The 288358-nt window shown below is 40.2% G+C and overlaps 2 protein-coding genes, 1 long non-coding RNA gene and 2 other non-coding genes across 23 annotated transcripts; 2 read left to right on the top strand and 3 right to left on the bottom strand.

Annotated features, from left to right (window-relative positions):
* The first annotated feature begins 47220 nt into the window (after positions 1 to 47220).
* Positions 47221 to 74058, top strand: LOC143270252 (uncharacterized). Its single transcript, XM_076559496.1, has 5 exons — positions 47221 to 47382; positions 55371 to 55419; positions 56018 to 56069; positions 56835 to 56930; positions 57951 to 74058. Exons 1-5 carry the CDS (start codon positions 47248 to 47250, stop codon positions 73822 to 73824), a joined length of 16206 nt encoding a protein of 5401 aa, XP_076415611.1. The 5' UTR covers positions 47221 to 47247; the 3' UTR covers positions 73825 to 74058.
* Positions 74059 to 85850: 11792 nt separating this feature from the next.
* LOC143270273 (uncharacterized) lies at positions 85851 to 102880 on the top strand. Of its 2 annotated transcripts, XR_013047417.1 has the most exons (4): positions 85851 to 86238; positions 86728 to 92921; positions 99966 to 100346; positions 102685 to 102880. It is a non-coding gene; the product is annotated as an uncharacterized LOC143270273 (long non-coding RNA). The 2 variants fall into 2 exon arrangements; XR_013047416.1 differs by having other exon boundaries at positions 99966 to 102880.
* Birc6 (baculoviral IAP repeat containing 6) lies at positions 96882 to 282904 on the bottom strand. 18 transcript variants are annotated; one of them, XM_042266804.2, is made up of 73 exons: positions 282443 to 282902; positions 267900 to 268081; positions 266353 to 266490; positions 261667 to 261860; positions 257695 to 257806; positions 256794 to 256876; positions 252547 to 252930; positions 246549 to 246607; positions 237784 to 239178; positions 230718 to 230867; positions 227110 to 227335; positions 222351 to 222511; positions 221288 to 221419; positions 220692 to 220823; positions 217486 to 217664; positions 216265 to 216398; positions 215430 to 215591; positions 215207 to 215338; positions 214474 to 214571; positions 212011 to 212158; positions 210142 to 210275; positions 209308 to 209454; positions 205421 to 205608; positions 204337 to 204660; positions 204085 to 204184; positions 201843 to 202057; positions 200991 to 201199; positions 200223 to 200569; positions 199163 to 199382; positions 198484 to 198617; positions 196853 to 196990; positions 194848 to 194975; positions 190556 to 190687; positions 189195 to 189410; positions 187931 to 188114; positions 187430 to 187585; positions 185324 to 185457; positions 183174 to 183327; positions 180110 to 180226; positions 178007 to 178161; positions 177397 to 177523; positions 174208 to 174318; positions 173163 to 173296; positions 170852 to 170979; positions 168892 to 169454; positions 167494 to 167669; positions 166877 to 166973; positions 166539 to 166733; positions 165536 to 165736; positions 163103 to 163382; positions 162076 to 162332; positions 161768 to 161876; positions 161264 to 161485; positions 158910 to 159690; positions 156866 to 157009; positions 156088 to 156217; positions 154053 to 154184; positions 152752 to 152919; positions 151724 to 151897; positions 150111 to 150307; positions 146154 to 146454; positions 143878 to 144095; positions 142003 to 142167; positions 140377 to 140545; positions 133800 to 134010; positions 116635 to 116780; positions 115174 to 115284; positions 114313 to 114530; positions 112788 to 112949; positions 108774 to 108851; positions 106078 to 106266; positions 102719 to 102853; positions 96882 to 98020 (listed from the first exon to the last, which is right to left on the bottom strand). In XM_042266804.2, the coding sequence occupies exons 1-73, from the start codon at positions 282795 to 282797 to the stop codon at positions 97841 to 97843; spliced, it is 14697 nt and encodes a 4898-aa protein (XP_042122738.2). In that variant the 5' UTR covers positions 282798 to 282902; the 3' UTR covers positions 96882 to 97840. The 18 variants fall into 18 exon arrangements, 16 of the variants coding, with proteins under 16 accessions (XP_042122738.2, XP_076415614.1, XP_076415613.1 ...); XM_076559499.1 differs by having other exon boundaries at positions 196880 to 196990; XM_076559498.1 differs by having other exon boundaries at positions 199163 to 199364.
* LOC121825221 (U6 spliceosomal RNA) lies at positions 126269 to 126375 on the bottom strand. Its single transcript, XR_006067350.1, has one exon. It is a non-coding gene; the product is annotated as a U6 spliceosomal RNA (small nuclear RNA).
* Positions 154631 to 154732, bottom strand: LOC121825235 (U6 spliceosomal RNA). Its single transcript, XR_006067362.1, has one exon. It is a non-coding gene; the product is annotated as a U6 spliceosomal RNA (small nuclear RNA).
* Positions 282905 to 288358: the final 5454 nt, after the last annotated feature.

The raw sequence follows: 288358 nt of genomic DNA, 5'->3' as shown, positions 1-288358 counted from the left end.
CTGGTAGGATTGCTCAGTGAGTAAAAGTGCCTGCTGCCAGAGCTGACAGCCTGATTGTATCCCCAGGGATCCACACGTAGTGTGGAGAGAGAATCGATGCCTGCAAGCTACCCTCTGACCTCCACGTCGATGGCAAGGAATCCACACATGCGCACTCTAAAATAAGGTCCAAGGCCGGGCGGTGGTGGCGCACGCCTTTAATCCCAGCACTCGGGAGGCAGAGGCAGGCGGATCTCTGTGCGTTCGAGGCCAGGCTGGGCTACAGAGCGAGTTCCAGGACAGGCTCCAAAGCTACACAGAGAAACCCTGTCTTGAAAAACCAAAAGAAAAAGAAAAAGAAATGAAAAAGGAAGGACATGATTGCTCCTAGGTCCAGTGGAGGGGGTTTATTCTAGATATGAGGGAAAACATAGGCAGTTATGGAGACATCTGGGAGAATCCAGAGTAAACACAAGCCTGAGCCAGGACATGGGAGGAGAGGGGAGGGGAGAGGAGCCGCCTGGGCCAGGAGGCTGGCAGGGATAGTGGGATAGCGGAATTGGCTGAGTTATATAGGAGCCAGAGGAGTGTGGGGAGGTAACTGGAGAGTTGGGGGGCGGGGGCATGCCAGTCAGGAGGGCCCTGTAATGGGTAAAGACTGAGGGATGCTGGGAGAACTTGGCATCCAGAGTCCACTTTGATATGTTAATGGGCACCTCAACCATTTGTCCTGGGTTTGAGACCATACCACTTAACACACAAAAGTCTGAGTACTCCTTCCTTCCGAAGCAAGTTGGGGAAATGGGTACCTGTCCACCTAGTGATGGAGCTCATCTTCCTCACCTCAAACCCGCATTTTTCCTCCTTGGCATGCCGCCTCTCCAGCCCACGGGTACCGAGGACCACGATGGCTCCCTACATGAGTATAGGAGAAAATGAATCCGCCGGTAGCTTCCGTCCGTCTGGTGTGGTCCTGCCACGGGTGCCAGAGAGACGGAATCTCGGTCTTGGCGGGAATAGGACTAGCTGAGAGGTTTGGGTCAGAGGTGGGGGACGCGACGATGTGTGGACAAGACCTACCCCCAAGAGTCACAGCGCTGCCTCCGTGTGAACGGGTGGTTGTGAAGTAGGAGGGATCAAGGCATCCTCAGAAGTACATGGTGGCTGAGGCTAGCTGCCCCTGAGTGGGGCTCCGTGCTGGCGGGCGCTTAGCTGAGGTTTGATGCTCAGCTTTGGAAACAAACACATAAACAAGTGAAGAAGATGATGGATGTAGTGGAGGGGGTGAATAAGGCTCTGGACAGCCAGTTTGGTGTGTGTGTTTGTGTGTGTGTGTGTGTGTGTGTGTGTGTGTGTGTGTGTGTGTGTGTGTGCGTGTGTGTATGCGCGCGCGTGCGCGCATGCGCGCATGGAGTTCAGAAGACAATATGAGGAAATTGTTTCTCTCCCAACATGTGGGTCCTGGGGATGGAACCCAGGACAGCAGGTTGGGCAGCAAAGCACCTTTACCTGCTGAGCCATCATACTAGTCTACAACTGATGTTTATTATTATTATTATTATTATTATTATTATTATCATTATCATTATTATATTTTAAAGAGTTGTTATTTTTATCCATGTATATGTGTGTTGGCACACATCTATATGTACCATGTCCATGCAGATACCCAGGAGGCCAGAGGGCATCAGATTTCCCAGCACTGGAGTGACGGGAGATTGTGAGCTATCTAATGGGGGTACTTGCCTCCTGGACCTCTGCAAGAACAAGTGTTTTTATCCACTGAGACATCGCTCTTGCCCCACAGCTGGTGCTCTTGACCACTGAGTCCACGATGCAGTCTAGCTTAAGAAAAGTCTAATGTGTGCTTATTTTAGTCCCATGGCTGTTTTTCTTACAGTGTGGTTCAAGGGCTACCTGCAGTGAAATGATTAACTTCAGTAGGGCACAGTGGCCCACACCTGGAATCCCAGCATTAGGAAGGCAGAAGCAGGATCATTGCCAGTTGAGGGTAAAACTGATCTACATAGCGAGTTGCAGGTGAACTGGAGCTATACAGTGAGACCCTGTTTCAAGAAAACCAATCAGTGTGGGGCTGGAGAGACTGTTTTTGTGGAGGAGCCAAGTTTGGTTCCCAGCACCCACATCAAGTGCCTTACAACTTACAACTTACAACTTACGATTCCAGCTCCAGGGATTTTGATATTTTCTTCCCAGGGCACTTGCATTCACCTACACACAGAGAGATACACACCCATAAACACGTGTAGCTGGAGTTTTCTCTCCGGGTCCCGCCAAGCCCCGGCAGTCCCTTAACCCACTTATAAAATAAACATACAGACGCTTATATTATTTAAACTGCTTGGCCATTAGCTCAGGCCTATCATTGTCTAGCTCTTACTCATATTTAGCCCATTTCTATTAATCTATACTTTGCCACGAGGCTCGTGGCTTACTGGTACCTTACATCTTCCTTGTCCTGGTGGCGGCTCCAGACAGTCTCTTCCCTTCCTGTACCCTCAATTCTCTTCTCTGTTAGTCCCGCCTATACTTCCTGTCTGGCTACTGGCCAATCAGTGTTTTATTTATTAACACATTTGCCTTACAGAACATCCCCCAAGGAAAGAAAGAAAGATGTCAGAAAGCTATCTAGGGCTGGGAGGTGGTTCAGTAGGTAAACTGCTCGGGCAAGCATGAGGACCTGAGTTTGAGTCTCAGTGCCCGCATAAAAAAAGCAGGCATGGCTACATGCACCTGTAATCCTAGAGTTGGGATTGGAGAAAGGAGGATCCCAGGGGACTTCCTGGCCAGCCAGGCCAGCCCATCAGTCAGCTCCAGGTTCAGCGAGATCGCATCTCAACCACTAAGGGTGGCGAGTCAAAGAAGGAGGTACCCTCCAATGACCTCTAGCCTCCATGGGTGCACACCCATGCCTCCTGCATACACACAAAGGAGACACACGCACATGCACACGCACACGAAGGCTATCTAGAGAGTCACACACAAACTGCATCTCCGAGAAAGGACGTTGCACAGAGGAAAGTGGAGTGGCCTTGGATTGAGAAAACGCTCAGCAGGAGGAAGTCGGGGTTCAGGGGCCCCCACTCCAGGCCTCCAAGACCTGGCAGCAAAGCTAGTTAAAACTGACCTCCAAACTCTCTTGGCTGATGCAGGAATTTCATGAATGTCATCTCTAGAAAGAAAGAAAAAACGTGATCTGCTCTTATTATTTATCTTGCTACTCAGTGGCAAACTCCCTCTCTCCACGGGGATTCTGGATGTTTTGCTCACCCTGGAAGCAATGATTCCTGCTTCAGATACCCTCTTCCACACCTCATGCGCATCCTCAGTTGAGGGATGTGACGGTCCCCTTTGATGTGCAAAGCAGACTGCTCTCTCTTCTTTGTTACCGCAGACATCAAGGCTGCTAGCTGCCGCTGTTGTGACAATTTACAGTTGTTCGTGGCCCTTTCTCCTTGTCAAATTAAGTACATATGTTGATTGCGTTTTGTTCCAGTTAGGGCTGAAAAAAAAAAAAAATGAAAAAAGGAGTCGGGGCAGAGCCTGAATGGGATAAAGTGATTATGGCTCTCCGTGTCTGGTGCCCTCATCACTCAAAGCACGCACGGTTCACCTCTCCCACCAACTGGAGGCCCTGGATATCAACCAACCCTACACCTCCAGTCTCCAGAGCGAGGAGCTTGAGTCCACCACCACTCAATTTGCTTTACAAAGGAAAATTATTCAGAGGAGCTTCTGGAAAACTCTTCCATTACTCTGGGTGGGGATGAAAGAGGGTGAAGAGGGAGAGGGAGTAAGATGTTTAAAAAGTGAACTAGAGAATAAGGGTGGGATATAATATTAAACACACATGCGTACACGCACGCGCACGCGCACACGCACACGCACACGCACACGCACACACACACACACACACACACACAAGCAAAAACCCCCAATGAACATATCCACCCACACCCAGAAGCACCTATACAAAAGACTTGTTATCAACTAGAAAATGGAATCCAGTTGCAGAGAATGATTTACAATATTCCTCATTTCATCAGTAGAGTGAAAGATATGATCATGGCATTTCAGCAAGGAAGGGAGCAGCATTCATTCACTGATTATTAAATGACCACAATGTGAAAGGCCTTGTATTTGTTAACAATGCTTTAGGCAGCAAGTCCTGGAGTAACTCGAGTCCTAAGGCAGATTCCACTCTGGGGGTCCCAACAAATCGGGTCCAGACCCAAAACAAAACAAAAAGAATAATGGTGAAAATTAGGGGGGAAAAAGCTGAGAGGTAACTTAGTATGTTGAGTTGCCTGGCATTCGCAAGGCCCTGGGTTTGATCTTCAGCGGCACATAAAACTGGGAGGGATGGAACACTTAGACAACACAGGCAGAGGATCAGGAGTTCAAGACCATCCTTGGCTACATAGTGAACTCAAGGCCAGCTTGGGATACCTGAGATCCTGGCTTGACAATAAACGAGGAGAGAGGAGACATCACTGTGTGGGGAATAGATTTGTCTTGTCACAAGACACTTGGCCATCAGACCTGTTCCTGGGATCCAAGGTGATTGCTGGAGTGAGTGAATGACTCAGAGCAAGGGAGACATACAAAATAAAGGTATATGTACTCATGTTTTTAATCTTTTTTTTTTTTTTTTTTTTTTTTTTTTTAGCTACTCAGATATTTACAGGGCCCAATGAGCAGCCTGCTTTTAGCAAAAATAGTCTCCATGTCTCAGTTATACTCACTCAGCATGGCTATTTTTCACCAGGTTCACAGCCAACTACCTTTTTTTCCATTAATTTTTTTTTTCTTTTTTCTTAAAAAATTTTAAAAAAATAATTTATTTAACTTTATTTTATGTGTGTTGGTACGAAGGTGTCAGATCCCCTGAAACTGGAGTCAGAGATAGTTGTGAGCTGCCATGTGGGTGCTGGGAATTGAACCCAGGTCTTCTGGAAGAACAGTCAGTGCTCTTAACCACTGAGCCATCTCTCTAGCCCCTTTTCCTTTAAAACTTTTTAGATATATTTATTTTACGTTATGTGTATGAATGTTTTGCCTGCATGCATGTATGTGTATGAACCTGTTGAATCCTCTGAAACTGGGATTAAGGACAGCTGTTAGCTACCATGTAGATGCTAGAAATCAAACCTGAGTCCTCTTCAAGAGGTCTTAACTGCTGAGCCATCTCCCCAGTGCCCCCAAAATAGTATTTTTTTTTAAAATAATAATGTCTCAAAAAACCAAAATAATAATAATAATAATAATAACAACAACAACAATAATAATAATGAGTCCTCCATTTACAGCCTTGGTTGGTATGGCATTATTCCTATGTAGACAGGCTGGCCTTGAACTTGTGATAATACACTTGCCTCTGCTTCCCAGGTGCTGGGATTAGTGTGCACCGATACAGTTGACTTCCCCGTTAAATCTTGAGCAGAATACTGCAAGAACCTCCTAAATGGTCTCTTAGCGTCTACTGTTGCTTTTACTCCCTGGTCTGTCCCTCTCATTCAGCCCATCAATGCTGTCCTCCATAGAATAACACACTATAGCTAGGCACTTGGGAGGCAGATGCAGGTAGATCTCTAAGAGTTTGAGGCTAGCCTGGTCTATGAGTTCCAGGCCAGCTAAAGCTACATAGTAAGATCCTGTTTTTCTTCTTCTTCTTCTTCTTCTTCTTCTTCTTCTTCTTCTTCTTCTTCTTCTTCTTCTTCTTCTTCTTCTTCTTCTTTTCTTCTTCCTCTTTTCTTTTGAGAACCAATTTCAAAAAGGAAAAAAAAAAAGGAGATGTTATAGCAAAATATATTTAAATTGTGGACTATGGGCTGAGAATGTCGTTCAATTGGTAGAGTACTTGCCTAGTTTGCATGAAGCCCTGGTTTCCATCCCCAGTACTGAGGAAGCAGAGGCAGGAGGATCAGAAATCCAAGGTCATGCTTGGCTAACATATCAAGTTTGGGGCTAGCTTGAGCTACATGAGATCCTGTATAAAATAAATAAAATGAAACACAAGCCATTTATAATGATGGTACAAATGGGAGGCTGAGGGTAGAGGATCACAGTAAGTTTGATGCCAGCCTGGGCTACACAGTGAATTTCAGTTTAGCTTGGGCTATCAAATCCTGAAGGGGGGAGGGAAAAAAAAAAGTCTGGGCATCATGGTATATACCTGTAATCCCAGCATTCATGAGATAGAGGCAGAAGGATTGGAAAAGTTGGATGCCAACCTGGTCTCCACAGTGCATTTGAAGCAAGCTTGATCTTCTCTGGGGGAAAGAGAGTAAAAGAAGGTCTTATGATTACCTTGCTTAACGTTCCCCAAGACCTCACTGTATTTGATTTTGTGCCGGGGTCACAGGTGAGCAATACTTTGCCCAACAAAGAAACAACAATGGTTGTCAAAAGACACTTGATTCGGGTTAGGTTTGTTGCCAGTGATAAGCAACTGAAATATGTATGTCCACAGAAGCTCTGGGCATTGTTTATTGCTTGGTGATTGCTGTTGAGGACATTAACACCTTGGCTCTTCTGGTCTGCCCTGTGAATGAGTCCAACATTCTCTGGTCAACAGGGAACCCTTTCAGACAGAGCATTCATGCTTTCGGGAAGGGTTGTCAGCAAATACAGGAACTTGGGTGCTGGGCAGATATGACTGGGACCTGACACATTTGCTACAACCTCAGAACCTCTTTTTCTGCAGCTTAGAAACATGTGGACTCAGAAGTCTGAGACAGGAGGACTGCTGTGAGTTTGAGGTGAACCTGGACTACCTACTAAGACTTTGTCTTGAAACAAAACAAACAAACAAACAAAACCAAAAACCACTGTGTGGAGTGAAGACTGGAGAGAAAGAGACCCCTGTGAGGAGCCAAGAACTCTGGACGGATATAGCTCCAGGAGCCAAGCCACCCCTGGGGGCGGGGAGAGGGGATAGGACAGACGCGACAATGTAGAGCGCCAGGGTGGGTCTATCAGAACCACTGACTTTGGGTCTGATCTTGTTCTTTCCCACCTCGCTACCTGTGTGAGAGCAAGTGCTCACAGCTGATGGCCTGTGGTTAGATCCAAGTCTAGCTCTCCCCATCTCCCCATATTGCTTGAGCTTGTTGTTGCTCTCTGTTCCCTGGCTGCTGTGGCCCCTCTCATCCCTTCCCAGACTCCTCACTAGTCTCTCTCCCTCTCTCTGAGGATTTGTTGTAGTTCTAATTCTGGGTATGTATGTGTGTGTGCCTGTGTTCATGTATGTGCAGGTGTCCCAGGAGGCCAGAGGTGTCGGATCCCCTGGAACTGGAGGGACAGACAGTTGTGAGTTAACTGGTGTGGGTGCTGGGCATCGAACCCAGGTCCTCTGCAAGAGCAGCACACACTTTAACCTCTGAGTTATCTGGCTGGTCTGGGTCTTGCTATGCGGATCAGGATGGCCTTGAACTCAGAGATCTGCCTGTTCCTGCCTTCTGAGTGCTGGGGTCAAAGGTGAGCACCACAGTACCTGGCTTTATACAGATTTTTATTTTATTATTTTTAATTATATATGGGTATGTGCACCTGAGTGCAGGTGCCCAAGGAGGCCAGAGGTGTCGGATCCCCTGGAGCTGGAGGGGCAGGCAGGAGCTGCTCAGTATGCTGGGAACCGAATTTGAGGCCTCTTCAAGCACGACAAAGGCTCTTAACCGGTGAGCCATCTCTCCAGCCCTGATGGAGAGCTCTTGTCGGGAGTGAAAGGGACAGTGTATGAGGAAGAGTTTGGTATAAACCTGGACACCAAATAGTGGCAGGCCCCACCTCCAAGCAGACAAATTGGGTCAGCAATGCCACTGATCACAGTCTGCTGGCCCGAAGGTTTTAGACAGTTTCAGGACCAGGTCTGCCTAGAGACCCAAATGCGGAAGGCAGCTGAGAGGGAACCTCGTGATGGTGATGACATGATTTATGTTCAAGTTCGTCCTGTTCTGCTCACACCGACTTCGCTCTGCTCCAAATCAATGCTTTCCTGTTCTCAGGACTTCCAAAGCTTAGAGAAGGATTTTTCTTTTCTTTTCTTTTTAGAAGATTTATTTATTTATTATGTATACAGTGTTCTGCCTGCATGTATGACTGCAGGCCAGAAGAGGGCACCAGATCTCATTACAGATGGTTGTGAGCCACCATGTTGTTGCTGGGAATTGAACTCAGGACCTCTGGAAGAGCAGTCAGTGCTCTTAACCTCTAAGCCATCTGAGAAGAATTTTTCTAAAGACATTCAATGAGATGGAATGTCAGGACCTCTCGGGGTGAATTCCTCCATTACCACTTTATAAGGGAGAGTACAATAGATGTGCTGTCCTAGGGTCCAGACTTGTTCCCTGGTACCAAATGTTGTGAACTGACATTTCAGAGTATCTTGGAAGGTTACCAGAATACATTTTCTGAGCACTCAAAAAAAGATAAAAGAGAGGCCAGGCCTGTCAGCAGCACACGCCTTTAATCCCAGCACTCAAGAGGCAGAGGCTGGTGGATCTCTGTGAGTTCGAGTCTAGCCTGGTCTACAGAGTGAGTTCCAGGACAGAGTCAGGACTACATAGTAAGACCCTATCTCAAAAAATGATTAATTAATAATTAATTAATAAAAATATTAGCGGCGTGGAGGACTAGGTAGATAGCATAGTTGCTCAAGGTTTGCCACAAGCATAAAAACTTGAGCTCAATTCTCAGCACTCACATAAACAAACCAGGCCAGGTGACTGTGGCGGCTGAGACAGTGTATCCTTGGGGCGCTGGCCAACCAGCCTAGCCTAATCAGCAAGCTTCAGGGCAATGAGAGACTCGGTTTAAAAAACAAGGTGGATGGCACTTGAGGAATGACCTCTGATCTCCACAGGAACACACACAAGCACATATACCTACCTGCATGCACACACAGGAACACACACAAGCACATATACCTACCTGCATGCACACACAGGAACACACACAAGCACATATACCTACCTGCATGCACACACAGGAACACACACAAGCACATATACCTACCTGCATGCACACACAGGAACACACACAAGCACATATACCTACCTGCATGCACACACAGGAACACATACAAGCACATATACCTACCTGCATGCACACACAGGAACACACACAAGCACATATACCTACCTGCATGCACAAAAAAATGAAGGGCTATTTCCTGCAGTCCCAACGTTCAGGAGATGAAGGCAGGAAAGTGAGGAATTAGAAGCAATCCTGGGCTACATCGCCCATTCTAAGCCACCCTGACCTCCATGACAAAACTGTCTCAAAAGGGGGAAAAAAAAAAAAGGAAATTTTGTGGACACATGAAGATGAGCCAAGTTCCTGTATTTGAAATACAAGGAAGTGGGTCTACCAGAGACTGAATAGATTTACTTCCAGTTTATTAGACCACAGGAGCAAAACTTAGAACATTTTGTATCAGGTGTGCAAAGATACTCAGGTTACAAATATCCAAACGCACAAATGCACTTTCAAAGAAAGCCTTAAGCGGGCCGGAGAAATGGCTCAGAGGTTAAAAGCACTGGCTGCTCTTCCAGAGGTCCTGAGTTCAATTCCCAACAACCATGTGGTGGCTCACAATCATCTATAATGAGATCTGGTGCCCTCTTTTGGCCTGAAGGCATACATGCAGACAGAACATTGTATACATAGTAAATAAATAAATCTTAAGGGAAAAAAAAAACAAACCCCTCTTGTTTAGGGAAACAGTCTATGCTTGCCTAGCATCATAAAGCCTAGGTTTGATCCTAGCACTACATAATACTGGGCATAGAGGTACACACTTGCAACCCCAATGCTCAAGAGGTTGTGGGGCGTTTACCCACCACCCCCACGGTTCCCTAGAGTTTTCTTGAGTGCAATCAGCAGGAAATATTAGATAGAAGGATTTATTGCGGAGAATTTCGCAGAGATAAACAGATAGAAAATAAAGGATAGCCTTGAGAGGGCCTGGAACCTATTCCAACGGGCCCCGACTGTCTCTGGCCCAGGGTTTTTATAGAGACGCCAAGGGGGTGGAGCAAAAGACCTCCTCCCCCAGCACAGCCAAGTGCAGACCATCTCAGACACCTGCACTCAGGCCCGTGGTCCTGATCATCCTCTATTCGGACCTGCTGGGTAAAGCCACGAGGAACCCGAGAACGGGCTCCCACAAGAGGTAGAGGCATGGACATCAGAAAGAAGTTCAAGGTCATTCTTTGCTACAAAGTGAGTTCAAGGATGTCCCGAGACTCTATCTAAAACAAAACAACAAACAAAAACCAGGCAGCAACAATGAAAACAAAACAAAGACAAAAAGAAGAAAGGAGGAAAGACCTTTCAGTCAGGGATAATGCCCCACGCCTTTAGTTCCAGCACTTGGGAGGCAGAGGCAGGTGAGTCTGTGAGTTTAAGGCCAGCCAGTGAACTCACTGGTCTATATAGAGAGTTCCAGGACAGCTAGAGCTATATAGTGAGACCCTATCCACCACCCCAGCCCTCCCCCCCCCCAAAATCAAGCAAACAACAACGACAACAACAACAAAAAAACCCAAACCAAAAATCCTTTCATCTTAAATCAAAGATTAGAAGACGCGGTGTATGGCTAAGGGATTTTTTGTATATGATTTTTTAACCCTTTTTTTCAGTGTGTATGTATGTGTGTGTATACATGTGCCCATGCCACAGCATGCATATGATCAAAGGACAACTTGCAGGAATCAGTCCTCTCCTCCCATCACATGGATTCCGGGATCGAACTCAGGTCAACAGTCTTGGTGGCAAGCACCTGTACCTACTGTCCATCCCTCCAGCCCCACATGGTATACTCTTTGTCTCTCCTCTAGGTTGCCAGCTGTAGCAAAAGTAAACAAATTGGCTTAATTTTCTTTATTCCAATATATTCTGCCTGTTATGATAGGTAGTTAATTTTTTAGTATCCACATCAGAAACTTCCATTCATTTTATTTACCCTTGGAACGACATCCACCATGCCAGCCCGTAGTTTAATGACTACACAGCTTAGGTGGCTCTGTATGCTGCTAAGCAACCTTGATACACTCTCCCCGTATGCTTTCTCCTGTCTCTAAGACAACTGTGTCGTACGTTCTCTGTTCTCCCCAAAACCCATCTCCTCCTCTTCCTCAGGCCCGCCCCTCTTTATCCGATCTTCCCAGATGCCCCCTTCCCTTTGCCCCCTTGACTCTTTTTCTAAAAGCTTCTCTCTGTTCCATGCACATAGGGACTCTCTGCTCTGCTGTGAGACCTTTGCAAGTCCCCATCCCTCTACGCAAGTGGTTCTCAATTTTCCTAATGCCGCGACCCTTTAATACAGTTCCTCATGCTGTGGTGATCCCCCTCAACTGTAAAACTGTTTTCATTACTACTTCATAATCGTATTTGTGCTACTGTTGTGAATCATAATGCAAATATTCCTGGAGATAGAGATTTGTCAAAGGGATCTCTACCCACAGGCTGAGAGATGCTGAAATGTCTTCATGGATAGAATCTAGCTGGGATGTTCCATGCCTTGCTCTTCTTCTAGTTCCTTGCCTTCTCTGTCTTCCTCCTAAACCCGATGTCAAGTTCTGAGTGGTTTTCTTTGTGATTTATACATGCTCACACCCAGTCACAATCGAGCATACTAACTAGCGGGGTTTTGAGAATGATTTTTAAAAATCTGTGTGTGTGTGTGTGTGTGTGTGTGTGTGTGTGTGTGTGTGTGTATGTATGTTCCAAATGCATGTGGATGACCAGAGAAGCTTGTAGAGGGCATCAGAACCCCTGGAACTGGAGCTGTAGATAGTTGTTGGTTGCCATGTGGGTGCTGGAAAGCGAACCTGGGTCCTCTGGAAGAGCAGCCAGTGCTCTTCATGCCCAGCCATGTCTCCAGCCCTTGTAATCATTTTTTGAGGAATGGCCTCATGTGGCCCAGGCTGGCCTCATGTGTATGTGGCTGAGGCTGGCTTTCACCTCCCAACACTACTGCATCTGGCACCACACATGTGGTTCTCCAACACCAGTTCTCATACTGCCTCTTCTATTAATCACTCCCCAATGTTCATTCGAATCAAGTTTCATAACTATAGGGCTTCGTGCATCTGGCATATTTCTAAATTCTTAATATTTAAATCATAGTCTTTCACAAAATAACCAGTAAGCACTCCCTTTTTTCTTTTCTTTCCTTTTTTCTTTTCTTTCTTCCTTCCTTTCTCTCTCTCTCTCTCTCTCTCTCTCTCTCTCTCTCTCTCTCTCTCCCTCCCTTCTTCCCTCCCTCCCTCCCTCCCTCCCTCCCTCCCTCCCTCCCTCCCTTCTCCTCCTCCTCCTCTCCTTCTTCTCTTCTTTTTGGTTTTTCAAGATAGGGTTTCACTGTGTAGCCTTGACTGTCCTGGAACTCACTTGGTACACCAGGATGCAGGCAAAGTTTCTCTCCACCTACCTGTTCCCAAATACCCAGCTGCCACTTCCCAAATAATTGACGCAGAGGCTTAATATTACTTATAAATGATCAACCAGTAGCTCAGGCTTATTACTAACTAGATCTTACACTTAAATTAACCTATAATTCTTATCCATGTTTAGCCACGTGGCTCGGTACCTTTTCTCAGTGTGACAGTCTCATCTTGCTTCCTCTGCCTCTGGCTGGTGACTCCTGACTCCACCTTTCCTCTTCCCAGAATTCTCCTAGTCTGGTCACCCCACCTATATTTCCTGCCTGGCTACTGGCCAATCAGCATTTTATTAAACCAATTTAAGTGACAAATCTTTGCAGTGTATGAGAGCATTAGCCCACAACACCAGTGTGTCCTTAAACTCACAGAAATCTGCCTGCCTTTGGCCCCAGAATGCTAGGATTAAAGGCATGGGCCACCACTACCTGGTTTCTTTTTTTTTTTAAATTTTATTTTAAAAAGTTTTTTTTTTTTCATTTTACATACCATCTTTTTTCTCTTTTTAAAATTATTTTAACCTGGTGTGGTGTTGCACACCTCTAATCCCAGTACTCGAGGCAGAAGCAGGCAGGTCTCTGTGAGCTTGAGGCCAGCCTGGTCTACATAGTAAGTTCCAGGCCAGCCAGTGCTACATAGACGAGACCCTGTCTAAATATATATATAAAATCATGTGTCTCTGTGTGGTTATACACACATAAATGCAGGTGTCCCTGAAGACCAGAAGAGGGCATTATATCCCCTGGAGCTGGAGTTAAAATTGTGTATTTGTGAACCACATGATCTGGGTACTGGGAATTGAACTCAGGTCCTCTGGAAGAACAGCAAGTACTCTTAACCATCTAGCCATCTCTCGAGTCCATTCCTTTCTTTCTTTCCTCCTTCCCTCCCTCGTACCCTCCCTCCCTCCCTCCCTCTATCCCTCCCTCCCTCCTTCTATCCACGGCCCCAACCCATTCCTCTCTCCCTTTCTTTCTGTTTTTTGAACTTTTAATTCTCCTGAAACCTTCCTAGTGTTGAAATTCAAGTTGTGTGCCACCATGTTTTGTTTTATTTACTGAGACAGGGCCTTGAAAATCCTGGACTCAAGCCACCCTCCTGAGTCACTAGGACTTGAGGCATGCATCACCATGCCTTACTAAAGATACATCTTTGTGGTTTTATTTGTTTGCAGACAGACCTAGTTATATAGTGCGCACTGTTCGGAAACTTACTGTGTAGGACAGGCTGGCATGGAACTCATAAGAATCCTTTCTCCTCCACCTCCCTGAGTACTAGGATTGCAAGCATGAATCATCATGCATGACATAAAATTGAGTATTCATTGGGCAAGTCAGTCTATCTTTTTTTTTCTTTTCTTTTCTTTTTTCTTTTTCTTTTTTTTTTTTTTTTTTTGAGACAGGGTTTCTCTGTGTAGCTTTGGAGCCTGTCCTGGAACTTATTCTGTAAACCAGGATGGCCTCAAACTCACAGGGATCTGTCAGCCTCTGCCTCCCCAGAGTGCTTGGATTAAAGGCGTGCACCACTACTACCCAGCCTCAGTGCATCTTTTAAGAGATAACACCGAGGGCCTGAAAAATCTACATAAATTGCTCTCCGACCCTTACTGAGGAACAATGGCCTGGGCGGTGTGTGTGTGTGTGTGTGTGTGTGTGTGTGTGTGTGTGTGTGTGTGTGTGTGTGTCAGTTTTCTGTGAGGGTATGGCTTCTTGTAGTCACCCAAATCCAGTGGATGGCCCCACAGGCAGAATTATATGGTCAGCACATGTTTATGCTAAATGAAATTCTCAAAGAATTTAAAAAAATTAAAAAAATTTCTTATCAATCAGTAAATGACAATGTCAGGAGGAATCGAAACCTATTTAGGTCCTGGCTGCGTCTCCCCTCTATGTAAAAGATCTCTTGTTCAATCTACAGATTCAATGCAATCCCCATCAAAATCCCAACACAATTCTTCACAGACTTGGAAAGAAAAATACTCAACTTTATATGGAAAAACAAAAGACCCAGGATAGCTAAAAGAATCCTATACGATAAAGCAACCCTTGGAGGCATCACCATCCCGGACCTCAAACTCTACTATAGAGCTATAGTAATAAAAACATCCTGGTACTGGTATAAAAACCGACATACGGACCAATGGAATCGAATTGAAGACCCTGACATTAATCCATGCACATATGAACACCTGGTTTTTGACAAAGGAGCCAAAACTATACAATGGAACAAAGAAAGTATCTTCAACAAATGGTGCTGGCATAACTGGATGTCAATATGTAAAAGATTACAAATAGATCCATATCTGTCACCATGCACAAAACTCAAGTCCAAGTGGATCAAAGACCTAAACATAAATCCAGTTACACTAAACTTAATAGAAAAGAAGATAGGAAGCACTCTTGAACGCATTGGCACTGGAGACCATTTCCTAAATAAAACACCGACAGCACAGACCCTGAGCACAACCATTAATAAATGGGACCTCTCAAAACTGAGAAGCTTTTGCAGGGCAAAAGACACAGTCAATAAGACAAAAAGACACCCAACAGATTGGGAAAAGATCTTCACCAACCCCACATCTGACAGAGGATTGATCTCCACAATATATAAAGAACTCAAGAAACTAGACATCAAAGCACTGAACAGTCCAATTAAAAAATGGGCTAAAGAGCTAAACAGAGAATTCACAAAACAAGAACTACAAATGGCTGAAAGACATTTAAAGAAATGCTCAACATCCTTAATCATCAGAGAAATGCAAATCAAAACGACTCTGAGATACCACCTTATACCTGTTAGAATGGCTAAGATCAAAAACACCAATGACAACCAATGTTGGAGAGGATGTGGAGCAAAGGGAACACTCCTCCACTGTTGGTGGGAATGTAAACTTGTACAACCACTATGGAAATCAGTATGGCGGTTTCTCAGAAAATTAGGAATCAAACTACCTCAAGACCCAGCCATGTTGGAGAGGATGTGGAGCAAAGGGAACACTCCTCCACTGTTGGTGGGAATGTAAACTTGTACAACCACTATGGAAATCAGTATGGCGGTTCCTCAGAAAATTAGGAATCAAACTACCTCAAGACCCAGCCATCCCACTCTTGGGCATATACCCAAAGAATGCTGATACATACCATAAAGATACATGCTCAGCTATGTTCATAGCAGCACTATTTGTAATAGCCAGAACCTGGAAACAACCTAGATGCCCATCAACGGAAGAATGGATGAAAAAAATGTGGTACATATACACAATGGAGTACTACTCAGCAGAGAAAAACAATGAAAGCATGAAATTTGCAGGCAAATGGATGGAACTAGAAAATATCATCCTGAGTGAGGTAACCCAAACCCAGAAAGACAGTTATGGTATGTACTCACTCATTGGTGGATTCTAGATATAAAATGAACAATCAGACCACAACCCATAGAACCATAGAGGCTATATATATATAGCATGGAGGTCCGTAGGACGACTGTGGCATATAATAAATTTCAGTTTTACTCAATTATTGAAAAAAAAAATAGCCAAATGAATGGAAACACATGAACTATGAACCAAAGACTGAGGGGCTCCCAGCTGGATCAGGCCCTCTGAATAGGTGAGACAGTTGATTGGCTTGATCAGTTTGGGAGGCATTTAGGCAGTGGGACCAAGTCCTGTGCTCATTCCATGAGTTGGCTGTTTGAAACCAGGAACTTATGCAGGGACACTTGGCTCAGTCTGGGAGGAAGGGACTGGACCTCCCTGGACTGAGTCTACCAAGTCGATCACAGTCCTCGGGGGAGGACTTGTCCTGGAGGAGATGGGAATGGAGGGTGGGCTGGGGGTAAGGGGAGGGCGTGGGAGGGGGGAGAATAGGGGAACCCATGGCTGATATGTAGAACTGAATGGTATTGTAAAATAAAAAATATATATCACAAAAAAAAAAAAGAATGCAAAAAAAAAAAAACATTTTCTCAATAAACTCCAACTTGCTTCAAGAAAACAATGGAAAAATTTGTGTTAGCAAGATATAAAATCGTGCATAAGATTTTAAAAACATTTCAAAATGATTTGTCATAGAATGCTAAATAAATCTGAATTGTCAAACTAGAAAAAAAAAAAAAAAAGATCTCTTGTTATAATGAGCATGTAAGGATGATTTGAGGACCAGATGGTGGTGGCACATAACTTTAACCCTAGCACTTCAGATGCAGAGGCAGGTGGATCTCTGTGAGTTCGAGGCCAGCCTGGTCTATAGAGTGACTTTCATTCAGGACAGCCAGGGCTACACGAGAAACCCTGTCTCGAGAAACCAAAAATAAATAAATAGATAGATAAATTAATTAATTAATTAAAAAATAAAAGAATGATTCGAGGGGTAGAGATATAGTTCAGTTTAGAGCACTTATCTAGTATGAGCAAGGCCCTCCATTCAATTCCCAGTACAACAAAAATTAACAAATTTGAAAAATGTATTCGGCCTCTGAGGAGTCCGTGTGATTATGAGGAACATTTGAGACAACTTCAGAATGAATAGTCAAATTCCTTGGGGGGGGGGGGCGGGGGGGGGGACCAACAAGATGCTGAGGACATCTGGCTGGACAAAGCCTGTGCTAACTAAAGAGTCACACAGCTGGGCTGTTCCCAGATACTTCTGGCTGGCCTCCAGTTCCTCTGCTTTCCTTCCTGTTTCCTCCAGGCCCGCAGCATTTAGCCACCTGCAGCCCAGCTCAGCCCAGTCAGCTCTAGTTTTCTCTTCGTGCTCCTGTGTCTAGTTCCTCCTTATAAATAAGCAGTCAATAAAAAAAAAAATGCATCTGTGGTAGTGAGACCATGTCTCAAAAACTAAAAACAATAGCAACCACAAAAACAAACAAAAAATGCATCTATTGGCCAATGAAATGGTTCAGCAAGTGAAGGTACTTGTTGCTAAGACTGATAACCTGAGTTTGATCTCTGGGACCCACAAGATGAGAGGAGAGAATTAACTCCTAAAAGCTGTCCTCTGACCTGCCACACGTTTGCCATTGCATACATGCACCCACACACATATAGAACAAATAAAATACAATAAAATACATAAATAAAAACAATGCAAATATAATAATGAAGACGCAGACATGTCCTTGTTCTCTTCCAGTTTCTGGTATTTAACTCATAGTTGAAAACGACTCTAGAACTTGTTATGTAGCCCAGGCTGTCTGGAACTCATAATCCTCCTGCCTCAGCTTCCCACTGTGTCTGGCTCTGGATTATGTGAAGGTTATAATTCAACATATTATCTGCCTTCTCCTTTGCTCTATGCTCCTGCTGGCCGTAGCCCTGCAGAAGCAAAGTCTTGTACTTAGTGAAGTGCCAAATCCCACAGAAGGGGAAGAAGTGGGGATTCACCCTCTTTGATGACAAGGTATACTAGGATAGAAAGCTCACATTCATTGATGTGTATGTCCAAGTTCCCACATGTGTAATAAACTTAGATGGGAAGTCTGGCCCAGACCATCAAGTTTTGCCCTATATAGCTACTTGCTGAAGGTCACATTCCTTCTAATTGCAATATTCCCTCCAAATTGAAACATTTGCTCCAAGAAGGTCAAGGAGCCTCAGGAGCCTCAGATGATAACAGAAGGTCACATGCCCAGAGAACAAAAAAAAAACCTTGATTTTTGAAGGTGCCTACCAATGGTATAAATGGCGGTCAACAGTTGCTGGGATTAAGATTCTGATCAGGGAGGGCGGTGGTGGCGCACGCCTTTAATTCCCCACTCAGGAGGCAGAGGCAGGCGGATCTCTGTGAGTGTGAGGCCAGCCTGGACTACAGAGTATAGTCGGACTGTTCTTTGGGCCGCCAGCTCACAAATAACAACACGGAAACTTATTATTAACTATGAAAGCCTGGCCTTAGCTTAGGCCTTTTCTGAACTAGCTCTTATAACTTAATCTGTTTTTATTATCTAGGTTCTGTCAAGTTTCTCGGTTACGTCTCCTCTGTACCACATGTCTGACTTCTTCAGTGCCTTGCTGGCATCTCTCATAGGCCTAGATTCATCCCGAGTTCCTTCCCCTGCCCGGAAGTCCCGCATATTCTCTCCTGCCTAGCTATTGACCATTCAGCTCTTTATTAAATCAAGCACAGTGACACATCTTCACACAGTGTAAACAAATATTCTGAAACCTTTGCCCCTTTTTGTCTAAATAAAAAGGAAAGGTTTTTAACTCTAACACAGTAAAACTGTATAGAATTAGAGCAATTATCTGGGACTGGAGAGATGGTTCAGTGGCTAAGAGCACTGGCTGCTCTTCCAGAGGACCCAGGTTCAATTCCTAGCACCCACATGGCAGCTCATAACTATCTGTAACTCCATTTCCAGGGGATCTGACACCCTCACACAAACATGCAGGCAAAACACCAATGCAAATAAAATAAAAATACATTTAAAAAAAAGAATAATTGTCAAGTAAGGATTGCATTTACAATGTGCAGTCCATTTATATTTGGCAAATTTGAAGAAACTTCTATATTACCTATCCTATCTTGGCGAGTTCAAAGTTTCATACCTAAATTATTTTCTATCATAACTTCTATTACCAATCTCAAAATATTTTTTTGATGTTAAAATACTTTCTTTGATAAACAAGCTTTTATGTCCCTCAACCTCATAACTTTTACATCTCTTTTGTTAGTTTTTTTTTTTTTTTAAATTTGGTAATAAGGCAAACTATAAAACTTTATCTAGTTTTTTAACCTCATCAGAGACCGCATACATTAACTGAGTAAATAAGAAGTGCAGGGCTGGAGAGATGGCTCAGAGGTTAAGAGCACTGACTGCTCTTCCAGAGGTCCTGAGTTCAATTCCCAGCAACCACATGGTGGCTCACAACCATCTGTAATGGGATCTGGTGCCCTCTTCTGGCCTGTAGCCATACATGCTATATACATAATAAATAAATTAATTAAAAAAAGAAAGAAAGAAAGAAGTAAGTGCAGAGCAAGCAATGTGCAACCAAGCCCCCAAATGATGACAAACATTCTTAACCCATTGAATGACCAAAAACTACTCACCCTACCTCTTGGAAATGTGGGTGTTGTATATTTTAGGCTGCTTTTTGTTGTCTGGGGGTGATGACATTTTTATGGGACCTTGAGAAAACTGGGATAATGGTCAAGTCCTGGGAGAGCTAGCTGTATTATTTTTTGTTTAGTCTCTGTGTGATGGGAAAGTGAAGTACTGGGTGGGGTAGTCTGTGAGTGAGGATCATCTCAACTAGCAGCTTTAAAGTTGTTCTGGATGTAGAATTTTGAGGAAACTGTAACAGAGGCATTCTAAGAGGCTGGATCACTTGGGCTACTTGTTTTTACTGGTGTCTGGTCTTTTTTTTTTTTTCTGAAAACACGTAATTTTTTTCTCTCTGAGACAGGGTTTCTTTGCATAACAGTCCAGTTGTCCTGGAACTTGCTTTGTAGACCGGGCTGGCCTCAAACTCACTGAGATCCTTCTGCCTCTGGCTCCCAAGTGCTGAGATTAAAGGTATGCACCATCACCACCCGGCAAACTTTAAAGGTAACATATATATCAGCATCAACACAAGTATGGAATGTGCAGTGTGCACAAGTCAGCTAAAGATGATTTTTTTTTGTTTTATGTTTGAGCAGGTAAAAGGCATCTGTCAACTTTATAAATCCATTTGGACTGTATAACCAAATTGTCATTAGCACTCTGTAGCCAACAAGATTTATCATATTTCCTTTAGTCTCGGAGCTGTTCCCATGTAGAAGGATCAGTTTATATGTCACCTGTCTTGTAGCTAATTTTTGTTGTTTATGTTTTTCCTTTATGTCTGTAACCAAGATTTTTTAGGAGGGCTTCCCCAATCAAACATGATCTTTATTAATTTTGAAGAAATCCATAGCTTTTTGTTTTATGTGAAAACAAAGGCATAACCTCTTGTAGATGTAACCAATCGTATTATTAAAATAAGAAACACAGAGCCAAGGTAAAAGAGAAAAGCCGAGAGGTCAGAGCTCAGAGATAAAATCTTACCTCCTGCAGTGCTCCTAGCTTCCCCGAGAGAGGGAGGTACTTCCTGTGTCCCTGTTTAAATAATCTTTCTGTTCTGCCTTCTCATTGGTTGTAAACCCAACCACATGACTGCCTCATCACTGCCTGTAAGTACCGCCCTCCAGGTCTTAAAGGCGTATGTCTCCAATACTGGCTGTATCCCTGAACACACAGAAATCTACCTAGCTCTTCTAACCACCACGCTCTCACTATGGCTCTAATAGCTCTGACCCCAGGGCAACTTTATTTATTAACATAAAATTAAAATAACATTTCAGTACAAATAAAATATCACCACATTTCCCCTTTTCTATTTTAATAAAAAGAAAAAAGGCAAAAGGTTATAACTAACAAAAGAAAAACTATATACAAAAGTACAATAACTATATACAATATATACAAGTAACAAATACCTAAACGATGTCTAGTCCATTTGTATTTGACAAATCAGAGAAAATAATTCCCTTATCTATCCTATTTTAGTAAGTCCAAAATGTATCTAATTCACTTTCTATCCTAATTAATCTTCAACTATAACTAACTAATCTTCAACTCCCTCAGAGACCCAAGAAGGAAATAATATTAGCTAACAAAAATAAAAACAGGAAGTGCACAAAAGCAACTTCCAAAAATTTTGTGAGTTGACAGAAACAGCCAGCTGCCTGGACAGTCACCTGAGGTTTCTCTGCAGTGTTGGGGCATCATCTTCAGCCTATAGGCTTAGCGTATCTGACAGACTCATTTGTGAAGTAGGTTGTACACAAGGTCAACAGTTCAACCTCACACTGGGTGAGAGCAGTCCATGTACCAGAAACACCTGAATTCCACTAGTGTCATGTCATGATTCAGGATTTTAAATTCTGGAAATTGTTGATGGTTTTTGAATTCAGCTGTCCATTCTTCTTGGCTGTGTATATATGGCTTCATCTAAGCATGCCCTTCTCCACATCCCTCTATTAAATGCCAGTCTACTATTGAGAGGCGTGAGCTTTCAGTTGCTGTTCCATTGCACAACAGAAGCCATCGGCCCACTGCCTGTTCAGCTGTCTTTGAAGAAAAGGACACTGTACCTTTTCTGGATTGTGAGGGCCACTTCAGGGATGGTGCCATATTGTCCTGGCCTCAGAAGATGCCGTCTGATAAAGCCATAACCACACTTGTTTTGGCAGGAATCGGTAGTCCTTTGTTTCGTGTTCTGTCTGTCCATTTTGTCCTGTTGATTTGAGGATACTTTGTTGTCCAGTGGCTAACTTTTGCCACAATGAAAATTAACTCCATATGCAGTTTCTTCAATGCCCATATTTTCTCTGAAGTAGATTGGTACTGCCAGGAGCCGACATGTCTCAAAAAAGAAAAATTTCTAAGTTATTAAAACATTTTAAATGCCATATTCTGTAGATCTCTGAAGGGTTTGAAGATGACCTGTCTAAAATACATCTGCTCAATTTTTAAAACATATCTAATATGACTACAATTTCTATTGTAATGTCTAACTACTAACTTTCATTTCTTTATATCCTAATAGTTGGTAATAATGTAAAGTATTTAAAACTAGTAATTGTCTTTTTCTTTTCTTTCTTTCTTTTTTTTTTTTTTTTAAACAAGAACCTTAAATCTAATCTCCTTTGCTTAGCCTTTTTCCTAACCCTTGACAACTTGTAACCAACCCTCCTAAACAATTGAAAATTATCCCAGACCCAAAACCCATTAAAAGAACCAAAAAACCACCCGCCCCACACCACTTCTTTGGCAATGTGGGTGTCATATTCTTAAAATTGCTTCCTGCTGGGTATGGGTGAAGTTATCTTTATCCTGAAAGAAAAATTTAGGTTAATTGTCAAATTCTAGGAAAGGTAACTATATCCTTCATTATTATCCAGTCTGTGTATAAAGCCAAAGTTCAGGGTTTATCTCAAGTCCTTATTCAAGTAGTCTCTGAGACTGGATCATCTCAGCTAGTCATCTCAAAATTGTTCTGAGCACCTTGTAGTTCAAAGCTGATCTGTAGATGATGTTTGTCAGCTTAGTGATATTATTATTGTCCACGTGGAATTGTTGTTGTTGTTGTTGTTGTGGGGCCCCATCTTCTTTCCGGAGACTTCAGTTGATGTTAGGCCTGGCCGTGATTTCCTGCAGAAAACTGATAAGAGACTCGAACACAAAGACATATATATGCAGCTAACTGAAGCCTTTTTTCTAGAATTAGTTAGTACTCTATATGACCATTCATATCTTAACAAAGTTTAAAATGTATATATATATTAATCTTGTAAATTTTGATATAAAATTTATACTTTAAGAAAAGTTTAAAGAATCAGAATAGAATCAAAGAGTTGAGATTAGTAATAGAATAGTCCCTTAATTAATTTGGCTTTTGTCCTGTCCCATAGCAGAAAATGGCTCTTTTATTCTGTCATGATACAGGGAGTTTGTATTTTCATTTTAACAACATGCTTGAGTTTAAAGAAGGAGAGAGCCATTCTCCAACTCCAAAGTCAGCTTTAAATTTTAATTGAACTGGGACTATTAGAAAACCAATAGTGTTAAATCTTTAGAGAAAAGCAGAAACAAACATTTAAGAAGACATAAAATTTTTTAGATAATATATACCCATATGCCATATACTCCAATATACTCTGTTTCCTGGGATAGATGATTTGTCCCTTTTCTTCAGTTGTCTCATTTGTCTTGTGTCCTTCAGATTCCTTAACCTTCATTCTCCTAAAAGACAAAAACAAAAACCTTCCCCCAAGACTAATTTTGGGGATGTTCCTTTTTGGCAAGTTATTATCTGATTAAATGAAAAGACATGTGTTACAGGTACAAGTTAGTTTAAATTGGATGTTCATGCTGGTTGATGAACTATCACCTCCTCTAATTAAGAGGTTTCTCTTGTTCAAATCGAACCTTTATCAATTTTGATGGTACCCACAGCTTATCTTCTCCTATAGAAACAAAAGCAAAACCTCGTCCCCAACGTAATACATACCCTGGTTTCCATTCTGAGGTCAGCACATCCTTAAAGTATATAGGCTGATTTAATTCTGTAGTTTTTTCTATTACCCAATGTCTCTCTGCAGCTGTTGTTCCTTTCTCATTGGCATTCAGAAAATTCAAAGTTAATAGAGCATTATGCAGTCTATTTCTGGGGGTTTTTGTTACTCCTTTCTGTTTATTTAGCATATCCTTTAGAGTTCTGTTTGACCTTTCTATAACTGCTTGACCTGTAGGATTATGTGGTATACCTGTAATATGCTTTATATTGTAATAAGCAAAAAACTGTTTCATTTTAACAGAGACATATGATGGAGCATTGTCAGTTTTGATTTGTGCAGGTATACCCATAATGGCCATAACTTCTAGCAAATGAGTGATTACAGAATCAGCTTTTTCAGAACTCAAAGCAGTTGCCCATTGAAATCCTGAATAAGTATCGATAGTGTGGTGTACATATTTCAGTTTTCCAAATTCTGCAAAGTGAAACACGTCCATCTGCCAGATTTCATTCCTCTGAGTACCCTTTGGGTTACATCCTGCTGGTAATGGTGTTTGATTATAGAAGGAACAAGTAGGACATTTCTTTACTATTTCTTTGGCTTGTTGCCAGGTTATGGGAAAATCCTTTTTTAAACCTTTACTATTGACATGATGTTTTTTATGAAATTCTGAGGCCTCCAGCACATTTCCTATCAATAATTTATCAATCTCATCATTGCCTTGTGCTAGAGGGCCTGGCAGACCAGTATGAGATCGGATGTGAGTTATATATAAAGGATGACTCCTTTTCCTGATTGTATCTTGTAATTGAATAAATAGTGAAGTTAATTCTGAAGCATCAGGGATAAATTCTGCAGTCTCAATATGTAATACCACTCTTTCAGCATACTGAGAGTCAGTTACTATGTTGAGAGGTTCTGAAAAATCCATTAATACCAACAGAATAGCATACAATTCTGATTTTTGCACTGAATTATAAGGACTTTGTACCACTTTACTTAAATTTTCTGATTTGTAACCTGCCTTTCCTTGTTTGTTGGCATCTGTATAAAATGTACGAACTCCAGATATGGGTTTTTGCCGTACAATTCGAGGCAAGATCCAATCAGCTCTCTTTATAAAATCAATTCTGTTGCTTTTGGGATATTTGCTGTTAATTTCTCCCAAAAAATTACTGCAAGCTCTTTGCCAAGGTTCACTTTCTGTCCATAATTTTTCAATGTCCTCCTTAGTTAAAGGTACGACAATTTCTGCTGGGTCTATTCCTGCTAATTGACGAAGTCTCAATTTTCCTTTCCAAATCAAGTCAGAGATTTTTTCCCCATAAGTTTTTAATTTTTTATTTGGTTTATTTGGTAAAAATATCCATTCCAATATAATATCTTCCCTCTGCATTAATATTCCAGTAGGGGAATGCCTAGAAGGTAAAATAACCAAAATGCAATCCAGCTTTGGATCAATACGATCTACGTGCCCTTCATGTACTTTCTTTTCTACCAAGGCCAATTCTTTCTCAGCTTCAGGTGATAATTCTCTTGGACTATTTAAGTCCTTGTCACCTTCTAAGGTTTTGAACAAATTAGTCAGTTCATCATTTTTTACCCCAACAATAGTTCGTAGATGAGAAATATCTCCAAATAATCCTTGAAAGTCATTAAGAGTCTGTAGTCTATCTCTTCGAATTTGCACCTTTTGGGGTCTAATTTTTTGTAGCTCTATTTTATATCCTAAATAATTAATAGAATCTCCTCTTTGTATTTTTTCAGGAGCAATTTGTAATCCCCAGCAAGGCAAAATTTTCTTTACTTCTTCAAACATTCTTTCTAAAGTATCTGCATTTGAGTCAGCTAGTAAAATATCATCCATATAATGATAAATTATAGATTTAGGAAATTTTTTACGTATCACTTCCAATGGCTGTTGTACAAAATATTGGCACAGAGTTGGGCTATTTAACATTCCCTGTGGGAGGACCCTCCATTGAAATCTTTTAACCGGTTGAGAATTATTATAAGTAGGCACTGTGAAAGCAAATCTTTCTCTGTCTTTTTCTTGTAAGGGTATTGAAAAGAAACAGTCTTTTAAATCAATAACTATGAGAGGCCATCCTTTTGGTAACAGAGTAGGCAAAGGAATTCCAGATTGTAGAGAGCCCATCGGCTGAATTACTTTGTTAATTGCTCTAAGGTCTGTTACCATTCTCCATTTACCAGATTTCTTTTTAATAACAAATACAGGAGAATTCCAAGGGCTGGTTGACTGTTCAATATGCTGAGCATTTAACTGTTCTTCTACCAGCTCTTCTAAAGCCTGGAGTTTCTCTGTTGTTAAAGGCCATTGCTGAACCCATACAGGCTTGTCTGTTAACCATTTTAAAGGTAGAGCTGTTGGTATTTTTGGAAGATTATCAGTTGTTGTGCCCTGTTCCTGTATAATATGGATGGCTGGTGACCACTCAAAATAATGCCTTCTAATATTTCTCTCAGAAACATGTGCTAGTTTATGATTTGTTTCTGAGATTGGAGGGATTTTAATCTGAGTATTCCATTGTTGCAACAAGTCTCGACCCCACAGGTTCATAGCTATGTTAGCGACATATGGTTTTAATTTTCCTCTCTGTCCTTCTGGACCTATACATTCCAGCCATCTTGCACTCTGTTTCACTCCAGATAATGTCCCAATTCCTAACAGTTGAACGTTTACCTCCTGAAGAGGCCAAGCTGGATGCCAAAATTCTGGTGCAATTATGGTAATGTCCGCACCTGTGTCTACCAGACCAGACAACAAAACACCATTTATTTTTATCGTTAATTTTGGTCTCTGTTCATTAATAGAAGTTTGCCAAAAAATTTTCTTTATGTTTTCTCCTGAATTTTCTATTCTCTCTTTTTCATCATCCTGACCAGCCTGATTTATTCCAATAGTCATTTGGTTATTTAATCGCTCAGAGCAGGGATTTCCTCTACAGCTGCAGGAAAGGTTTGAACTGGTTTTGCTATGGGGGCCTGCATGAGGCCCCTCCGGGAGTTTCCCGAAAACTGAGGCAAAGGATTACCCTGTCTGTCCTTTGTTGATCTACATTCGTTGGTCCAGTGTTTTCCCTTACCACACCTTCTGCATACTCCAGAAGGAAGGGGCATTCTGTTGCCATTGTTCCTTGAAGAAACATTGCTTCTAGGATTGACCTGTTTACAGTCCCTTTTAAAATGTCCTTGCTTTCCACACCCAAAACATCTAACACTCCTCAAACCTTTTGAAATTACTTCTCCTACCCACGTATCATGCTCATCAACCTCAACATTAATTGTTTCTCTAATCCAATCTTCCAAAGGTGCAGATCTTGCCCTTAACGGCCTGATTATTCTTTTGCATGCTGCATTCGCATTCTCAAATGCCAAAGCTTCAATTATTGCCTTACTAGCTTCTGATCCTGAGACCATTCTGTTTACTGCTGAAGCCAGTCTTTCTAAAAAATCTGTGAAAGATTCTTTAGGGCCTTGCATAACCTTTGTGAATGACTCATGTTTTTTTCCTGGTTCATCAACTCTGTCCCATGCATTCAAGGCTGCCATTCGACATAAAATTACGGTTTGAACATCATATAAACATTGTGTTTGTATTGAAGCATATTGGCCTTCTCCAATAAGCTGATCCTGACAAACTTGTATTCCTTTATCCCTCCATTGTGTTTCTACATTTCTAGCTTCCTCCTTAAACCAAGTCAGAAATTGAATTCTCTGGCTGGGTTCCAGAACAGCTTGTGCAAGGTCCCACCAGTCCTGTGGTATAATCCTATTATATGTTGACCAAGAGTTTAACATTTGCTTTACATATGGGGAATGCATGCCATAAGATACTATTGCCTCCTTAAACCTTTTAAAATCCATCAGTTCAATTGGAGCCCAGATATTTTGTGTAGCCATTTGATCAGGCATCTGCTGTACGGTTACAGGATAAATTAAGGATGATTGTGTGAAAACAGGCTTTCTTTCTGTAACCTTATGATCCAAACTTGAACCAACTTCACTGTTAAAATTAACAGGTTTTTCTAAAGCTGTTATCCTGGCACTTAAATCGACTATCTTTTTAAATAGTAAAATGAGAATAAGCATGGTGATTAACTGCATAATTCCCATAATACTAATCTTTTCATATAGTTGTTCCATTGTCAGACTGCCTAAAATTTCAAACAAAACCCAATTTTCTTCCAATGTACACAGGAAACCCATTTTTTTAAATGTGGAAAAAATTTGTCTTTTAAATAGTTTCCTTTATGACTTACCAAATCTGCGTAGAACAGTAGAAATCCGAGCGAATTTCAAAACAGCCACCTAGAGTCCTAGGTGTAAATCCAGAGAGAGAGAGAGAGAGAGAGAGAGAGAGAGAGAGAGAGAGAGAGAAACAGAGAGACAGAGAGAAAGCAAGAGAGAAAGCAAAAGCGAAAGCGAAAGCGAAAGTGAAAGTGAAAGTGAAAGTGAAAGCGAAGGGGTAGCCGGCTAAAGCTTAAAGCCAGCCACTTGTTCCCTCTGAGCCGAGTCAAGGCTTGGCTTTACAGCCAGGGGCCCTGTTTAGCAGGGCAGGCCTGAGCTGTTTGTAGCACTGGCTTTAAGCAAGCAGCTCACAGTCCGGCCTGAGCCCAAGCAGACCTGGGCTGGGGCTAGGGAGCCGGCTGCTCCGGCTAGGGAGCCGGCCCCAAGCAGTTTTTAATGGATTCTTGTCACGTTGGGCGCCAGATGTAGATGTAACCAATCGTATTATTAAAATAAGAAACACAGAGCCAAGGTAAAAGAGAAAAGCCGAGAGGTCAGAGCTCAGAGATAAAATCTTACCTCCTGCAGTGCTCCTAGCTTCCCCGAGAGAGGGAGGTACTTCCTGTGTCCCTGTTTAAATAATCTTTCTGTTCTGCCTTCTCATTGGTTGTAAACCCAACCACATGACTGCCTCATCACTGCCTGTAAGTACCGCCCTCCAGGTCTTAAAGGCGTATGTCTCCAATACTGGCTGTATCCCTGAACACACAGAAATCTACCTAGCTCTTCTAACCACCACGCTCTCACTATGGCTCTAATAGCTCTGACCCCAGGGCAACTTTATTTATTAACATAAAATTAAAATAACATTTCAGTACAAATAAAATATCACCACAACCTCTCTTCCAATGCAACACAATTTTTGACTTTCATTCTAAAGTTAAGACATCCTTAATATTTATATGCTGGTTTAATTTAGTATTTTTTTATATATGATCTAATTATCTCTCAGCAATATTTGCCCTTTGCTCATCAGCATTTCAAACATTTAAAGTCAATAGAGCAACATACAGGATCAGAGCATCTTGTGTATTTCCCATCCTTACATGGCTATTTTTTTTATATTACTTCACTCCTTTTTTTTTTTTTTTTAAAGATTTATTTATTTATTATGTATACAGTATTCTGCTTACGCACCAGAAGAGGGCACCAGATCAAATTACAGATGGTTGTGAGCCACCATGTGGTTGCTGGGAATTGAACTCAGGACCTCAGGAAGAACAGCCAGTGCTCTTAACCTCTGAGCCACCTCTCCAGCCCCTACTTCACTCCTTTTTAAAATACTTTATTTTATTATTTTTAAACTATTTATTTTATGATTGTCTATACTCATTTTTTCTTTCTTTAGCACCTAAGCATATTTTTAAGCACTCGGTAACCTGTTCAGAGGTTTTTTTTCTGGGCTGTACCTGGCTTTTGTGTGTATCTGTCTGTCTGTCTGTCTGTCTGTCTATGTGTATGTATGTGTGTGCACACCTGCACACGGTTTTCTGACTGCCACACAGCTCCGATTAACACATTGCACTGGCTGCTGGCTCTGCCCCCTTTGGGTCCCACAGGCACGCCCAGAGCACTAAGCGTACCAGAGAGACTGTGGTTCACCAGGAAGCCGCATCCATCTCCATGTTTGGAACTTTTATTAGCTTTCTCAGGCACTATGTGGATTTATATGTCCCATGTTGGACGCCAAATGTAACTGGACTTTTCTTTGGGACATGGAGACTTATTATGAAAGCTTGATCTTAGATTAAGCTTTTTCTCAACTAGCTCTTATAACTTAATGAGTTCCAGGACAGCCAGGGATACACAGAGAAACCCTGTCTCAAAAAACAAACAAGATTCTGATCAGGAAAACCACCTAACAAGAGAGAAATTTGGCCAAGCTGGAGTTTTCTGAGCTTGCACTCATGATGGGCTTTCTGGTGATGCAGCTGCTTTTGTCCGTCATTCCTGCTCCTTCTAAGTCACCACTCACCCATGCTCTTGTTAGTGACCCCAATACAAAACTCACTGGTTCTCATATTGGACATTGGTGCAATTCTTACTTTGGTCTGTTGTGGGCTCTCTTACTGAAGTGAGTAGATGAGCATGTTGTGTCTCTGTGTTTTCCCAGGAAATGTCTGTCACATAATACCATTGCTATTGCTCCATGTAGGGTCAGAGGCATGGATTCTGAGCAGAATCAATGTAGAGCCGGTTCCCAGTCATGACCTGACTTTAGGCAAGCATGTTAGAGTTGGCAAATTGGTCAAGACTGGTTAGGGTCTCAAGCTCTTAGAGGTCTCCCTGGTTTGGCTTGAGTTGGGCCTTCTTGAGTTGACTAGAGACAGGCTTTGAACTGAGGTGGCATGTACCATGAATCTTATGTATAGTGTTGTGAGTTATTAAAGGGATTGGTGAAAATATATATACGTATCAATTGCCAGAATCCTGTGATCAGTAGCTGATGGTCTCTCATCCTTTTTATTTTCTTTCTAGTTAATATAGCCCTTTTGAACTGAGAGGTAAGGATGTAAACTCAGTGGGTGAGCACTTGCCTACATGTTGAAGTCCTGGATTTGTTCCCTAGTATAAATAAGTAAAGATAAATTTAAAATTTGAGGAAAGGTATCAATCTTTTACTCAAAAAATCCACATGTAGGTTGAGTGTGATGATGCACCCCTTTAATTCCAACACTCAGGAGGCAGAGAGAGGCAGGTGATCTCTGTGAGTTCCAGGCCAGTGTTAGTCTCCATGACAGTCAGGGCTACAAAGAGAGACACCCTGTTTCAAAAAGCCACAAAGGAACCCACATTTATCTCACACACACACACACACACACACACACACACACACACACACACACTTTTTATTGTTGGTTCTTTTTTGACACAGGGTCTCTCATACAGCCAGGGCTGACCTGAAACTTGCTTCTCAGCAGACCTCATGGGCAACCTTAAGCTTCTAATTGCCTTAGTGCTAGGAAGCCAAGGATGGGCCAGGACACCGCTTTTGAGACAGGAAATATTGCCAATAAAAGGAGGTTGTATGAACTGCTGGAACCCATCTAGTGATCTCTTACGTGCTAGACAATAGGTTGTCTCTAGAGTTGTGCCTTCATGGTGAAGGCACTGGAAAGGCTGAGCAATGAGGAGGGCAAGTTCAAAGGCTGCCCAAGCTACAGACAGAATTCAAGAACAACTGGATAATTCAGGGAGACTGTCTCAAAAACAACAACAAAATGGTCAGGAGTATAGCTGAGTGGTACAAGGCTAACACAAGGCTGCAGGTTCAAAACCCAGTATCCAGGGGAGGCAGGAATGTTTGCACTGAGGTTTATTCCTAGCCCCCTATACATGCATTCTGTATCATTAACAACAAATACTTTCAGCCGGTGGTGGCGCGCACCTTTAATCCCAGCACTCGGGAGGCAGAGGCAGGCAGATCTCTGTGAGTTCGAGGCCAACCTGAGTTGATCGCCAGCTTTCTCGCCGGGCTACCGGTCTCCGGAGAAGGGAGGTCACTTGGCCCTGCGACCGGGCTGAGGGCCTCGAAAGCACGCGCAGAGGGCGGCGGTTAGGGTCGCCTTGGAGAGCCCCGATTGGATGCAGGCAGGAGGAGGCTTGTGCGTGCATCCAGCCCCGGGAAGGAGAGGGGAGCGCTGGAGCTCGGTGGCGTTTCCCCCCCCGCCGAGACGCTGGTGCCACCAGACCCCGGGGCCCCCGCTTATCTGGCTCTGGGAGCCAACGGCAGGTCACGAGGCTTTTGTGTTTGCCGTCCGAGCTGAAAGTGCAGGAGGTGTTTAGAAACGAAGTAACAGGTGGGACTTGGAGAATTTTTTTTTTTTCTGTTTCCGTAGAGACCTACTCTGAATAAGGCAGCAATGCATGGTGGGACGTGTAGTTTACCGGGCCTCCACTTTTCTTTAGCCAAAGTGAAGGTGGACCGACGAAATTGTGTTTAGTGGGCACACACACCCCGCCCCCGCCCACATTTTTGTTATACGGAATTTAGAAATCATTTCAGAATGAGTGTTAGTGAGGTCTTGTTTTGAAAAAAAAAGTTAAAAACGTGTATTTACGAAGAAACGTTACTTTAAGGAGAAATTGAAATTGTTGTTTTGCCTGCTTGTATGTCTGTGTGAGGGTGTTGCGTCCTCTGGAACTAGAATACAAACAGTTGTTTGTGGCTGTGTGGCGTCTGGGAATTGACCCCGAGTCCTCTGGAAGAGCAGTAAGTCGGTGCTTTTAACAGCTGAGCCATTGAGTTCTTTATACTGTTTTTTTTTTTTAATAAAGATTTATTTATTTATGTATCTTATGTATATGAGTGCTCCATTTGCATGATGGAGAGGGCATCAGACAGAAGAGGGCATCGGCTCCGGATCCAGATGGTTGAGAGCCACCATGTGGGTGCTGGGAGTTGAACTCAGGACCTCTGGAAGAGCAGACAGTGCCCTTAACCACTGAGCCATCTCTCCAGCCCTATACTGTTGATTTCTAATTTTTTTTTTCATGTTTAATCATATTGTCATAAGAGTAGTTTGTTTAAATTGTGTTTTGTAGTTTGAACAGTTCCAGTAGGATTTTTTTTTGTGAGACACACTGCCCTCCTGTGGTCAGAATAAGGTAGCTGTTTTGGAAAACTGCTAGTCTACATTGTGCTTGTGTAAAAGAATATAATATGGTATGCCTCCCTTGGATCCTTCCCACCTTAAAGAGTTTTCCTCACTTTTCCTTAGTAAATCTACACTTGCTGTGGTTTTAAAAAAAATAAAGAATTGTAATAGTTTAGTATTTTTGCTCAGAAATATTTTGATTTTTCTTCTCTGGTTTTTCTAGTGTATGTATATATTTTTCTCATTTTTAAAATAACTTATTTAAATTTATTTTATGTACATTGGTGTGGAGTTGTCAGATCCCCTGGAACTGGAGTTACAGACAGTTGTGAGCTGCTATATGGGTGCTGGGAATTGAACCCGGGTCCTCTGGAAGAGCAGCCAGTGCTCTTAACCACTGAGCCATCTCTCCAGCCCTCATTCTTTATATTTATGTTTATAATTATATTTTGGCGTAAAAAATTAAAAATTTTATAATAAATAATTTTTGTATTTTTACTGGGTGGCTGTTGCACACGCCTTTAATCTCAAAGGCAGAAGGATCTTTGTGAATTAGAGGTCAGCATGTTCTACAGAGTGAGTTCTGGGACAGCCAGGGCTACACAGAGAAACCCTGTCTTGAAAAATGAAAACAAGGAGGCAGAGCCAGGCGGATCTCTGTGAGTTCGAGGCCAGCCTGGACTACCAAGTGAGTCCCAGGAAAGGCGCAAAGCTACACAGAGAAACCCTGTCTCGAAAAACCAAAAAAAAAAAAAAAAAAAAAAAAAAAAAAAAAAAAGAAAAAGAAAAATGAAAACAAAACAACAACAAAAGGATATATGTATTTTGGCCTAAGTCTGTATTTCTTCCATAGAAGGACTTGAATCGTTCCTTTAACTGATTTACTGGATACCTTATTTAAGCAAGTGCCATTTCAACCTCTTCATTATAATGTAACAGGCCTCGTATCGCTCAGTGGTAGATACCAAGTGTGCTCAAGAGTCTGAATTAAGTTCCTAGTCCTGTCAAAGAAGCAGATCTAAAAATACCAACAACAGGAAACGTCACAGCTTATAACCCTGGGCTTTGGTTATAGAAAGGATAGAGTTTTAAAAGAATTTATCAGTTAATTTTAGTGTGTTGTCCTTCAAATTTTTCTTTGTATCTTTTCATTGTGGTAATAACCACTAAGTTTAGTTAATGAAGTGTGTTGATGACACTTCAGATTTAAAGTACATATATATGTATTGAGGTTCTAGTAAGGTGAAGATTGCTTTGTTTTCTTTTTTTGGTTTTTCGAGACAGGGTTTCTCTTGTAGCTTTGCCTCTTTGCTGGAACTCGCTTTGGAGACCAGGCTGGCCTCGAACTAACAGAGATCCACCTGGCTCTGCCTCCCAGTGCTGGGATTAAAGGCGTGAGCCACCACCGCCCGGCTATGACTCAAATTTTTGATTTGAGATTTGAGATCTAGGACCCTCTTAGATCTTGAGTATCAGTATCGGTAACACTACATTGCAGTGTTCGTATGTATATGGTGATACTGGTGATTGAACTCGGGTTTCTGAGCCTTTTAGGCAAATGCCCTAGCACTGAATTGTAGCATGAATCTTAAAAGTTCTTATTAATAAAATCAAACCTGGAGCCAAGTATTGGGGTGAATGCTGGAAGGTCAGAGAGACAGAACAAGCCACAGCTAACCTCACCTGGCCAACTTCTCAGCTGGTCTTGTTTCCTCAGACTGGAAGCCTCTGTGTCCTCACATCCAAATGGCTCTCAGCTGAACTGCTGCTAGAAGCCTGAAAGCTTAACCAGCCAAATGCTTCTAGTTTCTGGTCCTCACGCCTTATATACCTTTCTACTTTCTACCATCATTCCCTGGGATAAAAGGCGTGAGTCACCATGCTTGGCTGTACCCTTGAACAGATGGATTTCTGCCTCTGGATTAAAGGTGTGTGCTACCACTGCCTATCCTCTATGTTTAATATTGTGGCTGTTCTGTCTCTGACCCCAGATAAGTTTATTAGGGTGCACAATATTTCGGGGAACACAATACCACCACACTGAATGAAATCCCAGCCTCTTTTTTTTTTAAGTCACATACTGAATATAATTTTAATGTCAAATTATGTACTTTGACTATGTACCTCTGTGAGCCTTTTCTTCATCCTGGGTCTATGTTTGTTTTTTCCTTGTTTTAGGCAGTGAGTTCCTTCGGGGTTACTCCTGCAGTAGGTGGACTATCATCTGGGACAGCTGGGGAAGCCTCGACAGCCCTCAGTTCAGCAGCCCAGGTAGCTTTGCAGTCTCTCTCTCACGCAATAGCTTCAGCCGAGCAACAGCTACAGGTGCTGCAAGAGAAACAGCAGCAGCTTTTGAAGCTTCAGCAACAGGTTGGAGACTATTTGGCTCTTTGTTCATGCTGTCTCTAAACTTCAAAAGCTGAAAAGTACTGTAAAAATGACCATTATTTTCATAAAGGAAGTAGGTTGTTCAATCTGAGCTAATCGTTTGCAACAGAAAATTGAGGTAAAGTCTTTGTGATATGTTTAAATGTATTAAACTTATATGAATGCATTTTTAATACATGATTGAAAGAAAATGATACTTTTTGTTGAGTCTTGAAGTTAATTCTATTTTATGTTTAAAAACTCTTGGAGAAACATTGTAAAGTTACCAGTTACAATTTTCATGGAATAGAGAATATAGGACATTAAAAAGACCAATTATATTAATTCAATTCTAAGTATAGCAATAATGATAATATGGTTTATAGATTTAATTGCTGACTAAATGCAAACTTTGCAAATTGCTCTTGAGAACTTAGGTCAGTCAGCATTGATTTATTTTTGGTTCATTTTGTTTTTAGCAGAACTTGGTTTTATTATTTACATTTAATTGTTCTGCTTACTTTTCATCTTTTGCTCCATTTCTAGTTCCCTAACGTACAGGAAATTTGTAGACAGCATTTCAAGACGTGTCCTCGTGAGGCAGGGCTTCCTGTGCTGTTGAGTCCAGTTTCATCTTCATGTAACGAGGATCTAGTTGATCCTGTCTAACTTCATTATATGGAATCATAGAGTGTTCCTCACAACGTAGGTAGTCAGGATTCTTCTATAGGTGTTGCCTTTGTTTCTTTTACAGAAAGCAAAGCTGGAAGCCAAGTTGCACCAGACAACAGCTGCAGCAGCTGCAGCATCAGCATCAGCATCAGCAGCAGGTCCTGTTCACAACTCTGTGCCTTCCAACCCAGTGGCTGCCCCTGGATTTTTCATCCATCCATTTGATGTTATTCCACCTACTCCAAAAACAACACCACTTTTTATGACTCCACCACTCACTCCGCCCAACGAAGCAGTTTCTGTTGTGATTAATGCCGAGCTTGCACAGCTTTTTCCAGGCTCAGTCATTGATCCCCCAGCAGTGAATCTTGCTGCACATAACAAAAATTCCAACAAGTCTAGAATGGTAAATGGTGTTTTCAATAGATAATAACTTTTCTTTTATAACATATTTCAAAATGTGTATCAGGAAATGAGACTAGTTAGTTTAATGCTATGGTTAGATGGTTTTTTAGAGCAAGAGTAGTATCAGTACATTTACATTGTTTTCTTTTGTAGAATCCACTTGGTTCTGGTCTAGCCCTTGCAATTTCTCATGCCTCACATTTTTCTTCAGCCTCCACCTCACCAGTCCATTATTATAGAGCAAATGCATTCAGGTAATCTTTGCATTTTTCAAGTTATTTTTTTCTTTCCTAAATCTGTTGGCCCTTTTATGACTTATTGCAAACAAATTACATTTGCTACCAAGAATAAGAGCCATGGAAGGTGCAAGTTGTATAGGTTGGCTAATTACATTGAAAAAGTGAGACTATTCTATCTAAATCTTGCCTATTGAAATATGAATGATACAAACAGTCTGCTTGAACTGTAGTAGTTGCTCAGTTACCATTATGCCAGAAATAAGGCTGTAAGGTAGTGTCCTGAAGCTAGCATTATATCTACATTTCTGTCATGCAGTATTTCAGAAATCTGTAATTGGTGTGGGAGTATGCATATTTACAAATAAATCTTAGCTATCTTTTACCTTCTAATTCTATTCAGTTTTATACTAAAGCAACAGCAAAATTTTAATATCCTTAGGAGGAAAATGGACATATTATATCTGTGCTTTTCATTATATTAATAATTGAATCTTATTTGCTTTAGAAGAGGGAATTTAAAGCTTATAACATTCTCTTGGTATTTTCTGCACATTTAATTATTAATTGGTAGGAGCTTTGGTGCTAATAACATAGAGGGAAAATTGTTGCTCTGTATGGGTACAGTTGTTTATACTGTACATGAACACAACTGCATCCTACGAGCCTGTGAGGAAGTGAACTAGACTTTTATTTATTGTTTCGGAAACTCTTGGAAATTGCCTTTTCTTTTAATATAGTTCTGTCAAATCAGCACTATTCCTGTACATCTTAGTCATTTTTTTTCTCTGCAGAGTGTAGATGGTAAAGATTGCTAAACTGCCCCTCATACCAATTCAATGAAAAAGAATTATGGTATTATTAATGATTTGCATTTCACTTCAGTAAAGGGATTTGCTTTTGTTGTGTATAAGACCAGAAATAGAAATCTGTTCTCAAGTTTTCTGATATGGTGCTGACCTAGAAAGACAGTGCTTGCTCTATTTATTCTGGGGCAGCCACTTGAGTTGTCTGTATCTTCTGGAGGCCTTGAGGCATTTTTAAAAAGCTTTCTTTTTAATTTGTGTAGTGTGCACGTCTGTCTGCATGAGTTTGTGAATGGATATGTGTGTGTGTGTGTGTGTGTGTGTGTTTGCATGCATGGTGTCTGTCTTATCTGGCTTTGTGCACATGAGTTCAGGTGCCCACAGAGGGTGGAGGAGTTGGATTTCCCTGGAACCAGAGTTAGAGTTGGTTGTGAGCAAGGAGCCTGATGTGGGTGCTGAGAATCAAATATGGCTCCTGAAAGAGCAGTATGTGCTCTTTTTTTTTATTTTGAGACAGGGTTTCTCTGTGTAGTAGTCCTGGCTGTCCTGAAACTCATTTTGTAGACCAGGCTGACCTCGGATTTAGAGATCACCTGCCTCTGCCTCCCCAGTGCTGGGATCAAAGGTGTGCGCCACCACCACCCAGCCTATGATTTATATTTTTTGATGGTACTGTTACTGTGTAATTTCAACCATGCTTTACCACATATTAAACCCAGTGTATTAGACTCTTGGCCCAGAAGTTAACAAGACTCTTACAAATGAAATTACATCTTGGTATAGCTAATCTATCTAGTGGAGAAACTAAGACAGAAAATGTTCTGTGTCTGAATAAAAGACAGGTACTTTATTAGATATACCTTTTAATGTATTCGCTGACTTAGTTGTTAAACTATAATGTTTGAAATAAATATGAGAATTTACTCTAGCTGAGTGCTTTCGAATTAACTGTCTTAAAATTTTTGACCTCAGGCTTTCAAAACTCTAGCATGTAGTGAGTAGTTGTTCCAGCTTTGACCCGGAAGTACTACCTGCATTGAGGCTTCTGGTAACTGTCATGCCTACGAGCTGGGATATGCTGGCTCTCTTGGTTCCTGGTAATCCTGGTTGTTGGATGGTAGATGAAACAGAGTTCTCCAGAGAACACCGCTGGGCTGCATTTCACCTCTCCCGGACCCTGTAACCTATCCTTTTACCTGTTGTAAATAAAACCCCCAAATAAACCTCCCTTTTAACTACATGGAGTTGCCTTAATAGTTCCATCATCACTAGCAGATTTTTGTTGAGAGGTCAAATCTTGAGCCTTGACATACTAAGCAACTAAGAGATTTTATGAATAAGTATTGATAAAGCTATTTTTACTTATCTACTTATTTATAGTTTAATAACTTGAATTTTTTTATGAAGAATTGCTTAATCTGTTTTTGAGTATATAATTTGGTTATTTGATCCCTATTTTGGTGGGTCACTTACTTCTTTTTCCTTCATAGAAGCCAGGAGATTTATGACCTTGGATTCTGGAAGACCTATACTATTGACGGATGTACTGATTCCCACTTGTGGAGACTTGGCCTCCTTATCAATTGACATATGGACGTTAGGAGAAGAAATGGATGGGAGGCGTTTGGTAGTGGCAACTGATATAAGCACCCATTCACTTAAGTCTTCATGACTTAATACCACCACCTGTGTGCAGATTCATGAAGGTAAAGAACTTCAGGAAAGTAAATGTGTATATTTTTCATGTTTCTTAGTAATACATTGACATATAGTTGAAGAAGTAAATCTGTATTTTTCCAAATATATAGCTCAGATTTTTTTTATTGTATCACATACGTGTTTGCTTATTTTTAACTCTTCATTTCAGATAACTGTCATTAGGATTTTACTATGGACATACCTATATCTTGCCTTGGGAAAGTAAACTGAAGTTGATGCATGATTCTCTAAGAGGTGAAGGCGAGTCTGCCAACCAGCCAGAAATTGACCAGCATTTAGCAATGATGGTTGCTTTACAAGAAGATATACAGTGCAGGTTAGTAAAAAATTGTTCATATATTATTAAATTATTTCTGTATCTACCTAGAAGGGAGAAAAGGAGTGTTCCCCTTGTTCTGAATTCTCTCCAACATAGATTGTTATTAGTGTTTTTGATCATAGCCATTCTGACAGGTATAAGGTGGTATCTTAGAGTCGTTTTGATTTGCATTTCCCTGATGACAAAGGGTGTTGAGCATTTCCTTAAATGTCTTTCAGCCATTTGAGATTCTTCTTTTGAGAATTCTCTGTTTAGCTCTATAGCCCATTTTTTAATTGGATTGTTCAGTATTTTGATGTCTAGTTTCTTGAGTTCTTCATATACTTTGGAGATCAATCCTCTGTCAGATGTGGGGTTGGTGAAGATCTTTTCACATTCTGTTGGCTGTCTTTTTGTCTTATTGACTGTGTCTTTTGCCCTGCAAAAGCTTCTCAATTTCGAGAGGTCCCATTTATTAATTGTTATTCTCAGTGTCTGTGCTACTGGTGTTATATTTAGGAAGTGATCTCCTGTGCCAATGTGTTTAAGAGTACTTCCTACTTTCTCTTCTGTCAGGTTCAAAGTAACTGGATTTATGTTGAGGTCTTTGATCCACTTGGATTTGAGTTTTGTGCATGGTGACAGATATGGATCTATACAAATTCATAGAGACAGAAAGATAAGACGTTATCTCAAGATGGAGAAGAAAGGAATATAGAGCAGTGATTTCTTAAGTACAGAGTTTCTGTTTTGTGTGATGGAAAAGCCCTACAAATGGACAGTAGTATCAGGACATAATATGAATGTAATAAATCATATCATAAATATAGTTATTGAATGAATACTGGGAATGTAATCAATGAATATCACAAATGTAATTAATATGAGTGTAATAATGAATATCATGAGTGTAATTAATATCTTGAATGTAATTCATGCCTCTGAATTGTGAACTTAAAAATGGTTACAGTTGCAAATATTATGTTCATTAAAAAAAAATAAGGTGGAATGTAATCACCATACATTATATGTGTGTATGAAATTGAAGACAGCGATGTTGTAAAATAGAAAGTGGTGATGGGGTCATGGGCCTATGAGGATGCTGGACTAAAGTCTATCAAATTGTGCAGACAGGCAAATTGTATACTCTGTGAATTATTTGTCAATAAGGATTTTATAAAACCTTAAAAAGCCGGGCGGTGGTGGCGCACGCCTTTAATCCCAGCACTCGGGAGGCAGAGGCAGGCGGATCTTTGTGAGTTCGAGGCCAGCCTGGGCTACCAAGTGAGTTCCAGGAAAGGCGCAAAGCTACACAGAGAAACCCTGTCTCGAAAAACCAAAAAAAAAAAAAAAAAAAAAAAAAAACCTTAAAAAAAAAGGGAAAGGAGCAAAGGTACATTACAGCAGGATTGAAAGCATGAGAGTATTGTTAGCTAACTCGTATCATTTATTAATATTTGTCAACAGTAGTTTTGGTGTTTTGTTTTCTTTAAGACAGGGTCTTTATTTGTAGCTCTGAGGGACCTTGAATTGACTGTGTGGACCAGGCTGTCCTCCAGCCACAGATTGCTGCCCCCCTTTGCCTCTAGGGTAGGGGGATTAAAGGTGTTCTCCACAGTACCTGGCCCAACAATAATTCTTCATAGTAGTTGTACTTTAATGTATTTTAAGAGATGTGCTTTTCAGTGTGTAGCTCCAGAAGAAGACTGAAGGAATGACTTCATTTATTTTTACTCACAGATATAACTTAGCCTGTCATCGTCTGGAAGCTCTTTTGCAGAGCATTGATCTTCCTCCTCTCAACAGTGCAAACAATGCGCAGTACTTCTTGCGAAAAACCAGACAAAGCAGTTGAGGAAGACAGTAGGGTTTTTTCTGCTTATCAAGATTGTATTCGGCTACAGCTTCAACTAAATCTGGCTCATAATGCAGTGCAGAGGCTCAAAGTAGCCATAGGTGCAAGTCGGAAGACACTGAGCGAAACATCAGTTCCAGAAGACTTGATTCAGACATCGTCCACAGAGCAGTTACGCACCATTGTCAGATACTTACTGGACACATTGCTCAGCCTGCTTCACTCTTCCAGTGGTTTGTATTTGCTCAGTGACTTACTGAGACTAATTCATTATGTCTCTGTTGCTTGTTTTAGGTACATGGTATTAGCTTTCTGAGTTTTTTTTTTTTTTTTTTTAATGAGTGTATGGTGCTGGGGATTGAATTGATAGTTCATACATGCTAGGCATGTGCTCTTTACTGGCCTCTATTCCCAGACACTATTTTCTAGAAATTTTAATTTGATATCCTGTTTAATATGTTTATGAAATTTTTGTGAACTTATTTATTTTCTCCTTAAAGATGGGTGGCCTTGAAGGTTGCTACCATTGAGCATTGATCTATGGGGTTGTTGGATCGCAGCTGTAAATCTCACCAATTTCCCACTTCTCATGGGCCAGCCGTGGTCCACCACCAACTCCTTTAACTCAGTTTTTCGTTATACCTCGTGGTTATGGGATTGTCGGAGGGGACAAATTCTCCGGTGTCTTCTGCCAATCTTCAGGAGCCCAACACCCCGACCCTCACCCTCCCACCCCGCCCACCTCCTCAAATCCCTTCCTTCTCCTGTGGCACTGTTCTCCGTTCTCCTTGGCATCTGCCCGGACACGGACCTTACTACTTCGACAGCGGTTCTCTGGACAGTCCAAGGCTTGCTGCATCGAGAGCCTCCTCCAAGCAATCCATTTTCCCCAACCACTGTCAGATGATGTCCGGGCTGCTCCCATCTCCGGCCATGTCCAGGTTGCCCATGAGAAGGAAAAGGTATCCTTCCCCCTTGCCGGCTATTCAACCAAAACTTTCTGAGGATCTTAAACATCTATGGAACTTGGTGTGACACTGGATTTACAAAGCTCAGAGATCCGTGCCACATGGAGCTCCCATTTGGAGGGGTAGGTGGACGGGGGTAGGGGTGGGGTGGGGAGGCGTGACTGTGACAGAAACTACAGAGGCAAAAAAAGATACCAACAAAGGGGCTTCTGTTCTGCCTTGGAGGGGCATCAAGAAGGACTGAGAGGCTTTTGCACAGGACTTCTTTCTAGTCTTGGTAACAGCTTCCTATTCCTGCACCCACCTTACCTCCTGTGCCCAATTCTCTGCCTCTCCCAGGGTCTTTCTCACATAACCTTTTCTCCAGCTCGCCCTGCCCCTTCCCACAGGTGATCCCCACAGCCTTGCTGAGTCTGCTCCTCCGGTGCTCCATCGCGGAGGCTAAGGCACGCCTGGCTGCAGCTCCTTCCGTCTGCGAGGCTGTCAGGAGCGCCCTCTCTGGGCCGGGTCAGAAACGCACCACCCGAGCCCTTGGAGACCCTACAGCCTGGAGTGCACTGAATTGACGATTCTGGGACCTCGAAGGGGCAGAGCCGTGGTCCACTCCCACGAGGACTTGTGCCAACAATACACGTGGTGGTGGGACAAATCCAGTTTCGGGGAGTGGGGTGGGGGGAGCACTAACAACCCAGGATCGGGGAAGAGTCCCGCTCTCAGCCGGATCATTTCCACTTTTACTGGCATCTTCTGATCTCAGAAATAAAACTAAATGTCTTGCTTTGGAACCTAACCTTGCAAAAAGTCAGTTATCACAAACAAGGAAAATGGGGGCACCAGGTAATTTCGGGCAAGAGAGAAGGTACTATTCATTAAAGAAAGACAATCCCAATGAGACAAGATCCTTCTGACTAGAATGAATGCCACATCCACTTAAGAGACCAGTGAGCAGAAGGCTTTGACTGCATCCTCTCCCTGTGTTTGAAGAAAGAGCAAAGGAACTCTGGATGTGCTGGGGACCCTTTGGTGGTGGGATCCAAAGAACACTAGAAACTTGTCTGTACAGCTTTAGACTTCAGCTACCACGGGTTTTGATAAATAAAGGCACCTGGATTCATCCCAGGTGCAGTCTCAGTACCTGCAGCCACGACTCTTACGGCAGAGATCTGGCTCCCCCTTGTGGCAGAGAAATAGCCGATTAAGAGATACCCCAGGACCTCCCCTATAGAGAGAGTTAAGGAACGTTCATTGCTAGAATTATTTTGGGATATTAGAGGGGAAGTCAAGAATCAAGGAAAGTTTTGGAACAAATGAGGTTAAAATGAGGCAAATAAAACCTGAGACTGTTTTGAAGGCTTAAGTGGTTCTGTGGAGTGAACAACAGGGGGTTAGGTCCTTTTAGGGGATTCTGGGCTCTAGGCAGAGCTAAAATAGTTCAGAAATTTGTTAGAATTGGGTAAGGCACGGCGGTACGTGACTCTAATCCCCTCATTTTCGAGGATGCAGTAGGAGATTGTGAATCGGAGGCTACATGTCAAGAGCGATCTCTCCTAAAGAATTATTGAGACAAATGGTCTACAACCAGCCTCCACACTGCTAGCACTCTGGAGAAAGCAGACATCCGAGGAGATGAAAACAACTAGAACAGGCAGCCATGATGCTGAAATGTTGATGGGGGGGTGAGGGGGTGGATGGGTGGGTGGGTGGGGTGGATGGGTGGGTGGGTGGGGCTGACCATTGGGTTGAAGAAGATAAAGGCACGTGATCTCTTGGGCACCCATTTGCTGCATCAAAACCAGGAGGATTTAGGGTAGGCGACAGTTGGATACTGAACACACTGGAAGTCTAATATATTGAAAATGGAACTCACGACCATTCTTCCCGGTCAGCTAGTTGTTATTTTCACAACTTAGGTGGAACTGGGTTTAGACAGGCTAGCATGGGTCTTGAATCTGTCAAAGAGCTGGGTCCTCTGCAAGAACCACGGAGCCTGTAAGAGCTGGGCAGCGGTGGCCCACGCCTTTAATCCCAGCACTTGAGAGGCAGAGTCAGGCAGATCTCAGTGAGTTTGAGGCCAGCCTGGTCTATAGAGAGAGTTACAGAACAGCCAGAGCTGTTACACAGAGAAACCCTGCCTCAAACAACAACAACAACAATCAAAGCAAAAGAGTAGGGTTTGGGAGATGGCTCAGTGGTTAAGATCACTGGCTGCTCTTGCAGAGGACCTGGGCTGAGTTCCAGCACCCACATGGTGGCTCACAACTGCCTGTAACTCCAGTTCCAGGGGATCTGATGCCCTCTTCTGACTCTCTTGGGCACACATGTGGTACACAGACATTCATGCAGACAAAATATCTATACACATAAAATAAATTTTAAAAAAAGATGCTAAGGATAGAGGAGAAAGGGTAAATGGGGTTTAGTTACTACTATTACAGCTTTTGTGAGCACTATGAAATAAAAAGTGTATTAAAAAATAAAATTCCTGCCAGGCAGTGGTGGTGCATGCTTTTAATCCCAGCACTTGGGATGCAGAGGCAGGTGGATCAGTGAGTTCAAAGTCAGCTTGGTCTACAGAGTGAGTTCCAGGATGGCCAGGGCTATGCAGAGAAACTTTGTTTCGAAAAAACCGAAACAAAAACAGAATTCCCGATTATAATAGCATGTCATGTGTGGGAAGGCTAAATGAATTTAAATATTCTAAAGGCCCTGGATTATGCGTAAGAGGATAAATGTTCGATTGACCTAACACTCTGAGCAGTGTGTATAGTGCATTCTAGAAGACACCCAGGGCTGGTGAGATGGCTCAGCAGGTAAAGGCACTTGCTGCCAAGCCTAGTGACCTGAGTTTGAATCCCAGGAGAGAGCACAGGCATGAAGAACTGGATCCGGGGTCAAGAGCTCTTGTTGTTCTTGCAGAGGACCCAGGTTCAGTTCCCAGCACCCACACGGCAGCTCACCATCTCTAACTCCAGTTCCAGGGATCCGATGCCCTGTTCTGACTCCTTGGCACCAGGCAGGCGTGTGGTACACACACATACAGGCAGACAAAACACTTGTACACATAGAAAGAGCTAAATCTAAAAAAAAAAATACTAAAAAAAGAGAGCTGACTATCAAGTTGTCCCTTGACTTCCATGTAGGCCACAGTGCAAGTACACGTACACACACACACACACACACACACACACACACACAAATACACACATCACATCACATCACACAGACACATACAAGAAACAGACAAACAAGGCTAGAGAGATGGCTCATAGGTTAAGAGCACTGACTGTTCTTCCTCAGAGGTCCTGAGTTCAATCCACATTGAATCACAACCATCTATAATGGGATCTGATGCAGTCTTCTAGCCTGCAGGCATACACGCAGGCAGAACACTGTACATAACAAACAATAAACAAATGTAATTTGTAGAAAGGCATTTAGTAGGTGTAGCTTAATAGCAGGATGCTTGGCCAGCATGTGTGAGGCCCTGGGCTTGACACTCTCAGCACTGGGGGAAAGATATAAAGACATATATATGGTTTACTATGCTGCCATCTATTCCTTCAGCATGGCCACTTCATTGTGACACAGTGACATGAAAGCAACCATAGACACTAGGCAAGTGGACCGAATGGACACGGAGACTGTATTTATATCACTTGTACAGTATGTCTTGTTTTTGCGCACATGCGGACTGTTTTAACTATTGTAACTTTTCTATGTAATGCTATGGATTAAACTCAACTGCATGCATGCTAGGGACCTGCACTATGAATGAGCTGTAGGCATCCCTAGCATGGTGGTTAAATATTTAAGACACAAAGAATATCTTTTCTGGACATACTAGGCCACTTGATCAAGAAAAGAACTTTATTTTGGCTCTGAGTTGAAGCAGTGTTGACAGGTCACATCTGGTGACAGACCTTTTGCTGGTAGAGTCCAGATGTGGAACAGGGAGGATGTCACATGGCAAGAGACAGGGAGTTTATGTGTATGGATTTTCATTTTTATCTCTTCTTCTTCTGAGGCTACCAGTCTTCAACCATGGGGGCTCCACTTGCATAATTTTCTGCCTATGCCCCCTGAAAGGCCCCACTTTTAAACACAGTAGTTGAAGTCGGGCTAGTGGTGCTCACGTGCTCTCCCAGCATTTGGTTGATGGATGGAGGCAATAGGATTCAGAAGATCAAGACCAGCTTTGGCTACCTAGCAAATTTAAGGCCAGACTGGGCTACATGAGACCTGCCTCGAAAATATGAAATAAATAAAATGATAAACATTGTAGTTGAATTAAATTCCTATTCTCCTGATGGTTCACCATGGGATGAAATTTCACCCCACGAACCCTTAAGGGACACACTGACATCATATTTAAATGACAGGGCCTATAAAGGTCCTTGTGAGGGCTGGAGGCAGCACACTGGTGAGGTACTGAGTTCAGTACCCAGCACCCATGTTGTGTGGTTCACAAACATCTGTTAACTGCAGATCACCTCTAGCACCCTCACTGTGGCACTGCACTCATACACACATTCACATCATTTAAAATAGTAATAAAAACAAATCTTGAAAGGTTCGTGTTAAAGTGCACATAAATGTTTTAGGAAACCGAAGGGATATCTCGTTACTAATTCTTCACCAGGACTCCAGGCTGGTCTACAGCTAACACCTGCCACATAGCATGTGCTCAATGTACAAGCCAGAGCTCTTTATAATTAAAACCCTTGTAGAAATTGCATAGTGCTTCACGAAGCACGCACACCGTATTTATTTAACTATTTCTTTTTTAGTGGGCTTCCCAAGAATATTAATTGTACTGCCCCTATAGACAGAATATACTGTGGGGGGAAAAGACTTGGTCTTCTGAAATGGTGCCTACCAGTCAGTGGTTCTTTAGTGTTCCTATATGAAAAGAATAATTTTGATCACATGAATTGATCATATCAATATTGTTTGCACTGTGTTGACTTGATAAGATGGTGTGGTGATACACGACTACTCTAAACTTGGCAGTGAGATTGTAGATCCTCTAAGGCCACTGCTTAGTGTGATGTGTGTCAGGTCAACAGCAACTAGGAAATATGGAGACCTGTGAACTTAGAAAACCAGGTGCCTCAAAGTCCCTGAGAGTTCCCACTTCAACTATCCCAACTCTCTTAGATTCCACTTGACTCTGTGTTCTAACCTACAGATTGAAATTTATGGCCATAGACCCAATCCCAATTTATGACAGTGACCGGCTCCAAAGAAAATGTGAGTCAGAACAAGTCATTTTGGAAGACCTTTGAAACTTTACCTCGCCACTCCTTCCTTAGTGACGAGTTTGTCTAGCTGGACCCTAGAAGATTCATAGATGGATTCTCCCCTGAGCTTTGGCTATTAGAGCTCAGAGCAAGGTCAGCCACAGGGAAGGGCATCAGCTGGGACCTGAGTGTGCACTGCTTTACCTGGCACTGCCTATTGTGATGTCATGAAATCTCAGTCTAGAGACAGAAACTCTGTAGTGGAGGGGGCATAGGCTTGAGAAATGTCTCTAATATGGGGGCTCGTTTTCCCACTGCCGACACATCTCAGCCTTATGCTACTTGGTTTCTTGGTTTGTGGAATATGGGTGTTGTTTTCTAGGTATCAGAGCCAGACAAAGGTGGCAGCCAAGACAGAGGTATGTGATAGCCACTCTCTCTGGATACTCACTCTCTCCATCCTGAAACCCTATAGGTTTGTCTAAATGCCCATCCTCTGGGCCGTAGGAAGAACTGGATGTGGGGGAGAGGGGGGTTGAGACAGCATTGATAGATGGCTTCCTCTTTTATTTTTCCTTCCTTGTTTTGGTTTTCTGAGACAAGGTTCCTCTGTGTATCCCTGGCTCTCCTGACTCACTCTGTATACTAAGCTGGCTTTGAACTCACAGAGATCTGTCTGCCTCTGCCTCCCAAGTGCTGGGATTGAGGGCATGAGCCACCACTGCCCACCTTGCCTTTCTCTTAATTCATTTCAAGAAGCCTTAGGATGGGCATGTTGCAGGAGTTTCTCTGAGTTCGAGGTCAGCCTGGTCTACACAGTGTGCTCCAGGACAGCCAGGAGTACACAGGGAGAGTCTGTCTCAAAAAAAAAACAAGAAGAGGAGGAAGAGGGAAGAAGAAAGAAGAAAGAAGGAGGAGGAGGAAGAGAAGGAGAAGGAGAAGAAGGAAGAGGAGGAGGAGAAGAAGAAAAGAAGAACGTAGTAGTAACGGTAGCTTTGGGATCTATTATCAAATAGACACTGAGGCAGAAGGTACTAGATACTGAGAAAGTGATGTGTAGGAGCTCGAGCTGAAGTGAGACATTCAGATGACATAACTTTGGGGAAAAGAATGTGGTAAGGGTGCTGTGGATATTGTCCATCACGGGATGGGAGGCAGACAGGAGAGTGAGTTTGTTTTATAAAGAAAGATTTATAATTATATGACGAGACAAAGAAAATCAAGTGGTACTTTGCTGTGGGATTTTTATTTCCAGGAGGAGGAGAATTGTTTGAGTTCATGGTACACGTGTTTAACGTTAGTAGGTCATGCCTCTTCTGAGTTTTCGATCATGTGAGCAGACCATGAGTGACTGGCTCCCCCACATCCTGCCATCTTGCCCAGACTTGGCACATCCACCTCTTATTTTAGTGATTCCAGTGAGTGTGTGGTATTGCATTGTGATTTCGTGTGCAACCCCCATAACTAAACTCTGAGCAACGTCTCAGGTTTATTAGCCATTTGGAAATTCTCTCTTGTAAACTGCCTATTCAAGTCATTTGTGCAGTGTGTGTGTGTGTGTGTGTGTGTGTGTGTGTGTGTGTGTTAGGTGTGTGTATGTAAGGATCAAATTCAGGTCATTGCTCATGCTAGGCAAAGCACTCTACCACTGAGCTTTATCTCGGGTCCATTTTTTTCCTTGTTTCTTGTTTTTTGAGATGGGGTTTCTCTGTGTAGTTTTGTGCTTTTCCTGGAACTCACTCTGTAGCCCAGGCTGGCCTTGAACTCACAGAGACCCACCTGCCTCTGTCTCCCAAGTCCTGGGATTAAAGGCATGCGCCACCACGACCCGACTTTCCTTGATTTTTATTAAGGATAATTTCAGGCAAATCAAAGGCACAAAGAATTGGTAAACGAGCCGAGTCTGAACAAGGCACTACATTCAATCCTTAGTATAAGAGAAAAAATTAAAGGTGGTCTGATGAATCTTCATAGACCAGTCACTCAATCATTTTGAAGCAAATCAGAAATAATTTCATGGTAAATGTTTTAGTATGTATATTTTGAGCTAATGCCCCTCTCAACAAAGAAAAAAAAGAAGAAAAGAAAAACAGGTTAATCACAGTATCATTATTACACCTAAAAATGTAACAATAAAATTGGAATAATTCCTTAATACCTCACATACCCACCAGCATTTAAATTCCAATAGTCACGCAGTTATTTAATGGCATAAATTATTATTTAGCCCAACTCAATATTGAATGTTGAGATTGAACAATATGTTTCTGTATTCTAATCTACAGAGTCTCTCTTTTCTTTTATTAGTTTCATCCATGTATTGGATAAAAGGGTCATTTCTCTAGATTTCACAATCAACATTTTGTTGATCAAATACCCATGCTGTGCAGCCATACACATATAGGCAACAGTAATTGGACTTAGTGGGTTATAAAAGAGAAAAGCATGAGGTTGGGAGGTGGATATGTTGTGGGGTATGTATGGGGGAAGTTGGAGTGGGGAGGGGTGGGTATGATTATATTTGATTGTACACATGTCTAAAATATTCTGAAATTAGGAAAAATTATAATGCCCCCTCCATGTTGTCAGTTCACACACTGCTGCCTCTGGTACTTCATGTGAGTGAGTTGAGATTTATCCAGAACTCCTGTAGAAATGCATTTGCCAGGGGAGCAGGGTTGGAAAGTGCGACCTTCAAGCGGGTTTAATGCCATTCTTTCTAGACTGAGTAAGGTCTCACAGGCATGGCTCCTCACTCTCTGAGGACTGGGTTCGCTGCCACAGGAGTCAGGACCCCTTTTGTCTTCCACACACATCCACTTGCTCCTCTGCCTCTGTCTGCTGTGAGTTGAAGCTACACAAAGACCTCAGGTGAAGCTAAGGACATGTTAGCACTAGGATCTTAGACATCCTCACGTGAAGGGAAGGACATGCTAGCACTAGGCTCTTAGACATCCAGAACCATGAAGCCAACTAAACCTCTCTCCTTCATAAATGAGCTGATCACAAGTATTCTATTTCAGCAGCTCAACATGAATTAGAACCATGAGAAAGTTGGTTCTAAGATTTATCAGAATTTGTTTTCTGGTAGGAAGAGTTGACGTAGTTCATAGGTAATGATAATCATCATGAGGCACATAATGTGTGATTTGGCATGGCATTTTACTTTTATCTATCATTATCATCATCTCTATCTATCATCTATCTATCTATCTATCTATCTATCTATCTATCTATCTATCTATCTATCTATCTATCTATCATCTATATCTATCTATTTATTTTATTGCTAAGGATCAAATCCAGAGTCTTGTGCTCTCTGCAAGCAGTCCACCACTGAACTACATCCACAGACCTGGTATAATATTATAATTTCTTTTTTATGTTTTTGTTTTTCGAAATAGGGTTTTCCTGTGTAGCCCTGGCTGCCCTGGAATTCACTTTGCAGACAAGGCTGGCCTTGAACTCACAGAGAACCACTTGCCTATGCCTCCCAAATGCTGGGATTAAAGATGTGCACTACCACCACTCCTTGTAAATACCATTTTATACAAATGATGCCGAAACCCAAGAATACAACAGATCTTTCCATATTGAGCTGCTTAGAGAACCCTAAGTGTATCACTTTGACTTTATTCTCCTGTAGGAATATTCTCTAAATTATACCATGTGTAAATAACAAGTTTTATTGCCTCTTTTCCAACCTTATATCTTGGTTCTCCTTGCCTTCATTTATGATTATGACTTCAGGTACAATATTCAGTAGCAATGTGTTGTGGGCATCTGCCTCTTTATTAAGTCAAGGACATTTTTCAGTAATTCACCAGTTATGTATAATGTTTTCTGTGGTTTTTCATATATTCTTTCCCAAGTTAAAAAAGTTTTAGCAAGGATTGGTGTTAATTTAAAAAAATCTAAAATTTTAAATTAAATCTCTTTATACTGGGTGCTAAATATTAAGTATATTTCCTGCCTCTATTTAGATGGTCATATATTTTTTCTTGTTCATTCAATGTACTGAGTTGCATGAGAATGTAAGATAATAAACCAGGTGTGAATTCCTAGGATACGTATAACTCATTTGTAATGTTGGTCCCAATACTTTAATTAGATTCATTAGATTCAGTTTGCTGATATTTTGTTTGGGATTTATACATCTATGCATAAATATATTGATTGGTCAGGTCTGAATTAGATTTTAGAATGGTGATTGTTCCATCTTCCTCAATGAAAAATAGAAGCAAATCTGAATATCCATCTCATTAATGTAAGAGATGCCCTCAATACTCATGGAATTGCAAGGGTTTTTGGAGTTCTGTACCAGAATCTGGAACAAAGACCAGATTGTTCTTTATCTCTCACACACACACACACACACACACACACACACACACAGAAACAAACACACTCTCCAAAGGAGGATATACTAAGGTTAAGAAATAGGCTCTCATAGCTCCTCTGAAATTCATAGACAAACTTGAGTAAGAGTTAATGTCATTGTCCCAAGCCCAAACACAGCATCTCCAAAGAATCTATAGATTGTGTTGGTAATGCCATTTTACCATCAAACCTTCTGATCATGAACAAAGGATGTGTTATTTACTATTTACTCTCTACAACAGTGTTTTGTAGTTTTTCCATCTCATGACATAGCCACCTCCCAAACACCCCATCTACTAATACATTACCTTGGGGGTTAGGATTTCAACATATCAAGTTGGGGGATAACATTGGACCCAATGTATGTCGGGGAATTTCCCAGGCATTTCTACTTTACTGAGTGTCTTAAAAAGCAAACAAACCACATGAGTACATGTTTGGTTTTTCTGCACCACCTCTATGACCATGGCAACCCCCACTTTGTGTTATTAGTACGGAATAGTGTGTTGACCACTGTGCTATGTTGAAACGGTCCTGCATTATTTAAACATCATTTCACTGTGTGTATCTACTGTATCTGGTACTGTTACACTGCACACAGTCCCCTCCCTCCCCACTCTCCTTCACTGTCTCCCCACAGTGTCCTTAACTCTTCCAGTCATTTCTATTTTCATGGCATGTTTACATCTGTGAGGTTATGTACTCTATGAAATTAGGACCCACAAAGGAGAACAATCATTTGATGTTGGTCTTTCTGAGGCTGGCTTAGCTGCTTTATAGGAGTTCCAGTTGCATCCCTTTTCCTGAGAAAACTATGTAACCTTGTTCTTGGTGACAGAAAAAGTCCATTGTGTAGACACACACATTTAACATCCACTCCTCCATTGTTGGACACATAGCTTGGTTCCATAACTCAGTTATTATTTATAGTGCTGAAGGAAATGCTGATGGGCATGTGTGTCTGTCACATTAACCTCTATTCATTCTTTGGATAAATACCAAACACTCAGATTCATCATCATTCTGTAAGTTCAGGCCAGCCCAGTAGGTGTACTGCATTTATGTTTATTGACAAATTTTTCCACTCTATCTTACATTTTTGAGTAGTTCCACTAAGTACAAGTCTAGATAGGCATTTGTTTTCTTATAGCACATTCAAGAATTTATGCTGTTGTTTTCTCGTGCCCTGTATTTCTAAGAACACGGCAGCTCTTTCCCTACTGCTCATGCAGATATGGTAAGTCTTTTATTCGGGGCCAAGTATCAAGAATCTTCCTCTTCTGTTTTCAGCATTTTTTTTTTTTTTTTTTGGATTTTCGAGACAGGGTTTCTCTGTGCAGTTTTGTGCCGTTCCTGGAACTCGCTTTGGAGACCAGGCTGGCCTCGAACTCACAGAGATCCGCCCGGCTCTGCCTCCCGAGTGCTGGGACTAAAGGCGTGCGCCACCAACGCCCGGCTTGTTTTCAGCATTTTTGAATCTACTTAATTCAGCTGTTCTTCGGCTTCTGCTGTCCTAAAACTTACATATCAGTGCTTCTCAGTTTTCACGAGTTTCTAGTTATTAAGTCAAAGAACAGACTGCTTCGAAGCAGTTTTTAGGGATGAGGAGATCCGTCAGTCAGTAAAGTACTTGCTTTGCAAGCGTGAGGTCCTGACTTCCATCCCTAGAATTGTGTAAGAGATCTGTGCTCAGTGGCACACACTTGTAACACCAGCACTGGGGTGGGGGTAGAGACAGGCGTATTCTTGGGGATCCCTGTCCAGATAGTTCAGATCTTGACAAGCTCCAGGCCAATGAGAGACCGTGTCTCAAAAGTCAAGGTGGGTGGCACCTGAGGAATGATGCCTGAGGCTAACCTCTGACCTCCACGTGCACATGCCACATAAGCAGGCACACCTCTGCACACTTGTGTACCTACGTGTACATGCACAAACCAAAAACTCACATTATTTTCCACACTTGAATTCTCTTATAAAAATAGAGATTTTTTGTATTTTATGTATATGAGGATTTTGCCTGCAAGTAAGTGTACATGCGCACCACATGTTGCCTGGTACTTCCAGGGGCCATAAGAGATCAGATCCTCTGACACTGGAGTTAAAGTTATAAGCCACCATGCGGGTGCTGGGAACCGAACCTGGGTCCTCTGTAAGTGTAGCCAGTGCTCTTAGCGGTTGAATCGTCTCTCCAGCCCCTCAACATTTGAATTCTCAACCCACTTAGAGCCCATCTCTGAATCCTGTATTGAGAAATGATCCACTTTTATTTTTCTCACTGTTTTCCACTGTCTTAGTTTCTATTCTGTCGCTGTGACAGAATGCCCTAACAAAAGAGCCTTAAAGGGGGGGGGGCTCACTTCAGCTCACCATCACCCAAGGTTATGGTCCATTGGTCCATCGTGGTAGAGGAGGTCACAGCTGCAGGGGCTTAGGCTAGCGAGTCAACGTTGCATCTGCAGTAAAGAAGCAGAGAGGAGTGATGAGTCCAAACTGTAGCTCACTTCTCTTTCCCCACTGACACAGTCTAGGATCCCAGTAAGAGAATGGCGCCACCACAGTGGAGCCCCAGGTATGGTTATCAAGACGGTTCCCCATGGGCATGCTCGGAGGCACAGGTCCACAAGATTCTAGATTTTGGCAAGTTGACATCACTTATCACAGCTATGGAATCATTTCTTGTCACTATGTGGAGCTCTCTTCAATTAAGCTGACATATGTAAGTGAATTTATTTCAGAGCTGGGCTTTGGGTTTTTTGTTTGTTTTGAGACAGGTTTCTCTATATAGCCCTGGCTGTCTTGGAACTCACTATTGACACAGAGAAATCCTTCTGCCTCTGACTCCTGATTATTTCAGAACTTTTTTGTTTTTAAATCCCACCTGCCTGCTCCTGTTCTTATGAACTTGTTTTATGGTATGTCTTAATTTTTGGTCCAGTAAATTGCTCCCTTACACTTCTTTTTGTGGTTACTTTTGGCGACTAGCAGACCTTTCTTATTATTTATTTGTTTATTTATCTATATTCATGGTATTCATTAATTACACTCACGATATTAATTACATTTGTGGTATTCATTGATTACATTCGCAGTATTGATTCAATAACTGTATTTATGATATTCATTAATTATATTAATTGTATTGATTTATTATATTCATGATATTATGTCCTGATACTAATGTCCATTGTGGGACTTTTCCATCACACAAAACAGAGGTTCTGTACTTAGGAAATCATTGCTCTATATTCCTTTCTTCTCCATCTTGAGATATCGTCTAATCTTTCTGTTTCTATGAATTTGTATATTCTATATATTTCATGTAATACAATTCTATAGTATTTGTCCCTTTTTTTTAATGTAAAGCCATTTTATGTACAACTGCAGGAGAAATAATACACTTGAGCATAAAAATAGGTTATAATTCAAGTCCAGGGTTATTTTAAACAAGTCAGTTCTTTTCATCTGCCATACTGGCCACAGGGATTGAACATAGGTTGCCAACGCTTGGCAACAGATGCCTTCAGCCACTGAGCCATTTTGCTGGCTCCCACATGGCATCCTACCTGTTTACTTGGCTGTTTTCCTTACTAATGCAAGTCTCTAGAGCACAGGACTCATATTTACCTCTAGAGTCTCAGGTCTACACACAATAATCTAGGACTTAGGTTTGTTTAAACACTTACTAATTTGCATGTGGGTGCATGCATGGACAGATGGCATGCACGTGGAGGTGAGCATAACTTGTGCAAATGCTTTTCTCCTTTTACTATGAGGGCTCCAGAGATGGGACTCAAGTCATCAGAATTGGTGTCAAACACCTGTGCCCACAGAGCCATCTTGCTGGTCCCTTAGGATATTTAATCCATTATTCACAAAGAAATAAATGAGATGGTAACTAATGATATGGTTGCAGATGACAACTGATAAAATATATCACTATCCCCTATGTAAGATTAGATGTGTTGTCAATAAAATCCCCAAACCAGAACGTAAACCTGACTGGGTTTCTCTTTGTGTGTTTCTCTAGGCTCCTAAGCAACAAAACACATCTCTAAAACAGATCCGGAAACTCACAGGTCAGAAGGGTTCTATCCTTATGGGTCAGCTCAAGGCTGATGACTGATCAACTGTGGACCTGCTTTAGGACTCTTTCCACTTGAAGGGGAAGAAAGTTGAAAAAGAGGGTGTGCCTGGAGAGTACGCCCATCTCTCTGACATCTTTCCTTCCAAAGTCAGTCAAACAGCTCCATCCTCCATTGTTTCCTTTCCTCGGGCTTCTCTGTCCCTACATCTTCATGTAGAGCCCAAAATATGGGAGAGGAGAATGGACAAAGATGAACCAGAGTTTGGTGCAGGAGGTCCATTACCTTTACTCCTCTACCACGGATGTGGATGTGGGATGGCCATCTTTGAAGGGGAAGATGTATCAGGATCTCTGTGTCCCCCAGTGCTGTGTTCCCATTCCGGGCTTCTCATGGGTCACTTCTAGGACATGGCGAAGACAGGATAGTATGCTTTAGAAGCAAAACAAACCTCGATAGGTGTGCTGTGTACACTCCTCAGCTTCACGATGGATGTGACTTCATCTTTGCTCCCCTAATTGTTAAATGAAGGGGGTTCTGTTAGATGATGTCAGCAGTCACTATGCTAACAGTTTCTTTGCTCCTGTTACAGTTTCACAGTTGGAAGAAACAGAGATGAACGTCAGTGCAGCTGATCTGACAAGGTAAGCAGAGCCTGTCTACAGACTGTCCTGTGACAGATACCCGTGCTGACTAGTTTCCTGTCAACTTGATATAAGCTGCCATCATTTTGGAAGGGGGAACCTTAATTGCTCCCCCAGATTGCCCTGTGGGCAAGCCTGTGGTACATTTTTATTCTTTTTTTCTTTCTTTCTTTTTTTTTTCTTTTTTGTTTTTCAATGTATAACCCTGGCTGTCCTGGAACTCGCTCTGTAGACCAGACTGGCCTTGAACTCAGAGATCCATCTGCCTCTGCCTCCCGAGTGCTGGGATTAAAGACATTTGCCACCATGCCTGGCTGGATTTTCTTAATTGATGATTGATGTGGTAAGGTCCAGCTCACTGTGGGTGGTACCACACATGAGCTTGTGGTCTCAGGGGGTACAAGAAGGCAGGGTGAGCAAACCATGAAAGCAAGCCAGTAAGCAGCTCCATGGCCTCTGCATCAGCTCCTGCCTCTTGGATCCATCTTGCCCTGAGTTCCTACCCTGACTTCCCTCAGCAATGGAGTATGACCTGGGTGTTGTAAGCTGAAACAAACCCTGTCCCCCCCAAACGTTATATTCATTGGGGTTCCCCAGAGGAATAGAAATCCTACCCATGACACCATCTTCATTGTGAATGCTCTACGTAAAACACCTGGACTCTGACTTCATTTACTCTGAGACTAACTGCCTCCTTCCTAAATTATCCTTCTATTCCTCCTGTAATGTCACTTCAATCCCACTGACATCCTCTGCTGTGTCCAGTATTTCAGGACTTCCTACCGACTGGACCCAGGAATATGTATTCTGGTCAATAGACAGGAGTCTGCGACAGATCTTCCAACATCTGGATAATGCAAGGTCAGGAAACAGAGTTACTAGGCAGGGGACAGAGAAAGAGGAGAGAGAGAGAGAGAGAGAGAGAGAGAGAGAGAGAGAGAGAGAGAGAGAGAGAGAGTAAAGGAAGGAGGTAAAGGAAAAAGTTAGTTTGAGGAGCAGTGGAGAACTATTTTGTGAGCTTTATTTATTTTATGTTTTATGTGTATGGATATTTTTCCCACAGGTAAGTATGTGCACCACATGCATACCCAGTACCCACAGAGAGCAGAAGAGGGTATAGGATCCCCTAGTACTGGAGTTACAGATGTTTGTGGCCTACCATGTGGATGTTTGGATTCAAACTTGGGTCCCCTGGAAGAGCAGTCACTCAGTCACTGCTCTTAACTGCTGAGCTATTTCTCTAGGCCTCACTGTGTGTATATATATATATATATGTTTATATATAAAAAATTCAGTTGTATTTTTGTGCATGGGTGCCACATCATGTATGTGGCAGTCAGAGGATAAGCCACAGGAGTCAGTTCTCTCCTTCCAACATGTGAGTCTTAGGGCTCAAACTCAGGCCAAGCCAAGCACAAGGGTGTGTGTGTGTGTGTGTGTGTGTGTGTGTGTGTGTGTGTGTGTGTGCTGTGTAAAACTTGGGTGTCATTTCTGGGAGCCATCCACCTTGTGTTGTGAGATAGAGTCACTCCCTGGGACTCACTGATTATTCTTGGCTGTCCAGTGAGGCCCAGGGCAACTACTTGTCTCTGCTTGCCCGGCACTGGGGCACTGTGTTCTTTTCTTTTCCTGTGGGCTCTAGGGAGGGAACTCAGCTTCTCTATTGGTATACCATGTACGCTACTGACGGACTCGTCTCCTCTGCTCTTGGTGGAGGAATTCTTTAAATAAATAATTGATGTTTGTGAATGCAATCCCTCTTTTTCCTCATCTCTCCCTTAGACCAGAAATATTTTGGGTTTGAAATAGCCGCTCCCTTCCTTCTCTCTAATTTCCCTCCTGATTCCAAAGAAAATGAAAACATTTCTCTTTGTTTCTCAGATCAACGCTTATGGAGCTGAATGTTTCAGAGTCCCGAGATGTGACTTCTTCCTCCGTCTCTGACGCTGTGCTTCAGGAGGCTGTCCCACCCAGCTGTTACTGTAAAAAGGGAAAGCCTTCTACTGACTACAGCATGTCCTCTGCATCATCCAACAACAGCTCCAGCCTGTCTTATCTTCCAATGTTTTCTGAAGGAACAGCTTGGCAATTGCAGAGCGATAGTGGACCTGTTTCCTCCCAGAAGGAACCATCTCTGCCCAGGAGCCCTGGCACAGCCCTGCCTACTTCTCAGCTGACAGATCCTGAGAAATCAGCTCTTTCTCCGAATTTGGCACTTCTTCCTCCCTTACAAGCTCAAACTTCCTTCATTAGCTCTATTTTAGAATCCTTAGATCCTTGTGAGCAAGAGAAAACAAAAGATAAGGGAGAGACTCATTTTCAATCAAATCATGGGTCAGATTCTGATTTGGATGAGAGTCCAGGACCCCTGGTATGGGCTCCACTCCAGCTCTCTCCTTTGATCAGAGGAGAACTGGAAGGACATATGTCTCAGAAGGTTTCTACTTTGCAACAAGAAGTGGTGCCTCTGCCCGTGAAGAAATCCTGGAACATACTCAATCATTTGATGGATGTACAAGGAGTCCCTGAAGAAGAGCTCCCGAAAACTCAGTTACCTACACTCATTCCTCAGAGTGCTGAGCAAAATACCAACACATCTCCAGATCCTCCATCATTTCATCTCCACATGAACATTGGGGTGAATTCTGAAGTCCATAGGACGGAAGCAATCATTTCACAGCCATTTCCCTCAAACAGGGAGTCACAACCCCATGATGACCGCCAAGAACTTAGATATAATCCTTTAGTTATATCACCAGGCACTCCATCTCCCAGAAATTTAGAGGTTAACATAATTCAGGAAGAACAAGCTTTAGTGAAAAAGGATTCAAAGCATGTGTTAGAGCTGAATATAGAGCAGAGGGTGATAGGTCTGCCAGAAAAAAGGGTACAGACACAAAAGGCACAACTAACTAATGTGGAGCTGACACCCAAGATACCACCTTCAGCCACTGATGTCATAAAGGTCACACCACTGGCCTTGCTTCAGGTTATGGACTTAATGGGAATAAACCCAGAACCACAGTCGGAGGTGATAGACTCTGTGGGGTTTTCCCCACAGCCACCAAATCAAGCAGAAACAGTGAGTATAACTCCTCAGCCATTGAATGAAGTAATTGAACCGATAGAAGTAACCCATCATCAGGATCAAACCACGGGATTAAAGAGCATGGCCTCAAGACTGAGTCAAGTCACAGATGACATGAAGGTAACTCCTGTGGCATTGTTTCACGTCACAGATTCCATGGGGATGATTGACAAATTAAGTCCACATGGCATAGAACCATTAGGAATAGCCCCAAAGCCACAATACCAAGTCATGGAATCAGTGAAGACAGATACACTGCATAACTATCAAGCCAAAAGACCAGGAAGTATGAGTCGAGGGCCACAGCAGACGGTTGTGGAAGCTGTGGAAATGATTCCACAGCCTCAGCATAAAGACATGGGAACACTGACCATGACCTTGGGGTCACAGAATCAAGCCACAAAACACATCAGGATTACTCCCAGTCCAGTACATGAAAATGCAATGGAAATTAGCTCAAGTGCACTGCCTGAAGCCACTGAAGATACAAAAGTATCTCCAGTGGCAAAACAAGCCATGGATTTCATGCAGATGATTCCACTAGGACAGCCACACATTACTAAATCTAGGGCTTTGATCCAAGGCTCACAGCCTCCAGCTGAAAATTTGACCCCAGTGTCAGCTCAACCAGATGTTCCAACTACTACTGTCCCAGTAGGAACTGTAGAATCTAGAAGCATACCTCCACAGCCACCATCTAAAGTCCTGGAACCATCAGGAATGACTGATGACCTACTACCGTCAGGTCAGTCCCTGCATGCTCTAAAGGTGACCCCACTAGTCCAGGCATCTCCCACAGAAATGATCACACCACTACAAATTGTAGAGCCTCAAATCGAAGAGGCTCTGGAATTGCCTTCTGGGTTACAGGGTCAAGTTCGAGACTCCGTGGGGACTATGCCACAATCTCGAGGCACAGAGTGTGTGTCACTGACTCCAGGACTGTCTCATCAGGTCAAAGACCCTTCGGAGTTCACCCCATGGCACCAAGACTTAAGCTGTTCAGAGGTGAGCCCAAGGCAAAGTCACAACATGACAGAAACTATGGGGTTGAACTGGCCACAAGTGAAGGATCCTATGGAGATACCACAGTCACACCATCAAATAATGGAATCCACGAGAACAATCCCAGCACCACCAGATCAAAGTGCAGTACCTATAGGAAGAGGCCAAAAGCATCAAGTTCCAGAAGCTGAAGTAGGGCCAGTCATACCACTGCTTCAGGAAATGGAATATTTGGGGGGGAGCACAATCCCACAGTCTAAGGTTAGGGATTCAGTGGACTTACCCCCAGAACTACAGAGTGTAAAATCTGAGCACCTAACCCCAGATCCAATATTGCAAAGTATGAAATCTATGGACATAACCACAGAATTAGTCCCAGAAATGGAAAAATATGGACCACCAACCTCAACAGTGGTATGTATAGATTTGGCCCAAGAACTGCATCAGCAGAATATGCAATATGAGGAATTAACCCCTATACCACAACTGCAAAGTGAGACATCTGTGCCATCGGCCCCTGAGTCTCAGTTTCAAGATGTGAAATCTGGCCAGCTGACAGTTGAACCACAACTCCAAAATAAAAAGTCTGCTGAGCTGACTCCATGTCCACAGTTGCACAGTAATGTATCAGTGCATTTGATTTCCGATTCTCAGTCTCAAGGTATGGAAGAAGCTCTTTTAGCCCTATCACAGGAGATACAAGGAGATATAAAAATGGTGGAGTTGACTCCAAGACCATCACTTGAAGATATAAAATCTGTGAACTTGGCCCCAGAACCATGTTCACAAATCACTGGCTCTGATAAGATAGCCCCTGTACCATTGCTTGAGGATACAAAGACTCCATTTGTAGAAGGTAGGAGTCTACTTCCTGAGGCACAGGTGGAGAGTATGGAAGTTGGTGAACTGATCCCAAGCACACAATTTTATGCAACAAAATCTTTAGAAGAGACCCCCAAACCAAGTTATCATTTCCTAGAACCTGAAGGACCGACCCTACAGCATCCAGCCTCAGAAGCAAGGGTGACCTCTGACCCTTGCCGGCAGGTGGAAGAATCTGCTCCGTTGCCACAATCATCATTAGGGATGAGTCCAGCACCATTGAGCCAGACCTCAGAATCTGTGGAGATGAGCTCACCACCACTCCAAGAGACTCTTGAACCTGGGACCCAAGTTGTAAAAGAGATGGAAGAGACTTCAGAAACAGGAAGTGCAGTTAAAGATACTCTGGATTTTCTACTAGATTCAGAAGTGCAAACTATGACCTCAGGAGTGATGGCCCCAGAGACACAGCCCCCAGATGTGAAGTTTGTTCAGGTGACTCTAGACCCGTGTGCAGAAGTTACTAACCCATCGGAAAGAACTCTGAAACCAGAAGATGAAGACACAGAGACCTTCAGATTGACATTCTCTAAAGCTGATGATACCCAGGGAACCATCATAGACCTATATTCAGAAGTGAGATCTCTGGAGTTTAGTGTAGAACCAGGAGTGCAAGGTGAGAAATCAGAATCTTTTGCCCAAAATTTGAAGTCTGCAGAAGTAATCACCGAACCAACTGTACAAGTTGTAGAACCTGCAGTACTAAGTACAGAACCCAAACCACATATTAAAGATGTGATCCCAAGGCCACAGCTCCAGGAAGTAAAGTCTAGGCAAATGGATAGAGAATCACAGTTGCAAAATGAGAACTCTGTAAATGTAATACAACCTTCATCTGCAGGAGAGGTAGATCCTGAAAAGACAAAACCAGAGCCACGACTACAAAGTTTATCACTGAAGGAACGGATTGAAGGGACACAGTCCCCAAATGTGAAATCTGTGGATTTAAATCTAGGCCCACAGCAGCTAAGTGTCAAATCGAAGTTGATTCCAGGGCCCAAATTGCAAAGTGTCCAGTTTCCAATGTTATATCAAGGACTACTTCTTCAAGGGGAAAACCCAGTAAATTTCATCTCAGGCCCCCCACATTATGGTGTGAAATCTGATGATGAAATACCATGTTCTCTGGGGCCAGAAACCAGATCATCAGATTTTATCCTGGGGCCAAAGCTTCCAGAACCACAGCCACAACCACAAACACAACCTGGGAAGCCGGTAGACATAAACATAAGACCATGCTTGCATCATGTGAGATTCTCTGATGCAATCCCAGAGGCCAAGCACCAAGGTTTCAAATGTGTACAGTTCATGCCAGGAGTTCAGCTTCAAGACAGGAAGCCTCAGACATTGATGCCAGAATCATTTTTGCCATTAAGCCAAGAGACACAGGTTGAAGATAAGAAGCTTGTGTTGCCTCCGGAACTATCAGAGTTTTGCAGCATGAAACGCCCAATCCCAGCCTCTGAACTGCAACATCCAAGAGTGATAGCTAAGCCGGTCAATCCAGGACTGTGGCACCAAGATACCAAATTTTCTGAGTTGGCTTCTAGGAGGAAATATCAGAGAGTCAAATTTGAGGAGCAAACCCCAGGATCATTGTCTCATGGTATGAGTCCTATGGCTCCAGAGTTAGGGATACATGATCCCAAATCAGCAAAGGTGACTCCAGGCCTACAAGATACAAGGCAGGTGAGTTTTAACTCAGGGCCATGGCTGCAAGATGTCCAATTTTTGTATGCAATTCCAGGAACTCAACCTCAAGGTGTGAAGACTTCCAAGTTAAACTCAGGGCCACAATTAGAGTGTGTAAAAATGTTTGAGTTGACCCCACAGCCAGAAAGGCAAGGGATGAAGCCAGAGTTAATAGTACAAGAGCCACCCTTTAAAGATATAAAATATGTCACAAGGAATCTAGTACCAAACTTTGAAGGCAAAATGTCTTATCAACTAGCATCTGAACCACAGATACCAAATGCAGAATCAAAGAAATTGACTCCTGAGAAACACTTAGCAGGTGCAGATCATTCTGGGTTGATCAGAAGAGCACAGGCACAAGGTGTAGAATCTTCTACATTGATCCACAGACAGCATTTGGGACATATAAAACCAGTAGAGAAGATCACAGCCTCAAAGCAAGAAGAGTTAACTCCAGGGCCACATTTGGAAGGCATCAAATCTATGGAGTTGAGGTCAAAGTCAGAGCTGGGGAAAATCATATCTAAGCTGTCAACCCCGGGGATACAAGCAGGAGATAAGGAACATGAGGAGCTGCCTCCGTGCTCTACCTTGAAAGGTTTAAAATCCGAGTTACCACCTTCAGGACCACAGTTAGAAGACAGGAAATCTGCAGTTTTAACTCTAGGACAATGTCTAGAGAGGATAAAATCTACAGTGATATCCCCAAGCAGTTCCCAGTCAGATGGTATGAAATCTGTGAAGTTGATCCCAGGTTCAAGAATTCAGGATTTGATAACTGTGGGGTTGGCCCGTGATGCACGTGTGCAAGATATAAATGCCATGGGCTTAGAACGTGAACCAAAGAAGCAAGGGGAGAGTCCCGGGACTTTTGCACCAGGGATGCTGTTTCAAGATAAGCCTATGGAGGTATTGCAAGAGCCTCATCAACACAATGTAAAACCCATGGAACTGACTTCACGGCCACAAACACAAGATAGCAAACGTGTGATTGTCTCATGTCTGAAGCAGCAAAGTCTAAAACCTGTGAAGAAAGCCAAAACACAAGGTATCCAAGGAGTAAAATTCATGGATTTAGTCTCCACACAACAGTATCAAGGGAGGGCACCCATGGATTTAACTCTTGAGCCCGGACGAGATGACCACATAAGCTCAGCAGAGTGGAAAGGTGGGATGTTCGACCGGCTGAACAAACAGTTGGAGTCGGAAGATATATTGTCTATGGGATCAGATCAGGAACCCAAACCTGCAGGTAGAAAACCCATAGAGCTCAGCTCTAAACTACAATGTAAAGATTCACCCTCATATGAATTGGCTCCTGAACCAGTTGTTCATAATGTAAAAGCTCAAGAGGTCCAATATGGGCCACAGGCACTAAGTATGAAACCTTGTCCATTGACTCCAGAATCAGAGGTGTACCAAGTGAAAGCCTTGGAGCCAATGTTAGAGCCACCACTTCAGGATGGGAGAACTGTGGCACTAAATACAGAACCACAAAGTGCAAGTACAAAATCTGTTCAGTGGATACCAGCATCTGAGTTTCAAAGGGAGAAATGTATAGGGTCAAACTTTAGGTTACAGTCTCAAAGTGCCAGCCCTACAGAATTGAAGCCGTCTACACAAAGGAGAGGTGTGAGGTCATCTGATTTGACTGTCAGGTCAATAATTCAAGGAGAAAAATCCAGAGAGTCTCATCTTGAGTCACAGTTACAGCAAGTAAAAGCCTCTTCATTAGCACTAGGGCTGCAGAAAACCAAAACTTTTAACTTAACTTCCGAGCCTAGGCCTCAAGGGATCAAAACTGATCAACTAAACAAAGAGACACAGGTAGAAAGTATAAGATCCATCCAGTGGATACCAGGACCTGAATTCCACGGTGTGACATTTTTACAATTAAATAGTGGATCACCATCTCCAGGTGACAAATCTACAGAACAGAAACCATCCATACAACTGGAAGGTGGGAAGACATCAGAGATGGCTCTAGGGCCAAAACCTCTAGGAAAAAAATCCGTGGATTTTAACCTTGGGCAACAAGTACAATGTGTGAAGACCCCTGAGTTGTCCCCAGGACCAGAGCTACAAGAAGGGGAAAACATCACATCAACCTCAGAGCTACAGTCTCAGTGTGGGAAAAGTGTAGCATTACATCAGGGACCACTGCTTGAAAATACAAAATCTGTTCTTTGGATACCACTGTCTGACTGTGAAGTTAATAAATCTACACTGAATCTTAGGTTACCACCTCAAGATGTCACAGCTAAAGAGTTAAAACCCTCAGTACAACTAGATGTGAAGACATCCAATGAGTTGACTATGAGGCCGAAGTCACAAGGTAAACAACCTTCAGGGTCAACCCAGGAACATCAGTCTCAGAGGTCCAAAACTACTGATTTTAAATCTGAGCAACAGTTTAGAATTATGAAAGCATGTAACCCAACCTTAAGATCAAAGACCAATAATATAAAATTGACATTCAAACCCAGGTTTTGCTTAGAAGACAGGAGCTCTCCTGGATTAAACCCTGGAATACAGCCACAAGAAGGGAATCCCTTAGGGTCATCCCCAGGAACACAGCCTAAAACTGTGACACCTTCAGTGTTTAAACAAGAGTCACAGTCCTCAGAAGTGAAATATGGAGCAATAAGCCAAAGGCCACAATCACAAAACAATGTAGAGTTGAAATGTGGAAAATCTTCTGAGTTGGCACTTCAGACAAAGCCTCAAGGTATGAAATCTGAGAACAGCTCTGGGCCCCAGTGTCGACATACAAACTGTTCTGACTTGACTCCTGAAAGAGAGTCCCCAGATATGAAATGTACTAAGTCAAGTCGCAGCTCACAGCTGAAAGGTAAACCATGCATTGAGTTAGCTACGGGTACCAAAACTCGACCTGTCAAACTAGGCTGTAAACCTGGGCCACAGTGGCAAGGTATAAAATCTAACTCATTTCTGAGGACAAAGCCTCACGAAATGGAAATGGAAGACTGGGAATCAGGCCCGCAGTTACAAGATCTGAAATCTTCAAGGACAATCATGGGTATAAAGGTCCATGATGTCATGTCTGTGGACTTTGGTCCTGGACCACACTTACAAGGTATGACATCTGAAGTCATTACAGGGAAGAGGGCTCATGGTATGAAATCTGTAGAAATCAAACCAAGATCAAAGTTACAAGGTAAGAAACATGATTTCACCCCGAGGAAGATGTTCTTAGGTACAAAATCTGTAGAGCTGGACTCAGGTCCCCCTCTGAAAGATTTGAAATATCCTGAGCTGATCATGGGTATGAAACTTCAAGGTGTGAACTCTATGGGACAACATGTTACAAGTATAAAATCTTCTGAGGTGGTAACACAGATAAAACCCCAAGGTGTGACAGCGGTGGACCTCAATTCTGGACCAAGGACACAAAATAAAAAGCCGTCTGAGTTGGCTCAAGGGCAAAGGCTCCTATCTAAGGAATCTGTAGAGTTTAGTCATGGCCCAAAGTTACAAGGTGTGACAGTGGAGTCCAAGCCCCCAAATGGGGAATCTGGGAAGTTAAATTCAGGCCCTCAGTTACAAGATGAGAAATATTCTCAGTCAGTTCTGGGGACAAAGCTTCAATATGGAAGATCTATGGAGGTCAGTCCTGGCCTATGCTCACAGGGTATGAAGTCTTCCAAAGTGATTTCAGAGGACAAACTTCAAAAAGAGAAACCCGTAGGCTTTGTGTATCAGCCACTGTGGCAAGATGTAAAATCTTTAAAATGGACATTCGGTAAGGCACTTGACAGGGAACCTTTGCAGTTGGAAACCGCTCATTTACAGGACAGGAAATTAACTATGTTAACACCAGAATTACATCTTCAAGGTATGAAACCTGAGTTGGTCAACTGTGGATCAAAGTTGAAAGGTGTGAAGTCTGAGCCCACATATGTCCAGACAGTAAAGGATACAGGGATCAATCCTGGTGCTGAATCACAGTTTGTGGGAATCTCTAAGCAGGCCTCAGACTCAAAGATTTATACAGTGGTGCCTTCTGAATTCAATGCCAGGAACCAGAAGCGAGATAGGAAGTCTCACAAATTAAGTCAAAAGCATCAACTTCAAAAAATAAAACAAATAGCGTTCAGGGATGAGCCACATTTGCAACATATCAAGTCATCAGAATTATGTACAAAGCTTCAAGACCTGAAATCTATGGAATTCAATTCAGAGCAACAGTTGCAAGATGTGATGTCCTCTGAATTGGGCATGGGAACAAGTCCTCAGTGTTTAGAGTTCAACCCTGGGCCACAGTTGCAAGATATAAAATCTTCTGAGGTGTGTACAGAAACCAAGCTGCCAGATGAGCCGTCTCCGGAATTCAAGCATAAGCCTACATTGCAAGATAGGGCATCCTGTGACCCGAGTACAGGGCCACAGATTCACTGTAAAAATGTTATGGCATCCAACACCAGAACACAAAATGTAGAATTGTCTGAGTTGCACCCTGGTCCAGACCTTCAAGGTATAAAATCTAAGGTGTTCTGCCTGGGGCAGCACTTGGAAGATGTGAATTCTGCATGCACTCCTAATGCAAATTCTCAATATATAAACTCCAGTGGGTGTAAATGTGAGCCATATTTACAAGATATAAATAACTCTGCATGCATTCCAGAGCCAGACCCTCAATGTATAAAGTCTGTGTGCAGTCCTGGGCCACATTTACATGGAACCAATTCTTCTGCATGCATTTTAGGACCAAAATTGCAATTTGTAGATACTACTGGATGCATCCATGAGCCAAACTGGCAAGATGTGAATTCTTCTATATGCACCCCAGGGCCAAGTCCTCAGTGTATGAGTTCTTCTGTATGCACCCCAAGACCAAGTCCTCAGTGTGTGAATTCTTCTGTATGCACCCCAGGGACAAGGCCTCGGTGTGTGAATTCTTCTCCATGTTCCCCAGGGCCAAGTCCTCGGTGTGTTAATTCTGCATGCACCACAGGGCCAAGTCCTCCTTGTGTGAATTCCACTGAGTGCCATCCTGAAGCACATTTGCAAGGTGTGAATCAATGGGCATCAATTCTAGGGCCACACATTCAGTGTGTAGGTTCTATTGGGTGCAATCCTAAATCACATTATCAAGGTGTGAATCCTTCCTCACCCACTCCAGGGCCAAACCCTCAGTGTGAACATTCCAATAGGTGTAGTCTTGAGCCACTTCTTCTTGGTATGAATCATGGTACAACATTTCCAGCACCACAAATTATGTGTGTAAATCCTGTTTGGTGCAATACCAAAACACATTTGCAAGATGTGGATTCTTCTGCCTGTACTGGAAGACAAGAGTCACAGTCTGTAAATTCCACCGGATACAACCCTGGGCCACATTTACAAGCCCCGAAACCTCAAGATATGAATTTTTCTGAGTTGAACTCAGGGACAGGAATTCAAAGAGAGATGCCTATAATAGTTAACCAAGGACGACACATACAAGATTTGAAGCTTGAATCAACTCCAGGGTCATCTCACTTAATGGTAGGGGCAGAGTTTCAAGAGATCCCATTTTTGAAGGATCAACTTGGGTCGTGGCAGGACACTGCACAACCTGTGTTCACTTTGAGGCCTCCATCAAATGGTGTGAAATCTGTGGGAGTTTCACCAACCCCACTGCCTGAAGATAGAATGTCTCCAGAGATGAGCAAACAGCCCTTGCTTTGTTTGACAAATTCTGTAAAAGTGACACCTGGCTGCAGTCTGCAGGACTTGAGAAGTAAGGAATTTTCACCAGAACCTTGTTTCCAAAAAGTTAAATCTGTGAAGTTGAAGCCAGGCTCACCGACTCCAAGTGTAAACCCTTTAGAGTTCGCTCCATGCCACTGTTCTCAACGTACTAAGACTTCCTTTGCACAGAAGCCATGTGTTCATGAAAGAAAGCCTATGCAGCTGAGACTAGGCTCCCAACAGCAAAGCATGGATTGCCAACAGTTTCCTTTAAATGAGAAACCAGTGATATCAACACCAGAGTCCACTGGGAACTTCTTAGCCGGACCAGCACTGTCTAGTGTCAAATTTTCAAATTTAATTCTGGAATCACAGCAACAATGCATGAAATCAATGGAATTGGCTTCAGAGCCAAAGTGGCAAAGTGTAAACCATGTGAAATTGTCATCGGTGTCTCTGCCACAAACTGGCACCTCTGTGGGGTTATCACCAAGACCGTTCCTTCAAAATGTGACACCTGGGAACCAAAATTCCCAAACACGTGATCAAATCATAGAATCCTCTCAAGTGATACATAGACCAGAGCACCAGATAGCAGACTGTGCTGAGAAGATGAGGCGCCAAGTCTCTAAATTGGTGGATTTTATTTCACTACCAGTTTCTCAAGATGCAGGGTCTTCAGAAATGACAAAAGGGTTGCGACATAAAAGCCCAGAAACAACAGAGAAAAATATGAGGTTGACCCCCAAACCAACAGATCAAGACATAGAATCATTAGGGATGCCTCAGCAGCTAGATCTTCAAGGACCAGAATCTGTTGATCTGACTCCCACACTAAGTGATCCAGATTGGAAGTCCTCAGAACTAACCCCACAGAAAGGCTACTGGAGCCCAGAAACTCTGCAGTTGCTGCCTTGTTTGTGGCCCCAATTTAAAGATTACAAGGAGTTACCAACAGAACAAGCCACAGGATCTCATAGAATGACCCTTGACCTCAAGAATCATGTTGCAGAAGTAAGGATGCTAACTTGTGAGGTAAGACCATGGAAAGAATATCTTAGTGTGCCTTCAAAGCCAGTAAATAGAGAGACTGGACATGTAGAAAAATCTCCAAGGCCGTGTCCTCAAGACTTAGGACCTGTGGTGGTAAGCTCTGGGAAAAGAGCCCAAAGGGAACAATCTGTAGCATCACCACCAAGGCCATCGTATCACGTTCCAGATTCTGTTTCAGGGATAACACCAGGGCATGGACCTCAGATTCCTGAATCTGTAAGTTTGACCTCTAAGCCATGGCTGCAAATAGAAGAATTCTTAGAGTTGTCAACCCAGCAAACCAGTCAAGTTGTAGAAGATACAGACTGTGAGGAGCTCACTTTTGAGTCATGGCAACCAGGGGAGGTAGCAAGTAGGCTAACAAAGGCCCAGGGTGCAAGCATGGGAACTTTAAACATAACTCCAATTGAATCACTGGATCAAATGATAAACTTTATAACAATCAGTCCAAAGCAGCTAGGTCAAGTGACAGAATCCACAAAGACACGGCATCATGTTTCTCAGTCAGCTGCTCTCCCCAAGGTTTCTGAATCTGTGGAAGTTATCCCTGGACCGCCATTTCAAGTTATAGAGTCTGTGATGATACCGGAGCCAGCCTCTCAAGGGTCAAAACATGCTGATTTGACTCCCAAACTGCACGATGTGATAATGTCAGAATTTGCTTCAAGCCTTTGGTTACAAAATGTTCAATCCAAGAAATTAGTCTCAGCACCAACACATCAAATTTTAGAAACAATACAGTTGTCAGGCTTTCAAGTTATAAAGACTATATTGGTTCCCAAGCCACTGCTTCTGATTGTAAAATCTGAAGAGCTGGCTCCAGGACCAAATCCTCAGGCTATGGAACCAATAGGAGCTGCCACAAAATCTAGCATTAAAGTAATGGATGGTTTAAATTTACTCCCAAGACCACATCTTCAAGACATGATAAAACCTACGGAACAAACTCCAAGGGCAAATATTCAAGAGAATTTTGCAGAAATAATCTTACAGCAAACATCTCCACTTGAGGAACCTCCAGTATTAACTCATGAGCAAAGGCTTCAGGCTGAAAATTCTCTAGGGATCAGAACAGAATCTCCTAAAGTAATGGAAATTGAAGATTTGAATCAAAGACGGGTGTGTGAGGATAGAGACTCAGAAATGATAACATCAGAAAAGTTACAAGCACAGAATTACTTCTCTAGTTTCATACCCAGCCCTTCAATCCCACTTATTTCAAGTTGTGTCAAAACAACTGAGTTAGGACCCCTTCAGGGTTCTGGAATGCCGGAGGTATCAAGAGCCTTGGCTATGAAGAACTTGGCTGTTAGTATTTTGCCATCTCCAGAGTCCTATACAGACACTATTATGTTCCGTCCATCAGCCCTTCCCTTGGTTCTTCCCTCTGATATTGGGAACACTGTGGGATCCCTATATCCTGACATCTGGGAAGTGGATGTCCTATCCAAGGAAGCAACTGAAAAGAAGCAAATGGAAGAATTTGAGAATTCATTCCAGAGCTATTCTCCATATCCACTGAGATTACTACCCTCGGAGTTTCAGGCAGGATTAGGGGCTCGAAGAAATTCTATCCGTTCTTTCCTGGGTAGACAACAGAATGTCTGGGAAAGTCATGTCTGTAGGCAGCGACTCCCTAGGAAGTATCTCTCCAATATGCTGATGTTGGGAAATGTCCTGGGAACCACTATGGAAAGGAAACTTTGTTCTCAGCCGTTTTTAACAGAAGGAGCCACGATGGATATCTGTCAATTTATTCAGAATTTATTTGGGGTTCCAGCTGAACTGATGGCATTTTCCCAGAGCCCACTAGAGAGGGGTCTTAGGACGATTTCACAGACTTCAGTGGTCAAAAACTATATTCAGAGACATATTTTATGCCATGGTCATGAGAAAAGAATGCCCTTAAAGATGTGGACACGTGGATCCACATCTTCCATAATACAGCAATACTCCGGTACTCGATTGGGAATAAAGAAAACAAACTCAAAACTCAGTGATATATTCCAGGAAGTCACTCAGAACGTGTCTGTCTCGTGTACAAGGGCCCAGTTTCCTGCCTTAATGAAGCCGGAGTCTTCTCTCAAGATACTTTACAATAGGGAAGACGCTGTTTCCAGTGATCAGAGTAAAGACTCACAGAGTGAATCACAGACAAGGCCTTCTGACTCTCACCACTCCCTCAAAGCAAGTTGTCTTTCCCAGGCCAAGAGGGATATCTCAGAACAGCTCCATCTGCTAAAAGATCTACAGCTCAAAATAGCAGCAAAACTCTTAGAGAGTCAAGTGCCCCACAATGTCCCTCCTCCTTTCTCATCAGGTCTTGTCCTGAAATATCCCATCTGCTTGCAGTGTGGCCGATGTTCAGGAATTAATTGCTGTCATAAGTTACAGTCTGCTTTTGGTCCATATCTTCTCATCTACCCACAGATCCACCTCTTAAGCACCCCTGAAGGCCATGGTGAGATTCGCCTGCATCTTGGCTTTAGACTGAGAACTGGGAAAAGACCTCAAGTCTCAAAGCATCGTGGAAGAAAAAGAGCAGATGCATGGAAGAGCACTACATCACCATCACGAAGGAAAGCTAAAATCTATCGTCCAGCTTCCAAGAGTCCAACCACGCCAAGACATTTCCAGGCCCGATCTCCCCAGGCTCCAGCTTCTGTACAAGTGCTCATCAGAAAAAAGCAATGGGGAAGCCATGGTGTGGTCGGCAAGACAGACACCGAAGACTTTGAGCACCGTGAGTTCTGTCAGGTTCACTCTGTATCCGAGAGTGGCTTTGAAAGTAATCAGGAAGAAAAATGGTCGAAATCAAGCCTCAAAAAGACCTTTGGCTTAAAATATCCAATGAAGGAAACCATCAAGGGACGTAAAACACAAAAAACAAAGCTCAACAAAAATAGTGGAACCCCAGAAGAGAGTCCTTTTAGAATCATGTGTCCATCAAGAAGCAAGAGTGTTGAAACCGTTCAAACAAGCACTGCTTCTTCGAAGACACAAGCTAAGAAATCCTCTCAGCCCAAGTTCTACCATCTGCTTTTCCAGGGCCTAAGGCAGGCATTCCAAATAGCACATAGAATTGTGGCTTATACTGGACAGAAGCCTGCGGACAGGACAAGGCCAGACAATTTGTGGTCAACCCAATACTTGCACCCCAAACAAAAACCCAGTAAGTATTGTTTAGCAGGGGATGGCAAAGGAGCCAGCACACCAGTTGCCCACCAAAAGTCAGCAGGTGTGAACCCTAAGCAAGAGGACAGATTGCAGGGAACAGGTGACCAATGTAGACAAACTCAACAGCCAAAACAAGTGAGCTCTCTCCAACCCAGACCTTTGCAATTGGAGACCATGGCTTCTGAAAGAGATGCCACTTTCCAAGTTACCTCAGTCATCCAACCTTTGAGTATAGTTCAAAATGTCAACGGCAGAGCAAAGAACAACTATGGCGATGAAATCTCCTGTCTGGAGTCTAAGAACTGTTCTCAAGTAGGAGCCAAATGTCAGGCCCAAGAGAGAATAGAACCTGACTCCCATTTGAAGAGATCCCTGCAGAGCCACTTTAAAGAGACACACACACCCAAGGAAGAACAACATGGCTTCTTCAGGGAGAGGGACCTCTGTAATAAGCCTTTTGAAAGGACCAATCGCATCCTTTTGGAGAGAATTCAGGAAAGTCTCTCTGAGAGGAGATACCGCAGTCCTTCTCAGAGAAGGCACAGCAGTCCCTCTGACAGAATGCTTAGACATCTCTCTGAGAGGAGACATTGCAGTCCCTCCCAGAGACAGGATAGTAGTCCCTCTGTGAGAACCCTTCAAAGTATCTCTGACTGGAGCCTTTACAGTCTCTTTAAGGGGGTAGGTCGCAGTCCCTCAGGGAGGAGCCGACCCAATCCTGGGAGACGCCCTCGGAGTCCCTCTAGGAGGTCTCTTAGTCCTCGAGAGAGAAGAGGACGAGAGAGAAGGGGACACAGTCCCTCAAAAAGGTGCCATCTCAGTCCCCTCCAGAGGACACGGTGCAGTCCTTCAGAAAGGAGCCATGGTAGTCTCTCTGAGAGAACCCCTTTCAGTCCCTCTGGCAGGAAAAGGCATAATTCTTCTGGGAGAGTCCACCACCTTCCCTCAGAGTCCAGGCTATACAGATCTTCTTCCAGACTCCACCGCAGTCATCCTGAGAGAACTCACTACAGTCCCTTTGAGATCAGACACAGTTATTCTGAGAGGAGCCGGCAAGGTCACAATGAGGGACCCCATCACAGTACCAAGGAGAGGCTCAGGGGTAAGGAGAAGCCCAGACATAGCCTGTCTATAAAGACTTCAAGACTTATAAACTCCTAGGGACTTATGCCTCCTAGGGACCACACCAAAAAATAATCCAGAAGCTGGACAAGTGTGGAGACACGAAGTTAGTAGATAAGGAGAGACCTGCCCCTGTTAATTACAGCCTGCACATCTTCACCTAGCCGCCCTTTCTGCTCAGCCACTGCCTGCACCCTCAGCAATCAAAGAGCTTTCTGGAGGGGACTGAGAATGGGTCTGTAATTTAAGATCAATAAAGGGGCAATAATCGAACTCTTTGCATCCCTAAGATCACTTGTGGGGTGGGTGGGAGTAGGTGTGCAAACTGCGGGAACTCAAGGGTTGGGGTTCAGGAGGACCCCTTACTTAAACCTTCAGACTCCGCCCACTTGCTCCAACCCTCTGGCCCGATGGCCTCCCTAAACCTCCTGTCGCCATGGGGGCGGGGTCTCAAAAGCATCAGAAGAGGCGTCGTCACGTGACTTTCCCCGCTGCAGCCCCCCTCTGAATCTGCTAGGCGGAAGTAGATGTTCAGAACAGGGCTAGTCGCCGCCGAGACCACATCCGGGAGAGGCGAGGAGAGCGGAAGTGGCGTTGGTCTGGCCGGAGCCCTTGGGTGAAATTGTTAGGCGTGGAGGGGGAGTGATGTCTTCCAGACTCGGTGCAGTCACCGCCGTGAGTTTCTTGGTGTGACCATTATACTTTAGAGATAGAACTGTCGAGCCGCGAACACCAGGGCCCTTGCTTTTGTCCCGAACTCGGAGTTGGTTTTATCAGAGCCCATCGTAGGCCCCACCCTTTTATATCAGAGCCACTTGCCCCCCGTTTCTCCCCCATTTTTAGTTCTGCCTGTTCCCCGTGTCCTCGGACTCAGTTCCTCGGCAGATCGTAATTAGTATCTTCCTCCAGCATCCCCAGTGCCTCCTGTACCTTTTCTTATTTTTTTTTCCCATCTCCGTTTTCGATCCTTCCTCTAGGATAGGGCTTTGAGAATAGGCAAAAATGAAAGCCCCGGTATTGTCAGCCCGTCTTCACACTGTGGAAATATAGCATGGCACACGTTTCCTAGGAAGCGTCACCCACCTTCCTTCCATTTGAAGGAGTTGCCCGTGAGAGTTTCCGGTCTAGGCACAAGGGGGAGTCATCTCTTTGTGGATGAGGTTCAGAGGTCCCTGGCACTCACTCGTGTGCTTGTGATTTGCTAGACCCCGGGACCCACAGCCTTTAAGCCACAGAGGAGCACCAGGATCGTGGGAGCTAAGAAGTAAGTGAGGTTTTCTGGGGACATTTTTGAAATTGTGTAGACGGTGCTGAGAAAGATGTTTTGTGTCTGCACTTTGGAGCATCATAGCATAGATATTCTGCCACAGGTAGCAGATTTGACTCCATGTTAACTATGAATCTGATGTATTGTCCTCTATCTTAGTGAAGGACTCATGAACTTTCACCAGCACTGTGATGACATCAATCTACTACTGCTTAAAAGAGGTTCCTAAATGCCAAATGATAAGCTGCCAATGCACTGACATGCAACCCTCAAAAAGCATCTCTTCAGCTGGGTGGAGGTGGCACATGCCTTTAATCTCAGCACTCGGGAGGCAGAGGCAGGTGGAACTCTGTGAGTTCGAGGCCAGCCTGGTCTACAGTGAGCGAGTTACAGGACGGGCTCCAAAGTTGCACGGAGAAATCCTGTCTCAAATCCCTCTCCCCCCAGAAAAGCATCTCTTCTCCCTCCCACTACTCCAAGTCAGCCTGCCATTTAGCCACTTTCTAGAATACCATGTTCTCAGATTGTACCTCAGAATTTTGAATACTGGTTGGTGGATTTAATAGGTTACAACATAACACAAAACCTTTGCCATATTTACATTAAGCTGCTTATCTTAAAGCAGCTTCCCTGGAGATGCCAAACAGCATCCTTAGTCTTCCACTCCTTGAATGGGGGCACACAGAACCATCTAAAGAACCAGCTTGAGAATACTCTAGAACCCTTCTACTCGGTGTGGCCCATGAGCTGGGAACTTGTTGGAAATACAAAATCCTACATGCAAGTGCTCCAGCACCCTGGGTAATGAGTGTCTGCATTCCTAGCAGGCAAAGCATCACTGTCCAGCCCCAGTCAGGAACAACTGGATCTAAAGCAGCGGAGGGGTCATGTGCATGGGCATGCGGGAAGCCTGGGAAGGGGCCAGGCAGCAGGAATAAGGACAGGCTCTCTACTTACATCACACTGCTGCAGAGTATGATTTCAAGGTTGTTACTTTTGTTCATGCTGCATTTAACTCTGTGAAGCTTTGTTACCGTGCCTGTCTAGAACACCTGATGGTCTAATAAAGAACTGAATGGCCAAAGGCAAGGCAGGAGAAAAGGTGGGGCTAGCAGACAGAATATATAGAAGGAGAAATCTGGGAGGAGAGAAGAAGGAGCCAGAGGAGGAGGAGGACTCCAGGGGCCAGCCACCCAGCTACACAGCAAGCCACAGAGTAAGATTTACAGAAGACAGAGAACAGGAAAAGCCCAGAGGCAAAAGGTAGATGGGATCAGTTACGTTAAGGAAAGTTGGCTAGAAACAAGCCAAGCTAAGGCCTAGCATTTGTAATTAAGAATAAGCCCCTGTGTGAATTATGTGGGAATTGGTGGCTGGCCCCTCGAAGAATAAAGAAGAAAAACAAACCAACAACATCACAGACTTGCAGTCACTGCACTCTGAAAACTGCAGAGTGAACCTACAGCTGCTGTAGACACCACAGACTTTCTCCCCAATCTGTCAGGGCAGAAATAACCCTCAGCATGTGTTGGCTTTCTCACCTCCAGCCAGCCCTCCCACCCCTGCTCACTTCCCAACTTCTTCAGGCTTCAAAATAAACCCATGGAAAAACAGAACCCATCACATCAGCCCTCCATACCCCCTCCATCTCTGCACTTGTTACATACACCAAGCTTCTGGCTCGACTTCAGGAAATTCTCCCAATAACTTGGAAGCAAGTGGTTTGCTGCTGCCACCTTACAAACTAAAAACCAAAAAAGCCAAACAAGGCTTGCACAAGTAATTGTCAAGGTCACCCAGCAAGGGACTTATCAAGTTGATTGGGGGATGGAGGAGTACATATCCATGTATATGTATGTGAAGGTCAGAGGTCAAACTCGGGCATTTTCTTCTAATTGCACTCTATCTTTTTTACTTATTTATGGTTGTTTATCTTAAAGACAGAGTAACTGACTGGCCTGGAACTCTGCCTTGTAGACCAGGCTGGCCTTGAACTCTCACAGAGATCTGCCTGCCATCACACCCCACTGTTTTGTAGGTCTCTCACAGCTGTTAGACTGCACAGCTGGCACACTCTTGGCACCTGTCCACCTCTACGGCCACCCCGCAGAACTACAGTCACAGACACACGCCTCCATGCCTAGTTTTCATGTGGGTGCTGGGAACAGAACTCAGGACCCCCTGCTTGCATAGCAAGCGCTTTACCCCTGAGCAGCTCCGGGCTCTGGGGCTGAGCTTTGGTGAGGGGATGACACAGGAGCAGTGCGGTGGCTAGAGCGCCTCCTGCAGGCAAGCTCCATGTGCACACTCAATCCGGCCAGCAAGGTGTGCTGCCCCGTGCATTCTGCAGATTAAAAACTGCAACAGCTTCTCCAACATCACACACATGGGGACACGTGTGGATTTGAACTCAGCCAACAGGAACAAAGCAGGACACCTGAAAAGAGCATGCAGCACGAGATGACCTGACCCAATGACGAAGAGTTCAAGGGTCAGGCTCACAAATATCTACCTCAGGGGGGTAGGAGAGAAATGGAAGGAAGGAATGAGACGCCCTAGGGAGCCTCACTACATGGAAGAAGATTAGTGAGGGGGCCAACTTGGGGACACTCTCCCAGAGAGGAAAGAGGAGGGGTGTGTGAAAGAGAGTGTGTGTGGTGAGGTAAGAAGCAAGAAATTCCAAAACCAGGTGAAGAACCAGCAGTCAGCGGAGCCCCATGAGGCTGAAGGCCGGACATCAGCAGACGTGGCCACACACCCTGTCAGCGCCCCTTCAGTCTACACTGAAGAGTTCTTCAGTCTGGACACTCTTCATGGGTCTTGACACCCTTCTGGACCTAATGAGAGTTTGGGACATTCCCCCAATTACGTATGTACCCATACACAATTTTTATCTTGGTATTTCATTTCATAATCTCCTAGAGCCTTCTTTAGAAATTCTGATTTGTTCTCTAGGGCTCGGTGTTCCAGTGCTGTCTCTTAATATTACATACGAGCAAACGCACGCCTCTTGTTTGACTTTGAAATATGAGTGTGTGCGTGCGTGCGTGCGTGCGTGCGTGTGTGTGTGTGTGTGTGTGTGTGTGTGTGTGTGTGTGTGTGTGTGGTGTGGTGTGTACACACGTATGCCACAGCATAAACGAGGAGTCATTTCTCTTTTTCCACACTGTGGGTCCCAGGGATTGAACTCAGGTCCTCAGCCTTGCTGGCAGGCACCTTCACCCACTGAACCATCTTGCTGGCCCCACTTGTCTCTCTTTGAGGTTTATTATCTTCCTGTGAACTCCGATTTCCCCCCCAGTGCCGGCGACTGCACTTAGGACCTCACACATGCATAAACACCCCATCTTCTACTGACCCAGCCCCTGCTATATTCTTGGTATATCCCTGTTGTTCCTGGGCACCCGAACATGACAGTGTCCAAAAGAAAGCCGCTGCCATGACTAGTTGAGGGTCTCTGGCTTCCCCTCAAGGTACCTCTGTTCACGTCCCCTCTGCTACTTCCCCCAGCCTCCAGTGAGGTGTTGGATCTGTTCTGGAGACTTCTGAGAGCCACACCACACTCTTACAGCCAGGCTTACAGCTGTTTTCCCCATGAAAGGGAGTATAACATTGTGGTAAAATAAAGTTTCTCCCAAATTCATGTCCACGCTGGGCCCCAGAATATGAGTGTTTGGGGGAATTAGGGTCTTTGTAGATATAATTAGTGATGATGAGGTCATATGGACCAAGGTGGTCCCTCAGCCCAGTAGCTAGGACTGGAAGTCATTGATTCCTTCCATGTAAGAGGAGAAAACTCAGACAGCGAGGAGAGAATACAGACATGACCGAGTTTGGAGCCTCGGTACCACAAGAGGAAGGTCCAGGACCACTAGAAACTAGAAGGACCTCCCCCCAGAATCCCCAGGAACATGACAAGTTCACACTCTGATTCTGGACTTATGGATTCCAGAGCTGAACTACAACGACAAGAAGAAACTTCCACAGAAGACACCAAGTTTGTTGAAATTTGTTACAGCAGCTCTAAGAAGAACCAAGACAATGTGTAAAACATTCAAATAAGCTCTTCCCAGGCACTCACCTGGCCAGGCTTGGCTTCAGTGCAGGAAGTCACAAAACAATGTCACCCTCATAGCCTGCCCCCCCGCCCCCCCCCCCCCCCCCCGTGGCTGGTGACCCCACACTTCACTCACGGATCAGAAGTACTTCCCCATGTGTAGAAGTTTTAAATGATAAATTTCTTCATCTTCTATGATTTCATGATTATAAGTCTTCCCCCCACTCCCAAGCTCATAAAAATATCTACCAAAATTTCCTTTAATGCTTTTACGGTTTTACCTGTTTGACAATGGTGACAGCTATTTTTAAATGTACTTGCATGCACCAGGCCACACCCATTACGTGTACTAACACATTTGATCCTCACAACTGTTCCTCCTGTGAGGCGGCTGCCATTTCATCCCTGTCTCATGAACTGAGGCATGAAGTGGTTAACTAACCTGCCCAAGGCCACATGGCCAGGGAGTCAGAGAGAGGCAGGACAAACTCAGGCTGCTTAATTCCCACGTCTACACTCACCTACAGTATCATTCTGTTTAGAATTCCAATTTAAATGTTTTGTCCATCTGAACTTATTTTGGCTAGTGGATGCAGAACTTCAGTTTTTGGACCTAATGTCTGGCTAACAACTTGGTACACACTGAATATTCTGTTCTGACAACAAGGATTTTAAAATGTGTCACTATCATGAACTACATTCTCATTTTTACTTGAATGTGCTCGTGAATTCTACACTCAGTTCCCCTTCACTCCTATAGCAGATGTTAACTCTTTATATCATAAAGCTATTATTAGCTTCTTGCCTTTCTTATTTGTTATAAGTATTTGTCACATGTTTCTTTAATGTGGTCATAAAAATTCCTTCCCGTTTTCCTTTATTGCCTCAGGGTTCAAGAACTTTCTACGCATTCTCTCTCCCGTTCCTTGTTTTCTGGGAGACAAAGTACTTGGCGTATATGTAGTCCATTTGGGGTTCATTTGGTGCATCATTAGACAATCTAAATAAACATTGGAAGCCTGATGCTTAAGAGACTTTAAATATGACAATGATGTAGCTTATTGTGATAAACACGGGAGAAATAGAATAAAATCATCCGAATGAATCGAAATCACATTCTAGCTTTTGAAAGACGAAGCTGAAAGTGAAGACGGGCTCCTGCCCTCCCATGGCCAAAGCCCAAGCGAAGGCTCTGAAAACAGAGAAGGCAGTGAGTGCTGAGCGGCGTCCACAATCAAGCACGAAAGAAGATCCCTAAGTCACCCACCTCCCAGCCCAAGGCCCCGAGGCTCTTGAAGTGGCTCAAAAACCTTCTCAAGAGCATTTCCAGGAGCAACAAGGCTGACCAGTGTGCTGTCAGCACGTGTCCCCTGACCACTGAGTCAGCCCTGAAGAGACAGGCGACAAGTCAGGTGTGCCCGATGGGATGGCAAGGCCAACAGGCACCAGAGCAAAGAGGCTGTGAAGAAATTCTGTGACACTGATGACGTCAACGTCAGTCCTGATGGAGAGAGGAAGGTGTGTGTGAGGCTGGCTCCTGATTCGGATGCTCTGGATGTTAAAACCAGAATCATTTCGACTGAGTCCATCTGCTAATTCTAAGTACAGTTCTCATCACACAAGTCTTTTTTGGCTAAATATTTACTAAATATTTTCCTCCTTCTGAATATACTCTAAATGGAACTGATTGCACAATTTCTTCCTTAGACTGGTGTCTCAGTTAGGGCTTCTCCTGCTGCAGGAAAACACCACAACCAAAAGCAACTCGGGGAGAGGAGGTTTGTGTTAGCTTGCATGTCCCGATCAGTCCATCACAAAAAGAAGTCAGGGCAGGAACTTAAGGCAGGAACCTGGAGGAAAAACCTGACCAGAGACCACAGAGGAGTGCTGCTTACTGGCTTGCTCCCCAAGGATTGCTCTGCCTGTTTCCTTACTACATCCAGCACCAACAGCCCATGAGTGGCACTCAGGCTTACCTACAGGCCAATCTTTGTGGGTATTTTCTCATGGTGTTTCCTCTTCCAAATGACTCCAGCTCCTATCAGGTTGACAAAAAACTAATCAGGACATCTGGATATTGTTAGTATCTGAGACATAACTGACTTTGTACTGAATGGTTCTGTGTCAACTTGCCCCAAACTAGAGTCATCAGAGGAAGGGGTCTCAGCTGAGGAAAAGCTCCATGAGATCCAGCTGTAAGGCATTTTCTCATTTAGTGATCAATGGGGGAGGGCCCAGCCCATGGTGAGTGCTGCCATCCCTGGGCTGCTGGTCCTGGGTTCTATATAAGAAAGCAGGTCGAGCAAACCATGGGAAACAAGTCAGTAAGCAGCACCCCTCCATGGCCTCTGCATCAGCACCTGCCTCCAGGATCCTGCCATGTTTGAATTCCTGTCCTGACTTCATTCAGTGGTCAATAGCAATGCTGAAGTGAAAGCCTAATAAGCCCTTTCCCTACCAACTTACTTTTTGGTCATGGTGTTTCATCGCAGCAATAGAAACCCTAAGACAGATTTGTACTGTTACTTTGCTGAATTAAATTAGTTCTAACAGCTTTTGTGTAATCTTTATGAGATTTTGTATATAAGATCTTATAATTGGCAAATACATGCTTTGGCTTCTTCTTTTTCTATGGCTCCCATAGGCTCATAGGGAGTGGCACTATTAGGAGGTGTGGCCTTGTTGGAGTAGGTGTGGCCTTGTTGAAAGAAGTGTGTCACTGGGGGGCAGGCTTTGACATTTCAGAAGCCCAAGCCAGTCCCAGTGTGTCTCTCTTCCTGATGTCTATGGATCAGGATGTAGACTTCTGAGCTACTTCTCCAGCACCATGTCTGCCTGCATGCTGCCATTCCTGCCATGGCGATAATGGACTAAACCTCTGAACTAACTGTAAGCTAGCCCCAGCTGAATGTTTCCCTTTAGCCAGGAGTGGTGGTACACACCTTTAATTCCCAGCCCTCAGGACGCAGAGGCAGGCAGAACTCTACGAGTTCAAGGCTAGCCTGGTTTACAGAGTAAGTTCTAGGACAGCTAGAGCTACACAGAGAAACCCTGTCTGGAAAAACAAAAAACAAAAAGGAAAAAAAAAACAACAAAAAACCCCCCATCAAGTAATAGTTGAAACTATCCTAATCTGGTACAATTTATATCTGCAATGTCCAATAAATCCATTAGCCACATGTGGCTTTTAAATTGACTTTAATCTAGAGCTGTAGAGATGGCTCAGCACTGGCTGCCCTTCCAGAGAACCCAGGTTCTATTCCCAGCACCCACATGGCTGCCAGCACTCTGCAAGAGAATGTTTTGATGATGGGGAGATTCTGTATGGTAGCCACTTTTCATACTTGGCTATTGAGTACTTGAAATACGGAAATTGTGACTGGAGACTACGTTTTAAGTTTAAGTTAAATTAGATTTACATCTGTGTTAACATTCTCTTGCAGAGTGTACCCTGAAAGACGTCATACCAAGTGCCTCTTTTCAAATTACAATTAGGGTGCACCTATGAATAATGCATTTGTGCACGCGCATGTGGTGTGGGGAAAGGAAGAGGAGGGATGCGAATGGACACCACGAGGCGAACTTTACTACAGTAGAAACACATCAGGCAGCAAAGAAGAGTCAGAAACAAAGCCTGCCGTGTGCTGAAGCCTGCAGTCCCAACGACTCAGGAGGCTGAGGCAAGAGGATCGCACACTCAAAGCCGCCCTGGAAAGCTTAGTAAGACCCTGCCTCACAATGAAAAGTAGAGAAGAGGGTTAGGGATACAGCTTAATGGTAGAATGTGAGAAGTCTGAAGTTCAATCCCCAGTGGCAAAAGAGGAAAAAAAAAAACAAAACCAGAATCAAAAATGAGCTGGAGCTGGGCATGGTGGTGTATCCCTGTAATCCCCAAATTTGGGGAGCTAAGGCAAAAGGATTATGTGTTTGAGGCCAGCCTGGAGTTTATTGCAAACCCCTGGCCAAATTTGTAATACACAACACGATCACAAACAACAAAAACAAAATCAAGAATGACACTATTGGAAATTAGAAAAAATGAAACAGAATTATGAACTATTTATGAATCTGTGTTAGGTCTTGTTTATCTTTACAACCTAAGGAGTTAGCTGGCTTATTCCTCGGACTGTCTGAAATTGTTCTGTAAACATCAGGGTAGAATGATATTATAGGCATTTTGGAGATGGTTAACAATTCTAGACAGACGTCACCGGTGGATGAGAAGAAGTTAACAACGTATGACAATAAAACAGAAGCCTCTCTAGAAGGCTTAGATTTAACCAGTGTGCAGGCATCCTAACTGAAGAAAGGTAAACTGAGGGTTCCATGATAAACACATGGAGTTCTCTGATCGCTTCAGAGATAACAATCTGAGACACAGCAAATGGAAATGTAAGCATCTTTCAGTAACCCAGAAATAGCAGGATTCAAGGTACATTTACACGTTAAAAAAAATGAGCTGCCCCCTTTAAAGCACATGCCTTTCATCCCAGCCCTTGAAAGGCAGAGAAGCAGGTGGATCTCTGTGAGTCTGAGGCCAGCCTGGTCTCCATAGTGAGTTCCAGGACAAGGCTACTTAGTGAGACTCTGCCCCAAAACAAAACAAAATGAGAAACAACAAGAAGCAAAAGGACACAAGCTGATAGCTAGCACTTACCAAACCTAAGCTCTGGGGAGATTAGCAGTGACTACCACGCATGTGTCATTCTCATACACAAAACTCATTTTGATCCCACACCACTTCCATTACTCATTCTGGAATATCGGGACCAGAGACCTCACGGAGATTACTTGACACATCGTGAGCTCAGGTTTATCAACAACTGCTAAATAGCAGAGCCTTTATGGTGCCAAGGTGCTATTAAAGTATCCAAAATTGCCGGGCGGTGGTGGCGGCGCACGCCTTTAATCCCAGCACTCGGGAGGCAGAGGCAGGCGGATCTCTGTGAGTTCGAGGCCAGCCTGGTCTCCAAAGCGAGTTCCAGGAAAGGCGCAAAGCTACACAGAGAAACCCTGTCTCGGAAAAAAAAAAAAAAAAAAAAAAAAAAAAAAAGTATCCAAAATTTATTTATTCATTTGATGTGTATGAGTGGTTTGCCTGGGCGTACATATGTGCGCTACATATGTGCCTGGTACCCATGGGTGTCGGAAGAGGATGTTGGATTGCCTGGAATTGGAGTTGCACAGTTGTGAGCCACCATGCGGGTGCTGGGAATTGGATCTGAGTCCTCTGACACAGCAGTAAGTGCTCTTAGTCACTGAACCATCTCTCCAGCCCTCTGCACAAGTGTGTTTCTCTGTGGAAATTTCAAATGAAATTCTACCTTTCAATTTCCTCCAAATCCGTAGAGCAATCCAGGAAATTTACTATCTGCTTCTCCAGGTAGCTGTCAATCTTCAGCCATCATTGTGGAGCTGAATATATTTCGTGTCACTGAATGTAAGAACATGGCCTCATAGCTCCCTTCCAACAGCAAGTCTAAGAAAACTCCAATATCTGTAATTAAAAAAATAATAATAATCAGGCCCGCAAGCCAACAGAATGTAAGTGTAAATGACAATCCATTACATAGATATTTTAATATACAAAACGGTATAAACAGAATGCTGGCTATACAGGAATCACTAAGTCTTGAGCAAATCCTTCTCACTCTACCAACATCACCCCTCCTAGAATTACAGGATACCTACAATGACTACGAGCAGCAGAGTGGAGGTCACACAGAAATAGTAGTAGTAGTAGTAGTAGTAGTAGTAGTAGTAGTAGTAGTAATAGTAATAGTAATAGTAATAATAATAGGCGTAGTGCCCTTCTTTGGGAAATTCACAGAGATTCCAACCGACACAGAAAAGTTTCCTTTGCTGAGGTCCGACCTTCAATATTCTCCCCCAGGAGGCCAATCCAAACACACAGGATCTCTCGTGACTCCCTCATATTCCCCAGCTCATACCGGCCTCAATACTTTCACAACCCCGATTTTTTTTTCCTGACGAACTCTCTTACCTGTCAGTCCTAAAGGAAGAAAATCAGCTCAAGTCTGTCTCTCGGGAACTTTCCCAGACCACCAGATCTCAGACCACCGAACAACACTGCCCGTCCTGCCCCCTCTCCGTACCCAGGGCCGGCATCCCCGTCCTCACAGCGCCCCTCCTGCCCCCTCTCCGTACCCAGGGCCGGCATCCCCGTCCTCACAGCGCCCCTCCTGCCCCCTCTCCGTACCCAGGGCCGGCATCCCCGTCCTCACAGCCCCCACCTGCCCCCTCTCCGTACCCAGGGCCGGCATCCCCGTCCTCACAGCCCCCTCCTGCCCCCTCTCCGTACCCAGGGCCGGCATCCCCGTCCTCACAGCCCCCTCCTGCCCCCTCTCCGTACCCAGGGCCGGCACCCCCGTCCTCACAGCCCCTCCTGAGCCACAGCGCCCCTCCTGCGTGCACAGCCGCCGCTCCGCCTCCGTGGAGAAGCCCCTCAGCAGCGCCCGCTCCGGAGTCCACGTCACCCCCGGCATCACTGGACCCAATTCAGGGTCCCGCGAGGGTCCCTCGGGGGAGGAGGAAGCAGCAGAAGGAGGAGGGGCCAAGGTCGCCGGCGTCTGGTGGCCACGGGCACCGTCAAGACACCCACAGGACTAGCGTCCCATGTGAGGATACAGGCACACGGGGGCGGCCATGACAGCAGCGCAGAGCATCCTGGGAAAACATCCCAGGCTCCTAGGCGACCAATCGGAGACTCGGGCGTGAGCATGCGCACAGAATAGGATCGCAGCGGGCCTTGTCGGGGCTGTGGGGATGGATGGAGACGGGTCGCCCTCGGTCCTGGGGACTTGGGGGCGTCTCCAGGGGAGACAGAGGTTGGAAGCGGGTTCTGCGTGCAGACACTCCACGGTCTGAGACAAAAGCAAGTCCTTGGAGGTGAACACGCAGCACCTTTTCTCCAAGCAGATAGGCGTGGGCCCTAGAGGTTACGACCCGGTAAGTGGAGCCCATGAGCCCCAGGCTCGAGCTGCCTCGGCGTAGGCTAGCCTTCGGATGACTGAAAGGGCAAGACAACCAAGCTGGAAGTGCATTCTCAGCACTGAGGAGACTGAGGCAGAAAGATCGCTGCAGTTTGGAGGCCAGCCCGAGCTGCACTGTGAGTTCCAAACTGGCCTCCCCTAAGAGTGTTCCCCTATCTTAAGGGGGCAGTGGCGGGGCGCCTGGAGAGATGGCCCAACCGAGGACCAAGTTCTGTTCGCGGCACCCACATCAGGTGGCTCAGCACCACCGGTCCCTCCAGACGGTTGTCCTCTTCTGGACTTCTAGGCACCAGGCATGCAAGTGGTACATCACGCCTGCCGGCAAACAGTTATACGCCTAAGATAAACCATTTCTTTAAGAAGCGGGAGGCCATCACATAAACCTGGCAGGGGTCAAGGACCTGGAAAGTTTTGCAGGCCAGTCTATAGAACCCAAAACACTTCTGTGAAGTGGGAAAAGGGAAAGAAATACATCCTCCTGACAGTGTGGCAGCCGCTGAGCACAGAGTTCGCTGTGCGTCCTTCTCTCTCTCTCTCTCTCTCTCTCTCTCTCTCTCTCTCTCTCTCTCTCTCTCTCATGAATGTTTTGTTTGTTTTTCACGAAGCTGCAAAGGTCACTGCTTCACTGTGGAAAAACAACAGCAGCAAATGCAGCTCAAGGTGAAATGAAGACAGTACTGTCCTTCATCTGACATTGTACAACACTTCCCTGTGCTCCCAGGCATTTCTAACGGGAAGAAACATTAAGTATTTTGACCAAGACCCAAGAACAGCTGGGCAGTGGTGGCACACGCATCTCAGCACTTGGGAGGCAGAGGCAGGCAGATCTCTTGTGAATTCGAAGCCAGGCTGGTCTACAGAGTGAGTTTGAGGACAGCCAGGGCTACACAGAGAAACCCTGTCTCAACAAAACAATAAAACAAAAAAGATTCAGGGATTGATACCAGGTGAGTTTTAATATTGTATGTGACAACCTTGTTATCCTGAAATGAGTCACTATTTTTTTTGGTAGGGTCTCACCTGGCCTGGAACTTGCTGTGTAGACCAGGCTAGCCTCAAAGTAACAGAGATCTGCCTGTTGGAATGCTGGGATTAAAGGGTGGTTCCTCATCAAACCCAGCCTTCATAATTTTTTTTTCCCCCGATTTTCGAGACAGGATTTCTATGTGTAGCTTTGCGCCTTTCCTGGAACTCACTCTGTAGCCCAGGCTGGCCTCGAACTCACAGAGCCACCTGGCTCTGCCTCCCAAGTGCTGGGATTAAAGGTGTGCGCCACCACCGCCTGGCATTTTTCTTTTATTTATTTATTTTATGTATATGAGTACACCTTTATTTCAGAAGAAGGTATCAGATCCCACTATAGATGGTTGTGAGCCTCCGTGTGGTTGCTGGGAGTTGAACTTAGGACCTGTGGAAAAACAACAGCACCCAGTGCTCTTAACCATTGAGCCATCTCTCCAGCCTGCCTCATAACTTTTAACCATAGATAATCTCATGAATTCCACACACCAGGGCTTAGCCTCTAGTCTAGGGTCTTACAAAAATATGTAACTTATGTTTATCTACATCCATTGGGGAGTTGGGGACTTTCGTCAGTAGCACTGTTGAGAATAGTTCTTATTTATCCATTGGTATTGCTAAAAGTTATTTCAAGTCTTCTCTAATTTAAGACAACCATGCTATCGCAGGTTACTTCCCACTTTTATTTGGGGATGGAAGTGGGAGGTGCCATGGTCACTCCTCATGGACTTCACAAATTTCTCATATGCCTCTTCACTGTTAATTCGTCCAGCTCTAGAGGGTCACTCATCTTTACCAGCCAACCATCTTCATGACAAAATCTGTGGACAAGCCCTGGATTTTCTTGGAGCGCTTCATTGGCGTCTGTCACCTCTCCTGACAGGAGAGTGGACTTCATTGGCAACCTTCCCCCATTCCAAAGCACCAAACTCAGCTGTTTATTTTTTGTCCCACCTTGAGGCAGCCAACACAGTAAACAACATCTCCCAAAGTTTGGTGCGCAGCATTGCTGACTCCCACTGGTCCAGGACCACTCTCCTTGATGTCCGTTCATGTTTCTGTGACTTGAAAAACTGACAACATGGCAGATGTTGTCCTTCCTCTTTCACTGCTGAGCAAGCACAAGGCCCTGGGTTCGGTCCTCAGCTCTGAAAAAAAAAAAAGAATAATCATTATTAGGGTGGCCTGGTGGCACAAGCCTTTAATCCCAGCACATAGGAGGCAGAGGTGGGTAGATTTCTGTGAGTTTAAACTTCGCCTGGTCTTCATAATGAGTTCCAAGACAACCAGCACTACATAGAGAGATTCCCATCTCAAAACCAAAAACCAACCAACTAAAAATGAAAATAAAAGAATAAAAGAATCGTTTTTTAAAAGTTTGCAAGCATTCAAGAACAGCCTGGGCTACAGAATGAATATGAGGCCAGCCTGTGCTACATGAGGCTCTGACAAAAAGAAAAGTTTGCAAATACTTGTGACAGTGCTTTCATAGCCCCAAACTGAAAACAATCCACATGTCCCTCCATGGCTGAATAAGTAAGCTGTGAGAGTGGATCCACCCAGTGGAATAGTGAAATGTCGTTGAGTTATCATTTTTAAGCATTGAACACACATAGCCCAGGACAACTTCCAGGATTCAGTTCTCGCCTCCTGCCATGTGGGTCCCAGAGACTGAACTCAGGTTTTCAGGCTTGGCCAGCAGGTGCCTTTACCCGCTGGAGCCATCTTGCTGGTCCTTGGTAATACTTTATGGGAAAAAAAAAGATCTATGTACACACACATGTGTGTGAGTGTCTGCTGTATATGTACTGGTGCCTGTGGAGACTCAAAGAGGGCATTGGCTCTCCTGAAGCTGGAGTCACAGGAGGTTGTCAGCTGCCCTTTGTAAGAACTGAACTCAAGTCCTCTGGAAGAGCAGTAAATGCTTTTGACCACTGGGCCATCTCTCCTACACCTTAATAATGTGTTTTCAGCTGCTTCAAAGAGAGCACATTTTAGAGGTGGGGGGTGAAGGCATTAAACTGGACATCACCTCTCTTGCCTTAATGTCACATTTCATGCTGGACTGCATAAATGACCTGGTAGGTTTGTCAGCTGTGTATGAAAAAAAAAAAATCAATAAATGAAAATAAGGTGATGATGGCTGCTGTATCCCTCATGTTCTTATGGTGAAGGAATCAACACTTCTCTAAATCCAGTCTTCCCCACAGGAACTCATCACTACCATCTGTAATTAAGTCCTTCAGGCCATTGCTAATACAGTTGAGGAAGAATTATATAACAACAACAAAAAAATCTTTTTGCAGTATTGAGGATTGAACTCAGGGCCTTCCACACACTAGGCAAGTGCTCTGCCACTGAGCTATATCCCCAGCCCTAAAAATGATAATTGGCAAATAATAATAGAGGCTCAGAGTCTGGCCTAGTAGTAGAGTGTATGCTCAGCATAAGCAAAGTTCTGGGTTTAATCCCCAGCGCCACCCCCCAAAGTATTTTTAAAAGCCCTTGAGGTGTGGCAGAAATGGGAATCTAACCATATTCAGCATCTAACTTTGCCACATCGCTGAGTGGAAACATCCCCACAGCTGCACCGGGACTGACCACGCCTCCTGTATTGTTCCCAGAGTGCTTCTAGGTGAACATAACCCTCTTAATGCCAACCCCAAGCCCAAACGAACTGTTATGTAGGACAATTAGGCCATTCCAAGACTATGACAGCCCAATGGCCTGTATCCCCTTACGAAGATTACAAACCCTGTAACCATTTCTGGTGAAAAGATTCCAAGGAAAATGTCCCTACCATATAAGCTAAATAACCAGAGTGGTCATCAAAAAAGAATTTCTTCACGTTGGCTGATGAAGTGAATAGGAGAGACTAGCCCTGGGGACATTCAAAAAGTTTAAATTTCCTAACATAAGGATTTATGGGTAACAGACTAATGAGTAGCATATGGATAATAAATACCCTTCCTTCTCCTTTGGGCCAGAAGGAAGGGATCTGGGACATTGCTAACATTTCATGCTGTGTCTGAATTTATACCACGTAGAAAATTGGCTGTGTAAAGTAGACATGGAGAGTCACCACATTTTGTTTTCTTGATTAAACCTAGATGTTTGCAGTGTGTCTTCCTCCTGGGCCCTCAAGATTCTTCTAGATGTATTTGTTGGCTTCATATTCATTTGATGTCTGCTGTCCAGACCAGCAGTGCTTCCACACAATTGTCCTGACACATGATTCAACAAATTAATTGGGCTACTCAACACTACATCAAAAACCAGCTCTCATAGGCAAAAACATATCTAAGGTAGAATCAACCACATGTTTATAGGACCCTGTCTTTACAGCTTTTAATGATTTTGGTGATTAATGTTATGAGTCTGGAGAGATGGCTCAGCAGTTAAGAATATTGTTCCTGCAGAGGACCTGAGTTCTATTCCCAGCACCCACACCAGGTCACTCATAGCTGCCTATAACTCCAGTTCTGGGGCATCTGACACCCTCTTCTAGCCTCTGTGGGCTTCTACACGTATGTGTTGCACATATACACATTCAGGTGCACATACACATAATTAAAAATACAAAAACAAAATCTTGTCTTGTTGGTTGCCAGCCTTAGACTTCAATGGCTGAGCCATCTCTCCAGCACAAAAAGAAAACTCTAAAAACCAAAATAAATATTCAGATCAACTTGAAAGACCCACTGCTCTGTAATACAGTGATAAGTAGCCATCAAAACAAGTTTTAGAGCTGTCCACTCAATTAATAATCGCCAGAAGTGAGTATGTTTTTCGAAGCTCATTGCTTAAAATCCAGGACAGACTCTGTTAGCTACACGTGGCCCTGAATGCCAGCCAATCAACAATGGCCTCATCCAAGGATGGCTACTTATCACTGTATTACAGAGCAGTGGGTCTTTCAAGTTGATCTGAATATTTATTTTGGTTTTTAGAGTTTTCTCTTTTACAGATGATGTTAAATGCTTATGCCTCTAAATCTAACAACACTTGAACTCCAAACCTTGTGTATGATTAACAGTGTGTTGTGCAAGAAGAGATTGCAAGAGACCTGCGTAATTTTCCTTTCCCACAGTTAGCAATAATTCAGTTCTTCTTTCAGGTACTGAACAGGGGTCTTGTCATCCTTAGACCATATATCACCAAGTATCAGGCTGGACAGTGTGATGAAGTGCTCTGCAGCGCATCAGTGTTTTCTGCTCGTGCTCTGGGGGGAGGGATTTGATATACTCAGGAGGCCTCACATAGAGGACTGGGGTCTGTGCAAGACTTTGACCAGAGTGTTTCCAGGCTTTGCGCCTGGTTTCAGCCAAAGGGGGAATGTTTCCATTTCCATGGCTGTGAACAGCAAACACGAACAGAAGAGGGAATTGTCGTTTGAAAGTGTACCAAACAGCTTCAACACAAAAGGTAAGAGAAAAAACCCAAGTAATAAAATCCAGCTGTGCTGGCTGATCTTGCTCCAAGGATACAAATCTTCGCAGCGTGTTCCCATCTGATATGTCGTTTAATGCTATAATCCTGAAGCCTTCTAGAGGCAAAGCGAAGTATGATTTCCTGGTACATGACAGAACTGGAAACCAAATGTGTCAGTAAGACATCAAGCCCTGGGTATCAATATTCCTCAAATCACGGAGTTCGTTAGCATCAGAATTACCATAAGTGGTGGAGGGGGATTGACCAATGGAATAGTAACTCAGGAAGCTGAGGCAGGAGGATTGCTCCAAATTCCTGGAATTCAAGACTAAATCGGGGAAGGAAGTCATGAGGTCTCACATTCCCTGAGGATCTGTAGGCAATGAATGATTGCTGGGGGAAGGAGCGGGGAGAGATGTCTTTGTGGTGTGGCCACAGGTGAGTTACTCGTGCTTTTATGATCAACCCCATTACACTCATTGGGACACACACACTAAAGATAAGAAAGAGGCTGGGTAGTAGTGGTGCACACCTTTAATCCCAGCGCTCAGGAGACAGAGGCAGGTGCATCTCCGAGTTCAAGGCCAACCTGGTCTACAGACTGGGTTTCAGGACTGCTGAGGCCAAAAAACCAGTCAATCAATTAATCCATACAAACAAGAAAGAAAAGAGGAGGAGGAAGAGTAGTTGGCCAGAGGAAAAGGATCACCAGGAATGGGAGGGTAACAGGAATGAATATGGCCAAATACATTATATACAGCTATAAACTGTCATAATGAAGCCTATTATATATAATAAAAACATTAAAAAAGAATAGGAATTGCCTAAGCAACCACTAAAAATACATTTCTATGCCCTCCCTGCTTTTAAGAAATCTGCATGTTAATGAGTTCCTCAAACATTCATCAACATTCTAGAGTTGAGAGGGACAGATATCTACCATGCACCCTGGTAAGTGACAGAATCCAGTCCTCCTGAACAAGTTCCCTCTCCTTCCACATAACCTGTTGGACATGGGCAGATCCACTACAGGCTCCTGTTGGTGACTGCTCTGAGTGGTTGTGTAAAGTAATCCGTCAACATCATATCAAGCTCTTTAATGTGGTTCATGATACAGGAAGATCAAACAAACAGAGATGCTGTCTGTCTGGCTTGTGTGCAAAGCTAAGCAGGGTTTCAGAGTTGCTCAACAAAAACTTCTACTTTAAAATTTTTTGCTTCAAGATGACACTGTCTACTTTCCCATTAAACAGAACGCAATCATTTTCTAAAGTCTGTTGAAACATGCTGTCAAGAGCAATTCGGGCCACATGAAAAATACGAAGTTCACCTATATAAGATTGAATTGGTAAGTGTTTGACCAGGGGGCACTTTGAAACTTGACTATGGACCTGAGATGGCTCAGCAGTTAAGAGCACTGACTGATCTTGCAAAGGAAACAGGTTCAGTTCCCAGCTATCGGATGTCTTGCTGTATGCTGTGAATATGTATGGCTCCCACTGGATAATAATTAAAGCTGTTTTGGCCTATGGCAAGAGAGCTTACAGCCAGATGGGAAATCCAAGCAGAGATACAGAGAAAAGGGCCGAGTCGAGAGAGATGCTAGTCACCACCAAAGGAGCAACAAGATGCCAGCAGACAGGTAACACCATAGCCTTGGGGCAACATATAGATTAATAGAAATGGGTTAAGTTATAAGAGCTAGCTAACAAGAAGCCTGACCCATAGGCCATACAGTTTGTAATTAATATAAGCCTCTGAGTAATTATTTTATAAGCGGCTGTGGGACCACAGGTGAGAGAGATTCAGCTGGACCTCAGGCAGGGCCAGACAGGACCAGAGAAACATCTGGCTACATACATGGGCTCACAACTGTATGTAACTCCAATTCCAGGATTCTGTGAGCATTGTATGCACATATACATAGACATACATATAGCCACATACAGGTGAAAGCTGACGATGCCTGGTCTGAATAAGCAAATTTGTAACTTCAGCCAATCTGTGCAAAGAAGAATAATCAGATACTCAGTATCTGTCCATTTAAAGAAGTGCTCTTTTTTGGTTATTTCCAAAGCAGTTTCTCTATGTAGCCTCAGCTGTCCTGGAAGTCAATACATAGACCAGTCTGGCCTCAAACTCAGATATCCACCTGCCTCCGCCTCCCAAATTCTGGGATTGGATTAAAGGCTTGTACCACCAATGCCCATCTAAGAAGTGCATCTTTAAGAATGTCTTACAGTCAGACAAAATTAGAAAAATTTTTAAGGCTTAATATGTTGTATGCCCCCAACCACCACCATGGAAGCCCGAAATTCATTATTGTAAGGGTTCTAACTATGTTTAGTGTTTAATTAGGGGCAAGTGAGACAAAGCATGCTTTTTCCCCTGGGCTATTTCTAAATATGGATGATGCAAAGATATTGGAGCTGCTGGGAATGGCCAACAAGCAAATTCATGGAAGCCTTGATGTCAAAGAGTTCCTTCCTATTACCCAGGACCTGCTCACCCATTCTCTGCTTTCCCAACCTCCTAAAGGCCGAGCATTCATAACTAATAGTAAGTCTCTGTGTTTTTATTTGGGAGCTGGCTGACAGCCAAAAGAAAAATCCATGGCAAGGGCTGAGAATCAAACCCTGGTCCTCTGTAAGAGCAACAAGTGCTCTGGAGTACTCAATAATCTCTCAAGTCCCTAGAGAGAATTTTAAGTAGTTTAAAGCAAAACAAGTCAAGGTATTTTCAGGCTTCTCTTGCTGCAGGCAGCTGTTAACTTTACTTGTCAATAAACTTTTTCTTGACTTTAAAAACCAAAAGTAACAAAGAACAAACCCCCTTTGGGGCTGGGATGTTGCTCAACGGTAGAGCACTGACTCAGAATGGGTACCGTGTGTGTGTGTGTGTGTGTGTGTGTGTGTGTGTGTGTGTGTGTGTGAGAGAGAGAGAGAGAGAGAGAGAGAGAGAGAGAGAGAGAGAGAGAGAGAGAGAGAGAGAGAGAGAGAGACAGAGGTACTGCTTTAACACTGGCATCCACATTTCCCCACGTTCTACACAAACTCTTGGGCCAAGGCAGTTTTGTTTTTCTCTGCTCTTCTACCCTATTTTCTTAGCTTGAAAACACAGGACTCATTCTATCAACAAATATATGCATTTCTCCAAGCTCTGCCAAGTACTTCCTCCTGTCCACCCTTTGACTGCCCCAGGTGATGGATGAACTACCATGTGGACTCTGGAGTCACAGCAGTAGGCAAAATGCTATGATCTGATTCTTGCCTGGTCAAAGCCGAGAGCTTTCCGAATCATTCAGGATGCTTAAGGTCAGCAGCAGGCCAAACCAGACTTCAGTGGCCTGAGAGCAGCTTCTTCTCTGACATCACAACCTGCCACACCCATTTTCTTTATGGTCATTCTTCAGCACTCAGGATGCCTTCCTCTAGAAAGCCTTTCCTGCTCACATCACTTCAGTGCCCATCAGTATTATTCCTAAGTGACTCTCCTCTGTGCTCCCAAAAGAACGTTGTGAATAACTCTCCAGAGAACTTACCATACTGGACTGTCTTCATGCCTGTTCACTACTTGAGTGCAGGAACCTTACACTAAGTGAGCACCTGAATGTTCCTAGGCTGGTCTGGATCCCACATGGATCCACTTCAATGCAATCTGTCTCCAATCATTTAAACATATGTACATGCACAAGCCACGGAATGCATGGAAGAGTTGGCTGTCTCCTGTCATGTGGGTCCCAGGATTCAAACTCAGGCTGTCAGGCTTAGCAGCAAGCACTCCTACCCACTGAGCCATCTCACCTGCTGCCCGTGACTTCCAGTTTTTGTAAATCATTTCTTGGCTCTGATAACAGTACTGTTGCTTTCTAACACTTTCCCACATCTAACAATGAGGTGGGATGGAAAAATGTATTTGACAGCGTTTATCATTCACGCCCAATTAGACTGGGATCCTGACCAAAGGGAAAACCAAACCCACGCACGCGTGTACACGTCAGAGACAGTTCTCATCCTCTTTAAAGGCAGATCTTATTGCTTCGGCAGCTTCATCATACACAGCAGGCAGCCGACCTGCCACCTTCTGAGTGAGTCTCTAGTCTCCACCTCCCATCTTGCCATAGGAGTCCCGAGACAGAGATGAAAGTCACTGTATTCCGTCTCCTCCCCGCCCCCTCCAGGGTTTCTCTGTGTAGCCCTGGCTGTCCTGGAACTCACTCTGTAGACCAGGCTGGCCTCGAACTCACAGAGATCCACCTGCCTCCGCCTTCTGAATGCTGGGATTAAAGGTGTGCACCCTCACTGCCTGGCTCAGCTTTTTGTTTTTCTCTTTTAGAGCTTCTTTTAATCACTTTTACTTATTGGTGTGGGATGGGAGACGCAAGTGGAGGTCAGAGGACACCTTGCATGGAGCGGTTCTTTCCTTCCTACTATACAGGTCCTGGCATTGAACTTTGTTCATCAGGCTTGGCCACAAGTAGCTTCGCCCACAAAGCACTTCACCATTCACTGACCCCCCCCTCTTTGCTTATGTGGGCTCCTGGGATCTGAACTCAGCTTGTCCGCCTAGCTCAGCAACTGCTTTCCACCCAGAGCCATTTCCAAGTACTTTTATTTCATGCCGCTGATAGTTTTAGAGACAGACTATCTAGCATGTCTGTATATGTCATTTGAGGTCTTTCTCACCATATCCCAACGTGATCATTATCTTGTCACTCTGGTGCAGCTTACTACACACTGTATCTAAGACGACTGACTGTGTTTTGGACACTGTTTTCTGCTCGTGATGTTTAAAGACAAGAAGGGGTATCATACCCCTTACCTTAAATTTTTCCTTTTTTTCCCCTTCATGCCTCCAATACCTGAATTTGTGATTCTCCCTCCGCACCTCTCATTTTTGAGTCAGGATCTCACACTGCAGGCTCTGAGCAAACTCTCTGCCTCAGTCTCCCAGGGCAGGGACTGTAGGGAACCACGCCAGGCCGCCTGCCACTTTAACCCTCAGAATCAAACACCACTTTTATGTAAATATTATCAATAGTCACTGCAGCTCCTTCCTTTTTTTCTCTTCCTGCTTTTATGAGACAAGGTCTTTCTATGTAGCCCTGGCTGTCCCAGAACTCCAACTGCAGAGATAAGAATGCCCCTTCTGGGATTAAAAGCATGCATCACCATGCCCCAGCTTTTAGCCTTTTCTTTATGTTAGCTGCTCTTACAAAAATATCTTTGTTTCCCCCATGCTCAGGTTTCACAAGCTTCTTTGTAGAAATACCATTTCACACCATGGCAACTATTTTAGAAACAAGACATACTAATTCACCTAAGTTTTTATTTATTGGCTCTAGGAAGAATTTGCATGAAAATGAGCCTGTATGGCAGGTACAGAACGTACTGTAACAGCACCAGAGAGGCCCAGCCTCTCTCCTCTACAGAGCCTCTGTGTTGATACATACATGTGACTTCAGGAACAAAACCACACAGTCCAGGACAGAGAGGAGCCCTTGAGGAAAACAGTTTAAAGTGACTTTTCCAATTGACCATACCTTTTCATATACTTAAATTCAAAGAATTGATACATTCAGAGGCCCAATGTTTGGCATAGAATAAAATCATGTTCATTTATTTTTTTTCTGCATCTTAGAAGGCATAAAATTAAATATGTTGAATGTAATAAATTCATCCATACAAGTGCAAGTCTCCAGCTATAGTGCATTTTATGGCAGATTTATTACTTAAAAATATACCAGTAAATCAAAAAAGAAGGGCTATGTCCATTTAACTTTTATTAAAGTGTATGTAGGAGGTCTTCAGAAATCAAATATGAGCATGAAGATATGGCCAAACATAAAATCTATCAAATTCAGTGAAAAGTTGCTGACTTTAAATAGCAGTTGTAAGAATGACCAATATATATCCTTTGTTAACAACCTCTCACTACAGTAAAAAAAAAAGATAAACATTCAGTAAACATTCTTTCCTAAGGTAGTTTCCCTTATAGATCAGTGATTTATCCATTTCTTTGTATACACAAATTTGTTGAACATACCAATCAGTGGTTCTCACAATTGAAAAATAAAAGCACAAAAAAGTTTACACTCTTGTACAGGTAAATCAAAGATCACCTTGAATTAAACTGGATCTCCTTAAGGGCATAGTATAGTTTCAGTTTCATTACCTATTACATAATTAGTTTCTTACATACAAATATTGACATATTTGGCTTGTGCTTCCGAAGCCTTCGTGTCTATGAAATCCACATCAATGCAGCTCATAATTGGAAGTCACTGGGGAGGTCTTTGCTGCTGCTGGGTTTGCCATGGTCGTGTGTTAGAGTCTCTTCAACACGCGCTGTGGCCCTGCACACCTGGGAGGCGTCGTCAATGTCTGGATCTAAGCCTTCAGGACAGGGAAGTTTCAGTAGCTCTTCTCGGAGCTGAGCAGTGTGGCGCTAAATGGAGAAAAATCGATAATATCAGAGGTGATTCCAGCATATCACTGAGACAAGAACTTGGTTTTAATATACCCCAGTATCAAGTGTATAAATATTTACTCAGTGTCTTGTTATGCCAGCCAGTGCATCACACATGTAAAACACTCAGTAAACAAAACTCAAGAATCCCTAAACGCGGGGCTGAAGAGATGGCTCAGCAGTTAAGAGCACTGGCTACTTTTCTAGAGGAACTAGGTTCAATTCCCAGCACCTACATGGCAGCTCACACCTGTCTGTAACTCCAATTCCAGGGCTTCTGACACCCCGACAGACAAACATGAAAGCAAAAGACCAATGCATGTAAAGTAAAAATAAATTATATGATTAGAAGTGGGGAAGGAATGGTGGTGACACCCGCCTTTAATCCCAGCACTTGGGAAGCAGAGGCAGGCAGATCTCTGTGAGTTTAAGACCAGCCTGGTCTACAGAGCGAGATCCAGGACAGGCATCAAAATTACACAGAGAAACCGTCTGAAAAAAACAAAAAAAATAAAAACCATAAAAAAAAAAAAACTTCCCCAAACTCCAAATTAATTCTTGATGCTGAGAAAGCCCCAGGCAACATTCTGTACAGGTACAGAAGAATAAACGCCACCTCCTAAAAAACAAAGAATACTTCTACAGAACCTCATCCTCCCCGCCCCACTCCCCAGGAGCAGTACTGCCAATGACTTCTAAACATCTATAGTTTGATACGTATATTCTTTTAAATTAAAGACAGTAATCCGTTGTGTTGTCATAGATGTCAACTCTGAAAAGGACAAATGCACAAATTAAAATAAACCCAGACTGGGTATTTATCACAATGGTACATATAGTACTTATCTGGAATGTGCAAGGCTTTGGGATCAATCTCTAGTACTGGATGAAAAAAAAAAAGAAACACAGATACATAACCACCAAACAAAAACCTAAACTACACCACATATGCACTGCTATCTTGGCAGATGAAAACAGGTATGTTTCAAAGATCGACCTGTAAACTTTGTAATAGTTTCCCCATCACTTCATTTAACTCAGAAGTATGTGTAAAGTAATTTTATCATTAGAATTTTAAAAATTCGAACAAATGAAAAACAATGTCTAGAGAGTACATAATCGTGTTATCCTATCTTGCCTTAGAATGTAAGATGCTAAGAGGGTGACTAGTTGCTTATGAATGAAATACCACATTGAAGGTTTTGAAAATTATCTGCACCAATAGCTGGCTTTAAAAGTTAACTGAGTAATTTCAAGCACAATGACTGGTTCTGTTTATGTGTATAGAAAAGTAAAAATGTTATAGAAATGATAGGATATAAAGGTAGATTATTGATTATAGACTCTATTTTTTTGTTGTTGTTTTATTTGAGACAGGGTTTCTCTGTGAAACAGTTCTGGCTGTCCTGAAACTCACTCTGTAGACCAGGATGGCTTTGAACTCACAGAGATCTGCCTGGCTCTGCCTTCTATGTGCTGGAATTAAAGGTGTACACCACCACTCCCCAGCTGAATCTACTTTTAAACCAAAAAAGCAACTACTAGTTTTAAATATTTTACATTAATAAGGATTTTTTGTATTGATACAAATTAAAGGTTATTTTAGTAAGAACATAGTGTACATACATTTCTACTCTTGTGTACATATACAGCTCATCAACAATGTAATGTAAATTTCTAGTCTTTGAAAGTTATTATTACAAACTATTGAGGATAATAAAGAAATTCAGGTTAGTAGCTAGTTACCTATTACAATCAAACTTCTAGTCATGGTAGGTATGTTTTCAAGGTCAAACAGAGATATATTTTAGATAGGCAAGTGGTCTTCAAAAACTTCAGAGATCTACAGAATATGGCATTTAAGATGTTTTAATAATGTAAATTTTTTCTTTCTTTTTCTTTCTTTCTTTTTTTTAATAACGAGACATATCTGCTCCTGGCAGCACCAATCTACTTCAGAGAAGATGATGGGCCCTGAAGAAACTCCATACAAAGTTTACTTTCTTGGTGGCAAAAGTTAACCACCGGGCAAGAAAGTGCCCTTGCCTCGACTGCTGACAGTATGCTGTCCAAATTGGACCAACAGGACAAAAAACAAAGTGACTACAGAACCTTGACAACACAAGGCAGGACAGTCCTTCAAAAATCCTGCTTCACAAATGTCTGTCTGATATTCTAGGGCTGCAGGCTGAAGACGGATGCCCCAACATTACAAAAGAACCTTAGGTGACTGTCCAGGCAGCCAGCAGTTTCTGTCATTTCTTAGTTTTGGAAGTTGTTTGCTCTACACTTCCTGTTTACTCAGGTAATATTATATCCTTCTCATGTCTCTGATAGAGTTGAAAACTAGATATAGTTTTCCTTGTTATCAGATTCAAAAAAGGTACTAATAAAAGAAATATAAAATGTAAGGTTGAGAGACATAAAAAGATAGTTTTGGACTGGTAATGCAGGTTAGGATAGAAGTGAATTAGGTACAACACTTTAGACTCACCAAGATAGGGTAGCTAATGGACTATTTACTCTGAGTTTGTCAAATGCTATGGGCTAGATATTATTAATGTAATTATTGCCTGTATATATTTGTATATAGTTACTGTACTTGTTGTATACAGTTTTTCTATGTTAGTTAAAACCTTCACTTTTTATTTTAGACAAAAAGAGGGAAATGTTGTATGATATTTTATTTGTGTTCTGACAAATAAAGCTTGCCTGGAGATCAGAGGGCAGAGCTATCCGCTAGTTAACCATAGAGGCCAGGTAGTGGTGGCACATAGCTTTGTCCCAGTACTTGGGAGGTCCACGCCTTTAATTCCAGCACGAGGGAGGTGGAGACAGGAATATAAGGCAGGTAGAGAAAGGAACCCCCCGCCCCAATTCAGTCTGAGCATTCATAGAGACATGATGGCCCCCATTCGGTCTCAATTTTTGAAGAAGTAAGAAGTTTCTGATGGCTGGCTGCTCTGCTTCTCTGATCTTTCAGCTTTCACCCTCAATATCTGACTCTGGGTTTCCTCCCCCTTAAGGGTCTCAGAGATCAAACAAAGGTCGTAAGCCTTGGTGGCAGGTGTCTTTAATCACTGAGCAATCTGGCCAGCCTACTACGCAGTTTTATAGAACAACCTTACACATACATGATGCTCTGCTAAGCGCTGACAAAATAAGGGCAATGAGCACAATAAAGACACTTTAGCTTCTGGGAAGCCCAAGTTTTAGCTGAAGGTATGAAGCATAAAAAAGGTTGAGACAATTGTGTGCTCTCAGCCACTTATGAGGATTTAAAGCATATGCACATACTTAAAATTGACAAACTCTCCAGCACTGATTTCCCTTCCACTGTGATAAAAACACTGATTAAGGAAGAAGAAAGAAAAATCTCACTATTATGAGGATCGCGGAGAGGTAGGACACTACAACATATCATGGACTCAACTGAAAAGAACATACACGTCCTTGACTAGCATTCTTCAGCAAAGAGGTAGTTAAAAGAATAGAAATCCTCACCAATTTGGAAATGAAGGGTTTCCAAGTAAGGGTGATGTAGAAAAATTATACAGTAGTTTAGCATGGTAGCTCACGTCTTTTTAAGTCCAACAACGGGAAGCACAGGAAAGCAGAGTTTAGGGCAGCCTGGTCTATATAGTTAGATTCAGGCCAGCCATGAGTACAGAGTAAGACCCTGTCTCAAAAACAACCCTCAAAATAATAAGAGTAAAATAATTTCAGGCAAAAGCAAATGCTGAAATAACAGAACAGCAGCAGCAACAGCTAGAACGCAGGTTCTGCAGATGTATGTGAGAAAAGGTGCAACTAGGCACCTATTCAGGAAGCATCCAACTGGTCATGGACCACAGAAAGAACAGGAGACGGACGTATGTGGTACACAATGAAAATGGGAGCAGCTGGGAGCAAGCCCCTTCTGAGGACAATGCTGAAGGAGTCTCCTACTAAGCATTGAATTAGATGAAGGGAACTAAGAAATATCTACAGATCTGAGAGAAAAGGTCAGTCTTAAAATTAAGTGTAGAAAGCTAGATGAACCAATGTGAAGGAAGATACAGTCCTACTCTCAATGTTTAATGAGGATGTCTAGGAAAAATCATTTAGAAACACAACTCTGGAAAGGGACACATGAGTTCTAAGAGTCACTTTTTTTTTTAAATGCCGAATGCCATTTATTGAAGGAGGGAGGAGGTCTTGAATACAGGCTTACAGCACAATGGGAGGACCCTGGAGGGCAGAAGTTCGCTACAGATGTTTTATAATCTTGCATCTAAGCTGTTAACGCCCAAGAGTCACTTTTTAATGGATTAATTGTTCTCTTGTCAACTTCATATAGGTATATATTATGTTCTGTTTCCTCTCCCCACCCTGCCTCCTTTATTTCCCTCCTGTCCTTATCAAAACCTGTTCCATCCCTACCAGTCCCTTTCTCAAATCATGACTTTTGGTTTTGTGAGTCATCTTTAAAGGTCCAACATTAAAAACCCAAAGACCACAAGACAAAGGGGGTAAAGCTCCTACAGCCACTTTTAATCTCGAGAATCACCAGTCCTCTGTCAAAGCTATTGCATCTATCTATACACTTTCTCTAACAACTTAGGAAACAAGTTCTTAGGTTCTCTTCTGCCCTTAACCTTCAGGTGTGATTAGCTGAGTCAGTGAATCACAACTCACCTTGAGAGCTGCTGCGTGGTGAGACATGGTCCTGCCCACCCGCTTATCACTGCTGTACTGCTGGATGTCTGCGATCCACTCCTCACACTGGGCCATGATCTCAATTCTTTTCAAGTAAAAATGTTTGTGTATAACCTTGAAAATAAAAAACAATAGAACAAAGCATGTCTACATACTTTAAAAGTAGTTTGTGGCATTACAAAATAAAAGATTTTCTGGTTTTGTATGTTCTATATCATTACAAAGGAAAAAAACAGGCTTAGAACATCAGATGGCATACACTGAAATACTCAATTCCACAGCAGCAATGGATATCCAACACTGCTCAGATACTAAGTAATCCCATCTAAAGAGCACAGGACATATATACGAGAACTTAAAGCAAATGGGAAAAGATTATCAATACACTGGTAGCAGAAAAACGTCTGTCTTTAGATGAGAACTCAAGTTGTAGAGATGGTCAGAGTATACTGCTCCTACAAAAGACCCGTGCTTAGTTCCCATCACCATGTCAGGAGGCTCACAACTGCCAGTTAACTAAGTGATCTGGTGGCTTCTTTAGGTATTTGCACTCATGTGCACATCCCCAACCCCACAAAATAAAAACAAAAAACTCTTTAAGGTTTTTTTTTTAATCTATTTATTATGGGTATGCATGTGTGCCACACCACACACACAAAGGTCAAAGGTATCACTTCTTCTAGTATGCAGTTTGGCTCAGGAATGAAACCTAGGTGGGCATTGCTTGGTGGAAAGGGTCTTTATCCACTGTGAGAATTAGCCAGACAGCACAATTAAGGAAACTTTAAGTATCAGAGACAATCAATACAAAAATCAAAACGAAGCCCTAGCTGTGGCACATTCTTACTCATCAAATTGTATCTTCTGAGGCTGGAAAGATGGTTCAACAGTTAAGAGCATCTGCTGCTCTTGCAGAGAAGCAGGTTTGATTCTCAGCCTATCATAACTCCAGTTCCAGGGAATCTAATGCCCTCTTTTGGCCTTTGAAGGCAGCATGAGTACAGGTGTCCCCTCCTTCCTTCCTTCCCTCCCTCCCTCCCTCTACACACACACACACACACACACACACACCTAAACAAAGCTTTCAATTGCATTTTCTGGTTAATTTATAGATAGATTTATTTTACAGTCCTAAATTCCCTTGTAGTAATCATGCATCCCATTTGGATATTAAAAAAATTTATACCTCTGAAAAATGTTTTGATACATAAGCAATAGGACTCTCTTCCTGAGAAACTTAAATTATAAAACGGACATGAAATCTAGTTCAGTTCCTATATTGTCTAAAGGGGTTCTCTCTGTCCTATACTGTCTAAAGCTAGATATCATTATAAAGGCATGGGAACTGAAATAAAACACTAGTACAATCCTATGTTACATTCAGCAGTTTTTGAGGCTGATGCTCTAGAACTCAAAAAACAAAAAAACAAAAAAACAAAAAAAAAAATAAGCTCAGAGCCAGACAGAAGACAAGAGCATCAGAGAAAAAGCTACTTTAGAAGAAAAACCAGGGTGGACGATAGTTCACTTGGCAGGGCTTGCATAGTATGCATGAGGCCTTGGTTTTAGCCCCACTGTGACATGGGGGTACATGCCTATAACTCCAGCACTTGGATAGTTCAAGATGATCCTCATCTACAGAGCACCTTGGAGGCCAGCCTTGAACAGCAGAAGATAAAAAACAAAACAATAACAACAATAACAACAACAACAACAACAACAAAACAAAAAACCCAACAACCCAAATAAATAAAAATACCCAGGGAATTCAGAAAACAGCCAAAGTCACATTAAGAGTCAGTTTTAAGTATCCAGTGGCAAGGAGTGTCTAGATTAATTTCTTTTCATAAAGAGTACACACCTGTAACCTCTACCTGTACATAGCAGCACCTTCCAGAACTCACATGTTTCCTCTCCCCACACTGTTCCCCGCATGCCCATATTTAGGATTAAACCCTGGGACTCATACATACAAGTATTCCACCACTAAGATACATCTTCAGCCCTTATGCTGACTTTGATACATAAGCTACCAAGTTGACCACTGAACTTTACATAAGTAGAATATGCAGAACTGAAAGGAATCAAAATTCAGCCGTATATGCCATTGAAACTAGAATCCTTGTTACAACAGAACTATCAAGGAGTTTCAAAAGCTCAGTACCCAGCATGCTGAAGAATCCATGTAAGACGCAAAGGGACAGAATACAGGCTCTCCAAGAGTACTATATTTAACCTTCATTTTTCAGTAAGTTGGCACAATGCCTAGTAACAGGTGATGGGTAGTTGCATAATGTGAATAACCTAAGCCTAATTAATAGATTATATCTAAAAGCTTGTAAACAAGTATACACACACATGTGCATGCACAAGCAACCTCCCATAACATTAGATCTACTACCTTCTATATGGCCTTTAAGGCAAAAGGCAAACTTGTGGATATGTGTGCACACTGACAGGTAAGCACATGTAATAGTAACGGAGAAGGAATGTTCTTTTTATATCCCTTCAGATCACCCTCATGAGCTCTACCTGATTAGCAGGATTAAGACCGGGTTCACAGTGTTTAAGAATAACAACTGCTAAATCCCATTAAATACAACAGTCTATGAGGCCAACACAAAAACCCACTCTGAAATGTTGCAATTCCAGGAAAATCGAGGCAAACTGATGCTCTGAGGACACAACGCTGAGCAAGAAAGTGATCTTAGGACAAAGAGGAGACATGACAGTGAAGAGGACTGCAGGCTGAAGATGCGGGGTGCTGAGTCACCAGGACACAGCCAAGCCAAACCCCCTGAAATGCTTCAGAGGCTCCTAGGAACTTGACACTTTCTTAACATTCACACACATACATTACATGTGTAGTATTTCAGTAATATCTGAACAGTTGGATTAAATGATAATTATCAAAAATAAACAGTTCCGGGCTAGAAAGATGCTCCTTTGGAACCAGAGCCCACTAAAAGCAAACCAACAAGAACAGACCAAGTGTGGTGGAGCACACTGAGTATCCCAGCAGTGCAGAAACAGAGACGGGGAGGCCCACAAAGGCTCACTTGGTGAACTAAAAACCAGCTAGAGAGCCTGTCTTAGAAGAAAGATGAGCAACACCCAAATGTCAAAACCCAGAGCTATCTTCTCACCTTCACACACAAAATGTGTACCTGTACACATCACACAAGAGTAAAACCTTACTAACTGCACTTTGAGTGATTTTAGAATTAATTACTAGTTATAAGAAGTAAACCTTAGTGCACCAGACACTGTAAACTTAGAATATATAACACTAACAAAGACTATAAATTCTCAACTGTCTTTAACTTTATCCAACATACTTCTTTAAAGCATGGTGAAGGATTTCGGATTTGCTCTAGCATTGCCCATTTAACCGTTGCTTGCCGGATATTTCCATCGTATTCTCGGGAACTCTGCGTGCCACTCGGAGTGCCTCGAGACCGTTCATAGCCTGGTTCATTAAAGTAAGGCTCGGCTACTAATATAAGAGACTGGACAGAAACCAACACCTAAGGCAAAGAGGAAATCAAACAATAGTTATGAGGAGACATTTTTACTGCCAGTAAACTGCTATCCTGCTTCATCTCTAAGGAGTCTCTATTAGCATATTTCCACATATTTTTGGCATTAAAGAAAAAATATTGGGGGCTGGAGATATGGCTCAGTAGTTAAGCTGGTCATCTAGAGGGCCTGTGATTGATTCCCAGCATATGAATGTGGTGTACATACATACATGTAGGTAAAACCTCTCTATATTTTATCTCAGCTGAGTCATGAATATCAAGGTAAGCTGAAAGCCGACCCAGGCTACACAGCAAATTCCAGGATGCCCTGGATTAAAGTGTGAGACCCTTGTCTTCAAAACAAAACAAAACAAAAACCTACAAATTTAAGTTAGCTACTTCAAAACCATATATAATATTTATTTTATTCATTTGTTTATAGGCAGCGTCTGACTGGGTTGCCCTGGCTGGCCTGGAACTAGCTATGTAGACCACCCTGGCTTTGAACTCACAAAGATCCTGCTGCCTCTGCCAATGCCTTAAACAATACTTACGTATCTTCTGTTAAAATTGGCCTTAGTCTTGTAAAACATTAAACCGGCCAAGCCCAACTAACAATATTCACAAAAAAAACTTAATAAGGTAGTTTTAATTCTTATTTCAACAGGAATTAACTGCCAGAGTTATTACAAAACATTACTACACATTCTCATTACTATACATTGGTGAGATGGACTCATGCTTCTGAGACCACCTCCATGGCCCTCGTATTTGTTTGTTGGTTCACTTATGATTTTTTGAGACAGGGTTTCACTAAGTAGTCATGGCTGTCCTGGGACACACTAAATAGATCAGGCTGGCCTCGAACTCACCAGAGTAGCTGCCTACTTTTTTTTCTCCTGAGTACTGGGATTTAAGGTGTGTGCCACCATGTTTGGCTTCACACTTGTATTAATTTGACATTAAATAAGTAAGACAGATAAAACAGACACCAGAAACACCTGACCCAACAGTAGATATGTTTACAACTGATACAGAGAGTTACTATGGCCAGCAGTAGCTACCATGGGGAACAAGAGATAAGACAAAAACAGATTAGAAAGATTATGAAATTAAACAGTGAAGGAGAGTGGTTTTCTTCTCAAATCTGATATTCCCCAGAGCTCCTTTTAGGCATGGTTAGTTCTACCATTTGTTTTTTTTTTTAAATGTTTTTTTCCTCTTTTACTTACATGAATAGTATATTACTCAATTCCAAAAGTAGAGAAAACTAAGTTGAACTCTTAGCACAAACCTATAACTTAAAACATAACCAATTTTGAGAAAATAAGTTTTAGATGAGACATTGCATCCCAAAATGTTCAAAAGTACTTACATCCAGGTGAGTTCTGCATACCTTTAATTCTAGCACCCAAGGAGATGCAGACAGACCCTTGAGTTTGAGGCCAGCCAATGTGACATAATGTTACCCAGTCTCAAAAAAACTGAAACTCAAACCAAAACAAGATAAAAAAAAAAAAAGTTTCGAATTTTTAAGTCCATTCAGTTTTAAACAAGTAAGTCAACTAATGGGAATTTATTTTCACATCTCTCATCTAACACAAACTTACATTAAGGAAAATAACCTTTTAGGATAGGTTAACTTTTAGAAAGATTACCTGGTGATAATTTCTGGTTGTCTTTTTTGAAAGACTAAACTGTACATGTGAGTTCAAAGTATTATTTAACAACTATGACTATCTACTGTGTCTCTAACTGCTGAAAAAACACACATTATAGTGAACACATATCCTCAATACACTTACCAGGCTATCTGTGGTTAAAAGTCTGAATTATTATAAAGTAAAAACATCAGCACAAATGTGATATTATATAAAAGATTTTATGTCCTTCACTGACAGAAATGCAAACTTTGGAGATTATTAAATCTTATATATGAAATGCTCTGAAACTAAGAGCTAAAATTCTTTAAATTTTATCAATTCCAGGACATTATTATTATTATTATTATTATTATTATTATTATTTTATTTATTTATTTGTTTGTTTTTGAGACAGGGTTTCTCTGTGTAGCTTTGGTGCCTGTCCTGGATCTTGCTCTGTAGAACAGGCTGGCCTTGAACTCACAGAGATCCGCCTGCCTCTGCCTCCTGAGTACACCATTCAGGCGTGGTTTAAAGGCATGCACCACTGCCAGGACATTAATTTTGATGATCAGGTAATTACAAATTCTAAACAGTAATACATCATTGATTAAGGTAGTATGAACTATATATCAAAGACAGGAGACATGCCTAGATCACCTTACTGCAGCACACTGTATTTTAAGACCTTATGGAAAAATTTGGTTTTGACAAGTCTAATGTTTGTCTTATGTCCTAACTTCAGACTTTAAATTCCCTATAAGTCTACTAACTGGATGGTTTTTTATTTTTATTTTTGGTCACTAATTTCACCTGCAACCCACACAGTTCTTCGAGTTTAAGTAAATCTGTCAGAAAAACTTTGTTTACTTGCAAAAAGCTTGATGTCTGAGGATTCCACTTCTCTTCTGGTCTTCCATGCCATGTGTTTAGGATGCTTAAACAAACCTGAAGGGAGAAAGACATAAACAGAATTTAATGGAGTGTTTAATAGCTGCCCCAACAAGAAACACGATGCTCTCAAGTCAAAGTGTATCTAAGTCTGTGAAAACCTACCCAAGTGGGTTTACAATTTCTTTATAAGGAAAACTTACGCCTATTACACCCATATCTGCATAAATACCATGCATCTTTTTTTTGTCATTTATATAGCTCTGGTTGGCCTTCAACTAGCTTTGTTGAGAATGACCTTGAGTTTCTGGTCCTCTTGCCTCCACCGCTCTATCGTTAGGATAACAGGGATTCACAACCATTCCCACTTAATGCAGTACTGGGGATTAAAACCAAGGTTTTGAAGCCCATGCTGGCCTCGAACTTGTGATCCTCCTGCCTCCACCTCCTTCAGCAAATCCTATCGGCAAATGCCACTTGATGCTGTTGGTTTGCAAGGCAGCGGTGCTTACACAATATTTGCTGTGCTCTCCAGAGATGACAGACCGATTTCCTGACGCTGTTCTCCAACCACTTCAATGGTTACCCTGAGTCTTGACTATTACAAGTGCCCACAATAGGTATAACCTTTATTAAACAGATTGTGTACTGTGATCTCTTGCTGCAGGCATAGTGCAGCTCCGTGTAAACCTACAGGCCAAACCATTTGTATCGGGCATCACTAACACATGACATGCCGCTTTTCTGCATCAATTGCTGTGACAGTACAGAATGTCGGTATGGAAAATAGAAAGAATAGAAAATCGTTTTTATTTTTTTCTGAAATACATTATATTGTATGTTTGAGATAATTCTAGTACAAAGTGTAATAAAATTATATGTATAATAAACGCTTGAAATCATTGGTAAGCATACAAGTGGAACTGAAGCATTTACTAGACAAAGTAATGTTACTCTAATAGTTATTTGCTTGTGCATGCCCATACTGTTATAATCTGCTTTATTGCCTTGCTATTTGATACATAGTGTGCATTTCTCTGTCCCTGTAACTATTGTAAAGACAAATTTAAATTTTACTGCACAATCAAAATGGCATTGATAAGAATGAACTCCAGAGTCTGAACCTGGACAGGGAGCAGTCGCTCAGGCCTGGTGCTCCATTGTACGACCTGTACTTCTCAACTTTTGCCCTATCTGTTAAATATATGCTATGTCATTAAATGCTTTTAAATCATAGGGGAAAAAAAAAAGAGGGGGGGGGGGGAAAGAGGGGGGGAGGAAAGAAAGGGAAGGGGAAGGGGAAGGGGAGAAAGGGAGAAAGAAAGAAAGAAAGAAAGAAAGAAAGAAAGAAAGAAAGAAAGAAAGAAAGAAAGAAAGAAAGAAAGAAAGAAAGAAAGAAAGAAAGAAAGAAAGAAAGAAAGAAAGAAAGAAAGAAAGAAAGAAAGAAAGAAAGAAATTTTTGGTTTGGTTTGGTGAGACAGGGTTTCTCTGTGTAGCCTTGGCTGTACCGGAACTTGCTCTGTAGACCAGGCTTCCATGTGTAAAGGCCTATGTCATCTATTACCTGGCACAGTATAGCTCTTAAACACTGAACCACCTCTCCAGCACCAACTGTGAACTTTTTTTTTTTTTTTTAAATTTTGCAATTTTTCAAACATTTTATTTTAAGAACTTTTTTTTTTTAAGTTTTATTTTAAATTGTGTGTACACACACATGTGCAGGTGCCACAGAGGCCAGAGTTGTCAGATGCACATGTAGCTGGTATTTACAGGTGATTGTTGAGTCACCTCTAAAACAACAGAGAATTTGGGTGTATTACACATCTCAGCACGCATAAGGCCCTCAAGCACCTGACCTCAGAACTACAAAAATAGTAATTTAAAACAATGTGTATTTGTGAAAGTCATTCAACAAAGACACTTAGAATGAATACTAAACCTTCAGGATACTGGTGTGTCAACTCCTTATCCTCATCTACTCAGCTCTACAGAATGAACTGCTTAAGCAAATTCTTATTTATACATTATTTAGGATCTATTATCTGGTGTTTATCAAGAAAAGTTATCATGGTTACTTCAGCTTCTATTCCAGGAAACCTGTTCCTTGTTTTCCCAGAGAAAATAAACAGTGCCTCTGTTAAACTTTCTGTAAGAAATCTACATAAAGGGGTAAAGAAAGTAAAACCGTGGAGATATCTTTGATAAAAAGGCTCTTTATTTTATTTATTTATTTATTTATTTATTTATTTATTTATTTATTTATTTATTTATTTATTTATTTATTTATTGGCTATCCTGGATCTTGCTCTGTAGACCAGGCTGGCCTTGAACTCAGAGATCCGCCTGGCTCTGCCTCCCAAGTGCTAGGATTAAAGGCGTGTGCCACCACTGCCCGGCTCTAAAAAGGCTATTTTTAATAATTTGTTATTCTTTTTTTTAGGGGGAGGGAGGTAAAGACAGGGTTTCTCTGTGTAGCCCTGGCTGTCCTGGACCTCACTCTGTAGACCAGGCTGGCCTCGAACACAGGGATCTGTCTGCCTCTGCATGAATTTGCTATTCTTTCCACCAAGAAGCATCTGGTTATGTATGTGCCCGGTGCCCACAGAGGGCAGATGAGGGCATCAGGTCTTCTGGAAAGCAGCAGTGCTCCTAAAACTGCGGAACCATCTCTACAGCTCCTATACATTTCCTTCTAACTTCTTGTGGCATTCAATGTAATTATATTCAGCATGGAATTTACTACTAGAATTCTACTAAACTGTCCAAAGTTACATTGAAAAATAATAATTATTCTTTTAAATTCTACTTGAAAAGGTTTATAGTCATAGGAAATTATTTGTGTTTTAAATAAAACTTTTTATTTAGCCGGGCGGTGGTGGAGCATGCCTTTAATCCCAGCACTCGGGAGGCAGAGGCAGGAGGATCTCTGTGAGTTCGAGGCCAGCCTGGGCTACCAAGTGAGTTCCAGGAAAGGTGCAAAGCTACACAGAGAAACCCTGTCTCGAAAAATCAAAAGCAAAAAACAAAAACAAAAAACAAAAAACTTTTTATTTTCAGAACTGAAGCTTAGACCATGGTAGGCAAACATTCTACCAGAGCTACTCTTCCCTAGACCCAGAAATAATTTTTTTTTATTACATCTCTGCCAGATTTTCTATTGTTAATTAAAAAAAAAAAAAAAAAAAAAGTATGATGGCCGGGTGCTGGTGGCGCAGAGCTAGGCGGATCTCTGTGAGTTGGAGGCCAGCCTCGGCTACAGAGTTGAGTTCTAGGACAGGCTCCAAAGCTACACAGAGAAACCCTGTCTGGAAAAACCAAAAAGAAAAAAACAAACAATTTGCTGGGCGGTGGTGGCCCACGCCTTTAATCCCAGCACTCAGGAGGCAGAGGCAGGAGGATCTCTGTGAGTTTGAGGCCAGCCTGGTCTATAGAGTGAGTTCCAGGACAGGCACCAAAGCTACACAGAGAAACCCTGTCTCAAAAACAACAAAAGTATGAAACTAGAACTTGTTTACAAAAAAACAAGTTCCTAACAATCTCTTTGCCAGATTTTTTTCTATTGTTAATAAAAAATTGTGAAACTAGATTAAAAAACAGCTCCTAATTCTGTATCTCATGGACTATAAGGAAGTTTAAGATGGGAAGAGCTGTGAACTGCAAAGAGGACAGTGGTACAGAGCTGACAGCAGCTCTGCTGCTCAGCTGTACTCGGGCATTCATGAAAAGGGGACCAGAACTGGAGATACAGAAGTAAAGGAATCTTCCAAGCCAGGCACCAGTTCTATTTACTATGAGCAGGATGGGTTCATGGAAAGTGTTAATTAATTGTAGTGCTTCGCCCTTTTCAGACCCTTCTATTTTCCAGCTGATCTGTCTGTGCAAATAGAGGAAGCAAAGATTGAAGAAACAAGAAAACCATACCAATTTTTGTTTGAATCACAAAGAACCCTCAGATCAGTGTGGCCTTAGAAACATCAGACCCAACCACCTTACCTTGCCATCATTATAAAGGTTGGGATTGAAGCGCACACTATGACCTCCAGTTGTTTCTAGGTTCACAAGAGGAGGTGAACTAGGATAATCTTGAGGAAAATACACATCAAACTCAAAGCAGCCATTTGCATAGGGGGTATCCGCTGGCCCAGTTATCAGAACCTGGTATGCACATAAACAGAGAGACTTGTGACAATCACCTTCATCACCATCTTAGAGAACATCTTAGAGACAGCCAGTATACAAGCCTAGGTGAAGAGTGAAGAAGGACAAACAGAGGACTAGGAAAAGGTTTGTGGTTAGAATTAGTACTGTGGTTTTGGTAAAAATGGATTATTAGCATCAAGAAAATTTATCTGAATCTTAAACTTCTTTTAAAATGTAAAGAACATTTTTCTGAGAGTTTTAAGAGTTATAGTCAACAAGTGAACTCAGGGCATAAAGGTATTTATTTTCTCTGAATATGATAAAAAAAATAGGGAGTAGGAAAAAGAAGTACTGCAATGTATTAAGACAAACAAAAAGGTCTAGAGAAAAGCAGCTGTAGTTGAGTATAACAATTACTGAGTTTCAGCTGAGTCAGCTAACAGATGCAATGCCACCTGCAGTGGGAGCTACACATGGATGCCAGCTCCAGTGCAGAGCTACATGTGGGGGCCACCTGCAGTGGGAGCTACACATGGATGCCAGCTCCAGTGCAGAGCTACAAGTGGGAGCCACCTGCAGTGGAGAGCTACATGTGGGGGTCAGACATCACTCCCACCAGGAAGCTTTCCAAGCTTCCACCTAGCTTACTTCTCTAGACATCAGCCCCAGGGAAGTTTCCAGGACTCAGCGTGCCAGGTTGGAAGTCTTACACATATAGCACCACAGTGCTCCACAGGGAAACACGAGTGTGAAACTATAGTGTCCATTATACAGCAGTGGCCAAGCACACACAGTCTATGACCTTGCTACAGAAAAATTATCCAGAAAATCAAAGCAAAGAAAAACATCTCAAAAGAAGTCAACATATCAGTAATTTTAGCTGTCTGAGGAAGACAGACTAATTAATCTATGAATTAAATCATAAATGTAAAGAATTTTTTCACTATGCATCAAATCTTTAGTTAGATGTTGTGATCAGACAGATCACAATGTTAAAACAGAAAAGTTCAAGTTATGTTGTATTACTATGACTTTATTCATAAAACTTAAAGATACTCAAAACTACAGATTTCTCATAAATGAAAAAGACCTTTACTGATAAGGAGTCTGATAAGAATGTGGCACCCGAGATAACTTTATCCTCAGCACTGAGTCCTCTGATACTATGCCTCAAAACTATATATAAGTGGTCCAACACTGTAAGTCTTCACATGCTGTCTCATCTGCACACCCTGAACTAATATTAGCACACAGCTCCTCTTACTGCCATCTAAGTGGTCAGCAAAATTGATGTTGAAATTTAAAATTCAGGCTGTGTCTATGCTCTCCATGAATACTTGAGTAGCCGAAGAAGGATGGGGACAAAGTTGCTTTCTACCTTCATGATGTCAAGTCGCTCCTCATCACAGCGTACAAAAACACTGGAAGACGATGACAGAGGCAGTGAGGTTGAAAGTGTCACCGCTTCCTGAGCCAGACGGCGGGCTCTGGCAGCACTGTTGGCATCATTGGCATTTTTCACCTGAGACATGTAGTGGTAATTTACTTTAAAACCCAATTTCCCATCATCATCTTCAGAAACCATTTCAAATGTATCTAAAAGGAGACAGAAGACCGAAGTGGAGAACCAGTATGGAAAACAACAGTTATGATATAAATGTCACAAAGAAACCAGCTTCTAGCCCCTTCTTCCATCCTAATGGAACTGCTACAGAGTGCCATAGGGTGGGGGGTGCAGCTTAGTGTCAAAGCACACCCTTAGCTTGCATGAGATCTTGGGTTCAAGCCCCAGCACTGCAGAAAGTGAAAAAAAAGTCCATTTTCTGCCTGCTCTGCAGGTCTCTACTTGTGTTTTTATTTGTGTAGATTGTTCTAGTGCATCTCCTGCTATACATACTGCTATACTCCTGTTCTAGTGCATGCTGTGTCTATACACACAGAGACCTCAAGTCAAAGACGGCAGAAGCTTTCATGTGTGTACAGAAAGCAGAAATCAGGTCACAAACAAATTTTTATACACACACACAAAGACGAGTAATTTTTGAGGCAGCATCTCAATGTGACACAGGTTAGCCTCAAAATCCTAACTCTTCTGCCTCTGTCACCAGTATAGTGAAATTACAAGTGAGTGCCACCATACCTAGCTCAAGTCTAGAAATCTCTCATTTACTTGGACACTTAACCAGCACTGCCAGAAGGGTGATGATGACATCTTAGCAGATGAGTAATTTCAACTTACCAAACTGCAGTTTCTTCATGACAGCCACGTATTTTTCTTCAAGGGATTTTAATACTGACAAAGGTTTGGGTTTCATAGCCACTTTCTTTGAGTATTCACCTAGTTTTTTTTCTGCAATTTAATATTTCAAGATAGATAACATAAGTACATATTTACAAGTATCTATCAGCATACATGAATTATATATAATAGGTTTCATCCACGTATACAATAATATATTCTGAGGCGGATGTGGTGGTGCACACCTTTAATCCCAGCACGCGGGAAGCAGAAGCAGGCAGATTTCTGTGAATATGAGGCCAGCCTGGTCTACAAAGAGAGTTTCAGGACAGCCAGGGCTGTTACACAGAGAAGCCCTGTCTTGAAACAAAACAAAGGAAATGATATATTCTGATCATATTAAATTAAATTACCCTCTGGTTTCCCCATGGATCCCTTTCCTTTTCTCAACCAGCCCCTCTTCTACACTTTCTGTGTGACATTAAATTGAAAAACAACCCACTTCCTTTTTTTTTTTTTTTCTTTTTTCCCAAGACAGGGTCTCTGCGTAGTTTTGGTGCCTGTCCTGGATCTCACTCTGTAGACCAGACTGGCCTCAAACAAACTCACAAATATCCACCTGGCTCTGCCTCCCGAGTGTTGGGATTAAAGACATGCACCACCAACGCCTGGCAACAATCCACTTCTACATTCAGGTTTTGAATACTAAATTTCTATTAAGCTTTTCACAACTATCTTCCTATTTTATCGCTTTGGGAAAATGGAATTACTTTTTATTTCATGAACATAACATTGGGCAAACCCCTCATTGACATTTTACACAGCACAACATGTGTATCACAGACATTCTCCTGCAAACTTGCACATCTGGGGAATGAGAGATGAGTTGGGACAGGATGTCTTTATACTGCAGAGGATGGTCTTGAACTTGTGATCCTAAGTGCTAGGAGTGCAGGTATGTGCCATCATGAGCAGCAACCTCAACTTACTACTTCCTAACAAAATGATGGTTTTCAATTCCTTGACTTTCAACGAGAAGAAAAAAAAAAGAAATTAATATGTATGTTCTCAAGCTACTATAATTAGTCTTAGCATATGTAGTAGAGATGAATTTTTATTTTATTTTAGGATTTTTTTTTGAGACAAGATCTCCTAATATAGCCCTGGCTAGACCAGAACTCGATACTAGCTGGCCTCAGAGAGATCCACTTGCTTTCACCTTCCAAGTGCTGGGATCAAAGACATGTGCCACCACACCTGACACAGATGAATTAGTCTACAATGAGAGAATATTCTTAACTAAAACCTGACAAAGAGCAAAACCTAACAAAGAATGAACTTGTGAATAAAAGAACTTACCTGAAAATGGGGAAAAACATGCTCTTCTCACTTGCTAACTAAAGCATGGTTTGTGCAAATGTGAAAAAAAATAAAATAAAAATCAAGTAAGACACTACTGGCCTTGATTGGCTTGCCGCAGACTGGTGGTGGCTGCATGGACAATCTCAGCAGTCCTCTGGATGTCTGGGACCAGAAGAGTAAGTCCTTCTGGTTCTTGATCAGGTGCATCTGGTTTGACTCCTGTTTTAACATTTTCCCTTTTAGATCTGATTTTTTTTTTAAACATAGAAAGAAATGCAGGGAAAATTAAGTTTTAGTACTGCCAATAAAAATACTTTAATTCAGTAACAGTGATTAAAAATGAGAGTATATGCTACACTTGTCACATATGATAAGTAAGAAGCTCAAGTCATATTCATTGCTGCTTTTGAAGCCACAGATTAATGCCTAGGATAACAAATAAAGTTATAGGTAGATTGTTCCTGTCTAGTTAATAGACAAAAAATAAATCGTACATAAATATCAAGGTAAACAATCAAATGCTTACTATATACCCTTAGACCCACAATTACAAACACTTAACTGTAAGTACCCAGAAGTTAAAGGAATCACTTCCACTCTTATAAACTAGTAATTTCATCTTATGAAACATTGGAATCAAAAACTTCATGGCAATTTAGGAACACTACTTGTATTTCAGTGAATACACTAATTTCTGAGAACAAAAGAATTTAGTATTTCAGAGTAAAGAGTAGGCGTGCAAATGGGTCTCTTGCAAGACACAATGTGTAGCTCCTGCACACCTTTAGTACCAAGTGTTATATACAATCACTTCAAAGCATCACTCTATTACTTCTTCTCAGGCCCTAATGACCCAACATTGCATCATATTATCACAATAGCATGTATCACAGCAAGGTTTCAGTGTACAGGACAGAGTATCAGTTCAATATAAGAATCACTAAAATCACAACTAAGTATTTCTTTTTCTTCTATTGCAACTCTTGACACATATTATTCACTTAATAAATAACTATTGTTTAGATCTTCAAAATAATCTATCCTTGTTAATTCAGTAAAGGTTTCAAAATAAACAGCAGATAAATAAAGAGGTATAAAATCTTTCTAAGGCATAATCTAGACTCTATAGCACTTATTTTTCTAATGAATACCTACCAAAAAGACGACTTTACCATTACATTAAAATATGTCACAGAGTGGGCATGGAGCCGTAGAAAATCTTTGTTGCTGTTTTGACACAGGGTTTCTCTGTGTAGTTCTGACTGTCCTAGAACTCGGTACATAGACCAGGCTGGTCTCAAACTCAAGAGATCTGCCTGCCTGCCCCTGTCTCCCTAGTGTTGGGATTAAAGGTGTGTGCCTGGCTGAGAATCAATTTTTAAAATCAGCAGAAGGTTGAAGAATCTAACAAAATAATATACCATCTACATCTACCCACACAAATGAACCTTATCACAAAGATAAACCTGCTCAAAAGTAACTCCTTGCTTAACTTTAGGGAGATATTAAGTAGTAAACAAAGAAACCACTCACGAGGTAAACAGCAGCAAATGACTACAGCATTAGGGCTTGTGCTCTGTACCCGGTTCCAATGTGTCAAAACCACCAGTATCCACCAGTTAGTCTAAGTAATGGCATCTACTATCTCTCACCTGGCAAGACGACTTAACAGAAAAGGCACAATGTGTCATTGGATCATTGTCCTTTATCTTCCCTCAGATGTAAGAAGTCACACAAAACAAATGGCTACTTTCCTTTGCCACCCAGAAAACAACTCAGCATGTGTTGGTACTGTATACCACTTCAGCATCAACCTCAATGTATGTACATATATATGAACACATTTGTGTTTACCTATAAGCAGAGAATAGGAATGTCTTAAAGCTGAAATATCAGATATTTCTACTTCTAGAGTCAACCAAAACATGGTATCTTTTGTAATTCTGAAATAAAATTCAGCCTACAGTTCAATAGCGAGACAATTTCTTTCTTTCTTTCTTTTTTTTTTTTTTTTTTTTTTTTTTTGGTTTTTTTTTTTTTCGAGACAGGGTTTCTCTGTGTAGCTTTGCGCCTTTCCTGGAGCTCTCTTGGTAGCCCAGGCTGGCCTTGAACTCACAGAGATCCACCTGGCTCTGCCTCCCGAGTGCTGGGATTAAAGGCGTGCGCCACCAACGCCCGGCAAGACAATTTCTTAATTGTATTTATCTAAAGTTATGTCCAACTTCAAATTCTGAGGATCAAAAATAGTATAAAGGTTCTTTAGAATAACCACTCTTGATTTATAAGGATTTTCCCTTCCCAATTATAAGTGTCATTAAGGTTAAAAAATAGTGAACTACTAGTATACTGAATTATAATATGGAATCAGGAAGTTATTTGAGAAAACATTTATGTTTGCAGTGAAAAAAAATTTAGCTGATGCCCTAAGCCTCAAGCAGCTGATCTATTGCACTCTTAGAAAAGATTTTAAGCTAACGTATCTCACCAAGCTAAGAAGGAAAACATGAAAGTTAAATTCTTTTATTTTTTTTCTCCAGAAATGCATTTTCTTTTTTCCATGTGGAGAATGAACTGCATCGATGCATTGAGTGATTTTATTTGCTAGCCTGACATAAAGGTTACACTGGGGAAACCACTACTTTTTATTTGCATTCCTGAATATAGACGCTGATTTCTGAACTGCAATTTTTAAAGGAAGATTACTGACAGGCTATTATAAGTAGGATGGTGAGTTTTATGTTTTTGTTTTTAAATCAAAAATAAGTTTTTAAGTAGTTCAAGAATTCAGAAATTTAAGAAAATATACACCAAGTTCATAAAACAATTATTTCACATTGAAGATAACGGTAGAATCCCAAAACAGGTGTATTTTAGACTTTGACATAGGCCATCAAATTATTTTACTTGGATAGTTGCTTTGTCAAAAACTTATACAGAAAAAAGGATAACTCCCAAAGGTGATGGGATTTTCACCTAAGGGATGGATAAGCACTGTCTACCTATCAGCAACTGTAGCCACTCAATGTTTGACAGAACTCCTTGTCAATAAAAGCTGCAGGTTACTGTCAACCCATATGGAGGCCCAGCTCAGGAAAAAAGGCCATACCTTAGCTCACATCCTGAAGTCTGTGTGAAAAGCTATTTGGGTTCAAGGCACCTAGCTGGAAGTAGGCCTCTGAGACTGACAATGGATCCAACATGGTAAGAGCAATCAGCGACGGCCGCTACCATGGCATCCGCTGCTCTGTGCATACGTTGAATCTGGCTGTGATCACTGCCCTGAAGAAATACGAGGAAGCAACTGAGGTTTCTACCATTACAATGTACACATTTTCCTCTATGCTGTGAATTCCAACTGAATGGCTAATAAAGTGAACTTTGGCTCCATGGATAAATCTGAACTAGGATGTGAGCAAAATGGGCAAATCTGTCTCAAAACAAGGAGATTTAAAGAACAGAAACAAAACCAAAAATGTTCTGGGGCCAGTAAGACAGCTTGGTTGGTAAAGGTACTGGCTTGGGCCTGAAAGCCTGAGTTGCACAGCGAGGATTCCCATGGTGGAAGGAAAGAACTGACTCCTAGCAAATCAAACTGACTGCCGTATGTTTACCATGATGCATTCACACCCACAAACCCAAAATAAACAAAAATGTTATATATATATTAAAAAAAAAACTCCACACCTCAACATTATTATATTAATGGCCTCTACTAACACCACTGTCAAAATTAAGTCATACTGTATCAGAATTATGTGGCTTCATAATTCAGAAATGGAACATACTTCAAACAACTATTTTCTTGGTAGTGCAAAAAGGAAAGCCTTCTTTAATCCCTTCTAGTTCTAAAGCCAGAAAGGATCACAGAGTAAATAAGCATTTAAAAACACAGCATGTAAAGGAGCAGATTCAGGACTGCTGGGAACTAGCACTGACATTTACCCACAAAACAAGAACTACACTTACTTCTTTCCTCAGGTGTAAACCTTCTGCCAAGAATTATAGATTAAAGCAAATTAAGATCAAAAGTAAATAAGAGTTTTTTGTTAATAAGATGTTCTCTTGAAAAAAAATTACTGTGAGTTCGAGGCCAGCCTGGGCTACCAAGTGAGCTCCAGGAAAGGCGCAAAGCTACACAGAGAAACCCTGTCTCGAAAACCCAAAAAAAAAAAAAAAAAAAAAATTTACTGTAGACAACTTATTTTGTTTCCAGCATCTCTAAAAAGGAACTAAGTAACTGGTAAAACATGCCTAACAAGGACCTCTGTGAGACATATCCCATGATTAATATACGCCTAGGTTTTAACAATACTTGTTTTTAGTCTTACTTAAACTCTCTCTAACCTCAAGTGCCAACTGAATTTTTAATGATTTAAATGAAGGGGGGGGGGCAGAAAGCTTTCATGCCTTAGGAAAAATAAATGAGTGACACTGGGAAGCACTTTCAACACAGGCACAGGAGCTTTTTTAGCTCTCATATATTAGGTCATGAATATACCACCAGACACAGTAATGGCACTCTATGTGTGCACAAAATGGAAGCGGCACAAATAATATATGTCATCAGTTACTAAGGAATGAACCAACTTAACCACGAAGAAATACTGGGGTTGGTGATTTAGCTCAGTGGAAACAAGGGCTCTGGGTTCAGTCCTCAGCTGGGGTGGGAAGGTGGGGAGATAAACACCAGCTTCACTGTTTAGAACACAAACTAAAAAGGTTGTCAGAGCCTGGGAGAGCTCTTTGAGTTCCAGGCCAGCCTGGTCCACAGGGTGAGCTCCAGGCCAGTGAGAGCTACACAGTTAAAAACAAAACAAAACAAAACAGAAACTGTTGACAGACCACTGAAGCTGCCTAAAGTCATCATTTTTAAAAGGAATGCCTAAAATGTGGCTTTGTCAATGTGTCTTAATTAGGGAACCAGGACGTTTAGGTTGTCTCTAAGAGGCAGTGGCACAAGAAGAAACTAGGACATTTTTCTCAACAGATACCAAGTCGGCAGAGGTAAGGAAAGGAAAAGCTTTGATTGAACTGTTTTTTAAAAAAATTTATTTATAGCCGGGCGGCGGCGGCGGCGGCGGCGGCGGCGGCAGCGGCGGCAGGGGTGGAGGTGCCGCGGCGCACACCTTTAATCCCAGCACCCGGGAGGGAGAGGCAGGTGGATCTCTGTGAGTTCGAGGCCAGCCTGGTCTCCATAGCGAGTTCCAGGAAAGGCGCAAAGCTACACAAAGAAACCCTGTCTCGAAAAACAAAAAACAAAGATTTATTTATTATGTATATACTGTTCTGCCTGCATGTACACCAGAAGAGAGCACCAGATCTCATCATAGATGGTTATGAGACACTATGTGGTTGCTGGGAATTGAACTCAGGTCCTCTTAACCTCTCAGCCATTTCTCCAGCCCTGGCTGAACTTTTATAAGGTCAATATTAAGGGAACTTAAAAGAGAATAAGAGAATCCGATTTTTACTTTTTATTTTTCAGAGAACAGGTCAAATAATCTAACTTCAACTTCAGTTGATTTTTTTTTTTAAAGGAAATGGGGTATCTCCGCCCCCCCCCATCCCCCACACAGGGTTTCTCTGTGTAGCCCTGACTGTCCTCAAACTCAGAGATCCACCTGCCTCTGTCTCCTGAGTGCTGGGATTCAAGGCATGTACCACCAGCACCCGGCATTTTAAACAATGTTTTATTTAAGTATGATGGGTTTCGTTTCACCAAGATACTGAGAGATTGCTAAGGAAAGTAGAAATTAAGAATGCTCACTTGAGTATTGCCAAAGAAAAGTTTTATATTCAGAGCACTTCAAACTAAATGTCACATGTGTTTTGCTCTAACAGCAATTAAGCCTAATTCTGGTTAGCAGCAAGTGTGTCTCTTAAATTTTTGGTGAACCATAAAATACCGAATAGTGCAGAATATGATTATTTGGCTAGTGTAGTCCAATAGTTAGTATTACCACAGAGATAAAACAATCACTGCTCTTGCCTCTGAAAAGGAAAACCAAATGGCCACAGCTATACTTGGACTCCATTGCGAGATTACACAGGCTGCAGTGACCAGCAGGAAATTCATCTCACCCAGGCTACTGTGGAGAAAACAAAGGGGTCCAACATATCTTCACAGCATAAACACTTGGTAGGTAAAAGATTGAATTGTTACACTAGACAATTACATTTTCATTCAAGTGGAAATGATAAGTACATAAAGCACAATGACTAGATTATTCACACTCCAAATTCTTTTATTAAAAGAATAGAGTGTCTTCTTTTTGAGAGGAGATGGAATCCATCACTGGGTTGCTAATCCTGTCCTTGAATTTCCAAACCTCCTGATTCAGCCTCCCAAGTAGCTAGGAGAAATGCATCATTAACATCTGGCCCTTCTTTTTTTAGATTTTTATTTATTGGGCATGTTTGTATGTATGATGTAATATGAGTGAAGTCACAGGCATGGAGTCTTCTCACTGGCCTGGGAGATGTTTTATATTTTATTATATTATAATTTAATGTTATATATTATGTTAATTATAAATTAATTCTTGGGTTTATCTTCAGATCCTATAAATTGTTTTAACTCATTGCTTACATTTAAATTATTTTTCTAGGCCACAAATATCTGGCTCAAAATCCAGTGTACCCCACCACTAGCATTTTGAATTGGTATGGTAACAAACAGAACAGGTCTTTGGAATACATTGATTGCAGTATCAGGAGTGCACACTTTGATTGTAGCACCCTAAGTCACAATTTATATGGACCTTTTTTCCTAATCTGTAAAAGGTGGGAAGCTGAGTTCCAAAGAGTCCCTGACAGCTCTGACAATCTCTAGATAACACAAACAAGCTACTTATCTATGATGTGCCTAAGAACTCTGTTCTAAATTAAAAGCAATATTAAAACTGCTTGAGATACAGCATAACCCATTATTTTGTACATTGATTTTGTTTTGAAGTTAGCGCTCTTAGAGACCGAGCATCTGTCCAGCTCTTATTTTTTTTTCAGATAAAAGAGAACTAATGTAATGCAATTTGATTAAAAACAAAACAAAAAACCAGAATAACCATTTTACATAAAAGTTTATTACTGAGATAGAAATACTAAAACAATGATTTTTAAGTTAAAAATTGTTGTTTTGGTTGCATTATGTCTATGCACCATGTGCATTTCTGGTGCCCAAGGAAGCCAGATATTGGATTCCCTGGAACTGAAGTTACAGACCATGAGCTGCCATGTGGGTGCTGGGAATTGAACCTCGGTCCTCTGAAAGAGCAGTCACTGTTCTTAAACACTTAGCCGTCACTCCAGCCCAATTTCTAAGTTCAATCAGTTAATGCAGTCAGTTATAGTTTCAATTTAATCATACAGCTATTGAGGAACAGTTACAGTTCCAACCTAGTCATTATACAAATCTGAAACCAAATGACCAATGAATTATTTGGTTGTGGTAGTGCATAAATATAGAAGTATCTAAACTGGGTCACTTAACTTACCTTTCTTCATTTATACTATTTTCTAGTAATATTTTTGTACTTCATGGGAATCAGGAGATGCTGAACTAAATCCTAGCTTTGTTACCTTAAAAAGAAAAGAAAAAAGATACAAAGAATCTTGCTCTGAAGCCCTGGCTGTCCTGGAACTCATGTAGAAAGGCTGTCCTACACCAGGCCCAGATGTTAATTATTGATTTAAGCTCTCATAGTATCATTCTATGTCAAGCAAGTATATTTTTGCATCTACTAGATAAAACAAAAATAACATAAATCTAAGTGATTGTATTTAATTTTTTTGGTTTTTGAGACAGGGTCTCAACTCTATAGCCCAAAACTTGTATGATAAATGCTGGGATTGCATAAATGTGCCACCATACCCATCTTCAAGCAATTTTAAAAGTGTAGATCTTATATAAGAAGTTAAGGCTGATCCAAGCACGATGTCAAATGCCTTTAATCCCAAGATCAGTCTGGTTTACATGGCAAGTTCCAGGTGGGTCAGGGTTACATAGTAAGATCCTGTGTTTAAGGCTGTACCAGTAGTAACGATACTGTATTATGTGATGAATGCAACACTATACTAGAACTCATTCCCAGTCATGAAGCCTGCCTTGTGCTTAAGAAACTAACAAGCATGGGGCTGAAGCAGAGAGATTATACTCACCAAAATTAATTTAAACTGGCAGGGGAAAAAGAAAAAAGAAAAGCACTAATTAACAGTTACAGAAATTCATGTTCATGAAATTCTGGTTCTGATCCCTTATGATTCGTATAAAACTCAGTACAGTGGCCCTGGACTTGTGCCGCAATAAACACGTAATTTGAGGTTTTATACAACCATTCAGACTCATTGTACATCTCTGTTATTTCTTATCTCTTTCACTTCTTAAACTATTTAAACTCTGGGGGAAAAAATCCCTGTATAAACAATCTTGAAAGTGGGAGCAAATATTTGAAATGCACTATTGTGGCATAGCTCTCCTCTCTCTCGTACACAACATGGTAATTTACCAAGCAGCATATTATAGAAGTAGCCAGGTCTACAGTGATAGTAATTGAGCTATTGGCACTTCCCACAGGAGAAGGAGGGATGGAGAGGGGAATCACAGGACCCTTATGTAAGAATCCAGCCGTTATTCCTTCTGGTTCCCCAAGGCCCCAGTTGTAAGCCATCCTGGGAGATGCCAGACTATACAGAAAATGTGAAGTTAACTTAAAAGGGGGATTCCATAATGCAGTTTCTAGAAGGTTGTTATCTATCACGGGGTGAGGTTTTGTTCTGGCATCACCCACACTCCTGTAAACAGCCCCTCGCCCATACTCTGGAAGTAAACTCAATAAACTCATTGCCTTACTCTCACAAAGTGGTCTTTTCAAAGATTAAAAAGCCATTCCCTAATTTTTGCAAGTTATTTTAATCCCTATTATGGGAGTACTTTGAACCAAAACCAGTCCTGAGCCAACAAGAAAGGCATGGTACAGTAAGTTGCTGTAGCTAGAATGCAGGCAAAGCATCCTTGGGAATCAAGATGGATAAGTGGGCAAAAATTCAAGAGGAAGCAGAGTGTGAAGGGGACTCCTGCACAGAAGGGGCTGCCTTCCAGACTCCAGCTAGGCACAAACCACACCCAAACACCTGTTTCCACAGAGAGATCCTTTTTTAAGCAGGGAAGAAAAGTTAAAATGGCTGCTTTCTGGCTCTGACAGAAAAAAAGACAGCAAGTGACCTTGTGGGTCTCATTCTTAACAAGAGAAAAAGGGAGGTCTGAGTTAGAATGGGCTAGAATTCAGTGGTAGAGGAGATAGAAGATGAGGGAGAGGGGAAAGGAACAAAAGAAAGGGGGCAGGGATGGCTGTCCCAGAGGGACAAAGGACTGCCTCTGGAAAAAGAAGAAACAGACATGACACCTAAGCAAATGGCAGTTTATAAAGGTAAAGGGGGACACCCCATAATAGGATGAGGTCTTTAATTTTAATTGGGCATGTTAATTAGGTGAGCCAAAGGGGGCTTCTGTTCACTGGACTTCAGTAGTCAGCCTCAGGAGGAAGATTTGGTCGAATAAGAGAAAGGACCTTGGTGGCCAGCTTTCGAATGTAATCTAAAGGTTTTTAGCAAGGCAAAGGGAATGGGGGAGAAGGGCAAGGCCTGCCAGAGCCACATTCTCTAGTGGGCTGTGTCCCTTCATTGTGTCATTTTAAAAGTCAAGCCATGGCATACAACTTTTTTTCTTTCTTTCTTTAAGAATATGGAACGCTTCATAAATTTGCATGTCATCCTTGCGCAGGGGCCATGCTAATCTTCTCTGTATCGTTCCAATTTTAGTATATGCGCTGCCAAAGTGAGCGCTACAACTCTTTTTTTTTGTTTTTGTTTTTTTTTTTTTGGTTTTTCGAGACAGGGTTTCTCTGTGTAGCTTTGCGCCTTTCCTGGGACTCACTTGGTAGCCCAGGCTGGCCTCGAACTCACAGAGATCCTCCTGCCTCTGCCTCCCGAGTGCTGGGATTAAAGGCGTGCGCCACCACCGCCCGGCCGAGCACTACAACTCTTAAGGCACTGAACAGACACACAAAATAACTCTTAAACTGTAGCTGCACTAAAGGAAATCAAGGTTTGTGTCACTGTTAACTTTGTCTTCAATTAAGCACAGAGGAAGGAAACAGGAAAACTGAGTGAGATAGGTAATGCACACCGTCCCTTCCCTTCTCCTGTCTGTAAAATCTTCTACATCCTACAGGAGAGAGAGAGCTTCTTAAATCAGTGTGTCCCAGCGTGGAGAAAGACTGTTGTGGGGATGGGTGTGGTGGCACATTTAGAATCCCAGCACTCAAGAGTATCTCCTGCCTCAGACCTACAAAGTGAGTTCCAAACCCTGTCTCTCCAAAACAAAGACAGACTGCGAATGGTGGTTAAGCCACGTATTAATTAACCACAGAGAGAAAACTCCTCTAAAGGAAAGATCTTGGTAAAACCTGAGGTAATTTTTAGTTTGCCAAATCTCCCCATTTAAAATACCGAGCAATAGCATCACAGACCACTTCTATTTATTTCCATTTTCTTTTCACTTTTCCCACTTCCATGTAACATGGTATTTTCCTTCAGCACTCCCTTCCCTTCCTCAGCCCTGAGCATCTCTTTTCTGTAGTCTGTTGTAGAACAGTTTCCTCTGAAATTGAAACATTTTATCCCACAGGAAAGCTCCTTAAGAAGAAAGGTAAACAACTCTTAAATAGTTTCAGGAAGTCCCTGAAACTGACCAGATTCTCTCTCTGCAGAGACACTCTCTCAGAGGAGAGGAGCTGAGCTGCAAAGAAGACTCACAAGCCAAAGGGCAAAGACTCTGAGGTGGGACCAGCTGGCTGTCAGGAAGAGGCTAGAACAACTGAGCACCTGGAAGGGGCACTCTCCAATCTGTTGAGCGACCTTCAGCTGAGCAGTGCGTTCTAGGTTTCCCAGCTTTTGTGAACTGTCATGTATGCTGCAGCATGCCTTGGTGATGCAGCTGTCTTTCAGTCTTTTCTGCTCCTGTAAGTGACCCCAATAAAACTCATGGTTCACCAAGTTGGACATTCACGGTATCTGTACTTTGGTCTGTTGTGGCTCCCTATCTGAGGTGAGTAGACATGTGTGTTGCATCTCCTCAGAAGTTGTCACATTACAGGTATCTTAGCTTCTTTCATATATTACACCAACCTTAAATACATACAAACATTAAACACTAAAATCCACATGAGGGAAATCACAAAGATTTTATCTAAGTCTGGTCACCTTACTTATTATACTTCCCAAACCTATCCATCCATTTTCCTGCAAATTTCACAATTTTACTTTTCTTTAGAGCTGAATTGAATTCCACTGTGTATATACGCACATAATTTTCATTATCCATTCATTTGGCTGGCTCAATTTCCCAGCTTTTATGAGTAATACAGCAATACACACAGATGTGCAAGCATCTCTGTGGGAGGATACAGAGTCCTTGAGGTATATGGACTGTAGCACAGTTAGGTCATATGGTAGTGGATAAAGGGTTCTTCTGTCTCCACATCCTCACTAGAATTTGTTGCCATTTGTTTTCTTATTTTCTATTTTTAAATCTTTTTATTATTTAGTCGGGAATTTTCTGTATAGCCTGACCTCCTGGAACTTGATCTGTAGACAAGCCTGACCTTGATTGAATTCAGAGATTCTCTTGCCTCTGCCTCCTGAGTGCTGGTATTAAAGGGGTGTGTCACCACCTCCTGGCTTGCCATTTGTTTTCTTTTTTTTTTTTTTTTTTTTGGTTTTTCGAGACAGGGTTTCTCTGCGTAGCTTTGCGCCTTTCCTGGAGCTCACTTGGTAGCCCAGGCTGGCCTCGAACTCACAGAGATCCGCCTAGCTCTGCCTCCCGAGTGCTGGGATTAAAGGCGTGCGCCACCACCGCCCGGCGCCATTTGTTTTCTTAACTACACTAATTTAATTGAAGTGGGGTGGAATTTCAAGTTACTTGCATTTCTCTGATAGCTAGGATGCTGAATACTTCTAATGACTTATTGGCCATTTGTGTTTTTTCACTTTTGAATACCAGGCATTACAGGTGGGATAAAGGTTTAATTGCAAATTTTTAATGATCAAACTATTTATGACTTGTTTATGGCTGGGATAAAAGGAATCTTAACGTGCATTAGGGTTTACAGAACTGCACAATGAAAATTGAAAGATGAAATTCATTCAATAATTCTGAACTTAGTTAAAATAAACAATTGTTTCACACTGTATTTAATATATGAAACAGTATTTCAACCATTTTTAAGACAGTGATGTTTCAGAGTTCTTTCTATACCTAAAAAGACTTACAGAGATCTACTTCATTAATTCCCACTGTTGCATAACTTTATATCCATGAAAACACACTTTGTTTAAATAATCATCTGCTGATGGATATATGAATCTTTTTTTTTCCATGTTTCACTTTTAAAAACAATGAGAATAGGGCTGGAGAGATGGCTCAATAGTTAAAGAGCACTTTCAGCTCTGCAGAGGAACTAGATTCAGTTCCCAGCACCCATACAGCAGTTCCCAGCCATGTATTAAATATAGTTTCAGGAGAGCTGACACTGTCTTCTGACATCTTGTAGGCACTACACACATGTGGCAAACACTAAGACACAGTATTTTTATAAATCTGTTCAAAGAATAGAATAATAATGCTTCTTCTTTGAGAATATAGGTTAACACATTTCTAGGAGGAGAAATAAAAAAACTATCTTATTTAGCTTAGTTTATTTTAATACTAATCTTCCACTTACGGCAAATGGCATCGTTTCTGACATGATGTTTCCTCTTTGAATGTGAAAATTTCCTTAAAACGTTACTGGATTAAGACAGACTCTAAGTAAGTGACAGCATGGGTACTCAAGATCTAACCGCGTCCTCACTTACCAGGAACTCTGGAGTCTGACCAAAACCTTCCAATTAAGAAAACTAGCCGGGCGGTGGTGGCACACGCCTTTAATCCCAGCACTCGGGAGGCAGAGGCAGGCGGATCTGTGAGTTCGAGGCCAACCTGAGCTACCAACTGAGTCCCAGGAAAGGAGCAAAGCTACACAGAGAAACCCTGTCTCGAAAAATCAAAAAAAAAAAAAAAGAAAAAAAAAGAAAGAAAGAAAACTGACCTTTAGTTTTCAATAACAAAAACTATCTGACTGATGATTAGGCCAGTAAAATTCCATGATATACACACAGGGCTTCAGAAAAATAAGGGTTGTGGTTTTTTTTCTTTTTTCTTTTCTTAAATTAGCTGCTGCACAAGTTTCCTACATTTACAACCTTACTGTGAGTACATATGAGAGTATTCCAATGAGTACATACTTTCTTTTTCATTCCTGCTAACTGTATACTCAGAGACCACAATACAATGTCTCAATGTCTCAATGACTGGGCCTCATCAAGCCTAGAGCTGATAGATTCCTGCCCAAGCAGTAGGATCCATTTCACAGATCTTCTACTTGGGATCATTTTGTTTGCTGCTGAGGAGGATCCTGAGCAAACTTGAAGTCTGAGTTATAGAACTGCTTTTTAATAAATTAAAAAAATTAGATTTATTTTTATTTTTATGTTTTGTTTCCTGTACCCTGTAACCTGAATGTACGTGCACAGCATACATGCCTGTGTAGGTCAGAAGAGGGCATCCAATTCCCTGGAACTTGAGTCACAACTTTTGTGAGCTCCCATGTGGGTAATGGGAACTGAACCTGGGTCCTCTGCAAGAGTATCAAGTATTCTTAGCTGCTGAACCATCTCTACAACCCCATGATTATTTTATTTGTTCGTTCATTCATTCATTCATTCATTCATTCATTCATTCATTCATTCATTCATTCATTCATTTTGGTTTTTCAAGATAGGGTTTCTCTGTGTATCCCTGGCTGCCCTGGAACTTGCTCCATAGACTAGGCTGGCTTCGAACGCAGAGATCTGCTTGTCACCACTGCCTAGCTCCATGACTGCTTTTTAAGTCAAATGTCTTGAATAAGAAATATATTTCTACCTAGAAACTAACTTTATATCAAGTCCATAATATATCAGCAAGAATGTTATTAAACACCAAATTTCTCAGTTACAATTCTCAGGACAAATTGCTGAGATGGAAAGTTCCTTTCATGGCCTTATTCCACCTCCCATTCCAACCATTCAAATACATTCAGAGATCACGTATCTGTAACAAAAATTACATCAGATCGGATAAGATCACTATTGAAATTTTTTTATTGCATTTTATTTGAGGGGGCATGCACCTGCCTTGGTACGTGTGTAGAAGACAGAGGACAACCTTTATGAGTTGGTTCTCTCCTTCCACCATTGGGTCATCCTAAGGATCAAACTCAGGTTAGTAGACTTATCAGTAAGTGCCTTTACTTGCTGGAATCACCTTGCTAGCCCTCATCACCACTTTTAAAGATAAGTAATCTGTGACCCCTCATCTAGCCTTGATTTCTCTCTTGCTTTATCTGCCATATACATTTAATGGCATACCCAACTTCCTTGGGTTTACTGCACAGGAAATGACTTCTTTCAGTGCTAACTTTTTACACAGCCTGGAACACAAACACCCTCTAGTCTTAACTTAGTCAATCCCTCTTTTTTTTTTTTTTTTTTTTTTTTTTGAGGGTGTGTGTTTAAGATGTTGAGCCTTGTACATGTAGGCAACTACTATTTTCAAACCAGAATGAAGACAATCAACATTAAATACAATAACTCGGGAGGGGGTACTTTTTTTTTAAAGCTTGGCAAATAGACAAAATACACATTTTTTTGTTTTTGTTTTTCAAAGAAAGGCAGGTAGTGTTTGTTTATTATTGTATGTATGTATGTATTTGTATTTGTATTTTTGAGACAGGTTTTCTCTGTGTAGTTTTGGTGCCTATCCTGGATCTCACTCTGTAGATCAGGCCGGCCTCGAACTCAATAGACATCCGCCTGGTTCTGCCTCCCGAGTGCTGGGATTAAAGGCGTACAACCACCGCCCGGCCAGGTCGTGTTTTAAGTCTTAACTCTTGGTAGACTAAAAAAGGATGGATTTGACTTTGTATGAAAGTAAAACTGAACTTTGTATCAAATCTTGAATGGGAGGTGGAGATGGAACAACACTAGGCCTGACTGCCTTCTCTAATCAGACAGCTCCCAACCCCCAAAAGAAACCACTGGGATCTTAACCAAGCATCATTCATAAGCCTTAACACAAAACACCCCAGCAAAGGGGGTTACTAACATCAGTCACCACACAGGTCTTTATGGATAGACAACAACAAATGAAACAAACTCTGTGGACAGTTACTGTGGTTTCACATGTGTGTTTTGTTATTATATGAGTCTTAAAACTGAAATATGATGTTTTCCAGATAATTAACTGAAAAACAAATTCAGTTATTCTGTATCTGAAATAATACATTTTCAGAGAAGGCAAAAATCCATTCAAAAAATTATATAGCATTTTGTATGGACAGGATTAAGAAAAGCAAAAATAAACAAGGGTATTAACTTACCATTCACTGCAAAAAACTTATTCCTAAATATCTTAGAATTCCTTGTCATAAGTCCTTTACAGGATCCACCAGGGTTATTATAGAATAGGGATATGCACAATTTAAAGAAAGATACTTATAAACAATATTTTGAATTCAAATATTTAAACAATAGTCTGCCTCCCTGAGTCCTGGGATTAAAAAGCATGCAGTATCACCTGGCCTGAAGTAAATATTTTTACTGTTTGGTTATAGCCATATATAATAATTATACCAAACAAAAAACAAGGCAGAGAAATGCAAGGCAGATCCCCATCTTGGTATGTAACAAACATGTAGTTAAGAGCTACATGTTTTAGAGTACAGGAGCAAGAGACACTAATTACAGGGACAAGATGCTCAATTAAAGACATCACTTCAACTGGACAATATGACTTTGGTTCAATAGTGGCAAAATACTCTTTTAACAGAACTCCACTGGTTTCCTAGACCCCAATCAGAAAGAACGAAAATAGAGGGGAGAACAGAACAGACCAAACACAATATTATTTTCTTCTATACAACAGAAAATTGTCAACAAAAATGAACCTTTCCAACTCCCTTTCCTAGTAACAGAGTAACATGAACCTTCACTTTTAACAACAACAACAAAAACAGAAACAAAAGGCCTCTCTTCATTGTCCAGGTTGGCTTCAATCACCTTTCTGCTTTGGCTGCCTAAGCAGCTACAGACATATACTACCACTCCTCACGGAAACTACAACGTTTTTGTGTAGTCTGTCTCCTAATTTCTTCCAGTGTGTGATCCTTGCCCAACTGGGCCAAAACAGAACTATTTTTGGCAACCAATTCAATGGCATTACTTAAACCTGTAACATCTAAATTGTAGATTCTTGCAAAACAACTAGGTACAAAGATGAGAAAGAACATTCATTGACTTAGAAGTCTGCTAACACACACAAAAGCCTCCATCAGTAATATAAATGCCTTAAAAACTATCTTTAAAGGCCATCTTCAAGGAAAATTGACTCTGTGAAAAAGAAAGGCTTTCTGGATTTTACATTCTTCAACAGAACTCATCATCTTCAAGTATAAACTTTGACCAAAAGAGAAGTAAAAATATTACTGTTCCATAAGCAATTAGCTTCACTGTAACTCCAACAAATAATGACTGATTTTCTAATTTCTAAGAAAGGTTATGACATAAATTATAACATGTATCTAAATGACAAAAGTAATGTATACACACATATTGGACACTAAGATTTACTTGTATAGGTTTATATAAACTTCAAAACTGTATGTATGAGGTTGTTATAACAAAATAATCTAACCACCCAACAATAAGTGGGCAAAGTAAAATGCAGTATCTTTAATGTGGAATTAGAAATAAGAACTATGTCACTGGAGTGAATAAAATGACACTTAAAGGTGTCTCTGAATTCAGTGCTGAGGGAAATTAACCTCCTTTGTACAATTGACACACTGTGGTACAGTTAGTGAAACTATATATATATAAAATATATATATTATATAAACATTACTCAAGAGAACAAATAATAAACTATTGTGATAAAAGGGTATAGGTATAAGATTGATTGGATGGATACGTGTACTTTATGTTGATACATTGTTTGTCTGTATTTATATGTGTATGTGCCTGTATAAATGGCATATGTCAATAAAGAAGTAAAGCTAAAAACATCTGCAGAACTATTTTTAAACGTTTAAAAGCAAAGTCAAGAGAAGCAAACATGGTTGGTGCTGTACCTTAAGCGGTTGGTGTAGGTATCAACACAGGTCTTCATTTTAGCCAATAATGTACCAACAGATGTCTGACATTCTGACTGCTCTTCTTCTTCTTCACCATTCTCTGTAGAAAGAGGCAACAACAGCGGCACCATCGATGTGCAAGAAGCAATGGCCCGGAGCAATTCTAGCAGAGCCCGGTAGAGTGGCACATGTCTTGCCATGTCCAGAACTAGGGGAGAAAAGGGAGAAAACATACAGTGAGAACACATGCCATATAACAACATCAACAGCAATACTGTGTTGATCTGATCACAGGGTTAATGGCTGGTGACTGGACTAGCCATACATGTTTATGAGGCACCACTGCACTTCTAGAAAACAAGGAAGATATAGAGTGGGGTAGAACAAGCATGGTGGTAATTACTATTTTGTTATGTTACATATAAAATTGTAGTGGAAGCTGTCTGAGCCATGCCGGGCGGTGGTGGCACCCGCCTTTAATCCCAGCACTCGGGAGGCAGAGCCAGGTGGATCTCTGTGAGTTCGAGGCCAGCCTGGTCTACAGAGTGAGATCCAGGACAGGCTACACAGAGAAACCCTGTCTCGAAAAAAAAAAAAAAAAAAAAAATTGTAGCAGGAGCTGTTTGAGCCATGTGCTGATGGACTGCCCCTAGTGAGGTAGCAGGTAACTGTTACACCTGCCTTTGACCTTGAGGTACATGACCCTGGGGTGTGGCCACTCACAGACCATTAAGACCTAGGATGCACTTATACAGCTCTCTCTTCCATACCTTGTAGTTCTGGTTGCAGGGATGGACCAGGGCAGAGCTTGCCAAAGAACAGCACTGGACCATGCATGCCTCATCCTTCCTACAAAAAATTTCTTTATTCTCTCTTATTAGTTAATCCCCAAATAAATTCCTTTGATCATTAAGCAGACTCCATGGATTGCTAGCAATATTATCCTATTACCTGCCACCCAACGTGGGGCATTGTACAGGTATCCCCATGATGGCCGTAACTTCTACTGGTGTGTAATCACAGAATCAGCCTTTTCAGAACTCATAAGATTTGCCCATTGAAATGCTGAATAAGTGTCAATGGTATGGTGTACATATTTTAATTTTTCAAATTCTGTGAAATGAAACACATCCTAGGAATCAAACCCAGGTCTCTTGCATGGCAAGCAAAAATTCTACCACTTGATTAATTAGCTCAAATAATACATATAGCAGTACAGCATGAGAACAATTACATTGTTTAAGTTGAAACAATGAAGTCTTCCCATAGTATGTATGTAACTATCACAAGACTGTAACTTATTAAAAGTCTTTCAGCAAATTAACATTCTAGTTAGCAAAAAAACATATTTTTAATTACTAGCTACAAATCAAATGATTTTCTCTTTTATATTTCTTTGTGTTTCTTTTCTTTTCCGTTTTGTTTGTTTGTTTGTTTTCAAGACAGGGTTTCTTTGTGTAGCTCTGGCTGTCCTAGAACTTGCTCCGTAGATCAGGTTGGCCTCAAATTTACAGAGCTCTGCATGTCTCTGCCTCCCACGTGCTGGGATTAAAGGTGTGTGCCACCAATGTCCAGGGAACTTTTTTGTTAAAATCTGAAGTACTGAGGAATAGATTTTTTACTTGTAAGACGTCTTGTGAGTTATTAAATATGAGTGGCCTATTCTAGCTGGAATTCACTTCTATGCCTCATGCGAGGTAACTTTTTTCCAACACTAATTACTGAACAGCCGTTCTATAAGCATTTTTAAAAACAGGATGCTAGTCAAGCTGAGAACACAGCAGTGACAAAAACAAAAAGTTCCTAACCTTACAGTTCTACACAAAGAGAAAACAGTCACATATTTTGAGGCACTGGTAAGTATTCTAAATCTTATACAGAAAATTAAAACACAACAGAAGAAAATCAGATGGGGAATTGTCTCAGAGTCCACACTGAGCATGAACATGGGAGGATGAGGCATCATTTAGAACCCTGGTCTTTCTGTGGCAATTACTGTAGGGGATAAAGGGCTGGATCATGTCAGTTCTGATGGGGTGATGATAGTGAAGTCTACTTAGAATGATGCTTAATTCAATAGATAGTTCATTTCCAGGTCAGCTGTGGTAGTTTGAAAGTAATTCACCCCATAAGCTCATTGGGGGTGGCACTATTAGGAGGTGTGGTTTTGTTGGAGTAGATGTGGCCTTGTTGGAGGAAGTGTGTCACTGTGGGGTCAGGCTTTGAGGTCTCCTATGCTCAAGATACATTCAGTGTCTCAGACAAATTCTTGTTACCTGCAGGTCAAGATGTAGGACTCTCAGCTTCCTCTCCAGCACCATGCATGCCTGCACACACCATGATGATAATGGACTAAACCTCTGAAAATGTAAGCCACCCTAATTAAATGTTTTTCCTTTATAAGAGTTGCTGTGGTCATGGTGTCTCTTCACAACAATAGAAACCCTAATTAAGACATCAGGGAAGCCTCTTTTCTACAGCCACTGAGATGACTCAGTGGGTAAAGGCACTTCCTGATGATCAAAACCCAAATTTGATATCCAGAACTGATGCAATTGTGGAAGGAAAACCTATTCCATAAAAATATCCTTTGACCTCCACACACATGCTATGGTATGAACGCACACAAGCATACGGCACACACATACACACAATGAAGGAGAGGAAGGGGGAGAGGGGAGGGGAAGTGAAAGGGGGAGAAGAGGGAGGGAGGGATTAATTAAAATTAAATTAAAATTAATGGATAATGGAGTATAGTGGTATATACCAGCACTGGAGATGGAGGTAGGAGGACTGAATGTTCAAAGTCATCATCAAGCTATAGGGGAGCTCAAGGCCAGCTAGATTACAGCAGATACTGCTGTTAGAGGAGGGGAAAAGCAATGGGGAAATGTGCCATCATTTTACACCCACCAATGATGAGAAGTAGGAAAATTTGACTGCCACTGTTTACTTACCTGAAAATACTCTATTACAAAAATAGAATTCATAGTGGATGTGGAAGTGAATACTAGGGACAAAAGGCTTACGCAGGAATGGAAGTGAAGGAATGAGAAAGGGGTATATAGTGGGTTAACAAAAAACTAAAGATGTATGAAAAAGCCTTATGGAAACACACTACTTTTCAAGTTGATTTTTAAAATATAATAATAATAGTTTAAAAAGGGGAGTGTTTGAACATAGTACCCTACATGGGTAAACAATGCTTCACCCAGTAGACATGAATTATTAAATGAAAGCCCCCAGTGACAGGCATAGAATACCTCTTTGCAAGTTACTCGTCAGTGAGACCTCATAGCCTGACCCCTCAAAACAACAAAGGCTATTTTCTTGGTTGCCCACCATAGCTATTGATGAAGACACAACAAAATTTGGTTGCTTGGTATACAGAAATCAATCTGGAAACAACCTGGAAACTTCCTTCCAGGTGGCTAGCTTTCATAGAGCCAAAGAGCACTATGCAGGTGACTATGGAAGAAAAGCCATCAATGCACTTAACAAGCAGTAGAGCCTGATGTGCCAGGCAACACATGCCTATGGCTGCAATAGTGGCATGATGACTATGGAGTAACGAACTAGTTTTTAACTGGACTTGAGGCCTGCATCCACAGGGAGGAATTCATCCTGGGTACTTTAAACTTAGTCAAAATCTAGGAGAGGGGAGGCTACAGGCCCTGAAGGGTAAAAGGGACCTACTACATTATTTTGTTAACTTGACATATTATCAAACTATCTCATAAAACTTTATGTTTTTATCCATAGCTTAGTGATGCTTTCCATCTTGGTCAGAAAAGCTTCTTTTTGTGGTGAACAGCAGTCAATGTAAAGATTCATAAGTGGCCAAAGTGCTAAGAATAAGTGATTGTTCTAAATGGAACATCGTTATGAACTCTCCCAAGGCTTAGGGAACATCATGAAAGAGCGAAAAGGGAGAATATAAGAGCCAGAAGATGGGGAGAAGTATATAAGCTATCTTTTTGAGATTATCTCAGGAATTCACAACAGGTATGGTTCTCTATACAAGATAATCATTCAACATTCCAGGGCTTATACGGAAGGAGTCAATGAGACTTCACCCCATTGAGGAACTAATGGTTACTGTTGGCTGCCTAGGACAGGAATTACGTTTTCTTTGAGTGTATAAATACTGTTTTTCTCATACTTTCTACCCAAACCTATAACCCTAGTCTAATCAGGATAAAAGAATCCTCCAAATTGGAAAGTCTTGGAAGAAATTAACCAGTTTTCTTGACAAGTGAGAGGATCACAATAAACAAAAGAATACTAAGACATCACAAGGAGATAGACACTGGGGAGACGTAGATTGGATATCAAGACAGAAATCAGACATGAAAAAAAAGAGATGAGATAGAAGTAGTCTATAGGTTAACCCCTGAACTAATGTCAAATTGTTCATTTTGGTAACTTGATATAGCTGTGAAAGATGGCAGCATTCCTGGAAAGATAGTTGATGGGTAAGACTAAACTGCCTGCCTTACACACATTTGATCATAAGTTAATTCTTTTTTTTTTTTTTTGGTTTTTCGAGACAGGGTTTCTCTGTGTAGCTTTGCGCCTTTCCTGGAGCTCACTTGGTAGCCCAGGCTGGCCTCGAACTCACAGAGATCCGCCTGGCTCTGCCTCCCGAGTGCTGGGATTAAAGGCGTGCGCCACCACGCCCGGCCGATCATAAGTTAATTCTTAATTCTCAAAATCTCCTTCTATACTTTATTATTTGTGACATGGATGTGTAGCTGAGGGTTAGGCTCAAACTTAGTAAAACCCCATGCACAAAGCCTGGATTGTTGCACATTCTGCTGTCCCAGAATGAAGGAGGCTAAGACGAGGGAGCATGAGTCTGAGACTAGCTGACCTACAGAGTGTGATCCTATACAAAATATAAGTTAAAAGTCCTTAACGGTAAAGGGAGGGGGTGGGAGGGGGGAGAACAGGGGAACCCGTGGCTGATATGTAGAACTGAATGGTATTGAAAAATAAAAGGAAAAAAAAAAGTTGACAAAAAAAAAAAAAAGTCCTTAACGAAAGAATGACCTCACAAATGGATTACCTCTGCAACTTTTCACATGAGATTATCCCATACTCATGGCTCCTTGGAAGAGACTCTCTTCTCAGTTTCCCAGCCATAAACACAAATATCTCTTAGAATAGCCCTAATTTCTCTTTCAACTCTAAAAAGATATTTTCATGTTTCAAAAACAGCAGTAAAAGTTGCATGCCCCATTAAATGAATACCGAGTAACTTAATGTGCCACACAACTTATTATATTATTTTCAGGAGGAAGGGGACACAACAAAGTATTGTTTTTCAAAATGAGAGTAATCCTAAGGTATACTGCCTATAGACTTCTTACAAACATTCCCTAAAAGTGACACTGTAACTCCATCTGGTGGCAAGTGGGGTAACTGCAGGCTAACTGACTTGAAATGATACTGGCCAACAAAACCAGATTTCGACATTGTATAAAATGGTGAAGCTGGGGCTGAAGAGATGACTCAGAAGAGCACTGACTGCTCTTCCAGAGGTCCTGAGTTCAATTCATAGCAACCATATGAACATATTCCTCATACAAGACTCTCCTATCTGCCTAAGAAATTTCTAGAAAAAAATAACTTTTCTCTTCATTGGATTTGTATGTTTGTTTGTTTGTTTTTGAGACAGGATTTCTTTGTGTAGTTCTGTATGTCCTGGAGCTAGCTCTATAGAGCAGGCTGGCCTGCCTCTGCTTGGATCAAAGTGCTGGGATTAAAGGTGTACACCACCACCATCCAGCCCTTCGTTGAATTTTTAATCATCCCTTTTTAGCCAGCATATTCTTCTGACACAAGGTTAATACCAAGAATATACAAAGAACTGTTAAAACTAAACTCCAAAAAGTCAAAGAATCCAGACAATGGATGGACAACTGAACCGAATCAATACTTCCAAACAAGAGGCACAAACGGCCAACAAATACACAATTCTCCCCGTGATTAGCCTGAAAAAGAGTCAAAGGACTGCAAAGGGAGACGGCTCAAGGATAAGGTCCTGAACACCTGAGCTGGATATCTGGGACCTACATGGTGGAAAGAACTGACTCCACATCTGACTTCACAGGTGCACCTTGGCATATATATGTGCATTTGTACACACATGTACACACACATGCACAAGTTAACAATTTCTTTTAAGTAGAGGAAAAAAAGATGGAGAAGTAGGAGACTACTTGGGAAGAACTGGGAACAGTGAAAGGGAGATAGGAAGGAGACAAAAGAGGGAGAACAATACAAAAGCCCATTATATTCATATATGTCACATGGAAGCCCATTATAAAACAATCCTTAATCAGTTGAATACTGGCAAAAAAAGTGTCCATGGTATTTTTTATCTAACTTCAAAAACTTTATGGCCTTATTAGCAAGTATCATGGACTTAACTTTTCATTAACTTATTTTCAAGTTACCATGTATGTAATTTTATGCCTTCCTGAAAGTACAACAAACACACAGAATCCCACCATATTTACATCAGAATATCATCATGAAGATTATCAATCTGTCATATATGGTGACTTACCAGAGTCATTTCGCAGGTAGGAGGACATGGCGGGGATGAGGCAGGACTGACTGAGAAGCTCCAGAAGCACAGAGGGCAGAGCGCTGCTGTTCTGTCCTCGGCTCTCATGAGACGACTGGGCTTCACCATTTACAGCACCACTCATGGGGTTTATGTAACTCGCAAGAACCTAAAATTTTGAAAGTATACTGGAGTTCAGCTTCATATACTTCAATGATGTACTTCATAATTAGGAACCTGATCTTAGCAGACTTAAGACATGTATTTTCTACTTAACCAATGTCTAAACAGAACATCTTTTTTTTTTTCTTAGCTGAAAATAGATATTTTTTTTTCTTCATACGATATATTCTGATTGTGTACTTTTTGTTTTGGGGACAGCTTTTCCATATGTGGCCCTGGCAATCCTCGAAGTTCGGTTTTCCGGAAGGGTACCCTTGGATTTTTCAGTAAGCCTGATGCCTCTCAACTTTTGAGTTTGGGATTACAGGCTTAAGACATCCAACCTGGCTAAGAAAGGACATTTCAGCTTAATTTACAGAAGAGAAGGGTCTGTTCTGCTGAGTATTGCTTAAACAGGGCAGGTGCTTCAGGTAACTACAAGAGAAGCAACCCGCTTAAGGACAGACATACACTGATGCTAGTGACTAGTGACTACAGCACTGCCAGCAACTCAAGCATTATTGATCAATTCCTTTGGCTTTCTTTCTCTTTATGAGGAGCTCAAGGGGTTCTTCTGACCACTACTTTGATATGTAGCTGACAACAAACTTGAACTTCTGATCTTTGGGATTCCAAGCATGTATTACCATTCTTAAATTTATGTAGTACTAAGGACTGGATCAAGGTGTTCCATGAATACTAGGCAAACACTACACTGAGTTACACCCCTAGTCCTCATTGTTAAGTTTCACTGGATGAATTCAGTTAGAGTGCTGCAATCTTAGAATTCTGAACTAGAATGAGCATACCATCCTAGTACTGTGGAAAATAACACTTCAAAACGGCACCAATTTAGGTTAGTTGCTTCTTGTTTCTATGATATAGATGTTCTCTCCTATTTTCAACTTGCTTGATTCTGGAAACAATATAGAGTAATTTCAAAAAGAGAACTAAAGTGAGCTACAGGTACAGTTCAATGGCTAGGCATATGCTTAAAAGGTGTGAAGTCTTGGGTTCAGTCCTAGCACAGAATGAAACATACAGGCTAAACATAGCAGGGTAGAGGGTCTATGTTAAGACAAAGGATGACTAGCAGGTAAACACCACTGTGAAGACACAGGGTAATTGCATCCCCTCACTTTGCTCTCAGGTGAGAAGCTTTGAGAGGGGAGGTATTAAGAATACAAGCAAGAAAGATCACTCTTTAACCCCATGGCTTTTACAATGTATTTGGAGAAGAAAACAAAAGTGAGCACGAAGTAGGTAAGAATGCTTGTCATGACTGCACTCCAAAGATGAAGAGAAGATTGGGAGTTCAAGGCCAGCCTAGACTACATGAAACATCAACAAAAGAAATATATATACTTGAGAATAAATTACTAAGTCATCACTATTTAAAAGCCAGACCAAATTAAAAAAGTAATTTAATGATTATCATTAACAATAACAAATTCACAAACACACTTGCAGAAGACAGGTCACATGCTCCTCTTCTAGCCTCTGTTTTGTTAAGGCTTGTTCCACATCCCATCCTGATGCTGTGGAACCCGTGCCAAAGCCAGTCCCTTTGGCCCAATACAGCTGCTGTTCTTCTGTTGACGTAGGGTTATGAGAATTTGACACCTGTGGCTTTTAAGAAAAAGAATATTACTAGTGCTTGGAATATTATCACTGTACTGTCCAACAGATTACCAACATAAAAACCAATTTGGCCTTTCATCAAAAAATTGAAAACTAAATACTGTAATATTCCTAGGCATGCACACCAATGAAATGAAAACTGGTGTTAAAATAAGCATTTGGGCAAACAAGTTCACAGCAGCACTGTTCACACAATCCAAAGACGGAAAGATTCCAAATGCCTACCAAGAAATTAATATATGAACAAGTGCAAGGGAATACTATTTATCTGCAAAAAGGTATACTAAACACATGCTACATGAATAAACTTTGAAAATATTAAATGCTAAGTAAAAGAAAACCAAAAAATAGAGAGACAGAGAGGATTAGGAAAAGAAGTAGGCTCAAAGAATCAATGACTCGAAACCAAACAGAAAACACAGAAAGGGGAAGGGTTGTGAGTCAGCCCATTTTAGGATTCCAGTTAAAAACTATCTCAGGAGATTTTGTTAAAACACTAAAGTGATATCAATCAAGAGAGGCAGACTACCTCTACTTCTAGAAAGAATACATCTCAAGTTTTTTGTTGTTCAAACTGTGACTAGAACATGTAGTAATAATTAAGGAGATCCCATCTCAGAAAGGGAAAAAAAAAATCCCATGTGCTCTCCTCCCTACAGATTCTGTTTATAATTTATATATTTGCTTATGTAAATAAGTAGATATAAGGCTATAGTGTGAGACTTAGAAAGTGGACAAGAAAAAGTAGTATTAGGTGTTGAGGAAGGATGGAATGTAGGTAACAAACATAGGAGTCATGAAAGAAGATAGAAAGTTAACACTTATTCTAGTTTTAATCCTGTCATGAATTTTTCCTTCTGTCTGTCCCGTGTCCCCGCCCCCCTCTCGTGTGTGTGTGTGTGTGTGTGTGTGTGTGTGTGTGTGTGTGTGTGTGTGTGTGTGTGTGTGTGTGTGTTGGATAAGTGCATAAAAAAAGCTCCATGGCTCAGATTGGCCATTCTAACAAAATACAAGTTCTCAGAATAGATGACAGAGTTTACATTGGGCAAGTATTTGTCTAAATAGCTACATTAACCAAGCTGTGTAATTTTCTTATTTGTGAGTTCATTACAATAAATTGATTTTTTTTTTGGGGGGGGGGGGCTTACTATAATATATAACTTACAACTCAATAATAAGATTCCCTAAAGTTAAAAAGAAAAGGACATCAATATATCCTGATAAAAAGAAAAGGACATCAATATATTCTGATAAGTGGGAAAGCTCTAACTATCCTTTTCTTTATCTTTGGTTTTTCAAGACAAGGTTTCTCCATCTTGGCTGTCCTGGATCTCACTCTGTAGACCAGGCTGGCCTTGAACTCAAGAGATCCACCTGCCTCTGTCTCCTGAGTGCTGGGATTAAAGGTAGGTTAATTAGATTTTTCTGAGGAGGCTATCAGAGTATCCCATAGTAATCATAAAATGGAACTCCAAATTCTGAAATGTCATTTCATACTCTCATCAATTAAGTTTAGTTTTTCATAACTTAAATTAGAAGGTCTAAACCTGTAGGTCACCACCTCTGTGGAGGTCAAGCACCCTTTCACAGGGGTTGCCTAAAACCATAGGAAAAAAAGAGTATTTATATTACAATTCATAACAGGAGCAAGATCACAAGCTGAGAACTACTGGCTAAAAGAATGTGAATAAAACCTACCTCCGTTTGGTTAAGGCTAGAGTTTGGAACTCGTGGAGCATGATGGCTCAGAGCTGAGAGACAGACAAGAATCAGGTGCAAGGCTCCAATTTCCAGTGCCATCCGCCGCAGAAGCACACCGTCATCAGTTGTCAGGGGAGTAGCACTGAACAAACTGCGAAGAACGTGGAAAGGAAGGGTTGGAAGCACATTGGCGGATGGAGACTGCAGAATGTGGCCTGTGAAAGAGAAGACTAGAATTAAAAACACTTCACAGGGCAGTGCATGCCTTTAATCCCAGTATTTGGGAGGCTAAAGCAGGCAGATCTCTGTGGGTTTAAGGCCAGCTTGGTCTACAGAGCAAGTTCTGGGACACCCAGGACTATACAGAGAAATCCTGCCTCAAAAAAACAAAAACAAAACACCACTTGAAAATAATAAGTAGTTACATACAAGGTCACAAGTAATAATGACAAAGTAAGGTTTCACCACTAAATTGAATATAAAGCAGGCTGAATGTGAGATAGAATACTATTATCTTTATTACAGTATCAAGAACGTCTCTACAAGACATAGCACATACAAACTGTAAATTTACACATGAGCCATCAATAACAACAAAGGTATTATGAATTATAATGTGAAATAAAATCTAACCATTAAAAAAGAATTTTTTTATTTTAAAAGACAGGGTTCTCTATGTAGTTCAGGCTAGTCTCCAACTCACAATGAACCAACTGTCTCTGCCTCTACCTCCCCAGTGCTAAAATTAAAAGCATGTACCAAAGAAGAAATTTCTTACAACCATCAGAAAATGCTAGCTTTTCAAGTGGTTTTCTGTAAGAACAGATGTGTTTGTCAGCAGTTTTGTGCTGCTTCAATCAGAAAGAAGTGGTAAACACAGGTGATAGAGCACTACAGGACAGTGGATGAATACTGCAGAAAGAGTGCTACCATCATGCATCACAACCATTCTTTGCACTTAATGTAAGCAGTTTAAAGCGGCATAAAGTCCATTTCCCCTTTGCTGTATAAGATCAGCAGTGTACAATAAAGAGTATCCCAAATGAAACTCTGCCTTCCTATACTACCTTAACTGTGACCAACCAATCTTTCATTACATTAAATGATCTGAAAATGAACAATCATTATAGCTTTAGTTGTATTTATTATAGCTTTATCATATAACACAATTTTCTTAATTCTCTTCTCTGTGTTCAAAATACTGCTACAGATTTTATTTTATTTTTCGAGACAGGGTTTCTGTGTGTAGTTTTGGTGCTGTCCTGAATCTTGCTCTATAGATCAGGCTGGTCTCAAACTCACAGCGATCAGCCTGGCTCTGCCTTCCAAGCACTGGGAATAAAGGTGTGGGCCACCACCTCCTGGCTCAATGCTATAGATTTATGCCTTGTAACTTTCATTTCCTTGTTTTGTTTCTACATTGCTGAAGACTAGGCTTTGCCCTTGTTGCAAACACCAATTCAACACTTCACCAGATTAATTTTCTTGGGGGGGGGGGGGGTTCAGATGCCATTGCTCTGCTTAGTAAATCTTCATTGGTATTCAAAATAAAATAAAATAAAAAAAAAAGCCTATGCTTTTCTACAACCTGTTACCTGTAACAACTTTTCTTAAATGAAGTGCTTTCATAGTTTTTTTCACACAGACTCTCACGGGGCCCAGGCTGCCGCTGAACTCAGTACATTGAAATACTGATCCTTCTGCCACTGAACTCTTGAGCTCTGGGATTACAAGAATGTGCCATCATCACAACTTTCAAAAGTGCCTTTCATGGAGATTTTAATCAGCTAACTCCTCCCTTCCCGTATACTGAGCCTCCAAACACTGCTTCAATTCTCCGGTTCTGAAATAATCTCCCCAAACTAAATTTTGCCTATTTTTCAGAGCACCACCCAAACTGCTATACAACTTCACACTAACACATCTGTAAAGAAATAGCCTCACTGAGCTCAAATCCTTTTCTAACTTGTCAGAGTCAATATGCTCTCCTATTTTCTACTACAATGACTAGAAGACAGTCCTATTCCTGGTCACATTAGTCCAATGTTCCTCAGTGGGACTGTGAGTACTCAGCATACAATTTATAAAATGAATATGAAAGTTCTTTAGGATTTTTTTAAAATTTACTTCTAAAAGAACAATAACAACAAACCATGGAAACAGCTTTACAATGAAAGAAACAAATGGGTAAGAAGAGACAATAATCTGAACAAATTTATCCAAGCTATTTGTGAATGTGTTGATAAATTTAACTAGGAACTCTAAATACTTACTGCCTTCTCCATCATCTGTAACTCCCAATACCAATCGAAGAAGGCACTGGGCATGTTTTCTCTCTTTCAGGAGCACTTCAGCATACCCCGGGAGACGGAGAAATAATCCAAAAGCAGCCAGAGAGTGGGCAGGGATGGGGGAAGTGGCTTGCACTGCTGACTTGACAGGCGGAGGCTCAGCTGCGATCGTTTCTGGAGCTTCATAAACTAGTTCACCTGATTGTTCAATGGTTACCCATTCAAACTGATCACTATCTTTTGGTTTTTCCTGAGTGGTAGATGCTACCACTGGAGCACTCACCTAAAGAAAAGAGAAGCATTTAGCTATTTCCACGTTTCAATATTCAGTTCAATTACAAAACACTTCAAATGACCTCCTTAAACTATAGGAACATAAAGACTTAAGGGATGCATTTTTAAAAAAACAAGGTAACAAATACCAAGAAGAATATGACATCATGAGTATGGCAGTATCTACCAAGTGGGTCTACATTAGAACTGCATTTTCCTATTTATAATTAGTGAAATAACTACATATTCTTCAAAATTATGTTAACATCTTGCACTTCAAACTGATTCACTCACTTCTACTAGTATTTTCTTCTGGAGGGGAGGGAGGGTTAATGAATTTATTTGTTTATTTTTTTATGTAACTCTGGCTGGCCTGGAACTCAAGAGATCCACCTACCTCTACTTCCAGAGAACTGGTAGTAAAGGCATGCACCACCATTTTTAAAAAATGTATTTACATGTGTGACTATCTGTGTGAGTGAACGCTGTGTATCTGTACCCTTAGAAGCCGGAAGAATATGTCATGTCCCTTGAAGCTGGAGTCATACACAGGTTGTGAGCCACCTCATATGGATGCCAGGAACTCAACAAATACTGACGAGCAGTAAGCCCTATTGACTACTAAACCATCTTTCTAGACCCTATACTAGCCTTTAAAAATGCAGAGTTGTGAAGCTCAATTCCCATGGATACACCTAAAAAACACTTTCATACCTAAAGCTCAGGAAACACTATGGAAGGGTAGGAAGGAAGACTGTAAGAGCCAGAGGATCAGGAGTTTTCTGTGACATTGTGTCTCCTAGTAATGTCAGAACTACACCCATAAAACTACACCAACAAGACTGCCCAAATTAGAGTTAAATAAAGACAACACCCATAGACACACCAAAAATGGGTGGGAAAAGCCCATGAGGTCTCAGTCCTACACAAAAAACTATAGGCAACTAAGAAATAGTCCTCCCCAGGGAAGAGCACACCAATTGGTTATCCACCACTAAATAAATGGTCAGCCCTGAAAACAAACAAGTAACATTCTATAGACTGAGTAGGCTGTATTTATATATTTAAGAATATATACACAGGTTGGGGATTTAACTCAGTGGAAGAGCGCTTGCTATAGCAAGCGCAAGGACCTGGGTTCAATCCTCAGCTCCAAAAAACAAAACAAAACAAACAAAAAAGAATATATACACATATGCACATGTAGTAACAATGAAAGAGGCCATGAATTTAAAACAGAGAAAGGGCTGGGTGGTGGTGGCGCATGCCTTTAATCCCAGCACTTGGGAGGGAGAGCCACGCGAATCTCTGTGAGTTCGAGGCCAGCCTGGTCTACAGAGTGAGAACCAGGACAGGCATCCAAAACTACACAGAGAAACCCTGTCTCGAAAAACCAAAAATAAATAAACAAATAAATAAATAAACAAATAAGCAAATAAACAAATAAATAAACAAACAAACAAACAAATAAATAAATAAATAAATAAATAAATAAATAAATAAATAAATAAAAACAGAGCAAGAAGGGGTATATGGGACAGTTTGGAGGAAGAGGAAGGGGAAAATGATGTAATATGTTATAATCTCAAAAAACAAAACAAACAAAAACGTCCTTGAAACCAAAATGTTGCAGAATACTATTTTAAGGTGTGTTACTTTTGTTTATGCTATGGAACATTGGTTTAATGATGGAAAGATGTATTTGATTAAATAAAATTCACCTGAAGTCAGGAGGCTGAATCAGCATTTAGCTAACAGGAAGTAGTATGGAGGAGCCAGAGGAGAATGGTTTCTAAGGAGTGGAGAGGAGACCAGACCACAAGGGCAGAGTTGCAGTTTCTGATTCGAACAGCCGTGGCTTAAAAGGCAGCAACAATTAAATAAAAGGACAATACCACAGCTACAGTGGTTAGCTAGGATGACTTCCCAATTCTGTCATTCTTTCTACATTATGCTGTGGAGTAATTTTCTTATACAATGTAAAGATTTGTCACTCAAACTGGTTTAATAAAATGCTGATTGGCCAGTAGTCAGGCAGGAAGTATAGGCAGGGCAACCAAACTAAGAATGATGGGAAGGAGAAGAGCAGAGAGAGGAGTCATCAGCCAGATGCAGAGGGAGGAGATGAATGTGCCATGCAAATGAAGGTACCGCCGTGGCAAAGCATAAATAGAAATCTGGGTTGACTTAAAATATAAGAGAACAAGCTTGAACCATTGGCCGACAAGCATTTATAATTTGCATTCTGCCTCGTATGACCTCTCCAAATAAGTCAGTTATTTGGGGCTGGGTGGTTGGGACACAGAAACATCTGTTTATAGCATTATCTGATTCTGAAATATTGGGGAAATAGTCCTTTCTTCTCACCTACTCAAGTTGCAATAGTCTACTATTTATTTTTATGACCTAGTGCAATCAGATTTGGTATGAGATCCCCCCTCAAGTAGTCTTCTACATCCTTTTAACATTGTTTGCATCACTCTTTGAGAATTTTTCCTACTTTCTAGTACAACATGACATTCTAAGCTTTCAGAACATTTCTTGGTCCAGCCCCTGAACTTCATGGAGACAAAATTTCTTATACTGGAGACATAATATTGCTAGGGGGAGTCTGATTCCAGTCATGATCTACAAATAAATCTAAGAAATCCATGTATACACATGTATGTATGTATGTATGTATGTATGTATGTATGTATGTATGTATGAGTTTCCATATTGACCCAACAGCTATTCCTAGCCCTTTAAAACATCATAGTCATAAAAGAAACAAAGTTTAAAGTTATAAAGATGACTACAGAGAAAAGACAACACAATGCAATATACATTTTAGATCTAGACCTTAGATCTAGACCCTAGACCAGTGGTTCTCAGTCTTCCCAATACTGCAACCCTTTAATACAGTTCCTCATGTTGTGATGACCCCCCAACGATAAAACTGTGTTGCTACTTTGTAACTGTAATTTTGCAATTGCTATGAATCACAATGTAAATATCTGATATGCATGATATCTGATGTGGGGTCATAACCCACAGATTGAGAACCACTGTCCTTGACCATCATTTCAAACCATGAAAAATGAAAACATGGTGGTTTTGGTGTTGTTTTTTGAGAAAAGATCTTGCTATCTGTAGCCCAAATGACCCCAAGCTGGCAATCCTGCCCATGCCTTTCAAGTGCTGAAATTAGAGGTGTAAGCCAGGACACCCACCATATATTTTCCTCTGTCCTTAAAGAACATTAGAGAGACAAATGACAAAACTGTCCATTACTATAAAAGAACATGAAAAACACATGCACATCGATGACAGTAGCAAAAATGAACACTGACATGGGCTGAATTAATGATTTAAAACTAAATGAGAAATGGCATCTAAGAGTAGAAGTTAAAAAAGACACAAATAAGTAGTATGCCACAGTCAATATCTCATCTAAGCCACATACAGAAATGAAAATGTTAGTGTGACGACCATAATATTAACATAAAGGGAAAGGCCATACTTCAATGAGGTTCTTTATTCCCAGCTGATCCTCATACATTCTATAAGGTAATCCATGACTTACCCAGTGCTCAAAAATTACAAGAACATTTCAAGGTTAATATAACCAACTTAACAGAGAACCTCACTATGCCACAATGCACCATGGTAGGAAGCTTAGCTTACCTGCTGAATTACTTCTGGATAGAGCATGGGCAGTCTCTCTGCAATAAGAGCGAGTCCACCCATTCCTGCAAAAACCTGTAATGGTGACTGAATGGGACAGGTTTCCAGCAAAGATTCATCCAGCACTCCATCCATGCACTCATCATTAGGAGTAAGAGCCTCATCTTCTGGACAGCTACCAATTAAGTCTCCATGATCTACATAATACATTACACAAAAACTCAGTATGTAAGAAAGAACCTATGTACATATACAATATGCGTTCCTTTATACAACATAAAAAGAAAGAGCAGAAATGATGAGACACTCAGCAGATAAAAGCAGTACTTGCTGTGTCAGATTGCCTGAGTTTAATACCAGAAATTCATAGTGGAAGGAGATGCTCTCCAAAGTTGACCTCTGACTGCCACATGTGAGGTGTGGCTGGTGCACACGCAGACACACACACACACACACACACACACACACACACACACACACACACACACAATGATAATAAGCAATTTTTGAAGTAAAATAAGAACAAAAGAGAACAAAAACAATCAAGTTATAACCCCAATTTGTAATTTACTGGCCTACAGCCATCTGTAAATTACAGTTCCAGAGGAATGGATTCCTTTTTCTCTGATCTCCTTGGGTATTAGGCACACATATGGTGTATATATGTCTAGGAAAATAAAACAATCATACACATAAAATTTAAGAAATAAAAAAAAAATTAGAGGCTAGAAAGATGGCTCAGAGGTTAATAGCACTGGTCAATTCCTAGCAACCACATGGTGGCTTACAACCATCTGTAATGGGATCTGATTCCCTCTTACAGTGTACATGAAGACAGGTCACTCATATACATGAAATAAATAAGCATAAAAAAATGGCAGCTATGTAATTCTCAAAAAAAATGTTAGAAAGAAAACTTTATGTACTCATTTCAAGTGATGATCTAAGATGAATTAACAGATTCCAAATGAAATTGTTTCCAATATTTACAAGTAAGTCAAATCACTGACAAGAAAGTACCATTAAGTTAACATATGAAAATAACTGGTCAATTTGAAATTGAGTCATTAGCTCAATGACATTGAAAACACTGTCTTTGACCTAACAGATCAATAAGTTGTTTTGTTACATATGTGTATGTATGTGCTGGGGAGGAGGGGTGGCATGCAAATGCATACTAGGAGAGGTCAGCGTTGATTGTCATTCTTAGATGCCATTGACCTTACCTTTCCACCTCTGGTTTTTACAAGGGTTTCTCTGGGTACTCCTGGCTGTCCTGAAACTCATTCTGTAGACCAGGCTGGCCTTGAAATCACAGAGATCAACCTGCCTCTGTTAGGATTAAACACATGCACCACCACTGCCTGGCTGGCCTTACTTTCTTGAGACAGGATTTCCTCTTTAAAACCTGGAGCTCAACCAATTAAGAGTAGGTGGGCTGACCAATGAATGTTAGGGCTGTTCTCATCTCTGCCTCTCAGCACATTCAACTTCTTCATGTGAAAGCTGGAGATCAAACCTGGATCTTCATGCTGGCAGAGTATGTACTTTACTGACTGAAGCCACCTTGCCACCACCAAACTGTAAGTTTTAAAGCAGTATCACATACATACCTTTTTCAGGGTGTAGTCTTTTAAAAGAATCCGTTTTGGACAAACTTGGATCTGTAATGACTTTTGATCCCAATTTAACAGTAAGGTCTATTGAGCGGTAACCTTGAGGAAGTTTTCGGTCATAGAGAAGAGTTAGAAGCTGAGCAAGTGTCATTTCAGCTGGTAATGGCTGACCTAAAAATGACATAATTAAGTTAAAACAAAATCTAAGAGGGAGATACTTTTACTTGGCTTGACTTAGGCAAGAGTTTGATAAATATAGTAATTTAAAAACAATTTAAAAACTGGAAAGTCTACAGAAGTCAAGCTGTTTCCAATATACAACATACATATACCCAGAAAAAAACTCTGAAGAATACCAAGGTCAAACGACAAATGAAAGAGCAAATACTCGAAAATCTAACATCTGCAAATATTTTCATAGGGGGCATAGATAATGAATACTTTAAGATATGAGACAACATAACTACAACAACTATCTGTACCTAAGGATAATACATTAAACACGGGCAAACATATTAGAATAAAATTTTATTTACACAGAGATATAGTAAATAACCCACCAGTTTCTTGACCTCTGCTATAAAGTTAGGGTGTGAAGTTAAGAAAGGAGATCAGTGTTAGTTGGCAATAAGAGTATGGCATAGACAAAAATGATTACATTAACAGATGGCAAGCATTGGACAAAGAATTTTATCTGGGAAGGATGTATTAATTGCCAATGCTCTATCTTGGAATCCTCAGCTAGAATTATACCTATAAAGCCTGTCTGATACTACTACTTCATCTTACACTCTGCTCACAGCAAGGGTAAAGAAGACATAAAATTGGGGACAAAAAGAACTTTGTGACATTGAAAAAGACATTTAAAAGGCTATTCTCTTTGTGGACTTTTTGTACCTAAAATGAACTATGTGGAAAAATCCCCAGTACCACTTTAAATCAGCCAAAGCAACAGAGCTAACACACAACTTGTGCAGTTATAAGTCTCAGAACCTGCTCTGGTGTTTACTCATCATGAACGTTACCTGCCAAGAGTCTGTGAAACAAGTGAAACACTGGCACGGTGATGATTTTGTTAGCAGCATCTGCACTGGAGGAAGTACTTCCGATTTTATCAGGAATTGCTCTTCCCCTCCTGGATGGTGGGCGCGGTGGTGTACCAGACACAGCACGTTTAGACTGTGATTTCAACCCTTAAAGATAACAATTGGTTAGGTTTTTCTGTTCTGTGGTTAGGATATAAAGTAAAAGTTTCTAAAATGTTTTAATAAAATAGACATTCCTAACTAACACTAAATCATTAATCCAGATCTAAGCTCCCAATTCTATCTGACCTTCATAATATGTTGTAATTTTGGCTTTCTATCTATACTTGCCAAGAAAATAAGAATACTGCAAGTTGCCATCAACTATAGATACATGTGGCTAAACCATAGTTTTAGAAAATAAGTATAAGAGACGTCATGGTGATTCTTCTGATGGGGAAGACAAATATACCAATATCCTAATGATGAGCAGTCTAAGCATACTTTAATTATCTCTCTCTCTCTTTTCCTCCCTTCCTCTCCCTCTGGTTCACCTCATTTTTTAATAGAGCCTTCTCATTTGAACTAAATGCATCTCAATTCTGTGAAAGATATGACTCTACAAAACTATCAGTTACCCTTGATAGTATTTTTTCTTTTTCCTAAATCAATACTAGAAACTTAATTTTAAAATATTTAAATCTTTAATGTAATGAAAAAAATATAAATGAAAACCAGTCAATTCTTTGTACTTTCGTTTTAACATGTGCTTACAGAAGCAAGTTATACAAAAGTTCTTACATTAATGGACTTTCTCAAGTCCAATTCATATTGTGATAAGGGGAAGCCTATCAAATTAAAATTCAGTATCTATGCTATTCATACATGTTCAGTTCCTGGTCAAGTATTGTAAGCAATCTTTAGTTGATAAACAGTTAAGTAATTCTACAAACAACCAGAGGCTTCTGGTACAAGATTTTAAAACATTATTATATATTAAAACATAAGTCCAAGCCGGGCGGTGGTGGCGCACGCCTTTAATCCTAGCACTCGGGAGGCAGAGCCAGGTGGATCTCTGTGAGTTCGAGGCCAGCCTGGGCTACCAAGTGAGCTCCAGGAAAGGCGCAAAGCTACACAGAGAAACCCTGTCTCGAAAAACCAAAAAAAAAAAAAAAAAAAAAAAAAAAAAACATAAGTCCAATATCCCATGAGTACATTTACTTATTAGGTGATGTTTCTGTAAACACCAAGTGCTGTGTTACATTAGAAACCAAGGGAAATAAAGATGGCAGAAAGCATACCAGAAGCAACAACAACGCTGTAGTTATCCTGAAACCCATTTTCCGCCTTCACCTTTTCTTTCTCTTCATGGTTCTTCTTCTCTTTATCATCTTTTTGCTCACTAATGAGTTTAGCTGTGATACTTGGAGTATCTGTAAGAAAATACTGTCTAAAATATAGTGCTTTTCTACATTATTCAGAAAGAAAGCAATAGCATTAGTTTTGTTTTAATAGTAAGTTGCCATTTCTAAATTAAAAACAAACTATAAAATGCAGTTATTACAGCATACTAAAATTCTACTGTATTCTTTGTATAGCGGAGGGGTAGAACTGCAGCTCTTTGCAAACAACTGTGTTAGTGACAGGAACGTAAACTAAAAACCAATCTCTTTCTTGCTGTGACACAAGGTCTCACTGTGATGCTAGACTCTAACCCCCAGGCTTTAGTGATCCTCCTGCCCTAGCCCCTAGAAACTTCTTTTACCCCCAGAAACATCTTGGAAGAGAATTCTTTTACTTGATTTCATAATAGTGAGCAGTTTCACCTACATGGTTTGACTTACTACCTGCAAATGTTTACAAGTTTCTAACTTTGTCTTTAAAAATGGAATCCTTCATGAATTTGCATGTCATCCTTGTGCAGGAGCCTGCTTCCCTCTGTGTTCTTCCAATCACATTATATATGCTGCCAAGCAAGCACCTTCCCAATCTTTTAAGCTGCCTTTTCTTGTGAGCTTTGGATTTCATGTGGTAACTTGTCAGCTCCCATCCTTTTCCTTTACTAATTCCCTGGAAAACACTGGTCTCCCTCTTAAGCATATAAATAGGAACATAACTATTTTTATGTCATAACACATACACATTACCGGTTACCTTTAAAATCTAATAAACATAATCATAAATGGTTTTAGATGCAAAATGGGTCATTCTGACAGGCACATCACTAGAGAAAATTACAGTTATTACAGAAAATAATCATTTTATTCACTCAATAACTAGAACTTCTAAATTGCAATAAACTCTTATCTAAAACTGATGTTCACAGTGAAATTAATAGCATCTTTTCCCAGCTGGGCTTGGTAGTACATGCCTTTAATGCCAGCACTCAGGAGGCAGAGTTTGACGTCAGCCTGGTCTGTTACAAAAAGAAATTCTGGCTCAAAGAACAAAAAGCAGATTTTTCCTTAATACACATTATGTTGTTTACAAGCACCTAGAAGAGAATGTTCAGTCTGCGTTCTTCACTAACATTTATGAACAATGAGGTACTAGGTAATCTTTCTCCTTTTATTTTCATTTTTGACAATTTGTTGATTTTATCTCTAGATTCAGAAAATACTTACTGATTTGAAACCTGCCGTCCATATACTAATGCAACTACAAGAGAGGGACCAGATAGCTGTGTGTGGGAAAAACCCACCAACGATTTCCAATGGACTGTTTGCACTTCCAACTCCTATCCTGTTATCACAAGACATAGCTGACATCATAGCTAAGAGTATTATTCCCTGTAGGTAATATTCATTATTGCCTAATTAGTATTGTGTTCTGTTTTCAAGCTATGAAGGTATTTACATTTTTTTCTTGTGAAACAGTTTCTGAGTGGGTGGAAACTAATGAAGTTAAAAGGGACTGAAGAGCTGGCTCAGTAGCTAAGAGTGTGTGCTGCTTTTGCATAGGACCCAGTCTCAGTCCTCAGCACCACATAGTGTCTTACAGCTGTCTCTAGCTCCAGTTCCAGAGGAACCGATGCATGTATGTGATACAGATATACATTTGCAAGCAAAACCGCCATACACATAAAATGAAAATAAATCCTTTGTTTGTTTGTTTGTTTGTTTGCTTGCTTGTTTTTGAGACAGGATTTGTGCGTGTAGTTTTGGTGCCTGTCCTGGATCTCGATCTGTAGACCAGGCTGGCCTCGAACTTACAGAGATCCGGCTGGCTCTGCCTTCCGAGTGCAGGGACTAAAGACGTGTGCCACAGCCACCAGCATAAATCGTATTCTTAAAGCTCAAATGCATGAAACAGGGTTAAAGAAAAACTAAAACTTACCTGAAACTCTATCAAGAACATCTGATAATGTTGTTGAGACTGGCAAATGAAGAGTACGAAACTTATGACCTGCTCCATACATTGGGTGCTGGATGACGTGACTAGTTGCATTAATTCTCCCTTTGTACAGCTGGGAAAAAATTAATTAAGAAGCTGAGTGTTTTAGAATACATACCATTACAAATCAATTTCAAAGGCATGGAAGAATAAAAAGTTTAGTAAAGTATACAAAGTACTTTGAATATTTTAAGTATTTCTGGCATGCTTTCCATAGGAATTGCTCATCAACTTTTTAGATTGGTAATACATAATGTGTGTATCCCCAAAACAAATCACACAATTCAAAATACAGTACAGTTGTTATTTCCCTAAAGGGGCTACGGCAAATTTTCCTTGATGACACTTAGGTTTTGTCACTGACTCTAAAAGCTCTTGCTTCAGTCTGTTGCATTACTAACGAGGAGAGGGGGCTGGAGCCAGTGCTCCACAGTGAAGAGCACTTGTTCTTACAGAGGACCTGGGTTTGAGTCCTAACACATACACGGCACCTCCCAGAGCTCTAGTTCCAGGGATCCAACATCCTACTCTCACCTCCCTGGGTATCAGGCATATATATGGTACATAGACACACATTCGATCAAGACACTCATACACATTAAGTGAAAAGAAAATTAAAAAAAAAAAAAAAGAGAGAGAGAGAGAACAGAACTCACTGCAAGTTTCCCCAAAAGAGTATTCAAGTTATAGAGACATGAAGGTAATAATTAATATTACTCACTGGACATGGTGACTGAAGAAACATTGTCACCTTCTCATCCTCCAGCATCAACTGTAAAAACAGTCTTCGTACAAACCCTGAAATATTCCCTGATGTTGGGAGGCTACCCCTTTGAGGAGCTGTCTGAAATAGTTCACAGAGAACCTGGCAAGGGAAGAAATTTCAAAAGTTAAGTGGATTATTAGAAGGTTTATATTTTGAAAAATGAACAAGAAATTAAGAATGTAAACTAACAAACGTTTTTCCCCCAAGACGGGGTTTCTCTTTGTAGCCCTGGCTGTCCTGGAACTCACTCTGTAGACCAGGCTGTCTTCCAACTCAGAGATCTGCCAGCCTCTGTCTCTCTGAGTGCTGGGATTAAAGACATGTGCTGGGATTAAAGACATGTGCCACCACTGCTTGGCTAACAAAAGTATTTTAATGCATCAAGTCTTCATATAAACACTCTTATCTTAAAATATAGGAATACACAGGCAGATAAACAAAAGTGTAAGAAACAGTTCAGTATGATGGCACACACCTTTAATCCTAGCACTCAGGAGGCAAAGCAAGTAGGTGTCTAAACTCAAGTCAGCCTAGTCTACATAGCAAGTTCCAGGACAGCCTATATACTGAGACCGACCTTGACTCACAAAAAAAGAAAAAACAAAACAAAGTAAGAACAATTTCAATAGCTGAGAGGAATGCTTAGTACTTTTTCACATCTAGCATAACTAATTTTAGTCAATATCAAAGTGTTTTTAATACAGTAAAAATTACTTTTAGATAAGCCGTTAGTCAAGTACGATGGCCCATGCCTTAATCCCAGCACTGAGAGGCAGGTAAGTCTTTGTGAGTTTGAGGCCAGTCTGGGCTTCACAGTGAGGACTTGGGGGGTGGGGGTGGGGGGTGGAGATTGGTATTGGTATTGCATCAAAAGCAAAGTCTTAATAAGAAATGGGTGATAATAAAGCCAAAAATCAAAGAAACACAGCGACTCGTTGTACTCAAAGCACAGTTTTAACTTTTAAATGTCAATAATTATGCTCCTGGGTTTGAGCTTATAATTCAAGCACTCCCTTTTAAGCAGAAAGTACTTTCCTTAATAACTACTACTATGAGCATTAATATACCTTGCTTTTCCACTTAATAAAGTCACGTCACTCTATATTTATAAAAATTTGGAGCCGGGCGGTGGTGGCGCACGCCTTTAATTCCAGCACTCGGGAGGCAGAGGCAGGCGGATCTCTGTGAGTTCGAGGCCAGCCTGGGCTACCAAGTGAGTTCCAGGAAAGGCGCAAAGCTACACAGAGAAACCCTGTCTCGAAAAACCAAAAAAAAAAAAAAAAAAAAAAAAAAAAATTTGGAATGTTCTCCTATATTAATAGAATGACAGGAATAAGCAATCCCCACTAACAGGAAGAAAAAGAAGCTTTTTCCTGTTCATCATACTCCATTTCACAGAGGCTTTAGGCCAAGGTACCTGTCCACAATGTCTGTGTTAAAAATTCTCTGATATAGGTATTAGCCCTGATATATATATTAAACAACTTGCCCAAAGCCACAAAAGCCACAGAGCTATAGAAGCCAGCAACAAACTAAACCAAAGCTCCAGCAAATATCCTTAAACACCAGACTAACTCCAGTAAACAGTCTGTAATGTCCAGAGCCGCTCTCCTGAAACCTACTCTTAATGTCTTATGATGAGAGGCAAACCAACAGTGATGATAGCGGTTTGATAATATCCAACAGTCAATCAGCAGCCAAACTACATTCTTTCAGGCTTGTTCTGAAACTAGGGAGTTTTGAAAGAGTATCAAATTATAGTCAGAATGGTCATGAATTTCCAGTCACTTCACTCTAAATGTAATGGGTTTTAAGACCATATATTTCAAGGAGAGGGGAAAGACACTGATACTTCAATTGTGCTTAGATTCTGACACTTATATGTACTTAATCCCAAGCTTTATTATCACGTGGCCATCAGTTAACTACTTTCAAAAATGCCATACTTTCTCCTATTAGTAAGGCCCCCATCAACTCTAAAATGGCTTTGTTCTCTTACCTGTGCCATCAGCTTCTGATTATTGGGGTGACATGAAATACACTGCAGAAAGAAGGCAACAGTTGCATTCTCAATGGCTGTGCGTTGCTGAGTAGTCAGTCCTGTGGTAGTGGCTGAAGGATGAGAAGCTGATTTTGGGCTGCTCTGCTGTGCCCCTAAATTATGTCCTCCAGCAGTGGATCCAGAGTGACACAATAAAAACAGAAGTGCTGTCCACAGTGGGTTAACTTCAGAACCACCAAGCCAATCTTTCATGATGTGGCTATTGCCAACTTCAGTCAAAAACCTCAGAATAGGAGCAACTAGGTCTGCTGTGATAGGCATCTTATTGCAATGCTGTGAAACATGATGCCGCCTGAGTTTGTCCTGGGAATTATCTATTGACTGAGCAATGCTTTCCGAGTAGGAAATGTGGCTAAAACAAAAACTAGCCAAACTCCTCACAAGAAGGGAGGGCAACCCTGAGTCTAGCAACTGTTTTATAGCTTCTGGAGACTGGGAAGAGGAAGCAAGAGTTGCCAAGTGGGATTCGGTTAGTGCGAGAGGTGCTTGCGCATTTTTGGAGTCATCTGTCAATGACGAACTAAGATCTTGCTTCTTGCTATCATCTGTCATGGACAGTCTATGATGACACTGCACTGGAGGAGGGATAATTCCCATCCAGCCCATGAGCAAGGAAAAATAATTTGGGTGTATGTGGCACATGGAGCAAAGTAGACTGTCAACAGCTTTCTTCAAAACCATGTTGCACGGAAGAGACATGGACCAATTAAAAAGTAACCTAGAGAAAGAAATGATACCACATGAATAATTGGGTTTTGTTTGTTTTTTTAGGAAAACGTTCATTGCAGAAAAAATTCCTACAAATTAAAAATAATGACAAAAAGAGTTACTTGACATTTCCTCCCACTCCCAATCCTTTTCTTTGAGATAAGGTCTCACCACTAATATTCTGACCCACCCCTTGGAACCCAATGTTAGTATTCCGACCCATCCCTTGGCACCATCCTGCATCCTGATGTAAAACCTCATTTTAAGGAAACCTCCCCCTTCCTCTCTCTCTTCTACTTTTTCTCCCACGAGTGTGCACCCTGGACCCCCCACTTCTTGTCTCTTTCTCTCTCTTCTCCCTCTTTTTTGTCTTTCTCTCTATGACAATAAACCATTTCTGTGCAGATGCGGCATCTGTGTCGTAAATGACTGCCCACTGCCACCCTGCCCTCCTGGTATGGATCGTCTAACAGCCAAGCACTGCATCTGCGGAGCATGCCAGCATGTGTGCTGCACACGTGGGATACACTAGCCAGCCGGGGTCCCCAAGTGCATATATCATAACTAGGATGAGAGGTGGGCAACCATTCCTGCCAATCTCAATCTTTCTTCATGTACTTTCCTTCTATAGTTGCACATTAAAGAAAAACTTAGCTGATAGAAATATTTGCAAGTGAGAATAACACAAAGCCCTCCAGAACACCTACACAAAGATTTCTGATATGAAGAAAAGCTAGCAATATTGCTAATCAACCTTAAAACAAGGAAGAATGGGAGTATAGCTCAGTGATAGAGCATATCGTCCCCAGCATGGGAGAAAATAATATTGTGGAATCTCACTTCAAAAGTGCTATACTTTTGTATTTATTATTTTCAAACTATCATTACTAACAAGAAAAAAAATTATCATTTGTTGGAACACAGTCCAAGAATGGAGTCATGTGAGAAACTGAGTGATTGTGAGAAAACTCTAAGAAAACAAGACTCTTGGCTCTGACCTCAGTTTCTTCAAAAAGAGATTATTCAATAAATAAACAAACAAACAAACAAATAAATAAATAAATGCTGGGCGGTGGTAGTGCATGCCTGTAATCCCACCACTGGGGAGGCAGAGGCAGGTGGATCTCTGTGAGTTCGAGGCCAGCCTGGTCTACAGAGCTAGTCCGGGATAGACTCGGAAGCTACAGAGAAACCCTGTCTCGAAAAACCAAAAAAATTATTCTTGAAATGTGTTTCCATGCTCCTCCCAGGTGTAATAGATAGGAATCAGTTTATATCAGCTGTTGTTATTCATATACGGATATGGAAAAACATGTTTTTGCCATGTGTGGCTTGTATTTGTAATTATATACTTTACTCAAATGCCTCTTCTTAATCCTTAGAGTATAAATTGTCTTATGCTCTGAATAAAGTTTCTATTGTACGAGATTTTAGTCCGACTCATTTTTAGGCTCTATTCTCCCAGGTCCCACCACCTTTAGAGTGGAAAACTACTGAAACAGACAAAATACTCTACTTATCAAGCGAAAACCTACAGTAATCTAGCACCCAAGGGAAGAGGGTAGGATTTCACTCAGACTTACTCAAAAAGCTCTCGGTCCAGCAGTGCTGGCAAATCATACTCTACAAGCAATTCATAACTGTGCCAAAGAATCGCCGCTACACAGTGCAGATGAGAAGGGGACGGCATGAGAAGACCATATTCAACAGCTGATGAGCTTGGGCACATATAGTTCATCCTACCACTTCTCTTCAAAGCAGCCATTTTTGCAGAGTCACTGACCCATTTTAGCAAGGCCTGAATTCTTTAAAGAAAAAGAAAGTCCGGTAATGCTACAACTGATATTTGATAGAAACAACATCTTTACATGTGAACTAATCCTGGAAAGACAATATTGACTCAATTCCATTTTTAGCTCAAAAGAATTCAAAATATGTCTAAACATATGGAATCTACATTTAGGTTCCACTACATAAAGCATATAAATAGACACTGATACTTTTGTAAGGCCTTTCTAAGGGAGAGTATTAAGTTCAATTCATTACAGCATGTTTGTGATTAAATAAAAAACAGTACCAACATATACCTGTCTTTAGTTCCAGGATCCTGAGTTGTACCAAGCTGGTAAAGAATATCTATTGTAGAATCAGAGGAAAGTCCATTCAGCCTTCCAAAAAGTAAAGGGCTATTCAAATCTAAGCCAAGTGGGAAAAAGTAAGTTTTTAAATTAGCCAATTTAAAATGGAAGATATGGTCAAATTATGAGAACAGTTCAAAATTAACAGAGCTCTAAGAGAAATTCGTTTCGGAAAGAATTAATTACAAACACCATGTAGTTCAAGTCTGATCACTGCACAGGCTTATAAAACTTCTAAGAGCAAAGTCAACAGTCACCTGTAGGATCGCTGCCTGATGCTGCACAGTTTCTCAAGAGAATGTCTATGAGCTTCAGGCCAATTCTAGTGGACTGCAATCCAATCTTCACAAGGACAACCTCAATGTTGGGTGAATGCATTCCACAGTAGGGTGACATCAGTAAGGCAGCACACGTCTGCAGCAGATTGGCAGTAGGTGCAGCAGCACTGGCCATCATTCCTTCCAGATCACTTATATGAGTAAGGCAATGATGTAATAACCGTAACCATCCAATGCTGAAATAGAGAATCCAACAATGGATGCGTGGTAACATAAACACCTCACATTATTGCAGGAATAAAAGAGAATATATCTTACAAGTTCTGGAATGCTGGAAACACAGTACTGAATTACACACAGTAAGCTTTCTCTAGAGGACAATGCTCGCATCATTTAAGAACTACATATCTGCTTTTTAAAAAAAACATCAGCAATGAACTTTGTTATATACAGTAACACTAAAAGATTCATAAAACTAAAGAAATCCTAAATGTTTGATCAAGTAACAACTTTAATGAAACTAATCTATCAAATGTGAACTAGAGGAGACCTTTGGTCCCTTGTATGAGTGAAGTAAACTCACATTGATGAATCACCATAAAGATTGGTTCAGTGTTTCTATGGGTAAGTTTGTATGGTTCAAATATTTCCTGTTGCAAGGTACTTGGGAATCCCTAACTCAAGAGTGTAATCCCCAAACTGAAACCTACAAAAACAAACATACTACACACAGCAAGGGTCAATTCACAAACTGAACACATATAATTCTCAATTTACTGTTTGGTTATACCTTCAGAAAATCATCATATTAAAAATCATAGAACTAGGTATTATATAAGCACACACAGAACAACTTACTAGAATCTACCACAGAAAATGTATCACAGAACAAATAATTTCTTTCCTCCCTTTTTTTTTGGAGGGGAGACAAGCTGTCTTGGAACTCACTCTATAGACCAGGCTGGCCTTGAACACAAAAGAGATCATTTAAGAAATAAAAACATACCTTGTTTTGGAAACTTGATCTTCAGATGGAAGAAAGGGATTATTAACCGTGGCTGAGGAAGTGGTGCCAAAAGCAGTGAGGCCTAATAATTTAATCTGTGAAAGTCCTAATGTGCTGGCATCCCGAGGACGATGTAGTCTGAGGCAGACGGCAGAAGCTACCTCAGCCTTGACAAGCTGGATTTTTATGTAGGTAAGACCACTTGTGACAACAGGAGTCGACAAAGGTAGCATATTAACCCCATCTGCACTTACTTCAACAGACACTGAGGATGGGCAGGCTACAGAAAGAGAAAATGGAATGTTTACACACACACCAAAAAGAAAAAGAAAAGGAAAAAAAAAAAGAAGGGAACTAGATGCCACACTCTAATACAAATTCCACAAATTTGTCGGCTTTCAGGTGTACACACTATACAAACTTACTGAAAGCACTATATATTAACAAAGAATATCTTGTCACTAACATTCATCATAATTTTTTAAGATTTTTTAAAAGTGATCTTTAATAATTACATAATCAAAAATAATTGAACTATTCACCTAAAGAAATATTAACTGTAGATTTCAATACATACACAACTAATACTCCCAAAAGGCAAAATATCCCAACCTAACAAGCAATTACGTATTATTCCTGTTCTACCAAAACTGTCATGAATACTAAGGACTATATCAAGTTAATGTTAAGATTAGCTGTTTAAAATAATTCGAGAAGAACAGAATAGTAATACCAATTGGTTCAAGACTTCACAGTGTAATTTGCAACGCTGTGCTTAAATTCAGAGTTAATTTTAAAACAGGTTTCATCTTTATTTTCGTTTGCATTTTAAACCTGAACCAAACAGTCTCAAACTTTAAAAGTATCAATTCTTGTTACTTAAAAAGTTCCAGTGAGGTAACAAACTGGCAACTCCCAAGGGGTCATTAATACCAGTAGCATAGAATAGAAGCCTATAAAGAAAACATACCTATCAAAGGAAAACTTTTAAAAATTGGTTTTATTTTTAACTTCAAATGATAAACATACTAAGTATAATTTTATTAACTATCAATTTAACACCAGGCTTATACTGAAGATTAGAGAAATTTTAAAAACTTTGCAAACTGTAACTTTCAAAACATTTCAAGAAACTATTAGCTATATTTTACAGGAGCAATACAGTGTAAGAAACAAAAACAAATACAACAAAAAAAGGAAATCCCCAACACTATTTAATAATAAATCTATTCAATTTTCATTGGAACACATGTATTCAATCGCTAATCCAACAGGTAACTTATCTGTTTATTAAGCATGCATAAATATCTGCTTTCCCTACTACACTATACTTGCTTTCCTAATTCCCACGTGTAAATTCTAGCCACATTTACACAACCTCTCTCCTTCCAAATCAGAGTGCTCACTTCAGGCTCACTTAACTGAACATTAGTTCACTGTGGAAGAAGGGAAGCTAAAGAAGAATGTTAAAGATTGAAGTCAGGGCCTAACGGGAAAACGCCCTATCAATGAGCTACGTCACTAGATCATTTCAGTGTTTTTATGTTCAAACTAGGGCCCCTTAAGTTGCTCACTCATTATTACGTCCATGCAGACCCTCAACTTTAAAGCTTACTGCCTAAGTCTAAATAATTAGGGATATAGGACTATGCTACCATGCCAAGCAGTACTTTGTCTTTTAAAATAGATTTTTGACCTGCTAAAGTAAGATTTTAGTCTATGTTATTCTTGAGGCTGGTCTCAAACTCAAAACTCTCCTATATCACGCTCGAGATGAAATTATAGACACATGACCTAATGCCTGACTTTTACCTTATGTTAATTGTATGTGGTTAGGTAATATTTTCAATAACATGACTAAATAGTAGACTACCTTTCAAATAAAAATCTTCTTTCAAACATGGTAAGAACCTATGAAATACCCCAGAGATTTCATCCAAATGAGTGACACTGGATAACACTGAGATGCAGTAAACACAAACGACTGTAAAAGTCTCAATATAAACTGTGAGTATACTGAAAGAAGCTACGTGACTCCAAAATGAAAAACACTACCAAGTACTATTAATGAACACACTACAGAGATTCTGTCTTAATCTGAAACTCATTTTCCAATATTTGAAGGAATTTACTTTAAAATATTTTTATAAAATGTACCCAATTAACAACCAAATAAATTACACAAAACTGAAAAAAAAAACAAAAACAAAACAAACAAACAAAGCAACCAAACAAAAGCAAAAACAAAAAACACCATTTCACTTAATAAGAAATTACTTAGGGATAATTTAAAATATTCTACTCAAAACTGATTAAACACACACACAACCTAAAATCAAAGGTGAACAATATATTGGGCCTTGCTCAATAGTACTTCCCATTTCCACCTGTTTTTCAACAAGTGTTATTCTCAGGATGCATCATAATACTCACTTGCAAGGGATGCAAGGTGAGGTTGGATATGTATCTCCTTCAGCAACACTGCTGAAGGCAGGTGGATGGTAAGGTCACACCAAGCCTCTTCTGGCAGAAAGATGTAGGACCAAGCAGCGGAACGAGCCCTTCGATGGGGTGGTGTGGCTTGCAGAAGCACCTCAGCTGGTTGGGCAGTAGGACTGCTAGATGTGATTGTACCTATTAAAAAAAATACAAACTTATGAAAAGATTCAGGAAGACACATAAATATTCAGAGAGTATAAATATTAAACTGTAAAAAAGAGCAGAAAATAAATATTTGGTAGAATTGCAACACTTTCAGTCATTAAACAGGATTATCAAAGTATTCCCAACAGTAAGACTGACAGGGTGAGGTGACAATTCACTATACTGATGACAAATGATTACTAATGAACACGGGCTAGTGCAATTTTTAAATTAAGCAGAAAACGCTATCCACTACACTTTTTACCATGAAAATAAACTTTAGTTCACAAATGTTCATGTTAATGAAACAGAAATGAGAAAAACATGAAAAGATATGCAGTATAAAGGAATACATATCTCAATTAATTCTTCAAAACATATTAATATTTAAGTCCTTACAAGCTGATTAACATTTAAAGAGAAAACATGAAAAGATATGCAGTATAAAGGAATACATATCTCAATTAATTCTTCAAAACATATTAATATTTAAGTCCTTACAAGCTGATTAACATTTAAAGAGAAAACAGCTGATTAACATTTAAAGAGAAAATATACACTGTACATCTATTTCAACTTGGAAAAAACAAAAAGCCTGTTAAAACCTTTGTTCTTAGTAGAATGTTCTGGTATTGACAGCCTATAAAAGCAACTGTTTATATTTAAATGGTACTACTTATATTTAAAATGGTACTAATCTAATATCAACTTGTGTCAACAACTAATTGTGTTTCACATCACCCAAGGGACTATGTTGACTCACAGTAGTAAGAGCAAGGACCAGTTTTCTTACCGAGGGGTGCAAAGTTATGGATCCCTTCTGCATTGTCAGGCTCAGAGGCAAGGATTCTTGTTTTCAAAGTGCTGTCAACAGCTTTATTTGGACCAGAATCAAGAAATTTCATAATAGTGGATACCATACTTCTTGCGGTGTTCACAATAGCTCTTGTACTGGTAACCATATTGTTGCAAATAAGCTGAACTCCACCTAAATTCACAAAGAGTACTAAATAAAAACAATCCTAAGAACAAGACTAGACATCAACAGTAAATGTTCACAGACTACAAAAATGAACAGATAGTAAAACCAAAATCATACTAAAATGATAGCATCTGGGATTTTTATCTTACCCATATCATGGAATGCTTTCAAGGCATCACTAGTATCCAACACTCTCAAAATAAACCACAACAATGGTTCAGATAACTGGCAAGTAGCAAGAGAACCCTACAAAGTAAATAAATACAATATGATTTTATAAGTACCTGTAAATTTAGACAATTACATTTCTTATTATGATCACAATACATAACTACCAATGAATTAATTTAAACATTACATTAAATAAAAATTTACCCTAACCCCCTTCAACTAAAAAGACAACAAAAATAAATTTTGAAGAGCTCTCTATCTTAAGTAGTTCTTGGTAACATCTCGGGAACCATCTTGATAGTCAAGTATGCAAGCTTGGGAAAAGAAGCAGAACTAGTAGGGGTACTTCTCAGATTATAAATATTTTCCTTTAATATCCCCGTAGCCATTTTTGAAAATACCATGCAAAGTAATTTTATTCTTCAATGTCTATTAAAACTGAAATAAAATTTACTTTGCTCATGAACTGCTGTGTTATTTTCTAATACATTAATTACATGGATACTCTTAATTTGTCTGTCTGATATGCAATTCTCTTACATGCATTACTATCAAAATGTTCAAATTACTGCAGCTGCTGTTGGATTGAACGTACTTGTCTGCCCATGTATCCACAGGCCATGTAGGTCAAGATTGGCTGTAACATCATGTGGACTGTAGAGGCTTTCTTACTAAGTGTTGTCAATATGGTAAATAATCCATCTCCAACTGATATGGCATCTAACCCACCATGAAAGTTTTCATGTTTGGTGAGATGTAAGCCACTTGCACCTAGTTTAATAAAAGATTACACATTTTTAAACTACACAAATAAAATACAATAAAAATTAAAAATTTATTAAAAAAAACACTAAAGGATAGGTACATAAGTCTCCCTCATGAATAGACAGGCAACACACACACACACCTACACATCTATAAAGATTAAAATATCTATAGCGGTACAGAATAAAGTATGATTTCGTGGGGGCATCATCTTCCATGAGCTCTCCCACTGTAGGTTACTATAAAAAAGTGTCCTATTACATGACTAAGAGAGCATCACTCATAAAGAAAATAAAGGGTCTGAATTAAGAGCACTGTCTCCTCTTCCAGAGGACCCAGGTTTTTTTGAGACAAGGTTTCTCTGTGTAGCCCTGCATATTCTAGAATTCACTCTGTAGACCAGACTGGCCTCGAACATACACAGATCTGCCTGCCTCTGCCTCCTGAGGGCTGAGATTAAAAGCATGTGCCATTGCTACCTGGTGAGGGCCCACTTTTGATTCACAGCATCAACATGGTGGCTAGCTCACAACTGTCTAACTACAGTCCCAGGGATCCGATGCCCTCTTCTAGCCTCCGAGGGCACTACATGCACGTGGTGCAGACATATATCCAGATAATACACCATACACATGAAATAAAACAAAAGGAGACAGAAATACTAGTAGTAGAAAATGTATCAAAACTGAACTTTGTGACATTTTGTTAAAGTATTCAAGAAATTTCTTAAAGTAGTAAAATATATTAATTTCCAAAAGGTAGAAGTTAAACAATGGCATATAAAAGTATGATGAAATATGCATCATAAAAGCAAGCAGGAACAGGTATGCTTTACTGTTGTTTAATACACTGAAATCATTACAGATTTATATATAAAATGGTACTTAAGACATTTATCTTGCTTTTTTTTTTTTGAGACAGGGTCTCCCTAACTGACCTATAATTAATTCCCTATGTACAGCATGCTGACCTAAAACTCACAGACAGCCCTCTTCCATTTCCTCCTGAGTGCTGGAATTTAAGGCATGTGCCACTATGCCAGGTTATTAATTTCTTAATTTACTTTGTTAGAGTTTTGAAACTAACACATACAACCTTCTGATAGTGCATTTCCTATAAAGTCACTCGATGAAAGTATTCGCTAATAACGTAAGTTGTAAAAATGCTACAAAAAAAGTAATAGGTATAGTACCAAGAAAAGATTAAGATTAATATTCCAAATACATACCAATTATCATTGCCATGGCACTGCTATTACACAGGCCAAGAGCAGACAAAATCTGGCTCATAATCTGTTGGTTGGCTAAGACTAAGTCAGCAACATATGCAGGAGATCCTGGAATACTGGTACTGCTTCCATTGACATCTTTGCCTCCTGAGACTTTTTCTTCATCTGAAACACTATCTGTTGTATTGGTGGTCACGGACACTCTTGCGCTGTATTCCCTATTGCTTGAAAGAGGCAGCTGTACTAAAATGTTAACAAGTTTTAACAAATCAAACATGAGTTGATCTCTTGTCATTTCACCACAAACAGCCTTTGCATCACCTGGACGAATGAGGTTGGCAAAGAGTCCCCCAAAGCAAGCTCGAGCACCTACAGAACTATCTGATCCACTTCTAGACATTACTTTGTCTGAGCAAGTGATATAGTGATGCACCAAGAAGGTGACAGACTCTATCACAGCAGAAATAGTACTAACTGAGACAACTTCAAAGTTCTGCTCCAGAGTAAACTCTAACAGCTTCACTTGAGCATCAAGAGGTCCTTGGCCTGTCTGGAAGGCCCCCCTGCAGAGACAGAAACAGAGAGGAAACAGAGAGAATTAAAAACTAAATCACATTAGGTAGTTTTAACATAATTAACTATGACATTTCTTCCTTTAGCAGCTCTTCAATTGTACCCAAGTTTTCTGTTCATGTCCACTTTATTACTGTAGTGATATATTGTGTATCAATAAAACTTGATAATCAGAAGACAGAGCTAGCCACTAGATTAAACATAGAGGCCAGGCAGTGGTAGCACACACCTTTAACCCCAGTACTTGGGAGCCACACGCCTTTAATGCCAGCACTTGAGATCTTATTCCTTTGCTACCAGTATTTAGGAAGCACACAGGCCTTTAATCCCAGCACTAGGAAGGAAGTGAAATGGCTGGGCAGAGAAAGGCATATAAGGTGTGAGGGGACAGGAACTAGAGTCTTTTGGCTGAGGACTCAGAGGCTTTCAGTCAGAGGATTCATGGAGATAGGATCTCGCCTTCCATTCAGCCTAAGAATTCAGTTGTGGTGAGAAGTTTCTCTAGGAGCTTGTCCCTTAGTCTCTCTGATCTTTTAGCATTTACCCCAGTATCTGGCTCCAGGTTTTATCATAAGATCATTTAGGAATTGTGCAACAATTATAGCTTCCCTTCTAAATTGAAAACAAAGGGAAAAAACACAAGAATATCAAATTATCTTAAAGTAACAGACCAAAATATTTTTTTCATTAGAAGCAGATTTCTCTAATTGTCATTTGTATATTATAAGGACATTGGCTAACAAGGTAGTCTCTGTGACCTCTACATAAATGACAAACTGTTCATAGTTTAGTACGTGTTTCTCGGGCTAGGAATGTAGCTTGGTGGTACAGGGCTTGTTTTCCATATAATAGGGAGGTCCCAAGGTGTTACATAATGATTACAATATTCACTGTCCTATGACAACCTATGATACTAAAACATTCAATACATTTTGAGAATTAACACAACATGGCCACAATTCTTTTTACATATTGCATAATTTTGTTTACTTATGATTTCTTTGAGATTATTTTCTTTTTATCTTTTGGGCATACTATTATTACATATTAAAAAGGAATCACGCTTATTTCTCTATATATTCCAGAAGAATTTAAGTAATTTCAAATAATTTTCCACTAAAAATTTTAATGGTCTTAAAGGTGGAGCTTTCAGGTACCATGTTCCTACTGTAACAGAAACTAAAAGTCGGGGAGGGGGGGGGGGGGAGATTAACCTACAATGAAATGAAATGAAAGTGACCAAGAAACACAGCCCCTCAGTCCAACTGTCCTCTGGTCTATTTGTTCTAAACAAACACTAATTAATATCGAAGGGATTATATTTGGAGGATTCCACGTTCATTTTCACATCAGGACAGGTAGAGGAGGAATACGTGCTGTCATTTACCTCTCTGTAGAAAGTATATGAATTAGCTTGAGCAAAAGTTCACTGAATATCTGAGGACATGTTGAAGACAGATGCACTTGTAATCGGGTGAGAAACTCCTGCATGGCTTGTGTAGCTGTTGGACCAACCTGAAAGAGAAATGCATATCCACTGAAAACTACTGAGCTATATCAATGGCATTCTCAAAGTGTCAGGTATAAAGGCATAAAGAACGGTTCTTACGAGGAAAAACAACATATTAATAGTGACAGGAGAGAACAAATTTATGTTTTAGTTCTTCTTTTATATTTTTTTTTGGGGGGGGGGTGAGACAGGGTTTCTCTGTGTAGTTTTGGTGCCTTTCCTGGATCTCACTCTGTAGACCAGGCTGTCCTCAAACTCACAGAGATCCATCTGCCTCCGCCTCCCGAAGGTTGGGATTACAGGTGTGTGCCACGACTGCCTGGCTCATATTTTTAATATAAGTTAAAAATGGATATTCTATAATTAATCTTATTTCATAATGATCATATAACTAAGATTTGCTTCAATGACCAAGAAATGTCTTTGTAACACTTCACAAACTATGAGAACATTTTGTACTGATTTTTATGAACAACCTTATGAAAAACATGATCACTGAAGAAAATAATTTGGGACTAGACAGATGGTTCAGTGATTAAAAGTATTAGCTGCTCTTCCAGAGAACCCAGGTCGATTCCTAGAACACACATGGTGGTTTTATAACTGTCTATATAACTCTAATCTTCATCTGACCTCCATGGGCACCAGGCATACATCTGGTACACATGCATACAGGAAGACAAACCATTTATGAACATAAATAAAATTTTCATAAAAAGGAAAAAAAAAACCCAAAACTTGAATTCAGGTTAACTAGCTCACCAATGGTCATTGTTTTCAGTGCCTAGTAAAGCAAGAACTAAAAACAAAAAACAAAACAACAACAAAATCAATACACCCTAAAGCTAAAATACATCTATGACAAGTGCTAAAATCCTCTTTCCCAAACTTTCTCATCAATAAAAGAAGGGATGGTAACCAGGACTCAATGAGCAGACCATGCTTCAGGTTAAGTATGCCTTTGCAGAATTTCTACATAGTTGTCTCTTTTTTTTTTTTTAAACATTTATTTATTTAGAAGAGGGCATCAGATCTCATTACAGATGGTTGTGAGCCACCATATGGCAGTGGGGAATTGAACTCAGGACCTCCGAAAGAGCAGCCAGTGTTCTTAACCTCTGAGCCTCCTCTCCTTTTGTAAATTTCTCTAATTTGCTTTGCTAGAAAATGATACAATTCTAGAGGAATTTATGAAAAATAAAACACAATGAATACCCATGAAGCTATTTTAGAATTACATAAAAGTAATTGCTAATGACAAAAAATAAATTACAGCACTCTTAGCCATATTTCTGACATAAAACCAAGATATATAAAAAGCTTAATCTTATAAAATAACTTTTTTAAAAAATATAATTTATTTATTTTTATTTTATGTGCATTGTTATTTTGCCTATATGTTGTCTGTTTGAGGGTGTCTGGTCTTGGAATTACAGACAGTTGCTAATTGCCATGTGGGTGCTGAGAATTGAACTCAGGTCGTCTGGAAGAGCAGTCAGTGCTCTTAACCACTGAGCCATCTCTCCAGCCTCCTAAAATAACTTTTACTATAAGTTAAAAAATGATTTGACCACTAGAAGTATTTTACCAAGAAACAATAATCAAGTAAGACTACTTAAATAAAAGCAGCACATTATATCATAAGTGAAATTTATATGAAGAAAATCTACAGTGAGATCCATGAAGCTCAATCCTGAGCACTATTTTGGGGAGTTTATTTTTTGGTAACAGTGTATCATTAATATCATAAAATGATTAAAATTGTCAATCTTAATAATAGCACACATTAAATGAGAAATTGCAGAAACACTTTAATTCCCCCCCCCCCAAATTTAATTTGTTTACTAAATTATTCAAAACTAACAACAAAAGCTGGGTATGATGGTACATGCCTTTAATCCCAGACCTTGGGAGGCAGAGGCAGGTGGATCTGTGTGATCCAAGTCAGCGTGGTCTATGTAGTGAGTTCCAGAACAGCCAGGGCTATATAGTGAGACCCTATCTCAAAATACAAAATCACAAACATGACAGACAAACAAACAAACAAACAAACAAACAAACAAACAAAGTAAATCTGTGTAGACAAAAGCTTACTATCAGCTTTTCAGGATGGCTACTTTTAACGGATTACACTTTACAAATCTGTTTACTAAAAGGTTTGTGTACATCACTAGTTGAAAACTATTACCTGAGGGCTGTGCTGATTCGTCCCATGTGGACTGGTACCAGAAAGAAATTTCACTAACACATGAATGAGGTTTGGGTCTGAAACCAACAAATGAGCTGTAGTCTCCTGATTTCCAATAGAACTGCTGGAACCAGCTATTAAAGAAAAAAAAAAAACAAAAAAAGGTAGGGAAAGCAATAAATAACCCCTAGCAATAATGAAATGCAGTATTTATAAGCAATTTCTGTTGCAAAGAACAAGTCTACATTCCATATTAAAGCAGAGTTCAATCACATGGGCCTATGGTACAGGCCAGTAATCCCTGCTACTTAAGATGCTGAAGCAAGAGGAGAAACCATAAGCTTAGGACTGCTGGAGCTGGAGACAAGAGTTCAAAGCTAAGTAGGGCAACTCAGAAACACCCTGTCTCTTACTCAAAAATATGAAGAGGGTTATGGATACAGTCCTATACTAGAGCGTTTGCTTCACGACCAAAAAGCCCTGAGTTCAATAACCTCTACTCAGAAGACAGACCTGGACTTCCTTCTCTCTTCTCACCTACCACACGTGTGCTCTCACCTCTCTTCAGATTGTAAAAACGCACTGAGGACATGTTTCTATAATGTACAGACAAGGGGAAAGGACCCAAATCTCAAGTGTCAAAATGAATAACCCTTCCTTTCCAGAAAGAGAAAAATACACACTTATTTGGGAAATTTTAACTCAGTTCTCTAAGATAAATTGAGGCAAAGGCTATTCCTTTTTATCATACACAAGTTATATCCTATGAACTATGGCTAGGTAACACACACTTTGCACTAAAGCTTAATCTCCAGTATCACAGTATACAGGAGATAAAATACAAACAGGAAACTGGAACAACACTTTACATCAGTGTAAAAGGTTTTCCATTAAACTAAATTCATCAAAATATTGATATAAAGAAAAAGGAAATAAAAAGCAATGAATCCTTAGATTCATTTCATTTAATGGAATCAATAACTTAATAGTAGAAATATTTTAAAGCACATTCCAGAGACCTATAGAAACAAATTTTTGAACTTACAATTAAGCTGCATATTTGTCATGAGTGTTAGGCTATGAAGCACAAGGCACCACGTCCGGAGCAAAGTATTTGGATACCAAGCTAACACTGTGAGAAAGCTAGTTATTGATGCTACATAAAAGAGAAAGGGAAAATATATTTAGTCAGGATAACTGAATGTTTATTATTACCTCATTAGCTAGCATCCTTAAAATACACAAACAAAAGTATTCCCAACAACAACAACTACAGCAAAAAAAAAAAAGGCTGGCCGGTGATGGCGCACACCTTTAATCCCAGCACTTGAGAGGCAGAGGCGTGAGGATCTCTGTGAATTCAAGGCCAGCCTGAGCTACAAAGTGAGTTCCAGGAAAGGCACAAAGCTACACAGAGAAACCCTGTCTTGAAAACCCCACCTCAAAAGAAATTATTTCCTATTAAATACAAATAAAACTGCAAGAGTCAGTAACAAGGGGGCTGGAGAGATGGCTAGTAGATAAGAGCCCTTACTGCTCTGCCTAAGATCCCCACAAGATCACAAATGCATGGAACTTTAGAAAGTCAATAACAAGTCAAGTTTTTAACCTCTGCACATGACACACAATGTAATGTTATTAAAAAATTTGCTATATTCTTCATCTAATGTAATTTCTTTGTAAGTTATATTCTTTAGAACAAAAATCTTATTAAAAAGGCACACTGAAAAATGTGGGATTTAGTAGACCAATGGAAACCAATAAAACTTCAGAAGAAAAGGACAAACTCAAACTAATTAGACACAGAAGAAGCAAGAGCTGGTGGTCATGGTAGCACCTCTTTAATCTCAGCACTCCAGGGGCAGAGGCAGGTGGGATATCTGTGAGTTCAAGGCCAGCCTGATCTACAGAGCAAGTTCCAGGATTACACAAAGAAACTGTCTCAAAAAGCAAAAACAAAACAAACAAACAAGAAGAAAAGGAGGAGGAGGAGGAGCAGGAGGAAGAAGAAAAAGAAAAATGGGGGGGGAGGGGGGACTATGATTGGAGAGATGGTTCAGAGGTCCTGAGTTGAATTTCCAGCAAGGTGGCTCACAGCCCTGATGCCCTCTTCTGGCATGAAAACATACATGCAGACACAGCACTTACTCATACCAAGGGGAGGGGAGGGGAGGAAAGAAGGTAGAGAAGGAGGTGGGGAGAGAGAGAGGAAGAGAGAGAGGAAGAGAGAGAGGGAGGGAAGCAAGAGCAGTCCAGGAAGTCTAAGAGGTTATTCAAAGTACACAGTGCCCATCAAATATAGGAGTCCTTGCAGGATCAGGGCCCCACACTACTTTTAAAACATCCTGCAGAGATGCTTGCTGATAGCTATAAGGAGTTCGGAAGACCTGGAATGCTAAAAGCAGATGCACTTTAAAATCCAAAAATAAGAGACCATTGTATTGGTTCCAAATGGCACAACTTTCAAGTTCAACAATTAGAATGATTAGAAATGTTCATTTGGAAACCACTAATTAAAATGTTAATAGGCCTGTCAATCTCAAAAATTGTCTTACCAAAACAAAAAAACAAAAACAAAGCCATAAGGTCTACAAGTAACATGTGCTTCTAATTCCAGCTCTTACAAAGCTGAGGCCGTAGGTTTAAGTAAGGCCAACCTAGGCTACAAAGCTGTCAAGAACAAAAAAAAAAAGAAAAAAGGAGGGAGGAGGAAGACAAAGGACGAAGACCGGGAGGAAAAGTGAGAAAAGGGGAAAGAGAAAGCGGGCAGAGGAAGGGAAGACCTCATCAGCTCTGCTTCTGTTTTATTTTTTTAAAGATGGATTTATTTTTATGTGTATGAACGTACTGCCTGGACATGTGCTGTGCATGTGTGTTTGGTGTCAAAGGAGGTATGGTGGATCCTCTAGAACTGGAGTACTAGATGGCTGTAAGCCCCCATATGGATAGTGGGAATAGAACCCGGGTCCTCTACTAGAACAACAAATGCTCTTAACTGCTGAGCTGTCTGTCCAGTCCCTGCAGGCCAGCTTTTAGAAAGCAGTCTCTAGGCTTGACTACTCTCTCACAAAAACCTCACAAAGTCATGTAAATTAAAAGCTTCAAATCTTCATGTTTACTTTAGAGGACACAGGATACTATACAGGCCAAGAAGGGCAAATGTGTATCCAAAGGTCACCAATTAAACAAAAGGCACAACTATGAAGCAATGTATACCACCTGGGGTGAATGCCCCAAAGAGAGGGAATTTATAGTTAAAAATTAAAAAAAAAAAAAACAGAGTAATGAAGGAACTGAGGTGTGGAGTGTCAGGATATTGTACATATCCAAGTGAACAAATAATCAAGACACAATCCCAAACTTACAGACGTCATGGTATTATTAACCCAAACATGAGCTTTCTCTGACATGGGGAAAAAATCCTTACTAAATAGGAAAAATGATTCCAACAACATAAGCAGAAACACAGAAGAAAAAGAGTCCCAAAGAACGAAGCAGCAAATCATTATAGCATGGAAAATAAACCATAAAATTAATGTAAACACGCTGGAGGAATAGACAGCTCAGCACGGAAAAGCATTTGCTATACACATTTAAGGACCAAAGCCCCAGCACCCATGTAAAAGGCTCTAGTATTGAGCAGAGACAGGAGGATTGCTGTGGCTTCCTGGCTGCCAACCTGGATCCAGGTTCAAGGACAGTGAGTAGACACCGGACAGACTCCTCTGCACATACAGGACAGACAGAGACACTCACACTCCTCTATGGATGGAGGAAAGGAGGAGAATAGGAGGGAAAGAAGAGGTAAAGCAAAGATTTTGGGATTTTGGGACAGGTTCTCACTATGCAACCCTGGCTACACTGGAACCCACCACGTGTCCCAGGGCAGCCTAAAACCCATGCTAGACCACCTGACCAAAAACATTAGCCAGGTCTAATACTGAGTTTCAAAGAGAGTACACCATTTACAATTACACTCATTATGTAGTTCTATTTTGGTCTATAACTCACTATGTACACCAAGCTGGCCCTAAACTGAGAGAAATCCACCTGCCTCTGCTCTCAAATGCTTGGAGAAAAGGCACGCACTACCATACCCACCCAAAAAGCACTTCTTTGACCAAAACAATACAACTGCAACAATACTGTGCATTTTCTCTTAATTATGACCATTTAAAAATTTGCTAGTTGGATTACATTAATAGTTTTCCGGCTTAAAAAAAAAAAACCTTACCTTGATTTAATGAGATAACAGGTATCCGATTAGCATTATACAAAAAAATATCTGCTCCATTCTCTTTGTTCCCCGATGAGCTAGAATTAAGGCTCAATGTGAGCCACAACTGAAGAAGTGATTCCAACTTTAAGAAAAAGAAAGAAAACTAAGAAAAGGAAAATGTACTTATATTACAAAGTACCACTTAAACAAAAATCTTTACGATTATAAACTTGTCATGGGCAAATAATTTCTGATTATCTTCTAGCTAATTTAATTTGGTTCACAAGCAAATAGATCTTAAAATCTAATTTATATTTTAATTATAATTTAACTTAATTAAAATGCATAGTTCCCCTTATACCCCATGTTTTCCTCAATGAAAACTGAGTAAGTTAATTCTTTTGAATCACAGGTACATATCAGAAAAGTACCAACGGTTAAATTCATGAAAATACAAAATGGCTGATCACTAAAGAAGGGCACTAGCAAGTATTCCCAAGATTTTTCTTAACTGAATTTAACAAAGAAACCATTATGGTCAGGTCATTTATGAATTTCCAGTCAGTTAATCCATTAATAGAAAAGTAATGTGTCAAAATTCATTGGTTTCCCCCTGAAGACCTACCTGAACATGATGGACTTGAAGCATGGAAAACAGCTTATTGAAACAAACATTTAACATTGGGATAGATGATAACTGTATAATGAGCTGGCTGTTCTGGTTTGTTGCTTGTAAACCCCCTAGAAGTGAATCATCTGTTCCACTTGGAGATTGTGAAACTGAAAATCAAGCACAAGTACCATTTTATAAGCAAGTTTCAGAACACATGTGAATTTAAAAACAGTCAAGAACAAGCTAAAAACTTTTATTAAAGTTAAATTCTGTACAATGGTTCTATAATAGTACTTGTGAAAAATGGTTTTAGAAATTATTAGATATTCAAGAAGAGAAGGAAAAGAGAGGCTCTCAAAGTTACAACACTAATCTACCACTTTTCCAAAATTAATAAAAGGAAAACCTGACTATTTATTAAGAAGGCAATTTTAGAATATTCTAATATATCAAGTTCATCAGTTATTCTTCTGACTGTGGTATTAAACTTAGGATATAGCATCCTAGAAAGGTGCTTTGCCACTGACCTAGACGCACAATCCTGTAGTGCATTAATTCTTAACCTTGACTGCACTTTAGAATCAACTTTGTAGCTTTTGAAAGTTTGCTGATCAGATCACACAAGAGCTTTATTTATATATATTTACTGGGAGTAGAAAATACAAGAACACTGTGGAAAATTTTATCATACATTCAGAATAGTATTACACTAAAATGGGGCACACCTGGTGCAGGACAGTAGTCAAGTGTAGATGATTAACAGAAGCAGATATTATTGTAAAAAAGCTGCCAATAAATTTAAATAAGCAACATCAAATAATAAAATAGGATCTTGGGGGAATATGTCACTGTCTCATATCGTGAGGGGACTGAACCCATTATAAGAGGTTCCCATATTAGATAGGAGATAATGCAGAGTATTTTTATGTGCTAATAGTAGAGGTTTCCACCCTTTACTCCTTCATCTTCTGTGAGCAAGAAATAAATGCAGATTGTAAACTTGCTATGTACATAGGGAAGGCTTAAAACCCCAAATTCATGAGTCAAAATATATCTGAATTCTCTTCACAGATATGTGATCATCCACCAACCATCTACAGTTCTTTATTCATTTAGCCTAGGAGAAAGAGAAGTGGTGTGTATACCCAAGGGAAAAACATGTTTGTCTTTGATGAGCAGGGTATTCCTCAAAATGCACTTCCCTGACAGAAGTAAATATAGCAATGTTCATCCACATCAGCAATGGCCAAATCTGGCAGACCACCTGTTTCACCACTAGAAAAAAATTTGCCTTCCTTTTGCTGTAATTAGAATGTAATGTCTCTCAATTCTGGGGTTCAGTTAGGAGACCTTTAGCTGACATTTCACTTATACCTTTCAGCCCAGTATTTCAGAATAAAGATGCTTTTTACAGAATAAAAATATTTTAAATAGTTATTGAATGAATACTGAAAATATAATCAATGAATACCAAAAATGTAATTAATATCATGAGTGTAATTAATATCTTGAATATAATTCATGCCACTGAATTGTGAACTTAAAAATGATTACAATTGCAAATATTATGGTTCATTTAAAAAAATTAGCGGGGCAGTGGTGGCGCACGCCTTTAATCCCAGCACTTGGGAGGCAGAGCCAGGTGGATCTCTGTGAGTTCAAAGCCAGCCTGGGCTACCAAGTGAGTTCCAGGAAAGGCGCAAAGCAACACAGAGAAACCCTGTCTCGAAAAACCCAAAAAAAAAAAAAAAAAAAAAGAATGTAATCACCATACATTATATGTGTGTACAAAGTACAAAGACAGCAATGTCCTTAAAAAAAAAAAATTAGTAAAAAGTTAGTAGTGTCATGGATGTATAATGCAAGTAATGAATTATATAGTGTTCCCTAGAATTCCCTCAACCTCACAACAGCACAAAAATAGGAACATGCTTGATGTTTGGACTGAATTAACATGGAACTATATTTGGCCTGCGCCCAAAATGTCCACATTGTCTTATTTAACTACCAGATTATATAGTCTGTATGCTATATACTCTAAAGCTATTTAAATTTACAACAGACATAGAATTTAAACTTGTTCTTGATTTGATACTCAGGAATAATCAAACTTACAAGTAGGAGATGTATTTGTTAACGCTTGTAAAATGGAATCTGCTTCCAGGGTAGACATCATTTTCAACATAAGCTCTGCTTGCTGTTCAAGGCCAACTTCTAGACGAGCATCTAATGCTACAAAAAAAAGATACCTAATCAGTTATTACTCATGTACTTCCTACTATAGAAAAACCATGGCAACATCTGGTCCCAGAAAGGGCTGACGAGGCTTTGACTTCACAAAAAGAAATCCTGCATGTGGTATTAGAACTAAACCAGGGAGAACATCTGAGCATGCAGATAAAGACGGGAAATAAATAGTACAGAGACCGGTGGAATAAGTAAGTGACACAATGACAACAGAAGGAAAGACATTCAAAATGGGAGATGTCGCCCTACCCCAGCCCCACAAAAACAAGAGGAGAAAACCAAAAGAAATTCAACAGAACTATCAGACATAGAAATAAATGTTAGCTTATCACATTTGATACAAATAAATGTGTAGACACATACATAGTAACAGTCACTAAGACAATAATAACTTCCGTCCAAATCTTGGCTTTTTAGACAAATTTTTAAAATACACTACTAATTATAGAAAAGACTAACTCCCAAGTACATGCAAAAGCAGCAAATGATGAATGAGAGGCATCTGATTTTGCCCAAGAACTAGAAAATGCTCAAAAAATAATGAACACTTATCGATCCAGAAGCCACTTAAAAGACTCCTGAGACAATTTACATATCCAAATAAAATAAAAGTAACTTTGGGAATATATTTAATAACTATATATGAAAATTATCAAAATTGAAGGCTGGGGAGATGGCTCAGAGGTTAAGAGCACTGGTTGCTCTTCCAGAGGTCCTGAGTTCAATTCCCAGCAACCACACAGTGGCTCACAACATAATAAATGATATCTGGTGCCCTCTTCTGGCATGCAGGCATACATGCAGGCACACATTAAGGCAAAACACTGTATACATAACTAACTAAATCTTTAAAAAATTAAAAATAAAAAAATAAAATAAGCTGGGTGGCAGTGATGCACGCCTTTAATCTCAGCACTCGGGAGGAAGGGCCAGCCTGTGATCTCTGTGAGTTCGAGGCCAGCCTGGTCTACAGAGTGAGATCCAGGAAAGGCGCAAAGCTACACTGAGAAACCCTGCCCCAATGAATGAATGAATGAATGAATGAATGAATGAATGAATGAATGAATGAATGAATGAATGAATGAATGAGTGAGTGAGTGAATTTATATATATAAAGATCAAAATTATAAATACTATGTCTACAGCTTACAATAAAAACAGATGAGTAAGAAATGATATTAAAAAATAATAGGCACCTGATTAAAATAGAAAATCAAGGATCATATTAAAATTTAACATATTAGGAAAATATTCTCTCTCTCACACACACACGTACATACGTGTCTACACAAATACACAGCACACACACACATACAGATTTAGTTAAAAAAAAAATTTATAAAGAAGTCAAATTCAGTTCTGTAGATAAATATGCATATGTTTTTTTGGTCTAGGACAACAATACATCCTCCAAGAGCCAAAGCCACATAACAAACACCCCAATAGTAGACATCAGAGGCCCTCCTTTGAGCTGTTACTCAAGGCTGTCCAAGAGCCACCAAAACATACTGTTGCTACTGCCCTTGTTTGCCCCTAACTGTGGAAGGTTGAGACCCTATTGCTGAAGATATCATATACTCCAGAGCAGGGTACAGAGACCCCTAAACTGGAATTGACCTTAATGTTTCCTCCTTAAGGACCAGCTTTCATGGTACCAGAAAGTGTCATGTAAGCTTCTAAAGGAGAAAGCAACAAACAGTCCTATCGAGCCATGATGCCCACAAACTACAATAATACCCAGCATGGCACTATAACCCGAAGAGTACAGTAGGGACAAGCATATATTGGTAGTAACCAGTAACTCTCTAACTGAACTCAAGATCTGCTCAACAAGAGAGAAACTATGCCTGGTGCTGGAAACCTAGCCAACTAAGTGTTGGTAAAGTCATGGATTTTGAAGAGCAATCTACAACTACCACTTTTCTATATCAACGCAATCCCTGACAATGATCTAAACATTAGTTTTTATGCCTACAGGTAAGTGGAGTCTTCACCCCATCAAGGGAACTTCTCTCTCCAACAGATTGAGACCATTACAGAAAACCGCAATCAATCAAAATGCAGAGCTGTGGAGCCCAATCCCAATGGATATACCAAGAAAACACACTTGTACCTAAGATTCAGGAAACACTGTGGAAGAATAAACAGAAAGACTGCTAAAAGCCAAAGGATTAGGGAACTTGCTGTGACACTGTGTCTCCTTACTAATGTCAGATGCTACACCCATGAAATCTCACCAATATAACTGCCCAACCAGCCTGAAAACACACATATAAGTGACATTCTACAGACTGAGCAGGTTATATATATATATATATATATTTGGGAATATATACATACATACATAACAATGAATGAAAAAAAGAGGCTCAGAATTTGAAAAAGAGCAAGGAGGAGTATTGGGGGTGATAAGAGGAGAGAGAAGGAGGAAATGATGTACTTATAATCTCAAAGGAAAAGAATTACAACAAAGTAAAAGAACATATTCTCATTTCACATATCAAACAAGCATCAAATAGCTTAGGGTCAGTCTGACTCTGAAAGAGAAAGCAGAGTGGACCATCAATAAGTGGAAGGTCTTTAAATATGCTAACAGAGCCAGGTGTGGTGGCACACACCTTTAATCCCAGCACTGGGGAGGCAGAGGCAGCGAGGTCTCTGAATTTGAGGTCAGCCTGGGTTAAAGAGTAAGATCCAGGACAGGAACCAAAACTACACAGAGAAACCTTGGCTCAAAAACAAAACAAAAAAAGATAGAAGAAGAACAACAACAAAACAAAACATGCTAATAGAAACAGCTATGAATGGTAAAAAACAGCACACCAGTGACAGCAACTCAGATACTGTGTACTCAAAATGCAAATTATGAAAGGAAAGCACAAATTCACAATGTTTTTAGCATATGCCTTAAAATATTCCTATGCACACTTACCCTGAGATACTGAAACACTGACAGTCTGGGATCCGTTCTTCTCTGTGTTTGACGGTGGCTTTGCTACAGGCATCCCCAGGCCTCCAATGTATGGGTTATAATTATAGGTACCGTAATCAGCTCCCCAATAGTCATACCAGGTACTGCTTATAGGCTTTAAAAAAACAGAAAAGTTAGTATTGTAAATGGATTATACAATTTATAGTATTTAAGCTGGAATAAGTCTACAAAATAAGCATTCTCCCTCCTTTAAATGCCCCAAAATTGTTGGAATTTTATGAATTTAACAAATTCTTCAGAAATATCCTACTACATTTTTAAGACAAAACAAAAAACAACTTACAGGATCAGAACCTGAAAGGTAACCAGCACCATTAATAAAATTATGTAGCCCAAAGAACAGTAATTGTATAAGGTATTACAGCTGTATCTCCATTAAAAATTGAGGGAGAATAACAAAGAAATAATGATAGCAATAATCTCGTCTTGGGTAAGACTCCAAGTGGCTGTCTGGAATGCTGGTAATCCATCACTAACATTTGCTGGCTTCTAGAGATTATTACTACAGTTGTTCATGGATACATCACTTTAAAAAGAAAATAAGATGTACTATGCATGAAATTGTCATTTTATTTTTACTTCAAACTTTACAAATTTGTTTATGCACTCGGGAGGCAGAGGCAGGCAGATCTCTGTGAGTTTGAGGCCAACCTGTGCTACAGAGAGAATTCCAAAATAGCTAAAAAGCTACACACAGAAACTGTCTCCAAAAATAAATAAATAATTAAATAAGTGAATGAATGCATGAATGAATGAATAATAAAAGAGAGAGAATTTTGTTTATTTAGTATGATTCAACTTGAAGAAATTGATTCCATCACAGAAGTGCTGGGGATCAAAACATCATCATCATTTACTTTTTTAAGTGTGTTTAATTGAACTGAAAAATAAATGTTTTATAAAAAGTGTATTTATTACATTCATTGGTGCATATCTCTATCTACTGCATGTGTGCATGGTACCCGCAGAGGCCCGAAGAAGGTACTAGGTCCCCTAGAACTGGAGTTACAGATAGTAGTGAATCACGGGTCCTCTGGAAGAGCAGCCAATGCTCTTAACTGCTGAGTCAATTTTCCAGGCCCCTTGGCGCTGTTTTTTGTTTTGTTTTGTTTTTTTTCAGCATCAAAATACAGCAGCTTAATGTACTTTATGAATGCTGAATAATGGGCTGGGATTAACGAATTTGAGAATAATGTGCATGGCTTTCCTCATTACTCCCTCTTTCTGTTAGATTAGCGATGGGTTTGCCAGCTTATTCACTTTTTCATACCTTCAACTCTTGTTGATGCTATAGATTGGATGTTTTTTCAAGACAGGGTTTCTCTGTGTAACAGCCTTGGCCATTCTGGATCTTTGAAGACCAGGTTGTACTTGAACTCACAAAGATCTCCCTATCTCTGCCTCCCATGTGCTAGGATTAAAGGTGTGCACTACCATGACCCGCTTATAAATTTTTTCTTTGAATATCTATTTCTTTAATTTCTTGTCATCTATGTTTAGGATTGACTATTTTTTATTGAGAGCTGTCGAGATGCATTACTAGGTTATATATTTATTTGATATATATAATATTTTTGATATAAGTACTTTCTGTTATAAACTTTCTTCTTAGAACTGCCTTGGCTATATCTCAGAGGTTCTGACAGGACACATTTTCACTATCATTTGTCACTATGAATTTTTTTATTTCCTCTATGATTTCTTGGGTGACCCACTGTTTATTCAAAACTGTTTAAGTGCCAAGTTTTTTTGTGGTTTCTACAGTTTCTCTTACTATTGCAATCTACTTTTGCAGCATCATGGTCTGATAAAACACAAGAATTACATCGGGTTTTCTTGTGTTGTGTTTGTTGAAAGTTCATTTAGATCCTATGATGTAATCATTTGATAGAAAATTCCATGTGCTTTAAAAAAAAACTATGCACTGCCTCTGTACACAAATCTGTTAAATTCTATTCATACACAGTCTATATAAGCTCTGAATTTTCTTTACTTGTTTTTAGTTTGAAAAACCTTGCCAAGATAGCTTTTCTCTTTCATGTAATTACTAGACAAAACATATAAGATGAAATTATTCTAATACAAAATACCTTAAAAACTTTGGCTGCAAGAGGATCCTTTTCTAAATCAATATCTAAAGGATCAATGTCAACTTCCATTAGATCTTGAAGTAGCTCAAGGTCAATTTCCTTATCTTTTTCCAAAGAAGAGAGAGGAGGTGTACCTTCAAATAAGTAAAAAAGAAATCACTGGTAGAGTTTATTAAATGAAATTTAAACAAAATAATGCTTTATGTTGTTGAACTAAATAATTCATTTGCACAGAACATACACATACACACTTCAAAATATTTAAATATTTATATATAAGTATTAATCAGCATGCAAATTTATCACTCTGCAACACTATGAAAACAGAAATGCAGTATCTGATTTCCTAGTGAGAAGACCACATTATTTGCTCTTCTAAAACTAAGTGGCATAAATTTTACTCTTCAGAATAATTACTGGCATATCTAAAATGGATTACTATCTTTCGTTACACCTACTACATAATACTTTTATGGTATTTTAACTATCATTACAGGTAATATCAATGAGTACACAAGCTAAAGCAAAAAAAGAATTAAGTTGTACAACTATTTACTTATCTACTATGTATTTAGAAATTACCTTACTCTCAGATGTCTCCAATTTTTAAGCAGTTTCTACACTTTTCTATCCTTCCTCTTCACTAAACATATCTTTATAGAATGCCAGCAAATGTGAGCCATTGTAGTTTCTATATATGTATAAAAAGATCAATAAACCTTCTCTATCCTTACTAGATTAAGAAAAGGTTAGAGGTAGAGGTGCATGGTAATTTAGCATTCTACAACATGACCAGCTAACAGAGCGTTCTGATGGCAAAGGTCCTCCTCTACTGGTAGGTACACAATAAGCCTCTTGGCAGCAAACATGAACTGTACACAAAGAAAGAAGTCTTTCCACATGAAGAAGGAATCAGCAAAAAGACTGCACTATGAGGGAACCTAGGACTAAAGAACAACAAGTAGATGAAAGGGAAAGCAGGGTGTTAAAAATATGTGTGTGAGTGTATGTTTGTTCAATACTAAACAAAATTTAGTTTTGAAAAAGGATTATCCAGATCACAAAGGATCCGAAATGCAAATTAACAAGTACAGATTTTAAAAAAAGAAAAGATATATGATATCCCAATATTTGAATATTAAAGAGCTTTCAACTTTGTTTTCATCACTGAGTATTTTTATAAGGTTTTCTACTTTGAATTTTCTTCAACAGTAAGTGATGGTTAATCACAACTGTCACCTTGAGATCTAGAATCATCTGCAAGTCAAACATCTAGGCATAACTGTGGGAGATTTTCTTGATTGTGTTAACTGAGATGTGAAGGCTCAATCACTCTCGGTGGTACCATTAACTATACTGAGATTCTGGAATGTATAAAAAAGATAAAGTGATCAGCTTAACAAGTTTATCACTATGATTTCCCTAATGATGAAATAAAACCACAAATTGTAGGAAAAAAAAATACACTTCTATTATGTTTAGACTTTTACGGATGTGTTTTGTCTACATGTACATATATACACACCATATGCATGCCTGGTGCCCACATAAGCAAGAAAAGCATGTCTGATCCTTGAAACTGGTCGTTGCGAGCTACTATGTGGGTGATGAGAACCAAAGAAGTGCTCCTAACTAACTGCTGAGCAAACCCTCCAGTCCCAAATGCTTCCTTCTAAGTTGCTTTAGTCTGGGTATTGATTTTTCACAGAAACAGAAAAGAAACTAAGATAATATATGAAAATACTTACAATGTTATAAAATGTAAGAACTATATAAATTATACTAAATTAAAATGCTTAGAATATTATGAATCAATAGCACGGTGGCACACGCCTTTAATCTCAGCACTGTGGAGGCACAGGGAGGCCCGTGTTCGAGGCCAACCAGGTCTACAGCACTAGTTCTGGGACAGCCAAGGTCATACAAAGAAACCCTGTCTTTAAAAAAAAAAAAAAAAAAAATTCCTGTTTTCCAAACAACTAACAAAAAATACAAAATTCAATTTTATATACCATTAACATTCCTCAACTGGAAGCCTATTTTCATTTAAAGAACAGAAGTAAGAGAGAAGTAAGAGCTATTTTAAATAAAATTTAAAATTCTCACCTGCTATATCATGTGTCAGAGGCTCATCTATGGTTTCCAGCAACTGAACAGAAGACTGCGGCAGGGAGTCATCGGAGTCACCGGCTGTTGCTCCTACATCATCACTCGCTGTGCCTTCTTCCATCGCTTCTGCAGCTACCGGAGCCAACAACTCTCCTGGATTGGAAGGATAGTCCTAACCACTTTAATAATTTATGTGTTTTTATTACTCTTTTGTAACAGATGAAGAAGCTAACAGATTGGATTCCCAAGGTCACAGAAGAACTAGTGAGCAGCATTATCATCGGTGGTAATAATGAAATATGGGTTTCCCTACCAATGTATTCTAATAACCTAGCAATCTATTAAAACCACTGGCCTGTCATCATAAATATAAGAATTAAAATGGTTACCACTGCAACATTTATACATTTAGGAATCTCTTATAATTTTCTTTAGACATTACTTGAGCAATGATGAGTTAATTCTGACACACCATGGGAGAAATTAATCCAAACTAACCTGCTAAAATATCCTGTAGCATACAGGTTAACGAATACTGAGCCCAAGCACCACCCCAAGAGATGTCTCCTCTATTGAAGTCAGTTCCAACCAGAAGCAATAGCAGTCTTTCCAGCTGTGGCTCATTCACAATCTCACATAGATGAATAGTTGGCCTTGTTGCATTTGCAATGCGTGCTAGAACCTGAAACAAATCATAAAATCACGTACTTAAATAGTAGTTAAATTGGCCAGGCGGTGGTGGTGCACGCCTTTAATACCAGCACTCAGGAGGCAGATCTCTATGAGTTCGAGGCCAGCCTGGTCTACAGCTCGAGATCCAGGACAGGCACCAAAACTACACAGAGAAACCCTGTCTTGAAAAATAAAGGAAAAAAAGAAAAAAGATAAGAAAATACTAGCTAAATATAATAATAATAATATATTTAATTATATTATAATTAAATTAATTATAATTAAATTATAATTAATTATATATTAATAATAATAATAGAAACAGACATGACAGTTTTCAAAGTAGATGATTTTTATAAAGTTATTTAAAATGAACTAGAACAAAGAAATATTGTGGAATAAATACTGTATTTGGTTTTGTTTTATATTTACTTATCTATTTTCAAGACAGAGTTTTTCTGTGTAGCCCTAGCTGTCCTGGAACTCATTCTGTAAATGAAGCTTGCCTTCTCTACCAGCTGGGATTAAAGGTATGAGCCACCAAACCAAGCTATTGCATCTTGTTTTAAATCTGGATGAATACTTACAAATAAACAATGAGTGAATGAATTGCAGGAAAGGAATCATAGCATTCAAAGTCAGTAATCTCATTTATGTTTACTTATTTCCTATATGAATTAATAGATTATCTACAATAGATTACCCAGATTATCTACATTTCAAACCCTCAAGTTGTGATTTGTTTTGTTTTATTTTGTTTTGTTTTTTGGGTTTTTGGGCCAGGATTTCTTTGTGTAGTTTTGGCTATCCTAGAACTAGCTCTGTAGCTCAGGCTGGCCTCAAACTCACAGAAATCTGCCTGCCTCTTCCTCCAGAGTGCTGGGATGAAAGACAATACTATTGTCCAGGCAAACCCTCAAGTTTTAACCAAATAAAAAACTGCATCTGATTTTCTCAGGAATTGGGAGGGGAAAGTATTTTTTAAAAATCTTTCAAGGCACAATAAGATAAGGAAAATAAACAGAAAGCAAAAAAAGAAAATTACCCCTTTTCTTCGTATCAACCAAAAACTGTATCATAACTGCCTTACCTTACAGACAAATAGTAAGAGGTCTGCATGGCATGTGAAATCCATGGACAGGAGAAATAGGACAAGCTTCTGCACTACTGAGATACAACGCTCATGGGCCAGAGTAAATGGAAGAGGTTCTATCTCAGGGCTCTCTTTTGTTGTTGTAACTTCAGTGTCTAAATTAGAACGAGACCATTCTGCTGTCCGACGCAAGCGAATCAAATCCTTAAAATGCTGCAGACAAAAATTTACATGATTTAGAGCAATGTTTATTTAATGGAAACCTCTGAATACATACTCTTGTGAGATGAAAATATCCAACAGAAAATTTCTAATGCACAAAACTTTCATATAAATCATAAGCTTCAAAGAAAAAATGGTGATGTTTTGTGTGAAACAGCTGTCTCTTCTGACACAGCCTCAACCCTAAGTGACCTTGAACTTGTGATCTTTCTGCCATTACCTTCCAGATGTTAGGATTACAGGCTTTCTGAACCATCACACCTGCCTAAAAGTTAAAACTATTAACAGCTATCTATACTGACTGACATAAATCATCTTCTATTTAAAGTACATGATATGTAACAAAATTGCACAAAGGCCATAACATAGATTAAATCCAGTATTTAAAACAAATATTACCAAAACATACAACGAATAATGAATACAAACTGGATAGAAATAAAGTGACTTCAAAATATTGGATTCAAATTATTTCAAAATCTTGAAAAGTTTAAAGTTGAAAATCAATGTTACTTGTAAATTTGGATTAATGAAAACAAATGTAATGGGTATTTCTTGTTTTCTCTATTTTGAGAAAATAGTCTTGCTTCTAGTCCAGGGTGGACTTAAACTTGTGATCCACATGCTTCAACCTACTAAATATTGAGAATATAGGCAAATGCCACCATGCGAAAAAAACTTTTTAATTATATTAAAAAAAACCACTGGAACTTAATTCTGATGTGGCAAAGACAGTTTTTGAGAGGTATGCACCACTGGATACCAAAAGTTTTAATTCCAAATCTAAATCTCCCGAAAACATATACTGAAGGAAGAAGAAATGTCAACAAGCACTTTCCATATTAACTGTCTTTAAAAGGATAAGGAGATGGTATTTATAACCCGTTTTATAATTCATGAAAATAGAACCATCAATGTCAAATGACCAACTCCTAAGACTGCACAATAATCACTATCTGCAACTTCCTCTCCAGCCACTCTGAAGGTCTGTGCTAGGCAGTGAAGTCTATTTCCTACATTAAAACTGAGTATTCTGATATTGAGCACTGACAAGAACAACATGCAATCATTACTATAGTAACAGTAGTAACAACCACCGTTACAGCCATGATCACACAGCAAAGAACAGATCTTACCTTGGAGGTCGCCTGCTTTAGTTTTGCTTGCTCTACCAGAAGTTTATATGAGGAGCCTTTGTTACTCTGTATTTTTTCTTTTTCCATCTGTTCCACCAAAGCCTTCTGTTTTGCCTTTAGTAGGTTAAGTTGCTTAAAATACAAATCAACAACTTAATCTTAAAAATATCAATGTTAAGAACAAAATGTAAGTAATTATACTTCTTACAGAATTCACACTTCAAATAAATAACTAACCCTCTGAATAACCTAATGATAAAACCTAAATTATTTTTTTAAGAAAAACATTGTCTCTCCATTCATCACTGAATATGAATAAGTTCCTTACCCATGGGAAAAGGAGGTAATTAGAAAACTTCCTTATAGAAGCTGATTTTTTTTCCAACACTGGAAAATAATTTAAGTACATAGAGAAAATATTTTTTATTGCAGAAGAATTCTTAGCTTCAATTTTATGAGAATTTGACTTCATAGTAGTAAATATTATTAATATGTCTGAGTATGTCTCTCTTACTGTTTAATAGACGCTTCAAATATTCTTTATTCGTGTGTGTCCCCAAGTGTGTGCAGCACACACACAGACGTTAGAGTACAATGCTGTGGAGTCTGTTCTCCCCCGCTGAACTAATGTCATCCTGCTTTTGCAGCATGTGCTTTTACCCCTATGCCATTTCACTGGCCCTACAATGTTTTCCACTTACATACAGATTCAACTATGGTTTTAAGAAATAGCAGGGATCTGCAGGCGGCTGTGGCACACGCCTTTAATCCCAGCACTCGAAATCAGAACTAGGTGGATCTCTGTGAGTTGCAGGCCAGCTTGGGCAACAGAGCGAGTTCCAGGAAAGGCTCCAAAGCTACACAGAGAACCCGTTTCAAAAACCAAAACAAAACCAAAAGAAAGAAAGAAAAAAAATAACAGGGATCTTTTAAAACAGTTTACTCAACTTCCATTAATGAAGATATTCTTCAAACTTGCAGCTTATCACATATATTAAATGATGAAATATAATATTTTAAACATTCTCCTGTATTCATATGTTCAACTGTGACAGCCAATTCTGTTTCTCTAACGACAAGTCATCTGACTGCTAGACCATCTCCTTTAACCCTAAACCACAGTCCAGTCTATAGCAAGAACAAACAAAAAGGAGAGAGAGAGAGAGAGAGAGAGACAGAGAGACAGAGAGAGACAGAGAGACAGAGACAGAGAGACAGAGACAAAGACAGAACAGAGACAGACACTTTCTACTTGTAACAATTTTATGTGTTGACCAGCTTCCCCATTTATCCTTCCACATAAGCAGAAAGATATTTTAAATGAAAATACACTTAGAAAAACATGGAGGGTTGGGGAGGGGAGGGGAGAACATGCCAAGAACTAAAGGAAAAAGTCAGGAACTTAGGACAAAATATAACATTATATTATTTTTAAAAAATGAACTGAATAATTCTAAACTAATTACAATTAATTGTTTCAGAAAATGACCACAAAAGGTTATAGACTAGCATATGTAATAATTATAACAAAAAAGAAAATAGAATTTTAAATTACAATTTCAATTCTTATAGAAATACATATTATTTCCAATCTATTTGTGACTAAGATGGCAACTGCTGTTCCATCACCATAAATACTTAGTGTATTTCCCACAAATCACAGCACAACCATCAACATAGCTACAGCTATAAGTGTTTCGTTTATATATAATGTATATATGTATGTGCATATGTATGCTTGGGACAGTTAGATGTCAGAAGAGGGTGCTGGATGGTTAGGAACTAGAGTTATACATAGATTTGAAATATCATGAGAGTGTGTCAATCAAACCAAGATCCTCTGCAAAAACAGCAAGGACTCTTCTTAATTTCTGAGCCATGCATGAGTCCAGGCCCAGACACAGCTTGTTTTACTTATTCATTCATTCATTCATTTCATTCATTCATTTTTAGGAGACGTAGGATTCCAGGGCTAAAGAGATGACTTGGCAGGTTAAAAATCACATGTTGTTCTTCCAGAAAACCCAAAGTCAGATGCCAGAACCCACACCAGGTGGTTTATAAACTCCACCTCTAGGGAATCAAACACTGTCTTTCTGGTCTCTGTACACACTTGTATTACAAGGCATACATTCACAAAGACAGACAGAAACAAACACACACACACACACACACACACACACACACACACAAATAAAAGTAAAATAAAGCTTTTTTTTTTTTTTTTTTAAAGAAAAAATTAGTAAATTGGCTGGAGAAATAGCTCAGTGGTTAAGAACACTCACTGCTTTTCTAGAGGACCCAAGTTCATTTCCCAGAACCCACAGGCTATTCACAATCAAGTTCGAAAGGACTAAATGCCTTCTTCTTGCCTCAAAGACACATATGCAGTCAGGACACACAAAACAAGAACACAATACAGTATACTCTAACTTGCAATCAAGGATACAGTTTATACTTTGAGAGAACTAACCTTCTGAGGGAGAAAGGAAAAGACACATTTTCTTTTTGGAAATCAAACTCAGCATCTAGAACATCTCACGCATATAGTCTACTACTGAACCACACCAAGAATGAGAACATATTTCAAAAATAATTATAACTACCTGCTGATTCAAAACAAGGTGAGACTTCCATAAACTCAATTCTTCAGATAAAAATGACATGGTAAATAATGTTTACATAGTTATTCTGGAGAAATGCTTATGAGATATCCTACAGCTGAACTACATTCTAATACATGACTACCTATGAAAGCGAAGTGTGGAGGTACAAGTGAACACAAAAGGAGAAGGATGGAGTGTGTGTGTGTGTGTGTGTGTGTGTGTGTGTGTGTGTGTGTGTGTGTGCGTGCGCGCGCGCGCTTTCTCTTTATATTGCACAAAGCAACAATGGGAAAATCAATCTTTAAAAACTATAGGATTAGGCGGGCAGTGGTGGCACACACCTTCAATCCCAGCACTCGGGATGCCAGGCAGATCTCTGTGAAGGCCAGCCTGGTCTAAGAGCAAGCTCCAGGACAGGCACCAAAACTACACTGAGAAACCCTGTCTCAAAAAACAACAACACGGAAAAAAAGAAAAAAGAAAAAAAAAAAAAAACCCAGGAAAAACAAAACAACAATAACAAAAAAATACAGGATTAATCATCAGGAAAATGGTTAAATGGGTTTAAGAACAAAGAATGTAATTGTAGTTAGCAATAAAAAATAAAAGTACTATGGGTGGAACAATGGCGCAACAGTTTGCTGCTCGCTCATGCATAGGACCTGAGTTCAGTTTCCAGCACCCACATGACAGATCACACCCATGTGTAATTCCAGTTCCAGAAGACTGGATACCCTCTTCTGGCCTGCCTCCTCAGTTACCAGACACACATTCAGGCAGAATAAACATTCATGCACATAGAAAGTAACAAGTAAAATCTACAAGGCAAAGTACTGGTATACTTGATATAGAACACAACTCTGAGGAAAAGCGGCTAGACATAAAAGGAAACACACTACACACCTGCCTGCCAATATTTTGCTGAATCAGTGCACACAATAAACTACACCCAAGTAAAAGGACAAAATACAACACAACCGATGAAAACACAAATTAATGACGAGAAGACTGCAAACACTCTGGAAACCCCAGTGGCATGGGTATGCTCTTCCAGCTCAGAAACCACGGCAGGCCTCTTTGAGAAAGTGATAATGTACTAATGTCAGAAAAATATGTCCGTTTACCCAAACAAAAGACTAAAAATATGCACTTAGAATTAAAAAGAAAGAAAGAAAGAAAGAAAGAAAGAAAGAAAGAAAGAAAGAAAGAAAGAAAGAAAGAAAGAAAGAAAGAAAGAAAGAAAGAAAGAAAGAAGCACACGCAGAAATCCTGGATGAGAAAGAGGGCAGGTGGTCCCACAAACTTAAATTCAATAGACTAAAATCTAAAAGGCAGAGGGGCAGCTGACAACTTCAATCCAAAGGTCAACTGGAAGCCACTAGGAAAGTGTTACTGGGTTTGTACTGAAATAAAACAGGGTAAATGGCAGCATGGAAAGACAGCCAGAGCAAAGAAGAAAAAGTCAAGAAACCCTATAGAGAGGCAAACAAAGCCCTTGAAGAGTAGTAACAGAGAACCATAAAGTTTAAAGAATACCAAAACTAAGTAAAGTAGGTCCTTTCCCATTTTACATATAAGGTTGTCAAAGTGTTAAACCAACACCCTGGGCAGCATGCTTCACGCTTGTCTGAGGTCAATGATGACAAATGACAGTCTCAAAACTAAAACAAAGTTACTGACCATTACCTGCTTATGATGAACAAGCTGCTTTCTGATTTTCCTGGAATATAATCTATCGAGGCTACTTCCTCCCTTGGATGATCTATTTAAGCTCTGAGTGTGCAAATTATTGTTGATGAAACTCCACTGATTACCTGGAAAGAAAAGCTTTTATTAATAATTCGGTTAAATATGACTTTAAAGTAACTTCTATACCCAGGAAACAAAAACATAACAATATATCAACCAAAACAGAGCTTTTGAAAGTAAGACAGCTCTCTGAAGGATAAACAAATGACTGACAACAGCTCTGTATCCAATCTCTTCTTGAGCATCCCAGACACTTTCTGTTACAATGCTTAAGATTCATTTTGACAGCTCTCAGGAGGCAGAGGCAGACAGATCTATGTGATTTCAAGGCCATCTTGAACTAAAAGTTCCAGGACAGACAGAGCTACACAGAGAAACTCTGTCTTGAAAAAACAAACAAACAAAAAGATTGATTTTGAACAACATAGCTTTGATGTGTTCTAAACAAGAAATAATGATAACAATAAAAGGTTTTGTACAAGCACTAGAAATAGCTAATTGGATTAATGACTGCCAAGATGGGTTTAATTATTCAAAAGGCAGGCTGCACAACTACATTTAATTTTGTGTTTTGGAACATGTCCACACTACTCTGCATTGCTCTTTCCTTCAACATGGTCTAAAACCACACTTTCCTCTATTTTGATCTTGCTGTTATTTTGAGACAGGGTCTCACTATGTATATAGCTCTGGTTGGCTTTGAACTCAGAGACTCCAATGTTTCTGTCTCCCAATAGCTGGAATTAAAGGTATATTCTATCATGCAGAGTACCTCTTCTGATTTATTTATGCATCACTTTAAAATACTTTCCTATTTCTGCCACTCACTAATCAAGTTTTAGTTCAAAATCTTCAAACCCTGAAAATTTCCTCCCACCATGCCTTCTAATACTAAACAATAAAAATGAAAATTAAGACACAATTTACTGTGTCCATCTTTAAATTATAGTTATATTTAACTTAATGCTACTGTTTACCCCCTTGTCCAATAACTGAACAAATGGATTCACATACACATTTTTTTACACCAACATAAATTCCTTGCATCTGAGAATTCTTTCACTTTCTCATAGAACTTACATGAGTTATATTTGCTGTATTTACACACGAAGTTCAGATGCCTCAAATTTTTTATAAAATCATTGTTAATTATAATAAATGCAAGAATTCACTTCATCTTAGATGTTTGATTTTCCCTTAATTTATAAATTGTTTTGTACTCCAAGCATACTAAAAAATGAGTAGTAATAATAACCTCAGGAATTTACAAATTTAAGAATAATGGAAAATTGTAGCTAATTACAAGAACTAAACTGAAATGAACAGTGGTTAAGAAAAACGGTAGATTATATTAAAATAAAATTTTAATTAGGGGAAATGGAAAGGAGAAATGTAGTAATTAAAATACAATCTCTCCAGACGGTGCACACCCTAAATCCCAGCACTCAGGAAGCAGAGGCAGGCAGATCTCTGGGAGTTCAAGGTCAGTCTGGTCTACAGAAAAGCCAAGGTTATTACACGAAGAAACTGTGTGTGTGTGTGTGTGTGTGTGTGTGTGTGTGTGTGTGTGTGTGTGTGTGTGTGTGTGTGAAACACAACCTCAAATATAAACAAAAGTATTAAAAATCCTCCACAAATTGCCTTGCCTTAAACTCACTTCTACTAAGCTTATTATATAGTAATACACTTCTTAGGTTATTATAGTAACAAAGTATGGGGTAGGGTGAAATCTATGGATGTACTGACTACTTAGAATTCACATCCAGACAAAGGAGTTTGTCCAAAAATGTAAATTCTATCTTTCAGCAGATTCCTAAAGAAAATTAACTCACATTTTACATAAATTACATACATCTGGTATCTCCAAGCCAATAGCCAGATCAGGAACAAATGCGGAGTCACTGAATTTCCCCACCAACACATTATTATAAACTTGTGATACCTGTCAGAAACCTCTCCCTGTCTTTACCATTCAAAGGTTTCTTTGTAGCTGCTGCTTCATCTTCAACGGTGGCCACATAATCCAGTAACCTGGACACCAGCATAACAACCCAACTGATCATGGGAATATCTAGGACTCCTACAAAGAAATGAGAGTGGGATATTCAAGTAAATGGGAGTCCCCATGAGAACTGAGAAAACATCTTACAAATAAGGAACACACTGTTTCATGACCAACACCAAAACAATACAATATACCTTATAACTAGATATTCATGCTCACAACTGAGTAGAAAAATTAATCTCATAAAGGAGAGGATACAAAGCATGGTATAGGACATATAGGAAACTAAAATAAAATGTGTACCTCACCTTATAATTCGTAGTACCAAATTATATTCTATACCATATTTCATGCTCAAATGAGACCTATCATTGGCCAGAAGAAGAATGTGCATTAAGGCTTAAACACACAAGGAGGTTTGGCTTGATTTTTGTTATGATAGTGTAGAAAAAAAAAAATATCAAAGTTTATCATTTCGAAGGCAGAGGCAGGTGTAACCGTTATTTCAAGACAGCATGGTCTATATAATTCCAGAACAGCCAGATCTATATAGCAAAATCTGATATGTGTGTGTGTGTGTGTGTGTGTGTGTGTGTGTGTGTGTGTGTGTGTGTGTATATATATGTAGAAAAGAAACCAAACAAACAAAATAAACCCAGGTGGGTGTGATTGTGCACAACTTTAATCCCAGCTAGCTCTCAAGAGGCAGAGGAAGAAGGATCCCTGAATTCAAGGCCATCCTGGTCTACATATCAAGGTTCAGGCCAGACAGGGCAACAAAGTCTGCCTCAAAAAAATAATAAATGAATGAATGAATGCATAAAATAAACAAAAAAAACACGCTCGCACACGTACACACACAAGATAAATGAATACACTAACAAAAAATAACATCCAAATTTACAACTTGAATAATGAGTTAAAAAGAACTATATGGGCTGGGTGGTGGTGACACACACCTTTAATTCCAGCACTTGGGAGGCAAGGCAGGCAGATCTCTGTGAGTTCTAAGCCAGCCTGGTCTACAGAAGGAGTTCCAGGAGGAAAAAAAAGGGGGCGGGGGAACAACACTATATGGCAGTCAATCACAAGAAAGCTATTCATTCCAAAAAGGCTACATCACAAAAAAATGTGTACAATGACTATTAAAATAATACATAGGAAATATTTTCGATAAGCCTTTTTAATATCTTCATCTATAGCTCCTTTTTCAATTCCCAAAATGCAATAATAGTCTTTTCCCATTTTGAATGCCTTGAAAATGAACTTAGATTTCCCTTTGTAAAAGAAAAATGTGTCCCCAGTCTTAGCAAGACAATGATTCTGGAAAAATACAGCAAACAGCGAGTCAGCTCAGCTCAGAATATGGACAGAATAGACGCTGCTGCTCCTCATGGGTCATGTTGCTACCAGTTGTTACACATATAAATATCTTACTTTGTCATGTATATAGATTGTGTTTCTTAGGTGTTTTAATTTTTTTAAATATATTTACATTTAAAAAATATTTTATACAAACAGTACTATTAGTAACTATAAATACTAAAGACAGTCACTTTATAGAATACCTTCTGTCCTTCTGTGCATGGTCAACTCTGGCTGAAGAGGTGACAATAAATTATCCAAGAGATTAAGTAAGCTTTCCAGTACTCCACTGTTACTAAGTGATCGCTGACCAATGCAGGAAAGTAACATAAAGACCCTAAGAATAGATACAAAGAAAATAAACAGTGGGAATAAATTTAATTCTTCTACTTTTAAAAATAGATTTACATTTGTTTATAAAAAGTGTTTGCTTCTTAAAACCCATCATATTTTAGGGTTAGTAAAAAAGATTTCTATGAGAAGAAATGATATAAAATGAGTTTTTTTTCTAGTTATTTATTATATTTCCTAATGCTACCCCTAAAAATTCAGATACGTAACTAAGAATAAACTCTATCAGAGCCTCAAAAATTGCATTTAATACACAAGGCATGGCATGATCATATAAAAAATGCATACTCAGACTTATAAAATCCCATAGATTTATCCAGAAAAATTTAAGAGGGTGAACAAGCTGTAGCATATATTATATTATATAATATACATTAGAGTTCATGTCCTTCACTTAGTACTTCCAAAACCATGAGAAGACCTATTTTATATTTTCTCCATATTTACTATCCATGTAAACAAAATTTTACACTCTAACAATGTAGAAGTAAAAATCATTTACAATAAACACCACTAATATCTCCAACCTACCTATCTTGTGGAAAGATGAGAAGCTGCTCTGAATTATACAATTCCTGAAGAACGTTAGAAAGAAACTGGCCCCACCATCTCTCACCACCACACAGCTGAACAAGGAGAAGGCCGGTATGCAAGCGTATCTTTGGGGTGCCACTGATGCACAAGTGTTTAAAGAGTTCTTCACAGGCCTGGGCGTGAAAGGTACTCTGCAAAACTGCAGGAACAGAATGCCCTGTTACAAGAAAGAAACACACAAAACGACTTATCTAAGTGTATGGTGCTGCTTCAACACCAGTACACCTACATACACATCTTTTCCTCAGCAACCAGTAGACAATTGAATCCTATTTACTTTGTGACTATTTACTGCTTTTATAGAGAATTTAGCTGCAAAGTATTTAGCAGTAAGATGAGGTAACACATACATTAATTGTGTTTGTTTCTGTGGTTAGGTTTATCAAATTGCCTTTAAGGTGAATATGGGAGTAGGTATAAATGTATCTTAGGAGGGAGTCTGTAACATGAATGAGTGACTCACAAATAGTTCATGGCTAAAAAACACCGTTACTGTATTAGGTCAGTATACTTTCACTATTCTACTTTTATGTAATGCTTAAAACTTTGGCACTCACACGCTGATGTACAGTAATACAACAAACCTAAGAAATTACTAAAAGTAATAAGATACATTAAAATAAATGAGATGATGATGAAGTCAGTAGAAAGGCACCCATTTACCATGTGACAAGCCGTAGGTTTAATCTATACCATAACAACAACAACAAAAATCTTTAAGGAGAAAATAAATGAGTAAATCTACAAAAAATTTCATAAATATATTAAACAGGATATCAAATTAAAATTTCTAGAAAGTAGAGTCTGAGAATAGAGGTCAGTGAAGAGCACATGCCTAGCATGTATGATCTATCAATTCAATCCCCAGCACCATACAATAATTTAAAAACAAACAAATAAAACGAAACAAAAACTCAGAAAGTTAATACCATGTACCTAAAACAAGCAACAGAGACATAATGAATTAGTCTCAGTAAGTCACTGAGCAAATACAAACCATTGGAAGAGTGAAGCAGGCTGAGCAATGTGTCCAGTAAGTATCTGACAATGGTGCGTAACTGCTCTGTGGACGATGTCTGAATCAAGTCTTCTGGAACTGATGTTTCGCTCAATGTCTTCCGACTTGCACCTATGGCTACTTTGAGCCTCTGCACTGCATTATGAGCCAGATTTAGTTGAAGCTGTAGCTGAATACAATCTTGATAAGCAGAAAAAACCCTACTGTCTTCCTCAACTGCTTTGTCTGGTTTTCGCAAAAAGTACTGCGCATTGTTTGCACTGTTGAGAGGAGGAAGATCAATGCTCTGCAAAAGAGCTTCCAGACGATGACAGGCTAAGTTATATCTATGAGAAAAATAAATTAAGTCATTCCTTCAGTCTTCTTCTGGAGCTACACACTAAAAAGCACATCTCTTAAAATACATTAAAGTAAAACTACTATGAAGAATTATTGTTGGGCCAGGTACTGTGGAGAACACCTTTAATCCCCTTACCCTAGAGGCAAGGGGCGGGGGGGAGCAATCTGTGGCTGGAGGACAGCCTGGTCCAAACAGTCATTTCTAGGTCCCTCAGAGCTACAAATAAAGACCCTATCGTAAAGAAAACAAAACACCAAAACTACTGTTGACAATAATATCAATTAGCTAACAATATTCTCATGTTTTCAACCATGTTGTAACGGACACATGCCTATCCATGCTCCTTTTGCTCCTTTCTATGTAGGTACAGAAATAATTTAAAAATATATGAGCAATTTTTCACTAACCTGCACTGTATATCTTCTTGTAAAGCAACCATCATTGCTAAATGCTGATCAATTTCTGGCTGGTTGGCAGATTCACCTTCGCCTCTTAGAGGATCATGCATCAACTTCAGTTCACTTTCCCAAGGCAAGATATATGTATGTCCATAGTAAAATCCTAATGGGATCTTTGCTCTGGCATTTGTGCTTCCATAACGTCCAATGACAGTTATCTGAAGTGAAGAGTTAAAAATAAGCAAACACGTACGTTATACAATAAAAAAAAAAAATGAGCTATATTGTGGTGATATTGTGTTCCCCAAAATACATTGTGAACCTTAATAAACTTATCTGGGGTCAGAGAACAGAACAGCCACAATAGAGGCCAGAAAATGGTGGCACACATGCCTTTAATCCCATCACTTGGGAGGCGTAGATCCATCCGGATCTCTGTGAGTTTAAAGCCACACTGGAAATAGGCAGGCATGGTGACTCACGCCTTTCTCCCCAGGAAGTAAGCCTTTAATCCCAGGAAGTGATGGCAGAAAGCAGAAAGGTATATAAGGTGTGAGGACCAGGAACTAGAGCTGTTTAAGCTTTTAGGCTTTTAGCAGCAGTTCAGCTGAGATTGATTTGGATGAGGACTCAGGAGCAGCTGAGGAATTGGTGAGGTAAGGAAGGTGTGGCTTGTTCTGCTTCTCTGATCTTCCAGCATTCACCCCAATACCTGGCTTCAGGTTTGTTTTTATTAATAAGAACTTTTAAGATTCATGCTACACTATATATTTGGAAAAATATAGATTTACTTCTTTAACCATGTTAATATTACTAAGAAACATGGAAAGCATACACATTTACTTTCTTGAAGTTCTTTACCTTCATGAATCTGCACACAGGTGGTGGTATTAAGTCATGAAGAATTAGTGAATGGGTGCTAATATCAGTTGCCACTACCAAACGCCTTCCATCCACTTCTTCTCCTAATGTCCATATGTCAATTGATAAGGAGGCCAAGTCTCCACAAGTGGGAATCAGTACATCCGTCAATAGTATAGGTCTTCCAAAATCCAACGTCACAAATCTCCTGGCTCCTATGAAGGAAAAAAAAGCAAGTGACCCACCAAAAAAGGGATCAAATAACCAAATTATATACTCTAAAATAGAATTCTCTTTAAAAAATCAAGTTATTAAAGTACAAATGAGTAAATAATAAAAACAACTTTATCAATACTTATTCATAAATTCTCTACTTGCTTAGTAGTGTGTCAAGGTTCATGATTTGATCTCTCAACAAATATCTACTAAAGTTTTGAAAGCCTAAGGTAAAAAATTTAAGACTGTTAATTAGAAAGTAGTCAGCTATAGAGTGAAATCTCATATTTATTTCAAACATTACAGTTTAACAATTAAATCAGTGAATGCATTAAAAAGTACACCTAATAAAGTCCCAATCTGTCTTTTATTCAGACACGGAACATTTTTTGTTTTAATTTCTCCATTAGATAGATTAGACATACCAAGATGTAATTTCACTTGTAAAAGTCTTGTTTAACTTCTGGGACAAGAGTCTAATATACTGGGTTTAAAATGTAGTAAAGCATGGCTCAAATTACACAGTAACAATACCAATAAAAAATATGAATCATAGGCTGTGCAGTGGTGGCACATGCCTTTAATCCCAGCACTTGGAAGGCAGGGGCAGGTGGATCTCAGAATTCAAGGTCGGCCTGGTCTACAAAGTGAGTTCCAGGAAACTACACAGAGAAACCCTGTCTCAAAAAACCAAAAACAAAAAGTGACTGTCATATAAAAAACAGCACATACTACGCTTTCAGGAGCCATATTTGATTCCCAGCACCCACATCAGGCTGCTTGCTCACAAGCAACTGCCTAACTCTGATTCCACGGAAATCCAACTCCTCCACCCTCTTTGTGCAACTGAACTCATGTGCACAAAGACAGACAGCATACATGCAAGCAAGCAAACACGCACACACACACACACCCTCCATTCATACACTCAAGGAGACACATGTGCACGTACACAAATTAAAAAGAAAGCTTTAAAAAATTGCCCCAAGAAAGGCCTCCAAAAGATACAGACAATTCAAGTGGCTGCCCCAGAATGAATACAGCACTGTCTTTCTAGGTCTGCACCATATCAAAAAAGTTGAGAACAGATTTCTATTTCTGGTCTTATATTCAACAAAAACAAACCCCTTTACTGAAAAGGAAAAGCAAATCGTTAATAATATCATAATTCTTTTTCATTAAATTGGTATGAGGGAAAGTTTAGGATTCTATACTCTGCAGAGTAAAAAACTACTAAGATGTGTTAAGCATAGAGCTGGTTTGACAGAACTATGTTAGAAGAAAACCAAGGTAATTTACAGTGGTTCCTGGAACAATAAATAAAAGTTTAGTTCACCTCCTCAGAGGCTCGTAGGATGCAGTTGTGTCCATGTACAGTATAAACAACTGTACCCATACAGAGCAACAATTTTCCCTCTATGTTTTCAGCACCAAAGCTGCTACCAATTAATAATTAAATGGGCAGAAAATACCAAGAGAATGTTATAAGCTTTATTCTAAAGCAAATAAGATTCAATTGTTAATATAATGAAAAGCACAGATCTATTATGTCCATTTTCCCCCTTAAGGATATTAAAATTTTGCTGTTGCTTTAGTATAGAACTGAAAGTTAGTAGAATTAGAAGGTAAAAAATAGATAAGATTTATTTGTAAATATGGCATACTCCCACACCAATTACAGATTTCTGAAATACTATGTGACACAAATATAGATATAATGCTAGTTTCAGGACACTACCTTACAGCCTTATTTCCAGTATAATGGTAACTGAGTAACTACAGTTCAAGCAGACTATTTGCATCATTCATATTTCAGTAGGCAAGATTTAGATAGAATAATCTCATTTTTTCAATGTAATCAGCCAACCTATACAACTTCTGTGGCTCTTATTCTTGGTAGACTATACTTGACTATACTTGACTTGGTAGACTATAACTTGATAGTAAATGTGATTTCTTTGCAATACGTCATAAAAGGGCCAACAGACTTAGGAAAGAAAAATAACTTTAGAAATGACAAGATTACCTGAATGCATTCGCTCTATAATAATGGACTGGTGAGGTGGAGGCTGAAGAAAATGTGAGGCATGAGAAATTGCAAGGGCTAGACCAGAACCAAGTGGATTCTACAAAAGAAAACAATGTAAATGTATTGATACTACTCTTGCTCTAAAAAACCGTCTAACCATAGCATTAAACTAACTAGTCTCATTTCCTGATACACATTTTGAAATATTTTATAAAAGAAAAGTTATTATCTATTGAAAACATCATTTACCATTCTAGACTTGTTGGAATTTTTGTTATGTGCAGCAAGATTCACTGCTGGGGGATCAATGACTGAGCCTGGAAAAAGCTGTGCAAGCTCGGCATTAATCACAACAGAAACTGCTTCGTTGGGCGGAGTGAGTGGTGGAGTCATAAAAAGTGGTGTTGTTTTTGGAGTAGGTGGAATAACATCAGATGGATGGATGAAAAATCCAGGGGCAGCCACTGGGTTGGAAGGCACAGAGTTGTGAACAGGACCTGCTGCTGATGCTGCTGATGCTGCTGCAGCTGCTGCAGCTGTTGTCTGGTGCAACTTGGCTTCCAGCTTTGCTTTCTGTAAAAGAAACAAAGGCAACACCTATAGAAGAATCCTGACTACCTACGTTGTGAGGAACACTCTATGATTCCATATAATGAAGTTAGACAGGATCAACTAGATCCTCGTTACATGAAGATGAAACTGGACTCAACAAAACGGGAAGCCCTGCCTCACTAGGACATGTCTTGAAATACTGTCTACAAATTTCCTGTGCATTAGGGGAACTAGAAATGGAGCAAAAGATGAAAAGTAAGCAGAACAATTAAATGTAAATAATAAAACCAGGTTCTGCTAAAAACAAAATGAACCAAAAATAGATCAATGCTGACTGACCTAAGTTCACAAGTGCAATTTGCAAAGTTTGCATTTAGTCAGCAATTAAATCTATAAGCCATATTATCATTATTGCTATACTTAGAACTGAATTGATATAATTGGTCTTTTTAATGTCCTATATTCTCTATTCCATGGAAATAGTAACTGGTAACTTTACAATGTTTCTCCAACAGCTTTTAAACATAAAATAGAATTAACTTCAAGACTCAACAAAAAGTATCATTTTCTCTCAAACATGTATTAAAAATGCATTCATATAATTTTAATACATTTAAACATATCACAAAGACTTTACCTCAATTTTCTGTTGCAAAATTAGCTCAGATTAGCTCAGATTGAACAACCTACTTCCTTTATGAAAATAATGGTCATTTTTACAGTACTTTTCAGCTTTTGAAGTTTAGAGACAGCATGAACAAAGAGCCAAATAGTCTCCAACCTGTTGCTGAAGCTTCAAAAGCTGCTGCTGTTTCTCTTGCAACACCTGTAGCTGTTGCTCGGCTGAAGCCATTGCATGAGAGAGAGACTGCAAAGCTACCTGGGCTGCTGAACTCAGGGCTGTCGAGGCTTCCCCAACTGTCCCAGATGATAGTCCACCTACTGCAGGAGTAACCCCGAAGGAACTCACTGGCATAAGACAAGGAAAAAACAAACATAGACACCAGGATGAAGAAAAGGCCCACAGAAGTACATGGTTAAAGTACACAATTTGACATTAAAACTATATTCAGTATATGACTTTAAAAAAAAAAAAAAAAAAAAAAAAAAAGGCTGGGATTTCATTCACTGTCAGGGCATTTGCCCAAAAGGCTCACAGACCCGAGTTCAATCACCAGTATCACCATAAACATACAAACACTGCAACATAGTGTTACCGATACTGATACTCAAGATCTAAGAGGGTCCTACAACAAATCTCAAATCAAAAATTTGAGTCATTTACTTTTCACAAGTTCACAATTATTTCTGGTATACAAGAAATTTGCACATGACCAAAAAACCAAAATAGTCTTATATAATATGAACATAAATTTCAGTTTTATTATGCATTGACCACCTAAGTTCTCAAAAAGCTTTAATCCCAACACTTGGAGCAGGGCAACATTGTGAGATGCTGTCTCAAAAAATAAAAAGAAAGCCAGGTGGTGGTGGCACACTCCTTTAAACCCAGAACTCAGGAGGCAGAAGCAAGTGGATCTCTTCAAGTTTGAGGCCAGCCTGGTCTACACAGTGAGTCCCCAGAAGAATTACAGGCAGCTTTATGACACCATGTGGGTATACTGGACTGAGCCTCGACCCTTTAGAAGAGCAACAACTGCTCTACAATGCTAAGCCATCTCCCAGCCTTGATCTCCTTATTTCAACCTAAAAACTAGACAGAGATAAGGACTGCAGAGAATATATACAAAGCCTTATTTCCTATCTCCAGCTCACTAGAACATCAACTATACACAGTCAAATCCAGCCCAAAGTACTTACACTCTTACCAGCAAAAGCAAAATTTCACCTTTTCAATGTAATTCAGCAGTACAGTATAAATGAACACTTTCTCCATTCAATATTTATAAAAATTGTTTTGAAAATTTCATGTAAAAGCTTACTTTCATAACTTATTCGCGCACATCAGTATAAAATAAAAGGTCAGTCTAATAAAACACTAACTTTCTAAGGTTTGTATTATTACAGGCCTTTACTGAAAAGACCCACTGGGGAAGGGTGACTACTGTAATGACGAGTACACACTGAACACACCACAAAATGACACTCTTTTTTTACTTTTTGTTTTTTTTTTCCAATTTTTCTGTGTAGCTTGGGCAGGCATGGAACTTCCTCTGTGGACCAGGCTACCACTAACTCTGAGATCCACCTGCCTCTGCCACCTGAGTGCTGGGATTAAAGGCATGGCATGCCCAGCACCAAAGTGAAACTCTTCATGAATTACCACACTTAGCAGATCATTAACTACATGAGGCAAATGTCAAGACTTCAATCTTCAGTTGATTACACAATGACACAGTAGCTAAGCTCACAGTGATAGAACTGGGTTTGGAACCCGAGCCAGTGTAAACACTGCATCTTATCTGAACTAATTAAATTTTCAAAACAACTGAGTTAATTAAGCAGAAATTAGTTGCTACTGTATTATTATGTGTCTGAGATATCATTACATTCCCATTGATAGATACTGAATCTAAAGTGAGGAAGTAGAACTCATTCATCAATTCCTCCAAGTAGGGAAATTCAGGCCAAAGTTATGTTTGTGAAAATAAAAATAGTATATGCAGAGACCACCTCCATGAGGGGGAAAGAAATCGTTCCACTGTTTGATTTGCAGGACAGGATGGACTGGAGATACAAAGAGCAGTTTTTCAGACCTAATACTTTATCATTAAATTTTTTGAAGCTTTATTTTTATGTATATGATTTATTTTGCCTAAATATGTACAAGTGTACCTACCACAGTGTTCCTAGTGCCAATGAAAGCTAAAAGAGGGTGTCAGGTATGCCAGGACTGAGGTTAGAGACGGCTGTGCATCATCACGTAGGTGCTGGAAACCAACCATGGGTGCACCTCGGCAGGAGCAACCAGTGCTCTGACCCCAGCTCTCAGCCACCCCAATACCTCAACATTTTTGAACTTCTTCAAAACATTACTAATTCAAACACAATTTTTCTTAAAAACAAAAAAAGCATTCATACATAATCTTATGACTGGCTTTAAGAAAAGATGACCATTTCAAATTTTAAAAGTTTTCTATAAGCTTTATGAAATGACCACAGTGCAAAGAAACAAAAGAAATCTTGACCTTACTAGAACTTCAATTTTTTTTTTTTGTGTGTGTGTGTGTGTATGTGTGTGTGTATTTTAAATCTGAAGTGTCATCTTCACACTTGATGAACTAAACTTAGTGATTATTTCAACAATAAAAAGGTACAAAGAAAATTTTGAAGGAAAACACACTAAAATGAACTGATAAATTCATTTAAAACTTTATCCTTTCTATAACCAAAATTCAGGATTATAAACTGTGAGTTTGCCTGTTGCTGATCTTTTTTAATACTGTTGGTATTTTTAGATCTGCTTCTTTGACAGGACTAGGAACTTAATGCAAATTCTTGAGCACACTTGGCATCTACCACTGAGCTATACTAGGCCTGTTAAATTATAGAGAGGTTACAATGGCACTTGCTTAAATAAGGTACCCAGTAAATCAGTTCAAGAAACGATTCAAGTCCTTCTACGGAGGAAATACAGACTTAGGCCAAAATACATATATTTTTGTTGTTGTTGTTGTTTTGTTTTTGTTTTTCCAGACAGGGGTTTTCTGTGTAGCCCTGGCTGTCCTGGAACTCACTCTGTAGACCAGGCTGGCCTCTAATTCAGAGATCCATCTGCCTCTGAGATTAAAGGCATGTGCAGCTGCCACCCAGTTAAAACACAAATATTTATTATAAAAATTTTGTTTTCATGCCAAAACAGAATTATAAACATTTATTAATACTAAAAATGTAAGGGGGGGGGGGGTAAGAGAAAAAAAATTTTAAGTGGTTAAGCATATGCATGACTTATAGACTTAATTGTTAAGTATAGAAGCTGCTTATCTGATCAATACCAACACATACTTACCACATTTATACGGTGTTCATCACTGCGACACTTGCAAGACCTCACTAACACAGGCTCTTGTTGTAAAGCCCAGCCTGGATCCAGTATTCCAGTGATTATAGGCAGGTAAAACCCAACCAAAACTACTGCTAACTTTAAGTATAACAAGCAACATAAGGATATCAAATTTATAAACAAAACTGGCTATCATCCAATAGTTGAAGACAGATATGGAATATGTTTCTACCTTATTCTTCCTTCTATTTTCAATCTGGCTGATATTTCTCATAATAAAAAGTTCTGCCGGGTGATGATGGCGCATGCCTTTAATCCCAGCACTCGGGAGGCAGAGCCACTCGGATCTCTGCAAGTTCGAGGCCAACCTGGGCTACAGAGTAAGTTCCAGGAAACGCGCAAAGCTACACAGAGAAACCCTGTCTCGGGAAAACAAAAAAAAAAAAAAAGGTTGCTAGAAATGCATGCACATATAAAAATGAATGGACTTAAAGGAGTACTTTACTGGGTAAACCCCTGAACTGACCTTGATACAATACAAAATGACTCATGGTATTTCCTCCAAACATCCTTCTCTCTCTCTCATACATCTACTTACCATGCAGAAGAGATCTAAACTTTACATATATAAGCTTATATTTAAATAGGTGCATATCATTTTTGAACATTACTACATAAAGAATGTAATAAAAGAAGGTATATACCAGTAAACGTACTTGCATCATCCCTTTCTATTCTGGTTCCATCACTAGTTGACACGCAAGTAAAGTGCAGGGGTTCAACCTCTAACAGTCCAGTGAGAGATGTGAAACTTCCCTCAGCAGCTGTGCAACTGCTGACTTTTCCACTGCCTGGTGCAGAGAGAAAAATGTCACAATCATGACGATAATCCATAAAAGGCATGAAGCAGCAATAATCATGACTATGACACCAACCTTAATTAGCATAAGACATACAAACCTCACAAACTACTTAAACGAAAGTACCTTAAACAAATCTATAAACAAAGATGCTAGCTTCCTTCATATAAAAGTAAAGCTGAATAAAAGCAGGGATTCACGGTACTAAGACACGTACCGCATGTATAAAATCTCCTGAGCAGTAAAACTACAGTGAAATAATTGCAACAACAAAAAAAAAAAAAAAAAAAAAAAAAAAAAACAAACATTCACACTGGACCGTGAATTACTTTAAATTTTGAAAACTGCGTTTTTATGTTTTTAATTCTTAAAAAAGATTTTAATACTTCTGAAATATTCAAAATTCTGAAACTTCTGACCACTAACATAATATACTCTTTGCATAGTTGCTTTTGTTTTTTGAAAAAACACAAAGAAATTAATATATTAAGTCAAATGATTTAATAGTTCATAGATATTATGGCTAAGCTCTTTAAAAAAAAACACTTTAGTATTCTGAAGACAAAATGGAATAGCTACAATAGAGAGAGATGATAACTTAAACTCAGTACCTAACATTTAGAAAGATAAAATACAGAACTATTTGTGTTTTATTCACTTAACAAAAGATGTCAGTACCTGAAAGAACATCCGACAAATCAATTTCGTCTGACTGGACACCAATGCTGCTATTGTATACATTTTTACAAGAAGAGCCATTCATCTCCAAGTCAAAAAGGACTGGATCAAATGGAGAGCTGTATAATCCATATCTGAGAAATGAAATAATGAAGTAAACAATTTATTTCTTAGTCATTAATTAAGAAATTACCTATTTTGTTTCAAAAGCAGTTTGACTAAAAAGGGCAACACATTCACTGAACACCAGAAAAAACTACATTTAAAAACACTGTCCAGAGAGTCGACAAAGATGACTCAAGTGAGCTGGCAGTCAACGCAGCAAGACTGTTATCTACACCCTAAGGTAAGAGAGGGAGAAAAAAAACTGACCAAAAAAAAATTAAGCACTCTCAGCCGGGCGGTGGTGGCGCACGCCTTTAATCCCGGAACTCAAGAAGCAGAGTCAGGCAGATCTCTGTCAGTTCAAGGCCAGCCTGGGCTACAGGGGGAGATCCAGCACAGGCACCAAAACTGCAAAGAGAAACCCTGTCTCAAAAAAATTAAAATTTTTTTTTTAAAAAAGCACTCTTTTCTCCCACTCCATCACTACAATGACAAAAAATAAATATATAAATAAAACAGTAATAAATTTTCATCAAAATCAGGATTTATAACTAAACATATTAGAAAAGCAGTGCTCTAAATAAAGGAGTACTCAACATTAAAAGCTGAAAACCAGGGGCTAAAAGATGGATTAGTAGTTAAGAGCACTTGTTGCTGTTACAGAAGACCAGGGTTTAATTCCCAGCATCCACATGGTGGTTCACAACCATTCATAACTCTAAAGTCCAGGTTATGTGCCACCCTTTTCTGACATCCACAGTACCCAGTTACACATACAGTGCACATGTTTGCATGCACACTCACACATATAAAATGAAATCTAAATTTTTTCTTTAAAAGCTGAAGACCAGGAAAAATGGTAAATCCAAACTTTTGTTATTTCACTTCGTTAAGATTTGTAAAAAGTAACAAGCAATTTACATACCTATAAAGTTTTACCATTAATATATTACATTACATGCCTCTTGCATTAACATGGCAAAGTATCTTTGTTAAACACAATTAGGGCCAGAAAGACAGCTGAAGAGTAAGAACACCAGGTATACTTCCAGAGAACTGGGGATTGATGCCCAGCACCCAAGTGGCAGCTCACAACCATCTGTAACTCCAGTTCAAGGAAATCCAACACACTCTTCCAGCCTCCATAAGCACTGCATGCATGTTGTGCACAGACATCCATGCAGGGAAAAACAACAACAACAAGAACAAGAAAACCATATACAATAAACTTCACAAAATACATCTGAATAAACATGTACAGAATGGTACTAATGGCTAAAGGAAATAGTTCCAGAGAAAACATGGGAAGGGGGACCTTAGACTAATTACATTTAAAGAATATTTAGCACAAAATGAATATACTTTTTAAGGTAAAACACTGTTTCAAGTGTACCTAGTGTGGTGTTTTGGAGAAAAGGGTCCCCAAAGGGAGCGGCACTATTAGGAGGTGTGGGATTTGTTAGAGGGTGGCCTTTGAGATTTCCTATGCTCAAGCTATGCCCAGTGTCACAGTTCACTTCCAGTTGCCTGTAGACCTCTCAGCTCCTTCTCCAGCATCATGTCCACCTGTACAACACCATGCTTTCCACCATGACGATAATGAACTAAATTTCTGAACTACAAGCCAGACCCAATTAAATGTTTTCCTTTATAAGAGTTGCCATGGTCACGGTGTTTCTTCACATCAATAGAAATCCCAACTAAGCCACCTACCAATTTACAATTCTGTGTGCACTGTTCGTAATTTAAGATATTAAAACAAACCTTGTTTGAAGTAGAGCCTCCAGTGGTGTCAACCTGTCCTGCAACTGTCTGGACACGGCAGTGAGTAATGCTGCACAAGCGGTACTGCACCCAGCCAAGTCTTCATCCTTGACGTAGTTCAGCAGGACAAAATACCAATAGACAGAACCTGGAAACAACAGAATCAAGCCTTTTGCTCCTACTTCTCCACCATACACCACTTCAGTTTACATGTTTATAAATACAGCTTCCTATACTAGAAAGATACCTCCCTGTTGCAGAAAGATAATCCTTTACAATTTAGGAAGAATAAAGAGTTCTACAACATTAATAACATAAACAGCATCCTGAGGAAGTCTTAGATTAAGAACTCCAGGGCTGGTGAAATGAGGAGCAGCAGGGACAGGCACTTGTCTTCCAAGTCTGACAAAGGGAGTCCAATCCCCAGAATCCACACTGTAGACTGCCCTTTGACCTCCATGTGTGTGCACTGTGGCATGCATGCCCTCGAATCTACTAATACAGAAATATTTTCCTAAGGAACTGTAACACTTTTCAGGAGGTATAATAATCAAATTTATGTTAAGAGTACATTAATATGCCAGGCATGGTGGAGTACACCCTTAATTACAGAATTCAGGTGTCAAAAGCAGGAATCTACATAGCCAGAGCCACACAGAGACACCATCTCAAAAAAAAAAAAAAAAAAAAAAAATTAATGTAAGAAAGGGCCACAAAAGCAGAGACAGAAAGTGACAAATTAACCTTGCTGAAATACAGTTCTTCTATATAAAATTGTTCAAAACACCTGATGGCAGTGAGCTTAAAGCAGTACACTTCAGCAAATAAATGGAGGCACAGCACTCTAAACTGCAAGTCAGATATCACCAATTCAGCATGAATAAGAAGGCCATGGCACATCAGATACCTTAATAAAGAAATCTTAGTATATGCCAAACAGAAAAAAAAAAAAATCTGTAAGAAACTGAAAGATCAGAGGTTATTGCAGTGAGCAAAAGAATATAAAAGGCCATACTCTATAGAGGTTGTCTCAAAATTAGGAAAGTAAAGAAATGAATAAACTAGAACACTATAGAATGCTGTGAGAAACGCCTATAAAAACATTAAGCACAGAGATGGCTCAGAGGTTAAGAGCACTTGCTTCTCTTGCATAGACCCTAGGTTTGGTTCCCAGTTTCCTTGGGACAGCTCATAATCCTATGACTCTATCTCTAGAGGCTCTACAGCCCCTTCCAAGTCTCCTAGGGCACTTCATATACATGGTATCTTTACATGCAGGCAAACACTCATATAAAATGAAAACAGATGTGTACACACACATACATGTACACACACATACACACACACAACACACACACAAACACACAGGATTAAAAGGCTAAATTGGGATTCCTTCAGAGTAACAGCAAAAGAACACATACAAAAGTCTCTATTACCTTATGTATGTATTATTGGGGATATAGCGTTACAAATCCCTGACGGATAACTACATTTATTTTTGGAAGGTATTTCTACTGAACCTTCACTGAGCCCTTAAGGGAACTCAGTTTGCCATGGCCATTCACACATGCAACAGGAGCTGAACTATTTTATTTATCTATGATATCTCCTCAGTATTTTTTGTCATTGCAGTCTGTGACATATGATCTACAGTCAGTAAAAAACTAAACAATTCAATAATTTTAATTTTCAAGAAAAAATGTCAAGATGGCTTGAAACTTATCTACTGCCGGTAATTATTATTTTTTAAATTGCATTTATTTGCTGTGTAGATATGTATGTATGATGCAAATGCCACAGCACATAAGCAGAGGTCCTTGTATGTGTGCTGTGTTTGTGAGCACGTGTGGGAATCAGAGCATAACCTCAGGGAGTTAGTTCCCTCCTTCAGGCACCTGGGTTCCAGGGAAAGAACTCAACACATCAGGCACAGCAGCAGGTGTCCTGAACTACAGAGTCATCTCACCTGTCCCTCCTATTATTAAACAGAAAGTATATGCACAATGAACCACAAGTTACTAAACCCTCAAGAAATACAGATAGGGCTGGTGAGATGGCTTAGTTAGTATAATACCTAATATATAAGCAGGAAGACCTAAATCCAAGCTTTAAGAACACATCTTTAAAAATAGGCACTATGGCAAGTTGGAGAGATGCAGACAAGAGGAACTCAAGTGTCCTTGGAACTCACAGGACACTCAGCCTAGCCTAATAGTAAGTTCCAGGCGAATGAGAGACTCTGACTCTAAAGTAAGGTAGAAAACATTTATGAGAAATTATACCTGAGAATCTCTGGTGCCCCCAAATGCACCTGTACTCACAGGTGCACCTATACACAAAACCACACCCAATACCAAAACATGTACTAATAATCTAGATATGCTACAGAAAAAAAATGGAGTAAGAACAAAATAACTTAAATTATGCACTCTAACTATTTGTTAATAAAGTAATTTTACATACCACCAGTTGCTGCTGCTGGCAAAAAGCACATATTATCAAGTAAAGCCTTCAACAGAACAGATCCAAATCCAGGCTGACAGGGGTCACATTTGCCATTACTGAAAAGTTGTTCATTAAAAAAGAAAGAATTTAAAGACATTATTTATGATTTAAATCCAATCCTAAACATGGCATAGTATCTGAAAATCTTTTTTTTAAAAAAAGCAAGCACCAAGACTTTTCTCCCACGTTAGACCACTATGGTTACTAGGAAGGGCTGATAAGCGTGAGCTGACATTAGGGGACTCAGCACGACAAGGAATAAGGTGATGGACAATCCAAAAGAGTGGGGAAGGGCACACTCATCAAATTCTCACTGTTGCAGTACTTAAGCCCAGCCAGCTTATTTAACATTGCATTTTACCCTAAAGACCCCAATTATTTTTTTTTTGGGGGGGGGGGGCATTTTTTGAGACAAGAGTTTCTCTGTGTACCTTTGTGCCTTTTCCTGCAACTCACGTGGTAGCTCAGGCCGGCCTCGAATTCAGAGACCCGCCTGGCTCTGCCTTCCGAGTGCTGGTTAAAGGAGTGCGCCACCACCGCCCCCCAAATTCTTTTTTACAACTTAACAGTCATCAACTGTTGAAAAGTTACTCATGGATTTGATGAGAATCAAATCATATCATAGACAAAATATCAGCACCAAACCACAGATATACCTACAAAGTATGCTTTGAAATAAAAACACACCAACCTAATGCACAAGGCTAGAAAACGGGCACATTTATGGGCTATACTTCGTCCTGCCTCAAAGAAGCAAACACGTACAATGTCTGAAAGACATTTTCGTGTTTTTGAAAGTAGGCACTCGTTTCCTTCTTTTGAGCTGCAAAATAAGAGCAAACAGTCTCATTTCGTCTCTGAATCTTAGCAGGCAAGGGACAATCATTAAGGTAAGCAAAATCCTAATTATTAACCTGCCAGGTCCATTTGAATGAACTCCAGCTAACCAGCAAAGAGCGTCCAACACAAGACTCTGAGCGTGTTCTGTGACCTGCCCGTCATCAGATCTTCTACAAAGAGTGTTAAGAAGTTTCTCATGAAATTCTGAAAACTGTAACATGGCACAACGCTGAACCCTAAAAAGAAATACACAGTGTATTTACACCAGTGAAAACAGAACAATCAGACTACTGCTGTGCAACATGGAGGGTTATTTAGTGTTTCATTTAAAATAATATCAAAAATAAAGCTTTCAGGGCTGGGTAGTTCAGTAGCAGAGGATTTGCCAGCATAGTTAAGGCCCTAGGTTCAAAGCCTAAGAATGCAAAAGCGGAGAATAAAAATAAAAGGATAAACATGATTTTTAAATAATCTTACATGAGGTACAGACTTCATAGGCTGTTTTAAAAGGAAAATAAGCTTACAATAATGTGATCTAACACAATGCAGGTGTGGCCTCAAATAATGTTTCTTACATCTCTTACCCATTCCTCATACACAGTAAGTAATATAGAGACCAGGAATAAAGCATTGAAAGCCATTAAAAATATCCTTAGAGATTGTAATTTACTTAAAGAATAGGAAAGCAAACAATACTTCCAGGTGAAAGACACTTAATCATGTGTTCATTTGTATTTTTATTGTCATAATAGCAGAATCACCACACGTGGTAAGGTACATCTTAAATCGTAGGACGTAGGAGTTGGTGGCAGGAGAGCCAGCTCAATGTCAGCCTGGAAGTACCTGAGACCTGTCTCAAAACAACAAGCAGAAAAAAGAATAGCAGACTAATGAGATGTGATTGATTACCTTTCCTTAGGAATTGAAGTTTTCTTAAATCTCCGAATGGTGACAGACACCTCTTGAAGTAAGTCACAGCCCCGTAGATTTTCAGACTTACGAGTGCTTCCTGCATTTTCATTTTTAACATTAGATGATTTTTCCTAAATATACAAAAATCAAATAATTTAAGACAAACAAATGAAACTAAAAATATAAAATAAAGATTCCAAATGTCAAAAAATAAATTTCAGATTAAATTGGTAAATGCCTATTTTTCCACAAAATTTTAATAGGAAAAATATAGTCAAGATTTTAAAAGTACAATAATAATTAAAAAAAAAAAAAAAAAAAAAAAAAAAAAAAAAAAACTTTGAGTCCAATCCCCAGCTACAGAAATACAGAGATAATAGCACCTGCTCAGCCTACTTCAGAGTTACTTTGAGGATTAACTCTGGTAAGTCCTTGAAAAACTGGAAGACCTATACAAAGCCAAGGAGATGGGGGTGCTACTGATAATATTACTAATGTTTCCTAAGAATGATAATGGAGATATGGCTCAGTAGTTAACAGTTGCTCTTCCAGAGGAACCAGGTTCGATTCCCAGCACTCACATGGCAGCTCACATATGTCTGTAATTCCAGTACCAGGGGCTACACAGACATACAAAGGGGCAAAACACCAATACACATAAAATAGATAAATAAACCTTTAAAAAAAAAAAAGAATGATAAAGAAATAAAATTCAAGTTGAGAAAAATCCACAATCAGACAAGTATGAAGAATGTTGCATAGTTGTAGAAAATTAGCCATGAAGATCAAGGCTGTCTCTAAAATTATTTAGAAGCAGCCTTCTCAAACAGTCATAAAAACAAAAAAGCCCCTGAGGGAAGTACCTTCTAAAAATACTCTCTATTGAGTGAGTACAGTTTATTATAAAAGCTAAGTTATTAGCTGGGTGGGTGGTGGCATGTGCCTTTATCCCAGCACTCAGGAGGCAGAGGCAGGCCTGATCTACAGAGTGAGTTCCAGGTCAGCCAAGACTATGCAAAGAAACCCTGATGGAAAAGCAGGGGGGGGGGGGGGGAACATAGCTAAAACATAACTGAAAACATCTTAATTATAGGTTTTTTGAAATCAGGACAGAGAAAAATTACCAATAGACCAAGCAGCAAACAATCAAGCAAGGGAAACCCATCTTCCAACAAACCTCAGCTACAACATTATCCTGTCCAAATATCAGGTTCATACCTTCCCTGCTGCAACCTTTGCCAAGAGAGAGGCAAGTGAGTAGCCTTTGTGACCCTGGTGTTTCAGAGATGGAAGTCTCACAACAGGACGCATTCCACTGTTAGACATCTCATCTGCTCCTCTTTCATTCACTGCTTTAACATGGATTAAAAAGGAGCGATATTTCCCTCCTGCCATACCTAGAGAAGTGGAGAGTGAGGTGGGAAACTTATCACCAAAAAAGTAAACTTTTTATTATTATGGAGCAAGGTAAGTACTAACTCCACAAAAAGAAAAATATACAAGGCCAGAAATTTCAATTTGTACCATCGGGTTACATAATGGAACAACTTCGACACAATAGCAAAGTAAATAAATAAATAAATAAATCTTTATTAAGAATCTAAGATAGAGGCCGGGCGGTGGTGGCGCACACCTTTAATCCCAGCACTCTGGAGGCAGAGCCAGGCGGATCTCTTTGAGTTCCAGGCCAGCCTGGGCTACCAAGTGAGTTCCAGGAAAGGCGCAAAGCTATGCAGAGAAACCCTATCTCGAAAAACCAAAAAAAAAAAAAAAAAAAAAAAAAAGAATCTAAGACAGAAAATTGTGCCGTACACTGACAGGGCACACCTTAAATCACAGTACTTGGGAGGCAGAGGCTGTCGGATCTCTGAGTTGAAGGCCAGCCTGGTCTATAGAGTGAGTTTCAGGACAGCCAGAGCTGTTACAAAAAGAAATCCTGTCTTGAAAACAAAACACAAAAGTTGTGACTATAGAAATCATTTGACACTATCTGTTCAAATGAGAAAAATTTTGACTATAGAAATCATTTGGCGTATCTGTTCTAGTGACGTTATTTACTTAACTGGTAGAAATTTTGTATACTATAGAAAAACACAAACAAAAGTAAATTTTCTATAAGGGAGTACTGTCAACAAATGACTATGCTCTAAGATCTATCTAACCTTTTTTTTTTAAATTTATTTATTTATGACGTATACAGTGTTCTGTCTGCATGTATCCCTGCAGGCCAGAAGAGGGCACCAGATCTCATTACAGATGGTTGTGAGCCACCATGTGGTTGCTGGGAATTGAACTCAGGACCTTTGGAAGAACAGCCAGTGCTCTTAACCACTAAGCCATCTCTCCAGCCCCTATCTAACCTTTTTTAATTCATTTTTTATGTGCACTGGTGTTTGGCCTGCGTGTATGTCTATGTGAGGGCACCAGATCCCCTGGAAGGTTGTGACCTGCCAAGTGGGTGGTGGGAATTGAAATTGGGTTTTCTTTCTTTTTTTTTTTTTTTGTTTGTTTTTGTTTTTGTTTTGTTTTGTTTTGTTTTTCAAGTCAGGGTTTCTCTGTGTAGCTCTGTGCCTTTCCTGGAACTCACTCTGTAGCCCAAGCTGGCCTTGAACTCACAGAGATCGGCCTGCCTCTGCCTCCAGAGTGCTGGGATTAAAGGCGTGAGCCACCACCACCCGGCGAAACTGGGTTTTCTTAACCACTAAGCAATCTCTCCCGCCATAGCCTTTTTTACATTATTATTTTTATCTTTTAATTACGTGTATGGGTGAGTCTGAGTTATGTCCTTACTCATATTGAGTTTAGTGCCTTTGGAGAACAGGTGTTTAAACCCCTGGAAAGGGGATCTGTACTTAACTCTGGTCTCTTAACCACTGAGCCACCTCTTGAATCTTTATCCAAACTTCATATATGTCCATGTATGTATATATGTAAATATATATACAAAGCATTTTAGTAGTTACAGTTAAAAAATCAGTACCATATTTTTACTCTGGGCAGTGGTGGTGCAAGACTTTAATCACAGCACCCAGGAGGTAATGGCAATCCCAGGACAGCCAGAGCTAGAGAAAAACCCTGGGGGATGGGAGGAAGATGAAGGAGAGAGGGAGAGAGGAAAGGAAGGAAGAAACAAAGGAGAGAGAAAGGCTTCCAGAATGAAGAAGAAAAAACAGTTTTGCTATAACTACCAAGTTTTGTATAGTAACTGTCCTTCCAGGTGTGTGACAAATACCTTCTTGTGGTTCAGTTCCTTCTCATATATAGTAGTAACCACACCTTGGAGTTAACTAAAACTTTTGTAAGAAAGATATAATTCAACAGTCACTAACCCTATATTGCAGTCTCATAGATCTCATCTATAATGTAAATTATCCTCAAATAAATATACCTAACAAACCAACAGACTGCTATTGTAGCAGGTACTAAATCTCTGAATATGTCAGTAACTACCCCACCATTTTCCACATTTCTGCCTGCTTCTATTCTGGACCATACTAGATTTGTTTCTCTCTGAGTCCAGTAGTCCCAATACTGTGGCACTTTTCTTACTACTGGACAGTTTACTGTGCTCTGAAATGACTCTCCACTTCAATCTCCTGCTTCAAACTTTCCACTGACACAACTCATACTTTTATTCTTCCCTTCAAATTTTACAATCATAGTTCTATAATTTTAAAGATCCTGAGAGCCAGATGTGGTGGTGCAGGCCTTTAATCCTAGCACTCTGGAAGCAGATGGATCTCTGAGTTCCAAATCAGTCTGATATAAATAATGAATATCAGCACAGTCATGACCTCATAGAGACCCTGCCTCAAAAAAGAAAAGAAAAAAGATTGTGAGATCATGGGGAAGATTTGAAAAGGAAAAATAAAATACTAAAAAACACTAAGTCTTTCCTTAAACATGCAATGTCATGTGTACCCATTTTGTCTAAGCATTTTTTTTCCTTACAAAGATCATTTATACCCTAAACAACAGAAGAGATTTCATTTTTTTTTATACAACTACTTTCCAGAATGAACCCAAAAACATCATAGGATCTCAAATCTTTTATGAACAAATGACATACAGTCATGCAGTACAATAAGACTTGTATATACAAAACTTACCTTTATCTAGGAGTGTACATTTCAAAACCACCCACTGGATTGCACTAAATCCTATATACAATATGTACTCTCTTAAAACACAAAACTGTGATGAAGCTATATAACCCTATCTCAAAGACACACTGAGACCCCTAAAACCTATAATCAAAGTTTCACATAAATAGGTACTTATGCTGATAACCTCACACATAGGGAGCTGGACATGCTAATGAAAGTTTTAAAAAAAAAAAGCATTTTTGTGATCAATTTTCAAAGCATCCTTTTATTATGTTGGTATCATATTGTTTATTCTACTTTTATAAAAAGTTACTTCACCTTTAACAAGTTTGGGGCTTGTCAATGTCAACATTCCAGCATGACCTGATAGATCAAGACCACTAGCAAGCCATACTGGGCCACACAGAATGTCTTCTTTATGATCCTCTAAAAATGGACATAACCTAAGACCTAAAAAGAAAAATACATATTTTTCTTTCAGTGTATTACTGGATATCCAATAAAGATATTTCCATCCCATTTACATGATACCACCACACAAAATACAATACATACGAAGAGATCAAACAATCATCATCATCATGCTAGGGAAGTATAATCAATCATCTATGTTATGTGTCGTTTTCCACTTTCATTTTATATTTTACCTTGATTTTCAAGAAAGTATCTATAGAATCATGACTTGATTTCAAATCACAAGGCATTAAAAACTAGAACACGAGTATTAGTGCAGCTATATTTGCAAAGATGAACTGAAAGTGACAGCACATTGCCAAAGCAGAATTATAGGTTACTTTTTAATCATACTCTTAAAACCGAGCTTTTGCAAGCCATAAGGAAGTCTCTCACAATAGGATGCATTAAGACCACTACTCCTTTACTGCCAGGGACAACAGCTCTGTGGTTGAACTCACACTGTGACTCCTCTACATCCATGTGCTGCATTTCTTCATTCAAATCAACCAGAGACGGGTTCCCATTTTGTTCCACTTCAATGTTAAGAGCTGGAGACAAAGGAAAGGTGATCTGCCTATCTACTGCTGTTTCTAGAGGATAAAAATATTAGTAAGCTTAATTTTGCTTAGTATCAATAATTCTTGTGCCTAAAAATCTAAAACTTTCTGCTAGACGGAACTATGATTTTCACCATAAATAATACACAGTGGTTGTTGTCAAGAGGAGAAAATTAAACTAGATGATTTTATACTTTCCACTCAATGGTAATAAAGTATTTGCCTGAAGATATAACTTGTTGGCAATTAAAAGTTTTTCCCTAAGCTGCACAGTACAAATACCCACAAAGCTTTTACAATACTAACTGCCCAAACCCTAGATTCATTACATGAAAATGTCATGAGAATACACAAACAGACAGACACACACACATCCCTCAAATAAGTATGCAAACACACAAGAAATTTCTGGCAAAGGAAAATTTTCAGATTTGAATGTGTGTACCCTTAACATTAGGGTGCCATTTTACAATCAATTTATTCTCAATTTTTTAAATGAATTTTTAAAGAAAAACAGAAAGGTGGGGAAGAAAAGAAAAACAAATACTGAGAAATAACATCTAGATCCTACCACGGTAAATCCATGAAAAAAAAATGACATTATTTCTGGCATTACATGAAAGGCTAGCTTGACTGATTATTTTTAAATAATGATTTCCAAAACAGTTTTTTTTACCACCAAGTCTTCCTTTAAAATGACAAAGCATAAAGCTAGCAATCACAGAAGTGGAATTAATGTCACTCCACAAAGACTTGATTAACTATTTACCATCATAAATTCTGCAAACTGCTGAGTTACTGGAAAACTCTGAAATGTCCTTTAGATGACTCTGACTCTAAACAGGCAAACAGCTCTGTGGAGCAGGAAGAGCCACCAGAACCACCAGTCAAGCTAACAATTAGCCTCTATAAAGACACCAACCACGAGACAAGGTCTTCCAGCACGGACTCCGGTCCCTCTTACCATTGGACTTCCCTAGGCCTGGAGCCTTGTTCTTCAGCAGTGTCACTTGTATCTGGGGGACACTGGTGATGGTCGAGTTCAGAACAAATTTGAAGTCTACATGTCCAACCATACAGGCTTTAGGTAGAACCAATTCAAATACATGTTCATCCCAGCTGTTGCTGTCAGAAAAGGTGAAAAATGCTAAGTAAAGCAAAAATCTTCCTCATACATAATATCATTAGCATCACACCACCTTTCCTACTCGTTTTATATATCCAAAAAAAACCCTAGGATGCAGAGAGCTCTAGAGAAGACTGAGAAACAAAGATACTTCCTCAAAAAATGAAAGGGAAGACACAGGCTAAAGAGATGGCTCAGTGGTTAAAAGAAACTTTACCAGAGGACCCAAATACATTTACACGCACTCATATTGGGCAGTTCATAACTACCACTAACTCCAGTAGCAGGGTATCTGATATTTTTTGGCATACACAGTCATGTGCACAAATGTGGCATATACTTAAACAAATACACACATAGGAATAGCTAAAAATAAGGTCCTGATTTTTTTTATTATTTTTTCCATAAAATATAAAGGGAAGATAAGTGTCTCACAGAAGAGAGGTGAAACTTAGGGCCATGATCTTATCTTAGCAATCTGTACCTGCCTTGAGATTTGTTCCTTTGTTCCTAACAATAAAGCCTGTGACCATAACATGGCATTCTGTCATATATAAATTACCTGTACATTCTTGGACCCCAACCTAGATCTATGAATACAGTCCTAGAATCGTCACTGTAAAATAAGGGCTCCTTACTTCATATATTGTACTGTTGTAGAATATTATTTTAAGGTGTGTTACATTTGTTTGTGCTGTGGAACATTTGTTTAATGATTCAAAGATGTGTTGCATTCTTTTATGCTTCATTTGTGAAGCTGTGTTACTGTGCCTGTCTAAAACACCTGATGGTCTGTCTAATAAAGTGCTGAATGTACAATGAAAAGGTAGGAGAAAGGATAGGCAGGTCTGGCAGGGAGAGAGAATAAATAAGAGAAAAAGAAGAAAGCAGGAGAAGAGGAGGATGACCCCAGGGGGCAGTCATCCAGCTAGACTTCAAGCCACGGAGTAGGAAGTAAAAAAAAAAAGATATACAGAAACAGAAAAAGATGAAAGCCCAAAGGTAACAGGTAGACAGGTTAATTTAAGAACAGATGGCTAGAAACAAGCCAAGCAAGGCCGAGCATTTATAATTAAGAATAAGCCTCCATGTGTGATTTATTTGGGAGCTGGGTAGAGGGAGGCCCCAAAGAGTCAAAAGAGAAAAAAGAGTGAAAAAAAAAAAAAAGAAAAACAAAAAAAAAAAAACAATGACATTTTGGCGTACTAACATGGGCCCCACATTTCCATGTAGGGCCTGAGAAAGAAGAAAAGACAAACGGGTGGAGGGCAAAGAAAGAAGAGGAAGGGGGAAAAGGGAGAAAGGGAAAGGGAGGAAGCAAAGGGAGGCATGGCTCCTTTAAGAGGGACTCAGCAGCGCTAAATAGAAACTTAAAGTGGCAAGCTGAGTAAAAACTGCTTACCAGCAATGCAAGTACTGGCTTCCATGGCTAGGAAGGTTTAATGCAGTTCTCCATCATGGACCTCCACCTGGGCGTTAGGCTTAGCTTTCACCAGGGCAGAGCTAGCTGACTGAGCAGAGGGGAAGACCCTGCTGCAGCTTAGCAGTTTAAAGTTTGTTCATGTGGTCAAAAAGGACTAAGAGATACACAGGAAAAGAGGTCCAAATGGAAAAACTTCTAAACAGGTTCCAATGTTTTACAATGTGCATAGGCTTAAGAAAGAAAAGAAAATAGATAGTCATAAAAAGAAATAGATTAAAAATAATAAAGTCTTTAAAGAGACAGTAAAAGTAATATAACAGAAAAAAGCCACATAAAATGAGAAACACATAGGGAGTCTGAATCCTATATAGTATTATGTTGATTTTGAGTATTTTGATAGCAGATGGGCAAGAGACAGCTGCTAAGACACATGGATTTGTGAACAGGACTGCAAAATTGAACCAACCTAGATACTTTAAGGCTATCTAAATTAAAAAAAAAAAAAAAGTAAAAAAAAAAAACATATTTGTCAAGGAGAAATCAAAAATGCTTTGGAGTTTTGGTCCCACAGGAGACAAAAGGTTGTGGATTCTTTCAGGAATATGAATCCGGTTTGATCAAGGGAGACCTCCTGAAACTTGACAGATGGTATCTATTTACAAAGGTTTATACCTGGTCTTCCCAGGATTTAGCCATTATCTCAAATTTTCTCAGGGACCCTAAAGATACTTTGTCTACAGATAGCAAGAAGCAGTTTAGAGCCAGGCGGTGGTGGTGCACACCTTTAATCCCAGCACTCGGGAGTCAGAGGCAGGCGGATCTCTGTGAGTTTGAGGCCAGCCTGGTCTACAGAGCAAGATCCAGGAAAGGCACACAGCTACATAGTAAACCCTGTCTCGAAAAAAACGGGGAAGAAAAAAAAAAAGGAAGCAGTTTAGAGAATACTATGCCCACATTCCCAAGAGATGGGGTGGGAGGTCTCTGGTGAGTTATAGAGTTTTGTTATCATTTAGGGGAATATAGTATATTTATACAAATTTAAAGTTATTTTTGTTACACTGTATATATGTTTCTACTTGTTTAAGGTATTGTACCTATACTGTCATTTAAAATATAAGGTAAAGTTCTAGTTTTTGAAAGCTATTATAATAAATTATATAGGATAATCAAGAAACATAGCTTAGTAGTTAGCCATTTATAACAATCAAATTTGTAGATATGTTAGGTATGTTTTCAAGATGACATAGAGATATATTTTAGATAGATAACTGGTTTTCAAACACTTCAAAGAACTACAGACTATGCCATTTAAAATGTTTTGTTAACCTAAGGTTTTTCATGACAATAAGACATCTGCTCCTGGCAGCACCAATCTACTTCAGATGATGGGCACTGAAAAAACTCCATAGGAGTTTGCTTTCATTGTGGCAAGCACCAGGCAAAGAAACTGCTCTTCCTTTGATTGCTGACAGTGTGTGCAGACTGGACCTGCAGGACACAGGAAAAAGACTGTTGAACACTGCCAAACAAAACAAGGCAGAACAGTCCTTCGAGACTCCTGCTTCACAGAAGAGTCTGCCAGACATTTTGCAGGACACAAAGGAAAGCGACTGATGAATTTTGTGAATACAAGGCAGGACAGTCCTTCAAATGTCCTGCTTCACTGAAAAGTCTGTCAGATACTCTGGGCCTGTAGGCTGAAGATGAATGCCCCAACACTGCATAGGAATTTCAGTGACTGTCCAGGCAGCAAAATGTGTCTGTTGTTACATAATATTACATCCTTCTGGGTCTTTGATAGAGTTGAAGACTAGATCGTTATAGTTGCAGTTTTCCTTAGTTATGATAGAAAGTAAATTAAGTCTAAAATTCTGAATTCACTAAGATAGGACAGATAATGCATTATTTTCTCTGAATATGCTAACTACAAATGGACAGAATATTGTAAATGCAATTCTTGATAACTGCTTTTGTTGTGTATAGTTTTAGTATGTTAAAGTGAAAAATCTTTCTTTTTAATTAGACAAAAAGGGGGAAATGTTATAGAATATTATTTTAAGGTGTGTTACATGATGTGGAACATTTGTTTAATGATGCAGAGATGTGTTGCATTTGTTTATGCTGCATTTGTTTAGCTCTGTGAAGCTGTATTACTACTGTGCCTGTCTAAAACACCTGGTGGTATAATAAATAGCTGAATGGCCAATAGCAAGGCAGGAGAAAGGATAGGCAGGGCTGTCAGAAAGAGAGAATAAATACAAGGAGAAATCTGGGAGAGAAAAGGACAAGCAAGAGAGATCAAGCACCGAGAAAAGAAGGGGCCAGCCACCCAGCCACACAGCCAGCCATGGAGTGAGAGTGAAAGTAAAATATACGGAAGGAAGAAAAGGAAAAAGCCCAGAGGCAAAAGGTAGACAGGAAATTTTAAGTTAAGGAAAGATGGCTAGAAATAAGCCAAGCTAGGGCTGTGTGTTATTTATATGGGAGCTGGGGGCTGCCCCCCAAGAGCAATGGGTCCCCAAATGAGTAAAGAGCAAAAACAACCAACAACACTGTACTGCTACGAAGTCTCCTCTCACGGTAGAGGTAAATATAATCACAAAATTCTATCCCCTATACCTTTAAATCATATTCACACTCCAACTATTCTTTTCACTACCTCGAGACACACTATGTCAGGGCTTTATACTTGCACTGCCCCTGAATCAGTGTCTCTACTCAGGGCTTTCTAAGGATGCTCTCTCTCGCCCATGTACTTGAATGTGCATTCATGTGTCTTTTCCCCTTCCCCACCCCTACGCTAGTCTGATCACGGCCATCTTTGAACTAGAACAATAGCATAGGATACATCTGCTCACTGTCTGAAGCCAATTAAAATGCAACTTTCACAAAAATCATAGTGCTAGTGTCCACAACAGTGCCTGTTTTTGCACACAAATATTTAAATATTTGCTAAAGAAATCTATGGGCTAAGTAATCAAATAACAAATAGTAGATTCTCTCATTTTATTTATTATCCTATAACATGAAACAGTACAGAAATATCCAAAATCAAATGACAAACGCAAGGGAAAAAAGTTACTAATACTAAATATTAAGAGAACTAGAAACATAGCTGGGAACTCCATGTTACAATAGATGTCTAAGGTGAAGCTCCTTGGAGAAGCCCAGTACCTGTCAGTCTGCAATTTCCAAGTGCGGGTGTGCTGAGCAGCATCTCCATGGTGCTGCTGATGCAGATGCTGAGGGTGCCGTCTTTGCTGCTGTTCTTGTTGAACTTCTACCCAACATGGAGGAACAGTAGCTGAAAATCGTGGAGTCAGTGTCTCAAATCGAGTTAGCTCTACTAGAGACGTCAAGATTTCAAGTGTGAAAGGCTGGTCCACCAATAAATCAACTCCTTAACAGTAGTGAATACAATAGTTGAAACAGATTTAAAAAGAAAAAGAAAAGACATTATTTTAATTCATGTTTCTTGTCTATTCAAAATACAACATGCCAAATATATAAAAGCCAATAAAGCAGGCTAAGGAATCTCTACTCCACACTAATTACCCTGGCCATGGGACAGCTCAGTCAGTATGCCCAAACTCAATCTGTTAGAAATGGGGAAATATGGTATCAAAACGCAAACTACCACACTTGGATGAACAATTCGCTTTTCTAACATGCTATTTACAAAGCAAATACAAGGTGCCAGCAATTACATAAGAAATGCCCTTTCATAATCAATTAAAAATTTCAAAACAGCCAAAGCCTATTCTGACAGCAATAAACATTCACAAACATAAAGATTAAACTGCCGGGCAGTGGTGGCGCACGCCTTTAATCCCAGCACTCGGGAGGCAGAGGCAGGTGATCTCTTTGAGTTTGAGGCCAACCTGGTCTACAGAGTGAGACCCAGGACAGGCACCAAAACTACACAGAGAAACCCTGTCTCAAAACCCAACCCCACCCCCCAAAAAAGATTAAACTATCCCTTCTCTTCTGTGAGAGTTGTCTTCTAGACATACCAGTATTAAATAAATAAGTGAAAATTACCACAATCTATGCTACTAGTTCTTAAAAGTTAACTACATTAACTAGTAGACACCAAGAGCTTACTTTTTGTATAAGAGAAAAACATCAGAATGTCAAACTGTAAGGAACCATAAAGAACATATACCAACTTCAGATATTACTACTATTTAGAATGCATGTAACATTTTTTATGGGGAGGCTAAGGGGCGAGAAACTAAATTGAAGTTTCACCATGTAGACAAAATTGGCCTCAAAAATCAAAGTACTCACCGGGCAGTGATGGTGCACGCCTTTAATCCCAGCACTCAGGAGGCAGAGGCAGGCGGATCTCTGTGAGTTCGAGGCCAGCCTGGGCTACCAAGTGAGTTCCAGGAAAGGCGCAAAGCTACACAGAGAAACCCTGTCTCGAAAAACCAAAAAAAAAAAAAAAAAATCACAGTACTCCAAGTCTCAGACTTTCAAGTGTAGGTGTTAGATCTGTGAATCACCACATCTAACTCTTAAACACATTTTTCACTGAAAATATCTTAAGCTTCTCCCTCCTACCCCCAGATAGGGTTTCTCTGTGTAACTCCTGGAACTCACTCTGTGGACCAGGATGGCCTAGAACTCAGAGATCTGCCTGCCCCTGCCTCCTGAGTGCTGGGATAAAGGTGTCCGCTACCACCACCTGGTCTTAAGTTTCTTTTATCGCTTTTTAAAATATTTTTATTAAATGTTTTATTAAAATTTTACTTATCAAATATTTATGTGTATGAATGTTTGCTTGCATGTATGTATGAACACCATTTATGTGCCTGGTCAAAAGAAGGTGTCAGATACTCTGGAACTGGAGTTACAGGTAGTTGTGAGTCACCGTGTAGGTGCTGGAAATCAAACCCAGGTTGGCTGCAAGAGCAATTAAATAGTACTCTGAACCACAGACCCAACTCTACAGCCCCCATCCCTCTTTGACAAGATCTCACTATATCCCCTTGGTTGGCCTAGAACTCATAAAGATCAACAGGCCTATGCCTCTGCCTCCTGAATACTGAGATTAAATACATGTGCCAGCAAACTCGGCTTAAACTTCTTTTAAAGACTAGGTTAGGAAGAAAAACTGTGGTGTATACTAAGAGTTACAGAAACACAGAAGGACTAACTGCACATGTAGCGGGAGCACTAAAACGTCTTAGTTCAGGGAAGGGGACACAGCTCAGCGAGGGAGGACTTCTTTGCCATACATAAAGAACTAGCTTTGATCCACAGCAGTGGGGAGTAGGAGGATAAACCACGACTGGATAAAATGTAACAGAAAAAGGGAAAGAGAACTTAATACAACATGTCAAGACCATGAATTATTATATACTTAATAAATCATTCAGTCGGGGCTGGAAATTGCTGCCTTCTCAAGCAGAGCATCCATATGGGTGCAACAACTGTCTGTAATTCCAGGTACAGGGGATCTAATGCCCTCTTCTGGATCCACAGCACCAGGTATACATAGTGCTGATGCACAAACATATATGCAAGTAATACATCCACACACGTAAAATAAAGAAATCTCAAAAGAAAATATTTTTAGAGGGCTGGAGAGATAGCTCAGTGTTTAAGAGTACTGCCTGATCTTCCAGAGGACCCAGGTTCAATTCCCAGCACCCACATGGCAGCTCATAATTGTCCATAACTCCAGTTCCAGGGGATCTAACACCTTCACACCAATGCACATAAAAATAAATTATTTAAAAAAAGAAAAAGAAAAAATATTTTTAAAAGAAATCATGAAGTTTACCTGGGCATGATGGCACTACCCATGGATTCAAGATGGGACAATGACAATGTTAATATACCTCTACAGTAAGACTGTCACTTAGCTATTCAATTACACATAATATTAAGACTATTACCCACTCCTTGATTCTACACTTACTTAATGTTCCTCCTTACTTTAATTTGGTATCTTATATGTGTATGTATGCATGTCTTCATGTGAGTCTGTACATGTGAGTACAGGTGCCCTTGGAGACCAGAGGCATCAGAGCTACTGGAGGTGGAATCACAGACAACTGTAACTCTTGACATCAGTGCTGGCTAGTGAGCTCCAGTCCTCTGCAAGAGCAGCCAGTGCTCTTAAATGCTGAGCGTTCTCTCCAGCCCCAATGTCCCACTTTTCATGCTGTACTCCCTAATTAAATAAACGCTATATACTCTAGTAAAGGTGCAGGCAAGATGGCCCAGTGAGTAACAGTGCCTACTGCCAAACCTAACTACCTGGATTCAGTCCCTGGGACTCATACGGTAGAGAGGACCTACTCCACGCTTTCCTCTAACTCCCACACAAGTGTTGTGGCATGCATACATACATACACGCGCGCACGCACACACACACACACACACATACAGAGAGAGAAAGAGGTGGAGGGAGGGAGGGAGGGAGGGAGGGAAAGACAGAGAGAAAGAGAGAGAGGGAGGGAGGGAGGGAGGGAGGGAGGGAGGGAGGGAGGGAGGGAGGGAGGGAAAGACAGAGAGAAAGAGAGGGAGGGAGGGAGGGAGGGAGGGAGGGAGGGAGAAGGAAGGAAGGAAGGAAGGAAGGAAGGAAGGAAGGAAGGAAGGAAGGAAGGAAGGAAGGAAGGAAGGAAGGAAGGAAGAAGAAAGAAAGAAAGAAAGAAAGAAAGAAAGAAAGAAAGAAAGAAAGAAAGAAAGAAAGAAAGAAAGAAAGAAAGAAAGAAAGAAAGAAAGAAAGAAAGAAAGAAATTAATTACTATAAAAATATAGTGTCTTACCTGAAATACCAGGACTTGAAGGATTTGATAAAGGTCTGGAACCTTCTAGAGATGGTTCTATTCCTTTAGAAAGGGATCCATCTACCAGAATATCAGCTTCATCAATATCATCACAGGTTCCTCCAATTTGGAGAAAATGAAGTTCACCACCTAGAGTATAGTAAAATTTCATCAACAAACACATGGAAATAGTTTAAAAATTAAATGCAGTATTAATTTAAAATTCACAACTTATTTTAATACTACTTGACACAAAGAACACTATAGCAGTTATCTGTGTCAAAGAATTTGGAAACTTAGTTGAAATGAACTACAGCCAATTTAGTAGAGAAAATAACAGAGATATTTATCTCAGGTCTGCAGAAATGGTCCAGTGGTTAAAAGGTTTTCTATATGCTAAGGACCTGGGTTCAATTTCTACTACCCTCATGGCAGCTAACAACCATTTGCAACTCCAGTTCCATGGGATCTTACACCTTTGTCTGGCCTCCAAGGCCACAAATGCATGCACAGACACACATGTAAGCAAAACACTCATACACATTTTTAAAAGGTATTTATTCTCATACCTGTTACATTATAGAACATGATACTTTGATGTCTTTCATTCATTAATATAAACTTTACCAAAGGCCTTTTGAAACGGGGTTTATTCCTGTGATCATCTTACAGATGAGGACACTTCCAAAAGTAATGAAAATGAACGAATATTCTTAACTTTTGATGCACTCAATGAAATTTTTAAAAAGCAAATTTCTTCTTTTCATGTGTCACATAAAAAGAAACAGTAAACAGCAAATGAGACTAAAAAAAAAAATCAATGACTACAAATAATGTACATTGTAACCTGAGTTTATAGTTACACTTCCAATAGAAAAGCTATGACTATATATATGTATATATAGCCTATACGTGTGTGTGTGTGTGTGTGTGTGTGTGTGTGTGTGTGTGTGTATCATCATATAGCTTTCCTGCCATATATATATAAATACATGACTATAAAGCTATAAAATCCACAGTCAAGGTGAGGTAAGTCATGAAAATCTGCCAATTCACTGCCACTTCCTAAGCCAACAAGGTCTTCTACATAAGGTTGCAGTGCTGTATGGAGCAAGCAAAGCACTGAAAAACCAGGTATCTACCAGAATAACAAGTAGCGAGAGAAGCACCAGGGATTGGGTCAACTCTCCCCACATAACCCACTCAGATGCTTCACACATGGCCCCAATACAGCCAGCCTAAGCCTCCACTTGAATGCAAGAGACTTGAAGAACCCCATCAGAAACTAAAGTCAGAGAAACACAGACATGACCACACTGCATGAGGTTGTGAGACATAACAACCTGACTGAACACTAAGGTGTGCTGACACAGAAACAGTAGGGAAGAAACAAGCCTTCCTCCCACCCACACTCCTGCACACAAAGCGACCCTAGTTAAAGTCAGGAGGAGGATGTGTATATGTGTGTGTGTGACCTGTCAGGAAGGAGGGAGGATGCATGCAGGCATGTGTGTGAGTGTGTGTGACCTGTGGGGGGAAAAGGGGGTACAAAGAAAAGGGGAAAAATGTAAGATAGGATAATATGGGAGGCTGTGATTATAATCAAAATATATTACACACAGGTAAAAAACTTAACATAAAAGACAAGCCTCAAAAATAAAAACCAAGGGGAAAATGAGGACAACCATCTGCAACAACACATTGCAAAGAAAACAAACCTCAGAGTCAGTTGAGTTACAAAATACACTAGGCAATAACAATCCTTATGGAGGATGGAAGCAGACTGAGCTTCTGTAATACTAAGTGCCCAGCCATGAATTACGATGGACCAAGAAAGACTACCACACACTTCCTGACTAAGAGGGGGAAAGGAGCTGGCTGTGGTGGCATATGCCTTTAATCCCAGCACTCAAGAGACAGAATCAGGTGGGGAAAACTTCCCTAATTTGACAGAACACATTATCGCACAAATCTGCTCAGTTCAATGAACTCAAACATGCAAACTGTCAATGATCAATGGCTCTAAGAGCGCCATGCGAAGGGCTTGAGTGACTGTGGCTCTAGCCCAGGGCAGCAGTCACATTGCCAGCATCTGGTCAGCTCACAACTCCCTGAAATGCCACCTCCAGGGGGTCTGATACCTCTGGCCTTAAGACACCAGAATTCCCAGACACATAATTCAAAATAATAAAAATAAATCTTTAAAACCAACATGTTCCCCTCCTCTAACAGAGATGACAAAAACTAAAAATGTTTGAGGTGGGGGAGAGGGGAACAGGGTTTCTCTGTGTAGTTTTAGCTGTCCTGGGACTTGAGACTATGAAAAGGGTAAGAAGTTTAAAAATAGTAATAAAAAAACTCCCAAAGTTAAATACAAATATCCAGGTACAAAAAGGTCAAAAGTCACCAATCAAACCAACTCTACCCCAGGACATTATATAATCATCTCTCACAGTTGCAAAGTAAAAGATTTTCATGACTATAAGAGAAAAAAAAAAAAAAAAAAGAAACACATGTGCCCTCAGTTTACAATTTACTTGACTGCTGACTGCTCAAATGAATGGGAATATTTAAAAAATGTTATGTTACTACATAACAGTAAGAAACATTGTCAGGCATAATGGTGCACGCCTTTAATCCGAGCACTCAGGAACCAGAGGCAGGTAGATCTCTGAGTTCAAGGTCAACCTGGTCTACTTTGCAAGTTCTAGGACAGCCAGAGCTACATAATATAAAGACCCTATCACAAAAACTCTTAAAAAAATAAATGAATAACCAGTTTAAAAAAAAAAAATTCAACAGCACACAGACCCAACAAATAGAATGTGGAATGCATACATATCAAGAAAGTGGTATCAGGGGATCAAAAAAAAAAAAAAAAAAGTGGTATCAAAAATATATAAGGAATTCCAGACACTCAAAAAAAGAGACAGCTCAGTAGTTAAGAGCACTCACTGGCTGCTCTTCCAGAGGACCTGGATTTGAATCCCAACACCTACATGGCAGCTCACAACCCTCTGGTCACATGGGATTTGAGTCCTTCTTCTGGCCTCCTCAGGCACTGCATGAATATACTGCACAGACACACATGCATGTAAATACTCATAAAATACAAGTATTTTATTTATTAAAAAAAAAAAACAGTATGGGAGAGCCAGTGAGATGATTCAGTGGGTAGGCACTTGCTGCCAAGCCTGACAATCTGAGTTTAAACCCCTGGAACAAGTATGGTGGAAGGAGAGAGCTTACACACACACACACACACACACACACACACACACACACACACACACACACACACACACAATGTGTAAGAGGAAAAAAAAAACAGGATGGAGGTTTCTCAAAAAATTTTCATTGCAGAAGCACAATATATACAGCAATTCTACTACTGGACAAACCACCAAAGGAAATCATTTTGTCAAAGAGACATTTCATACCCATATTCACAGAAACACTGAACTCACAACAGCCAAGAAATGGAAACAACCTAAGTGCCCTTAAATTAATGAATAAAAGAAAAAAAAAAAATCTGACACATGTACCTAATGTAACACCACTCAGCCATAAAAAAAAAAGAATAAAATCCTGTCATTTAAAATTACATGGGGGGGGGGGGCACGCCCCTAAAGATTTGATTCAGTGGTCAAGAGCACTGACTGCTCTTTCAGAGAACCAGGGTTCAATTCCCAGCACCCATGCAGCAACTCACAACTGTCTGTGACTACAGTTCCAGGGACCCTGACACCCTTACAAAAGCATACACATAAGCAAAATACTAATGCACATGAAGATAAAAATTAAAAAATTTTTAGCTAGGCAGTGCACAGAGGCAGGCAGACATTTGTGAGTTTAAGGCCAGCCTGGTCTACAGAGTGAATTCTAGGACAAGCCAGACCTATTACACAGAGAAACCCTTTCTCAAAAATAGTTAGTTAGTTAGTTAGGAATCATATAGAACTAGAGATCTTTATGCTAAGCAAAATAAACCAGAAAAGTACCTCAATGAAGTGACTCATGTAAAATCTAAAAAAGGTGATCTCATGTAAGTTCACAGCAGAATGGTGGTTACAGAGGCCAGAGACAGGGAAGAGAGGAATATGGGACTGTTGATCAATGGACACTAACACAGCAGCGAGCAGCTCTGGGGTAACTATTACATACTATGCTGCACATAACATCATATATGAACATGTCCAAGAGCCAGAAGAAAGGACTTCAAAGTTTTCCCCACAAAGAAATGATGAATGAGGAAATAAATGTTTAACATGATTTAAACATTACTCAATATTATATAGATGTATCAAATGTTATGTGGTAATTCAATGACAATGTATAACTTCTAGGTTTTGTTCATGTTAGAATCACTTAATTATAAAAATTTTTAGAAGTTAGACTTGGTGTCACATGCCTTTAACCATACCACTTGGGAGGCAGAGGCCAGCCTAGTTTAATTCCAGGAGATGAGGAAATGGCTAAGTAAATAAAGAGTTTGCCAAGCAAGCATCAGGACTAGAGTTTGGATGCCCAGAACTTATGTAACATCAGATGGATACGGAGGCCACTTGTAATTTCAGTGCTAGGGAGGCAGAGACAGCCTTAGGACTGCACTCACACCAACTCACACACAGGGAAAAGAGATTTGTTTCAGTTCTCCAGTAGTTGGTTCTGTTAGCACACCTGAAATCCCAGCATTGAAGAGAGTTCAAGAACAGCCAGGGAAATCAACTATCACAAGAGATGGCTTCCTGGGAACCCTGCAATCCTAACTCTAAGAATATACCAATCTACTTTCAAATATTAGTCTTACTTTATATCTCTTCAAATAAATGAAGTAAGTAAACCCTTACTACATTTCTACAAGTATCTTACAAGTAAGCATATGTCCAGGGCCAAACAAACTCAAGCACCATGTTGGATGATTTATGGCAAGATGGCAACTTCTCAGCTCTTTCATATTGAATACTACAGAAATTCATTTTAAGATTCTTCAGCTTTTGTTATACTCTAACAGGGCAGCGTACACAGTTTAAAAGATTCAGACAACAAACTGACCAGCTTAGAATCCTCTCTGCCATTATTAGCTCTGTGATTAAGACAAGTTACTGAACTCTCCTTTAATTAGTTTACTGATCTGCAAAAACTGGCTCTATGAAAAAGTGTAAGTGTTATAAATTTGATATGATCACTGGCAAAGTAACAAACTGACACATGTGATCAGGAAGTTAAAATTCCCTGGAACCTTCTAGAACTTAAACGAGCTATTCTCAAGTCTCACCTGTACTTCAAAGTTTTTAATAATTCTAAAGTTATGTTGAACTGATCATATTTTATATCAACTTACTTTGATTTTAATACAGTTTGAAGACTTGTTTTCCCCACTGGGTATTTCACTAGATGTAGCAATCTGAACCAATCAATACACTAGCTACTACCCTCTTTAGTTAAGCCCTGTTAATCTATTCAACTAAAAACTCACGTTAATGCCTACCAAAAGCACAAACAGAGAATGAATAACACTTTTCCCAAATTCGTCAAGTCTTGGTTATAATCTAGGCTTCAAGAATTTTGTGGCTCTACAATTCCAACTAACCTATCAATAGCAAACAGTATTTGTTATGCCACAAAAGTCAGCTTTACTTGTCAAAAATCTGTTGTACACAGTTATTTGATTTACACAAACAAACACATGGGGTTATATTGCATAATGTCCAACAGGGCCTGAAATGTTGTAAAACTAATTTATTACCAGCTAAAGATTATGAAAAAAAATGACCAAACATCTTAACATCTTATAAATCTAAAGATTACTTGCTAAGTTTTTTTTTTTTTCCAAAAATCAATCTGTGCCAGAAACTTCACATACATTATGTGATTATAATGAGCCCCACAATAGATTGTGGCAGCTAATCAACTTGGCAATATTTAAAGATGCCTAGAAGATAGAAAAAGCATCTATAAATGAATCTATGAGGGCATTTGCACACAGAGGTAGAGGTGGGAGACTGCCATGAATGTAAGGGGCCCTTTGGAATAAAAGAAACACAGGCTATAATCATTCTCTCCCCCCCCCCCCTTCTCTCTCTCTCTCTCTCTCTCTCACACACACACACACACACACACACACACACACACACACACACACACACCTTGTTTTGTAGCTGCCATGACACAAGTTTCCCTGCTCAGTCTGTGACAAACTAAAATTTCTGGTACCATGTGACCAAGTCCTTCCTCCTTTAAGTAGCTTATATCACGTGTATTGTCACATCAACAAGTCTAACACACAGGCAGTCTTATCCTAGTTTCTCAAGAAATTAGTTCCGCTGTGGGAGCCCACAAAGGTTTCCTAATGAGATCTGAGCTTGCTTTACACAGCAGGACTGCCTAAGAGGATGGATTGACCACGTGCTTGGTTACCAGGTGTTTGGAAGGGTCTGCACTTGGCTGTGCTGTGGGAGGTCTTCTGCCCCATCCCTTGGCATTTCTATAAACAGCCCTTTGGAAGAGACAGAAGGGGCCGGTGGAGAAGGATCCAGGCCCTCCCGAGGCTATCTTATGTTTCTCTATCTGTCTCTCTCGCCTCTATATTCCTATCTAAATATTTCTCACTTCTCTCTACTCAGAGTACCCTGGGGGAAAAGTGGGGGAGATTTCCCCCCACAGTCCACAAATGTAGGCAATGCACAGTTGATATTCACAAAAATACCAGGATGCTTATTTCTTGAAGTTAAGCAAAGTTCTTTCTTGCTACACAATCCAGGCTGGCCTTGAACTCATGACCCTCAAGTTTCATGGTCCCAAGTATATCTCTATATTCAGATGAAAAGATACTTTCTGATGACTTACTAAGCTACTTGCAAATAGATTTCTTGCCTAGGGAAGTTTTAACAATCTTTAATAAAATTTTTAGTCAGTAAAAACAGTAGGAAAATGGCCCACTACATTATTTAAAAATAATTTATAAAAAAAGAATCCTCTTTTTACATGGATCTAAAATTCACACTAGTTATGTACACAGATGAATACCACAGGTATTTTGAGAAGAATCAAGCCAATAGCTCACCTTTGGTGCATGCACACAGCCTGTCTGTGCCTGAGCAGTAAATAACAGAAACAAATGTATCCTGTTCTTCAGTGCCCTCCTTTTTGGGAGGCTCCACTTTGGCCAAAATTTCGAAGTTTGAAAGGTCTAATACTTTTACATATCCTCCCTGAGTGGTAATCACCAGGTGTCCAAGAGTAGAAATGTCAGACTTCTTTTCTCTTTCAATCCCGTTCTTTGAGGTTGACTGCACTTCCTCAGTAGGTTCTTCACAGTCATCCTCTCGATTATCCAGGATATCCGGTGGAAGCAAAATGAGCGAGGTAATTGTGTCCTGGGGATCTTTGATATGCTGGATTTTTACTGGCTCCTCTTCTAAAGTCACTATTCGAGTGGTATAATTCATTTTGTAAAGAACTAAATATCCACCACTAACATTCCTCTGCTCCGGATGAATGATCAAAGGAGTTGGTACATCTGCTGGTGACTCGTGTTGGATCATACTAATATTTGCACCATTCACTACAGCAAGATTGGATTCCAGCTCACCTTTCCGTCTATTACATAGTGCAGAGTTTAATTTATTTAAATTATTCAAGGCCTCAACTTGATTTATTGCACTCAACGATTCAACAGAGCATGTCCGCAGTCCTACCAACAAATGAATTCCATCAGCACAAGGAGTTATGGAGTCTATACAAAGAGTCTCCTCCTCTGCAAACTTTGGTAGCCTCAAGCACTGAACCAAAGTCCCAGGCTTGGGGAACACAGAGTTCCACTTCTCAGAATCTGGAGAGGTGAGGCTGGCTGCTGCATCTGCAAACTGCTGAATGTAAGTCACAGGAGGATCCTGCAACAACAACTGCTCCTGGTTATCCAGCTCCATTTCAATAATCTGTGGAACCGTAAAACCATCATCGTGCAAACTTTTACTCATAATATTGTTCATCTGTGAAAAGATTTTTCCTGCTTTCTCATCGGATTCTTTGATACTATAAAGAAGTAAAACAGGTAAAGTCCTCCTTACCAGAGGAGAATTCAGTTCTGAATTTGTGCACGATTCATTGTCAGTTGACCCTTGTTCTGATATACTTTCGCCCTGAGTTCTACTTAAACCATCCAGTGACCTGTGGGAATTACTACTAATGGGTGAGGTAGCGGGAGATTTATATGTTAATAAACCTCCAGCCAATAAACAAGGAAAGGGAATGTTGTGTTGTTCCTGGTGCTTCTCCTTTGTCTTTTCACTCTTAGAGTTTGTTAAGCAAGGATTTGCCCCAAGTTCTTCAAGATCCTTAACAGTGTCCTCAAGCACATTTGCCACAATCTCCCATTGCAGTTTCTCTGGCTGTTGGAGAATGCTGAGCGCTGTTATATCAAGGCTTACTTCCATGGCTTCCTTTTGTGATGTATGCCCTTTGAAAAGAAACAATACAAAACATTAGACACAACGGCCTTAGTGATGTAAATTGCAATCAGTACCTCAATGAGGTTTTTTCCTAATTCATGTGGTTTATGCATTATAGTAAATTCAAGAATTCAAAGTATTTCATGACCACAAGACAGATCAGCAGGTAAAGGCTTGTCCCCAAGCCAGACTCAGCTCCATCACTGGAACCCACATGACAGAAGAAAACTAACTCCTACAAGCTGTGCCTTTGACCTTCACATGTGTGCATGTGCCCATACATACATGCACACACAAAATTTTGAAGTGATTTTTTTTCAAACTTCAAGCATTTTAAAAGAAACTTTATCAAATCTCAGATGACTCTACATAAGAAAATTTAAAAGAAAAAACTACTCAAGAAATTAAAAATTATTTCCAACTCAAATACATTCTCTTGAGAACTAAAGACAAATTGATTTTTAAGGAGTAAGAAGGTAGAGAGAGAGGGGCTGGAGAGATGGCTCAGCGGTTAAGAGCACTGACTGCTCTTCCAGAGGTCCTGAGTTCAATTCCCAGCAACCACATGGTGGCTCACAACCACCTGTAATGAGATCTGGTGCCCTCTTCTGGCCTGCAGTCATACATGCTGTGTACATAATAAATAAATAAATCTTTAAAAAAAAAAAAAAAAAAAAAAAGAAGGTAGAGAGAGAATTATTATTTAGTTGCTTTAAATTAGTATTAAAAGAACAGAATTTCTAGACTTCAATTCTAAACCAAAATATACGCTCAATATTATTTGTGCATTGTAATTTATGCACTCTCTCAAATACCTAAGAAAAACACTATAATCTCAGTTTCTTTTTTTTTTTTTTAATGCTTTAAGATTCAAAGCACTATTTCTTCTCTCTTGCTCCACAATGCTTACAGTCACATATAGACAAAAACCCCACCAGAGACAACAGTCAATCCTCCACTCAGGTAATCTAATACTGAACTGAAAATTCTTTCCACCAATCTTGGTTTTGGTTTTTATTCTTTTTTCCTTTCTTTCTTTTTTTTTTTTTAATTTCTTAATAGTAAGAATCAGTAACAACAATGTAAAAACCACTCTAATCATAAGCAAAAATAAAGAAAAATTAGAACTGCTTTTATAATTAGGTAGTAAGGTAGGAGTCTAGGAAATATTAAATGGAATGTCTATATGAAGACTAAAAGTACAAGTAAGTAGTAAGTTAAGGGATCAGTGAATACCACTTAGGTGTCCTGATACTATACCGTTATACAGTCTCTTCAACAACTTACAGTGTTAGCCAGAATGTGTGGTATTGTATTCCCCCAAATATTGTGCATGCTAATAAACTTATCTGGGGTCAGAGACAGAGCAGCCACAATATTAAACATAAAGGATAGGTAGTGGTAGCACACGCCTTTAATCCTAGCATTCCAGAGGCAGAATACCATGTGTTCAAGGATACAGCCAGGCATGGTGACTCATCATGCCTTTAATCCCAGAAAGCAAGCCTTTAATCCCAGGGAGTGGTGGTAGAAAGCAGAAAAGTACATAAGGCATGAGGACCAGAAACTAGAAGCGTTTGGCTGGTTAAGCTTTTAGCTGGTTAAGCATTCAGGCTTCTAGCACCAGTTCAGCTGAGATTCATTCGGATGAGGACATAGAAGCTTCCAGTCTGAGGAAACAGGACCAGTTGAGAAGTTGGCCAGGTGAGGTTAGCTGTGGCTTGTTCCGTCTCTCTGATCTTCCAGTATTCACCCCAATAACTGGCCCCGGGTTTGATCTTATTAATAAGAACTGTTAAGATTCATGCTACAAGAATGTCCGATTATTTGGGATAATCGTTACTACTAACATCTACAACAGAAATCTTTTCTAACTGAAGCAGAAGAACCAGACTGTTCGTTCCTTTCATACTGTGGCTAGAATGGCTAGAATAACAAACAGCCACTATACTACATAGCATTGTCTATATCTACTTTCTCAGATTGGAAACTCAGAGTAAAAAGTAAAGTATTTTTATAGCTTTCACTATGTATAATATATCCTGGAGATGCTTACTTATCTGTTGGACTAAACTAAAAAAATTAAATGACTTTTTAAAGTTATGACAAGAAATTGTTCACATAGAATAGTTTTAATATATTTATATATTAAGTCAACTAAATCCACAAAGCACACAAAGTTAAGACAATATTTAAAGTAAACGACATGCACAATGAAACTGTTTAAAAGGAAATGGTTTGGAAAAGAAAAAGGTTTGGTGGCTCACTGCTATAATCCCAACATTCAAGAGACCAAGTTGGATTACTCTGAGATGAGGCCAGTCTGGGCTATGTAGTGAGTTCCAAGACAAGCAAGGATACAGTGAGATCCTGTTCAAAGAAAAAGAACCAGAAACAGATATACAACAGAAAAATACAGCAGGTGGCCCTTTTTTCTACTTCCTCTTATAACCACTCAAAGCACATCTGGGAAACAGGAGAATTTTGGTGAGAAAATCTGACATCTCTAACTATTCCTCCTTCAATTTATGTTTGAAGTACCCTGGAATAACACGGCCTCATGCATGTCAAACAACCACTCTGCCACTGAACCAAACCCAGGCCCTTAATTCAAAGTTTCTACTAGAGACCAACTAGACCACATAATAAATTTTATGCTACATACCTGCAATGCAATACTTTCCAATCCCTTTGGGAAATCCTTCTGCAGCTTGCTTTCTTATATATTTTGGTTGTGAGCCTAGCCTTTAACGACTGAGCCATCTCTCCAGCCCTGCAGCTTGCTTTCTTAAGTAGTGTCAAAGCCACAGCTTCCAACAGCCATACTTTCCTGAGCTAAGCAACTGGATTTTGTCACGGCTCCTTGCTAAGCCAAAGTTCAGTTTGTACTCAATCCTTGTGCCAACCCTTCTTTGCAGTCTTCATGAGAAGTCATGCTTCCTTAACTCAGATACATGGTTCAAACACAAAATGTTTCTCTTTGAAATTAACTGGAAACTTTCAAAATGCACAATCTTCAAAAACCAGATGCCTCTTATTGTGTACTCATAATTTTGAGGTTAATATGTTCTAAAGTTCTTGGAACTATGTCATTCAAATTGTTTGTTTGTTTGTTTTTTATTTTTTGTTTTTTTTGAGACAGGGTTTCTCTGTGTAGCTTTGGAGCCTTTCCTGGAACTCACTCTGTAGACCAGGCTGGCATCCAACTCACAGAGATCCACCTGCCTTTGCCTCCCCAGTGCTGGGATTAAAGGCGTGCGCCGCCACCACCCGGCTTGTCATTCAAATTAATACAAATCACTTAGAGCTGTAAAGTTCTGAACTGACACCTAAAATTGTTTAAGATGCTACAGGATAAGACTACATCTCTCAGCTGGGCTTGGTGGCGCACACCTTTAATCCCAGCACTCCAGAGGCAGGTGGATCTCTAAGTTCTAGGCCACCCTGGTCCACAAAGCAGGTTCCAATACAGCCTGAGCTACCCAGAAAAAAAAACCCTGTCTCACAAACCCAAAAATAAATAAATAAAATTAAAGAAATATTAAAAAAAAAAAAAGAATCCATCTCTCATAACTATCAAGTTTAGATATGCTTACTCCATAATCCTCCAAAAACTTACTGATATAAAAACGTATAGGTAGCCAGGCTGCAGTGGCACATACCTTTTAATCCCAGCACTCAGAGGCAGGCAGATCTCTGTGAGTTCAAGGCCAACCTGATCTACAGATGGAGTTCCAGCATAGGCTCCAAAGGTACACAGAAAAACCCTGTCTCGAAAACAAACAAACAAAAACCTCTCTCTCTCTCTCTCTCTCTTTCATATATTTATAAAAAAATAAAAATAAAAACATATAGGTGCTGGGTGGTGCTGGTCCACGCTTTAATTCCTGAGGCAGAGGCAGGCAGATCTCTGGGAGCTCGAGGATAGACCCTATACATTTAAAATTAATCTCACAGAACTCTATTTTCCTATGAAAGAACAGCTTACTGGCAAACCCCAAATGAAGAAATTAACTAGGACTGGGAAGATGGCTCAGTCAGTAAATTATCAACCTTGTAAGAAAACAGGAAGGACCTGAATTCAATGTCAAGAACCCATGTAAATAAAATAAGCTAAGCATGCAAGTAAAGTAGACTTGTAACCAGCACTGGGGAGGCCAAGACAAGCAGGTCCCTGGGGATCACTGGCCCAAGAGTCTAGCCAAGAACTGGTGAGAGACTCTATCTCCACAAGAAAAACACTGGAGATGTTTGGCCTCCACACACATGAACTCAGAAGCCATGTACATCACATATTAAACACAAATAAAGGAATATAAAATTTTTTAAACTGGAAGGACTTTAATCCCTTACTACCATGACCTTCTAATTCTATTTAAAGACTTCCTTTAAAAATGCATCACGTGCCGGGCGGTGGTGGCGCACGCCTTTAATCCCAGCACTCGGGAGGCAGAGCCAGGCGGATCTCTGTGAGTTCGAGGCCAGCCTGGTCTACCAAGTGAGTTCCAGGAAAGGCGCAAAGCTACACAGAGAAACCCTGTCTCGAAAAACCAAAAAAAAAAAAAAAAAAAAAAAAAAAAAAAAAAAAAAAAATGCATCACGTGTACCAACAAGAATATACCATAAGGATCCTGGGTAGTACCACACACCTTTAATTCCCACACACCTTTAATTCCAACACTCAGGAGGCAGAAGCCCAAAACTCTTTGAGTTCAAGGCTAGCCTAATCTATACAGCAAGTTCCAAGTCAGCCAGAGCTACATAAAAAAGGTCCTGTCTCCAAAAAAAAAAAAAGATATAAAATTTCTGCATATTCTAAACTAAAGTGCATCCTAAGGCAATGTGAAAAATCAACAAGCACAGATGAAAACATAATAGTAGAAGATAAATAAGAATATAGTCCAAATGCAAGAATTATTTGAGGGATCAAACAGAGTCTTGTATAAGCCCAGCTAGGCTAAAACTTGTAGCAATCTTCCTAATTACAGTCATCATGACAGATTGTGGTATGTGCCAGTGTGCCCAGAAAAATGTAAGTACTATTAATCCTCAAAATATATACTAAGCTTGTTAGACCAAAGGAAAAGAACAAGTTATGGCATACATGTAAGTTACTATAGTTAAAACCAAGTACTTAAGAAGAGAAAGGGGACATGAATGAATACTTACTGCAAATACTTCACAAACAAAACCCTGAACCCCAGAGTGAACTGAACCTAACAAAGTTCAAGGTTTCAGAAGGTCTCCAGTGCATACACTATTTTTCTATATAGGATTAAGAAACTGTAATGTCTTGCTGCTTCTGTCTTGGTAAAAGCACAGCAAAGGAGGAAAAGATCATTGATTTTATTAGGCTAAATTGTGTGCATTAGGTTTGTGTGTGTCCACACACAACACGAAGCATGTGAGGAGGTCTGAGGGACCTTGTGGGACTCTGCTATCTCCTTCTACCTCAGAGTCCAACTCAGGTAGGTCATCAGGGTTGCCAATAAGCACCAACTACCTGCTGAACCATCTTGCCAGCCTGGTCTGAACTTTTTTTTTTTTAACTTTATTTATTTTATGTGCATTGGTGTTTTGCCTGCATTTTTGCCTGTGTGCGAGTGTTGGATCCCCTGGAAATAACAGGTATGAGCTGCCATGTGGGTACTGAGAATTGAACCCAAGTCCTCAGGAAGATCAGCCAGTGCTGTTAACCACGGAGCCATCTCTCCAATCCCTTAGTTTAAACTTTCTAAGTGAAATCAATTCTTTACTTTTCTAGAATTATATATCTATCATTCAGGGCATTTTCATGTCTTTTTTGGGTTCTTCCAGGGCTAAGAACTTCAAAACTGAGAGCCCAAACAGCAACTTCAAGAACATTTCAGAGAATCAGAATTTAGAGAGCATTTACTGATCTATAATAACTGTAGTTTCTAACTACTACACTACACGACCCTGTCTCTTCTGAAGACATTAAGTATGGTACATGTCCTTAACATGTTCATGACATGACATTCAGTTTAGTCACAATAACCATCACTTTTTTTAAAAACTGGGCATTTTTCAGGTACAATGCACAATTCTTTATATGCAGTTATCTTACTCAATCCCTATGAAAAATGTATGTTAAATATCATTATTTTACAGTTTAGGAAATATAATTAAACTATAATAAGTAGATTGGGATTTATATTCTAACGTGAAAGGGCAGGGGCATATGGCCCAACTGGTGTAAAGCTTGCTGTACAATCCTGATTATTTAAGTTCAGATTCCCAGCACCCATGGAAATCAGCCAAGTACAGGAGTGTGTATTTGTAACTCCAGCACTGGGGGCACATAGACAAGTAGAAGCCTGCAGCTTGTTGACCAGCCAGCAGAGTCAAATAGACAAGCTCCCAGTTTAGTAAAAGAATGTTTCCATGGTGGTCCATACCTTTAATCCCAGCACTTGGGAGGCAAGAGGCAGGTGGATTCAAGGCCAGCCTAGTCTACAGATTGAGTTCCAAAACAGCCAGAGCTACACAGTGAAACGCTGTCTTAAAAAACCAAAGACAGTAAGAGAAAGAGAAAGAGAGTGAGTGGGTGAGTGAGTGAGTGAGTGAGTGCGAGTGAGAGAGTGAGAGAGAGAGAATGAGACTAACTGAGACTTTTATAAACTAAGGTGGAAAACAGGAGATACATTCAACCACTAGCTTCCTTGGGCACATGCACAGATGAGTATGCTCAAACACCTATGTGCCCGCAAAGAAAAAAATGTAATATAACAAAACCGTTTTGAGATGCACACCTCCTCTATGAAATAATACTGAAAAATATGACACACGTGAGCCATGATAGCACATGCCTATAATTCAATACTGAGGAGACTAAGGCAAGAAGACCATGGAGTTCACTATCAGCCTAAGCTACAGAGCGAGCTCCAGCCTGGGCTACATGAACCATGTTACTCTACCTTATCATTTATAAGGAAACAAGGCAACAGCTACTTGATGCCACGATGCCTAGGACTTCCCAGTTGAAGCTGTTTGAGTATGAAGAATTTTATTTATTTAAATGTTATACTTATTGAAGAGACCATAGCATACAAATAAACATAATTTTCATCTCCTGCATATGTGACACAAATTTAATATGCCTAATACTTCATTTCCTTTGAATAAAATGGATGTCATTTAAATTTTAATTAGAGAACATGATATTCTTATACTTAATTCAAGATCTCTGAAAAACAAAGAAAACTGAAATAGTGTATCAGTAAAGATTTTCAGTTTCAAAAAACAAGAAGATTTTCAGTTTCATTTGAAAATTAAGAATTAATTGGTATTAAGATTTATTTTTAACTGTAGTAATATAAGGATATATAAAATACATTAGCTAAGGTTTTTTACATACCCGTCACAGAATCTGATCTGGAATGCTCTTCGCTGTCTGAATCCTCCAGTAAATCATCGCTTAAAAGACAAAGTAAGAACAATTTAAACTTTAAAAAAAAAAAAATTCTTTACCTTATGGGCTAAGGATAGACATCAGCTACAGTGTAGGAGCCTGGCATTTATAAGGGTTCAATCCCAGGCACCGAAAAAAAAGAACATACATCACATAACACAGAAGAAGACACAACATAGCTGTGTGTGGCTTGTCTCTTGTGCTTCAGAAGGGGCAGTGCTGAGTCCTATGTGTTCTACTCAAGGACGGTTAACTCTGTGCCAGGGGCTGTAGAGATGACTCATCGGTTAAGAGCACATGCTGCTCTTAAGAGAGAATTCAGGTTCAGTTCCCAGCACCCACATACATGGTGGTTCAGTTTTCTGAGGGCTCTGATCCCTTCTTCTGACATCCATGGGCACCAGACATGCACATGGTGCACATACATACATTCAGGCAAACACTCACATACCTAAAATGTTTAAAACATTTAAAACATTTAAAAAAAAAAACACAAAACAATAACAACAAAATACTGAGCTATAACCCTAGTGATAGAAAGCAGTGTTACAACCAGTATGGAACAAACACAAGCAATATACAAACTGCTAAAAAAGATGTGATATAAGTAATTTTGATACATCACTGATAAACAATTATAAATCATGAAATGAATGTCTACAATGAAGAATTTTGTGTGGAAGAAAGCCTTAAAACTATCCAACATTTGTAGGTAGGTGAAACTCTGACTGGAGATAACTTATGAGAATGGCAGCTAGTGAAACTTGAACTTGTAGTAGTAAAACATTAACAACTATTGTCAATGAATTCAATACCATTACTCTAAAACCAAAAACAGCTATGTACATGTTTAGGTAATATATTATACGTGTATTCACACCAACAGCCATTCTGGTTTTAGCCTGTGTTTTTTGTGTGTTCATTCTGTGAGACATGCAGGATTAAGTGTCACAATCAAAAAACAGGAGTAAAGACGAGACAATGGTCTGAACTTGGCCTTTCTCTCAGGTGGCCAAGAAACTGTCGGTTCCCCTCTTTGCATCAACCTTTATTCATATCCTCAGATGTAACAGCCAATTTCTGCACCCTACTGACCAACATAACGTCACCAGTACCTTTTTATCTTGAGGCAATTCTTTTCTTCAATAATACACTGTACTGCAATCCACAGTGCCTAGACATTTACTAATGCTATCTCCCATATAAATGATAATTTCCACTTAAGATTGCTGGGAAAATATCAAGCACACACCTCTCTTTCCAGCTACCTGAGATGCTGAGGCAAAAGGACTTTTACCAAAAGCGTCCAGGACCGCCTGGGAAGACAGTGGGGAAAAAAAAAAAAAGAAAGAAAGAAAAAGAAATTCCAAGGCAATGTTTAAATTTTTGAGGTGTTTTTTTTTTTTTTTTTTTTGGTGCCTTCAGTTTTTTTGTAAGTGGTATTAATAGATAAATGGAGCAAATTCTATTCATATGATTAGCTTTTCTGTTATTGTTAACTTTTGTTGTTCAGTGTTGAGTCTCCTGAATGCTGGACAATACTCTATCACTGAGCAGTATCACCAGATCCCACTCCCAACTCACTATAGTTTCAAATAATAAAAAAGAGTATAAAACAAGCTTAGGGTCGTCTGCTAATTAGCGACAAGAATTGAAATTCTAGTCACAAGAAGACACCTAAACAACTAAATTCTAAGAAACATGCTGTACTTGGGAGCTAGAATAAGCAAATCTAAAGCAAGAACACACCGGGTTTCAACTACCAAAGGACTTTTTAGTATTAACTTAGTATTAGCCAGCTTTACTAAGATAAAAGATAAAATACAGTATTTTTAAAGAAAGAATTCAGGAGTCTGGACATTTACAGAGGTCTAAGTCTTCAAAAATAATCTATCCCTAAAATACTTTATAGTAGGAATTCTAAAATGGGGCTGGAGAGATGGCTCAGAGGTTAAGATCACTGGCTGCTCTTCCACAGGTCTTAAGTTCATTTCAAGCAACCACATGGTGGCTCATAACCATTTATGAGATCTAGCGCCCTCTTCTGGCATGCAGACATACATTCAGACAAAATACTGTGTACATAATAAATCAATCTTAAATTCTAAAACAAATAAACTGATCCAACATATGCTTTAAAAATGTAAGACACAAATAAACATTCCCATAACTAGACAGTATGGATCACAGGTTCTGTGTGTTCCCTTTTATTCTCATTCCTGCCTTTGCCAACTTTTCTACAATAAATATATTTACTCCTGTACTATATATACAGTATTTACATGATATAAAACCTCCTACATAGTAACAAACATACAATATAAATCACAGGCAAGTAACAAAATTTAGTTAATACTACATTAAAAAAAAACTAATCAAGTATCATGTGTTTTACCAATGTCATAGTAACCTCAAAAATGAAATTCAGAACATATTTGTCAACTCAACAAAATAAACAACAAAGCCAGGCATAGTAGTGAATCTCTTGTCACCTCAGCACTTGGGAGGCAGAGGGAGGAAGATCAAAAGTTCAGAGCCAACCTATGATATGCATAAGATCCTGTCTCAAAAAGGAAATATATATGACAAGCACAGCACCTAGAGAAACATGTTACTTTATTTAAATTAAGTATGTTGTCAAATCTTCTTCATTGAATAAACTGAGAATTATGTCAAATGTTTTATAAGAAATAATTAAAAGTAATTCCTAAACAAATTATATTCTTAATAACTTTAAATTCAAATTTAATCTCAAAATTAGTATGTTGTTCTTAAAGCTAATGAAACCCACTTTTGATATTTGTAGATAACTATATTATATTTTGTGCCACAAAATATTCACTAGTAATCCAGCCAGACTCAGTTACCTCTGGGACAGCAGAGTAACAGAAGTCAAGATCAGAGATGACACATCAATGCTGGGTTTTGTTTTGTCTTAAGAGGGGGTATCAATTCTGTAATCCAGGCTGGCAATTCTCCTGCTTCAACCTCCCCCATGCTGGGATTCAGGAATACACCATAATGCTTGCTGTTTCTTTGTCGTCTTCCCCTTAACTCCTCCCCACCGTTTTGTGGAAGAGAGTGAGGCTGGAGATTAAACTTTTCTTTGCTCTTTTTGTAGAGTTAAGCACTGTATATAGAACAGAACGGGGTCCCACCTGTCATCTTTCTTTCTTATTTTTTTTTTTTTTCTTTTCTGACAAGGTTTCTCTGCATGGCCTTGGCTGCCCTAAAACCAGCTCTATAGACCAAGCTAGCCTTGAACTCAGAGATCGGCCTGACTCTGCTTCCCAAAGTGCTGGGATTAATTAAAAGCATGCACCACCACAGCCCGGCCCTGCCATTTCTTATAAGTATTTCACCTTTGTGTTCTGATTCAACCAACCCTAGATGTATCTGAAGTTTCTGTCATTAACTATGTAATACTACGGGATATTTCTTCTGGAAATAACAGAAGAGTACATATCTAGTCTAGATATATATACATATGAAAGGTACATTTTTCCAGAAGAGGAATGTGGTAATCCTAGAAGCCTACTATGATGAAATTTTTAATCCACAAATTCAAAATGTAAAACAAAGTTCTAATTGAAAAGCAGGGTTTAAAAATGACAAGCCACCGGGCGGTGGTGGCGCACGCCTTTAATCCCAGCACTCGGGAGGCAGAGCCAGGCAGATATCTGTGAGTTCGAGGCCAGCCTGGGCTACCAAGTGAGTTCCAGGAAAGGCGCAAAGCTACACAGAGAAACCCTGTCTCGAAAAACCAAAAAAAAAAAAAAAAAAAAAAAAGACAAGCCAATTTCATGATCTTCCATAATTACCCACTAAATCCCTTAATAAAATGACAAAAATCAAGCATTCTTAGTTCTAGTGCTATTAGCAAATATGTTAATAAAAACTCAGACAAGAACTAAACTGCTTGCCCTTCAAACTCTCAACAGATTTATAGTAACAGAAAATAACCTCAAGTTTTAATTCCGTCTATACCAGATCTCAGGTCCAATTTCTTTATCTGCCAGTCCAATGCTATTACCAAGATAAACTACACAAACTTCCCAATTTGTATGTTGTGAACTGTCAACTCCACAATTTTCACTTAACAAAAGTCTGTATTACTTAATAAAAACACATTCGAGGGTGTAGTAGCACACCTTTAATCCCAGCACTAAGGCAGAAGCACAAGCATCTGTGGGTTTGAGGCTAGATACATCACAAAAACCAGACCAACCAGACAAACAAAGGACATGGACTGCAGTCTAACATGGATCACATCAGTAACACTGGACACCCAGGGGTAAAAGGCAGATACTCTCAGTGTATACAGTTAAAGAGACTCCATTTCACATCACCACTGACAGTCTTAACAGGGATAGCTGCTACGATTTATCACACACTGAATAACTACATCCTTCATTCTATCTATGTGAATGAAACAGAGCCATGTGATATTGGCCCAATTCAAAGTCAAGTGGAGACTCTTAGAAAACAAGAGGGTTTCCTTGACTCTCCTCCCCAATCCTATAGATCAGAGATACAGTCACCAAAACCAAGAATCTACCAAAGGGAGACAACTCAATTACAGCGCCTCAATCTCTGTGTAGGCTGCACTCCAGCTCTGGGGAGGGAAAGCAGGACAAAAAACAGCCAGGCATTTCTCCCTTACAACTAGTACACTATTCCAAACAATTAGAGCCTATTGCCTCATCTGAAGTCACTTTGCTACTCATTAGTGAAATCCACTTCCACAACTTGAGGGATAAAAGAATAGAGAAATCAGAATCATTTGGTACACCTATTCTATGGAACTATATGGTAAAAAGTAAAATTACAAATCCTAATCCACTGGCGTAATTTCAATATTTCAACTTTTTGTTTTATTTTTTGTTCTGTCTTTGTTTGGATACTGAAGACAGATGCTACACATGCACTCTAAAGGTGAGCTACAATCCCTAGATTTCAGTTTTTAATGTGGCAATTACTGCTAACTGACAGGACTGAGATTTCCTATTTCAAGACTTACAGTTTGATATTATTGCACTGTGGGAGCCCGTTCTGGGGTTCCTCGTGGCTTTACCCAGCAGGTCCAAATAGAGGATGATCAGGACCACGGGCCTGAGTGCAGGTGTCTGAGATGGTCTGCACTTGGCTGTGCTGGGGGAGGAGGTCTTTTGCTCCACCCCTTGGCGTCTCTATAAAAACCCTGGACCAGAGACAGTCGGGGCCCGTTGGAATAGGTTCCAGGCCCTCTCGAGGCTATCCTTTATTTTCTATCTGTTTATCTCCGCAACATTCTCCGCTATAAATCCTTCTATCTAATATTTCCTGCTGCTCGCACTCAAGAAAACTCTGGGAAGCTGTGGGGGTGGTGGGTAAACGCCCCACATTGCACAAAAAATGGATCTACAAAGTAGCTTCAGAACTACATAATGAATAATTTATCAAATGTATTTTAGCCTCTACAGTATAAACTGTGACTGCTAGTATTTGCTAGCTGTTCAGCACTGTTTTTCATTATCGTCCATTTATTCTTAGTTACTTGCCAGTATATCTACCAACTCCTGTGGGTCTCTAGTTATAAAACATAAAGGAAAATGTAATTTGGAGAAAAACTGTATATTACACAGTGTCATTTCCTTTTTGTGTGTGATTTTTGTTTTTGTTTTTTGGTATTTTGAGACAAAATTCTCACTCTATGGTTCAGACAGACATACAACTCATAAAAGTCCTACTGTTAAAGCCACCAGATCTAACTAACCTGTGGTATTCTGAATGAAAACTTCTAAGATTTACATTGCTTTCAGATTTCCAGCCAAACAGAATATTTTGTTTTCTAACATTTGACCTATTTTTTTTTTTTTGCTATCTCATTAACTAATGTAGAAAATGAAATTTAGAAAAAGAAAACATGTACTACTACAAATACCACTGAAACAAAACCACATACCTGTCTCCTTCCAGTTTAGGTATGTCTGAGCAACTAGAGGAGTCCTCTAGCCATGCCAAAGTCGGTCTCCTTGAATCAACTCCTGAGCTTGGGTCTCCTGATAGGATCAGTTGTTGTACAATTGCTGGATCGTAGGCATTAATTTCAAACTTCAAGTGCACCTTCATGAGTTTGGAGACGTCCCATACGCAGATCTTCCCACGTTTGGTGGCAGCAGCTAGAAACTGCGGACAGCTCCCCGACCCAAAGCAAGATATTCTGTCAGCTCCGTCTGCAGAAGGAAGCTGAGCAGGGCTCGTGGCCAGCGTGACCGACAAGGGGACATTCTGGGTGTGCTCGCCTTTCACAAAGGGGCAGTTGGGGGAATGTCTCTCGTGTTCAGACCTTTACAGAGTGAAAAGGGAAAGTTTACTGAAGAGCAAAGTAGAAATTCAAAGACTGCCTTCTTTATGCATACATTTAAAAAGTCTTAGTTCTACTAAATCACCACGTTCTCGTTTGGCTGGATGGAGAGGACTGGGTGGCAAATAGAAGTACTGGAATGAAACGCAAGGACTGGAGCATGCTGAACAAGTACTCTACCACTCAGCTGTACTTCCACCCCTCAACTGAACTTAGCTTTATAAGTTCACTAAATTTCATTCAATCATTCAGTGTCTACACGGTCTATATTCTAAGTGCTTATTCTTAGCAGTTTTACTCACTTTAACTGACCTCAAGTGTGAAATCAGTACTAAAATGCAATTCATGACAAATAATTTGCCCAACTTCCTAACTCTTCTATGTTTCTTTTTGGTTTTCTGTTGTTGTCTGTTTGTTTTTTGTTTTTTGTTTTCTCTGGGTAGCTTTGCGCCTTTCCTGGATCTCACTCTATAGACCAGGCTGGCCTCGAACTCACAAAGATCCACCTAGTTCTGCCTCCCGAGTGCTGGGATTAAAGGCTCTCTTTGGTTTTCTGTTGTGTGTTTCCTTGTATAATTTTTCTACTTGTAATTTCAAAGCAGTACTTGAGGACAGGCTCCTACTACCAAAGACGAAAAACTTTTGTTTCCTTACTCACAAAGAAAAATAAAATTTCGCTCATGAAACACACTGTTCTTCTGAAAAGACATATTTCTTTTCACATTGCACCTGCTGTTTACTATAATGACATCCTGGGCCATTTGTAAAGCACGGATTTCTTTCATAAACCCTTTCGCTTTAAACCACAAAGCACATATTTGAGCTACATTCTCTCCCCGCTAAGTTCTAGTGCCTTTTTCTCTTCTTACCATCTCGTACCTCAGTTTTAACTTTTCAACTAACTATTTATAGTCACATTTGAGTGTGTAAAATAAAAGTAAAAGCTAAGCAGTTATAGCTAATCCTAGGAATCTTCTATCCGACATTCCAGATAAACATTAAGATTTTAACTAGTATAGTCCTAAAATGTTTTTACTCATTTCTGTACACTAAGAAAAAAACAGGGTTTATTGCTTCAAACAATTTGAAATCCTTAGTGGCACTGAGTGAGCCACTCTGCAGCACCTTTCAGGAAACAAGAACATACACAACATTCCTGACAGTGATCACTAGAGAATATCAAGTTCTTCTAATTCTCCACTGCTCATCTATCATGAATTTGTCATATTATACTGGCTATAGAACTTTTTTTTTTTTTTAAGAAAATCATAGTCTCAGTATGCAGCCGTAGATGGCACCAGCATCATAAAAGACCCACCTGCCTCTGCCTTCCAGAAGCCACTGCACTCTTGATTGGCATTTAGAATTTTCCAGTTTTTAATGCAATAGCCAAACTTGTCACAACACCAAACATACAAAAGGAATTAACTCCTTAGTGTAGAGAAGCAAAAGCAGAACCAACAGGAAGTAGAGAATACCCATTTTTATTTCTTGAAGAATTCAACCTCCCTACAAACTCAGCTCCCTCAAGTAAAATATCAAGGTCTTGTTTTCCCCTTTAAATTGCCCCTTTTCTCTCTTCAAAGATTCGGAAAGCTCCCATGCTCAGCAATCTCACCTATGCACTTAAGAGCACTGAACTCCGAATATCAGACTACCAAATTCTCGAGAGTTTTTGAAATCCCGAATTCTGGTACATTCCAAATCTCCTAGCATATCAAGAAAAGATGGCACTTAGCTGCCCAAGCTGAAAATTTGAATCTGCTTCCCCAACACAAAAAGTTATGACTACAGGTACCATCCATGCTGACCACTGCGGTTCACATTTGTAATTCCAGCCCTCAGGAAGCTGAGGAGGATAACTGGCATGAGTGTGAGTCCAGTCTGATTAGACAGTGAGCTCATGTGCAGCCTGGGCTCACTTTAGGATTGACTCCATTTTCAAAAGAGACAGTTTTGACTGAGGTGGCACATTCCTGTGAACATAAAACATGGTGGCAGGGGGATCAAAAATCTGATGTGTGCAAGGGGGCACACAACTTTAATAGCACAACAGAGAGGCAGAGGCAGGTGGATCTTTTTCAGTTCTAGGTCAGTTTGGTCTATACAGTGAGCCAAAGCTACACAGTGAAAACCTATCTCAAAAGAGGCGGGGAGGAGTGAAACCAACCTCTGTTGCATTGTGAGTTCCAGACAAGCTTGGGCTACGTGAGACCCTGTCTCAAATACATATGTGCATTCTTAATGTGTGTGCGTGTGTTTTGGGGTCAGAGATACAATTCCATGGCTAATAGTACTAGCTGCTCTCACAGAGAATCTGAGTTCATTCCCAGCACTCACAGCAGGCACCTCACAACCTCCTGTAACTCCACCTTCAGGGATCTTATGCCTTTTCTGGCCTCTGAAGACACCTTCATATACATATGGGTACATACACAAACATACATATAAACTAAAAACTAAAATTAAAATAAAATTTTAAAGCATGCATTACATTCTATAATATCATTGTTTAATTTTTCAGGTGTACATTAAATGATAGTTTGTTTTCGAATGATCATTGCATTCATGTCAGCTTATCAGCTTACATGAAACTTCAAAACCAATTGTAGTACAAACTAAGTGAAATATCTGAAAACCAAATTTTCTATCCCTTACTGGACATGCACCCTTGGAAAACTTTTATTTTCTTCATTTTTAAATGAAGTAATGTATAACAGAGTTCAGTTTAGCAGTGCCTGACAGGGAATCCACACACTGGGGAGGCAGAGTAATGAGGATCCATCAGTTTACAACCTGCCAGATCGATAATACAAGCTCCAGACCAACCAAGACAACTACATGGCGAGACCCTAGTTTTAAAACAAACTACAAAAAAACCTGGAGAGGCAGCTCAGTGGTTAAGCATACTTGCTACTCTTGCAAAGATACAAGCTGGGATCACAGCACCCACATCCCACAGGTCACAACTACCTATAACTCCCCAGCTCCAGAGGATCCAACATCTTCTTGTAGACTCCGTGGGCATCCACACATGTGGACTCATACACACAGACAACACATATATGTAAAAGTTAAAAATAAATCTTTGCGCCGGGCGGTGGTGGTGCATGCCTTTAATCCCAGCACTCAGGAGGCAGAGGCAGGCGGATCTCTGTGAGTTCCAGCCTAGGCTACCAAGTGAGTTCCAGGAAAGGCGCAAAAGCTATACAGAGAAACCCTGTCTTGAAAAAAACAAAAAATAAATAAATAAATAAGTAAATCTTTGCCCGGCATGGAGCATGGCATTGCATTGCATACCTTGAATCACACCAGACCCACGTGAGTTCTAGGGCTGCCCCAGCTACATATCAAGTTCCAGGCCAATCAGAGTTATATGATGAGACCATTTATTTAAAAAAGAAAAAAAAAAAAAGAAAAAGAAAGAAAGAAAACTCTAGCCTTAAGACCTGAGTTCAACAACTGAATTCCACGGCTGTTTCTCCAGTCACAGGAGGGGGGGGGTTACTTAAAATTAGAACTGTGTATTTTAAGTACCTCTTCTCGATTGAGTCTCTGTTCGCCTTTCTTCAATGGTCAGAACTACACTGCTGAATTAGTGCTAGGGTTGATTTAACACAGCCTCTCTGGTCTGGTGAGAACCTAGTTCAATTTTTTGGCACTTTCCCCATGCAGATTTTGGTAAGTCTTGTGACAGAATATAGACAGACAATCTCACTCTCTTAGGACAGTGACAATAACACAGAGCAAAAAGACAAGAAGATTATATCAAGATCAGAAAAGTAAACTTTAGAAGCACTATAATACTAATTTAGCCTACTATGCCCAGAAAACTCAATACTCACCAAGGTTCATCCGTAGGCTCCCAACAGACAAGACATACACTACAAGTAAAGCACATGGCTCTATCATCTCCAGATGAGGCAGGCTGCAAAATATGTTAAAATGGAGGAGAGAGCAAGAAAGCAGGCAGGTACAGAAGGGAAGAAAAGGAGAAAAGAGAAACAGGAAGGGAGGAAGGAAAAAGGTATGGAAGGGCAAAAGAGAGAAAGGGAAGGACCAATTATTATTAAAATGGCTTTTCAATAATAACTCTTCAAAAAGTTCCCAATTTCAAGTATAATTTTCTAAGGAAAAAAATTTATAGTACTACTCTGCTCATACATAAATAAGTGTTCAATAAATTTGCAGGCCAATGAGGGCAACATAGTGAGGCCTTGTCTCAAAAGTTAATATATAAATAATTAAATGCAGTGTTTCACTGCATGTTTCTGGCTGGTCTGCAACTTACAATCCCCTCCCCAAGTCTCCCAAGTGATAGCATTTCAGGTGTATACCACTACTTCTGCCTTGTAAAATTATTTATTACATTACTTCAAGAATCTACTACTAGTTTATAAAAGCAGAAGTCAAACACTGAAAATAATCAAATATCCAAGGAGAGAACATTTCCCAAAACTGACATTTAAAGACCACATGAACTTGATAGCAAAAAAAAAAAAAAAAAAAAAAAAAGCAAATGTACCTAAACTGAAAGATAACTATTAAATAACTCCTTAATTATTTGCCCCCTAAATTTCCAATGTAGGACATAGGACTGGCATCACAACCAAGTATGTGGCAAACAAAACTCACAAGCACATATACAAATAAGCATATAGCTAGATTACACAAAAACACTTTTAAAAGGAAAATGTTTTTAATTAAAATGCTGGACTTACTGAAAGCTGTACTAGTACACTTTACCTGGTGATAAAATCCAGCTTGAGCCATGGGATCTGGCTGTGCCCACCTATAGCCAACATGAGGCCATGAGGTGAATGTCTCCCTTCTGTTAGCCTCACTATACATCAATGCCCTAAAAGTAAACAAACAGCATATAACTGGAGCAAGGCATCAAACCAAAGGGAAACTCTTATTTAATGCTGCAGAAAAGAAAATTACTGAAATATGAAAATCAAGTGGGAAAGAAGTGGAGTGGTGGGGGCGCATGCCTTTAATCGCAGCACTCAGAAGGCTGAGGCAGGTGGATCTCTGTGAGTTCAAAGCCAGCTTAGTCTACAAAGAGATCCAGGATAGCCAGAGCTACAAAGAGAAACACTCGAAAAACCAAACAACCAAAAAAAGAAAGAAACGAAAAGAAAAAGTGGGAATGATTATGTTCAAATTTTTATTTTCAACACGTTACCTTACAAATTGTAAAGAAAAAGAAAAGCTGGTTAATGGCTACAGCAACCAAATAATTCCACAGGTAGATTAAGTTAACTAATAGTGAATAACTGCCAATTAGCCCAGAGGAAATGAGGAGACTGGTAAGAGACCCCTGCACCTTTTCCTCAGGCCACAAGCCAGCTGACAGTGGGCCCCTCTCTCTGCTACACTAAGCATTTAAGCAGTGCTTGTATTTTATTTGCTTTTTAGTTGCTTTTTTTTTTTAACTAGAAATCAGTTTTTTGTCCTTTCTCTAGGAAAATCTTCCTCCAGGGGAGCTACATAATCTAGCAAATTTTAATTTAGTTTGGTATTGCTTAAGACAGGTCTCAACTGTGCAGCCCTGGCTGTCCTGGAACTCACTATGCAGACTCAACAAGCCTCTGCCTGCGGGATCAAAGGTGTATACCACTAAGGCCAGAAACTTGAGCAAATTTCAAAAACCATAATGCAAATTTTAAAAACCATAATGAAGTCTATAATCCTGGCACTCAGAGCCTGAGGCAAGAGCATCATGAGGTGGAAGATGACCTTAACTAGACTATCTAGAAAATAATATCTTCACACTTTCATAGTAGAATGCATCACTTTAAGCAGAGTCAAGCTATAACTCAAGGTATCAGTGAGTATTTAAAGGACAATAACAAACTGAAGTCCAAGAGACTTCAAGTAAGAAAGGACTAAGGGCAAAGCTTCCTCTTGCGCTTACAGCTGTATAAATAGTAACTGAAAGACGGAGGTGAGGGGAATCATGAAAAACAGACCAGAAAAAATGAATTTCTGGATAGTTCTCCAAAACTAATTCATACATAGTGTTCAACAACATTGCTCTAAGTTACTCAGAATTGCATTGTTAATATATATAATGGAGTTTTCATCTGAATCTGTCAAATGTTAATGGACTAGACATCATTAATGTAATTTTTGGCTGTATATATTATATATACTTATTGGATAGTTTTTCTTGTATTAGTTACAAGCTTTCTTTAATTTTAGACAAAAAGAGAGGAAATGTGGTGGTATTGTGTTCCCCAAAATATCGTGTACCTTAATAAACTTATAAGACAACTTTTAAGAGCGTGTGCCAGAAGGAGGGGCATATCAATATTAGCACTTGAAGCAGTTGCCTAGAATGCATTGAGCCCTTGGATCCAATCCCCATCAATGCACAGGAAGCACAGGACCCTGAGCTCAGCTCCCAGAAACAAAGTAAAAAGGAAAATTTATCGGATAGCAGTTCTGTTACAACCCAGGACGCAGCCACGTAACACTAATAAATGTTTCTTTTTTAAAAAATAATTTTGAAGGTTAGAAAGTGTCATGTATAGGTTCTACATCTATTTATGAGAAGGGAAGTTGAGAAAGTATCTCATGTAGCCCAGGTTAACCTCAACTCACTATGTCCAAAGTCTTTGTAGATTCATGATTAATGAAATAACTTGAAGACTCCATCAAATTAGTATTTGGGGACATTTTGGCACACCCAAAAGGAACATATGGCTGGATTTGGAACCACCTAGGTGACACATCCTTTGGCCATGTCTTTACGAGCATTTCCAGAAGTTGACTGAAGAGGGGAAAATCAACCCTTAATTTGAGAAGCACTATCCTATACCTGGGGTTCAGGATGAATAAAAAGGAGAAAATAAGGTGAGCACAAGCATTAATTGCTCTGATTCCTGACTACATACAATATCCTGCCCAGGCCTTGCCCCCATGATAAACTGTAGCCTCAAACTGAGCCAAAATAAGCCCTTAAGTTACTTCTTGTCACAAGTAATTAGAACAAAACAAAAATCCTATCTCATGATCTCATTTCCTAAAATACAACACTTATCGCAGTATGCAGTAGCTTCTTTAGAAAGCACTGTAACTGCAAAATAGCTCTGAGGGGTCGATAACATCCCCAGATCTGCACTGCTCAGACAACACTTGCTCTATCTAATCACAAGCTTCTGTTTCTTTGTTCCACTTACAAATAGGTTGCAAGAACATTTTAATGACAGCCATAGCATTTAGCACCTGATATTCAGGAGTGGCATACTCTGTCCAAAAGACAGAGACAACAAACATTCCTCTAGCATATAAAAATCCTTACCACTCGCTAATGTAATTAAGAGAAATTGTGTCTGTAATAAAATCACTTAACAAAAACAGGGCAAATGAACGATGTAAAGGATAAACTGCTACATACTATGAATATAAGAGCCATACTTCAAATGAATTAATTCAGTATTGTACTTGCTCGCATCACCACATACTATTTATAAACGTACTTCAGGAAAGTGCATAGAAAGTGACTCACTCAATGGAAATATGAAAATCAAAATGTTATATGTAAGACAGAAAATGTGAATATCCAATCAAAGCTATCAGGCTTTAAATTCCACTTTTTTTTTTTTTTTTTTTTTTTGTTCTTTTTGTTTTGTTTTGAGACAGGGTTTCTCTATGTAGCTTCGTGCCTTTCCTGGAACTCACTTGGTAGCCCAGGCTGGCCTCGAACTCACAGAGATCCACCTGGCTCTGCCTCCCCAGTGCTGGGATTAAAGGCATGCGCCACCACCGCCCGGCCTAAATTCCATTTTAACATTAATAAACTTTGGTACTTTTAACATCAAATAGCTTATCAAGATTTTACCAAATACATTATAAGCTTTAGTTTTACAAAAAACAGGTACTCAACAAATCTGAAAAAAATGATGAAAAAGGTATGATTTTCACAGTACTGTTTAAATCTAGGTCAAACAGCATCAAGATTTTAAAGAAATTACTCCAGTAAATGGGAGAGCCAGTTTCTTTTTTCTTTGAGAACTTCATAGGTGTGACTATAATTTTTTCTTTGTTTGTTTTCTTTTTGGTTTTTTTTTTTTTTTTTTTTTTTTTGGTTTTTCGAGACAGGGTTTCTCTGTGTACCTTTGCGCCTTTCCTGGAACTCACTCTATAGCCCAGGCTGGCCTCGAACTCACAGAGATCCACCTGGCTCTGCCTCAGTGCTGGGATTAAAGGCGTAAGCCACGACTGCCGGGCTATAATGTATTTTAATCATACCTACTCCCCCATACCCCTTCAAAGAACTTTTTTAGAATGTTTTTCATTGAGAACTTCACAGATAATTACAATGTATTTGAGCATATCATCCCACTCCTCCTTTTTGAAAACAGAAGCAATTTTATTTACACTCACATTTCTATATAGTATTTGTCAGAATTCATCTCAAAAGCTAATAAATTTCATCACTGATAAAATATTACACACCCAACAGTTATAATTGCTTAAAATTTCCTCAGCATTGGAATCTTCAAAATACAATCTTGGAATCCCCTTACATATACTCTTAGAGAATAAAGGATATATTCAACAGCAGCAATCAGCTCACCACAACATTTATGCATAAATGAAAATCTACTTTTTAGAATATGCTAATCATAACCAGATTTGCAGTACTTTTTGGTTAACCCTAAAAGTAGGAATTCAATCTCAGTATACCCCGCAGAGCAAGGGTCCTACCTGTCTACAGAGCGGCCTGGCCCCACGCCAAGTTCTGGACGTGCACTGGGTAAGAGGTAAGACAATCTGTCCATTACCGAGGACGCCACAGGTAAGGCAGCAACATTTTGATTTATTTTCTTGAGTTCATTTACAATGGCACTGGCAATAGACTTCAATACATGATGAGGAAGATGAAATGTAACTGTGGCCCACTGGAAGAAAACAGAAATATAAGCAAAGAGATAGATACTTCTTCATAGTTTTAACCAAACTCTTACCCTGACCTGATCAATTAAAGAGCTATGTATCCCTAATGTCAATTAAACCATCAGTTTATTGTTTACAGCAAGAATTTGCCATTAAGTAAAAACCTAAATCTTTGATTTAAAAATACCAAAGTACAGAGAAGTAAGCCAAATCTCCATCACTCATCACTGGATGAATAGATATGGCATGTGAATGTGTGCACAAGTGCATGCAGAATTGCAAAGCTTTTTAAAAGATGGCAACTTCATCATTCATGACAACATGGATAAAAGTACATTAAATTGCAAATTTAATTGCAATAGGCCTGGAACAAGAAGACAAATATAAATGATCACTTACATGCAAAATTTATACTCTAACCCATCAAACCAAAGAGTAAAATGACAGTTACTAGAGCTGATACAAAAGTATGGGGGGTGAAAAAAAAAAAGATGTTTGGCAAAGAAAAAAGTATGGGGATGCTGGTCAAAGGGTACAAAGCAACAGGAAGCATAGATGTGATGGACTAGCTGGTGATCATCTATTTGGCAACCTGTTTTTTCACTAATGCTATATACAGTATGCTGGCCACGGACAACAACCTACTGTTGATTTTAATATTCTCACCAGGAAGAAATAATAACTGTAAGGTGGTAGAGATATAACATTTCATTTTATTTAATCTCTCTACAATGTATGCATATATCAAAATATCACACTGCATCTCATAAATATATATATTAATGTTTGCTTTGGTTTTTCTTGTGTGTGTGTGTGTGTGTGTATTTTGTTTTGTTGGGTTTTTTGTTTTTGTTTTAGTTTTTGTTTTTTTGACAGTCTCTCTCTACAAAAGCCCTGTCCTAACTCACTATATAGACAAAGGCTGGCCTAGAACTCACAGAGATCCACCTCCCTCTGCCTCCCAAGTGCCAGGATTAAGATAATGTCACCATACTCAGCATGTTGAATTTTTATTTAATTTTGTTTTTGTTTTTGTTTTTAAAGATTTATTTATTATGTATACAGTGTTCTGCTTGCATGTGTGCTTGCAAGTCAGAAGAGGGCACCAGATCTCATTACAGATGGTGAGCCACCATGTAGTTACTGGGAATTGAACTCAAGACCTCTAGACGAACAGTCAGTGCTCTTAACTGTTGAGCCATCTCTCCAGCCCTATTTAATGTTTTTCAAAATAAAAATGTTTGTATGAGTGCAATGGCCAAGCACTTGCCCAGCATAAACAAGGTCCCAGGTTCAATTCCAAGCACCACATAAAAGAAAATTACTGAAACTCCCAACTACGCTGAAAAAGACAACTTAGAACAAAATAATAACAACTAAAGGTGGTGGAACATACCTATTATTCCAGCACTTACAAGACTGAGGCAGGATGATCGCCCTGAGTTCCATGAAGTATATGAATTCCAGGCTAGCCTACGCTACAAAATGAGACTGTCTCTCAAAACCCTCTCCTCCACAAAAGAAAATACAATACGATATAGTCCACGAAAATTAATAACTATTTCATCTTGAATGAACAATGTTAAGCACTAGGTGGGCACTCAAGCCTCCATTAATAAAGAACTTGGACAATTATAGTTACTGGTATATGTGATGATTTAATCCATCTTAGCACAATTATGTCTATGTTGTTTTCATCAAAACCCAGATATAGCAATTCCAAGCATAAGCTTTTTGGTCACCAATATATTAAGTCCCAGCTTAACTCCACCAGCAATAATATCCAATAAATGCTAACACTGTTGAGGCTGGAGATATGGATACAAATTTACAGCACCCACATCAGATGGCTCAATGGCCTGTGGCTCAGAATCTAACATTTCTAACCTTTGGGAGCACTGAAACTCATGTGAACACATCCACATGCGTATTCATAATTTTAAAAAATAGTAAAATAATGCTAAGCGTGATGGGGCACACCCTTAATCCCAGCACTAAGAAGGCAGTGACAGGCAGATCTTTGTCAATCTGTGGCCATCCTGGTCTACATAGAGAATTCTAGGAGAGCCAGGGCAACAAAGAGAGACCCTGTCTCAAAAAAAAAAAAAAAAAAAAGGTAAAACAAATCTTTTGAAAACTATTAACATTATTTAATATTATTGCTAAACAAGTTACACTAGTGTAAAAACAAAGGCAAAAGAGGGGAGGGATACACTGTAAAGATTCCAACTATATTTTCCCAAAGAAATAAATCCATATTAATTTCACCTTTATATTCTACCCCCAGATCACATGAAAACTGTCCCCATTCACTCCAGTACATACTAGGCATGCTAGCATAATACTACTGAACCTCAGCTCAATGGCTGGGTGCTTGCCTAGTGTGCACAAAGCCTTAGGTTCAATTCCCAGCATCACCAAATGGGGGAGATGACTCAGTAGTGAAGGAACTAGCATTGCATGAGAGTTTGGGTCCCCAGAAGCCCACATACATGCTAGGTGGGCCTGCCTCTGAGTTCAGTCTGGGGAGGAAGTGAGGAATCCCCAGAGCAAGCTGGCTTGCAAATACTAATCATATGGGTGAGATCTGGGTCTGACTGAAACCCTGCTTCAATTTATAAAGTGGAAGGAAGAATGATGGAAAATGATTCCTAATATCAACCACAGACTTCCACATGGGGGTGCGTACATGCACCACACACACACACACACACACACACACACACACACACACAAACACACACACACAAATGGGAAAAGAAAAAAAAACAGAATGAAAATCTCTTACCTAGTCTCTAAACTTAACCTGTTAATATATGAGAAGCCTACTTATTGAAGAGTCTTTAGCACCAAATAAACAAAACAAACAAATCTGACTTCCACTTGAAAAAAGGTTCTACGATAAAATTCCATCTATATATTGTAAATCATAAAGTTTGCCCCCTCAAAAGAACTTATGGGCATTCACTACAAGTGACACCCATGGGTTGGAGTGAGGCAATCTCTCAAGGACTTTAAGAAAGCAGCAATGAACTAAACATCCATGTGGTCACTAACATGAGGACTAGTAAACTGCCATGTGTTCAGTGGCTTTCTAATACAAAAGTATCTCTGAAAGGTGCGGGTCCACCAATCCACACCATAGTAATTTCTCAGGTTCCTGGAGACATAAATGGAAGAGACAGGGCACAAGCACAGGGAGAAATTACACACACTAATGCTGTTCCCACGTGAAGACCATCAGGGCAGGGAAGGCCTGAAAGACCCTGAACATGCCATTCCTCCAAGAGTACTTAATCAAAACAATACTTAGTCCTGAGGAAGTTTCTGAGATTAACAACTAAATTGGAAACTTGAAAAGTAACAGGGGCCAGGCGGTGGTGGCGGCGGCGTACGCCTTTAATCCCAGCACTTGGGAGGCAGAGCCAGGTGGATCTCTGTGAGTTCGAGGCCAGCCTGGTCTATAGAGTGAGTTCCAGGACTACAGAGAAGCCCTTCCTCAAAACAAAGAAAAAGGAAACAAGGAAGTCAAAGGGAAAAGTCTACAAACACTCTCAAGAGCAGTATGAACTACATGTAAATTACATAAGGGCTCAGCAGAGAAAATGAAAAATGAGTCCTCTTTCTCCACAGCCTTTCCAACACTGCTTTACAGATCTATATGTAAGATGTCAGGCAGGAAATGGAAGCTATGCACAGGCCCAACCACAGGGATTTCCTCACCAGGACGAACCAGGCCACCAGCTATTTTTCAGGGGTGAGAGCCAGCTAGCCAGGTTGACTATGCTAGATCAATCAACTCAGCCAGACTGAGAAGCAATCTGTTTCACTGTAACAGATGCATATTGTACCTGTTCAGCTCACGATGCTTCTTCCATAATATATGGTATGGAGAACAACAGAGCGTCTTCTGTACCACGTTGGTATTCTAGACTCCACCTCTGACCAAGGAAAGCATTTCAAAGAAGAAAAAGTAAAGTTCCAGCAATGGGCTCTTGCCCATGACATTCACTGTCTTACCATGGTATCCTCCAGAAAGAGGTGGCCTAAGAAAAAAGGTAATCTACAATACAGAGTCACTAATAGCTAATACTAACCACAGTACCACCCTGAAAGGTCAGAAGTCTCCAGAGGACTCTAATCATAGGCTCATAACACAAATTAGACACGACAGTGTATTCCAGCATGCGAACTCCTTAACAGAGCTAGTCATAGACTTTTCTTCTTCTCTACGCTTTAAGCTCGTTTTACCACAGAAGAATATTCCACCAAGAACATAATAGTCCTACCAAACTGGCTTCTGAGACTGCTACTTAGCAACTTTAAGCTTCTTCTGCTACTAAATGAACAGGCAAAGACCACAAAAGACACTGAAATCTCAACTTTATCATGTACACATATATCTCTCTAGTTAGAACATTTCTAGAGGAAGAGGGCAGGAAGAGCAACAGGACAGAGCTTAGTCTATCACAGCCCCAAACACATTTCAATTCTTACCTTAGCAACTTTATGGTTTGCTGCGGTCTCATGAGATGTATTTTTTAAGCCATCTTTGAGCTGTGTGATGAACAAATCATAACCCTCTGTACTAGAAACATCTACCTTCTCTATGCATGCTGATAAGAGCTGCTGTGCCTGATAATAAAAACAAAACAACAAAAAAAAATTAAACACAAACACAATAAAACAATCAGATTTTCCTTCAGCTAATTCATGATGGTTTTAACTAAACAAAACTTAACCTTACAATTAATTTTATATAAACCTAGTTAACCATTTAGATGAGGTAAAGGAATGCATTCAGTGTAGTAGCCAGAGGGTAATATAGTAATACAATAATTACCATAAATTAAACAAAAATAAATAAATATATTGAAACTATAAGCAAAAGTGAAACATCAAGTCAACTTTTAAACAAATACAAAATTCTTCAATTAGTATAAAGTGCTCACAATACACAAAGCCATTCAACAAGTAGTATGAAAACCCTCAGCAATGCTATCCATAAAGTAAAAATTAAAGTCAGTGTGTTGCCTCAAACTATAAACCCAGCACTCAAGAGGTAGAGGCAACCAGGGCTACAAATGAGCCTCTGTCTCAAAACAAAAACTAAGTAGAGAGCAAAGTATGATGGCACATGCATTTAAGAGGTGGAGGCAGATGGATCAGGAATTAAAAGTCTTTTTTTTTTTTTTTTTTTTTTTGGTTTTTTTTGTTGTTGTTGTTGTTTTTCGAGACAGAGTTTCTCTCTCTGTGTAGCTTTTGGTGCCTGTCCTGGATCTCACTCTGTAGACCAGGCTGGCCTCTGCCTCCTAAGTGCTGGGACTAAAGGCGTGTGCCGCCACCACCGCCCAGCCTAAAAGTCATTCTTGACTAGAGTAAGCTGGAAGTCAGCCTAGGTTACATTAGACGCTGTATCCAAAATTTCTAATTTCTTTCTCAAGCTTGGTATGCCATGTAACTAAACTGAAAAGGGTTTGGAAGGGATGAAAAGGAAGAAGAGCAGAAGAAAGAGGAAAAGGTGGGGAGAGAGGGGTACTAGGGAGAGGAAGAGACAGCCAGAATCAACACAGGTGAAAGAGAAAAGAGGAGAGGGAGTGTGAGGATAAAGAAAAGATGTGGTAGGCTAGTCTCCTATGACTTGGAAATGACGGGACGTGGAGCAACTGTCTACAATTACCAGCTAAGCTAAGTGTTGAGGCTGGCAGAGAGGGCCCTACATCTAGCCCTGGGCTGTTACTACCCATAAGGCATCTTGTTTGTTAATTCACTGTATTTTGGAGTCTTGTTACAGTTGCTTATCCTGTGCTAAGGAACAGTTCACACCTGAAGCACTCTTTCAACAAACACCAATTAATTACGCAGAGAAAGGTGAGTATTTAAAAGTGTGGTTCATGATTCAGTCTTTGTTTTTATGGGACTATACAATGTCCTTTAAGCACAACTTATGAACAATGTCCTAAAGGACAACTTAACTTCACTTGACACCCAAAGGTCAGAGGTTACCTTGTACAGAGGCACAGAGTGTACTTGTATCTACTTACCTCTGTGACAGGAAGTTCAAGCTGAACCACATCATCCTGCTTTGAAACTGGAGTTTGCAGAGCAGTGTCTAACAACAAGATTCCATTAAGGTCCTTCCTACAACCTACTGCGTAATCATCCACAAATATAACTTTATCCACAGCAGAAATATACTGACATTTCACCTGTCCACCCGGTTTAGCTGTTAAAAGAACAAAAATTCAACAATTAAGATTTTAAGACCAACAGCTTACTAAAAATATATGTTTACATATCAACTAAATGTGACACACAATTCTGAGTGAGGCGCTGAACTGGAAAGAAGTCTATTAAGACCATGATTAGTAGCTAGGGCAGTGGTGGCTCATGCCTTTAATCCCAGCACTCAGGAGGCAGAGCCAGGCGAATCGCTGTAAGTTCAAGGCCAGCCTGGGCTACAGAGCAAGATCCAGGACAGGCACCAAAACTACACAGAGAAACCCTGTCTCAAAAAAACAAAAAACAAACAAACAAACATGATTAGAGCAGACCAGAGTATGACCTATAAAGCCAGTCTCAACAGAAAACTGATTAAAACTTGGCAGCTACACAGCTGTTGTAAGAGACTGCCTGCCATACAGGGAAGCATGGCAGCAATCCCAGCATACAAGAGACCAAGGCAGAAGCACAAGTTAAGGCGGCATATTCCACAAGACTAAGACACCACACCAAAGGAGGGCGGTGGAGGGGAGTGAGGGAGACCTATGTACATCTACATGAAACAAAGAGTAAATGTGTTAAATATTAGGAAAGTTATTTCCACCATACTATTCTTTATTCTTTTCCCCTGAGGGAACAGAGGTGGAGACAATGATCTGCATGCACAAATTCAAGCAGGTTTCCCAGAATCATTTATTAGAGAGACTATTCTTAACTCCAAACAATGGATTTGACCCCTTGTCAAAATCATAAACCATTATGTGCAAGGATATACCTCTCAGCTCTTTATCTGTCCAATTATATTTCATGATCACAAGACTAAACTGCACAGCTACAGTAATTAAAACAGTGTGGTACTGAGGAAGGAGACATGGCTCAGTAGTACAGGACTTGACTAGTATGTATGTATGACTAGTATGTGCTGGATTGGGTCCTTAGAACTGCATATAAATAAAACAATGTGGTGTTGATGTAAAGACAGACATAGAACATAACTGGACAGATAAAGAGCTGAGAGGTATATCCTTGCACATAATGGTTTATGATTTTGACAAGGGGTGAAAACCAATGTTTGGAGTTAAGAATCGTCTCTATAACAAATGATTCTGGGAAACAATGGTTCCCCTATTAAGATCAAGTCCAAACTTTTTTATCCATGCTGGGAACAGAACTTTGGACATGCTAGGTAAACGCTGTACCACTGAGCAAAAGAAAACCCCAGCTCAATCCAAACTTTTTTTTTTTAAAGCTACAATCTCTGTAGCCCTGGCTATCTTAAAACCTGGCCTCAAATTCAGAGATATGCCTGCCTCTGCCCCTCATTTATGTTCTTGTCCCTGCCTCTCTCTCAGCTTAGACTTACCCAACATAAACCCTCTATGTTAACCCCAACACCTTCTTTCTGTTCCTTGAATTCAATGCTGTCAGGTTACACCACCCTGTCTCTGCACAATACTTACTATGATGATTTTCTTCTTCCCACTGTTTCTGTCAAAACTGACTGCAACAGGGCTGGCCTCTGGCTCTGTTGTTAAGAGTATCTGCCTAGCATTCACCAAGTCCTGCATTTGATCCCCAGCACTACATACAACTAAGAAGGATGGAAAAACAAAAACAACTAAATGGAGTGATACACACCTATAAACCCCAAAAGATCAGAAGTTTAAGGTCATTCTTAGCTACCCAGTGAGTTTGAGACCAGCATGGGCTACAAAGAGACTTTAACTCAAATAATAATAATTGTTATGGTAAACTGTAAAAAACTACTATGCCTCCTATATAGTATATGGGGTTCTTTGGGTTTTGTTTTGTTTTAGTTCTTGTGGTAATCTGTGGCTATTTGAAAGGTTACGGCAGAGGCAGGCAAATATCTGTGAGCTCGAGGCCAGCCTGATCTACATAGTGAGTTTTAGGACAGCCAGAGCTACATAATAAAACTCTGTATCAAAAAGGGGGTTTTAGTAAGTGTAATATATTTTTGCCATAGGTATTCCATTAAAACGGTATCCTCTCCCCAGTTTTCCACCATAAAAATATAGCTGGGTACACTGAATTCAAGTAAGAACTATTTGTCTTGTTATTCTTTGAGATAAGACTCATTGTATATCTTAAGCAGGCCTCCAACTCAAAATCCTTCTGCCTCAGCCTCCTGAGTGCTGGGATTACAGGTGTGTGCTGCAACACCTAGGTAAAAGCAGTATCTGCATCCTTGAGAGTTACAAACTACCAAGTAATAGATTCTACATTTCAACTGTTCCAAGTGGAATAAAGAACTTATATGTTAGTATGTATTCAAGTGTTTTTGAATAGTGCTAAGGATGGGGAGTATTAATTAAATAGCTCAGCTAACCTTTGTCCTTGAATGCATGTGCTCCGGGCTAGCCTGGGCTACACACACACACACACACACACACACACACACACACACACACACACACACACACACACACACACAGTAACATGCACATACAGAGAGGAAGAGAGAAAGAGCACCCGAACAACAGTAGCAAACAACTAATACTTAACTGTTAGGCTCTGGAGTCTGAGCTCTTATAATGCCTTCATTAATAAATCTAAAACTACTAAAAGATTAGTATAAATTTTCGGCTAGAACAGCCCATCTTTAAGGATTCAAGAGCTACAAAAACAACCTGGGAGGCAAATTTGAATAACTATACAGAATCTCTAAAAAAATAAAAATAAAAAAGAAGAAGAAGGAAGAGGAGGAGGAGAAGACAATGAAAACCAAGACAAGAAAATGAAAGAAATACATAGTGGCTCATGCTAGTATCAGCACTCAAAAAAAAAAAAAAAAAAAAAAGCAGAAGGACACCAAATTCAGGGCCAGTTTGGTCTACAAAGAATCCTGGAACAGCCAAGGCTACACAGAGACCTTGCCTCAATATAAAGAGGGAAAAAAGGGAAGAAAAGAGAGAAAGACCTTAAAATTTGCTATAATTAACTATAGGTAAGTGTTTCGCTTACAGAAAGGAAATAACAGAAAGCATTTGACATAAACTAGGTCATCATTTAATATCAGCAAAGTCTATCAAGTGAAACAGCTCAAGTACATACTCCTAATCCAAAAGAAGATTGTGGTTTTGTAAGAATCCAGGTGGTCATAATGAGGAGTAAGCATACTAAGTGTCCTCTTCTTCCCCAGAGCCAGTGTATAGAGCCCACTAGGATAACTGGGAATGCGGATTAAAAACTTAGTATACAAAGGAGTGTCTGAGGTGCAGGAAATGCCTACAGATAATGTTCACTTAGCTTTTCTTGAAATTTTAGCTGTTTTGGAAAATTTGCTAATTAAATTAGTTTTCTAGACACAAAAATATATAAATGTACCCAGAAGATACTAAACTATCTTCTAAGGGCTACTAAAATCCCAATTCTACATCATGTTTATTATCTCTTGAAGAATAACTGAATGTAAGAAGGCTGCATGTACCAAGTTAGTCAGAAGAACTGTTCTGAATCATCTAAATTTTCCATCACTAGAAAAATTTTTATTTTATTCAAAACAGATTTCCTGAGGACTATATAGGCTCCAAAACTTCGTCAAAGAGGCAGCTCTGGGCTCTAACTTTATTTAATCAAAAATTTGTTATTAAAGCTGTAAATAAAGCTCAGTGGATAGAGCATGCAGGAATCCTCAACAGCACAAAAACAGTTTGGTAACCCAAGCCTATAATCCTAGCACTCAGGAGGCAGATGTAAGAGAATGAGAAGTTCAAAGTCATCCTCAGCTACATATTGTTCAAGGGCAATCAGGGATACGTGAAACCCTAGTTTTTCAAAAGTAAAAACGAAATACAGTCAGACATGCATGCATATAGATGGATGGATCATCATATGAAGCAGTGATTCTCAACCTGTGCATCAAATGACTCTTTCATGGTGGTTGTATATCAGATATTCTGCAAATCAAATATTTACATTATGATTCATAGCAAAATGACAGTTATGAATTAGCAATGAAAATTATCTTTTGGTTGGGGATTATAGCCAGGTGGGAAATCCAAGAGAGAGACAGGAAGAAGAAAGGCATAGGCTGAGAAGACACCATCCTGCTGCTGTCCAGGGAGCAGCATGGAATGGCACACAGGATATGCCATGGAACATGTGGTGACATACAGATTACTAGAAATGAGCAGAGTTTAGTTATAAGAGCTAGCTAACAAGAAGTTTGAGTCATAGGCCATGGCCATAGAGTTTGTAATTAATATAAGCCTCTGTGTGATTACTTTATAAGTGGCTGCTAGACTGCAGGTGGGAGAGATTTGTCCCGACCGGCAGAAACGGAGGAACTTCCAGCTACAAGGAACTGTATTAAGGGTCAAAGCCTCAAGATCCGGATGTGCTGGCTCTCTTGGTTCCTGGACCCTGGACACTGGAGGTAGACGAACACCGCCGAATTGAGCTACACCTTTCCCAGACCCTGTTGCCTATCCCTTCACTTGTGAGTTACCCCACAAAATAAACCTCCTCTTTAACTAAAAAAAATTAAAATTAAAAAATAAAGGGTCAAAGCATTAGGAAGGTTGAGAACCACTGATCTAGAGTAAACTAATCAAATCAAAAATAATCAGTAGAAGTATGATATACATGAATGAAAATGTCAAAATGAAACCCATCAATTTGTACAATGATATATGCAAATAAAGAAAAAAACAATAATCTGGCTGACAAGATGTCTCAACAGGTAAGATGTCTCAACAGGTAAGAGAACATACCAACACAGCTGAGGGCCTAAATTCAATCCCTAGAACCCACACAACAGGACAGGACCAACTCCTACAAATTGTCCTCCAACTGCCACATGTACTGGCATGAGTGTGTTTCTCTCTCTCTCTCTCTCTCTCTCTCTCTCTCTCTCTCTCTCTCTCTCTCACACACACACACACACACACACACACACTCACACAAACAAATGTAAAAAAAATTAATGCTAATAATCAAGAGCAGGGCTTGAGATGTAGATCAGTGGTAGAGCCCTTGCCTAGTACGCACAAAGACAAAACAAAAGCTGTATGGGGGGGGGGGGGAATTGCACCCAATCTAAACTACTGAAGCTGGAGTAGAGTACAAGAGCACGAAGATCTTTTGGGTTGATTTGGTTTATTTTTGCATTTATTGAGACACAGTTTCTCTGCGTAGTCCTAGCTGTCCTGGAACTCACTCTGTAGACCAGGCTGGCCTCAAACTCACAAGGTCTACCTGCCTCTGCCTCCCAAGTACTGGGATTAAAGGTGTGTGCCACCATCACCCAACTCAAAGATCTTTTATTTACAAACACTATCCAATTTTCTTTTCTTTTTTTTCTTTCTTTTTCTTTTTTAATCAGGGTCTTTCTCTACATAGCCCTGGCTTTCCTGGAGTTCACTATGTAAACCAGGTTGGCCCGAAACTCATAGATACTCCTGCCTCTGCCTCCCAAGCACTAGAAATGTGCCACCATGCCCAGCTAGCACAGTCTTCTCAAAATTCTGTCTACCTGATAACAAGAAAAAGATTCTCGAGGCCAGGCACTGACTGGGTAAAGCAGTCAGAGCTCATGAGACCTTTTTCTCCATATACCAAAAGATTCTCAGAATGTTTAGCTACAAGTACTGTGTAGTCCTTTTCACTGTGACACAGATCTAGAACCCACTCTAGAAATTTAAGAAATCAGACTTCTTTCTATATACTACCATTACTACTGATTAACACACATGAATATCACAATTTACTTATCAATATACACTATATGAACAATGTGTATACATACAAAAGTTATACAACAGCCTTAACCTTGTTCTGATATTTCGCCTCACCAATATACTTAAAAGATATTTATCCAGGGGTGAGAAAGATATCTCAGCACTTAGGACCATTTGATACTCTTGCAAGAGATCTGGATTCAGTTCCCAGCATCAACATGACAGCTCACAACCATCTGTAACTCTGGTTCCAGTGATTTCAACACCCTCTTATGACATGGTGCACGTACATTCACTCAGGCAAAACACTCATATACATAAAATAAAAATAAATCTTTCCCCAAAAAAGTATTTATTCAGGGCTGGAAATAAAAGTTCACTGGTAGAACATTTGCCTACATGTGCAAGGGACCAAGATTTAATCCCCAGTAGGAGGTAAAGGGAAGAGAAAAAATTGGAAAGATATTTATCAAAATATAGATCATAAGGTTACCACATTCATATTTCCATCTACATTTGAATAACATCTATCCTCAACGCCCAAACATTAAGCTAGTGAACATTTTTTTTTTTAAATATCAAGAGAAGCATGACAATACTTAAGAGACACAAGAAAATTGGCATTCATTCACTCAGGACCTAATATGTTTGAGGCATTCAGGGTCTGACCACTTAATCGGCACTACCATCTTATTAATGACAAGGCTAAGAATCAGGATGTTAAGTGAAACCCAGAGCTACCTAACAAATAAAGCAGTCTCCAAACATCCTCAAAAGAGTTTATAAAAATAAATAAACAAATAAACAAACAAACACATAAACTATACACTGATAGTAGGGGTACTGTTTCAGGGAACAAGAGGAAAATCATCAACTACTGTATGGAAGAACTTCCATACTTAACTATATCCTTACAATAAGGCAAAACCTAGATGAACTGTGCAAGATAGTACAAAGTAGTAAATCAGGAAAATAGTTCAAATTTGCAGGTAAGTTTAGAAGATTTAAGGAGTATGAAAAGAAATAAAGTGGGGAGTGCTTTTTTGTGGTGTCTGGTGTTTAAGACTCATTGATAAGTAGATGATTCTAAGCACTATATAGGCAGAGAATTTAAGTCTTCACAATTAAAACCATTATTACCACCATCTTGCAGATGAAGAAAATAAAAAGCTAATTTAGTAAAGGTTACAAAGTCACTAAGCTAAATAATAATAATAAAATAAAATAAGGACTTTAACCAAAGCTACTTGTCTCCAGAAACAAGCTACTTCCTAGTATGCTAAAGTTCACGAATCAAAACTGGCTAGAAAGGTGCCTACCTAGTGGTGTATGTAGTTTTAGTTTTAAAATCCAGTCACGGTCTGAGGGACACAGCTCAGTGGTGAAATGCTTGTCTAGCATGAGCAGGGGCCTAGGGTCCTGGGCTTATTCTCGGCTGGGAGAAGGGGGTGGGAGACACAAAGTCAGTAAATAAACACAAAAAAGAGGCAACTAAGCAAATGAAATAATGTTCAACATCACAAATCATTATAGAACTGCAAAGTAAAACAAAACTGAGGATGGGTGCTCATTTGATCCCTGCAGTAGGTAGCCAGACAGGCAGATAGCTGAATTTGAAGCCAGCCTGATCTACATGGCAGCTCCAGGACAGCCAAGGCTACACTTTATCAAAAAAGAAGAAAAAAAAAAAAAAAAAAAAACAAGATTGAGCAAGGCCTAGTAGGACTTGTGAGGTGGAAGCATCAGGAGCTCATCAAAGTCTTCCTAAACTACACAGCTGAGGCCAACCTAGGAACATGAAACCCTTTCTTAGAAAAAAAGAAAAAGAAACCACCCAGAGAGAGTGCCTATAAACAGAAGTTTCTGTCCAGTCTGGTCCCACAACCGTTCAGTCCCAAATAAACACACAGAGGCTTATAGTAATTATAAACTGTTTGGCCTATTGCTCAGGCTTATAACTAACTAGCTCTTACGCTTAAATTAACCCATAACTCTTGTCTATGTTTAGTTATGTGGCTTGGTACCTCTTCTCAGTCCAACATTCTCATCTTGCTTCCTCTGCATCTGGCTGGTGACTCCATCTCTGCCTTTCCTCTTCCCAGAATTCTCCTAGTCTGGTCACCCTGCCTACACTTCCTGCCTGGCTACTGGCCAATCAGCGTTTTATTAAACCAATAGAAGTGACAGATCTTTATAATGTACAAGAGCATTATCCCACAGCAAGAGCTAGATGTACCTATCAGAACGACCAAAACACAAAACAGTATCATCACCAAAGGCAGGTCAGAGTGTGAAGCCATGAATGTTGCTGAGAATACAAATGATACAACCATTTGGGGAGACAGTTGACTAGAAAAGTAATAATAGTTTTCCCATCCTATTCAGCAACTAAGCTCCTTAGAATGACCCAAATGAAGTCCGGTGGTGGTGGCACACACCTTTAGTCCCAGCACTCGGGAGGCAAAGCCAGGTGCATCTCTGTGAGTTGTTCAAGGCCAGCCTGGTCTTCAGAGCAAGATCCAGAACAGGCACCAAGGCTACACAGAGAAACCCTTAGCAACTTTTTTGGTAATTCCCAACCCAAATCTTGGAATCTAGCAATATGGTCTTCTGAACATGAACGGAGAAACAAACTGACATCTAGACAACGGAATACCAGTAGATGCTAAAAAAGAAATGTGGCACACAAACTGTAATCCCAGCACCTAGAAGGAGGAGGTAGGAGGATCAATTCAAGGCTAACCTGGACTACAAAGTGAGTTCAAGGTCAGCCTGGGCTAAATGAAGTACAGTCTCAAAAAAGAAATCAGCTATCAAATTATGAAAAAAACATGGAAGTACCTTAAGACCTATGTGAAAAGTCTATATAATGTATGATGCCAACTATAACATTCTGGAAAAAAGAAAACTATGGAAGCAGTCAAGATTACCAGGTACCGGAGGGGAGATGAAGAGGGATAGATAAAGGAGAGCATAAAACTTTAAGACAGTGCTACATGAAAGTAGTGAGTACATGTCATTATGTATGTCTAAACCCACAGATGTCAACACCAAGAGTGAGCTCTAATATAAACTAAGGATGCTGAGTGACTATTTCTATTCAATATTTTCTTTGGATTAGACATGGTGGCACATGCCTCTAATCCCAGCACAGGGGAGGCAGAGGCAGGTGGATCTCTCTAAGTTTGAGGCCAGCCTGGTTCACAAAATGAGTTCCAGGCCTGCCAAAATGACACAGTGAGATTCTGTCTCCTAAAAAAAAAAAAGGCTGGGTGACGGTGGCACATGCCTTTAATACCAGCACTCAGGGGGAGGCAGAGCCAGGCGGATCTCTGTGAGTTCAAGGCCAGCCTGGTCTACAGAGCAAGATTCAGCACAGGCATGAAAAAAACTACATGGAGAAACCCTGTCTCGAAAAAAAATAAAAAAATAAAAATAAAATAAAAAATAAAAAGATATGGTCTAGGTCTTAAAACCTGAGTAAGGGCAAAGCATGGTAGCTCATATCTATAATCTCAACACTTGGAAAGCCTGGGCTAAAGTTAAGACCCTACCACAAAACAAAACCATACAAAAACCTGAGTAAAATTAAGATAAGTCTAGTTAAACTGGAGGAAACTGGGTTCATCCCAAGAAAGAAAGCTACTATAATAAGAAAAAAAACTAAGTAAGTCCACTTCACAAAACAAAATAGAGAGACAAAGCTAAAGCTTGGAGAAGAGCTCATGGAAGGCCACTGAGTGTCAATGGATCATCAGCCAAACTCTCTAAAACCCTAACTTTTTAATTGTATATGGATGAGTGTATTGCCAACATGAATGTAAGTGTACTACATGTGTATACTGCCCACAGAGGACAAAAAAAGAGTATCAGATCCCCTACAACAACTGGATTTAGAGGTACTTGTAAGCCGCCTTGCTGGGATCTAAACCTGGGTCCTCCAAAATAAGACTCACCTATTGTTAACGTCTAGGCAATCTCTCCAGACCCTAAAATACTTTTTTTCTTTTAAAGGTAGGGGCTCTCTGTGTAGCACTGGCTAGCCAGGAACTCACTATGTAGACCAAGCTGGCCTCTAATCTCTGCTGCCTGAGGGTTAAAGACATCATACTCAAATCCCCAAAATATTAACTTTTGGGAGAGGGGGTTGTTTTGTTTTGTTTTGTTTTTGAGACAGGGTTTCTCTGTGTAACACTGGCTGTCCTGCAACTTGCTCTGTAGACCAGAAAATTTTCAACTCTTAAATACTCTTAATATTTGCCTAACCCTGTATATCTTGACAACTCTTAATCTAGTAAAATTATATTTATAAACATTTTATATCTGATACAGATAATTTGAAAACATTGATGGAGAGACAGTTTAAAAATTATCACCACAATCAGGAAGCAGAGGCAGGTGGATCTCTGCGAGTTAGAGACTACCATGGTCTACTGAGTGAGTTCCAGGACAACCAAGGCTACACAGAGAAACATTGGCTTGGGGGGGGGGGGGAAGTAAAAAATTATCACCAATTTGAAACCAAACTGAATAAATACATGTAAATCCTACTTCAATTCTTTAACTTCCAATCTACACTAACAAGCTACCTACAACTCTACAAACTGAATCCCATTATTATTGTCACCCAATAAAATTCTCTATGGTTATCCAATTATTTATCCCAATAAACAAAGACAGCTTTCTCTAGTACAGAAAAGAAGGTAGTTCACTTCCCCTGGATTGAAAAAAGGAGCTATATTAGGACCATGGTCACTAACAGTACCTATTCCCTAGTTACAACTAACTGTTACCCACAAAATACCTACAGATTCCACGTTAAACATAGAATGCAGCATTCCTGCATTCCTGCCCCCATCATCTGAACAGTTACATACAAATATCCTACACAACCTTGGCTAAGCATTATTCATAAGAAATTTTAGTTCTCATATATAAAATGCTTTAGAATTGACCTACTGTTACTTCCAAACAGTCCTTTTATTCTGTTAGCCCTAACTTCTCTATGAATATTTTTATTTCTCTCCCCCCCCCTCTCTCTCTCTCTCTCTGTGTGTGTGTGTGTGTGTGTGTGTGTGTGTGTGTGTGTGAGAGAGAGAGAGAGAGAGAGAGAGAGAGAGAGAGAGAGAGAGAGAGAGAGAGAGAGACTGAGATGATTATTTTCAGGTACGCTCAGATGGAGTTATAGGCAGCTCTAAGCTGCCAGGCACAAGTACTGGGAACCTAATTCAGGTCCTCTGGAAAAGCAGCAAGTGCTCTTAACCACCAAGCCATCTCTCCAGCCCCAAGTACTTATTTTTTTTAAAAGATTTATTTATTTATTGTATGTACAGTGTTCTGCCTACATATATGCTTGCAAATCAAGCATATATGTTTGACCTTATATACCTTATATACTTGTTTTGACCTTATATACCTTGTTGTGAGCCACCATGTGGTTGCTGGGAATTGAACTCAGGACCTCTGGAAGAGCAGCCAGTGCTCTTAACCACTGAGCCATCTCTCCAGCCCTGTACTTATTTTTTAATCACATACTCAATACTCATGAATGGCTACCTGCAAGTGGTGTTGGTGTATCTATTTTTGCATTCATATTATATACCTACAACTTTCCTCTATCACTAAGGGGAATGTAACACAAATTTTTTTTTTTTTAGTTTTGGTCTTTGGAGACAGGATTTATGTGTAGTTTTGGAGCCTGTCCTGGAACTCATTCTGTAGACCAGGCTGGCCTCGAACTCACAGAGATCCGCCTGGTTCTGCCTCCGGAGTGCTGGGATTAAAGGCGTGCACCACCACTGCCCAGCGAAACACGAATCTTAAAAGGTCTTATTAATTAAAAAAAAAAAAAAAAAATCCCAGAGCCAGATATTGGGGTGAAAACTGAAAGATCAGAAAAATAGAACAGCCAGCCACGTTATTACCTCTATGAAATCCTCAGCCTCAAGAGTGTGAGTTCCTGTTTCCTCAGGCCTTATATACCTTGTTTTGACCTGCCATCTTACTTCCTGGGATTAAAGGTGTGTGGGCTTCCCAAGCAAAGGCATGAGATCCCAAGTGTTGGGATTATAGATGTATGCCACACTGTTCCCAGTGTGGTCTTTAACTCAGAGATCCAGATGGACCTCTGTCTCCCGAGTGATAGGATTAAAAATGTGAGCCATCACTGTCTGGCCGCTATGTCTAATCTAGTGGCTGGCTCTGTCCTCTGATCCCCAGGTAAGTTTTATTGGGGTGCACAATATATCACCACAGGGGAATATTTCCTTTCTATGTACAACAGATAATACAAAAACATTTTAACAAACCCTGACACATATTATTATTTCGGAACATGGCCTCCAGACACAAAAACATCCCAACTAAACTGTCTATCCAAAATACTTAAAATACTTTTGCTAATAAAGCTTTTTGTAGAAATCCTAACATCTGGGCTGGAGAAAAGGCTCATCCTTTTAGAGAGCTTGCAGCTCTTCCAAAGGACCAGAGCTCCATTCTCAACACCCAAATCAAGAGACTCAAGCACCTGTAACTACAGCTCCAGGGGATCCATACTGTCTTTTTACCTCTATGGGTACCTGCACACTCATATCAGCCACTCAAACAGATGCATTCATACACATAAATAAAAATAAAATAAAGAAAAAGCCCAAGCCTGGAGTGGTGGCTCACTCCTTTAATTCCAGCACTCTAGGGGCAGATGCAGGTGGATCTCCTGAGTTTGAGCCCAGCCAGCTCTACATAGTGATTTCCTGTCCCAAAAGGAAAAAAAGAAAAAGAGAAATCCTAACATATGTAATAACACCATTTATCCTCAATTAGAAATCATGAAAATATTAGATAATTGGTTAAAAGTATAGACATGTATGAAAGTGATAAAACCAAATTTAAGATAGTATTTGGGAGAGAGGAAGAAAAGTTCAGTGTATAATACAACTCAGGAACCAGAGTAAACACCTACTTACAATATCTTATTTCTCATGCCAGGTAGGGGAATACATGAATGAGTACTTGCAATTAAATCCTTTCCTTCCTTTAAATGAATTTTAAAGGGTTTTTTATTTATTTACTATGTACACAGAAGAGGGTGCTAGATCTCATTACAGATGGTTGTGAGCCACCATGTGGGTGCTGGGAATTGAACTCAGAACCTCTAGAAGATTAGTCGGTGTTCTTAACCTCTGAGCCATCTCTCCAGCCCTTAAATGAATTTTAACGAGTCAACTGTTCATGAACATCTTCCTCTCAGACACAATAACAACCTGTTATATCCAAGTTGCAGTAAGTGAGCATTGCTACATCTGGGCTCCTGTCTTGTCTTTTACCTAAGCCAAGAAAAGGGAAATTTGCAAGCCTAACACCTCAAACTTTCTCTTAGACATCTCTTAAATATATTACAGGTTTACATGCTGTAACTATACATAACCAGTTCTTTCACAAGTCAACAAAAATTGACGTCTCTAATTTCACCTTTGTATCTCTAAATTGCCATTCATTCGTATGCTTTATTACTCACACAATAAGCTTATTCCTGTATGTCTGTGTAAAATAACACAATGGTAGACCACATAACTACTTCCATTTGGCTAAATGCACTTAGATATAGTTTATCTCTGTGCATGAGTTTAAACCCACTAATAAACGGAACTTGTCCATTTCAACCTTTAACATCAAAATTAAGACACCACTTATCCACAAATGAAATGGCATCTCACTAAATACCTTAGACAGGGCAATCTCAAAACACTCCAGTCTGTCCACTGAATGAGCTTTGACCTCATGCATCCTAAAAGTCCTATTCCTGAACCAACGTTTCCACCACCCAGAAGTGAGTCTCACCTCCAAGGTGGAGGCGATTCAGACAAACTTCCAACTACCAATTTCTAGCCCTCTATGGTAAAACGAGTTGAAAGGGTCCGAAGTTTCACCTCATCACAAAGGGCCTAGACTTCTTGAACCTGGAAGGGTGGGAGCACAGAGCTGGGGGGCCCGATCTAACCTTCTTTGCACTCTGCCGAGTCCCACAGACGTCCACGCAACAGTTCAGACAGCTGGCCCTCCTCTCCTACATCCCTCCCCCCTGCCCCGCCAGCACCCCAACCCACCCCGATCCAGACCTGCAGTTCTCCGGAGGTCCCCGCACCGGCGGGACCTGAGAACAGCGGACCGGACCGCTACTCCCCGGGAAGGGAGGGCTCCACAGCCAGCTCGGAAGCTTCCCGCCCCTTGCCTCCGGCCACCCACCTCTCCCGCCACAGCCCAGTCTACCAGTCCTATCCCTTCTGGTCCAGCCCGGAGCTGGTCCAAAACCTCGTCCAAGAGCCCAGCGAGGGCCCGGCCCTCTCTCTCGGGCGCCGACCTCTTGAGGCCTCCTCATCTCTGCCTACAGGGCCAGGCCGGTCCAAGCGCACCAGGCCCGGAAAGCAAGTGGCAGTGCACCCGGCCTCACCGGGCTCTCGCCCCCCGACGCTGGGCTTTCAGAGAGAGAGAGTCCGAAGGTCCTCTGCCGTAGCTTCCGGGCCTCCGTGCCATCCCCGGCCCTCCCGCTGCCCGCTGCCCTCCCGAGACCGAGCCCCGGGGTTGGGCGGCTTCCTCGCCCAGCATCCCGACAGCCCGGCTCCGCCCGCGGCCGGCCCAGCCCCCGCCCGGCGTGCCGCGCTCACCGCTGAGCGCCGAGGCCTGAAGGGTGGCCCCGGACGTGCCGTCGATGACTTTGATGGTCCCGCGGCTGGTGACGGCCAGGATGGCGTTGAGCGCCGGGTGGTAGGAGAGGCTGTGCAGCCCGTCGGCGTCGCAGCGCATGCAGCCATCCCGCAGCACCAGCCACTCGGAGACCCCGGCCGCCCCCGCCCCGGCCGCCGCCGTCGCGGCCGTCGCGGCCGCCGCGGCGCTGGAGCAGCTCGGGCCCGAGGCCTCCGCAGCCGCAGCCGCCATCTTCCGGCCTGCGCTCAGCACAATCACACTGGGAAGCGGCTCAGTGACAGTCCCGGGAGGTGCAGCACCACAGCCAGTCACCATCCGGGGCCAGGGGGCAAAGCGGAGCGCGTTAGCCGGAAGTGAAGTCAAGCGCCCGCACGCACGGGGAACGTCGGCCGCCGGGCCGGCCAGGCCGAGCGGGCTGAGAGGCTGACGGGGGAGGGGAGAGAGAGAGAGAGAGAGGCCGCACCACAGGAGGGGCGGGAGCTGGGGGGGGGGGGATGGGGGGGCGGAGCATGCGCGGGAGTGCCCGAAGGGTCGAGCGCGGAGGGAAGCTGATGGGGGGCGGGGGGCGGTCGGGCGAAGGAACGGAGAAGGCGGGGCGGAGTTGGGGGGCGGGGCCTGGCGAAGTGGACATGCGCGGAAGAGCTCGCGGGGCCGCCCAGGCGGCCGGCCGGCGAGGGAGGGGGCGGGGCCGGGCCGGGGCACCCCTGGGCGCGCGGGGCGCCTGCGCGGTAGGGCCCGCCCGCGCCCGCGCGCGTGCCACGCGCCGCTGCTCCGGCCAGCCCTGCGTCCTCAACGTCCCAGTTTCTTCCTTTCGAGCCCCGGGAGTGGCGGGGGTGGTGGTGGTGGCGGCGGCGGAGGGAGTTCCGCCGGGCGCGTGGCAGGGAGGGCGGTGCTGGGCCCAGTGTATTTCCTTCCGCTCGGCGGACCCGGGCCCGCGCGCCCTGGCTGGTACGCCCAGAGGCCCCTTCGTGGCGGGGGTGGCGGCTGCGCCCCAGCGGTTCCCAGCGCGCTGGGGAGGCGTGGGTTGGGGAAGAGGGGGGACACGACGCAGCGGATCCGGAAGCAGGCCTGGATCGATCGTTGTTGCACACCACTCTCAGTAGGGCTTTGAGGAAGAATTGAACCTGATTTTTACGACGCCTGCCCTCGTTCCAAATCTTTTGTTAAACAGAAATGCACGTTCTAGAGAGCTTCTGGAGACCTTACAGACCAGTCTAGCGTACCTCATTCTGAAGGATTTACATGAGGATGTTTGGATTTTGGAGGGGTAGTCAACTTAGTAATCATCTGCTTTTGAAGAATAACTTTGTTATTAAACTCTATGTTGAAACAGTTGCTAGAGTCATTCGCATGGAGTTACAGTGTAACGGTAATCAGGGTGTGGTCCCACATGCCTGGAATCCCAGTTGTAAGCAGGAATGCTACGAATTAGGGGCAAGTCTGTGCAATATGACAAAATCCTCTCGGAAAAGTTAGTAGACAAGATGATTTAGCAGCTTAGGAGCACTGCTGCTCATCCAGAGGACCTCGACCTGAGGTTGAGTTTCCAGCACTTATATTAGATGGCTCAACACTGTAATTCCAGGATTTGCAGGCTCTTCTGTACTCTGCGGTACCTGCACTCACTGGTGTATAGACACAGGCACACATATAATTAGAGCTGGAACCAGGAAGGCAGGAATTCAAGGTCGTCCTCTAATACAGGAGTTTGAGGTCAGCTTAATCTACATGAAAGAAAAGAAAATCATTGTGAAACCTAGTTACTACCTTCATACATTTTTGCAGAGCAAATATCTGTGCATTACCCCAAATAAATTTAAGCCTATTTGTTTATGCAAAGTTGTTTGATCTACATAATGCTTTTATTTTAAGTCTTTTGTAGATGACTGTTTTGCCTGCAGATAGGTGTGTGCACCACATGCATGCCTGGTGCTTACAGAGGCCAGAGGAGGGCATCAGATCACCTGGAACTGCGGTTGGGAGCTGCCCAGTGGGTTCTGAGAACCGAACCCCGTCCTCTGCAAGAGCAGCAAGTGGTTTTTAACTTCTGGGTGATCTTGGCCGTGGAGCTTAAACCTGCCATCTCCTTCCCTTCACCACAGGTGTATGCCACAATACTCTGGTTCTGAGAATTTCTCACCCAAGTCAAAAGAAAATGATAAAATTTCCTAATGGGGCGGGGAGGGGCAAAACAGCTTGATCACCTTGCTGCCATGACAGGCTTAGAGGCCCAGACACAGCTTACTGTCAGGGAACTCCCAGACCCAGGAAGAGCCATAAGCTGACCCCACCCAGGGTCATCTAAGGGGAAGTACCTGACATCCCAAACAATCCAACCATTAGATAAGATGGCCAGATGTCCCTGAGTCTAGCACACACCTATTTCAGTTTTATAGATACCCTTAGACAAATGTCAGCCAGTCAGGCTATATATATATATATATATATATATATTATATATATGTGTGTGTGTGTGTGTGTGTGTGTGTGTATTTAACCAATGCACTTCATGTGCATTGGTGTGAGGTGTCAGATCCCCTGGACCTGGAATTACAGACAGTTGTGAGCTGCCATGTAGGTACTGGGAATTGAACCCCAGTCCTTTGGAAGAACAGTCAGTGCTCTTAACCACTGAGCCATCTCTCCAGCCCCGAGGAGTATCTGCTGCGGGCCGCAGGAATATATCCTAAGAACTCAGCTGGTTATGGCAAAGTCACTACCTGAAGGGATCAGGGAATTCCTCCAGAGGAAGCCAAATCCCAAGGAGTTTTTGGTGTTGCTTGGCTTGTTATATATCAGCTGTCTTCTGTTATGAAAATCATGTGTGCCTTCATAGTTTTCCAAACTGACTTTTCCCTAAGAAGGGCTAACAATGTGGACTGATCACTCTCTGGACATACACATTCCAGGTATTTGGAGAACAGCCTCAGGAAGGCTTTCTCTGGAATCAGATTATCTCCCTTGGCCACTTTCAAGGACTACAGGAAACACCGCCAAGGTGGTCACCCAACTTCAGAGGACTAACAATGATAACAGCCCACCTACAAGTCTCCTAACTTAAATTCCACAAGGAAACACCGCCCAGGTGGGCGCCCAACTTTCAAGGACTAAAGTGATAGCAGCCCACACACATACAAGTCTCCTGACTTAAGGTAAATTCAACAAGGGAACACCGCCTAGGTCAGGCGGACATTAAGTAATAGCTTTACACAATTTAGCTCAGACCCTCCCTTTATATACCGGGGCTTCCAGGGCACCGGACGGAGAAGAGAAAAGAGAATGGAAGAACTAGATGGGTAAGAACTTGAGAGGAGCAAACTGAATTGAGGAAGAACTAGATTGAAGGGCTAGAAGAGAGGACTAGAGGAACGAGATGGAAGATGAGGAAGAGCCAGATGAGAGAGAAATAGATAGGGGAAAGAACTAGATAGAGGAGAAGCTAGAAGGGACAGAACTAGATGTAGGTATTAAGATAGAACCTAGGGACAGTAGATAAATATAGAGAGAAATCAGGCAAGAAAGGAGCTAGACAGCCGGGCGTTGGTGGCGCACGCCTTTAATCCCAGCACTCGCACTCGGGAGGCAGAGCCAGGTGGATCTCTGTGAGTTCGAGGCCAGCCTGGACTACCAAGTGAGTCCCAGGAAAGGCGCAAAGCTACACAGAGAAACCCTGTCTCGAAAAACCAAAAAAAAAAAAAAAAAAAAAAAAGAAAGGAGCTAGGCATGAGAGCAGAATAGAAGCTGTGTAGAGAGAAAACTGACACAGAATAATAAAGTGTATGGACTAAGGAGTTTCATGTACATAGATTCATTTCTTTTCATCAAAGATTAACTATCAGCTGGTTGTAGATTCTTCCCGGACTCTGGGAGGGGACTATCGAGGGGCTGGACGCCCATAGTTCCCGATAAGTATCCTTTCTTTTTTTCTTTTTCTTTTCTTTTTTTTTTTTTTTTTTTTTTTTTTTTGTTTGTTTGTTTGTTTGTTGTTTGTATGTTTGGTTGGTTGGTTTGGTTTGGTTTTTGTTTTTTTTTTGAGACAGGGTTTCTCTGTGTAGCTTTGGAGCCTTTCCTGGAACTCCCTCTGTAGACCAGGCTGGCCTCAAACTCACAGAGATCTGCCTGCCTCTGCCTCCCGAGTACTCCCACGCCCAGTGAATAGCCTTTCTTAAACCACCAACAATTAAGTAGAAACTGTAAAAGCGACTATTTGAAAGTGTTTTTAAGATCCCTTTTGACCAAACTCCTTTAATTGGACTGATTCTTCTAGACAGGCCTCCAATGCAAATCAAGTCACTGCTTTTATTGGTTAAAAAAAAAGAAATAAAGAAAAAGAAACTAGAACACTACATTTAAACTAAGTGCACTTTAATGTATGTTGCTGAGTAGAAAAAAGCAAGAGAGTTGTCTGTTAGTCTGGTAACTTTATGTTTGTTTGCTTCCTTATTTTAGAGACAGGTTCTCATTATGTAGCCCCCACTGGCCTGGAACTCATTGTGTAGATCAGGCTGGCCTCAGATTCACAGAGGTCCACCTGCTTCTGCTCTGCCTCCCAAGTGCTGGTATTAAAGGCATGTATAACTTTTCTTACTGAGAAAAACCTGTTTCTGTCACATGAACTTAGATGGCTTTTACCTGTAAGCTAACATTCTCCAAAGCTAATTAATCATAAGAGGTTTGGAAATAAACCAGCACTGTAATCAAACCTAGAAACAACTGACCCAGTAATGCCTCTTTGTGGCTATGGACTAAACGCCAATCTATCAAAAGATCTAAGATCACCCATAATAAGGAATCTTATTTAACCACTTTGATAAGAAAGTTGCTAAGCTTAGGGAGCACAGACCCTTGAAAAACATTTCAAATCACCCTCTTTATGTTAACTTGGTCTTTCTGTGTTTTGTTTAAAGACTAACTGAGATCCCAAAGGTTACAGATAAGAGGCTCGAGGCATAGGTTAGAAGTGAAAATAAAAATAGAACTGAGGGTCTGGAACATGGTTCACAGTTCACTGTGGGTTTCACTTCCAGAGGACCAGGTTCAATTCCCAGCGCTCACATGGTGGTAAACAACTGTAACTCCATTCCCAGGGGTACCCCCTCTTCTGGCCTCCCCTGGCACCAGGCACTCAGTGGTGCACAGACATACATGCAGGCAGAACACCCATACATCAAAGAAGAAAATCTTAGACCAGCTTGAGCTAAATACTGAGTTCCAGTCTATCCATCATAGAAAAAAAAAAAAAAGACCTGGAGGGAGGGGGTGTGAGGAAAGTAAGAGAAAAATGACATTGGACAGGACTGATTAGAATTCAGCATCACCTTGGTGTTGGCGTGTTTCCGCATGTGGTGTTGAGGACAAATACTCTGAGCACAGAAAACCATACTCATTTCCATGGCTAGTCTGTTTGGACCTGACCACCCTTGGAAGGCTCCAGCCAAACCATTTTGAACACAGGTAAAAAGGGAAGTAGAAAGTCCTGAGGGGCAGTCATTCTGGGAAAGAATTTCCTGGAATTTAAAAAAAAAAAAAAAAAAAAAATGAGCACTCAGCAATAGGCCCTGCCTGGTGCAGAAAAAGCATTTGACAAAATCCAACACCCATGGAGGAAATTTTCTTCTACTTGATAAAGGGCATCTACAAAGAAATCCTAATGCCTTCAGTCTGCAAGGCTGCAGAGATCCAGCTCTGCAGAGCCTGTCACCTCACTGTCCTTTCCTCACAGCCCCTCAACTCAAAGCCCCTCAAGACAATGATTGGGGGGAGGGGGGTAAAGGCTCACCTTTAATCCCAGCTTTAATCCTTGGGAGGCAGAGGCAGGCGGATCTCTGTAGTTTAAGGTCAGCCTGGTCTATCCAGTGAGTTCCAGAACAGGCTCC

The sequence above is a fragment of the Peromyscus maniculatus genome, chromosome 22, assembly GCF_049852395.1.
Source record: "Peromyscus maniculatus bairdii isolate BWxNUB_F1_BW_parent chromosome 22, HU_Pman_BW_mat_3.1, whole genome shotgun sequence".
NCBI lineage: Eukaryota > Metazoa > Chordata > Mammalia > Rodentia > Cricetidae > Peromyscus > Peromyscus maniculatus.
This window is presented reverse-complemented; position numbering and strand designations above follow the sequence as displayed.

What these genes read in the sequence shown, in the direction of transcription:
- Birc6 (XM_042266804.2), bottom strand. Translation starts at nt 282,797, where the DNA reads ATGGTGACTGGCTGTGGTGCTGCACCTCCCGGGACTGTCACTGAGCCG. An exon ending in CATATACTTTCTACAGAGAG is followed by an intron (nt 169,455 to 170,851) that starts GTAAATGACAGC and finishes CTGTCTCTGCAG; the next exon opens with GGGGGCCTTCCAGACAGGCC. An exon ending in AGCGACTTGACATCATGAAG is followed by an intron (nt 112,950 to 114,312) that starts GTAGAAAGCAAC and finishes TGTGCATACCAG; the next exon opens with GTTCTGATAACTGGGCCAGC.
- LOC143270252 (XM_076559496.1), top strand. Translation starts at nt 47,248, where the DNA reads ATGTCTCTAATATGGGGGCTCGTTTTCCCACTGCCGACACATCTCAGC. An exon ending in AGGTGGCAGCCAAGACAGAG is followed by an intron (nt 47,383 to 55,370) that starts GTATGTGATAGC and finishes GTGTTTCTCTAG; the next exon opens with GCTCCTAAGCAACAAAACAC. An exon ending in CAACATCTGGATAATGCAAG is followed by an intron (nt 56,931 to 57,950) that starts GTCAGGAAACAG and finishes TTTGTTTCTCAG; the next exon opens with ATCAACGCTTATGGAGCTGA.